Source organism: Erithacus rubecula, assembly GCF_903797595.1.
Source record: "Erithacus rubecula genome assembly, chromosome: 6".
Classification (NCBI taxonomy): domain Eukaryota; kingdom Metazoa; phylum Chordata; class Aves; order Passeriformes; family Muscicapidae; genus Erithacus; species Erithacus rubecula.
In genome coordinates, this window is record NC_136688.1 from 45,622,482 (window position 1) to 45,910,839 (window position 288,358).

Genomic DNA, 288,358 nt, shown 5'->3' on the forward strand with positions numbered 1-288,358 from the left:
TTGCCACTGACACACAGATGAAACTCAAGCTGCCTCAACAAGATGTAGAGAAGCTTCTGGAAACAACCCAATGCTAACCAAAATGAGCTTCCCTTGGACAGACAAAAGCTCTTTTGGACATGACACAACTATCCTGAAGTTAACTAAAGATGCTCCTGGGTGATAATCTAGAGGCACAGCTGGGAAAGCCCTGCTTTGAGTCAGGTGCTGTTCTTGTACTCACAAACCTTTCATACTTAATCACCACTGGTGCACTGACTAGATTCCTACTTACTACTTTCCTAGAGGCAGGAATATAACCTGTCTTGCTCCACCAGTCATCCCTCATCTTTGGTTCTTTCCCACTCAGAGTGCATTTCAAAACATTATCTAATTCCCACACTCAATAACCAAAAGAGGCTTTTTTCCCCTTCTTGCTCACATATCAGTCTCATATCCAAATAATAAACTATACATATACATCTCCTCCACATTACCAACACTCTGTCCTGTAACATTCCATTTCTGCCTCCTACTACGTGCAGCCCTTCTGGAAGAAAAAGGTCATGTAGGAAAGAACTAGAAATTCAGAAGACAAGGTATAGAAAACAGGAGCTAATCAGCTGTAGAGTAAAAGGAAAAAGGGGAAAAAACCCAAGCCAAACCACTATAAGCAAAAAGAGCTGGAATAAATCAACTGAGACCACAACTTTGGTTATAGCCCTGAGGATTTACTAGATGCTCAGGCTTGTAAACTGAAATAGATAGCTCATTAAGAATCACAAACGTTCATTCATTTCAGATTGCCTAGATCCTGTAAGACACCTGTAGTTTCATAGATTATAAATTCCATTAATACTTGTTGTATCACTGTGCTATTAAACTTATTATCTCACATACTCAGTGCCTGACAGTCTGTAAATAAAGCTCAGGCAATGAGCGCATCTGAATGTGGGACTTGTTAAAATCCCATAGTGTCATTATGGAGCTGTCTGCACAGGCATTGCTTCCACATCACTTTTCTGACAGCTAAAAGAGACATTTCCATAAACAGGATCACAGCAAATACTCCTAGTGGTTCTGAACAGGCCACTTCTGTGCTTCATATTAATGTACCACATGTACAAGAGCAGCCTTTAGAGTTGAACATAAAATGCCAATGCTGCCCTTTGGGATCTTCCCTTCTCTCAGAGCTTCTGGAGAGGGGAAGGAATATCAGTGACTGAACAGATGAAAACTTCTTGCCTTGAGCCAAAGTTTTCTGGTGTGACCTGTGAAGAAAGCCTTTCACATGGATGAAAAGTTTGTCCTAATCTGTGCCTATGAGTATTCCCATTGTTTGATAAGGGATAAGGTATCATTGTACCTATTCCCTTCAAAAGAACCCAATTTCCATTACTCAAGTGCCAACTGTCCCAATACTTATAGAAGCTCAATGTCTAAGAGAGGCCTACGTACTTGTTTCTGAAATTGTGCAATAAATATTGATACAAACACAATCCCTCTTTTACTTATGTGGGAAAACAAGCTAAACAAATCAAGATGGACAACAAGATAGAAGAATGTTCTTCCTGAACTCTCATCACTTTGTGTATGGTTACTTCTGCTCCATTTGCACCAAGGCTATGAAGTGGGATTCTTTTTCACATGGAGGCCAGCCAGGAGAAATCAAAGAGGCTGAGGAACAACCTAAACCAGAGGAAAGAACTCATGCCACCATTAAGGCAGCAGAGGCCTCAGGATGTGCCAAGGAGCTGTCATAAAAGTGTTTCTAGCACTTAAGTAATTTTTCAGCTACTTGGACTATAGAGTTCTCTCAAGAAACTGGTTTTGTAAGCCAGAGAATCAGAAGTTAGTCTTGAGAGTAAAGTTGATAGTGGTTTCAGGTTAGATTTTGGCTACTCTGCAAAACCAAAGAATGTGCCAGACCAATTTGCCACAATTTGTAGGACATCTTCTGAAGATGATGAAGTCTGGATTGGGGTGGGGAATAATAGGCATGTGGGTCTTGTCAAAGGATCTCACCTACTCAGTCTTGAGACAATTAAAACCTGAACTCTTTGCTAATCATCTTCACTTGCTATCAATGACAATAGCCCCAAAAGGCTGGTTTACCGTCATTCCACACAGCTGGGGAAAGGAGAACTTGCAGCTGTCACAGACTTTTCTACAGTTACAAAACTCCTGTGTTGCTGGCTAACACTGGTGGGTTTTTGGGGGCCTTATTTGTGCAGATTTCCAGAGAAAGGGCATCTACACCTGTTCTGCTGTTCTTTCTGATCCTCCTGGGTTAGAGTGGCCGTTCTCATCCACCAGTGCAGTGCTGGCTAACCAAGACTCTAAGAATTTTCACTGTATGAAGCCACTCCAGAAGAGTATCAGACTGCCTAATTTTACCAGGCTAAAGATTTTCTACTCCTTCAGAGGCTATCTTGACAAAGCATGTAGAACTAGCACTTCAAAAACATGCAACAACCTGAGAATTACAGTTTCTAGCTAGTGAAAAAAAGAGTGACAGAACCGAAGATGAAAAAACCTTGAAATTGTAACCTCTGCTTCAACACCCAGATCAGGATAAGTTTAAGTTTGTGTCACAATCCATTGCAACATCATAATTTACCGGTGGATTCACTGGTGAAATACTTCAACTGGTAACAATTACCCAGAACACCATAAACTCCTGGCAAACAAGCCCTGCACTACGTGGAGGCATCATTTTAGAATGGAGGTGCTCTAACTCCTATTAAACAAAGCACTGCAGAAATGCATCTACAGTGACACACTAATCTAAGCCAGATACTTTTTCATGTGGAGGAGGTGTTGATTTGGATACATTTAAACTTGTTACGGTCTCATTGCAGTGCATTTCTTTACTCTCCCAGTACCTTCATGTTGTTATGATGACTATGTGTACATTCTGTTGGTGAAAGGCAAACCAAACACACATTTGTATGGAGAAATAGACATTTCCCCTCTTTAAGAATGCCAACAAATGCAGTAATAAATGTGCTAAACTGGAGACATTTAAATATTCACTTGGAATTTTATGACAGAGTATGACAGTAGGCATTACTGAAATTTTACATAGCACAGAGCAGCAGCTTAAAAATTATACACAGAAAGAATAAATGTAATACCTTTTTCTTTTAAGATTTGCAAATACTGCTTAATGTGCTTTTGTTAAATGAAATACTGTTATGGGTTGATATATACTTACTAATAAATTATTGAAAATTTCCCTTTGAGAGTAACCATCAACTGCTGTTAATATCTCCGTTCAAATCATTCTGGATCTCCATGCTGATTTCTGGTACAGACCTGTAGCAAGGGCTTCAGAAAAAGGCAAATTCAGGTATAAGGCTAGGTGAGTACTTAAAAGCTTCACAGCTTTAGTAAACTGAATTTTATCTTTCACTGAATATAAACAACAGGACAACAACAGGAGCCCTCCATACAGATGCAGATGAAGACTTACTTCTAAAGGATGACATTTGTATGAAAGCCTCTCAGTTGAGCTTACATTGAGCACTTCAATGAGTAATGAGTTTTTCTACAGGTCTGTAGCTTGTATAAACCACCAGGTACTTCTGTCATTCAGCCTACCTCTGACAGTGACTTCCCATTGCCTCAGACAAGTTCTGATTTTTTATTATCCATGCAGACATTTCTGTGACTAAGAACCTATCAACCTTCATGTTACATGGGTGGATATCTTACACATATCTTACATTTTAATGTTAGTAACTATGGGTAATTCCTAAGCTCTAACAGGACAGAGGGAAGAGGTTCCTAAAAGACATAAACTTTTTTTTGTTTGCTTGGTTTGGGTTGGCTTTTGGGGCTTTTTTTGATTTTGTTTGGTTTTGGTTTGTTGTTGCTTTCATTTTGTTTTTGAAAAGTTAAATTCTGAAAAGCTGAAACAATACACTATCTACCTCTTTCAAACCTCCATCCTGGTCTATGCAAAAAAGTTGGGATCCTTTGAATTTAGGAAAAGGCCTGATCTGAACATAATTCTTTCATTATTTGTTTAGTAAGAGAAAGTTACGTTTCTGGAAAATCTAAATGTAGATACTCCCTGCTGCATACAGTTTACAGTCTAGAGCAAGATAGGTACACCCTGGAAACTGGCAATCTCAGAAGAGACAAAAACCAAATCTCTTCAAAATAATTCTATATTGTATTACTGACTTGCTTCACATAAGCACCACTGAAGGAGAGATAATTAGTAGAATTTAAAAAAAAAACCACCACTACTCTTGTGGGGATGGAGCAGTCACTCTCTGAGATGGTCAGATGTTTCTCTTGGACTATCTATATGGACAGAAGAAGGATTGTGTTTTTCTTTTTAACATGGGTCATTTTTCAGTTAACTTGTTTATATGACCAAACAGGTTGACAGCAGGAAACTCAGCATGGAAATTCAATAACTTTTCCTTTCTGGCAGTATGAGCTGACTTTAGTTGAAAACATGGAAAAGCAGAATTCTCAGGAATTTAACAGCAGCTTTGGAAGTGGACTTGGGGTGGTTTTTATATTATTTGTGGGGATTTCATTAAAAACAATAAATTGTAATGAATAATGGTTTTGTTGAAAGGCAATTTATACCTGTAAACTGGTTTGACAAAAATTCTGCAGGAAAGCTCTCTTTCTTCCAAAGTCAGTACATTGCTGGGTCATATCACTGGAGCTGTGAGATCAATATCTGCTTTGCTTCTGCATAAATTGTATCCATCCTCTGTTTGAATAAATGCCACAGAGAGGAATAGTCACTTACCAGACACCTCTGCCCATATTCTTGCAGTATGTTTTGTCAGTTCTTTCTCAGCTTTGAAGCCACTTTGTAATTGGCTAAAAAAGAGGGGGTAAAAGCAAAGATTTTATCTCTTTCCCACCGGAATTGTTTTACCGCAGACAATGCAGCCATGAGGGGTACATTTAGAGGTAACTAATGAACGAGGAGCATCAGTGTAGTGAAGACTGAGTTCAGTCTAAAATACCAAGGCCCTTCTTCATAAAAGACTCAGTTCTTTATAGGCACTTTGACAAAGGGTAGTAGTGTGTAATTCTTCCTTTGGCAGATGTTTACTGTAGATGTTTGAGAGAATAACTATTCTATTTGTAAATATCAAAAAGATTGTTGGAAAGATGATAAATATTTCTACAACTAAGAACCAAGTATGGATGGCATTCAAAGAACCTGGATAACGTGATTGCCTGAAGGCTAACTCAGATGTGGCTGCTGCTAAAAAACAAATGGTAGAAGTAGAATTTTAGGAACAGAGAATTAAAGATTAAGGTAATTTAAGGTCCCAAAAATACAAAGTATACAAAGCAAGTCAAAAGTGGAAAAGATCACCATTCAGCATTCATGTGGTCAGTGTAGCCAAACCAAACAAATATACTATTTCAATTAGAAATGAAAAGAAACAAATTATAAAAATGCCATCCTATAGAAAAGTTTCTTGCATGCTCTCAAACGACTCTATAAGAAAACAGGTGTCTCTAACAAAAAAGTTCAAAGAAAGACAGAAGTACAGACAAAACAACCACTCAAGAAAAAAAGGGAATCAGATTATAGACTTATTTTTAGAAGAAACAAAAGTTCTAAAACACAAACTAAAGATTCAGAAATCATAAATAAAACATATGAATTGAAGCAAACTCATGTTCTTGACTCACACTAAATTATAAGTAACTGATCAAAACAACTTATTACACCACACAGGATATTATGAAACTCACTGTAACTGCATCTAGTAAATAAAACTGCTACAAGCTGCAAAAACACTGGGCATGCAATCATGATAAAAATTCACATGAGCATATAAGCTTTGTTCTCAGTTAAAAAAAAAAAAAAAAAAAATTTAAAAAAAGGCATTCTCTTTTGCCAATGCAGATCCTCAGTTTTTTCATGTATTACTTCAGATTCACTTAAAAACCTTTCCCTTCTGTATTTCTGTACAAACACAGCAGTAACACCACTTTTAAGACGGAGGAGAGCTGACCCATCTGGAACTGAGGGCAGATGACATGTGAGGCTTGGGTTTCCCTGTGTGTCTTCTTTCTCCAGTCAAAGCACTGGTTCTTCAGTTTGCCCTACCTTTGGGACACAAGGAAGAGATGTGAGCTTGTAAGGGTCTGAATAAACCTTTATTTCAGTTGTCCTTCTTCATAACCAGCAATTGAGCATTTTCAAGGAGCTTTGTGCTTCATGCTTCATTCCTCAGAATCTTAGCCCTTCATTAAAACTAGTCTAACTGTATTTGCTTAAGGTGAGGTGTGATCTTCATAGGACCAACACATGTGCTCATGCCCTGTTCTCCTCATTCATGCCAGTTTTCTCATTGGAATCCCAACATATATGCAGTCTGTAAGGTTCCTAGAACTCTAGCCAAGAGTTTGGTTTAGAGGTGGGATTAAGGAGGAAAAGATCCAGGAATGTGATGTTTTAGATGAATCAAAAATCAGTGTCCTACAAAGTGGAAGGCAAATGTCATCTTGACAGATATGTCTCTGTTAATTAGACTTTCACTTCTTGATTATTTGTTAGTGAGAACCTACTACAACTCTGCTAAATATAAACATAAGATCCACCCTAAAGGATGCATTCTGTCCTTCAGTTTCTGCCTTCCATTTTGAAAGCAAAATAATTTTGGTTTTGTAATAATCTCAGATATTCTACCTTTGCTTTCCAATTTTGGCCAAAATCTAAGTCTAGGAAAGATTTTCTATTAATACTGACTTATGAAAACTTTGTCAGACTGGAATATTACAACTAACCCTTCTGATTCTCTGTGTCAGCCCTCATTTATCCTATGTAGTTTGTCAGGATCCTGAGCATCTTAACAGGCCTTAATAGCCCCAATAATCCTCACCTGACCTCTCCCATGGGCTCAGGAGCCCCAGTTTAGCCAAGCCCTGTGCTTTCAGTTCATGCCTGACCTGTGTTTATCAGTATGTGTCCCTGGCTCAGCCATGACTGTTCCAAGCCATGTTTATCTGGATGTGGAGTTACAGACTGACTTCTTTGCTTGATTTCAGTCTTTTCTTATCAGTATGGACCTTCATGGCAATTGCTAGATGATGTCTGACCCTAGTTCTCACTGAGTCTGACCCTAGCCTGTGGGGTCCCTTCACAGCTTGACCTTGGACCTACCTTGTGACTTGCCTGATACTCCGTGCTCCTGGCTGGATCTGGTGTGTCCTGCTTGTCTTGCTCAGGTTCTGTGGGACTGAGCTTGGGCAGTGGAGCTCTGGCCCATCACCTGTGTTATTGTGCTTGGCTCCTACCCTCTAGAGAGCAGCCAGCTCTTGCAGTTCCATTGCTCTTCTGTTTTACCTTCAAAATAAACCAAATATTTCTATAAAAATACATCACATGTCAAAACTAAATTAAATACTTTTTTTTAATGGTACAAAATCCCATGATTAATTCTCTGATTTTGTCCATTAAGTATTATTTCATTTTAATTCAGCAGATTTCTGTCTTCTCCTTTGGTTTCTCAAGCTGAATGTAACCCTTTTGAGTCTCACCAGGTGTATGTTCTCATTTCAATATGCAGAGTTATGAGTTCTTTCCTCTTGTTATTACCAGCACTTGTGACTGGAATTTGTCTAAAGCTCAGAACAGTTGGCTCTTGTTATACTAATTTTGGTATTATTCCCTCCCCCCTCAGAGGCCTGCTGCTAAAACCAACCAACAAACCCTCAGTTGAGCTATTTGCTCTGTCCCTTCCTATACTATGACAGAGATCAAGCATAACACTGAATTTATGCAGATTGAGATCCAGCCCAAAAATACTACAAATCACTGTGTCTGGTGTTATACCTTAGCTTTCAAAGGTAGCTTGTGATTGTTACAATAACTCTTCAAATTTTTTAGATCCTTCTCTTTATAGCCACAACCTTGGGCTTATGATTATCACAGAAGACCCTTGGTTGAGTCTTTTAACCTACTCAGTTCACACGCAGGTTAAATCCTAAACCATCCTCTCTTTCCAACTCCAACCACTCAGTGAAAAGACAGGCTTCTTAAGCATGAATAACTTCCAAATTTCACTGATTTTTTAATCAGAATCTCAAGTGCAAATGCAGGCTTTACACTTAGCATAGGTATCCACTGCCAAGCCATACATTCACACAGTCACATACTAATTCACACAGAAACCCTTCTCTTTGACATCTAAGTAGGTATTTTAAAATAAACTGGTTCATCATTACATCTAACCTCAATACAAGAAAATGCAATATAGCCATGCTTGAGTGGAAGGAAGGTCTCTCAGCCCCACAGGTGCTTTATTCACTTTTAGATCATCTGGGACCTCACCACCTGAAAGAATGGAAAGAATAGCATTTACTTGAGAGAAGTATCCCAGGGGTAATTAGCTGTATGTAGCTATTCATATTATCTGTCATCAGAACTACACTAATGGTTTATTTAAACGTCGGGAAAGATAATGAAATCTTCATTCAACTGAAGCAAAATGTAAAATCTCTGACCTGGGAATCAGGGTGCTGCTCAGGCTGACTCTGCCCGTGGTGCCGGGCGCCATCTCGTGTCACTTTTAGAACTTTAGTTCAATGAGCATTAAAGCAATAATAATAATTTAAAATAAACAAACAAAACCAAACTCCAAACAACAACAAAACCAAACCAACCAAAAAAACAAAGCCCGAAGCAGTATGACTTAAGGTGAAGTTACTCTGTGAGAGGGGATTTGTATTTCTGACTCTTTGGGCTCCCTGCAGCATCCCTTTTCTCTGTGGATACTGCAGCTCCGTGCATTTCTTCATCAGCTGTCCTGACTATAGTGCAAAACACCAGCTCCTAATGCTCTCCATTGAAACATCAAAAAAAGCAGGATAAGCCATCAGATGTGATTTAGCAGCAGCTCTTATATACCGTCACACGCACCTAATACATTCCCAAAAAAGTTCAGAAGATCCTATGTATTTAGACATAAACAAAAAAACAAACAAACAAAAATATCATTCTGTAGCATCTTTTATTATTGGGCATTTCTTTTAAAATCCTTTTTAAACCTCGTTCTTAACAACAGCTGCATGAGAGTGAACTGTGACCTCTGCTGCTTTCTCCAGAAGTTTTCTCATTACTCAGAATACAATTTAGGAAGAGGTTTCACTTCATATGTACGGCGATGCAGTTTCGGCATTAACTGACCCGGAGTTCACGTCACACAGCTCCTGAATTCAGGCAAACACGTTCTGCACACACAAACTCTCCCAAAATCATCGCCATCGTTGAATACACCTGACCGTATAATTCTGCTGTCAATTTAAATGATCTTTTAGCGTCACTATAAGCATTTCCCCAGTAGACCATAGAAACATACGGACCTCAAAGATCATCTGGCCCTAACCCTCGCTGCCATGAGATAATAAGCATAATATTTCCTGTTAATTTAACAGAAATAATCCACTACGTCATCTTTATGTATAAACATATACTGGGGTTTGACTGCGCGTTTGCCATTTGCTGGATTATTTCAGTCTCTACTGCAACTTCCTTAGTAATCTTTGTCGTTACTTCCCTCGGTGGGCTCACGCCGCCACTACGCCAAAACACCAGAGTTTGTATGTGTGCCCCCGCTGAGGAGCAGAGCGCCCCCTCAGGGCGACGCCGCCATTTTGGGCGAGGCCACCCCGGCCACAGAGGGGCGCTTGCCCGAGCCAAGATGGCGGCCGGCCAAGGCGCCCGCCCCGGATGCGGCCGCGCGCCCCGGCGGCCGCTGCCCCGTGCCGGAAGTGGCGGTGCCGGCGGGCGGCCATGGCGGCGGGCGGGCAGCGGGGCGGGCCCGCGCGACTCGCCGCCTCCCGGCGCGACGGCGCGGGCTGAGGGGAGCGGGCCGCCCGCCGCCGCCCTCCCGCTCCCTCCTTCTCGGCCGGAGGAAGGTAAGATGCTGCCGGCGCCGGGAAGGAGCCGTGGCGGCGAAGCGCGTCTCGCCCGGAGCGCAGGTCCGGCGGGCGGTGTGCGCGGGCCGTCGCGGGAGGAGAGCCCCAGTGGGGTGAAGGGGTCCGAGAACCATCGCGGGTGTGCCTAAAGGCTGCAAGTCGGAGTTGGGTCTGAAAACGGAGAATAACAATGAGGAAACTCTGTTACCTCAGCCTCTTTCTGTATAAACGGGAGCTAGGGCTTCTGTTCTAGCTGCTGCTCAAGGGCAGGATCAAAACGCGCTGGTGTTTACCTTCTTAAATCTATTGCTGTTTTCATAGTGTTTGTGCTTTCCATATGTACATACCTTGTGTCTGTTTATTTTCCTCGAAGGCGACAACTCGTGAGCCAGCTCGGATATCCGAACTGCTGGATAAAACAGCCAGCGGCTTGCTTGTTTAGCGGCTAAACGGGGGTTCAAGTTTGTACCCTGTGGATTAACAGCTCCTCACGAATTTTTCAGTTGTCCTACTAAACGCATTGACTCGGGGTAATAAAGGGAAGCTGAGTTTTACAGGAGGATCAGCAGCGAGAAGTTGCCATTACTTAAGTCTGCAATAGCTTTCTCGAGTATTTACTGTTCCTTTTTAGGTATTTACTGTTCCTACTCAGGTATTTATGTCCCTGTACGCTTGACTGTTTTAGCCACCATGAATGCAGCAGCTGAGGACCAGAACGATTTCTCCAGGGCTGCCTTGATCAGATCCTGTCATGTCAGGATTGAGGATATCCCTCAGTTATGTAAAACCAGGAAGTAAATTTTTCAGGATTGCCAATCAAACTGGCAGATTTAGGGTGATTTAGAATGGTGTAATGATTTTGTATAATTTATGGTAAATTCTCTAATGCTTGCTTGATTTGTTACTGTTTTCTATGCATAATTCATTTTTCAGTAGGCATTTCTGCCTGGTATTTTAAAGGCACGATGTATTTTCTTAAAACAGCACTACATAGATGGATTTTACCCCTCTGTAGGAAAAGGTATGAAAGGTAAAAGCCCAAAGGTCTGAAAAAGCTTTTTTTTTTTTTTGAGAACCTAATCAAGTGGCAGAGAAGCAGTGGTTCTCCCTGCCCTGTACAAGGGCTGTTTGGGGGGAAAGAAGTGATGACCATTTGTGTGGTGGTACTCCACCTGGAGTGTTTGTGACTGGTTTGAATTATCTTTCCAGTTACCAAGACCCATGCAGCCAGCTGGAGAATTGAAGCTGCTCAAATTGAGCCCAGTAGTGTCTGTGTGGCTCCAGTAATTTATGCTTTTTCTGAAGAGTGCCCAATGGGATTGTCTGGTTTGTTGTGCACCAAGGCATTGAGCAATGCAGGTGTGCAGCTCAGTTCCTCAGTTCCTGTGGCAAATATCCACACAGGGACATGTGGCTAGGAGCAAGTAACATGGCTATAACACCTTCATGTGTGCAAGTACATTCCTGTAGTGCCGCCTAACTCTTGAACCTCATGTTCAAATTGAAAACATCCCTTTCGGTGGCTCGTAAATGGACACTCAGCTAGAGCTCAATACAATCTGCACCACAGACAAGCAGTGATGGTACTGTTACTGGCTGTTTAGCAGCCTGTTTGTCTTGCAGGTATCAAAGAACTTTCCAAACTTTACATATTTTTACAAAATGTTACATTATTCCCACTCTGTGTCTAGAGACACTGAGGACAGATGGTAACTTACCTAATTGATGACTCTTGTTTTGTTCCCTGAGTACCTGACTTTAGCCAGGTATATCCTGAAAACCAGCAGGCCCTAAACTATCCAGAGCCATCAGTGGAGCTTCTTATCTTGCTGCCATTAACCTGTTGCTGGCAGAGTAATGATTTTCTATGATGTAGAGAAAACTCAGGTCTTCAGACGTTGATGTGTATGCTGTTTTAACTAATGTGTAATGAAAAGTTTTATGAAAGTTAACTTATGAAAACCAAGGTTCATCTGTCCTCTCTTTCCAAGCTGTACTGAATGTTCCTGTCACTTTTTGTTCCAGGTGCAGAGCATGGAGAATGATGAACTTCCGCCAGAGGATGGGCTGGATTGGTGTGGGGCTGTACTTGCTAGCAAGTGCTGCAGCTTTTTATTACGTCTTTGAAATCAATGAGACTTATAACAAACTAGCACTGGAGCACATTCAGCAACACCCCAAGGAGCCACAGGAAGGAACCACATGGACACACTCCTTAAAAGTACGACTGCTATCCTTGCCATTTTGGCTGTGGACGATAATATTTTTAATACCATATTTACAGATGTTCTTGTTCCTCTATTCCTGTACAAGAGCTGACCCCAAAACTGTGGGGTATTGCATCATTCCTATCTGCTTGGCTGTTATTTGCAATCGTCACCAAACATTTGTGAAGGCCTCTAATCAGATCAGTAGATTACAACTGATTGACACTTAGCTCAACTTCTAGTTTCTGTGGCTGATTTGAAGCAATTGCATATGCTTGATCTAATCACAAGACTGAAGTTCTGAGTGAAGGCCGGAAAGAGCCTTTTCTTTCAAACTGATAAGCAATGAAGAGAGTGACTGTTTTCTATTTAAAACAAACAAGTAACTACAAAAGTTTTTAATTATGGATCTATGAAGTGGCCAGAGTGGGAGCACCCTGTGTGACACGTGATGGAAGTATTCCTCATTTTGCCTTAATGATGCAAAATTGTGACTCTCCATCTGAAATGTCCTGTGGGAAACAAGTTTCTGGTCCACAACTTTACTCCTCTGTGCAAAAAAATTATTTCCTATGTTTTCCCTTGGAGTGAAATCAATGGAAAGATACTTCTTTTGTGGTAAATGTAAAAGGATAAAAGAAATTAAGAATGTGATTATAAAAGCTGCACTTAACACAATTCTTTGCTTTTTCTTTTTTTTTTATTTATCTACATCAGTCCTGTTTTTAATGAATTTTTAAAAAATAAGTTTAGATATAAAAACAGGAAGCAAAGAATAAAGTTTGTGCAAACCTTTGAAGGGAAATGTTTTTTTCCTGTGGTAGCTTACTTATTTTCAGTCATCCCAACAGTCCCACACTGTAGTAGGCAGGCAGTGAGGAGTGGCATAGGCCTGGATCTTGGTGCACTAAACTGTTCCTATGACATCAAAAGCAGCCTATGCTGGGCTGGTGTTGGCCTGTAGTCTGCACAAAAATTCTTTTGTGTTTTTCCTATTGTCTTGCTTGATAAAATTACAAGTTACTGAAATTTATGACCATTCTAATTTCACTCTAGACATCATGCAAAACCGTGTTCCAGGAGAACTGATATATTAGGAAAAACTTTGAATTTGGGGAAGGTAACTGTTTGGTGGATGCTACAAACTGGTTCTAAGATAGATAATCATGTTTCTTCCAGAAATTCAAAGAAGTAAGATACCTTCTCATTCTTGTAATGAATGCAAATTTCTTCAGTCATACTGAAATTCCACTGAGATTTCTTTGCCGTAGTTTCAACCTCTATTTTTCAGTGCTATTTTGGAATAGCATATTTTGAATAAGACTAATTCTGTTCTTTATTTCTGTCCATTTTTGTTTCTTCTGAGAATAACTAAATTTTTGTCCCAGCCATGATGGAAGTAACAAATATGAAAACAGTGCAAAATACACTTCTCAGAAGCAGTAGGCTCAACTTCAGCTGTATGAGATTGTCCATACCTAATCAACACAAATGCTAATCCATTTCTGACTGCTTTAAGGGAATCCTGGAGTGTTATCTTTCTCTTGTTTTGGAAAGAGAACCAGTTTTTCAGTTGCTGTGTTTAAGCACGGCAGTTCCAACACCTTAAACTTTCTGTTTGCATTTGGAGATACTTGGAGACACTGGTTTCAATTGTCAGTGTTGGTGCTAGGACCTGAAAACAATGTAGCCTTTGCAAGAAGGTTTTGAGTTCTAAGTGCAATATGAAAAGGAAGAAGCTGCCATCTTTGTGTGCTGGAGTAAATTATAAACTCTGACGAGTAGTTAGTATCTTGGGGGAGGTCAGAGCTTTTAAGTTGTGTTGTTTTCTCAACTTTTAAAATCACCATGCTATTTATCTATAAAATAAAAACTTTTCAATGTTTATAAACACAAGTCTATGAATGCAGATACTTATCAATAGCTTTTCATTTTTGATTTAGTGGGTTTTTTGCATGCTTGGTGCCAGACAGCTGTGCTGGTGGTCAGTTGCTGGAGCCTGTGCTCGTGTCCTTCCCTCAGTGTGCATGTTCAGTTCATCTTTTGTAGTCTTCTTGTGCTCTGTGCCCTAATTACTCATTTGTAGCTGGCTTGCTGGATGAGGCTGAATCCCCTTGTTTCTTTAATTTGGTGTAAGGGAGATACCTCTGGCTAGACTGTTTTTAACTTGATGCTGTAGTTTTAAACTGAACAATTACATTGAGTGCAGATGGAATTATTTATAGAGCCAAGAGTATATGAGGAAGCATCAAAAATAGAAAATGATAGGAAGAACTGCCTAATTTCCTGTCATGCAAGCGTGTGACCCTTAGCAAATCCACTAGCAGGCCTGGTAGGGTGACCCAAGCTGTCTGGATGTGGAACATGTGCTGGCATGGCAGGGACCTGCACAACAGAGGCTCGTGTTCGTAGAATTTTCCATCAGAAGCCTAGTTTTGGATTACAGCTGTTGACAGGCATGTGCTTTGCAACTAACCACAGAAAAACACACAGTCTAAATCAAGCAAATGCTGTCTGTGTAAGGATTTGAGCTGGAAGGGGGAAACAGCAGTGGAGAACTATTAACATAGTGTATACAACTAGACAATGGGAGTAAAAGAGTGCTTCCAGCATTTTTGGCACCAGGGGAACATCAACAGGTGAAATCTTACCCACAGGGTAAATAAAGACTATAAAAATCAATTATAAATTGGTTCTTACTGTAGTATTTAAAAAAATAAGTAGTGAAATAACTTCCAGCTTGATTATTCTGAAAATTTATAGGTATTGTCAAGGCTGATTATCTGAGTCACCAAAGGCCTGCCTGTAACAGAAAATGACATCATCTACAAACTTTTGGGATAATCAAGCTTGAAGTTTTGCAACGTTCTGAGCTTTAATGTTCTGCCAACAAAGTGAGTAGCTGTAACACAAGGGTGATTAATGATCATCTGTATGCCACTTAACCTGGATTTCTTTTTATGCATTTGTGTCACAAGATAAGGCATTGTCAGACTGCTTGAACATCACTTGAGCAGTCTCAGTGTTAGTTTCTTTAGCTGCTTGACCTTCACCTGACAGTCCCTTCCCATCCCAGGAATGTGTCTGCCACGTATTTGTAAGTGCTACTGATCCCGTTCTTTCTTCCTGCCATGAGGGAGCAGGTCCAATGAAGAGCATAAGATGAGGCTGCAGCCCTTCAAACTTGGACAAAAGTAAGTTACAATGAAGTGTGTTCCTTATGTTTTTCCAGCATCAAAGTAGGACTGCAAATTTTATTCCTTTTTTAAATAAAAATATGAGAATTGATTTATCCCTGGAACAAAACATTCCAGTTGGTGCAGAATATGTATTAACTCTCCTTTTTTCTCTTGCCTGGTCCATTGTTTTCTTAAAAGGAGATTTTATAGTTTCTCTTTTTTTTTTAAATCCTGCTTTTTATGTCACAGTCTTTGATGAAAATCCCTTTTCTACAAAAGACCTACAAAATGCACAAAAGCAGTTTAATAATTTTATCATGTAGTTAAATTTTAAGAACTGACTTATCTTAGCTCTTCTTAAAGATACCCCAATGGTGCAGGTTTCTTCTGGGGAGAAAGAACATGCTACAGCCATAAAAAAGTTTTTCTGCTCAACTAATTCCTCAGGGCCCATGTCTAGTCCATTTGGCTGGTGCATATGCCTAGAACCACTGCCCAGGTGTTCACACTGCTGAGTGCTAACATAATCACCACAATTTAAGCCCCATGTCCCAGCTGCCAGACTACTGAGTATTTTACAGAGAATCTGATACTCATAATGGCTTGTGTATAAATTACCTTTTAAGATGGAGTGAGTGGGAATTAAATGGGCTTCCATGGGTGAATGGCATTCAAATCCTTTAATGAAAATTATGACTGTGGATCTCTCCCCTGGGAGCTAGGAAAGATACTGCATTTTTATACAATACCCCAGTTACTGGGATTAATGGGATTGCCTCCTCTCCCTCACAGAAGAGACTTAAAGCTTTTTTTTTTTTTTTTTTTTTAACACAGAACACTAACCTATCAAGTTCCTTCTTGAATTTAGCCTCAAGTTGTTTGAACCAGCAAATTCAGTATTTCAAAAGAGAGTATATAGTGTAATCCCAGTCTTTGTGAAGGAGACATGCTTTTGACATTTGTAATGTTTTGTAACCAGCAAAAGTAGTTGGTTCTCATCTAACTACTACCAAGAATTTAGTATTACACCAGCTCTTTTAATTCCATACAAACATACCAGCATTTCCCCCTTTAGTGAGGAAATCCATTGGGCCCCCTTGGGCCAGTGCAGAACCAAGTTCTATTAGTAAGACATACAAACTGCACTGAACAGTGCAGATGTGGTGAACTGAGCTTGTTCTGTGATTGTTGAAGTTTGGTTAAGTACAAAAGCACTCACTCCATCTTTCTGAGGTAAAAAATACAGCATCTTTTTTCCATTGAAGCTTACCTCCTCTGTCTAAAATTCACAGTCACAGTTGATGTAGGGGCTCCCCAGATGGGGTTCAGAACACAGCTGTAGGGGATTGGGAGGGTAGGGAACCACATTACACTAAAGCCTCCTGTGCCTGGTAACCTCACAGTAACCCTCAGAAAAATGAAGTCTGTGGAGTTAGGACGCTTTTGCCACAAGCAAACTTACAAATTAGAATTGCATAAGGTCCCATGAAGCTCCAGTGCTCTTTTTGTCACGTGAAAGTTTTGGTAGCTACAACAAGGACTAGCAAGGATTCTTTAAAGGCATGAATTTGAGTGTTAGTTTTTGACTCAATGCTCATTGGTATTTTCTGGAGCTCAGGTGCAGCATATTCCTGTGTCCATACTGACAGAAAAAAAAGAAGTATCCTATTATTGGAATGTTACCTGCACTTACTCCTGTGCTAAGTTAGGTCTGTTGGTTTAGACCAAAAGTTTTCAGCCCATGCCATGCCAGTGGACTGTTCATACAGTTTATAGGTAAAAGCCACAAATTCTTGCCTAATGTTTAATAGTTTTACACTGTTTATACCATTTTTAGAGGGTTTGTCTGGAGGAAAAGGGAAAACACTGCTCAGATGTAGGTGCACAACAAGCTTCCAAAGCTGCAGAATAAAGCTCATAGAAGCTGTCATCACTTTAACACGGATCACGTGAAAGAGCTCTTCTGATACATGTATCAGGCTATTTCTTTGTACAAAGTGTTGCCTTTGTCATTTTGATAAGAGACTTCCTGCAATAAATTATCTATCCTAGAACACTTAAGGCATTTTATCACTTTATGATGCTGCAGCCTGACAAGAGATCGGACTAAGTGTAATTTTCTCTCAGCAACTAAAGTCCTTAGTCTCCTGAGTTGGTCTTTTCAATTATGCCTCTATCCCATCTGCCAACAGAGTATCTTGGAGTATATGAGTACATAAATGTAACATTTACTGGATCTCATTTCTGACTCCTCCCTGCATTTCAAAATAATGCCAACAATTTTGTCCTCATAAAAGTACATTTATTTCCACACTTTGTCCTGCTTATATAAGTCTCAAGATTTGCTCAGTTTCCATAATATATAAACAAACTGTGCCAGGAAAAAACAAGAAAATGAAAACAACCCCCCAAAATGCTTTCTGCACTATTTATTCAAGATGTTAAATTCTGCCAGAGAACACTCTTAGGCTCTATGAACTATCAAGAGTGTTTTTTAGCTGTTCACAGAGGCATTCTTGATTGATAGGTGACTAAACCTTGTAGATGACAGGCAAAAATAATCTTCCACTGTAGCATGGTAGAGGAACAGGCACAGTCCTCTACATGCTTGTTAATTTTGATACTTATAGTGGTCTTATACTGCTTTTTCTCCATACAAACACAAGTTATCTTGTACTTTTAAAATCATATTTGAAAAAATAACTCTCTTCAGGTTTTATTGCTTTATTTTAGGAATGGTGTTGCATGAAGAAATACTGTGACTCAGAATAAGTTATTAAAAAACATACCAATCAGAAGATTTGTGAAAAAAGTTTTATACTTGTCAACTAGTATACCAAAAAACTCTGCCAGCATTAACACTGGCACCCCGTAAACAACATGCTGCTCACGCCCAGGGACATCCTTTCGGAAAAACAATGTCGAGATGGACATTTGGCGTTTAACCAGGAGCAGGAGCGCCGCAGGAGCCGGCCCGTGCAGCGGGCCCGGGACACTTACAGTCGGTACAGCCGAACGGGACTGGCTAGGCACAGACATCCAGCGCCGCCCTCACGGCTGCTGCACCTTCGTCCGCTTCAGGGGAGGGTCATCGCCGCTCGCCGCCGCGTCCACGTTATTTTCATCTTCGCCGTCATCCTCCTCCTCGTCATCGTAGTCATCGTCATCCCCGCCGCCGCCTGCCGGAGTTGGAGCGGGCGCGGGTGAGCGGTGCGGGGCGGGGCGCGGCCCCCTCAGCGCGCCCCCCCCGCCACTCACCGCGCCGCGCGCCGCCCGCCGCCGCCCGCTCCTCCTGCACCAGCGGCGCCAGCAGCTCCACCACCCGCTCCTGCAGCTCGCTCAGCGCCCCCCGGAGCCCGCGCAGCTGGGCCGCCTCGCCCTCCTCCGCCGCCGGGTACGGCACTCGCACCGTGCGCGTCTGCCCGTCGCGGCCGCGCAGCTCCGCCACCAGCTCCCGTCCCGGGCCCGGCTCCGTATCCGCCGCCAGCTCCGCCATCACCGCCCGCCGGTCACGTGCCGGCCGCGCGGGCCGCCCCGCCCCGCGCTGACACACCGCCCACGGTCACGTGGGGCGCGCGCCATTCCGCTTCCGCTGTGGCGCCCCCTGGCGCCTCCTTGGCCCCGTGTTTCCCGCCTCGCTTCGCGCTCCTTCGCGGCCCGGCGATGGAGGCGGCGGCGCCGGAGGGCGCCGAGCCGGGGAGCGCCGGGAGCGGCGCGGAGGAACCCGTGGTGTCCCTGGCGGAGGTGCTGGCGGAGAACGAGGAGCTGGAGAAGGAAGCGCGGGCCGTGCTGGGGGGCAGCGACCACGAGCGCTGCAGTTACTCACAGGTGGGGGCGGGGCCGGAGCCTCGGGGCGGGGGCGGGGCCTGGGTTTGAGGGGCGGGGTTGGGGCGGGGCCCGGGGGCGGGGCCGCGATACGGGGCGGGGCCGCTGTACGGGGCGTGGCTGGGGCGGGGCGGGGTCGGCAGCCCCCCCCCCATTGCCCCTCATGACGCCCCTCACGGCGGGGCCCGTCGGTGTCTCCTTAGGGCGCCGTGAAGCGGCAGGCGCTGTACGCCTGCAGCACCTGCACGCCGCCCGGCGCCGAGCCAGCGGGGATCTGCCTGGCCTGCAGCTACGAGTGCCATGGCACCCACCGCCTCTTCGAGCTCTACACCAAGAGGTACGGCCGTGTGGGAGCCTTACAGCTCCCATGACTCCCGATAAACAGCTGGGAATTGTTAAGAATACAAATCCCAGCGTGTTCTCACTTAATATAAACCCTGAAACGCTACGTTTTTGTTTCCAGGAATTTCCGCTGTGACTGTGGAAATAGCAAGTTCAAAAATCTGCAGTGCAAGTTACTGCCGGTGAGTTCAGGCAGGTTTCAGGCATTCGGAGTCAGAATAACACCTTTGGGAGGTTGATGCCTTGCCTCAGCTAGTGCTGACTCATGTGACGCCTCCAGTCTTCCCAGGAAGTTAAAAAAGCTGTAAAGATATAAAACTGTTGAGGGACCAAAGGGAAATGCTAGGAGGAGAAGGAATATTTGGTCCTTGTCATCCCTGAGTGCAGCAGTGCTGCATCCATGATCAGTGCACTTCCAGCAGGTTGTGGTGTTTCTCCACTCATATGTCTCATTAGCCTTTAGCTGATTCAGAATAACCTTTTGGGGTGCAGTTTTGAAGTTGCATTAAGAAAATTTAAGGCTGCACTGCTGTCAGAGGGACAGTTCCCTTTCTTTGTGATGGCATTAGTGCTCTAATATTTTGTCACCGGAACTTACTGATGGGATGTTTTTTTTACTTTTACACTTTTTTTACTTTTACACTGCCTTTACTTTTACACTTGGGCATTTTGAACTTGTCAAGTAGCTGGCTATCTTCTGGAGCAGTAACAGAATGCTGCTTGGCTCACTTGCAGTGGTGCTGCCAAGATAATAACAGTCCAAAGTTCAAAACAGACAGTGTTTTTGTCTATGCCTGTTTTGTTCGGGGAGAATTGGAATGGATCCAGAGCTAGTCAGCAAAGTCATGGTGCAGTGATCCCTCCAGAGACACCTGTGACAATTTTAAGATGTTGCCATTTCTTATTTGAGTCAATGAAATGGATCACATGGTTGTTCCTTCTGCTTCAGTTCAGTGAAAATTCAGTCATACAGATTGAGCTTCAGCATCTATCTATTAATCAGTCTGACACCACAGTTGCCATTTGTTACAAAGGTGAGCAGACTGTTTTTCCTCTATGCTTTTGAGCTTTAGCATTCCTCACGTGCCCTATCTACTGCTCAGTGTAAGGCAAAAGTGTCTGGAGAATATATTTCTTTCTATATATTCAGGCTGATGAAAATAATGATGCTTTTAGGAATTAAGGGGTAACAGAAACTATGTTTTTACTGCCTTTTTTTTTTTTACTGTATTGTCTATTGAGACTTTTTTTCCCTTTTCTCCTAGGAAAAGGGCAAGGTGAATTCAGGAAATAAATATAATGACAATTTCTACGGATTGTACTGTACATGTAAAAGACCTTACCCTGATCCTGAAGATGAGGTAAGAAATGCAAAATCCAGTAGTAATCATACATAGATAGTGTTTATGCTAAAAACTGTGTAAGGGGTGGTCACTAATCTGCTTTTTAAGGAAGATCCTACGTCAAGAAACCTTATGTTCCATTTTGGTTGTCATGTGTTGTATGAAGTAATTACTTGCTTGTTTTTTTTAATGGTAAAGTGTGTTTATTCCTTAGAGACAGATAAGGAGGACAAGACACTATTTGGACAAAATGGTGCTGCAGTTCCCTGAAGTTGCAGAGTTCCCCTAGGGGACAGGGTTATAATCTTGAGAATTGTGGCTAGTACAGAATAAATGTGTTGCATGTGTTAGGAGAGACCAGGACCTGCTTCCCCATGCCTGCAGCAATGCTCTGTCAAGGCTTCTGGGGTGGGGAGAGTCTGTCCTGTCTTGTAGCACTAGCTGCAGTTATTGATGGTAGCCAGAACACTTTTGTCTCTCTGAAGTACTAAAACACAGCACTGCATTTGCACATGCATGCTGTTGTTTGTAGACACAGAAACCAGGTGTTTTAAAGAGCAGGGAAGGCACAAGTCTTTCAAGTACAAAAAAAAAAAAAAAAAAAAGCATTTTATAAGGTCCCCTCTCTGAAGTTCAGAGACAGCAAAAAACATTTCTGAAGATATCATTAACAGTTGTTTCACAACAAAGCACTTCACACTGTCCTGTATGGTGACCAGTTAAGTTTGGTTCTGGCATCTTTCACAGACCTGATGACAGTGTGAATATCAGTATCTTTCCTCTGCTGAGCTGTCTGTTCATGCATTTCTGCTTATAGGAAGAAGAATACCAGTAGTATATTAACTTTTATCAGCTTTCTGTGAGGAAGTCTTGCCCTGCTGGGAAGACTGGTTTTGTAGTAATAAATGGGATTTCCAGTCTCAGTCATATGAGAGATGGGGTGCTGTTGAACCTGTGGGAAGCAAACTGACTAACAAAGCACTAACTACTTATTAACAGCAGCTCCCTGTGAGAGGTGAAGAGGGAAATGCAATTCACTGAGCAGGATTTGCATGATAGTGCAGTTGGAAACTTGTGAAAAATTCTGGAGGTTGCTGTTAATGCTAACAATATGATTGTTTATCTAGATTCCAGATGAGATGATCCAATGCATAGTTTGTGAAGACTGGTTCCATGGAAGGGTAAGGAAACTATAAATAGCAGAACTGCCATTTGCACAGCAATGAGTTGGTGTTGGTTAAGTATATATGGTAATTCTTACTTGGGAAGTTTGCTGTAGTTCTCAGAAGAGATTATTACATGAGTTCCAATGCATTTGTTTTCATCTTATGCAAAGGAGCACTGAAAGTCTGATCTTGCACTGCTGTCCACTCAATAATGTTAGAAATGTTAAAAAATACTGGGAAGAGTCCTACCTTTTTGAAGATTTCCACTGCAGAATAAAGTAATAACTTTATAACTGTCTCTTTAATTAGAAAACTCAAATCAGTATAGTTGGTGAGGAAAAGATTCTACTGAGGCACATCATTATCAACTATCTGAATTGTTCTTCCTTCAAAAGAATGCCTTTTAAACTCTTAATTCCTTTAAGTAGCAAGGAACAGACTATGCTGTTCATTCTGGAATTCAGACTTTGGGAAATCTTTTGAAAGCAGCCAAGCACTGTAGTGAGTGCCCTACTTAATGGGTAAGCATTAAGAATTCAGCCTCTTGTGCCTTGAAGGGCAAAGTGAAATTCTGTGTTTGAAGTTGCAGGATCAAAGAGTAAAAAAAATATGATTGGCTTCAATAATGGGTTCTTGTAGATAAACTTCTTTTGTATTAAGAGTATGAATGAAGAATGTTGTGCTTCATACTATGAGCTTTGGAAAAATGCTTTTTCAGAAGAAAGCTGCTAAGTGCTTTTAATTACCTAGATAGTTCTCATCAATTTATGGACAGCTTTGGGACTTAATTCTTCTCAAGTTTAGAATGTGATCAATATGGATGCTTCACTAATGTGTGCTTTTTTCTTTCTGACAGCATCTTGGTGCAGTTCCCCCTGAAAGTGGAGACTTCCATGAGATGGTGTGCCAGGCCTGCATGAAACATTGCCATTTCCTATGGGCTTATGCATCGTGTTTAGCAGGTAAAGAGAGTTAAGAGATCTGAGCCAGTATTTTGTGAGCATGTATGTCTCATACATGGTTGGTTAATGGCATAATACTGATTTTAAATGGCTGGAAAGATGATACTCATTAATTATATTGGACAATCACCTTCAGCAGTGGAATGTGTGGGGTGACAGCAACTTGTGTAAAAAAAAAAAAAAGCAGTTTTCATTCTTAATTCTGTGTTGCTTGCTTTTAGTCACTTTATCAAAGATGTCTAGCACAAAATGGATGAAGATTTAATAACTGACTTAAGGAATTTAATTTCTAAACTGGATGAAAGAACTGAAGAGCCATCCTAAGGAAAGCAGTGAAACAAACAGTTCTTACAGGTGGTCTGAGCAGCAAAGAGTGAATGATAGAGGGACCTGAAATGAGTGTGTTTAACATCACTCTGGGTAGGGCTGGGGCTGTGCTCAGGACACATGTTCCCTGTTGTCATACCAGACTTCTCTCAGATTGTGGACTTAGAAGAATAGATGACTTGATTCTGTGGAAAAAGCTAGTTTCTCTAGTCTCCTAAAAGATACTGCTTGTATCAAGTGCTGCTAGATTTCTTGGGTGCCCAAAATTTCAGTGGTATTATCAAGGATGGCTACCTGCAATTCTTTTCCTTCTAATGTAAGTAGTACAGAATGGGGTGTTTGTCTGTTTTTGGTTTTCCTCCTTCTAAACAGCTTTGTCACAGGTCACATACTTCAATTGGCATCAAAACAGAAACTAGTTTTAAATAAACAAGAGGTTAGTGTAGTTAATCTGTGGGGGTGTTTTTGAGGTGTTTGGAGAAAATGAGAAACACTGACACAGTTAGCAAGTAAGCACATGGCAATTACTGGAATTGTGATAGCTAGCAAGGGGTGTCAGGAAGGACAAGCATCCTAGTAATGAACTCTCAAATTGTGATGCCCTCTTCCTTCTCCTAGGGCTTAGATTTTGGGAAACAGAGTATTTTAGAATAGGAGAAGCATAACATCTGTAGAGACCTGTACTTTTTCTGGCACAGTGTTTTTACTTCTGGGTATGTATCTTCCAGTTCCTCCTTTGACCAAAGCAAACTCCCTTGAAGATGCAGGGATTGTCCTGAAGGCAGAGGAAAATGAAGAGCAGAAGAAAGAAATAAAAAAAGAAAGTGAAGTGGAACACCATGACACAAAAGAGGAAAAGCAATCGGAACAATTCAATGAACCATCCACTAGCTCTGGGTCTGCCTGTCCTGAGGTAAAATGTGCCTTCTTTTCTGACCTGCACATCTTCACACTGCTGATAGTTGAAGTGAATCCCACCTTGCTCAGTACAGACCTGTGTTCAGTCTGTTCCATGTTGCACTGAAGTCACTGCTCCTCAGACCTGCAGTCTCTGCGGAGCACAGCTTAGGCTGTGGAACAGGGCAGTCAGGAGATGTAATGTCTGTTTGCAGATGGGCTACATCTGTCCCTTCTCAGCCACCTCAGTCTCTGAGGTGACTTCTGTTTGTTCTAATGCATGGTGTAGCTGCACTTGCATGATGATTCAGCTCTGAGTTCCTAAATACTTACAGCTATTGCTGTAAATTTCTACAGAAATTTCCCATGGAAAGTGCTGAAACCACATCAGAATTCTCATGTAGATGGTAATATAGATGGTGTATAAAAGACAGAAGAAAATTTTTGCCTAAAGAAAAGGACATGCGAAAAAGAGCAGGGTGTCTTTGAAGTGACGTTATAGAGTGCTGAACACTCTCATTTTAATTCAGGTGGTTACTAAGAGTGAGGAGCCAGTCTGCAAGCTGAAGGAGCTCCAAAGCAAGCCATTTGTAAAAAAAGATACTGCCACCTTTTGGCCATCGAACTGGAGAAGCAAATTATGCACTTGTGAAGACTGTTTGGTATGTATGTTCTCTTCATTGCCATCACAGATGTGGGAGAGGCTGGGAGGAGCTCCCAGACAATCACTGAGGAGAAGCTTTAGGTAAAATCTGTGTAAATATTCTTAAAGCTGAAACCTCCCTTCACTCAACATAAAGATTCACACTGAATCCTGTGGAATTAATATAGCATGAAAGGGCTTTGAAATGTTTGTATTTTATTTGCTACTTAAATCAGTATTGCTTGGAAGTTATTATGAGGAGATTCTGAAATACGGGATACAGATTCACCTTATTATTGTTGTTATTTGTGATACTGAACACAACGAGGATCAGGGGAGAGCACCTCCATCTGAGAAGTTTTCTCACATAAAAGTAAATTTTACTTTTATTCTCCAGAAAATGTATTCAGAGCTTGAAGTCCAGTTCCTGACAGATGAATGTGACACTGTTTTGGCTTATGAAAATAAGGGCACCAGTGACCAAGAGACAGAGAGGAGAGATCCTTTAATGGACACCCTTAACAGTATGAACAGAGTCCAGCAAGTGGAACTCATCTGTGGTAAATACAACTTTGTTTTTTAGAATCTGCCTTAACACACTTTAATGGAACAGTTTGCCACAAGTGATCGATACCAGACCTTGTACTGTAGTGTCAAACTGTTTCTGAAGTAACATGCAGAGAACTGTGTGACAGGTTGCACACCTCAATCGGGATTGGTCTCTCTGGCCCATTGTTACAACTTTAATTTACAGTGAGACACTAGATGGTGTGTAAACTTTCACCCTGATTAACATCTTAGATATTGTAATTGTAGTGATTTGTTGTAACATGAATATTTTAACATTAATTTGAACTTCTGCTGTCTGGCTGATTTACCTTATCTTGTTCTGTTGCTTGGCAATCTTCTGTTGGCTGGGGAGTGCCAGCCAGGCGTCCCCTGTAGCTGTGCAGCAGAGCATAGTGACAAGGCAGTGCTCAGGTGTTTCATACCTGGAGCTGTGTTTCTCTTACCCAGTCAGGGCTCTGCACTCTGGTGAGGACAGTGTCCCAGTCCTGAGTTACAGGCTGGGCCTTTCCACCACGACACACACATGCTTTTGCAGGGGGAAGCTGGCAGGGGCAGTCTTTTTGTTAATTGTACTGATTCACTCACTGATCTCTATACCTTTCTCTGAAATCAGACTACATAGGTTAGTCTCATAAATTATTAACCTTCTCATGTTTACATTGTTGTTATTCGTATTTATAATCCAAACCTAGATTTGTCTGAAGTAAACCTAACAAATTACAAGAGGAAGTAGAACAAATTGTGTTCTTGAGCCAGTGTTAAACTAAAACTGGGTATCTTACTGTTTTTGTTTTCTTTGCCTCTGCTTTGCCATCCAGAATACAATGATTTAAAGACAGAACTGACTGACTATCTCAGGAGGTTTGCAGATGAGGGAACGGTAAGCTGCAACTTCCAGAATTTGTTTGCTAGAAAATGTATTTTAAAGAGCTGTTGAGGGCTGTGTGGTGAATACCATGATATTCTATTGTAATGCTTTTTCTTGTCTCTTGGAGTTGGTAGTAGTGCAGTAGAAATCAGAAATCCCTTATTTCATTTGAATTTAACAATTCTTAATGACATTATTGAGAGATAATGGGAACTTTACAGAAATCTGTCTGCAAGATACTGAGAGCAGTTCTTACATTTAAATGAAACTTCTGTTGCTCTGGGTAAGATATTCAGGAAGAAAAGTTCTTAACTTTTCTGGTTTTTCTTATAGTGAATCTAAACCCTTAGATCAGTCATGTCAGTCGTTTTCCTGCAGGAATTTCATGCTGTTATTAAGTAACACTAGCATTTTGTTGGCTGACTTGATGTATTGCCATTCCTAATTATATCAGGATAACCCTGAAGTGAGCTAGTGAACATCTCACTTTGTGTTAAATTTTCTGATGATAAAAGCATCAGAGGTCAAAGTCATTAAAATACTACTGGGGGCTTTGCTCCATGTGTTTGTTCTGCCTTTGGGGAACTCGTTTCCCTGTTTGTATTGTCTGCAATAGAATTTGGGCATGAATCCTCTCCTTTGGGTGCAACAGGAAAGTTGTACCAGAGAAATTTTAGGCTGTTTGCTTTTCTGTGCTTTGTGTGTTATATGTGGAGGTAAAAAAGGATCTTTTAATTAAGCTCTTGCACCACAACTTGGGTTTCATACTGCTTCTCCTAGGTGGTTAAAAGAGAAGACATTCAGCACTTCTTTGAAGAGTTTCAGTCTCGGAAAAGGCGACGGACTGACAGGATGCAGTACTACTGTAGTTAGACTGAGAGAGCTTGGGTCTGAAAGAACATCTGGCAAAAAAATGTTCACTGGCAAACAGAAAAGGCATCTTCAGTTTTTGGCTTCTCATCAAAATCTGCTGTCCAAGAAACATCATGATTTTTGTCTTACACTTCCTTCATTCGTAGCACCTAAAACACGTTCGTAACCAATCCTTACATTGCGCTTGGGGGGTTTTCAGTACCGATCGACTGCGTTCCCGTGAAAGCCCTTTCCAGGGGAGGAGGGCAGTTCCCGGGGCTGTGTCCTGCTCCTTCCCTGCCTTCGCCTCTCCTGGTTGCTCCAGGAACTGGGGCAGTGGCTGTGCTGGGCCCGCGCGGGCCCCGCCCGCCCTGCCCCCGGCGGCAGGGAACGCTCCCGGCTGTCCTGCGGGAGCGGCGCTGCCTCTCCCTTCGGCCTGCAGCGATTCTGGGGAGGACCCGGCACCAAGGGGGTGCCCGTTCCTGCCCTGGGCAGACCTGCCTGTGGCTGAACCCAGCGCTGCTGCCTCCCCCTCCCCGGGTTGCTCACAAATGGGAAAGCAGAGCTCAGGCTTGATCTAGCAGTGTTCCATCTGGTTTTATACATTTAGAAAACTTATTTCTCATTGCACAGGGATGGTTTCCATGGCAAAAAAAAAAAAAAAATTGGCAGATGATCTCAATTCACTCCTCAGAACATAAACAATAGCTAGGAGGAGGTACTAAATTACAAACTAAGCATGGGGGGTTTGTTATATGCTTTGATTTTAAAAACTAGCCTACAGCAAATTCTTCTACCTTATAAATGTTGCTGAAAATGTTGCAGCATCCTGGTATTTTGCTACAGTATGGAATGTTCTTTTTATAACCACAGTGATAATCATGGGACAGAAGATATTTCACTGACTTTTAAGACTACACTTAGCTGCAATTAAAAATTAAGATTTTGTAAGTTTGGATCCTAATGTAGTTAGACCCCAAAACATATGTTAAAGTTCTAGTTTTTGAGGGTTTGTATATCATGGGGTACTATTCTGCTACATTCTACTATCATTCTCACTATTAACTGTTTCTTTATTTACAAACAGTAGTTTAGCATAGATGCTCAGCTGAGCAGTTTCAGAGAACGTAGGATATGCTGAGTTGGAAGGGACTCATCAGGGTCATTACAGCCAACTCCTTGCTCTGCGTAGGACACCCCAGGAGTCACACCACGTGCCTGAGAGCATTGTCCAAACACTTCTTGAACTCTGTCAGGATGATGCTGTGACCCTTCCCTCTGGAGTCTGTTCCAGTGCCCAGTCACCCTCTGGGTGAAAAGCCTTTCCCTGATATCCAACCTAAATTCCCCCTGACACCATTTCAGGCCATTCCCTCAGTCCTGTCACTGCCACCACAGAGCAGAGCTCAGCGCCTGCCCCTCCTGTACCCTCACAGGAAGCTGTAACTGCAGTGGGGTCTCCCCTCAGTCTCCTCCAGGCTGAGCAGACCAAGAGACCTCAGCCATTCCTGCCATGGCTTCCCCTCAAGGCCCTTCGAGGTCCTGGCCCCTCCTTGGACACTCTCTAACAGCTTTGTATGTATTTTATATCGTGGTGTCCAAAACTGCCCCCAGGACTCGAGGTGAGGCCACCCCAGCACAGAGCAGAGTGGGACAGTCCCTCCCTTGCCCGGCTGGTGGGGCTGTGCCTGATTCCCCCGGGACATGGGTGGCCCTCCTGGCTGCCAGGGCACTGCTGACTCATGCTCAATGTGTCATCAACCCCCAGGGCCCCTTCCTAGTTGCTTTTAATTTAACTTTGTACATGCTCTTTTTTTTTGGTAGCAACTGTTATGGGAGCTGTAACTGCACATCTAACTACAATATAAAAAATCAAAATAATTGTTCACTGTGTACTGTCTTGTTTTCTCTCAGTGCTGCTGTAGGGTTTTGTTTCTATCCCAATCTAGGCAGACACAGGGTGCCCAGTGATGACCTGTTAGCCAAGCCACCAAGGCTCATAGTGAGGGCTACTCAAACCCAGGATTCCTAGATCTTTGTTTCTACCTGAAGCAGGGGAAGCAGCTCAGGGGAAGCAGCCACACAACTACATTCTATACAAGCCATTTATTTGAAATGCCAGCTATACGTAGGATAAAGTCAGTGTTACATGCTTCTCAGCAACAGTAGAAAAATAGAACCAGTGAAAACCTTTTTACAACTGTAATGATACTCAAAAGAGAAATGTATTGTTTTACAATGCATCACACAAGACTAGAATTCAAGTTTGGAGGTACCTAAATAAAAATACTATTTTTTTTTAAAAAAACACTATGTACAATTGAAGCGTAAACAAGTTTTACAAAGTACTGGTTATGCAGGTTGTAGAAAAACACTTGCATAGGACATGAAGTCAGTTTAAGAAAGTTTTCTGAGCCTTTAGCATTGAAGGCACTTGACTTTATACCAGTAACAACACAAGGACAAGAAACAAATTCTTAACACTGCCGAGGGCAGGGCTGCCTTCTGGCAGTACAGGTAATTACAGAAACCCCAAATGTGGTTTTACAGGTTTCCCTCTAAGCTGTTCCCTGCATTCAGCAGGGCTCAGCACCACCTCTACCATAGAAGCATAGAACTATTAGAAGAACAGTGCCTCAAACAGCATTAGTGTTCTTTCAAAAAAAAAAAACCCAAACCAGAAAACCAACCAAAACAACCAACCCAAAAACCCACACAAAACCCCAGCCCCCCCTTCCCAAACCCAAACCAAAGAAACCCCTAAAGACATACATTTGGGACATTCCAGGACCAAAACCCAAGGCTTACAAGTACAGGTGGCCACAGCCTTAATTTTTCTAAGTGAGAATCCTTAAGAACAGGAAAACACAACATGAAACTGCCAATCAACACAGCAGTTACTAATACACAGCTACAATAATTCTGTGAACAACAAAATAGTTCAAAGGAAGAATGTGTTTTAGGAATTAAGTTATTCATCCATATATTAAGGAAAAGAGGAGCTGGGTTTGGGGAAAGGGGAATAAGACCTTTTTGCATGTTGCTCACTAAATGCAAATCTGAGCTCTCTCTAACAGAACAAGTAGCATGACTGTCCCTCATTCAAAAAAACAATGTTTATACCTCTATCCTCAAGCAAAATAGTCAATAATCCATCATCTCCATCTAATTTACAGAAGGAAAAGGTGTCAATTTCCAGCCTAATCAGAAAGTGCTTCATGTAAACAAGGAGCTTCTGCACCAAAGTTTCAGTAGACAGAGAACAAGGAGTAGCAGGTAGCACAGGTACGTGTGGTGTGTGAGTGAGATGCAGGATGAACACTGGCTTCTGAATAATGGTGCCATGAAAAATGGTCTCACCCCTCTGCACATCCCAAGTAGGAAATCCTGCCCTGGAGTACAAAAATAAACTTCCAGTAATTCAAGAAATCCTTCTTTTCCACTTCAAACCAGCTGCCATCTTCTTCCCAATTCAAAATATGCAAGTGAAAACACAGATTGTCTACATGGCCCGATTGTCTTTGAGGCTTCAGAAGGACTTGTCTTTCATTCTTCATCTACTTTTAAACACTTTATTCATTCTTTTTAAAATACTGCTCAGTTCCTGAGATTTCAGAAACAATTCTGTATTCTAAAATGCAGACATGTCCTCCCCAGGCATTTCACACCAGCTTATTCCAAAGCATTTCATGATTTCCCTCAAACCATAACCTCAAAACTTCTCAGATTCATAAGCCTCACCCCCCCCCACCCAAATTTCAAGCTTTAAAGTTCTTTAAAGTTCTGTCTGTAGATCTAGTCCCACCTCTGCCAAAGTACACACTGCCACATCAAACTATGATAATCAAAGTAGTTTCCTGAAATACATCTATCAGTTTTAGGCAAAAATATTGAGAATAGTAAGTTTTCTGAGGAAAGCTGTAATTTTTTAGTAGTTAAGCTGTCAACACACACATGATGCAAGTCCAGGGAGTTTCAGGGTTCTTGTGTGCACTGGAAGTTACTGGTTCTAGTGAGCTGGTCTCATGCTGGTGAGGATGAGACCTTTGTGTGCAGTCAGACAGCACTGTGCTCAAATCTTCAGAAGAAGCCCAACGAGCCTCAGCCCCTTAGCCTGCAGCAGCACCATCCCCTCACTGACATCTTCTTGCATTTAACAATGTTTAACACCACAGTCCCATGGAAATCCCACAGACGGGTGATGAAGCACAGACCACCCACTGCCCTGACTGGGCAAAAAACAAAATGAAAAATGCTGACAGAGGAAAAAAACCTCCTGTCACCCACGAGACACATCACCTGCAGAGTTTAGGCAAGTGTCTGCTCCAATCCTACACCATGCTTTCCATGGCTGCATCTCAAAAGGAGCACCTGCATGTGTCTGCAGGAGACACAGAGTTTATTATTTGAAGACCCATATCTTCATTTAACTAGAAGCTATTTGGTAATTTGGAAATGCAGTATTCAATATATTTCAGTAACACTCTGTTGTTACCAGGACCTTCATACTTCAATGAAACACATTAGGTAAGTATCTGCCATCAACTAAAAACAAAAGTAAAGTTGCAGCAAGATTTCTGTTAAACAGTATTAAGCACTTTGAGCTGCAGGAAACAATTCAACCTAACTTTAAAGAAGTCCTTAGTTCACACCTGGGACCAGTTTTCTGCTACAGGTAAACTCATGATAGAAACTGCATTTAACTCCCCCCCCCCAACAGGACTTTACCAGCAATTACTACTCTGCAGTGGCATCAGATCCCTATCCTGAGTGCAATGAATTTGTGTTAAAACTGCACAGTGACTATTAAGGATGTACTTCATAACTGTAACTCTTCCCTTGGTGCTCTGCTGAACCCTGCCCCAGATCAGATCCTTCCCTCCTCACATCCTGTTAACAGGGGAATCTCATTTCTGTGCTTTCAAAAAGCAAATCAGGCAATGGAGGTGCAATTTAAAAGCCAAGGCTTCACAGGTGTGGTGATGCTGCAGCAGTGACTCTGCACTTGGATTCTGCTCACGGAACAGCCGCACCCGTGGGGCCAGGTAAGGAACACTGAGACTCACTGAGAGCGAAGCCCTTTGTAAGCACAGGCAGCAGAAAGCAAGGCCATGGGCTGTCACCCAGCACTGCTGGGGAGGGAACCCTCCCACGTGTTCAGGCAGCAGTGAAGATTCCCTGCCTCGTCCTCCTGACACTCCACAGCCAGCAGGAATCCGCTCACCTGGTCTGCGCTCACCCACCAGTGAGCAGCTGGAAGAACAAGTGATTACTGTAATTTTTACAGTACTTCTAGGTTCATTTCTAAATGGGCAAATCAGCAATTCTAGTCTGCCTAGTAAGTGCTTCCTGCTTCTAGGTGATCATGGAGTCCCTCCATGGTCACAACCAAAACAGAAGTAAACAGACTCGTACTGTCATATTCCAGTGAATTTCACAGGAATTTGGATTCCTAAATATCCCTCTGGATTCTTAAAACCCCAAATATAATTATTGAAGTGGGTTTGCTATGTCTATAAAGATAAGACCAGCTGCCAGAACTTTCCAAACAAAAATATTAGATTGGATTCTTGCCATAGTTGTAAAAATCAGAAAGATTTCAATCTAAACGAACAAACAAAAAAAATCCAACTAAAAATGTAGGTTTTTTTGATGTGCTGTTCTTTGGAATTCCTATAATTAAAAAATAAAAGCATTGTTATCATCTCATAAGAAAATACATTTCATAATGTGCAACCCAATGCACATAGGGAATCGGCATGTGAAAGGGTAAATGCAAAAGTATGAAAATACAGTCCTTTAAATGTGACATTAAAGTTTAACATATTAGTACAAAACTAATACACTAAAATAGATGTACAGGTGCAAAAGGCTACCAGGTTGTAGAAAAAAGGTACCAGTTTCTGGTTTTTTTGAAAAGGCTTAATTAAATCTGCTCCCAAAAAAAAACTGCAACAAAATAAACCCAGAAGCAGCATTAAAACCAAACTGATAACATGCTGTCTCTAATAAAGCAATGTATGTACAAAAGAAGTGAGCGAAGCTGAATTTTTCTGCTGGCATGAAAGAATTTCTGACAGAAGTCAGGCCAAAAGTTGCAAGGAATGGGATGTTTACAACTCTTAGGCACAGAGAAATAGTGGAGGTTGCTTTCATAGGGCAGATTTTTTGTACAGGAAGTCTGGTTTGTTTGGAGACCTCCTTCCTCTGCTTACTCCATCTTCCCTTTCCAAATCTGCATTTCTCTGTGCTCCATGTTCCAAGGGCTCATCATCTGCCAGCCTCCTGCCGGGTCTCTCTTCGGGCACGTCAGAGCTGTATGCAGAGAGTGAAGGTCTGTTGGAGGTTAGCCCATAGGTTAAATCTGTTTCCATTTTTGCCCTTCCCCTGACGTGAACAGGGCCATTCCCAGCATTTTCCTGGGTAGCCAGTGCCAAGTCCAGTCGCTGGGGAGGTTGCTCTAAGACATCGAGGTGTATTGGCTCATTCTTTTGCCTGTGTTGATGCCCATCTTGTGAGAGCAGGTATTCCCTCCTAGAATCCTCTTGCTTTTTAGGAGATATCTGGGAAGGTAGATAGGCTGACTTTAAGCCACTTGGTGATGCCTTATTGTGGCTGTACAAATCTGGGCCAAAATAAATGCCTTGTGAAGGTGAAGGACTGTGCCTGTTGGGTGCTGGAGTAGAGGGTCTGCATGCAGCATTAGAGAAGTCATAGAAGTCAGGATACTCCTGCGGATTTTCTCGAGCATCTATTTTTTGCTCTATTGCATGTTTTTTCCGAGAAGTAGGTATGTGTCTGTTCTGAATACATGAAATGTGCTGGGGTGGGCCAGGCCCTACCTCTGTAACTGCCTGGCTCAGCTCCGTGTCCACCGTGAGCTCTGGTAATCTTCTGTCCTTCAAAGACATTGCGGACACACCCATCGCGATGTCTGGCATCAGTTCATTTAGCAAGGGCTGAGTACACTGCAAAAGAAAAGAAATTGGTTCATGGAAGCAAAGACAAGAGCTAAACACAAACTGTATTTAGGGTGTTTTTTTAAATTCAAAATAGCATTTTCTTGATCTACTTTAGTCTTGCCAACTTCAGGCTACAACTTTCCTGCACTGTTTAAAGAACACGTCTATACGCCAACCTTCACCTTCCTGCTTCTTTCCTTCGTGAAGCTGTTGTGACACAACTACAGCTCCTCTTAAATGCATCTTGCCTTGAACATGCAGTGAAGGACACTGTAATGCTGAAATTCTTAAAGGCAGGCCTGCTTTAAGCCAATTAGAGTTATCAAACCAAACAAGGTACTTGGTGCAGAGCCAAACAAATGGTTTGTCACAGCACCCAGTTCCAGTGCAGGGAAGCCACAACTCACATGTGTCATCACTACAGACACAACCCTCCTGCTAGCATTCCCCACTTTAAAGTAAGTAAACTGCAGACACGTGTGCAGAAGAGCTTCAGGGCTTGGGGGAGCATCAGTTACAGGGCTCACTAGATCCACAAGAGTATGTGCAAGCTGTTGTTATTCTCCCTACCCCATGCTTGCTTCAGTGCAGAACTGCTCATACTACAGCCTTCCTGACAGAAGAGTGAAAATTTCTGCTTACATTTATCATTTCTCATGAAAGCAACTTTAGTAATCATTGATTAATAGTAATCACTGATTAATAGTAATCACAAATTGCAGAAAGAATACAGAACAAAAATATCACCTATATTAAGCCTATGCTCCCTCTTGTGTTACTTATGGACATGTTCTAGCAGAAATATTTCTGATATGAAAAGGGTTACTATATAGTTTCCTTAGGAAAGTCAGTATTGAACAAAGAGTGACATCCTATGAACGGCACTTTTGACCAAACAATGGCACACATTTCTAATATGAAGTTATGAATTTTATTCAAAAATAGAAAAAGAAGTGCAATATATGTAAGACAATTTCAAATGTGAATAAAATCAAATCCATTTATCCAGTCAGAATTCAAGGATCAAATCTGCAGTCCTTCAACTATGCACTGACAGTTTTTTCACTGCAGAAATAAATTACCAAATTCTTCATTCAGCACTTCCTGCATTTCACAAAGCTATGTCTTTACTGGATATCTTATAGCTCATTGTTTTTATTGCATCACACTGTAGTTCAGCAACTATAATGACTGTTTTTAAATGCTGTAACAAACCCCTTTGTATCAGCAATTACCAGTTTCTGCTTGCCAATTCCTTTTCAAATACTTCCCAGCTGTAAAGCTCTCATACTCTTCACACATGTATAAAGGGAACCTGTTTACTTCAGACTACTTACCTGTAAAGAGCCAAAATATTCCCACTACTTCTACCTGTGAATTACAGCGTGCAGTCTACAACTGAAGTTGGCTTATGCTTTGTTTTAGTGTAGAGCAAACTACACTTGTCATACAATGGGCAGCTGAGGTCTCTTGGTCTGTTCAGCATGGAGGAGACTGAGGGGAGACCTCACTGCAGTTACAGCTTTCAGTGAGGGGAAGAGGAGGGGCAGGCACTGAGCTCTTGTGACCAGTGACAGGACTGAGGGAATGGCCTGAAGTTGTGTCAGGGGAAGTTTAGATCGGATATTAGAAAAAAGGTTCTTCACTCAGAGAGTGGCTGGGCACTGGAACAGACCATGAATATCCAACTCAGGATATTCTGTGATTCTATGGGTTCAGAAGATTCCTGAGTGCCATTTGCCCCTCCACTAATGCTCCTGCCCTGGAATGTCTGCTCTCCCAGGGATTAGGGCATGCCTTTGGGACAGAGAATGCTGACAGACAGTTCGGGAGAAAAACCTAACCAACAGAGACGCCCTTCTTAATTAACAAAGCCAAGTCGCTTCATCGTAAGAATTCTCTGCAGCTCCTACGATGAGGTACTTTGAGCAGCCAGAAACGAGCAAAAGAGGAGAAATGGCAGCACTTACTGCCTGTTTCTCAGCTGCCATCACGGCTGCCGCCACGGTCTGGCGGCCCAGCGCGGCGCTGCTGGCGCAGTCGGGCGGCGCCGCCTTGGCGCCCGGCAGGTAAACGGGCGGCGCCGCCTTGGGGGCGCCCCGCGAGTGGAACACAGAGTGGTTGCACGGGTAGGAGAAGGAGCGGGAGGGATGTTGACTTGGCACCCTTTGTTTCCAGCCCACTTTGAACTGGTTGTGAAGAGGAGTTGCTGGTGGGTGGTATGGAGGTGGAGGAGGGGGCAGTGGTGGATGGAAGGCCACGAAAGAGTCCAGTTCTGTAAACATGGTTTCTGCAGTGGGAGTGCTGTTGACGCGACATCGTCCAGACTGTCTCACTGTCAGCAGTGGGCTTTCATCCCCAAATCGCTCATCAGGGAAGAATTTGTGAGGATTCTGCAAAGGTAAGAAACCCGGAATGTAACAAGACAAAATAGGAAGCAATCTAGAAAAATCTCCCAAACTGAACTCTCAGAAACTTGCTAATACTGCAACTGCCTGGCTGTGCTACATACAAGCTCACCAACACTCATGGTGACTACAGCTACCGCACAAAATAGACTGGATTTTTAAAAAGTAAGACAAGCAGCATCAGATTCATGCTAAGTTGACCAACAAATGCATTTGCTTTAGCATGAATGTATAAACAGAAGAGGGATTTTCAGTTTCCCAGTACTGACAAGTACTGTGCAGACCTACAGCATAAGTTACCATTTTTTCTCCTCTCTGTTTTAAGAATAAATAATAATCTAGGTTTCAAGTTATGGTTCTACTGTTCTCATCAACTCTCTCTTCAGCAGTTTTATTTTGTCCCCAAAAATCTCTGTCAGTAAGAGCCTCCTGAACAACAGTGACTCTTGAGAAAACTATTATACATTCACTTAGAGCTTTATAACATCACATACATCAAATGCAACTGGCGTTTGCACCTGAACAGTCCCACAGGCATTTCAAAGCAATTGTGCACCTGCATGTATGCACTGCAAGCCCTCCTACTGCAGGGTAGGGAGGCAGGTCCCCCAGGGTCCTGCACAGCCACTCCTCATACCTGCAGGAGCTCGGCGGCAGCGTCCGAGAGGCCGAACTCGCGCAGCACGCGGATCTGGATCTCGTAGCTGACGGTGGCGCCCTCCCCGCAGTTCAGAGCGTAGGCTCTCTGCACCTGCTCCGTGTGGCGCAGCTCCTGCAGCCTCCTGATCATCTCCTTCACAACCAGGAGACCTGGAACTGCAGGGATGACAGAGATGGGGTGCGGGTAAGAGAGTCCTTCTTTCAACTGTGAGACAGGAAGTTTGATTGCAATGGTTGGATTTGCTCTGAAGGAAAAATCTAACATCAGGCTGCCTTGGCTTTTTCTCCTTTAAGAAGCATTCTGCCAAGAACTGTTCAACTTACACGTGTTCCATGGAGCATCATTAAGCCACATGGGACGACACACATCATACAAATGATAAAAACATACACCGGTTCTCCAGCTTCTGCTAGAATGAGCCACAAATGGGGCTTTCTTTGCAAACCCCTTATGATGCAGGAATTCCATGATTTGAGGTGGGGGCAGGATATCTTAAATAACAACTGAATGTTCCCTGATGAATTGCACAGGCCAAGAATTCATTGATTTTTTTGGCATACTTCATACTTGTAATGCAGTTCAACAATCACAAGACCATAACACCAGCATGTAACTAGAGAAAGAGCATTTTACAAAAGTTACACAAACTGTAAGCCAAAAAAAGCCTGTTAAAATTATGTTGTTTTATGCAGTCATATTGAAATAATTTTTAAAAAACCATTCCAAAAGAAAGTAATGTATAATTTTGGGTATTTATCCTATTGCAAAACTTTCTCCTGCCACTTCTTACTTCTGTTTGATGATGAATTATATTTCTCTGTGGTGTTTCTGTCCTAAGGAAAATGTGCATATAAATAGAGAAGACAAATCCAGATCTCTAAGTGTTTAAGTCCTGGCATCTGATCCTTTACCAGCTTTACAAGTGTTATGTATTACCATGACCAGATGTCTGTAATGAAAACTCATAAAAATTAAGCAGATCATACAGTGAGTGTGAAAGGACATTTGCATTACAGAGAAGCAGAAAACCCAATATCACATAATTACAACTGGTCCCAATTTCACAAAGTTTACATTGGTATGTGAAGGAATATATGCAGTGCAAAATATTCCCCCCCTCAGTGGAGTTCCTGTACTGAGAGGAGAGGGAAGAAACCCTTTCTAACCAGCCTTCAAGGCTTGTAAATAAGTCTTCTATGGTACCCCACACACACTTAAATTCTTCTGAAAAATCATGATTTAACAGCCAGATGTTTAGCTACAGTCAGCATTTTGCTAATACTTAAAGAAGAGGATCTAAGAGAGGTCTGAAGCAGTTCTCCAAACTAGTAGGCATAAAAATTATATAAGGTTTTCATTAAAAAATAATGTCTTCTCAAACTCGGGTTTATTTTGGTTTTTTTTAAATTATTATTTATCAGAAACACATGGAAGAAAGATTATGTATATAAAAAAATACAATCCTCTCATTTGCAGGATTTCTAACTCAGACTGAAACTGGAAAATGTGTGAAGAAGCCCAACCACTTGCAGAACCTGGCCTCAAACAGAGCAGGCTCCAGCTGAACTCATTTTACAGCAGTGCTGCAGGAGGAGCACTAGCACACGCTGCCAGCAGGTTTGTGCAAACCCAGTCCCCAGGCAGTGGGATCTGGCAAGGAGAAGCAGGGACAGAGGGCACAGCCCAGCTGTGAATCCCCCAGGACACGGAGGTGACGCTGCCCAGCTCTCCCCAGCACTGCCCGTGCTCCATCCATGCTTCAGGAGGGGTTCCTGCACAAGACAGAGCTTTACAGCCTTTAACCTCCTCACATTGACTGGGTCCCATCTGCCCATTCTAGCAAAAAGGCATTGGCAAACCAATCCATTCTTTTGCTTAATTACAGGACTAAGCAGAGCAGACAGTTGCCAGGACACAATTCCTGCACTCCAACTACTGGCCAAGCTCAGAGCTCAAATCTGTGTTCAAATCAAAGGACTAGCAATAATTCCTACCTATTAAATTGTCCAGAACCAAGATGCAGGGGAGTTTCAGATTGGTCAAGATGTCTCATGCTTGTAAATAGAGCCAGATTTTTTAGGAACATGAGAACACTGAAGACCTCTGAGTTGCCTTTCTCAACTTCTTTGGAAATGAAGATGGAGCAAGGTGTTATCAAAGCCCTATCTAATAAGAAATACTTTATATTCAATTAATGGAAAGTATATTTACACTTTTCTGGGGAGGAAAGTCCAAGTAAACTGCTGAGAGCTCCAAATTACTAAACAAACAATTGGTACTTTTATCAAATTTTTCAAACAGAAGTTTTCAGAAGCTCCTTTTCAGCTTTATCAAGCTTCTTCCCAGAAGCAAACAGATCAAAACCATTTTACAAATTTTCCTAGAAATCTTATAACTAAACAGTGTTTCAAATCTTCCTAATACTTCAAATTAAATTCTCTTGCAGCAATTTCAATCCATTACTTTTGTCCTGGCTCTAACATCTGTAAGAATAGCTTATCTACCTCCTTTCAATGTAGTTGACTGAGGAGAGACATAATTGATACACAAAGAGCTTATAAAATGGGGAATGCCATAGGCACAGTGATTTCCACTTCCTTCACTGAAATAAAACTTAATCTTGGTCATTTAGCTATCTAATCCTGCACTCTAAAACATCAACTGACCCTTCCAACTTGTCATCAGTTGCAAGTTTTGCCAGTGTTTTCTCTATGCACACTGAGTATTAATGGGACAGGGGAAAGGCAGGAAAAGCTAAATGCTTTAGGAACTCCACTAGATACATTCTTCTAGTCTGACACAAAAAGATAATATCCATAAATGACAAAATATATTTAGTATGTATTTTCCTAGCTTGCCTGTAGGGAATGTCACACCAATCATCCTGAAGTCAAGAGAGGACATATTTATTTGAGCCTATAAAAATGTACTCTGACACATTTTTCCACAAGGAATTAAGCTGGTTTGGCTTCAAAGCTAAAGTAGATTTGGTAAACTGAAGTAAATGTGTTTTGAGTGCCCACTTCCAGTACTTTTTTGGCATACTGAGTTCAGCTGATTTCAAGTTATGTTCTCTAGCTTTTGATTTTTTAAAGAAATTTTCCAGACTCACAGATCTTACCTACAGCAGACAATCAGTTTGCAGATAACTGAGAACCCTGTAGAAAATTCTGAGAATAGAGAGCCAGGCTCCAGCAGGTGTTCTACTGCGTTTAACCAGTCCAAGGGTTTTGCTCTCTAATTAGTTACTGCCCTCCAAAACCAGTTAAGGTCTTTAGGACAGACCAAAGCAAAAGGAGTGTTCCTGGTGCAGAATCACTCTCTGAGGAAATGATGCTGTTCAATAAGGTGACACTCACTGCCCCCAGGCCCAAGCACGCACACAGGCAGGGGAAGCTGTCAGCAGCTCACCTGGGATCTCGTTGGCTATAACTGAGGGAGGGCTGCTCTGGTTGGTGCTGACTTGCTGGTGGGTGATGAGGTGGCAGCACTGGGGCACGGCGTTGTTCACCATGTACAGCGTGTCGGGCACGTTGGACATCCGCACCATGCGCAGGCGCACGAGGTCGGTCTGCTCCACCATCATCTCATCCAGCACCGACTGCAACGACAGCCCAGGCTCTCATCAGGGCACTGCCACAGCCCTGCCACTGCTGCAAGCACAGCCCAGCCATGCCTACAGCACAGTAACTGCCAGCTCACAAACAACCTCTGGCTTTTCAGCAGCATTTTCTATGCAGTTTTCCAGCTGTGATCATAGCTGAGTTTCAGAGCTACGAGCAGGTGGGAGAATGGTTTGGGAAGGATGCTTTGTTTGTTTTAACCTGTCAGATTCTCAAGGCCAGACCCCCTCTGGACTTAAAACAATTACTGCCTATGAGTCTCAATTTTCTGTGCCACTGAGCAGAAGGCACTAGCCTGAAAATGAAACATGTTTTCCTCAGATATCTTAAAGAATAGAAAAGGATTTATGCCTAGCCTTTGAAGCTTCTTAATTAAGATCAAACAAATTTATTTCAAAAAAAGGGAGACTAGCAGGGGAGTGAAAAAAACAAAATCAAATATCACTCATTTGCATTTTTTTCATTTTACAATAATTAAACTATCTATAGGAGCAGTAAAGTTACCAGAGACTACGTATGAGTCCTCTCCGTACGGTTAAAAAGCTTTAAAATGCTTTAAAAAATATTACACAGTATAATATGAAACCAGTACTAACAAGTAGGAATTCTGACAGGGGTATGGAGGTTGCTAGAATGCAGTTTTTACTTTGGATAAATACTAAAGCATGTTCACTGCATACACCTGAAAAGTAAGAGTCAGCTTTCACCATGTTTTTGTTGGTTTTAGCAATCCAAGACACAACGAGAACATTTTAACCAGCTAGTCTTCCTTTGCTGTTTTAGTGCCACCTCGCACTCCCTAAATGCTGCGCCCAAAATGCAAAATAGTTTTATTTCTTCCCTTTCCTTACAGAGGACATCAACAACATTTTATGCCTTTAGAAAACATTTTCTCTCCTAGGCACAGGGCAAAAGCTCCAAACTGACCAGAGCAGCTGTCAGAGTCTGCAGGTGATGTGAGTGTACACAGCTTTGCCTAACCCTCATTCTGCTGCCACCTGCACTGCTGGGACTCACAAGCTCTCAAGTCACAGCTGCCTGAAGAGGTGGCATTGGTCAGTGACACAAAAGGCTCCCATTCTGTCAAACAGAACGTGGCACATTCCTGCCCCACACAGCACCATCTCCACCCTGCCACAAACGCCACCACCAGAGATGCGACAGGACTTTGGCATGACAGTGCTCATGCAAGAAATGAAACAGGGAAGCGACTGCCTGAGAGGGAAACAAAGGACTTCATTCAACTTGGACACAGGATATTTATTCCATTTTGCGGAGGATCACAAGATTTTGGGTATGTTCTGATTCAAACAAGAAGATGAAACATCAGTCCTCTGCTGAGTGGAACAGCAGTTCCCCAGCCAGCTCTGGTGGGAGCTGGGGAGCCTGAAAGAGCTGGCACCAGGGTTGCTGACTAGCTGCAGACTGGGACTCCCAGGCTCTCACCTTGCCATCCGCCTGCCAGGAGGGCTGCCGAGGAGCTGGGCCGGCAAACTGGCTGGAAACCAGGGAGGTTTCCCTCAGAACGCTGCTTTGTTTCCGGTGGAATTTCATCAAGATCTGTCTTGCAAACATTTCAATTTCGACAAAAAAAAATTTTGTTGAAATTTTTCTGACCAGTTCTAGAGACTTGAGCCTGGTGATCAATCTTGTAAGTCTTGTTAAACTGAAAATGTTAGTATTTTAGGCCAGTACATGTAAAGAGACACAAAACATCCCAAAATCTTTCCCTGTTTACAGAACCCCCTGGTGACTCCAATGTGAGAACAGTCAAGTGTTGCTGATATTACCTTAGCCTCCTCCACATACGGTGAGAACAGTCTTGGCCGCACATATATCCCAGCATTTTTTTGCCGCAGCCAGGCATTTGACTTTCCACCTTCTGATGTTGGTAGCATGTCTGAAGGAGGAGTACTAATCAGGCCTCTCTTCATCTTTAAGAATCAAGAAAGAGTTTTAAGGGTTTTTAAATATTAATACGGTAAAAACTTGCAATAAATGTATTTTTTACACTGAATCCTTACACCGCTGATTTTTCTTTACCCTTTTGATAGATTTAAAGAAGGCAAAACCTAACCAGAGTGTTATACATCTATTACTCTCAATGATAACATTATAGAAATTCATCTTTAAAATAAATAAAAACCAACACCCACCAAAGCAAGAAAACTTCACACCTGAACACTGTAACATGTGAAGTACAAAGAACCCAGAGATGGTATTTGCATGAGACTACTGACTTACTGCATCACTCAGTACTTCACTGTTCATGGGTAAGATGTGCTCAATGCGGACAAAAGGTAAAAGTGGAGACAGGATCTCCCTCAGCTCTTCAATATCAAGATCTCTCCTCTTCACACCTCTTTTATTCACACTGTGAGCAGTACCACTGAGTAAATTAGGCTCTGTGGGAAGGAATAAGACATGATAAGTTTTCATCAGAAAGTTTAAAGAGGATAGTGGGAGGTACAGGGCTTACAGAAAGTTATAGAAAAGGAAGGGAAATTCTCATTTTCTATCAGTAGCACTCATCAGCACTGTTCCACAAAACTAACAACTGAACATGGCACTTGCTGCTATGTTGACAGGGTGGTGGATTGGTCAAAGGTTGGACTCCATGATCCTGGAGGTATTTTCCAACCTAAAGGATTCTATGATTCTACCTCACACCTGAAAATCTTACATGAAGCATCCATGAGACAGGTTCAGTTTATACCAGCCCAGCTCATTGGCACAGCTGCCAGTTTCAAAGTGTAAGCCAGGCAGAAAATACAAACATAGCATTTATAATAAACATTTGGAAAGCTCTATTAAGAGCTATGCTATGAAAGCAGTTGTACCTTTCTGCTAGCAGTTCCCCCAAGGACTCTTTCCTGTAGCTCCTCTGCCTTTCCCCAGCAATTTTTAGACTTTCTACAAATTAAGGTCTGAAGAGTCCTCAGGGATACATTATTCTAGCTTCTTGTGAAACCACTTCAGTAACACGGTGTCAAGCCCACTCAAATTGCTCTCATGGTCTCAGGATACCTATCTGTACCAGAGGTGGCATCTTTCTGGAGACAGCAAGATGGCCACAGAGCCCACACGTATATTTTAGGTATTGTGCCTATCCTGAATTTGACTGACTAGCTTCCCTTTTTGAGGAAACCTGACAGATATACCCACACTCACATGGTGCACACAGCTCAAGTTTTGGCCACAGCTCACTACATTCTCTAATGCTCTGAGGCATTTTAGTGACACCATCACACATTCAGAGCTGCAATATAAGGAGTGCCACTGAGGAATTTAGATGAAATTACTAGACCAAATCTGGCCCTAATCTGACAGAATTTGGCGTCTATTTCTGCTTTTGTTCATTGTGTTATCTAACGATCCCAGATAAGAGATGTGAGCTGTTTACTTAATGAATTCCAGAGCAAGAAGCTGTGCAGTGATCCCAAAGGAGCAGCTTCTGTCCCAGCCCAAGTCTGTTACTGTTTAACTGGCACCATTATGTTCTAATGTGCTCTAGGACAAACACTTGGAAAATCAATCCTGTTTTGGAAATAGGTAAATATGCACTCAGGACAATAGAAGCACATCCTTGAACTAGCTTTTTGTCATATTTCATAAAACATGTCCATGACAAAGCAGTTGTATTGCAAGCAGTAAAAGTGGATTTCAAAAGCATGGCCAGCCTTCCCAAGACAGCAGTTAGACTGTGACTGCTCTGTTTTCACTCAGGCAGGTTCTTCCCTTTCTGTCCCACTTGTGGCACTGTGTGACTGACACTTTGTAGTGCAGGTGAACTACAGGATCCTTGCATTTGCTATTTGCCACTATAGCAATCATGTGCATCTAGGCTCATAAAAATACATTTACATCTACTTTAGGGAAAACACTGGTACCACTTGTTGGCTGTTTCTCACTATCACAGATTCCTGTTGGAGAGACACTCAAACTCAAGTGAAAGGCTGACACAGTAAACTAAGAGTAAGACTACTGTGAGAAGCCTGCATAACAAGATACTGCAGGGGGATTTTATCGGATTAATTAGCTACAAGAAAATTAATTGAGACAACAGGAAGCAGACTTCAAAATCAGACAGTCATAGAGGTTGAAAGGACCTCTGAAAGTTTGGTACAGTCACAACCAACGGCCTTTTCCCACACCTCCCCTGGTAAGGTACAACACATTGCCTTTCACTGCATCCAGCTGGGATGTGAATACCTCCAAGGATGAAGACCCCACAACTAACCTGGGTAACCTGTGCCAGTGTCTGACCACCTTCTCAATTTCTTGCATTTCAGTTAATGCCTCATTGCCTCTTATCTTCTCCTGGGTGCCAAGTGAAAAGTGTTGTTCTATTTTCTTTGCTTCCTGCCATTAGATATTTATAGACTCTGCTAAGATCCCCTCTAAGCCTTTTCTTCTTCAGGCTAAACAATCCCATCTTCCTCAGAATGCTGTGCTCTCATTTTAGATAACAAAACCTTTAAACAAAGCAAGAGCATTTGCTTTCTTTTGACTATACTATGGACAAAGTAGATTGAATTTTCCTAAGTTACAGGGAACTTAGGGAGTTACAGAAAATAGACTCACAAAATAGAACTGCCATAAATTTTGGTTCATTTGGTTTAGTACTTCATGGTTTAAAGGATCCTCACCTCGATCTGCTATCCTCTTCATCAACTGGTGTTCTCCCCATTTAATCAGATATTTAAGAATATCTTGTTCACTTGCCTGTAGAAAAAGAAAGTCAATAATCTGTATATGCTTAATGTCACATGCACACACACAAAAGAAAAAAACACAGACCTTTCACAGCTCTAAAGAAACACAGCTGTACCTAAGCATGAAGTTTTTGCACTTTATGATCTGCTTTCCAATTTCTCCTAATATTTTAAGCTTTGCTACAGGTATATCACCACCATAATTTCTAGATTCATATTACTTACTGAATCCCTAGGAAGAGGAGGAAGTTTTGTACAGAAGGAAAAAAATTATTTAGTATGAAAACTTACAGTATAAAGTTTTAATTACTAAATTTAATTAAAGGGGACAGTTCTACCTCTGGGTGTTTCAAACTTTTGTTTACCATTGCAAATTCAGCAATATAAGCTCTCGTGGAAGATCAACAGTACTGTTAACTGTAATTTCTGAAGTGTTTCAAGTGAACAAAACTTTTTAAAAAAGACTTTAAATAATCTCTAGCACTTAACTCTCATAAAAAAAGTGAAATTGAGATGAATGTAGTTAAAAAAAAAAATAGTAATCTTTAAGCTATTAAAGGGTGGTCATCATTATACAGATGTGTCCCCTGAAAGCAATAGCTGCAAAAATTCAGAATCTTTCTGTTGGCCAGTACGGTTCTCTCCCCCTAGAAACACACAATCACTGAAGGCAAGTCAGAGGGGAAAAAAAATTCTGCAATACCTGTTAGAGAAGATATTTTTCTCTCTCCATGAAAATAAATTGAGTTTTCCAAGCCATTTCTAGTTGATTAGCTCCCACTGCCCCAAATTAGCATGTGTGCTGTTACAGCAAAACTATTCCCACCATGTAATTTTATAAATCTCTTAAACAGGCAAGGCAAATGTTAGGTTCAGAAATGCTTTGTTTAAAATAATTTGCATTCATTTATAAACTATTATTAGACTTGTAAGCAACAGCATATACCACATTTGGGTTGTGTTACAAGCCAAGAACAAAACTATTTTCTTAATCACCACTTCCATTTCATTTTTTCACATATTACAGAAGGAGTGCTTAGTGCATACAAACTCTCTTCAGCCCACAATTTAAAACCAACTACTCCCAAGCATTTCCAAGCAATGGTACAAGACATCCTGCCTCTAGCAGGACCAGCTGTTCTCTGCACTGCAGGTTACCTGTAAATAGTCAGACTGAATAGCTGTGAGCAGGTGGTCCTTGCTGAGCTCGTAGAAAACCTCTGAAGTCATGACCTGGGTGAACTCCTCACAGAGGAAATGCAGTGCTTGGCGATGCACCCACTTGGAGCCGTAGGGCTGAGAGCTCCACTTCAGAATGGCAATCAAGGTGTCCAGAGAGATGCTCTCAGCAATAATATCTTCACAGCCTACAAAACAAGGGCAGCAACAGTGCTGTTACATAGACCCTTTCACCCTGAAGGAATAATACATGTGGGCAAATCTGTAACAGAAGGGGTTATTTATACCCAGTGAGAGTAAAGATCTGTAGGGTGCCCTACAGGGTAACCTACAGATCAAGGTTATAATTTATGATTCCAATATACATTATTTACTTTCTAAAGGCATATGAAGCATCATGGCTGCTGGCATGCCTGGATAAATAACTGTAAAGCTGGTTCAACACAATCAGAATCCCCTTTGGTTATCTGAATGTGTAACACATTTTAACATTGAGGATTCGAGTCACTATTGTTTGCAGCAGAGTCACACAAACCCATGAACTGTAACAAAGGTGGGATTTTCGCTTGTATCACTTGGGTCATGGAGCCACCTGAGACAGACCACACAGAGGAGAAGAAACACAGGCTACAACAGTGTGGGTACTCGGCTACTTGGTACAGGATGAGGGCAGCAAAGCATCATTTTCTGACTCACAGAGAAGGCAGGAAGCAGTGGATGGCTGCTCCAGGCCACCACGATGGCCTCAGTATCCAGAGGTGCCAGAACAGGGAGCACATCCTCTGACAGGGAAGCAGAAGGGAGGCAGATTTATGGAGTCTGCTACAGCTCCCTCCCTACCCACTGCTTTATTAGGATCTACTCTTTTAGAGGGTACATATCTTCTGAAGGAGAGAGAGTATAGTTAAAACTCCTGAAGGGAAATGGAGCTGATTTGGAAGAAATGAGGGAAGATATACTTTGGGAGGGCTGAAAACATGAGTACCTGGGACTATGGAGTTAAGACAGATGGTACCACCATGTTGATAACTTGAAGTCTCCAATAGTACTTTGCTGATTTCATTTGTACCTCTGGTTTAGCACAAAGATAGCAATTTAAAGAAAAATTTCTCAGAATTATACATTCCAGTCTCAACCCACTACAGCCACAAAATTACAGCTGTGCTTATGCCTGCCTGTAAGAAGTCCTCAGACAGTTGAGAGCTACATGTCTACACAGCAATTTTATTTCTTATACATCACCACTTTTCTCTCAGTTTCAAAGATACCTAAAAACTAAACTTCATTCTTTAGGGATATGTATCGCATTACTGAGCTCTTGAACTAAGCTGAGTAAAAAAGTGTTTAACACAGTAATCTCAATCCTAGTCAAGACAAAGACAGGTCTCCTGATGCTAGATCTTTTTGCACTGGCTGCATACATAGATAAAACACACTAGCAACAAGAGAAAACAAAAGAGAAATCTTACTTTTCTACAAAAGACAGCATACAGAATATACAGCATTCATTCCACTTCCACTTTAACTAATAATGTGAAAGATATGTTTTCAAGGAGTAGGTAGTAACAAGTGAACAAGCTTCTTCTTCAAGTAGGAGGGAATCTGTCAAAGGAGCTACTACTTAGAAGTCACTAAAATGAGAATTTAAACAGGAGGGTTAAGAAGGTAGTAGAGAGCAACAGTTTAATCATGAGACTGGTTATAAATTTACCTGTCCTATTAGACACACATATTTATATCCAATACCATAACAACCACAATGTGGTAACTGTAAGAACAATATTCTATCAATAAAATTTTCTAAGCTTTGCTTTAGCTTTTTTTTCAGGAATATGCCTGAATGTATAGAGATTTAGACTAGTTGATATTTAAGCAAAACCTTCCTCAATAAACAGCTGGATGATATTTTTTTTCACGTCTGATTCACCTGAGAAAAGGAAGACTGAATGCAGTCACTGACAGAAGGGCTACCCAAAGCACACATATTTCTAACCAATGCAGCATTACACTGTGAATCCCCAGACAGACTCTCCATTTGCTTCTCACAAAGGGATGAGTGGTGAGTCATGTTTCAACACAACTGCTTTGTCCTTCACCATTAATGAAATAGTGTGGCACTTCTCAGAGCCACCTATCTCCATGAGGTTACACATTATCATTACCACTACCAGTAAGAACAGATGCCTCATTATAGGTATTGACCTCTAAGCTGCATGGCAAGCACTGGCCTTAAGTGAGCAGTGCACAGGCAGCAAAGATGGGTTGGAGGCACTTGGAACATCACTCCAGTGACCTCCAGTACAGTAAGAGCAGAGAATGAGAACTGCTCTGAAATACACCCCATGGGCTGAGGTACAGGTTAGTCAAACTGCCCCCTCTAGATAGGGGAATTCCCCAGATTCCTAAAGGATGAAGTCTTAAGTCTTAAAGTTCTAGTCAAGAATCTGAGAAACAGTCTTAAACAAACAAACAAGAAACAACCATCCAAAACCCAACTTATCATCAAAACAAGCTCAAAATACTTCGGCATACGTCAGAAACATGAGTAAATGAAGTTTGAAGCTTTCCACTTCAGGATCCATTTTTACCCAAACAGCAAAGGGCTGACATTGCATTTAACTTTGTCATGCGAGTTTCTCAGCTTTCCTTTTGGGGCTCAAGAAAGGAAAATGTTAAATTAGCAACAAACCTGGCACATGAATGAAAGCGGTGACTAGTTGCAATTTGCTTAAGAGAGGAGTTTGACTCCCATGAATAAGAAAACAAATAGTTTGAAACCATTATTTAGAGTCATCTGCACTCAGCCTTTCCCTGCTAAATCCTAACACAATTTTTTTCCATGCAATTATTCTGCTTGCATGCAAGCTGACTTCAGCAGAAACTGCATTTCCCCTGAACTCTAAACATCACACATAAAGACTGTTCCATTTCAAAGGCAGTAAAGCAAACCACACACTGAAATCAGTCACCAGGAAATTCAAACTACAAGAGCAGAGACTTATCTCAAAATTAATGCCATTCCTAGTATTTCATGTGACATTTATTTTTGAAGTAAAGATGCCTCCCCCCTGAAAAGGCACCAGAAATGCAGTTCCAAAGATCTGAGCAACACCGATTTATAGAAACAGTGCATCAGCTCAGTCTCAATTCTTCTGTCAAGTTCAATTATTGCACAACTCACAATAATAATATAACATTAGGTGAAAGGCTCATTAAGGATGACTAACAAATAAAACAGCCTTTTTCCCAAGTAATTTTAGCAATGGGTCAGAAGTGTGGGATTATTAAAAGTATTTCTTCTGAAGTAAGCATAAGGTAATAATTAAAGTGTTTTCTGAGCTTCTAAATAAATTGGGGCAACCCAATTCTAGCTATGGAAGGAATCCAATTTCCTTTCTTCTTTGGCAGAAGTTTTTTCCTGCTTTAACAATCAGCCACTTGGCAAAAAAAGTAGTCATCTAATAGCCACAATATTGCTCTTCACAGTGGAATAGAACCTTTTTTCATGTGAATACTATTTTTTAATACTCAGGCACCAACAGCCTTCCCAAGATCCATCTCAAGTGTCCCACAGGCTTCTGTGACCATTACTATCCTTCAGAGATTCAACCTGGAAACTACAAAAAGCAAAGATAACTATCATTTTGCACAAATTTTGCTATTCCATGCATTCCTTTTGCTGGATGCCTATAGACCCTGCCTACCATCAAGTCCTGTCTGCTGCTGCAGTTCTCTCTCAAATGCAGTCTCACAGTCCTTCTAGACAGAAATAGCTTGAGCCCATGTTTAGCATTCTAGCTAGTGGCTTGGGATCAGGAGAGCTGACAGACCTACTGGAGACAACTGCCTTAAACAATTAGCAAAAGTGGTATTAAGCAAAGTTTTTACTACCAAACTGTTAGCTTGATATAACTCACTCTGTGGTGAAGACTTTCCCCCTAAACATGTGCACACCAGTGGAGTCAATGAAAAAAAAAGTGGTAAGATTTCATCTTATGGCTAAAGTGGAATCTAGAAGCTATTCAATGTTTTTTAAGCTTGTCACATTAGGAGAGACTATGCTGGCAATCACATTCATAGATTTTGAATTTTTTTGAATGTGGATTTAATACTGCTACCATAGGATCCCTGGCATTTCAGTATTTCTCCTAAGATCAAGAGCACTTTTGATGTCAGGTAGTATCTGCTTCTGGATCAAACACTGTGCTACTGAATATGGCTTTACAATAAAGTTTTAAGTTCTTACACTTACCAAGAGTACACTCAACACCTAAAGGAAAGCAAAAAGTTGGAAATTTAGTTATTTTTTTGTCAGTCTTACTTTAGAAAACTTCTTTGAATCAGGTGACAGAAAAGATTCTCAGGCAAAGCTATTTCATAAGATCCCAGTATCCAAAAGCCTATCACAGCAAAACATTCTGTCCCACCACCTCAGGGGGACTATTCATGACAATGGGCAACAGGGCCAAGATGCAATAAAGGATTCACATATATAATATAGCTGTCCTATAAAACTAACATGTCTGAAGGCAAACTTCCCTGCAACAGCAGGGCAGTACAGTAAGACTGGAAGTGGGGAACATTTTAACAATGGGTAATGAACAGGATTAGGGAACTAATCAGATTTTAGTAACTGTGCTACAGAAGAGCAAGGGTAACTGATATTAAACCCAATCTTTGTGAGTAAGTGTGTTAAAATAAGTGCACCAGTAGAGCTGACAGAGAGCAGCAAGTTAACATGAAGACAGAAAAACTGCAGCAGAGGGCAGAAACAGGCAGACAGAGGACAGAAATGTTCCACTAAGGAATGTGCTCCAATCTCCTGGAGAGGGCTGTAATCCTCACAGCCTCTGTGAAAACCCTGAAGAGTCTCAGTTCTGACAGTAACAACTACCAGAGCACCCCTAAAAGCAGAGTCAATCCTACTAGGTACAAATGTTTCAGTATGATCAGCTCTATTGACCAGATATACTTGCTGATTAGCTCATTTACTTGAATTAGTTCATTCAAAGATCCATTTCAGTTTCTCTTGAAACATGAGTGACAATCCTCAGCTAAAACACATTAGGATGAAGGCAGAAGAAATTCTATATAAAGGTTGTCCTGCTTTACTTGGACAGTCAAGATTCATTGCACATACTCATACATATCACCATCTTCACCATAGGGAAACTATCTATTAAATCACAATAATCAGAAAAAGCACTGTGTTAGGAATGGGAAAATTTCCATGGAAATAGTCAAAGCTGAATCATCTGCTGAAACTGAAGAAAAATTACAACATCTGAATACTTAGAAAGGTCCCTGAAGACAAATCAAATTAAAATCTGTTGAAAATAAACAGCTGATCAGAAGCTTTAAAATACATCAACTTCACTTGACACTCATTTACAAAAACCCAGGCAAATCTGAGTGAAATCGAGAAAAATGAATTGGAAAAAGAGTATCCAGACTTAACAAAGTAAGCCCAAAATATTTTCCAGGAAACCAGGGAAACAAGCATTAGCAAGTTTGCAATTGGCTAGCAGGAGTGATCTGAAACAAAAAACTTTAGCTGAGGGTGTGGAAATCTAGAGAAGAAACTTAAGACATCAGCTACTGTGAAGCCAGCTGATGGGATCAGTCAGTACTTGGGCAGAACTGGACACCTGCTGCACTAAAGTGGAAAAACACTGCCAGTGGTCCAAACAGAGAGATGTCAGGAGAACTGCCTGTCAGTGGCCTCCAACACCTACACAATGCTGTCTCTTCCACATCCCTCTGCAGAACTTCCAGCAGTCTGATGTTTGAGTGACAGCTTCCAGCATACAAGTCTGCTAGCTGTGAAATTAGGGAATGGATGGACACTACTGAAATTAAGATCTCTCATCTACCTCATGTCAAGTATCGTAGTAAGTGAGGACAGGATGCTACAGATGAGTCAGAAACAAGAACAGTGGTCACGACTAAAGCACCTCTCTAAGTCATCTCAGTCACGGGCAGGCATATACTTTTCCCTGACCAAATAAGCTTCCTTTTAATTTTGATTATAAGATTATAACAGAACAGTTCCTCTGTGTCTGCACAGTACCAGTGACCTAAACATGAACTCTGCAAATTAAGTATGAAACTATTAGATTCTGACTCCACTGGCATATACAGATCTACAGAGTGCTTACTGCTTTCTCCTCTAGCTAGGGAATGCAGCACCAATTTGTGAAATCCTAATTAGGTGAAGCTAACATCTAGAATTTCAATATCTGAAAGAGTGCCAAACCTACATTTTCTAGTATTTGATAATTTAATATATTTCAACAGTTGCTGATTTTACTGCATTTCTCCCCTATGTGTAACAACAGCCTCACCCCTGAATCTCACTACTTTTGTGGTCAGAAAGGGATTTACTGTGGAATGAAGAAAATCCCTGAATGCCATTACATTCCTCTACCTTCTCCCTATGACCACCCCCAAAACACTACAGCTCCAGTTCATCCAGAGGGCCACCAAGACCATGCCTGATCTGCTGCACTTGCTGCAGTGCAACTCCTGCTGCTGCCTTTCTTTTTACTCTCTTAGAGGTTGTACTGGGGGAAAACTTCCAGGAAAAAGTAGAGATCTTGTTACCACTGACTCATGGAATATACATTCCAGAGCAGCACTGTTCTGTAGTGCATTACTGAAAAGAATATCAGTTTAGGACCTGCTGATCCAAGTGAGCTCAACTTCAAGCAAGCAGAAACAAACTCAGCACCAAATAAAACAGCAGCTCATTTTTCAGTATTTATTAACATAGAAAATAAAAGCCATCTTCCTATCTATAAGTTTACTTAAGTTTCTCTTGGAAGTTCTTTATCTGTCATGGCTTTTCTGCTTTGCTGTAACTTCATCAGAGCACCTCCAGATCACAGTTATTCCAGTTTAGGTTTCCAATCTGAGGAAAAGAATAGCACCCTGTTCATTTATGAAACAGTGCATAATTATTCAGTGTCTCACTGAGGGTTTCACTCACCATTTAATTCTCTCATTAGTATTCCCCAAGCACATTAAATCCTTTTAGCACTTGTTGTATATATGCATGCAACAAAATTGAGAAACTGCATTACCTCTTTAAATTAAACCAATTTTCCTTTCTGGCTTTCAGCTGATCTACAGAGTTGTTCTCAAGTATTATTAGCTTGTGCATATAATTTAGAAATTAACTTAATATTATAGTTCAACTATAGTAAAACTTCCTGCTCCTTCTGAAACTTTAAATTTCTTTGTGTACTGGAAGGAAACAACAAAAATAAGAAAGATGCAGATAGACAAGAGAGGAGTGCCATGATGTTGATCAAAGTACTGGAGAACTCAGCCCACAAGGAAAGGCTGAAGGAAGTTAGGTCTCTTCTCCTAGAAGGACAGAAGGTTCAGGGGACCTTGTCACAGTATTCCCAGACCTTGAGCTGCTGCAGAGCTAAAGAGAACAGAGGTTCCCTTCTCACAAGAAACCACATGAAGAGAACAAGGGGCAACAAGTATTGGAAGCTGCACTGGAAAACATGTCAACACAAGATGCTTTTGCAATGAGAACAATCACTTCACCAGGACCATCTCCCCAGGGACACAGGATAGTCCCCATCGCTGGCTGTTTTCAATAAGTGATTGGACAGAATGCTGGACAATCTCACCTAGGCTCATTTAGCACTTGGACAGGTTGGATCCTATGATGTTTAGAGGCCCTTTTGTCCTGGGCAGCTCTACAATTGGATGATTCTGAGCCTCAGAACAGCCCAATTACATCCTGTAGCATGTTGCCTCAGACAACACATGCCCTTTGATCTGTGCCAGTTTTATTGCAGTACAATTATTTCAGCTTTCACCACAATCTGAAAATTAGTTTCCTAATGGCAAACTCCACATGAGCTACAGCAGTTCTATTACTTTCTCATATCCTTATCACTCTCGGTTTCATGTAACTATTAGGAGAATCCATTAAAAATATCACCTCTTCCTGCAGTGCTTATACTGCTCTTTCCTGTCCACTCTTTATCAAGTTTCCTATTTTACTTAAAACTACTTTATAGCTTACAATATAAGGTTTCAATCTTGTCAAATTAAATTTGACAGCTAGAAGTTATGGATGTACAGATCTACTGTAAAAAGTTACTTTTGTTAAAAAACAATTAAACTAGTTTAAGAAAATTATGTTGCTGATATACCAGCGAGCTCCATTTTCCCTTTCTCAACTCACAAGTAAAATTCTTATTTCCCATACTGAAGCAATTCCCATACTTCATTATACATCATATGGCCACTAAACAGCTCAAACACCAACAGACAAAACTGCAGGCAAAGCTGCCACCACAAGAAATATCCTTATTTCACTTACCAGTGCTTGAACACCTCACCTAAGATTGCAGTAATTCAGGTCAGGAGATCATACATAACGAAGATTTGAATAATCTTCAAGAATAATATAAGTAGGAAAACTTTCTAAACTCAATGTCTGAAAATACTGATTGATCCTGTCTTCAGTTCTGTTCATAGAGGGGCAGACTTTAAAGACCTAAGACTAGTGCAATTAAGATGTTTAAGTTTTCCTTCCACAACAGCAAGATTGCAGGGTTGGTATCTTTGACATAAACTACAGAAATAGCCATTCAAGTTTACAGCCTCATTAACATACAGACACTTGTTAGGAAGTCTAAATATTTTCTCCTCTCAACAAGGATCTCTGTAGTTTACAACTGGATTTTGGATTACAGAAAAATTACCTAAAAATGGATTACAGAAAGCATTAGAAATATCAAGACCAATTATACATACTTGATAAAATTAACACGCTTCAACAATGATGCACTATACAACTAAATCTCTTGCATGACATTTCTTCTGTCCCTAGAAAACAGATGCATTATTGACAACTTACAGATGAAAAACAGATGGAAAACAAATTCCATCTCTAAGGAACTGTCAGCCATTGACAGTTAACAATAAGCATCTCTACAGTGCAAAACTGCTAAAACTTGTTCTGATAAGGTCATATATTCTACAGCAAGGACAGTATTACATACCTTGTGCAAGCATGTTAAACTCCAAGAACAGTGCTATGTGATAAAGCTCCATAGCTTCTTCAGCCCTAGTCATATTCAGTTTTCCTGCTACAAGAGCCTGAACTTCACTTAAACTGCCCACTGAAGGACTGGAGTGCAAAACGGAGAGGTCCACCACATCTGTATACATACAGTTCAAAATGACCTTAGCATATTTTTTTGGTATGATAGATTCATCCAATATAATTCTAGTTGGAGTCCGTAGAGTTCGGTCTGTGATTTCTTCACCAGTTCGTATCCTCCTCTGCAGCAAGTGACGGAAAAAGGGAGATCGGGACGAAATAATCGCTTTGTGAGCTCTGAGCTCTTCATCTAGACAGTTCTGATTTCCACCAAAAGTTTCAACTAGGTCAGAGTTGGATGAAAAGCTAAGAACCACATCGTAGTAGCACATATAATCAAACAGTGCGCGCATGTCAACATCTAAGGAATTTGGTGTTCCAAATTCTTCACTAAGCTGCACGAGAATATCGACATTCTGGAATCTCGAATCCTCCATTCCAAACTCGCCCGTATAAAGGTAGTGTAACAAAGCAGAAAACATAGGCATATCTATGCCAGCTGTGTTAATATCCATTATTATTTCTGCCCCATACTCTGGTGAGGAAGAAAGCAGCGTCTTAAAAAAGGGACATCTTGCCGCCAATATCGCACGATGCACAGGAAAACAAGTTTCTTGAAATATTAAGTCTACATCAGTACAGTATTTGTATTGATAAAGTTCAGCCATGTCTTTTTGTAGCGTCCTGGCTTCTGGTCTTGCCAAATTAGCTTGTAGATAAAGTTCCTTTAAGGCTGATGTTCCTTCGTATTCCTCTACTAATGCATTAACATCTCTGACATCCCAGCCTGAGAGGAGCTCACGCATCTGCTTGGCATGGTCAGCAGACCGGCTCGATTTCCGACGCTTAATGAATTTCTTCTTGAGGGTGGCAAGGCCAGAGGTTTTCTTTTTCTTGTCTTGAGGTTTCTCATGGCCATGGTCAAGGCTATACAGCTTTGATTCACAGCCAAAACCTTGATGAGAGTAGGATGATGTCCCTAAAGGCAAAAAAAAAAAGGAAAATTGAACACATTTATTCTTTAAATTTAACAGGAAGGTCCATAACATCTAAATACTCCATCAATTATTCTGCAAGTTATCACATCAGATAATCTGACAACTGAAAACCTGACTGAAGCCTTTCCTGGCCATTAAGAACAAAGCCTTTTATTTGCATCTACAAAGTTTATAGTTTTCTGGTTTCAGGATTTTTTGGGGTTTTTTTTAATTTGTTTTGTTTGGTTGGGCTTCTTAAAAATATATTCAATTTTAAGTATCAAGCAGTGCCAGCTGATACAGCTCTATAACATACTGTACTCTTACCTAAGCAGGAAGAGAATACTGCAGTTGTAATATTAAAGTGTAATTGTATTAACTTTTTCTAAGCCTAATATCTCAGTGAAATACTAGCAATCTCTCCTTCAAAGTGTTTCCAAATTCTGTTCTAGCATTAAGTGCCATTAAAACAACAGATGCATACCTGGCATCAGACAATTAGTCAGAAGAAAAAAAAAAAGAGAACACAGTACCAAAACACTCAGGCATTATTTTCAGAGCAAATTTAGCAAGAAAAGTAAAGATCCTATCATCTGAAAATCAAATAATGCCAAACACAAAATGGGCTCCTTTCCACAAAACTACAAATACTGATTTGTGCATACACACCATCAAAAAGCTTATGGAGAATGGGAGTTTTACTGCATTATTAAAGATTTCTTTTGAACAGAGCATTATACAATTTAAGTATGCATATAATTATTTTCCTTCTCAAAAATAATTTATAGGGAAATTATATTATGAACTAATAATTCAGCCATTCAGTGAGAATAAAAGCAATTAGAATCTGCATTTCTACAAGTAATGGAAAACCAAAGTAGTATGTCAAAAAAAAAGAGGAGTTAAAAAAATATGGCTTTAATGTGAGAGTCATGCTTAAGGGTTATTTTCTAATTTAAGTTTATTTACAGAGCTTTCACTCTAAGCCAGATGGTGAAGAATTTCAGACCTGACAAGAAACAAGAAAGTACACAAACCCAACTCTCACTTCTGGATCAAAGAAGAATGAGAAGAAAACATTTGCAAATGCTACACAGATCTTGTTCCATCACTGCAATCTCACAGCTCCACCTCTTTCAGGCAGATTCACTGTGATGCTGTTTTGTGACATTTCAACAATGATGTTATGGGCCAGTCTGACAAAACACAGGGCATTTAGTCACCATGTGATTTCAAGTATTTCTTGAATTTGAAAGACAGAGGAGCAATTCAAAGCTGTATCTGAAACTAAGGCAGCTGTAGCAATCTAACTGCTTTGTAATTTTTTTTTTGTTTAGGCCTCAATAACTAAGTAAACTTACACTGTGGCTTTTATGTCAAGCTAATTAAAACTCCCACAAATCACTCAATGAAGAGGATTTATGATTCTTCTATTAATAAAAACTTTGAGAAGGAAATTTGCTTTATTTGAGCAAAGACATCTAACAATCATTTTATCCAAGTTTAAAATTTGCTTGATCGGGCAACATGTTATTAATCATATTGAAACTTCAAAAAGTGAAAAGAATATAAATTTAAATGAAAATAATAGGAGTAAGACAAGACAACTTCAATAATGAGGTTGTTCTGCAAAATCCACCATAAAAATTCCTTCCACATGCTATACTAGATATGACTAGATTTCAGCCTCCTGCTGATAAAGACAAGCATAGAGTTTCTGCTTTGCTTAAGGAGGTACATTTCACAATAAAAGTATAATTACACTTTGGTCACTCTATAGTGAGAGATCGTGTTTCCAGAGAACATGCCAGCTCATTTCTATTTGAAGTACACCGGATTCTAATGGCAAATTTGAGTGCAGAACATTCTCTAACATTCCACTAAAGAAACTAGGACAGTCTCAATTTCTTTCTTCCCTGAAGGCTGCTGTAAGGTATTACTTGCACATGAATCACCACAAAATGCTAAAACGCCATTCAAACCTTTGTGGACCCTGAGCAACTCACAAGATTTAACTTTGGACTGCAAACAGTGCTATTAACCCTTACAAACAGATACAGCACTGCTGCAAAAGCACCACCACATAACTGCTTTTTGTAAGAAATAAGAGATGCACCATCATAACCTCTCTGGGTTCACAACAGCTGGAAGCTCTATATCCCTCAAAGAAAGAATCTGGAGGAGAACACTTTTGGGCTACCTGTATTCCTTCATAAAGCAGCAGCATTAAAAGTAGGAAAAAGTAAATTATTCCCCAGCACAATACTAGAAGGCACCAATCTATTAAATGCTGTTCAAAAGCAATTGCTACTTCATGCCCCTAGACCATACCCAGCTTGGGACAGACAAATATTTACAGAAACAGATGACTGCCAAGGGGAGCTGCTTGGGAACTTGACAATGAAAAATGGGATCTGTTTAGTCTTTTGCATGCCCACACATTTTAATATCCAATTATAGAGTTCTATTTTAAAAAAAGCAAACATCTTGAACAGATGTACCACCCTAGGAAATGGTGTAAAATCCTCCTCCTGAATACTGCAGACAAAACAGCAAGAAGAGGACTAGTTAAGCTATAAAAGTATTGTTTTCCAATAAGCACACTACACTATTTTTACTGATTTATCTCCTCTTCATAAACTGTAAGCAAACTAGGATAAAGTCAACTAAAAAAAGGAGATAATGCTATGAAACTACTGTGCTTTGCCATATCAGTTATCAGATTTCAGCATTCATCCTACATTTAGCATGAAACATGGTGCAGTGCTTTAATGGTAAAGCAGCATATTTAAAACAATCCCACAGGCCTAATTCCAGTTTCCAGGAATAAGGCAACTAATACATATTATGTAGCTATTGTAACTCTTATTTCCCAGTTCTGCTTTAGGGCAGTAAATAGATTTAATGCCTTCTACATATAAAAACCCACAATACAATAAAAATAAAGAGACACCCCCTCCCCCCCAACAAATGAATTAAACACCCAAACCCCAAGCATGTAAAAGCTGATAAAACATTAAAACATTATTATTCTGGCAATTGATGAAAACCTCAGCTATCAATTTTAGAATATACCTATCTTCTAGTGAGACTGCTACAAAAATCAATCATGGAAATAAAAACTGAAATGAGAAAGAGCCAAATGCCACAAAGTGGGAAGAAGAGATGTACCCATGTGATGTAGATAGCACACTCATGGAACCCCATAATATCAAGATATTGCAACAAGAATTTCACCCAAAACGCTCATGTGCCTTCCCTAAGGTGACAAGCACATTCTCTTAGGCTTTCCTCAAAAAAAGTCCCAGCCACAATTTCCCATAGGTAATGGGGGTCAGTGAATTTATTGTGACATACCACATAATGGGTTTCTATTTTGAGTTTAATAATGAAGAGCATCAACTAAACCTTCCACATATCATGTAGAAAATTTCTTGGGAATTTAATGAAGGCTTTGGAAACCTCTTCAAATCTGCTCAAAAGATGTTTCAGTCTGCAAATCTGCCTGTTTCAAGGTCTCTAAGGGTTTCTCTTCACTCAATATAGTGGCAGATTAAAAAACACCAAGACACGTAAGAAAAACATTTTAGCTTAATTTCAGAAAGCACAGATGCAGACTGGAGCAAATCTTTTACTAGTTAGCTGTGATAAACTGAAAATATATAAACCCTCAAGAGGAGCTTTACAGCATGGATATCCATGATGTTAGGACTAAAAGTTCTTCCTTGACATACTGTGACAGCACACACATCCTTAAATGTAACATTTTGTGGTCTGTCCTCAAATGAGACCTCAGAGTGAGGAATGCCATGAAAGCTGAGAAAAAAGAGAAAATGTACCAAGTAAGCCTATTTTTCCTTTGCTAAGTATATCACTCTGCTTTCAGTGGTGATTAAAAAGAGAAGTAACACTGAATATCAATAACTACTTATGCAGTGTTGCAAGCTGAGGCATAAAGGAGAAAAGCATTTATAAACTATTGATGTTATTTACTGCTAAGATCATTCTTCAGGCTGTCAGGGTTGTTTTTGTTTTTTTTCCTCAGAGACTGCCTTCTTTCAGATTCATAACATAGCTGTTTATTATTTATAGTGTGACAGTACTTAGATCTACACTGAGGTCTCTTTGTACTAGACTGAAAAACACAAAAAAGGTAATGCCTGCCCCAGTTATGACTAGGATGAGAAAATACTTTTTAAGGGCACTTCAGCACATGTCCCAGCTAAGCAAGGTCCTGGCTTGTAAATAATACTGTTAGGACACTAAGTACCCCCATTCCCCATTTATAGAAACAGGAAAAGGAAGAGAAGCAGTTTTCAAGCCAGAGTGTTACTTTAACAAGTTTATTACCAGAGATAACCCTTCTAGCAGTAAGGTAATTCACTTAGACACAATGTCAATACTGCAATGAATGCTGACAATCAAGGGTTTTACATGCTCTGACACAGTTTGACAGAAATTCTGAGGAAGAGCAGGAAACAGCATAAGTATTAACAGAAAGCAATTGCTCTTGAACTGGGAAAACTAGCATGCATAGTTTAATTATAAAAACTCCACTTATTTTATTTAAATAGCCTGGCAACTGTGTACTGGCAAAAGGTAGATCAACTCATTGCATACATAGGCCAAACAGATGGACAGTCCCAAATTTCATGCACGATTGAGCTTGAATGGATTCAAACTGGTGACCTAGAAAAATACAAGCTCTCCATAACATTTCTGCAAGCAAATCAAATCCAGTGCATATCATTTACCCAAGTGACAAGATAAGTGAAAAGAGTTACCTATGAATGTCTGTTGTGCCTGTGAATTTCCCCCTACCCTTGGGGAACACGAGTGAGGGTAGTTAGATGCATTAGCACCCATTTTCTTCAGTCACTCAGGCATTCCGCCTGCTGGCTCTTCAATGTATAATCCCATAATCCTTTACAAATCTTCAATCCCAGGTCCAGCGTTCTGTTCCTCCATTTCTGAAGAACAAAAACACCAATAAGGTACTTCATTATTTGTCACTAAATGTTAAGTCATTTAGAAAAAATAATCTCAGCTTCCAGCACATAGTTATTTTCATAAAACAAAAGCTAAAATACTTTCAAGATAGCCTTTTATTTGAATGATTCAACCAAGATCAGAAATACTTTTTTTCCCCCCACAATAACCTGCAATTTTCTAAACCATTCACAAATCATATGATAAATTGCAACATGGAACAGGATGACTATCAAACTTTTAGCTAAGAAATTTTAAAGGAGAACTTTGTCTAGACTAGGTGTTGTCCTTTGACTATACCAAGAAAGACTTTCATACCTGTTTGTATCATTCCCACACAGTTAAAAGAATCCCAAACTGAATTATGCTGATTGAGAAAGCTAAATAAGCCAGTCCCATTGGAGATTATACCTTCATTGCTGATTTAAGCTGCATTTTTATTAATAACATTTACATAGTTCTCATTCAGTACTGCTTCTCAAATTGAGACTTGAAAAGACCTACAAAGTACATCTAAAATAGTGAAAATAAGGCATTTAAGGATTCATTAAATGTTTTTTCTTTTGGCATTTGAAAACATCTTAGAAACCAGTTCTGAGGTAATTTGAACCAGGATTTATTGCTAACGTACAACAAAGACATTCTAATTTATTCCAATATTAGCAGCGTTAAAATATTAATACTGAAAAATTCAAGTTATCACAAGAAGAACTGCTACTCTCAACGGAACACTTGTGCCCCCTTCCAAAATACAAACATGAAGATAAAGAGTGATACAAAGCTAAAATCTATACTAAGAATGTTTCAGATTCCCTTGAATATTGTGAACACAAATAGATTTGTTACATGCTTATGATTTTTTTTTTTACTTTCTTGGTAGTCTTTGGCATGTTAAATTGGCCAAGAAAGTGACATGCAAGTGCATGTTTCAAGGAAATGTGCAGTGCAGCTCCTGGGGAGCAGAGAGTGAGAGACAGGCCAGGAAGGAAAAGGCTGCAATTTACTGTAGGCACAGAGGTGAGGGGAACAAGTGCTCCAGGATTTGAGGAGGAAGAGTAGGGAAGGGTTTGAAAACCTGGCTTTACAGACATGGTCATCAGGCAGAATTGCTGCTCTGGCGTGTGCATATTCCAGGGTGCATATTCACACAGCTGCAGCCTGCTGAGCACTAGTGGAATTCTGCTAGGGCAGGAGACAGCTACAAAACCACCACAGCAGCTTTCAAGCCAACCTGAGCCAACCCACAGGCTTGTAAATGAGAAAAGGGAGCTCCCATGCCTGCCTTCCCCAGTGAGAGAGCCAGGTCATCTCAACTGCATCCAATCCTGAACTTGTCTCCAGATTCAGCTTGCTACACACCAGGAAACAAAGCTAAAAGCCATGAACAGAAGCCTGCTCCGGATGAAGATAGAACCAGAGCCCACGCAAAACAGGCAACATCACACCAGAGAATGCCAGCAAACCTTCTCAGCAAACACAAGCTGTTGGATCAGCTCACTCTTAGCCATTAGCATGCACTCATTCTCTCCCATGTGAAGAAATAAGCTATTCAAAGATTACTCAATCCATATGGTGCGGATCTCTACTTCATTTAAGAAAAACTTCACCGACTTAAGAAAACACTGGGAAAAGAAATTCATTAAAACAGTGACACTCCAAGTGATTTCTGTATGCACCAAGAATATGTTGCTTAAATGTGGTGTAAATTTCTAGATGGAATTAGTTACACCCAGGACAAACCTTATGAAGATAAGGTTAAAATTAATTCAGTTAAAATGCTAACTTGCTCACAGGTAAAAGCTATAGCCTGAGTAGATATCCCAACAATTTCCATTTTTCTCACCTAAAATTGGACTTAGTTCATTTGGACTTGAGTCCTGGAATAATGCCATTGTTATTCCACTTTTCTGCATTTGGCTGCAGTGTGGTAACTTGTCTATTAGATGTCTAAAAGAGTTTTCAGTTCTTCCTGATACAGGAAAGAGCCCAGGAGCTAAGTAAAAGAGGGAAGAAAAAAAATGTTTGGCCTTTTTTTTAATAGGTAAGTTCTCAATATATAGAACCAAGTCCCACGTTTGAGGTTAATACCTCCCACCTCCTTCCACTTGGGAATAAATACATGCCAAAAGATGGAAGGAATATATGGAACAGCTCAATACCATTACCAGTCAATGCTTGAATTTGCAAACCAGGATTTAAATAAACTCAAAAAGTAACATCATAAAAGATTCCTAAAATACACAAGAGATAAAACTATTTTATTTGAAGGCTTACCACAATAACATTGTTACACATTAAGCCCCAGTGAGTATCCTGCAGAACAAACTCATTAAATTTAGAATATGTAACTTCCACACACTGCTAAGCCATGTGTGTGCAGGCTGACTTCTTAAGAGTATTTGGCATCTTGATTTTAAATGCTATGTAGTTCATAAAGCATAGCTTTAGTTCCACTACTGTTCTTAACCTCATGTATCAACTGAAAGTACATTCTTTTATTTTTTAATATGGCACTAAATGTTACAAGCCAATATTATATAACCCATGTTGCATTTCCCAAACAATTCTGCTACCATCAGTGATGAACTCTGTCCTGGAAGAAGCCCTGCCTTCCTCTCTTCATTCTCATAACCACTTTTCCTACCTTGTTTGTTCTGTCCCAACTGTTTTGTAAACCAGAGAAATTGACCCACATTAGAGCCAACCTAAACAAAAAGTTGAAACAGTATGAGTCACCCAATTTGTTTGTTACAGCATCACACGAATATGTGCACAACTCCATCTTCTGACAGCAAAGTGCACTTGAACCACTCTTGGATTCAGATGCCATTTTTTGTTTGTTTTGCTGTTGTCCACTCCAGCCTCTGTACTAAACACAGCCTACACGAACAGCAGTTAGTCTAGCACATAACTAGCTGAGTCTAGTCAATATAACTCAGCTTCCACAAAAATGCCAATTCAAGAATGCAGCTTCTCCACAGTGAAAGGCACTTGTAAAAGGAAAGGAATGTACAAATGAAGGAAAAAACCTCCAAATCACAAACACTTAGATCTTTAGCTGCAAAAGGAAAGAAGGATTTAATCTTTTCTTCCAGAAGTTATCCTGCATACCGAAAGTTCCCTTATTTCAGCTTATCTGAAGAATTTTTTAACTGTGTTTTAGCCACAGAATACAGCCATAGAATTTTGTTTGTTTTAAAAATTACCATCAGGTGACCTTTTCCTTTCTTTTTTATTAAAAGTCTGCATACATCCTCGCAAGCATTACCAAAATGAAACTAAATTCAACATCTGCTGACCAAATGAACCAGTTTATTGAGTAGTGATACACACACAGATGTGTTACCAACATTCACACATACACAGGAAAAGTGTTAAACTATGTCAAAGCTTGTTTAAAAAAGCCTGTACTGCAGAAAAAGTACATGGAATTATGTGAAATAAGGAAGTTAATAGAAATCAAAACTACCACTCCAAATCCTACAAAACAGCACAAAAGTGACTTTCAGATTATACTGATATACAGAATAAAATTTAAAATAAGTACAAATCTGGTTAAAGGTTTCAGTACCTGAAATAAGTTTCTCAGTCTTCCCAATATTTGTCACACTGAACCTAAATCCTAAGAACCTAGATGACATGCATCTGAGGTATCTGGGCTGACAGCCAGATATTCCTGGACTGAGAATTTTGATTTAGCAAAAACTCTCTGTACAGAATGGACTTTGGTTAATAGTGACACTTGTTTATATCATCACTCAACACAAACGTTTCATAAAATTTCCTGTAAATCACTGGGATTCAATTAATAAAAAGGGCAAGGTAGGGAGTGCTACAACAGGTTTTACAACCGTTTTATTTTTCCTCAGTAAAATTTTAAGAACTTTTGCAGTTGCTGCCATAGGATTATGCAATAGCATAATACTAAAACCAAAGTAGGAAATTATATCAAGTACATGCACATACCTGTACCAACACAGTATTTCAGGTTTCCATTTTACCTAACATGTTTTAAATTTACTAGGAGTAAATAACAACCCAGGCATCATAAGAATAACTTACTCATGTTTGCTTAGGTTTTTATCCAGACCAAAAGTGCTATGCTATTTTGCCCAAACAGTTCATTTCAAGTAACAAGCACAACTTTACTGCAAGATGAGATGACAAGATCCAGCAGTAAAAAGCACCAACCCCAGTAAGAAAACATATCAACTAAACTTCAGCAAGGACAAACTTATTTCCATAGAAGCTAGGCAGATCAATAACTGAAACAGAAAGAACTCATGCTAATGGACTACAGCAATCATGCCCAAAATATATCCCACCAGCTTTACTTAACATCATGAATGTGCCTCAGGAGGAACAGTGGTCTAGTGACCAACAGAGAGATCTGAGCCATCACAAAGTGATTCAAGAACAATCCCATGCTCACAAGAACAGAAGGAAGTTCCCATCCACAGAGAAGTTTTCAGAGCTAGCCCTGGCCACGTTGGTTATAATCCAGTACAATGCTGGAATTACAAGTCAACACCATCCAAAGGCACAAGCTCTTAAAAACAAACTTGCTTGTGCCTGGAGTTCCAGCTGCTTGTTCAGATGTACATGGAATACCTACCTCCTTTTCTTACTGTGCTACTGGAAGGTGCTTCTCCAAGTAAGAGGAGTTGACAAGGACTAAGTGCTACCTGTCCTGACCTTCCTCTTCGTTCCATGGATGAGACACTCAGAGGTACAGGCACACTCTCAGATTTTATGAGGTAGAGTCTCCAATCTGAGAAGCATACACACTAAGAACTGAATGCATATGGGACAGTGTACCTGAAAGGAACTGTGCAACTGGCAAGTGATTCTCTGTTCAAAGGAAACAACTGAAATTTGAAGGCTCAGCTGATTATGCCTGACACACATGCAAATCCAGGCAAAGCCTATTTCGACTCTTTTTTATAATCCAGTCATGCAATCAACCTTTATTCAAAATTAACTGGATGATACAATAGTAAGATGCAACTGAAACAGCTGAAAGGTTGTGGTTTGGATCAGTTCTGTACAAAAATAAGAAATGGATAATATTCCTTATGACATGGGCTAATGAATCTTTGTTATTTTGTTATTCACTGCACTGGAAAGAAAGAATAAAATCCAATAAGCAAAACACGAGAACTTAAGCCACATCAGCAGTTACCAGCTCAAGAGGGTAAGAAAAATCAGATATAACTAGATTACGAAAGTGACTGCATTACTCAGTGCTGTGCTGAGAATCATGTGTTCCAGCTATCACAAAGAACCCTTTCTTATAGTTAAGCATGAAATTTACAGCATTTTCTCTTCCATGAAGTAGCATGCTTCTCCATCAAGATATTCTTTCAAAATGGAGGTGATAAAACCACCACCAATAGTTCTAGCTTTTTATTTCTAGATTTGTTGCATTTTAGTCTGGACTGAGTTTTAGTGGGGAAAACCTATCAACAAAAACCTGTAGTGATTTTCAATGTTTTCTCTGAGGAATCAGAGCGAAAGTTAAAAGAATTATGCTCAAATAGAGCACACAGGTGTATAGTCTTGAAGATTTGCACACTTCAGAAATTGAAAACACTGAGCAGCATTTCAACAATTGTAAAAAACCCACAGAACTTACAGAAAAAAAAAAATCTTTTCAATGCTGTCTTTGAAAACAGCACTCAAAGTAGTATTTCTGGTGATCAAGAAAGCAATTTCAAGTATGATATGAACATGTCACATTGCAGAAGTATATACATAATGTCATTAACAGGGACTGACAGGTCAAATCACTGACAACAGTGTGGAGGCAGGGCACATCAACATATTTATATTCCTCTAAACACAAAAAATTCCAGCAGCTAAAAAATTCAAACACATAAAGCACACTGAGTCTCACTGAATTACAGCAGTAAAATCTTGCATGGAATAAGCTGTTCCTCCCAAGCAACTTAAATGTCTTCATATACTGGCAAATAAATTTTCATCTCTCCACATCAGTGATTCTTCCAGTTGGTTGCAAAAACACACTAATTTACCAGAAGTCTATTCTGATTGATAACATTCATATGAAAGACTTAACTAATGTTCCTGAAGATGAATTCAAAACACTTCTTTCAGTCAAATGAGCAAGAGCTCATTTATGACCCTCTAGGACTCTCTTGAAGTGAAATAACAGCATGTATTCTTCAATAACTCTCCACTTCTTCACAAGTTAACTTGAAAGGAACATTATCTGATTTAGATAAAAAAACATCATTAAATCTACTTTACAGGAAAATCAGAGAAATCCTATTCACCAAATCTTTATCAATATCACTAAGCAGAGTAATTTGGTATGAACATATCCATTTACAGGAAAATGAGGATAATTCATTTTAGCCAATCTAGAATAATTGCAGCATAGTCTGACATACTGTGATAAATTTTGAGTAGTCTAAATGTGTTTCAGAAGGCCTCTTCTGAGCAGAAATTACCCACATGCTTTTTTAAAAAAGAATATTCTTTAGTTTAGATATATAAACACATCAGTTGGCTAAGACAGAAAAAGGAACTTCCAAATTACACAAAAAGTACCTCAGAAAAAGGAACAGACTTTTTAAAATTTTTGTTTTTTAAAAATAGTCTGCTTTTTTTCTTTCCATCTAAGTTCAGGCCAACACTGTGTCTTGTCAGGCAGTGACCTAACTTATGGAGATTTCAGCTACATTCAGCTTCAGATACTGAGGTGAAATACTGGTCTGGTGAGACCACTGCCCTCCTCAGTGTGTTTCCAGATAATAGAGATTATTACAGCAATACCCATGGTCACCTGTTCCTTTCCCCCCTGGAAAAGGCAGAAGTGAAGCAGAAGCAATAGCCTTCCACATAAAGCTCTTCCACCTTTATAGAGCATATGTCATGAGCTTCTTATCACTGTACCTTTTATCTGTCAACAGGATTGCTGCTTCTTCTGGAATAGGGCAAGAAGTCTTTCATCTTTGCAGTCTTCTACCTCCACAGAATTTTATTCTAATTAGTCTAAGAGCACCCCCAAAGATACCAGTTTCACTAAAAAAGGGAATTCCCCCTCTTGCTCAAGCTGTGATCCAGCCACAACACATAATCCTATATTCAATTAGCAAATCTACTAAGACAGGAAAATCTTGGCTCAAACCCTAATCATATGGAAGATCTATACACCCTACAGTTTTCCTCATGCTGGAGTAATTTTCCCTTTTTATCCAGGCCCAATTATTTCACAAAAGCCACTTACTCTGAATGAGGACGTGGGAGCTTCCTGTACACCACAGTGCTTGTAAATTCAGTGCACACTTACATTCACACTGCCTCTGAGAGTCACTGAGTCACTAGCAGGACAATCCCAGACACTGTGCTCTACCTGTGTAAGCAGGCAAGCAGTACTCCATCCTATCTTATGACTTAGTATTTTCAACCCACCTTCAAAAAAGCAACCTTTTGATCACTCAGCTTTAGTTCCCATATTAACTTCCACAGCCTGAGTCATCTCTGGTGATGACACTGCTTGGGGTTTTCACAATAGCTTCAACATGAAAGCAAATGAAAAAGTCTTGGACTCAGACACTGATCAGCCTTTCCATTGGAGTGGCCTCTTTTAATAGACCAGATGAAAAATTACTTCTATCTTAATTTGGCTGCAATCAACTCTTCATCCTGCCAGCCAGTTCTCGTATCAGTAACAACATCTTGTGGTATTTCTGTTGCTTGGAATATCATTCCTCATGACTACAGTGTTTCTATACAGTACTCTTCCTTTATACTCAAGCTTCCAAGATGCTTGGTAACAACACACAGCTTATCTGTTTCCACTGAAACCCCTGCCTATGGCTAAAAAATGCTATTACCAATATTGCCATATATCCAAAACAATTTTCTCTACACTTTAGGCCTTAATACCACTATTCTTTTTTTTCTGTACACCATCCTCTCTGTGGGTCCTTTGTCATCACACAACAGCAACTTCACCCATTCAGCCTCTTCTCTTTGACAAAGCAGTTTTGAAGTATTGGCTAGAATAGTTACTTACACTTTTAACACTAATGGGTACATCTATATACAACAGAAAAACTAGAAGGGGAAACATGAGAAGGTGTGGTAAAGAACTCAAAAGGCAATCTAGTCCAGTCACTTCATTAGACATCAGGAATTTTACTAAAGGAACAGTGATTTTCCTCATTGAAGACATTAAGTCAGAGCCATAAAATTGACTCATTACAGCTACAGTTTGAATACTTTCAACAGCAAGACACAAGCCACGACAAGTCTGGCATCCAACAAAACCACAGTTACAGTCTGGATTCAGAATGCATTACTTGGTGTATACAAATCCAAGTTGGTTCACCTACACTGGTTCCACGCACATTTCCTCAGCACCAGCGCTCACCACAGCTACCAGCTATTAATTAGCTCCATGCACCAGTTTACCAAATGGCTCAAGGAAGCCAGATGATGCCAGAGAAAAGATGATGCCATGTCCTCTGACAGGGAAAAGCTAACTGTGCATGCAGGACTCGGTGCCTGTCAGCTCTTCACAGGTACATCAGGGTGATCTGGTACCACCACTAAAGTCAAACTTCAGGGGAACTGTACTTTTCCTCCACACTCCATCTTTCCAAGGGGTTTTCTTGCTTCCTCTCACACTATATACAGAGATTATATGGCCACAAACTAAGTTATTTCAAATGGCTGATCCATCACCCCACTGCTGGAGAGCAGCAGATAACACACAGGAAGAGGGAACTCCAGTATGTTTGTCTTACAGGCAGCTAAAACTGGAACATGATCTCACAGCTCTCAATATGAAGAGAACAGACTATTCCTATTAGACTGCCTCCCAACTCCACAAAACTACACCCTTGTACTCATCCTTTCTGTTCTTTCTGAGTGACTCTTCAAGTCACTCTGGCCTCACACCAGTGTTGACACTTGTATCTTCCCCGTCTCCTAATATTCACAGTCACTCCCAAGTCTATTCTGTTCACTGCTGCAGAAAAAATAGAAAATCAAATTGTAAAATTGATTGTACATGGTATTTATACAACGATTGACTTATTTGAGACCATGTAAACTGGTTATGCACTGCTGCCTCCCTGAGCAAGGGTGAAATTCCTGGTCAAAACCAAAGAACATTTTCCTTTATTTAGAGGTTTTTAAGACAACCCCCTACAACTAACACAATGATCTTATACCTGTTCTTATAAATCAATTATATCTGTATACACTAAGATTTTAAGAGTTATTTAAAAATCTACACATCTAAAAATGTCTCCTTTGGTTAGACTCTTCTGCATGGTTAATTTAAATTCATTAACTGCAGCAGAAAATTTAAAGAACCATGATTCTGATTTCACCAACTAATCATAATGATTTCACAAACTAACATTTATATCATAACATCTGATGCCAAGAAATCTTTCTATGCTGAAATCTTCAAAGATTTCAGCCATTTTGAAGACAGTAATAAAATACACTAATATTGCAATACTTCCCCTCAAAAGTCCCACCAGTAACTTCAGTTTCAGTAGTTACCTTCATTAATACCCACATTTAGATTTCATAAAAGTGTAGCAAGAACTAAATGCTTACAAGCTTTAAGGAATGTCCTGCACAAAACAACAGGAATTTATTTCAGAAAATATACTTTCTCAACGATAAAAGGAATCAATTAAGGAAGGAAAGGCTTAGTCAGAAAACCAGACTAGTACTTAGCCTACAATTAACTTGGAGCTTTGTTTACATTTTCCCCTTGGCAAGAAAAGGAAGTTATGTCTTCCACATTTCCTGCAACATCTCTCTGCACTCTCAAAGCATTTTTTTGTTCTGTAAAACTTGCATATTCATGCTACAGAACAGTCAAAAAGAGCATCACACATGTTGACATAACGTTGTTTCTGAAAACACACACACCAATCATGTACACATTTAATTTAATTAATTCAGCAATATCTACACATAACTCATGAACACAGACTTTTAAAGGCTGCAGTTAGAAAAGCTTATGGAGTGGTTTTTGTTTAATTATTTGTAAAGGCAAATCTGCCCTTTGAGCAGAGTGTTGATATGTCTTAGCTCTTCCTTCTCTCCCCACAAGATTTGAAGCTTTTCAGATGTCCCAGAATACTAAAAAAAAAAAAAAAAAATAGAAAAACAGATTTTTCAAAGAAATCAAACAAAGCTTTTAGAAGGAAACCAAAAGATTGTTGCATTGCACAAATTACAGAAGTTACTCCATTAAAGAAAACCATTGCTCCTAATGTAATTTTAGACCAATTTTTTTCCATCTTTCTCATGCTCAACTGTCCTCAATACCAAAATTCCTTCACATTCAAAGAAAGGGCAAAATGCAGAGACTTTGCCAGTCTGTGCTCTACTTCTCAAACCTCCTTTGATTCTTCCATTATTTGAAAAATTCATTAATGTACAGATAAAAAAACAATGTCCCTTCCCTTTCTACCTAGATAATCTTTCCCACTCAACTCTCCATTCATGTTGAATGAACAGAATAGTTCTCAGCTAGATCAGTTTTCTGATGAACAAAAATAAAAGGTTCATTTCAATAAGGAAACACATTAATCTTGTATATGTGGAAAAAAGAGCAAGTTCCCTTTCCTTCCAAACACAAAACAAGGATGAAACTCCAGATCCACAAGATTTAAATAAAAGCACCCTCATTGAAGTTGAAGATCATTAGTGCCTAATACAATCAGCTTTGATGCAGCTAACACTCAGTCACAAAATATGGCATTTTCCAAATTAATTCTCCAGCAAAAATAAATTGGTACTAAAAACAGAATTAATGAAGAAGGGAAGAAGGAGAAAGGACAGCAGATGCCCAAGTTAGTGGTGGGGAAATACCTAGATTGGCACAAATCTGTTAATCCAAAGGGGAAACTTAGAGCCAGTAATTAACTGAGAAATTATGCAGTAACAAAATTACCTCAGATCTTCTCAGCAGAGAAATTCAAATGTCTTGAGAAACTTAGAACAAGACAGGACAAATTTTATGCTTTTGGAAAAGCCCTGAGTAGTATGAACAGCTATTTTAGAAAGTTTGTAACATACTGTGCTTCTGATTAACATCATTTTCAGAAGACATGTAATTTAAGCTTTAAAACCAACTTCAAGTAGTAACTGCCCCAGTTATAACATCAAAGACTGTGGTCAAATGCAATTAAAGACAAGCAGCTTTGATGCAGTGCAGAAATACATATAGGAGACACTTTACCAGAGGTTACCAGCTCTTCAGATCCATGCCTAGAACTAGAAATACAATTAGATAGGTCTTATACTGTATGTTAACCTTACTGCGTTAGAAGGGTATTTTGGCATTTCAAGTCCAAATATACATTTCCAGGAGTGCTTAATGGAGGAATAAACCCCATAGAGATTTTATTGACCAAATAAGCAGGAAGTACTTTTTGACCTAAATAATGTACCTTTTAATGTATTTTAAAAAAAGGATGCATCAAATTATTATCTTCAATATTATCTTTGGCTGTACAAAAAACCCTCTAAAAATGACAACTATTTGCCAAGCTAGGATTTGAGAATTTAAAGCAGTAAACACACATTCTTATCCAAAATTTAGATAAGCTAATCACTCATGAAAATAAACTGCAGAGAAGATGGAGCCACTTGATACACTGGGAGTGTAGGGGGGCTGACAAGGACACTGAGTAGCTCCTCATGCTGTCACATGCATCCCTTTGTAGAAATTCTGGTGCTTATATCCAGCTCACCAGTAACAACTATTGCCTCTCAGTACCTACACAGTTTAGATTATTCCTCATTCAGTACCAAGGCCATCACTACACAAAGCTTCCCATCTCCAGCGTGCATTTTGTCAACTCAGCATTCTTATACCTTGCTTGTCTCGGTGGTATAATAAAAAAAAAAAAAATTCAAAGACTTCCTCATTATAGACTGACAAACATATTTTCAACTTAAAATGACATGTATTTCAGAGAACAGCAGTCACTATTAGAATGATTGTGAAGAAATCCATGAACCTATCATCTTATCTACCTGCATGCTAGACATTTTATATACATTTCATTTAATCTCTCAGAATATATGAAATTGAGATGTCCAGTATAGGACGAGGTACAAGACATCAGCCTTTAATATATTCACGTGCTTTGTTAGTCTGGGATTCGTTGGGGTTTTTAAAGGGATAATACAAAATTCCACTGTGTATATGCCTACACTCCTTCCTTCTTCAAGATGAAATCTTCTGGTCATTCAGTTAAGTATCACAAGCAGCTTTAGAGGTTGTTAGCCATTTATGTATTTCAAGACATACATCTGGGTACATGAGAAAAATCTTTAAATACCCCCACATGTAAAAAGAACTTCAGCACAACCTCATCCTATACACTGCAGAATTTAAGTGGATAAGCACTATAATTATCAGAGCAGCAGGAAGGCTTTAAATAAGACATCTTTCTAGACAAAGTAAAAAAAAAAAAAAAATCACCAAATCCACAGCAAACCCAGTTCTAACAGTCTCCCCCACCTTTACATCAAGAATCATCATTTGAAAAAAGCTAAAGCAGAAGATCAAAAGAGATCAAAGAATAAGGGAGCGCCAGTCCACAAAATACTGTCTTGTTGCATTCTGATTGTATTTGTTAAGTTAGAATGCTTTTAATCAGCTCTCAAGCAGCATTTCCAATATTGGGGTCAGGAGAAAAAAAGCATGAAAAGAAACTTTTGTCACTCATTCTGATTATTTTTAAAGCACTTAAAATAACCTACCCATTTACAGAAGTGTTTTATATTCTTCAGTGCAGTACAGAGATCTGAAGTAGCAGATGATAAGCAAAGCAGCACTTCAGTTTCTCACTAATGCACTGTGATCTACTCAGTCACTCAAAAATACTTCAATTTTCATATAAATAGGTATAAAGTTTTACTCATGCTGGATGCCTTCACAAGACACTGGTATTAATGCTTTTTTGTATATGAAACCTTGATTAAAATCTCAGTGGCAGAATATGAGAACAATCTTCTCTCACCCAAACTGCAATGTAAAATACACAGCCAAGCACACACAGATACATTTTGCAGCTCCACTGATCCCACAGAGCTTCTGCAAGTTCTGGGTCACAAAATAATAATCCAAACTAAGGAACCAAGCAGCAGTCACTTATTACATTACTGGTTCCATCAACTCCTTCTAGTTTAGCTATTGTTATCATCAGCAGAATGGTAAAATGTCCTGATAGTTATCAGACTAAGTTTTAACAGATCTTGGACAAGGCTTCCAAATTAGAGGAATCTTAACTAGCTTGATCTCTCTCCAAAACACTTCCCACTAGATAATGACAAAGATCAGAAATGATGAAGAAAAAGAGATTAATCTTAAAAGCTACAAGTTACCATAATGAAATGATCCTGTAAGAAAGAAGAGAGAGTACAAATAAAAAGGCTCTTTAACAATAGGGGAATCACAATAACTGCAGAACTAGAAAGGTACTCTTTAAAAGAGATTTTAAAAAATTAAATTCTATCCTTCACTGTTTACTACAGTGGGTTGGAAACAGGGTACAATAGGAAAGAAAAGCAAGGATGAATACAAAACATCCAGTCTTTTTAATACAGGAATAACTGAACATACAATGATGTTTGAGTGCCATAAAAAATATAAAGTATGAATGACCACTGAATTCAGACAAAATCTGAGGACAAAGATGACACAGGATTTAGAAAACAGTCAGTTATACAGGTAACAGCACACGGTTCAAAAGTTCTAAAAACAAAGTAAGATCACTTAGAAGATACTTCTGAAACACAAAACTGATTTAAGAAGATGTTGCCCAAAACACTATACTTCTACACTTAGTACTGAAAGTTCCTTTTTAATCAGTTTTGACTGCTGTTAAAATTTTTCTTGCATGTTTCAGCACTCAAAAATCTAAATAACCAATTTAAACCCACTGATGATAGAAAATCCCCAACAGGCTGGACATATCTGCAAGGCCACCAGCAGTTAAAGTTCATATTCAGTAGTGTCTGGTGGAAGCTTGCACAACACCTGCACACAATGGAGCAAACAAACCAGATTTAAATTTAACTAAGTACATAGTTAGGTATGTACTTAAATCCAACACAGCAAGCAACCAGCTCCACCCCAATCCCCTTTACCTCCTTGGCCTCAGCTCTCACTGTGAGAGCAAACTGACTTTGCACAGCAATGTGCTGACCCAGATGAAGGATCTGACATGAAGTGATTTCGTGCTTTAGTGGTTTATTTTTCATGCAGATCAATTTCCTGAATGTTTCCGAGTGAAGCCATGTAAACAGCCCTACCAACACAGCTGAGGGGACAGTGCAGGAAGTAAGGAAAAGCAGCAGTGGACTGAAAGTGTTTAAACCAGCAATTTTGCCACTAAGCATCTACCAAGAGTCTCATAGGTGTCCTTCCTACTGTGGGTTCCTCTGCCAGTGGGATAGGGAATGGAATCAGAAGGCAAAGAAAAAACAATGCAGTAAAACTCTTGGGTTGAGATTAGGACAGTTTAATAATTGAAATAAACAAAATATAATAATCATATTATAATAACAAATTACATGTCCTAGCATCCATTCATTACACAGAAAGCAGCATTACTGATTGTATCCTCCTTGGGAGACATGCAGGACAGACTGGATGGGTGTAAAATGGAAGACTAGAATCAAATGTGGCATCTGCAGTCCCTTCTTATAGCTCAGGCATACTGGTAAGCCAACACAGGAAAGAGCATTCTAAAAATCCACTACAGCTTCTATCTAAAGATTTACGGATACTCACAAGACTTATCCTTCAAAGAACCTGGGAAATGAAACAAAGCAATAGCTAGATGACTCACTGAAAGCTCATCTGACACATCTGAACTACAATTCCTGGTCCCCACTGCATGTACAATAAAGTTGTGCATCAGGTTTCCAGACCAGTGTGAGAAAATGGGAAAAGCCATTGATTTGGCAACAGAAATCAAAAGCCATATAGGTATGTTAAGAAAAAGCAAAGAAACAAAAAAGAAATTTAGAGTTAATACTAAAATTTGCAGTTCTCTATCAAGATTTGCTGTAAGAGCAGATTCTCATCAGTCTCATTAGGAATACAGTTATTTCATCTTAAGTGCAATCTCAGTTTCCTTATAGATCTATTTATTGATTAATGTGAACTACACACAGCCCATCAATATGTTTGTAGGATGTTTTCATTCATCTCACAGCTTGCCTCTGAAAGGCAGCCAGCCACAACTATCTCAGTCACCACAGTACACCCAAGACATCAGAATAAACTCCCTTTTTCTTGCATGTGGTCTGGTGTATCTAGGACAAACAAGTATCAGGATGGCAGAGGAGCAAGCAGGGTTAGTGTCCCACCTCCTCCTATGGTCGTGTGCAGGACCCCAAGACACCACACCACCAATGCAGCTTGCTAACAGGACAGAAGGAGACATTGTCTCAGCCCAAAATTCACCCCCAACAAACTTTGTCATCAGTGACAATTAATCTGTAAACCTGACACTATGTATGCAGCAACTTGAAAGGTCGCTTTCAAAACGAAGACTCAATATTTTGTTGTTAATTCACCAAGCACTGGCAGTTTCACTGAATTAAATTTAAAAAGCTGTCTGCAAAGGCAGCACATTCTACTCCAATTTAACAGCAAGCAACACAGCTTCACAACACAAAGTTTGGAGCTCATCAGACTTCAAGCTTCTCAGCTTGAAAATTAAGAGGGGAAAAAAGATTAGAAATCACTATGACAAATCCATGCAAGTCTTTCAGGAGAGCTTATAAAAGTAACTCTATTCTTTCATGTATGAGTCTTTGCAAATCAGTCCATGCCAGCTATAAGCATTATACCACCACTTTATCTATGACTCAGCAAGGGAATCTGGACATATGAAGAGAATTCACTTACTAATGTAAGGATTTTTTAAATGGCAACAATTACAACAACGCCACAGTAAATGAACCAAGACAACTTGTGACCGTGCCCCTTGTATATTTAAGCACACAAACTAGATTAGAATGTCAAATCCATTCATAGATTGGCTAAAGTTTGAAAGCAGGTAAAACAATGCTTAGTGCAGCTGAGCTGAAATACAAAGGGTTCAACAGCTGTTTTCATCTCCAATGAACAAAAACAAACACAGGCTGTACATTCGACACAGAACACTGAGCTCCATTTCCAAGATTACCTGTGTGCAGACCAACTATTCAAGTCTGATTTTAGAGCTGAATACAAACCAGTGAGCAATTGGCAGCTTTTTCTTGAAACTTAAGATACAAGCTCAGTTTACTGAGACATTCATCACATGTTTACATATAAGCACGAACAGATAGTACTGTTTACAGGACATTAATTGACACAGCAAAGTAGCAAGTTCTTAAATGGCACAAGAATGCTTCAGCCCATCAACTGAGACTAGCTATCTAGTTGATAAATTATTCCAAAAAGGGAGAAAACATCACAATCCGTATGTTCTCAGTACATTATTTTCATACAGATATTCTACAAGCACACAGACCTTGTCTTGTACACATCACGGTCCAGCGTTACTAACAGACTTCTGCTCCACATCCTCGTAGGTAACATCTACAGAATAATTTTTGTTACATTGGCAGTAGACTCTTAGTCAACAAGGGGTGGAGGAAGAAGTGTTTTCATTGAATTTTTTAGCAAAAGATTCAAATGGAGAAAGATCTAAGAAGAAATTCCCCCCCCCCCACTCTGTGTGAAGGATACTAATACAGAACTAGGATGAAAGATTTGTAACAGTAAAGGTGAAGGAAGCTTAGAAGACTCATCCTCTTCCCTAAGATCTTTCAGACAAAGAGGGTAAAGCTTTACCTGCTCAAGCTTTTCAGTGTCTCAACACGGGTTACAAGGTTTAATTTTTTTTTAATCTGAGCTACTGTTTTTACTTTCTCCCTTTCTAAATGAAAACAGACCATGTAATATGCGGCAAAACCTGAGGTGATCAAATCGCAGTGGTGTATCTGCCAAACATTTTAAATTTGTTATTATATTACATTGGTTTGAAGCAAAGCCTCAAGCGATGCTACACCGCCTAAGGTAAATTCTCACACAAACTATCATTGCATCAACACGTATTTTATTATCCTACTATCGTATTTTATGTTAGTAGTCGACATGTGTGTCATCTTTCACCCAACGGCCTCAAATGGGCTGGCGGGGAAGAGCAAGTAGAAACACGAACCAAGAGAAAAGCACTTATCCCTCTGGCAGCAGGAATATTTCAGAGGCAGGAGCGAGCCCATCACCTAGAGAGCTCTCCAAGTTTCTCCAGGAACAGCGCGGTAACACCTGCACAGAGAGGAGCGGGACCAAACCCGCGAGTCCCGGGTCACAGCCGCCCCCAGGCCAGGGCACGGGCCGGGCGGAGCGGCACCGGCGGGAGCCCGAGCGCGGCCGCTCGCACCGGCCCGGCACGGGCAGCGGCGGAGCACGAGCCCCGCGCCAGCTCCTGCGGGGGGCGGCTCGCGCACCTCTCCAGCTCCGCGGGAGCCGCGCCGGGCGGAAGGGAAGAAGAGAGGCAAGGGGCGGCGAGGCAGGACCCGACAGCGCGGACAGGCACAGCCGAGGCCGCCGCCGCCGCTCCGGACCGCGGACCCTGCGGGCCGGGAGCGGCACGGGGAGCGAGGCTCCTTCCCGCGGCCCCGCGGAGCTGCGGGCTGCCAGCGGCGCGGCGGGACAAGCTGCCCGCAGCCGGCCCGGCGGGGCGCGCACCGAGCCCCGCCATGGGGGCGTCGACGGTCCTGCCCCCTCCCCTCCGCCGTGGTGACACCAAGCCCGCGTCCCCCTCCCAGCCCGGCTTCCCGCGGTGCCTCACCTCCGGCAGCCGCTCGCCGCCGCCATCCTCCCGCTCAGCGCCGCCCGCTCCCGCCCGGCCCCGCTCCGGCCGCCGCCATTTTGCTCCCGAGCCCCAGGCTCGGCCGGGCAGCGGGAGCGCGCAGGGCGCCTGCGCGGCCGCGGCGCTGCGGCGCGCGAGCCACGTGGTCCGGGGAACTGGGCGGGGCACGGGGCGGGGCACGGGGCGGGGCACGGGGCGGGGCCGGCGGGGGCACCGGGGCTGAGGGGAGGCCGGGGCCGGGCTGGGGCTGAGGGGTCGGCGCGGGGCGGGAGGCGGGTCACGGTGGGTCGGGGCTCTCGGTTCTTTTCCCCGCACAGCTGGTGCAGGGAAGAGCGGAGCTCGGCGTGTGTTCCACGCGATCCCCGTTCCAACGTGCACTGCCTGCTCTGTGTGATATATCTCCCAAGCTTGTTGCCATGCCCAGATGCAGAGGTGTCTGCAGTGTAAATGGTGTGTCAGCACATGTTCTTTGTCCTTGAGACTAAGGTAAGCCGCTTACATTAAGCCTATGTCTGTCTCATTGCTTTGCCAAACTGCTATGAGCTTGTTAGAGGCAGACCACAGTCCAATTCCGGTTCTGTTGTTCATACTAGGAATATATACTGCTCACCTGGAAATAAACTCCCACCACCTTTCCAACTTCTGATAACCTCAGCATGTGAAATTTCAAAAGTATTGAAAGTATTTCACTCGTCTAGGTGGAAGTAGGTGCCAGCAGTAAAAATGCTTTTAGCAATTGCTGGTACCATGCACACTAGATTTTCTTCAAAAAAAGGTGCATGTTGATACAGTCAGGATCAGCACATATCTGCTACCATGTCTATAAGATCACTGTCTGCTAAATCAGTGAGAGTGACCAAAAACATGTATCAGCATTTTATTATAAGCATAAAAACTCTTCAGTGAACTGAACAACTTATGCCCACTAAAAGAATGAAGCACCACATGTCTGTATATGAGAAGGTCTGAGAGAATTCCATGCATGGGCCAAAAATATGATTAAATCACATGCTAGAAAATACTCAGCAAGCTGGAAGCCAAATCTATGATCATTCTTGGTTGGTAAAAGCAAGCTATGACTGATTACATCCCCTCCTGATTCTGCTGACAGTCCATTTCTGGAGGAAAGCCTTCCTCCCACTTGGCATCCTGCTGGACTCCATCTCTGTAATTAACTTGCCTGAAAGCTGCAGACCTCCCTAACTACCACTTGGCACAGCATCCCATAGTGCTCAGCAGCTTACCAAGGAGCTGGGGATAAAACAACCTCTAATATATTTGCCCATATATTAGACTGTTTTCTTGCTCGTTTCAGCCTAAAACAGAGGAAAAATGCAGTTGGGTTTATAGGCAGTATTATGTACTCCTCTGGGTTTTAACCATCTTAGTTATTTATATGTTCTCTGACATTGTAGTATAAGAGAGCCTCACAAACTTTGACTTCCATGTCTGCCCTGTACCAGAGATGAAGGAATCCTTATCATTGGAATTTAATCAATGAAGTTCATGCTGCCAGGGTTATGCTTGTATCTGTTCAAGGGGGGTCTATTTCTTGTAAATGGGATGTCTTTGCAAGCTGTTGTTCCTGTTGTTGCTGTTGTCATGAGAGCTTACAAAACTGTCTGGCAGGCAGAGCTCAGCCTCTTTGAGCTAGTGCCTACTAGAGCCTCCCCACCTTCTGTTTCTGTCTCTTTTCTTGCACCTGCCCTAAGCCTGCTTTCCATTTCCTGCTATTAGGAGCCTTAATATGAAATACCATATACACAGTGTTCACCTTAGTTTTATTTTACCCTGTTTTTCTGCAGAATTGTGTTATATATGTTCATATTGCCTTCCTGGACATATAAGGATTTGGGTCTAAGACCTCTGTGCTAAAATATTTTTAACTCATTGATCCATTTCTCATTTGGGTCCTTATGCACACTGCAACTTCAGGAAAGGCTGAGCCACCAAAGTCAGGCAACCAATAGACAGGAACAATTGAAAATTAAACTGCAGTTGTTTTAAAACACATGGAACTGTTAATTTAAATATATCTGTTAGGAGAAATTGTTGCAGATGAAGTTCTTAAATATGAACAGTGTGAGACAACCCCACCCTCTCCATGTCATTCATGATTTACAATATCATTGTTACAATTATAGCAGCAGCTTGCTGAGAGCAGCATAGAAGTAAGAACAAAGTTGAAATTGAAGTTAAATAAGTAAGGTTCAAGTCACAGAGCTCTTAGACTAAAACTTAGTTTGGTTTGCAGTTGAGAGGAACCACTTATGAATTTGTTCCCAAAGTTCTGTTTTTAGGTGAGAAAGACCAGTAAATTCTCCACCAACCTGGCTCATAATCTTATAAGTAATGAAAATGAGAAAGGAAAACAAGTCTTGCAGGCTGAATGTTTGTTTTGTTAGTAGTCTTTTTTTAGTATTCTAATGCCATTAACTAGAATGTAGTCCAAATGAATGGTTAGATTCAAGTACAAAGATTTTGCTTTGCAATAGTCATCCTTCTAGTAGCTAAAATAAACCTTCTTTCATATGACTCAGAGACAAACAGTGTGTTGGGTAACAGTTTAGGGGGGACATCTGGCAGGTTGGAAGTGAGGATGGCTAATTTGTTCTTTCTTTTACTTTAGAGTTTAAGGCATAGAGGTCGGTGTGCCCTTGACTGCAGCACTGTCACTGTCTTTGAGGATTGTGTGGTCTCGTGGACTAGACAGCTGGAAGCACACCAAAGTAAGCTGACTAAGTCCTTCTGCCACCTGAGATCCTGGTGCAGAAGACAAGTTATAAAACACTGAGTTACAAACTTTGCTGTGGAGGAGTGTGAAATGGAAGCTAATTGCATTTACATGCAGGTAATGTGTTTTCTGAGATGAGAGGATATGAGATTCACACTGTCTGACAAACACCCCCAGAGCATGTGCACTCACATCATTTCCCTGATCATTTCATTATAATCCTCACCCCACATTATGAGAAATACATTCATCTTCTGTTTTTATCAGGATTGGAATATGTTTGGTTTGATCAATTTAAAATAATCTCTTGATGTCCCAATAAGTATCATCTTATATATGCCTTAAATATTGTAAAATGTCATCTCCTTTTTAGAACAAAGTGAGGATCTGTCTCAGCTGCAAAACAGTTCTCAGTACCTCTGCTCATACAGAATGATTCAGTGCTTTATTCATGGTTTTGCAGGGACGTCTATAAAATACTTACTGGTGATAATCATTGTACATATGCAGTGCATTTTATCTGCAAACTCAAGAGTGTTAGGAAAAATTGATTATGTGCCACGACTTATTAAAGATAAAACCAACCCCAATGTCTATTGTAGTTTACTTACTCTTCATTTGCACTAGGAAGATCAGGCTTTGAAATGCCCTTTGGATGATATTTATCAGAGTTCATCGAAGAGAAAATACACTTGAAAAAAAACCCCAACCAATTCACTTCCATTGCTTCGTTGTTTGTCTGTGATTAATTTCTTAGATTTTTAGGTATTTCATTTTATTTTCATCCCAAATGTGTAATGTTTGTGATTATTAATAGCATGTTTATTGGTGTGTGGTGTGGAGGCTGTAATCAAACCCAGAGTCCTTTTGTGGTGGATGGTATGCCAAACACAGATTACAGTACATGGTCTAGGGAAAGTATTAATTAACTGGAAGATGTGATCATGGAAGGTACCTCCTGAAACCAGTGAGAAAACCAGATGTGTGTAATTTTCAGTGAGAGCTGGGTCATGCCACATGTTGCAGAAGGTACCTTTAGGTACCATGCCTATTACAGAAATAATGTCAGTTGCATTAGTTAGAAAATATGGTTCTGTCTTGTGGTAAATAACATGGTTTTATTAATGACCATTTCAAGTGTAACTTTCTGTAATTAAAGATAAAATCCTTAAAGTCCAGTTTATTCTGGTTTTTTAATTAGTTTTAGTTCAATTTTACAACACTCAGTAAAATGTATAACGGCTAAAGAAAAGCTCAGAATATTTAAAATATTATCTGTTTGTTGGTAACTGTAACAATAATTGTATGTTCAAGGGCTGAAAAACAGATTGAAAACTGAAGCTTTTTCTTCTAAACAGGCTTACTTTTTATCAGTGGTGTTGATGAGATTCTGCAAATATATAAATCTGGACCATAACTAGCTATTTAATATTATTCTTTGTCTGCTGTCTTTCTTACTATATGAGCTTTTCTCTATATCTGAACCTACTTTAAAATTTGTAGACAGTTATTTGCCATACTCATACACACATTGCTCATTACACATCAGCTGAGAGAACAGACTGCAGTTGACATGCAAGCCACAGTGATTGACTTTCTGTGACCAGTGATGGCAGAGCAAGACCTGTGCTTCCTTGTGAGAAGTAGGTGTTGTGGAAGCACAGCAGTGACAGAGTTGCTCTTTCTGCCCTGGTTTTGCTCATTCCTTCTATCACCAGATCCTCACACAGAGACAAAGAGAGTCCTGTGTTCTGGCAAGAGAGCTGAGGAAGGAAGGTGAGGGTAAAGGATTTTGTTTGCTGCTAGCAGAAGAAAAGGAGGCTGCCCAGGGGATCTGTGATGGAGGCTGCCATGTAACTGGGATGTGCTATGAGCTCTCTGCCTGCTCTGTGATGGAGAACATTCCCTCTCAGTGTGCACAGGGGAAAGCTGAAGGGCACAGAGCCACGGTGCTCTTCTAGGGAGTCTGGTGAATTGAATGAGGTGAGATAGTTGTATCCGGCAGGAAAAAAGTAGTGCAGACTATTACTGTGGAAATGTTAAACAGGGCCTGGCCCAAGCTTGTGGTAGGAAAGACATTTACATCAGGGGTCTTTAAAGGGCTACAAGAGAAAGAAGGAGCATCAGATTCCAAGCTAAATGAGGAGATCTGCAGGTAAGTGGCTGTCTTTGGAACTGCCCAGGACCTTAAGAAATGAAGACAATGTTGCTGGTGATTTATGCCAGGAGGTTACAGAATGAATGGCCTTTGAAGTCCATGGGCTAGCAATGCTGGGCAGCTCATGGTCATTATATTTAGACAAACATTGGGAGGTACAATCAGGATCTCAAATTTAAGCACACAAAATTAATTTGCTTGCCTGTGTGACCTTTATGTAGCTAACTTCTGAACATTCACAGACTATCTCTCACTCTGATCACCAAAGCATTTCCTAAAAGCAATGTTGCCTTATTGTATATCAAATTTCATTTGGATTAACCTTTAGTTCGATCCTTAAAAGGAGGTTGTTATATGTTCATGAGGGGATTGGTTGTTGTTACTTATGCTATAGTGTCACTGATGGTCTTGGTGAAGGTATAATCACTCATCCTGTGGCTGAATTCCTTGGTAAATGCTCTTTGTAATTCCTCAGTACAGAGAGAGATGCCAAAGCCAAACCACTGATGATGATGGCAATTGCTTGCCTTGGCTGTGTAAACCTGCGCTGGTCTTTTCCTACCATGCAGTACTTACCAAATGGTGCTTCTCCCCCCCACTTCTGTGGGCAGTGTGCACAATGTAAGAAGTTTGTGGAATGAGCAGTTACTCATTACACTGATGACTCCTCACACTTCAGTGTGATGCTATTCCTACTTTGCAGCACACATCAACCTAAATGCAGAATTGCTTCCTTCCTAGAGCCCTTCACAAACACTAATGAATTTTCAAAAACAAGTTTCCATATCCACCCTGTAGATGATGATGTGAAGCACAGAATATTCAGATGGAGAGTCTGCATGGTGCAGGGGCTCATTTGGGTACCCAGGCCCTTGTGGGCTCTGGGCAGCACTGCAGCACCTGCTGTGCTCAGGGCTTCTGTCCTGTTCTGTTCATTGCAGCTGTGAGCCTGCCCTCCTGCAAACTTGGCACCAGGATTTTGAGTCAAGCACTCAGAACATAAAGAACAAACAGCTAACCACAACTTATGAGAAATTCAAGTAATAGCTGATTATTACACTGTTATTCTTTGGCAGAGGCAAGGTTGGATTCTCAGGAGAGCACTTAGCTAGGAGACAGTAATTTCTCATCCTAAAATTTCCTGTCTCGTGCCATCTGTGCCTTCCAAGTTCTGCAGCATGCTGACCAAAGACCATATGTTTATGGACATTTTTTAAAAAAATGTGCATCCCTGATTTATACCCAGAATAGATTCATCCTATAAATCATCTATCTGTTTAGACCCTGTTATGGCCAAGCTGGATCTGGATGTCATAAAGTGCAGTTACTGATGTTAAAAATAGTTTTCATTGGAACTTAGATACAGCTTTTGATTACATAGCATCATCTGAATTTGTAGCACTGACTGGAGTTTGTGTATGTTCTTAATGTATGGATCCAATAACTAACTGATTGGGAAGTTCATGCTAGAAAGATGATAGTAGATGATCCGTGGGAGGTACAAGAACTGATGACATGCATATAAAGCATTCTATTCTATGCATGGAACCATAGAATCAGTTAGGTTTGAAAAGACCTTTAAGATCAGTGAGTCCAAGTATTAACTCAGCACTGCCAAGTTCACAATAATCCATATTCCTAGGAAAATGCAATTTAAGTTCACTGCTTTTTGTTCTGTCAACAGCGAACACAAGAAACAGGTTATTGTCTTAGTATAAGTCTGAAATAAGTCACCTTCTCCCCTCCTTCTGTACTTAGACTAAATAATTCAAACTTCTTCAGCTTTTCCTTGTGGATATGTTGTGGTTCTTCATTGTTTTCCTTACACTTCTTTGTTGTCTTTGTGATTAGTTCACAACTTTCTTGAAGTCCAGGTCCCAAACTAGATGCCAGATTGCAGTGCAGGTTATACCAGTAGCATGAGCTGCAGGGGACTCCTTCAAATGCTTCACAGGTGATGCTTTTGTGTTTATCTCCCAATATTTTACCTTCTTGTATTTTGTGCGATCAGTTATCCTGGGTGCAGAATATTCTGTCCTTTGCTGTTTGTCTAAATTTTTCCTTGTTCATGTTGCATTGCCTGTGACTGAGACAAGTTGGTTTCATTGCACACACCTCCTGTTCTATCTCTCTTTGCATTACCCTGCAACTGTGCCATTCATGTTATTCCAAGTAAGTACAAATTTTCTGAGACTTCCTATTGGTCATGTTTTCCTTAGGGACCTGTGAGTTCACTGATTTTCATAGAAAGCACACTTTATGGTCTTTATTTTGCTATTCTTCCTCATCCCCTTCCCAAAAATGAGGAACACTTACTTCCTAGTCTCAGCTACCTTCTCTCTACATCCTCAACCAGTTTCTGTCTACTGCTTTCAATCAAATGGAAAGTGAGCTCTTCTACCTGTATTCAGAATAAACGTCTAAACACTAAACATCTTCTATGAGTTTTTTTGACAATCTGTTCTGTATTTTTTTCCTTAATAAATATGCAGATATGCTAAATCTCCATTGCTTACAAATTTGTACCTTTGGCTGATTCTGCTAGCTGGTCTCAAAAAGCCATGTCTGCATCATCTGGTCTGTTTAGTGCTTCTGTGACACCACCCTTGTGCATTTCCTTCTTTGTCATTATGTACATGCTACTATTTCAGTAACATGGATTATTCCTCTCTCAGTTGTGCGACTTGAGTAGTAACTGGTTTATTGTGTTTTAGATTCCCAGCATTTCTTGTTAATTTCCTGTGTTTCTTGCATTAATAAACAAATATCTGAGATGTTTAGGGAATTGATTCATTGCCCTTCACAGCCTTCTTATGACTCTTAAGAAAACAAAGCAAAGATACTGATCCCTACTTCTTGACAAGGTGGACTGAACATCTATCCAGTAATTTGTAGAAGAGTGTTTCAGGAACCCAAGCTCTTCTGCTGCTACAATTTATACAGACAAATGCTCATTTTCAAGATGTCTTTCTCACTGTCTTGCCTTTAAATCACAACTGGAAGAATAAAAAGCGTTAAAGGTGACTCTCCTGCTGCCTCACCCTCACTCTTTGCACCTTGCAGTAACTACCTGTCCCTTCAGTTTCTCTTCTAGCAGTATCCTTGGCACTCATGTAGATTAGGAGCATGAGGAAATAATCAACAAACTGGTGAGGCTTCCTCATCTCATGAAGACTCAAGTCTTGGAAAGAAAAATGCTATGAAGCATTGACTGAAGATATTTTGCCTTTTCAACTGAGGTGTGTAAGAAAACATTGTGGGCTGTTCTGCAGGTGGGACTGACCTGTTTTGCTTCATGACAGATGGTGCCAGGGGTATTTGCAGTTTCACACCAAGCCACAAAGCATTTCAGAGGTAAATGAAATGTTATTGACAGGTTTTAGTTAAGAAGTAACAGGTAATGAAAGCCTATGACTCCTACTGTGAGATCTGAGATAACATTAAGAATGTTGTCAGTGTCTTGTTATGAGAGAAAAAGTGCATGGAAAATCACACAAATATTGACAATAAGATTCTGATGAGTCTTTTAAATAAGAATTTAAGATGAGGAGGTCCTGCATGAACATAGAGGGATCCTATTATATTCATGGGATAACTGCTGGAGATGAGGGACTGTATCCCTAGAACACTGCAACCAATGATCAGAATTTGCTGTACCTGCCCACAACATATATGGAATGGGTAGTACTCACACATGCCATGAAAAGCTTTGAGCTAACAGCCAGAGTTACAGCAACTGCCTGAATGAGATGATTGCTTTGGAAACCCCTTTTCAATAGAGGTAGGTTTAAGCTGTGTCAGATGTTGACTGATGATTCAAAGGTTTTTGTATGCAGAGTGTAGGTGCAGATCCTAACAGATAAAGTGAGCCCTGAATGCAGTAAACTGAAATTGATATCACATCATAGTGATTTAAATTAATAATGTGCTGAAAGTCTGGTTTTGCTTACGTTTCAAGATTCTGACTCTACCTCCCTTTTTACCTTTGATGTTAACGTTCACTGCAGAGTGATCTTTGTTTTCTCCCAAGCACTTTCATCCTCTGCCTCAGGCCATCCCATGTACATGGGAGGAGATCTGTGTGAAAGGTTTTTTCAAATCCCTCCTTAAAATTAATTTCTGCTATGAATCTCATAAACAATGATAAGCTGCTGCTGTTTGCTGTGCTGTATGTAGTGTTCACCTCACTACTCACCACTTTCAAAATAAAGGACAGAAGGTGTTACCTTGGTAAGACCAGTTCTGCATCTGTAGACCTTTGCAGCTGTCTGAGGATGTTAAAGCATAATCTGGCTATGAAAATTGTGTTTTAGGGTAAAAAGAGGCCTCTGAGGCTTTGTTGGGACAGCGAGTCCATCAATTTCTTTCATGGAAGAAAAAAATAAATTACTGTCAGATCCTGATAATTTTGCCCTGATTCTCCTCCTAGTTCACTTTATTTTACCTGTTTATATTCTAACCTAGCTCCTAAAGTAGTTTGTATATTGCTATATGGATAGCACCCAGCCTTGTGGAATAACTTCTACTGGCAATCCATACCCTGCTGAATTACACCTGTGCTCTGGAGAGACAAATCCAGGATTAGGCACGGTGATCAAGTCTTTTATTAGAGCAATGGAACTAATGCAGCCAAGCTGTTACATCACTGCTTGGGGATATTAACCTAATTCCAAGAGTAGTACAGATATTTAGCAAGGTGCTGGGCATTTCTTTGCAGCACACCAGAGATGTACCCTTAGATTCCTACAGGCTGTATTCACGTTCAGTCCATAATTCTCTGCAAGCAAACTTTGGAGGCAAAATGATTGTTGCAGGCAGAAGACAAAAATGTCAAAGACCACCAACTGGAATGGATGGCCTGGCTCTGGATTGGACCCAGGATTACAGTATCCTCCAGAGTTGAACATGGCAATTACTTTGTGATGCTTACCCATAACAGCAGAAAAAGCCAAAAGATTATGTGTTCTTGAGGCCTCATGGAAAAAGATACAATCCTCTGGTGATGTTAAAAGTAGGCACAGTACACTTATGCAAATTGGGTGCATGGGGGTACTGGTTGGCTTGCTTTTGCAAGCCAAAATCTGATAGCAATCAGCTCTTGGGCCGAATTTTTTATTGTCTTGTCCAAAATCCAGTGTGTTGAATGATCACACCATGGGTTGTCTCTTCCCTCTGTCTGGGTTGGCCCAGTGCCACTGCCCTCAGTTGTACAATGCCAGTTTATACCAGCTGGGACTCCTGACTATGGTTTGCTTGTTCATCAGGTTCCAAGGGAAAAATATAAATAGCACTTAGCTCTCATACTGCTCTTAAGGAAAAAAAAAAAAAAAAATCTTATCTACATTTTAAACAGAAAAGAAAAGCTAAATACTCTTCAAGGTAAAGTACTGAAATTTTGGTGTCTGAAACAAAAAACTGATATTTTCCCACTAAAATTGATAGAAACACTATCATTAAGATAGTGATTTAAGATAAATCTTCAAATTGTCATAAAAGCTCTTTAGGAAAGTCTTTCAGAGGAATTCATCATTGCATTGCTTCTACCAGTGTTAGCAATATATTATTTTTGTGATTGCAAAAAGGGCAGCAGCCAGTTTGGGTCTTCATCACCTACAGAAATATCTGCTGAAAGAACTTGCAAAATGCTCAGCTTTTCTCAAGGCAGTTGCTTTGTATTGGATGTGAAACAGAATCAGAAGTGGAAAGCAGCATCCTCCTTATGCTTATAGTGCCTGTACTTCCCAAGAAGCACATTTCAGTGTCTGAGGGGGTCAGACTGCCTGTCAGCCACCAGCACACCCAGGAGCAGCCAGTCACACTGCACTCTACCATTCAGAGGCTCAGACTGTCAGCTGGGACTTTGCTGGATTTAGCTGTGCCAGAACTGTGGGAGAAATCTTAGCCTAGTCATGTTAAGTAATCCCTGTATCCCAGCTCTTACACATTGATTATTGTTTGAGCTTGCAGAACAAAAATGTTGTATACTGCATACAGCAGACAAAAGCATGGCAGAGAACATCTTTTGTCCCAGGTTTCAAGCAAGTTTTGTTTCTCGTGCTACTTAACAAGTGGATAAAAATCTTATCCTTCAGTAGACCAAAACCAGAGCAAAGCCATAGTACATCCAATCAGCTGTAGCTAACTGAGCCTGCTTGGTGTTGCACAATGAATTAGTGCCATCTACAGTGTGAAATGGGTCTTGAAGATGGAAAGCTGTCAGAGGTTTAAACTGCACTCAAAACAAAATAGCATACACAAAAATAACCTTACAATTTAAAAACTAATAAAGTCATGATAAAAAGCCAACAGAAATTAAATTAAAATCTTACAATGTATTAAAATAGCAAGAGAAAATTTAACATTGTTTAATAGAAATTTTGCTTTTGAATATGCTTGATTTCAACACAGATTGATGTATTCATATGTTACAGAATTTTTTTCTCAGCTTGTTTATTTTTGCTGCTGTTGATCTAACTGAGCTTGAAGTAAATGACAAAATGTCACCTGGTGCCCTTTTTAATAAGCTTTATGCAATAGCATGTCAAACCTGCTCTGGGTCCTCTCGTGTCATAGATATTACTTACCTACTTCAGGAGCAGAGAATCTGAACTCGGTTATGTAAATTCCATATTGTGTAGTTTTCCTTGTTAATGCAGTTAATCAAAACCTAAGAGCATGTTGCCCTTTTTAGGTGCTGTGCCCTTGATCTAGGCACATGAACATTTGGTTGGGCTTTAGCTATTCACCTGGGAAGTTGTCTCCATTATCTCTTCTGCACTCTGTTCAGGAAGTAAACTAAAAGGGGGGATTTTATGATGATAAACTGAATTATTCACTTCTTTCTCCTCTTATACAGTCTCACATCAAGGGGGCTGAGCCTGATTGCTCATCAGCCTTTACATGCCATAAATACAATTTGGGATGGAGAATGAGTTTCTGATGAGTTTTCTCTGGATGTGGAGTTATCCTAAACTCTTACACAAATTGGCAATTAGGTTCTGAAGGCAAGAGCAATGTCCCAATTTCTGCAGTACCTCAGTGCCTAAGTGGAACCTCTGACAATGATCTCTGAGAGACACCAATAGAAATGGACTTCCTTTTGCCACTACTGATACTTCTAAAACTAAATGGATTTGAGAATAGGAACTGAATAAGCAAGCTCTGATCTCAAAGTGCCTCACCACCTTCCTCACTACTCCCCTCTCTCTCCTTTCCTCTTTGCTCACATTTCTCCTCAGTATTTATATGTCTTTGCACTTAGACCCACTGTTTTCTTATGTCAGTGATATCATGTCTATTTTACTTAGGGTAATACATGGCAAATTCAAGAACATACTTTGTCCTTTCTTATACACACTATGCATATCAGACTTATTAATATTGAAGCAATACATGCAGTAATATAATGTACCAGCCATTCTTTCCATGAAATTTATAAGTCTTTAAAAATATCCATTCTCATTTATGAGTATAGATACTGATAGATCCTTTCAGAGAGCCCACACCAATTGTGAAAACCCTGTTTGATTTTCTGAGCCTGAGAGCAGTCAAGCATTGATTCATGCCATCAAATGTCCCTACTTAACTAACTTGTCTTTCTTAGGAGCACAGCCACCCTTAAAGTCAGTAGAGGAAGAAGGCAATATGCATTGTAGATTCAGATTTTAGGGGCACAGTGGTAGAAACCTAAGGTCTATACAATTGAAGAAATCAAAACAATTATAGAAAGAATTTATGGTGCCCATGCTCCTAACTTAGATACCCCAATAAAGTCTGGGGGATTAATCCACTGGGACAGGAGCTGAGAGGAAGGACACTATTTATTTTTTTTTCCCTTTAGAGTCAAAACAGCTGTCTGTTTTGTCTGTTTTCAAGGGCATGAGAATTAATCAGCTGTTTTTATTAGAAGGATTATGTTAAAGAAATACCTGCTTTCAATTTTTTCTTCTTCTCAGAAACTGTAAAATGTCAAATACTCAGCAAATGCTCAAGGCAAAATGCTATCTATAATTAGCTTGTAAACGGTTTGTTTATTCAAAACACAGTGATGACTTCAGTGTTATTAAGCCTGCTTGGGCAATGCTCTTGAGCAATATGTATTCCGGATTATTAACATACAGCATCTGAACCCAGCATTTGGTTCTTCTCTCTGATACATTCTAGAAATTCAGGAGAAACTTCACTCAAGGGAATGAGATCTTCCTTTGCGAAACGGGAGTGGGGCTGAGCTCTGCTGTCCCCAGGTGGCAGAGTGAGCCCTGGAGAGACAAAGACGCCCCGTTCACAGCTTGGGGACACTCAAAGTACCCTGCCTGGGGCTCCCTTCACCTCGGCCAAGTCCTATTGTTGCATTGAGAAAACCTCACTTCCAGCCTTTTCTTTCAAAGGTGCTTCCCTTGCAGCTTAAACAAATGTTCCAGTGAGGTTCAGAAAGAAAAGGTCATGAATGTTTATGTTATAACTCATCTAGATTGTGTCTATTGCAAAGCGTGATGTTCTGTATCTAAAGAAGAGCCTGCAGTAGAATGGCCACCAAATCTTCTGTATTCTAGTATAGTTATTGAGTTGTAATTTATGGAAAAAGTATTACTGATATCAGGCACATTTGTAAATGTCAAATGTATTTCATTTTATTGAAGGCAGTTTTAAAAAAAATGTGTCCAACTAGTAGAAATAGAATTTGTTTTCTTCCAAATATGAAACTTAGGCAGGGCAGGTTAAAATGTTAAAAATTTCTCATTAGAAGAAAATAACCCCCAGCCTTCAAAAAACTTCAAGTTAATTACAGTTGCTTCATTTTCAAATTCTTACATTTCACCATAGTTCTACAGGTTAAATACCACCATCATTACAATTGTCCTAAATTTATATTGCTGTAAGACTTGTCTTTTGAGTTCTTCTGTATCTCAATGCATCTTTAATCTTCTGTGACAGTGATAGTTCAGAAACTCATTCATTCCTACTGAAAATGTTTTCTTCTCTGAAAAAACAAAGACAATCACAAATAGTTATTTGTTTATTTGTAGAAATATTATTATAGACAGACCAGGGGAAAAAACGCACAAAACCCTCAGTGGTTAAAAATTATCCCTCCAATAATGTAATTGGAGTAATTTTATCAGGACTGTGGATCTGAAGATTAGTAATAATGAGTGACAATTTTCGGAGAACCTTCAATATGTGTTTAGTTCTCTATGTTCTATTCTCTTTAAAATAAGGATTTCAAAGTTTTTGTACAGGGAGAGTTAAAAATTTATGACCAGCATTATCTTCCTGCACACTCAACTCACCTTTTTAAATAAAATAAACAAGTAACCTCACGCAGAAATCAAACTGCTTGAAGAGCCTTACACTGTTATCCACAATCTTCCCCCAGGAGCAAATGAGGGAGAAAATGAGCTACACAATCAGGGGGTGGGTGCTGTCTCAGTATATTAATTGAAAGTGCTTTGCAGTGGCACTAATGGGAATGTTATTGCCTGCATCACTGTAGCAGTGGCTGGAGAACCTGCCCTAGGACCTGCCCTCTCTGCTAAGGTGTGAGGAAATGGTACTAGCTAATGAAAAGGGTCCTCAGCAATTCAAAAGCAAATTATTCCAATGACAGCAGTCTAAAGAGCAAATACTCTTAAAAGCAGGGCTCTGAAAGAGTGAAGGAGCAAGGAACTACCCTGTGGGATTTGGGAAAATCCCACATATTTATGGAAGAATACAGAATGTATTTTTATGGTAGGTTAGATGAAAAAAGCACCTGGATAAACTGTGCCACAAGAGCTTTGACATTCTCCTGCCATTCTGAAGGGACCAATAACAAATCTAGGAACAGCCAGGGGCTTTTCAAATCTAAACTTAACGTGAGAAAACTCCTACTTGTGTTCACAAGTGTATAAGCACTGTCTGGATGGTTGGCAATGTGAGTATGGGGGAGGTTGGAGCAGGCTGAGCATCGCCAGGCGCAGAATGAGACAGACTGAGAGAGGAACAAAAGGGCCAGTGCTGAGCCAAGAAGAGCTGGGCCTTTTGGGGGACACTTTGGGCAAATATTGTTCAGTGCCATGTGAAAATAGCAGTGCTGTGGCTGTCAGTGCCAGGTGCAGCACTGTGTGAGCAGGGGCTGTGGTAATGGGGAGCAGTGGTTTGGATTTACAGCTCAGTTAGTGGAAGGTGTGTGAACCAAATACATGCAGGCAACACCAAGATGACCACAGCTCACAGCTGAGGTGGAAAAAACAGATTTATTCCATCATCTCACTGGCTGAAGGATTCCAAAATCAAACACGAGACACATATGATGCTAAGCTCATTTTAGCAGGGTGAAGTGTGGCTAGGCTTGAGTCCTGTGTCACAAGAAAAAAGGGGTCTTGGACATGCACAAATCTTCTCCAGGCTGTGTTTTACAGTCTCTGAACTCTTATCACCCTTCCCCCTTACAAAAAGGCCGCCAGCCTGTCTGAGGAATGTTGTTATGTTTGTTAACAGCACTTTGTTATCTGGGTGAGAAAGCTCTTCTGTAGCAGACAGAAAACAAGCCAAATACAATACAAATTCATGACTTGTCACTGTGAGAATTATCTCCCAGGTGCAAGGTCGGTCTTTGAAGAAAACAATTCTAGAAACAACTTATTTTCCTCTCTCCTTGCCAAGCTTACATTTTTAACCCTTTCATCCCCACAGAAGATTTGATAGAAGAATAAGATTATATCTCATCTTCTAGTGAATGTTCAGAAAGCTGAAAAACAAGTGCCAAGCATGGCAAAATTAATGAGGCACTGTTGCTATTGTAGGACAGTGTTTGATTTCATTTTAATAGCTAGAGTAGTCTGAGCAGGACATAGAAAGGAGAATCTCAATATACATTTATAAAGTTTCCAATCCTCACAACTATAAAGAAAAAGAAAGTAAATGCAGAGGGCATGAAACACAAAAGCAAATAGCTGGAAACAAGTAGCAGAACTCAAAGCCTATTATTTTAAAATGTCATGTATCATATATCTAGGACAATCTCTTGCTGATAGAGGGTCTGTCTCAGGAGTTTGGTTGCTTAGGGTTATCCACCCTATGCTTAGCTGCAGTTGCCTCAGCTGTTGAATGTAAATCAGTCTTTTGCTTTCTGGTTACTTTAGACAGGTAGGATATTTAGTGTTTGGAGATAATTTACAGGAAAAAAAAAACCAAAAAAAAACCACCTTGTTGTCTCATCCTCCATAAAATAAAGCAATTAAATTTACCGAGATAACAAAACCACAGCTCTGGCAAATAACATGCCAGATATGTGTGTTTAATCGCTGATCCACTACTGTTTGTTTGTGTAGACTTCTTCTTGCTCTTCACACCTTGCTAACATATTCTGGATATTGTCAAAAACCCTCATGCTGAGGCTCTTCCCACCATCAGTGTGTTGCAGACTGACTCTGAAGTGAGGTTCACAAGAAGGCTAGAGAAGGATGCTATTGTTATATGATTCATAATTTGATAATTAAAAGCAGAAGAAAGCACAGCAACAATTAATAAAATATATTTAGAAATGAGCAGGGAATCCAATAAATCGCCTGTTTACTGCAGCTGAGTAAAAATCTTCATGTCTGCATACAATGAGGACAGAATTCATCTATTGAAAATGTCCACAGTCCATAGCTCTGGGGAGGATTATTTACTTCCCTGCCTCTCCACCTCTAAATGAACAAGTAACACATTTTAAACAGATATGCACAGACTGTCAGATGTCTGACTGCTGTGGCTGAAAGCTGACTAGCTATAAATAAGCCCCAGTTTGCAAGATGAGTTGTTTAATCAGCACAGTGCTGGTTCCTGGGCTAACAGCTCCTAAACAGGCTTAGTGCCATGGCACTGTAGCTCTGCAGTTCTGCAGAGGAGTAGACTTGTCCATCTTTGTGTCTGCCCAGCTACTTGTGTGCTTGAATAATCTCCTACCAGAAGTGCTGATAACATTTTTCTGCCTTTGTCTGTTACCCTATCACACATTTTGCTTTGATCCTGAACCCAGGCAGGTGAGTTCAGATTACCCTGCTGTGGAAAGCTGCTTTCTCAGCAGGGAAACCTCACAGCTCCACTGTACACATGGATTAATGATGGTTTGGGTAGGGTGTGCAGGAAGGAGATATCCTCTGCAGTGGGAGCAGGGAAGCATTTTATTCAAGGTACTGTCATTTATGGGTCAGTATGAATGAAAGTAGTAAGTGAACTGCAAGCAAGAATTCCAGAGAGTGTGTAATTGGAGTGCAAGCAATTTGTATGGAGACACATATGTCAAAGGAATGTTGGCGTTGTCTCTACAAACGAGCTGTGAATCTGCTGGTAGATAAGGCTAGCACTGGGAGATAAAAGAAACAATGGGATGGATTCCACTGATTGATGAATGGAAAAAGATATTTGCCTTTACAAACAAACTGTAGGTTTGCTGATAAACGAAATTGGATATTGGAAAATGAAAGAAGCAATGGGGAAAAACCATGAATTCTATAAGAATTAAAAATTAAAAGGAGTGGAAACTTAGGTGTCAGGTGTTCCGGGAGGTCTGTGCCTCTCAAGTACCTCAGCCAATAGGGAAAGAGAGGGAAAAGCGGCCGGGAAAATAGGATAAAAAGGAGGCTGTGTCATCCAAAAATCTGAGAGATCCCAGAGGAATTCCCCACGGCCTCTCCTTTTATTCGAATAAAACAAGAAGGACTCCTCTGTCTACTTTTTGGACATAAACCTCTGGTGTTTTTGGATTAATTTTCCTGACATATGTATAGGGGGAAAATGACTTTTGAGGTTCTTGTAGGTGGGAGGACAGTCAGTTTTCTCCATTTTGCTGCCAGCATCAGCAGCAGGCAGACTCCTCCCAGCCCTGGGCTCAGCACAGCCCAAGGGGGCCGTGGGAGGAGGCTGCAGATCCCCAGGTGTGCTCTCCCAGCCCGGAGGCACAAACACTCCTGCTGCTGCTGACCCAGGGACAGGGGCTGGCGCTTCTCGCACCCAGCTTAAAAAAGGGAATTGACTGTCCAGAAGTCTTCACTGAAGAGAATCCAGCGTTCTACAGGCTTTGAGCAATAGAAAATAGCAAAGGATTGAAGCAGTCCCTCCTTAGTCAGGATATCCCAGCTGTGCTCCCTCCTCCCCGGGCTGAAGCGATGGGTCCCGTGTGGCCCCGCGTGTCCCGACTGCTCTGCTCCAGGTCTGCCAGCCGCAGCAGCCGCTGCATCCACAGCTCCCCACCTGAGGACAAAGTGGGACTCATGGTGAGTTCTGTCTTTGAGCCTTCTTTTTTTTTTTTTCCTTACTCATGCAAGTCCATCTTGTTGGAAGAGCTTTCTCTTGCTGTTCTTTTTTATATAGAAAATATTTGTTTTCTTCATCTGACTAGAAACCAGTTCTCCTCAGGAACTCCCTCCACTCCCCAAAGTTTGTCTCCTACTTTCTAGAAGGGAAATTTGTGCCTGAGAGGAAGGGAATGCTGTCATAGCATCCTACAGAGACATGTCACAAAATTCGTTTCTGTGGGGTGCCTTTTATAATCTTTGATTATAGTCCCCAGCACAATTATTTCAGTATGTGATTATAGAACACCATCTAAATTTATTTAGCTAAATAATTTAACTAAAATTATGTAGCAACTCTCTGCTCTATTGTATCAACTCCCAGTGTTAGTAAATACCCAAAGATCTTTTATCTGAATAGTGGTAAGCTGTGCTACTGTAACTATTAAGCAAATAATCCTGTTTCTATGAAGATTTTATTTATGAAAAGCTCAAGAAATAGGCACAAAATGTACTGAATCTCTAAGAAAATAAGACATTTGCCTAATATATTTTAATGTGCCTTTTATTGTTTTAAATGTGGCTTGTATAAGCATGTTGGTGCCTGAAATAGACTAAGATACTTTTTTTTCTGCCTGCCATAGATTGCTAGTGCTTTTAGTTCAAACATGTAGAATAATCCTCTGTGGGTTATTTTTCCTTTAGAATCTGTCATATCTCTGGAATTATAGCTGCAGAAGTTCAATAATACCACATAATTTGCTTGGCAATAGATATCTTAGTCTGGGAGCATTTCAATTTGCTTATCTTTATTTAACCTTATTTCTTTAATTTAGGAGACAATTATTGGATTCTCAGCATTTTCACTGGCAGTTCTTGGACCAGCTGGATGGTTCCTGTGCCACCTTTCAAGCTACAAAAAGAAATAGAAAACATCCCTTCAAAATTAAGATCTAAAGGCTGAAAATACTCCAATAATACCCAAACTTGGACTCTCTTCCCTGTCTCTGTTCCCACACTGTCACTCATCCCATGGGCCAGGTCCCAGAAAGCTTTTGCAGATATTGTAGAGCTGGACTTACAGTGGTGAAAGGATACAAAATAGTGGTAGGTGCACTCTGCCATCACCTGCTGCCTTGGACCAGTCTGGATCTGCCACCAGAGAAATCTGCTGTGAGAAATGGAAGATTGATGAGGAGGGCAGTAAACACGCTCAGCTGACTTGCAGTTTGGCTGTTGAAAAACACATATATCATAGTAATTGTTGTTTGCCCTTTTGTTTTAGACACCTAGAACATCTGTGCCTAGGAAACATAGGCCTGGGGTAGATTTAGAGGCACCCTATCAAACATGCTTGAGAATCCTGCCCTCCTGTGGGCAAGATCAAAGCACAGTGGTAAATTATACTTGTGTGAATCCCTGAAATGCAGGAAAAAGCAGCAGGTTTGCTGGTCCTCCATCATGGACCAAGCTTTGCAGAGCCTGTGCTCCCCCTTGTGTGCCTCTTCTGTCTGCTTCTTTGGGGTTGGTGAGGTAACAAAAGTGAGGTTACTCTTTGCCTTTCATCCATGGTTTTGTCATTGTTCCTGTGTCCTGTCTGCACCAGCTCATACAGGTATCAAAAATTTAAAGTAAATGGAAAAAAATACAGAAAAAAATTTATAGTAATCTCAGACTGAACCTTTGAGAATTTAGGATGGTTTTCTTTAGAGTTTCTCTTTAATCTTTACATGTGTTCTTTTGGTGTGTTCCTCTTCCACCAGAATAAATGTTTTTCTGGGGGTCATGATTGTCAGGTATTTCAATTTATTTTCAGTTTTTAGATTAAGATTTTTGACCTTTGAGATATTTTCCCATGATTGCTATTTGCAATTACTATGATAAATACTTTGAAGTGCAGACTAAATTCGAGAAAAGTATAGTAAATAAAACTTGTTATGCCATGTTGGATGTATAATAAAAGAATGTCTTCTAAGGAATTTGTGTCTGTCTTGCAAGAAAATACAGAATATGAACCTTTTTGTGATGCTTAAGGATTAGTTGTGATGCTTATGTATTAACAGATTATAATTAAAAATTCCATTAAGTCATTTCTAATATCAAATATCAAAACAGATTCTGAAAGTAGGGCTGTGAAAGTGTATATTCTTGCTGTACCTCTAAAGTGTGATTTTCAGATAAATTGTTGGAGTTCCCTTCAGCCTTGTAACTGTGCCTGGAGTTTTCAGAGTGAGAATGGAGACATTCATCCTGAGTGTTTAAAAACAGTCATACTGGTTTATTTTTTTTCCCAGAAATGATAGCTTTGCCACTTAGTTGAACAGTCTGATGTGAAAGCCCAGATGTGTATGTGGAAATTTCCCATAGATTTGAATAAGTCCTGGATATGTGCCTGCATTCCTGGTATCCAGAGAAAAAGCAGTGGCAGTAACTGAAAGGCACTTGGGTAAGCAATCTGAAGCTTTGCTCCTGCACACTGAGAGTGCATCCTTTGGAAGAATAAGGCTATTTTGCAGAATCTTTTGTAAAAATAAGGTTTGAACATTTCAGTGTATCTGCTTGTCCTGTATCTGATTTTATCATCCTTCTCTCACCTAGGAATGCTTAAATAAATATGTAAGATATTATGTTTCAGTTGTTGCATTTTTCTTTTTAAATTATGGCAATAAGATTGCCTGGTTATAATGCATACTTAGGGATGTGAATAAAGCACTGAGAATTGTGTTGGGTGAAATGAGGTAACAGATATATGAGGATGTTTCTATTGAAGCAGTGATAATTTTTAGAAACTACTTACCTGAAGAGCTACTTAAAATTTAAGTGTTTTTCGCAAATACTTTTTTTTCAGATTTTCAGTCCACTTCAACCATTTCTTCCTGAAAGTACTAATAATTACATTTTACAGTCATTTAAAAATGCTTCAATCTTCATGTAGCCCTTTGTACTGATTGCAAATGGATCTTGAACCCTGAGACTGGAAGCTCTGGGGAATGTGGTGCATAGAAAACCAAGATTAAAAGAGAGAAGCCAGGTCATTGCAGGCACCTTTACTGCTGTTAGTGTGGTGGGGATGTGCAAGGGTGTTTATTTATTAGTCTAAACCAGCCAGAACTGGGCTGATAAATGCAGCAAGCTGTGCCCAGGGGTCTGGCTCCAACAGCTGTTTTTTTTCCTCAGGCTTCCTACATCTCCCAAAGGTGTTTGGTGAAAATGGTTGGTGGGTTTTCCATTTCACAGCAGTGACCCTTCCTGCAGCCTGGTGGGTACCACTGAGTGATGCTGAGTGCTGTGGGTGGACATCAGCAGAGTCTCTTGCAAAGATAGGCAAGAGACTCCCTCCTGTAATTCCACAGATGGGGAGCACCAAACATGGAATGCTTGCCCAAGATAAGGCAGCAGGGTAGCAGGAAGTGGAAACAGAGTTGGAGGGTGGTTCCCTGCCATGCTTCTCATGGTATCTCTACATCAATGGTTTGCATTTCTTTGATGGACCAAAGCTGGTTTTAGGCTGACTATAAGTAGTAGCACAGCTAACACATATATTCCTAAGGGTGAGTGGCTGAAGCTTCTTCTTCCATAGGAACACAAGTAGCAGCCATCCCAGGTAAGGCAGAAGATCTGGCATTGAACTAAACTTTGTAACATTTATTTGCTTTGTGACTATGGTTATGTGCTGCAGTATACTTACTATTAAGCTAAAATACTCATAGTTCTGAGTAAGTGGAAGTGTCTTTCAGTCACTCTGTTGTCTCTTCTAAGAATGATGCTCTGGATAAGTTTATACTTAAATTAAGAGGCCGAGTAGTGTTCAGCTTATGGCCCATAAACACTCTGGGTCTGCAAAAAGTAGTTGGGGAATATTATGCAATTGTCAGTACTCCTGAATTCGGAATAGATAGGACAATTTGAAAAGATCTGCATATGAGAAAAATACATTCCCATGTAAAGTGCAGCAGCTTTCCTACGGGCTGCTTTAGGAGTGTCCCAGTTCCGTCAATTCACTTCACTTTCTGCTTCCACCAAGGTTCCTGTCTCTGATAGCCCATCCTCTGCTTTGTTTTAGGTTACTCCTAGACTCCTGTGTGGAGCAAACCAATTTGGAGGAGAGACCTGGGCAGCTCACTGGCTCCTAGGGAGGCAGCCTCCAGATGCAGGAGCAAGGTCAGTCAGCTTTAGCTGGTCTAACCTGTGACCCTGGAATGGGTCACAAACTTGGTACCAAGGGCCTCAGCAGCACTGAGTGTCACATGCTTTCTCCTCACTTCCCTGTGGAAAGTCTCACACCTTCTTTTGCTCTCTGTAACTGTTTTTGGCCAGCAGAGACATTTTATATATGTTTTTAATTGACTGTAGGGATACTGAAGCAAAGTAAGTATCTGGTTTCTTGATTTCTCTGTTCATTTCTCTGCCTTTGGGCCATGATGCTGTGACAGGTTTAAGAAGGCAGGATTTTGACACTTGTCATTCTGATTCCTAAATCATTGCTACCACTACAATGTGCTTTTATTTTAGCCATGTAGGTAGGTTGTACAGTCAATTCTGCACAAGTCTGATATTAAAGCTAAGGAAAAAAAAACAGTTTTTTGTGGGGGAGATATAATTCAGCCAGTTCTAATTTCCACAGATTTGGCATGTTAGCTGTCACAAAGACTGTGACTCTTAGAGCAGTATATCCAGTCTCTGATTTTATTATAATCTTAGTACATGCTTCTCAAATTCGTGCTAATTCTTTATGCAGGTCACCATGTATTTCTCAAACTCCACTGCTATAGCAACAAATTAAGTATTTTGTTCACTTAGAGGCTAATGACATTACTCTCAAAGAGAAATTGAGGGCATTTATCAGAGATTTTTACAGTGACAGATGCTTACAAATGTAATAATAAAGCAAACATCCACAGACTTAGCTGACGTAATTATCAGAATAAGAGGAAAATTACAGTTTTGTAAGTACAATCAAATAACCACTGTATTTCTTAACAACATTTTTTTTTTCCAAAGTCTTAATTATTCTAAACTAGGGAAAAAAAGAACAAATATCAGCATCACAGTCTGGCTACTCTGTTGGAACCACAGTACTAGCAATGAGACACAGAGCCCTGTGCTGCTCCATCTCTCACTTTAAAGCTGCCCAAGTCAGTGATGACAGAAATGAATTTGTCACATGCCAGATGGCATAACTGATATGGGTCGGTGGCTTCAGCCAAGCTTCTGGTCACATCACCATCACTTCTGCCATTACTGCCAGCTTGTTCTCTATTCTGTTCTAATTCTCTACCCTATCCAAATGTCTATCCTACTATACACCTTCCTTCTCAGAAGAGTTACTTTTCTGCCCTCCCACAGGAGGAAGGTCAGTTCATATTTTTTCCTGTACATAGTGCTGTGTGATAGTACCACTAAAGAAAGTTTTCCTTTCATCTTTAAGTCTCAGCACAGAGGCTAAAATTAGATATCTTCACCTCAGAAGAAATTATTTCCCTGCACGAGAATCTACAAGCTGTCAGTAATATTGTGTTATTTTCTGTGAGCAAGAAGAGGTGCTTTCCCTGTTCACTGTCTCTTGGCTCATGCTGGTTGACCCAGGTGTCAGAGCCCTGAGGAGCTGCTCCAGAAATCATCCTGTGGCAACCAGGATACATGCTGTAGCCTATCTGAGTTAAGCCTAACTGTTCTGTTTAATCCCAAACAGACTTTTTCCTCAAGCGATTATTTATTTTACAATCATTCATGAGGATTAATTCTTACACAGAGCAAAGATTTAGAGACAAATTTAATTTAATATGGTATAACTATTGCTCTGAAATGCACTCATCTGAGCCTGAGGGACTCCATCTGCTGTTTGAATCTGACAGGGAGGAGGTTGGTCCCTATGCAGGAGCTGCTCAGGGGCTCCAGTTCCATACCAAGACCCTTTCACTGGCATTAATTTAGCCTTGTAAGTATCCAGAAAGCACCATGTGGATTGAAAAATCCCAAGAGCCAGAGAAACTTGCAGTTCACTCTGTTTGGCTTTTCTTACTGCAATTACCCTTGCCTCCCTCCATGCCACAGCCTTCAATTCAGATAGGCTTGTTGTGATTAAAGGAAAAATTTGAGACATTTCAAATTTGTCCCCACTACTGCAGTTTTTAACATTCCTATCACAATGCAATTACTGATAATCTCCTGCCAAAAGTGGTAAGGAAGTTTAAAAAATTGAGTTATTGGCTTAAAATAAATGACATTGGAAGTTAGCTGTTTGTTTTGTGTTTTGATAAAACTTACAAAGCACTTAGGTCCTTGCCTCTTATTCAGGCACTGAAATCCTCATTTGTTTCAAACTTTGTTTATATTGTTTTGGAGTCTTTGAATATGTGAGGCAAGAACTATTTTTTATTTAAAATTCAAATAGAGACTCATGTAATTGTGCAACACAGGAAGCCGAGCCTTTAAGGAAAACACCATGAGAATGTTTTAAGAATTGGTAACAGTGAACTTGTCTGGATACAAATGTGCATACATATATCCCTGTAAATGGATACATTGATTAATTTGTATACATGTATAAGTTCACTTCAGTTTATGTACAGTTTATAATTTTTCTGTACATGATTCAAGGTAGGAGGGCTTAGGATTTGTATTTTTCAGAAAGGATTACCTTTCTAAAAGTAGATTTGCTAATGCTTGGAGATTTAAAAAAAAAAAAATAGGAACAACATTAGACTTCGTCTTTTCAGACCTGAATACTTGAAAATGTAATTCAAAGTGACAACAGTCACATAAATAGTGACTTCTGCTTTTGATTACTTCTTTTCTCTTTACAGGATATTTCATTAATTTATTCCAGAATTATTTTGTAACCACACTACACATTCTTAGTCAGGCAAAATTTAGTTAAAAGCTAGCACAATTCATAGAAAAAAAATGTTCCACATCCCTCCGCACCTTATCAACTTTATACTTCAAAACTCACATTTCAAAACAACCAGACATACACGAGTCCATGGGACATGATAGGATGCACTCACGAGTGCTGAGGGGGTCAGCCAATGACACTGTAAGACTAATTTTTATTATAGTTTGAAAAGGTCAAAGCAACAGGGAGTGTCCTGAGAAATAGAAGAAAGCAAGTGTCACTCCTATTTTCAAAAAAGACAAGCAGGAGTATCTGGGAAATTATAGGTAATTTATCTTCACTTTGATCCATGGGGAGATGATGGAGCAAATAATCCTGTGAACCACTTCCAAACACATTAAGGACAGTAAGGTTATTTAGAGTAGTCAGTGTGCATCTGCAAAAGGAAAACCATGCCTGACCAATGTGATAGCCTTCTGCAAGAAAATTACTAACTTGGTGCAGGAGGAGAAAGCAGTGAAAGTTCATCTTTAGCAAGACTTCCATCAATGCTTCCCATCACATCAGCAAGGACAAACTGATGAAATAGCTAGGCAAGCTGACAATGATGTGAATTGAAAAGTGGCCAGAAAAACGGCCAGGCTCAAATGGTTGTGGTCAGGGCAAAAAGTCCAGCTGGAAACCAGTTGCCAGTGCTGCACTGCAGGGATCAACTCTGGGCCAGTGCTGTTTCATGATTCTGCCAGAGATCCAGATAATGGGACAACCTCTGCAGATGATGCAAAATAGGGAGAAGCAGATGATGCACCAGCAGTTTTGATGGTTGTGCTGTCATTTAAATGTGTCTTAGAGCTTGGAGACGTGGGCCAACACGAGTCTCATGAAGTTCAACAGGTGCCAATCCATGTTAAGCACATCAGAGGGAATAACTAAGCACCAGTACAGACTGGACTGAGAAGCTGAAAAACAGCTCTGCAAAAAGTGACACAGGGGTCCTGGTAGACACCAAATTGACTGTGAGCCAGCAATGAGCCTTTGTGGAAAGAAGGCCAACAAGATCCTGGGCTGAAGCAGGAAAGGCATGGCCAGCTCGTCAAGGAAGGTGCTTGGCACTGGTTAGACCCAACTGGAGTTCTGTGCCTGGTTCTGGACTCCCCAATATAAGAAAGACATGACTATACTGGTGTAAGTTGAGGGACGGGCTCAGTGATGAAGAGACTGGAGCACCTGTCATATAAAAGGATGCTGAGAGAGCTGGGAGTGGTTAGCACCAAAGCCAGAAGGTTTGGTGTGGGGAGTGCATCTTGTCAGTGTGTACAAATACCTTAGGAGAGGGACTAAGAAGATGGAACCAGACTTTTCTCAGGGGAACTCAGTGACAGGACCACAGGCAATTGACACAAACTGAAATACAAGAATTTCCCCTAAAACAGAAGAAAGAACTTTCTACTATGAGGATGGTCAAACCTTTGAACAAGTAAATTGCTTAGAGAAGTTGTGGTGCCTTCATGCTTGCAGATATTTGAAGCCTGGCTGGACATGGCCCTGAGCAATTTGTTCAAGCTGACCTTGCTTTGAGCAGGGAAGTGAGAGTAGACAAACTCCAGAAAGTCTTTTCAACCTTGAAGATTCCACAGTTCTGTGAAATTTCTACTCATGAACTCAACAGCATTTATTCTTTCAGTTCAGTTGGAATGTAAATTTTCCACTTCCCCATTAATTTAATGTTAAAAATATTTTCTTTCATCAATGATTTGTGGGCTTTAAGATGCCTGCAGCTTTTATGTGTTCTCTTAACTGAGTGTGTGCAGAGGAAAAACCATATGGACATAAACCTTGGCTGCTTAGAATGGTTTCCAGTGGAGCACTGTACCCATTTGGTTAGGCATATTCATGAGGATCTTGCTGAGAAATTATAACTTTGGTTCAGCCCAGAGACTTGACAAATTAATTCCCGGAGTACCACGTTTCTATATTTGCTCCTTAATGGCATTTGTTCACAATTTAAAGTGTGAGTCTCTATATTTGAATTCACAAACTAGGCAACTATTAAATTGTTTGGCTTAACATCAGAATACTTGTATAGGATTTATTTAGGGCTTAGACATTGATTAGACAATGCAGAAGAACTCATAAGCAACAAATTGTTTACCATGAACCTGAACTACATGCTGTCCTATGTAGGACCTTGTTCAGTAAATGCAGGCATAGCTGCAATTTTCAGGCACTTAAATCAAAGAAGAAATTTTACATGAGAAATTGAATTAATATTTTCTCAGTGTACTTCTGCTTTATCAACCTGAGTGTTTTTAATAAGCTCACCAGTCTGGTATGTGAACACTTGATATATTTTAAAGATACTTATGGAATCTCAGTTCCCCTCAGTGCAGAGAGTTCCCTATTGTTCAGTAATGAGCAATAAAGCAGTTCAGATTGATTTGTTGCATCAACAGACAGAAATTCAAAGATGAAACCTGTCTTCAATATCTTATTTCAATTAAGTCTGAAAGCCATTTGTCTGTATTTTCATCACTTATGTTCCATGTTGTGAGACATAGAGTTGGGGGAAGCAGGTTATTAACACCACATCACCTCTCTGTGCACTTCACTAAATAAAGCTTCCAATAAAAGAAAAAAATTAAATATTTACTCTCAAATATTTGAATGTAAGAAAGAAAACAGTGGTATAAGTTGGCTTTGCTCTATCTCTGGGGCTTACAAGCAGCAGAGAGTGTGGAAAGAACTATGGCCTCCAGTAAGAGCTCTGTTTTGTACCTAATTAAATGGTGTTGAAGAAACATTGCCCATGCAGTGTTTTTAGAAAATTGCTTTCAGATAAAAAGCTAACCAGTTAAATGCCAGTGAACAGCATCTGCCCCTTCATCGTGATTCATGGCACCGAATGTGCATTGTCCCCAAAACAGGGCAGCAGTAATTTGGATGCACTGCCTTGTATGATGAATAGCAAAACACCTATTTTCCTCCACCTCCACAGCACAGGTCTCTTTGGATGCCACAGGCCTACTTATACAGCCCAGCATTTTGAGGAGAGTAGGTTGCAATGGATTTTTTTTTTTTTTTTTTGGTGTGTAAACAACAAGACTCCCATGTCCCGGCTGATTAAATACTGCTGCTTCCACATAGCTTTTTCAGAGGATCTGAAAAACTGGTATGGAGAGCTTCAGAAGAGAAACTCATAGCTACCCATTCATTTCTGAGACATGGTAAGGTCAAGTCAGGACGCTGGGGAAGCTGACGGCGCACAGCAGTGGAATAATTTCTCTTGGAGCAAATAAATTTTATTGTTATTGCTGTACTCCCTCCACAATTGGACAAAGGGCTTTTCATCCCACCTTGGTCCTGGGGCAGTGACACAGTGGACACAGTGGGGCTGAGCGCAGCCCCCGCGTCCTCTGAAAGGCGAGGCGGTCCCGAGTGCGGGGAGCACTGTGCACCAGCTGGGAAAGCGGGGCCGGAGCACTGACACACACCTGGGCACACAGCTGGAGCCCAGGAATGGAGGGGAGTACGCGAGGGAGCAATTCCTGTTCCTTGTCCAGGATCACACGGAGCGTCAGCACGGCTCCTGGCAGCGCTGTCCCCGCTCCTGCGGCTCCCGCGGGCACCGCCAGCCCCTCCGCAGCCCCGGCCGCCCCGGGGCCCCGCCGACGCTTACCGAGACCTTGGGGCTCGGCAGCTCCCACCTCGAGGCCGTGACAAACCCGGCGGGGCGGGTGCCCCAGGAGCGCCCCGGGGCCGGCCGGCCTGCCCGTCCCCACACATCCCATCGCATCGCACCGCAGCCCCGCGTTCCCGTCCCGTCTCACCGTCGCTCCCGAGGGTGCTGTGCGCCGGGCGCGCTGCCCCTTTAAGCGCGCTCCCGCCCGGTGCCGCCCGCCGCCGCTCCCCGGCCCGCAGCCCTGCGGCACCGGCGGCGCACGGCAGCGGCACCGGCGGCTCCAGCGGGCCGGGCCGGCGCTCCGCGGGCACAGCGGGCCGGCAGCATGTCCACCAAGGCGGAGCAGTGTGAGTGGGGCCGGGCGGGGCCGGGCCGGGGTCTGTCCGAGGGGAGCGGAGCGGGCCGGGGGCGCGTCCCGCCGGTGGCGCTGCCCCGCCGCCGCCCGCCCTCCCTCATCCCGGCGGGGCAGCGCTGCCCGCGCCGCTGCCGGCTCTGCGGCTGCCGCAGGGGGTGCGGGCGATGCAGGGAGCGCAGGGGTGCAGGGGGAAGGGGCTGCGCCGTTCTGGCTCTTTCTGTGGGAGCCGCCGCCGCTGCTGGTGGCCGCAGCGCCCGGAGCCCCTGCTGTCCGGCGGCCCGCTGGGGCTCGGTGTGTTTGTGCAAAGGCAGCGCCGGGGAATGAGGGCTCGGGGTGAGAGTTGACACCGAGACCGCTTCGCGCCCCGGCCCGCCCGGGAGCGGTGCCGCCCGCCCTGTGCGGCGCTGCGCTGTGTCCCGGGGGATCGGCTACCTGCGGGAGCAGGGGTGACGCACCGTCCCCTGCGGGCGGCTCGCAGCGGGATGCAGCGAGGACAGTCTGCTGCCCTTCCTGCCCGGGCCGCTCACCTTTCGGGGCACTGTGGGCTGGGTGTTTGTCTTGCCTGCAGGCCACAGTGCCCCAGTGCCCGGGCCCGGCAGCATTCCCTCCCCCGTGCTGGATGCCCCTGCCCGCGGCCAGCCTGCTGTGCTCGGTGCGGGTGCTGTAACCACCATGTTGGGCACGGCGATCCGAGCATCGCTCGATGACATGGTGGTTGGGATGCCTCCGTCTGCCCGTGGAACTGATCCCCACTGCTGGTGCTCATGACACCTGGTGTGTCTGCAAGAGCCCTGATGGGATGCTGAAAAGAAAACGCTGGGGTAGTGGAGCTCATCACCCATGTCAAAGCTACTTTCCTGATACAGTGTCATGGTTATGAACAGGCAGTCTGTGACCAGGAGGTTGGATTGATGGTTGTCATGATGACGTGATGTGATTTGACACTATACATGCTGAGACTTGCTCTCTTCTTCCTCCAGGTCACTGAGAAGGATCCTTGTGTTTATATATGCCTATGCTGAACTGATATAACAAAAACAATACCTGTATTTTTTTCCCATTAGAGTTTACTGCTTATTTACAATGATGAATGATCTTGTTTTAAAAGTATTATGCAGATATTAATTTATTGCTGTAAAGGTGCAGTTCTAGCCTCATAAATAGAGGCACAATGTTCTGACTGTGCAGGAGCCCTTAATTGTGCAATGTTTGGATCTGTACCATTGTTGTTGCTGCCTCCCTCACCTTCCACCTGAGTTCTGTAATTTTTCTTCTTTCATGTGATACCTATACATTAATTACACTTCCTTCACTCTGCCATGTGGAAGAATTTGTGCTACTTTTTGTCCCAGCACCAGCTATGGTGTTGCCTTCCTTTTCTATTCTGACTTCTCTGTTCCTCCATTCCTAATGCTTTTGGTCTGCTCTGTTTGAGCTTCTCTTTCATATTTTATCCTTGGCTGTTTTTTATTTTCATCCCTTTGTACTTTTCACGACACTGCATCTAGGCCTGCCATGTCCCTATTGCTCTCTATTTGAAGATTTACTTAGGGTCCAGATTTCAGATCTTTCTGCCTTCTAATGTTCCTTTTCATGATAGTCCAGGAAGAGTATTTGGGTAATGGACATATCCTGTGCATTCTAACCTGCTAAATGTATTTTTTTTTACCAAGGCTGCTTCCCTGACTAGGGAAGCATTATGGCATTACCAAATGTCTTTGTCTCTACATAACTTCAAGATTCCCTTACCAGCAATTTTTGATTAATGGACTCTGACAAGGATGTGTTGGTGTGCAGACGTCACTACCAGTCAAACTTTCAAACCCCAGCTGTTGCTGTTGTTGCTTCTGCCCTCACTAGTGCCAGGCAAGAACCAGAATGTCTTGGGAAGGACTCAAGTTACAAGTCATAATGAATCTCAGTTTACCAAGATCATCAGTGAAACACTACAACTGAGGAATCACACTGATTGGAACAGAAGATGTGCTGGTCTAAACATGAATCCCACAACTCTTGGGCAGGTTCTATGAACAGCAGGTAAAATGGTGTCAGTCTGGGAAGCTGACTGGAAAAGCTTCTCTTTTTTGTGACCACACACATCTTGCATTGCATACCAGATATATCAACAGTGACTTTCATCATTTGACTCTTTGCAACATGCTTGAGGTGTTCTGTTGTATTCAAAGAAAATGAATTATTTTTCACATTACAGAGCAGTAGTTGGTGTTCAGTTGTGGTAAGTAATGTCCTGGGAATGCCTGATGCTCTGTTCCCCTCCAGGACAGTGCAACAACCAGGACCATCTTTGAGAACTCCTAATGGTTTCACTCTCAGTCAGTGCTTACATGGGGGCTGAGAAATTTAGTGAGGTCTGTGTAGATGCTGGAGACATACACATTTGGTTTTTGTGATGACCCTTTGGCAGTGGCCCAGTACTTCCACAGGGTGACATCACTTTTTGAAGTGTGCCTCTGGGCACTGAGAAACTCAAAAAATTGGGTCATTCACACACTTGCTGTCACTTAAAGGCTGGCAAAGTTTTTGCTCTGGGGCTTTCCTTCAGAAGTTTCTTTGTGTTCTGGGAGGCTGTGCTGAAATAGACAAAGTTTTGGGAAACAGAACTGAGAAGTGAAGCTGAAACCTTTAGCCTAAAGCTAATGTTTATATTTAGGCTTTATAAATAAGTTTTCTCTTTTGATATTTGGTCTGATACAATTGCACAACCATGCCAGTTAATAGAAATAAATGCATTTCCATCTTTATTACAAAAAAAGTGATTTTAAGTGCTTCTAGATACCCTATGCCCTTTGTTGTAAGTTAGTAGCTGTAAGGAGGCACACAGTTCTCTGAAATACATCTAGATCTGAATTCTGTAATCATCTTTGACATTTTGTTAGTCCACTTAATATACAGATATCTGACAACAGATCATGGCTGTGAATTGTTCTTAGTTGGGTACTGTCTTGCATAGTCTGTGCCCTTTATAAACGCACATGGCTTCATACATTTTTTTTCCTCCTAACAAGAGAAAGTAACACCACAAAACACATTTATGAAGTCACTGCTTTCACATGGACCCCAGCCCTTCAGTCACATGATGGACTTTCTCCTTGTACTGAAGTCAGTTAATACCATGAGGGAGACTTTTGTCTGTAGAAACTTCACTTGCTGCAGGAACTGGGGAGTGCTGTCCTTAAAGCAGGGAATAAGTTAAAGAATGACCTTAACTGGGTGCTGCAAGATTGGATTTCTTGTCATGCATTCAAGAAAACAGTATTCTTCATTCGATGATTTTTTGAGTGTTCCTCATTTTATGGATAATTGACTTGAAATTGTCAAACCTCATTTGTTGTATGGCTGACCACTCAGGGAATATTTTGTTTTCTGAGTGTGAAAGTCCAGTGTGTACTGTTACCTGTACTAGCAAAATGGCTCTCAATATCTCAAGCTGTGCCTCCAACAGTATTTGCAGACACTTTTCTTTCAGTGTCTGTCTATCAGTCTTTTTCTGCAATATGGAGACAATGTCACCCCTTCTCATTCAACTTGACAGTGGCACAGAAAAAATCAGAAAATTAATGAACTGTTCAGCTATCTCAGCAGTGTGAGACATAGTGATGTCTCCCAGGTAGTTAGTACCTTTCTGTTCAGTGGAGGACTTAATGGTATTCATTCCTTAATAAATGCCATTTGACCATGAGAATAAAACAAAGTGTTGATGAATTGCTTGTTTAGGAAGCATGGTTTATCTTCCACACTGAAGGAGCCCTGTGGGGGAGCAGGGTATGTCCTGGTCTAGTGGAAGACTGTTGTAATCCATATGTTTAAGGGCTGAAAGAATTCAGAAGCATCTTTTAACATTTTTAACATGATGAAGAGCTCCCAGGCAGCTGTGCTTTCATGAAGCTTTCATGTCTGCAATGCAGCACAGCTGAGCAGCCCTCTGCCCCAGCCAATGCACTCTCTCTCAGCAGAGTTGATTAATCTGAGTGGAGCAAGAAGAGTTGTGTGTGTGTAGGTGTCTCATTACATGAGGCTGTATAGGCAATGCAACTAGGGGAGTAATCACTTTTTTTCCCTATACTGAACAAGGATTTGTTAGAAAATAAACTCACTGTTTCTTGTAACACAAGAAAAATTTGTTTCAGTGAAGGTGTACACCTCCTACTGCTCTTTGAAATCCCCTTAGCTGCTTGATCACACTTCCTAAGACAAATAAACAGCAAACACTTTGCTCTTTTAATATATTTTCATATCTTTAGTTCATTGCATAAAGTAAATGTATGGCCCACAGTAAATCACATAAGATCTCTCTGTATTAGCTTATATCTCTGCTTTGGCTGTAGAAATACTATCTGTCTCACATGAACTTCCTGTGATCCAATGACTCATTCATTATAAATGAATCTTGAGATGCTTGGAGACATGGAAGAAGTGCAGAGTGGTAATATGTATTTTTTAATTTGCTAGTACTAAGTTTGCTTGATACAGATACAGAAATTCACTTCCATGTGTTGTCCCTGGCACTCTTTTGCAACTTATTCAGTCAGAACAGAAGGAACAGAGATTTTTCTGTTTGTTGAGTTTAATATTTAAATTAAAAAAAAAAAAAAAAAGAGAGAGAGAAATGGAAGGAACAGACATTGCTCCATCAAAGTCTGCAAAAAAGCCTAAATGAAAGTTTTTGTGTTTGTTTTTTTGTCTTTTTATGTAGTTGCTTCCAAAATCCGATACCTTCAAGAATACCATAACCGGGTTCTCCACAACATATACCCTGTGCCCTCTGGAACTGACATTGCAAATACTCTGAAATACTTTTCTCAGACATTATTGAGGTAAGTTTTGACTAATGCTCTTGAAGAAAAAAAGAGCTAAAGAATTGTAGGAGATATTGATTGGCTTTGAATTGGTTGCCAGATTTAATGGGTCAATGGTCAGCCAAAAAGAGTCAGAGCATAATTTAAGAAAAATTATGGTATGAACAAATCTCTTCAGTGGCTGTTGCCCAATTTGCCCAGTTAAGCCCCCTTACTGAGTGGCTGATTCTAGAATAAACTTGGTTGATTATGCATTTGCTTGGTCCTAAGACTTAGCTGAACACACAAACATGCTGAACTTGTGAAGGAAGGAGTTTGTAGCCTACAGAGTTTTAGATATGTATAATCATGACCTCCTTGACAGTCCTGGTGCCTCAGAATCCCAGAGTGACAAGCCAGACAAGCAAGCAGAGCTGAGTTCTGGGTTCTGGTTCAGTCCCTTAGAACCACAGGAGTAGACACAAAGTTTGTGTACAGATCTGGATTTGGATGGCAACAACACATCAGGATTGCTGTGATCCAATGTTTTTTACTTAGTCTAATGTTTAGTAATAACATATAGTACTAAATACCACATGAATACAGAATACATTATGAATAGGAGAGACTATCTCTTGTTTTCCTAAAAAAATAGGAAAAAATGTGAGGCTTTTTTTGAATAATGTGCATTCCACAGTGCTGCCCAGTGGATTCATATTTCCAAATTGTTTTTAAAATAGCTTTTGACCATGAAGAGAGGATTTTTATCTGCTGGTTTTGGCTGGCACTAGTTTTCACATCCAGAAAAATGCAGTTCACATTGCATTTCTATACATAGCTTCCTGATTTACACCTGGAAGGATTGTCAGAGAGTAGTTTGGAAATAAAGCTATTTGCCTCATTTGAGGAGGAAACATTAACAAAATACAATGTACCCATATATTTGTACAATATACTCCTATGATGTATACAAGTTGAAAAGGAAGAATTTAAACTTGAGAGAATGAGTTCATTCTAACATTCAAAGAGCCTGGGATGCATCAAAAATTTCATCACCCTGTTTATAAGGAGAGACACATAAACAATGAGAGAGACATAAATAATTTTTAGTGGAACACCTGTTCAGAGCAAACTTGAAACCTCCTGTTTACTTCTGAAAATTTCAGGAGCAGAACTGTTTGTTTCCCTCCTCATTTAGACTGTACAGCAGCCAGTAGGACTTTTTGTTTGAAGGTTAATAAATTAAATTTTGTCTCGTTGTATTGAGCAGTGGGAAAAAGTGTTCAGAGACACTAAAGGTACTTCTGAAAGGTGTTCCCACATGAGGCTGTTATGATGGACTATTGGTACAACACACATGTAAATTACATTTAAGTAGTATTATTTATGACAGGACAGCTTTTGCTTAAATACTGTGAGCCTTTAAGCTGTTAAAGCAAAAAAGTTGGACTTGATTCTTAAATGTTTTCTCTTTTAGCTGTAACTAGCAAGTGCTGTAATGAGATATGTTTCTTTCTGGTTACAAGTTCATTTGGTTTATGTGAAACCAATAAAGAAAGCATCTTTATACCACTCTGTGGTCTTCTTCTTTCTAAACAGTACAGCTGACCTGTCCTGTTGATAAATTCTTCACACTCCAGGAGTAGTGTTGTTCCTGGGCTTACTGAAGAAGCTTTGTACTTTGCAATGATGACAGCAGATCAGAAATCAGGGCAGCAATTACACAGTCAAGCAGCTCCATTTGTTTTATTTCATATTCAGAATGGGACTGAACCAAAATCCTCTTGTTGCTAATGCTGAACCCCATGGGGCAGAAGTGATACACATATCTGATACGCAGATCTACACAAATGGCTTTGTCCTTCATGATCTGGGATCTGATCAGCCTCAGAACTAAAAGGATATGAGAAATTATTTCCAGGACTTGGATCTAAATTTAAGTGAACTGAGTTCTGATACTCAGCAAGGTCAAATTCACATTTAAACCCCTGTAACTGGGGAGTTTGAATTGTGGGTCGAAGGCTGGGTGCTATGCTTGAATCAGTATAAGTTTATACACTTACTGATACTAAGAAAGAAGATGGATAAAAAAGCAAAACAACACACCCTGTATTTAGTGTGGCAGATGGAAAGAAGGAAACTCCCACCCACTGTGTGCAGATCTCTTCAAGATTTACCCTAAAACTAAACAGAATGGTTAAGAACCTTTCTGAAGAGTGTGTTCAAAAATTTATTTGAATATTTTGCATGCTGAGTCTCCTTTCTGCCTCCTACACTGAGACTCCATTGTACAAGGTTTAACATCAATGATAGAAGTACATGGTGGAGAATAATCTTTCTGGCTTAACACAGAGCATATGCAAGGAATTTGGGCTGTTAGGGACAAACAATTTGTGATGAACATGTATAATCAAAGAAATAATGGAGGAATAGTCAGAGAAATTCCACATAATGATTGGGTTTTACAGCAGTAGATTTTACTGTTTATTATGCTTTTACCTTTCCATGTTATGGACACTCTGACTGTGTTCCTTTCAGTGGGATGTGCCCACTGTTTTGAATCACATTCATGTCTGGTGGCATTTTGCTGGCTAAAGATAGATTGCACAAGAGATGAATTTGCTCCTTTGCTCTGTATGCAGCCTCCATAAATTACAAGCTCAGGGGTGGGGGGAACAGATGTGGAATGACTGAAAAATATAAATTCCTTATTTCTACAACAAACATCACATAAAATCACCATACACGATGCATAGCACATTGATTCATTTAGTTCTTCTTTAATTTTCTCTTTGGGAAAAGCATTTCTTTACATTACAGCATGAATTTGTTTCATGCCCTACTCATTTTCAGTGATTTCTCCCTCATTTGAGGAATGATCTAGGGCTTAATAAAAATCTCACAGAAAAGCTTATTGTTTCACATTTTCCTGAAGAAAATTCTCCGTATGTATTTCTAAGTAAAATACTTTATGTGAGGCACAGTTATAAATGCCTTGGTGGCTAATTAATGATCAAGCTTGTTTTGCTGCCTTGGTGAGATGTAATTTCACTTGTAGGTATTTTAGGAAACCTTTCCAAGAAGGCAGTAATTTTGGGACAGATTTGCAGCAAAGATATATACATCTTGAAACAAGCCTTGGTAGCTTTGCCCCTTATTGCAGAGCAAGTTCAGTATGGAGTAAGTTCAGTATGGAGTTATGATTTGCATAAAATTCTCAGCACTTGCTTTGAATTGAACCAGAAGCAAATTGCAGTCATTGCATCTTGGTCTTAAGGGACCTTCTAAAAATACAGGTCAGGCAAAAGCCTGGATGTTAAGTTTTCGGGTTTTTAAATTTGTTTTCTAATAAATTTGGTGTGATTTCAGCTGGAATTTAGATCTAGTCTTATTACTATTAAACAAAAGGATGCCCTGATCAGGATACAATAAGTGTGCTTTGGCATCTAATCTAGAGATGGGTCTGTAGCTCAGTGTAAAAAGAAAGGATTAATATTCTTTCTGGAAATAAGTACACTTGGAGTGATGTTTTGGCAAATAAAGAGATGGATAATTGGTATTATCTGTTGGTAGACAAAAAAGGAATATAGTGTAGTACCTTCAATCTTTAAACATAAGCTGCAAAATATGGCAAATGAACATCAAGCAAATTAAAAGGAATCAGCACTCTGATAATTCATTTTTAAAGTCATACTAGATCTTAGGTGATGTTCTGATACAATTTCATAAACACCACCTTGACAGTGATCATGTTTCTTTTACTGGACATTGGGTAACAGAAACCAAAATAATCTGCCAAATATGCAAGGCATAATTAAAAAAGAAAAAAAAAAGCTATTTTTGTAAGACAGACTGTGTCTGTCATCTCTGACTGCAAGGGTGATGTAATAGTAGCCAAGTAGCCATGTGATAGTAGCCACTTGGCAAAGAACTGTTTTTGTATAACTGTTTTTTATATATGGCAAATGAATGATACCTTCTGTTATAAGCACCTTAGCAAGACTTTGGCTTACTTGTGTAAATTGTTGAATTAACTTGGAGGTAAGATTTGCTAAGGTGATTATATGGTAGGGATTTCTGTACTGTTAAAGAGGTTTCCAGAAGTGCTCTCTCTTGATATAATTCTGCTCTACACGGGTCAGTGGAAATCTTAGTTATTGACTTGTCTTTAGTAAGTTTTATAACTGACTGTGGGAACAGAGTTAAACCAACAGCAACTGCTTTTGGAAATCCCAGTGACTAAGAGGTACAAAAAGGTGCTTTAAAAAGGAAAAAAAAAAAGCATTGTGTGTGGGTTAATATATTTTAAAAGTGTATTATATTTTATAGGCACATATGGAAATTATGATCTAAACCTATAATTGCTTGATAATTAAAATATAACACTGCTTAAGTGACAATTTATTCTATTTAAAATAGAGGGGTTTATTTTTAAAAATAAATTAGATTACCATGTTTACAACCATGTTTGCAACATTTTAAAAACTACATAACAAGCTGGTTGACGTATAGCCTCTATTTTGATTCCCACTAAATTCTTTTTATTTTTTGAAATTATCTCTCCTTTAGTTTGTAGTGAGTTTTGTTGAATAATAACGTAAGTAACAGCAGGAGTGTATGGTAACATACTGTCTGATCTGCAGTTACATAATTGGTCTTGCTTGCTTAGCCCTTAGATTTTTGAAGGTAACTATTTACCCAAGGAGTGTTTGTATTCATAAAGCAAAATGTTTCCTCCCTAAACATGGGCAAAATTAAAAACACACATAAACAACCATTATCATTAGCTCACAAACATATGCTAAAGACCATCGACTATATATTATTTTATGACTTTTCCAAATGTAGTTTAGTTAACATTTTAGAAATATATTATTTCTAAATCCATGTGCCTGTTTAAACTTCATTATCTCAAATGATACTGAGTGAGTGGTCATGAAACAGTATCATAAAATACATACAGACATTATTTTAATGCAATAAACATGTGATTTTTAAGACTATCTTAACAAACACACATGTTTATTCTTTGCTAAAACATGTTTCTGCAAGTGCCACACCTATATTTTGCATGTTTTCAGTCAGTTGGCTCAAAAGATTATAGGGGGGAAAAAATAAATCTCTCAAAATCCTCAGAATCTCAGAGCAAAATACCAGCCTGTTTTGACACGGTTAAACACTTTTAATTCTTAGAAATTTTCTTAACTGTGAAACATGGGTAGGGCACTGAAACATGCATTTTTATATTTTTGCTCCTTATGAACCAGATAACACATGAGATGCAATGAAATTTTCCTAGATGTCAATTTTTAACTCTCTTATCTTGAAGCATGGAAGTAACTGGTTGCTAGATTTGTAGACGTGCTGGTTTTGGTAGCGATTGCATCTTATGTGGGATGTATCTGGTCTTTTATTATTTGTTTTATAGTGTCATTTCAATGTAATGTGCTGTTCTTTGTGTCTTTGTTGTCTCTTTTTTTTCTTTGTCCCCCCAACAGCATTTTGTCCCGCACAGGGAAGAAGGAGAATCAAGATGCCTCCAATTTGACAGTGCCCATGACCATGTGTCTTTTTCCTGTGCCATTCCCACTCACCCCATCTCTAAGACCACAGGTCAGTTCCATCAACCCTACTGTTACTCGCTCCCTCCTTTACAGCGTCCTGCGAGATGCTCCATCTGAACGTGGCCAGCAAAGTCGTGATGCTCAGTTATCAGACTACCCATCCTTGGACTATCAAGGACTTTACGTGACACTGGTGACACTACTGGATCTAGTTCCCTTGCTACAGCATGGGCAACATGGTAAGCAGGCCCCTGAATGATTCCAGTGCTGTGAATCCATGAGTGATGCATATATCCAGTGGAAGAGATGGGCCTAAACTGACCTGGATCTGGATTTCAAATCTCCTGGGATGCATTTATATCCAAGTGTTCTGTCTGACTTTGTTAAATAAAGGATTTTTTTTGCTAAATGCGGATTTGGGTTTCAATTCTGAGGTTGTCTGATTTTTAGTGATGTGCTGGTGGTACGTGACTAAAATACAATGGTATGTAACAAAAATTAGACAGATGGGTGTAAAAATACCCAGATTTTTAACCTGAATCTGGTGGGATAGCTTGACTGTCTTTTTGGGGTGGGTCTCTTAAAAACACACAAAAAGCTTGCCAATGTGTATCTGGCCTATAATCAATGCACAGATTGAGTGTTCTGGTGAAGGTCCATCTCTACACAGAATATAATATATATCTAATTAAAGAAAAATACACAATAATTGTGTTTTGAGATGGCTTTAAAATACTCCTGTGTAAAAAAGATAGCAGCATCTCTGTCTGACTCAGAGAAAAACAGTATTGTCATATGTTTTAAATTAGCTATAAGCAGTTTTTGTGGCTGTGTTGTGTTTGTATTGTTTTCCTTAAGTTGCTCTGCATCTATTTGGCTTGTTAATCTGTTAGTCTTTCCATACTGGGATTCAGTAGCCCAGTATTCTCCCTTTGTATTAGCCAATATTAATTTCCATTGTGGGATCATGATGTATTAGTTATATACTTCAGTAGAGGAAGGTGTTTGTCCATCTGATAATGCTGCTGAAATTCTTCCAGAGGGGAGTTGTTTTTATTAAGTGCTGCATTCCCTTAGAGGTGGCAGTATGTTTGAATCTAAGGAAATGGTATGATTTTGCAAAAGCAGGGCTCATACAGACTTGTTGATTTAACTTCAGTTCTTAGAAGTGGTGGATTTAATTATCCAAAAAATCTTTTCCTAAATAGATAAGATGGTGATAATTAACAATCGATGGAGTCCTGTAAAGAACAAATAACACTGGGGAAACATAATTTTTTTTTATGGCAGCACAGTGGCTCTCCTTGTGTGGTTTTCCTGTCCCAAGTCACATTTTTGCTGCTGTGTCATTTTCCATCCTAATGGGCATTCCTGGGACATGGTTCCCACTTGAGTAAGGAAGTCACTCTAGGGAGTAATTGCCAGTGGCTTGGCAGCTGGAAGGGTATACCAGTAGGAAATCATACAGGAGTCTGTGCTGGGTCTAGTGTTACTAAATATTTAATTTTTTTTTTACTTAGCTGATAGAATTTGAATTTATAAGTGTTATCAAGATGGTTGCTAGCATATGTTTTGTGTGAAAGATATGTGATTCAAGTAATTGTGGCAAGTGCATTCTGTTTTGAAGCATCTCCAAAGGAGAAATGTCAAATACGATGTTTAAGAGAGAAATTAAAGGAAAAAGAGGCAATACTAGCTTGGAAACTGTACTGCAGTTTAGAGCTCTGGGTGTTAACAGTAGACCAGAGAAGACTATAAATAATTAACACAGAAATATTCTAGCAATGTGTAAACATTTTTTTAATGTATGAGACACCCAAAGCATTATGTTTATTATTATAACAGCCCTAGCAAAGCCTCAGCTGGAGTAAAATTTTCAGCTTAGTCCATCTAGCTTCAAGGAAAACATGTACTGTTTATGAATAGTCCAGGAAAAAAAGAATGATTTGACATCTAGAAAATGTGAACAGTGAGAGAAAACCAGAAAAATTTTGGTTTATCTAGCTTAGACAAAAATGGAAGGGAGATGTGATTATCATATGAAAATATGTAAAGGTTGCTGTGAGGAGAAATAAACTTAACCAATCTATTTTTTGTTATAGTTGATGAGGATAAGTTATGCACTTAAATAGCATCAATGGAAATTTTTTTAATAAAAAAGATCCTTATCTTTTAAAGGTGATTAATCATTAGGATGAATTGACAGGAGAAGGAGTAAATTGTCTTGCAGGTTTTTAAGAATGTTTTAGATAAATATGTGCCAGGAATGATTTGGTTGACTCATGCGTGAGGCAAGGGGAGATTGCTTGCTATTTTATGTGGTTTTGTGTGTGGAGATTTAAATTTTGCCATAGAACTTGTTGTCTATTTCTTCCTCAGCCCAGTGATTGATTAAAAGAAATATGTATTTTTTTGTCAGAACAATCTGTGTTGTTCGGGTAAGTACAACTGCTGTGCAAGGCAGTCCTGAGCTTTGGCCCAACCAGTCTGTAAAAGACTGTACTTAGCTGGTGAATATGTATTGAAAGAAAAAAGCACTCTGTAGCCTGGAGGGCCTGCATAGAAGACTTTAGACTTTGCACAGAAGGCTGGCCAGAACCACTGAAATGGAGTGTCAGTTTTAATTTTTGCCATGACCCAGGATGTTTACAGCTGCAGACCTCTCTGTGCTTTTTAGAGACAGTTTTAAATCTCACCAGTTTTACAGGTGTCATGTACTTAAGGCTGGGGAATAATTAAAAAATGTGTGAGGAAGGCCTTCTGATGTATTTGGATTGTTGTGCAGGCTCATACTCAGATTCACTGAGTGCTGTAACCTTTGTAAGAGAATTATGGGCACACCAGCTCACTTTCTCATTGGGGAGAGAGTATAAAGATTATTCCACAGTGCCCAGATAGACAATAAACTATGCCTTTCTTTTGGATCTTAAAATGTTGCACAGTTATTTAGTGTCCTTTCCAAATTGTTACAATATGATTTATTAGAATAAGTATAGAAAATCTTGATAAATTTTCCTATCATTTAAGCTCTGGCCAATTTTGGCCTCAACCCTTTCCCTGAAAATCAAGTTCTGTAGTTTAATCATATGTGGTTTGAAAAATACAGTGACATATCCTGTAGTCAATATGTGTGAGGCACTTTGCAGAACACTTGGGGGCAATTAAGATAAAGTTCTTATTTTAATATGACTGATGAAGACTAGAATGCTTTTTGCAAAATCTGGCCTTCAATACAATGTGCATTTCAAATCCTGATTCTTGTAACTTCTCTGCTTAAATTCAAGCCATCATACATTAATCACCATATTATTAAAATCAACATTGATTTTAATAGATTATTTTATAGGCTGTAGCTTTCATACTCCCTTCAGACTCTTTGGAGTAGTGTTCAGCAGCTGTTTCCCTCTGTTTAGGAGGGACTTAAAATTGGGGGTGAGCTCACTTGTCTACAGTGACTATCTTCCCAAATTACTTTGAAAGGAAAGCTGGAATTTAAATATAATATATATTTTAGTTTTATAAACAAGAGAGTACATAGTCATAATTATGTTTTCATTGTAATGATTCTATATTTCTTTCATTTTATTCAACAGATCTTGGGCAATCAATTTTTTACACTACTACATGCTTACTTCCTTTTCTCAATGATGATATTTTGAGTACTTTACCCTATACAATGATTTCAACATTAGCTACCTTTCCTCCATTTCTGCACAAGGATATTATAGAGTATCTCAGCACTTCTTTTCTGCCTATGGCTATATGTAAGTAGAATTCATTCTAGTATTGTTTTGTCTTGGCACATAATAGTATCAGACTGTACGAGTCAAAGTTTGATCTGTCATAGAATTGTAATGGAACATCAATCTACTTACGTACATTAAAATAACTTCATGTGACTATTTTTCAAAGTGAAATAGCTCTATAATTTTTATTTATTTATTACACTGTGTTTTGCTGTGAATTCTTCCTTCATTTAAAGTGTGATGTTTATTTAAGAAGTCACTGTTTTCAGACTCATAGAATTTTCAGTGCCAGCAGTGGAAGTTTTGAGTACAGCATCAATGGGCAAACTGCTCCTGAAATAATGGATACAATAGCAGCATGTATAATTTTTGCATCTGGACTGTATCTGGATGTACAAGTATGATTTTTTTCTCAATGTCATGGTGTTGTGGTGAATTTCTGATTTTCTACCTCTCGGTCTTCTTGGCCCTTTCTCTCTGAGTTCTGTACAAATAGCTGTGCCTGTAATGTCTCCTATCCATAATGTCTCTTGTCTGTAAGAGTTGGGACTGAATTTGATGGTCCCTGCCTTTTTTCCTCTTCTTTCTTTTCACCTTTGTAAAGATGTGATTACTTAACTTCATAGTCCCTGCACAGTGTGGATCTTGAGATGTGTTCTGAATGCTTGTCCATGTACCTGACAAAAAGCTTGGTAGGACTTCAGCAGTAATGAGAAACAGAACCATTTTCTGCATAGAGAATCATTAGGGTAAATAATAGGTCAGTTTTAACCAACAAGCTTTTTTGTGTGTGTGACCAAAGACTGGAACAGTTTGCCAGAGCAGTTCCAGATTCTGCATCCCAGCAGATGCTCAAAACACAATTAGCCCTGGGTGCCTGCTCTAGTTGCCTTTCTTTGAGCAGAGGAGTTGGCCAAGATAATCACTAGAGGTCCCTTTTAACATCAGCCATTATGTAGTTCTGTGAGAATGTCTCCTCCTTGCCTCTGTATTCCCAATATATGTGGAAAAACATGAGCAGCTTTTGTACAGAGATCAAGAATAATGTCATTTAAGCATGCAGAAGATGCTGAAAGAAGTATAGTCCAATATTTTGAGATTAATATTTAATGCAAATTTATCACCTGTTTTTTCTGATTTGACCAGTCAATGATCTTGGAAAAGTCCCCTATCTCTCCTGGACCTCAGTTTTCCCATGTAAAATACTAATTTTTAGTACGTTGTAATGAGGTTGTCTCCATTAACTTTGGCAGGTCTAATGACAGCATGCAAATCAAGACTGCTAAGACATATTTCATATGTATGTTCAATAGGTCCTTTTTGGGTTAAGAACAGAATGTTCCATTGAGCAACTTCTTTTCTCACTGCTGTAACCTGTTAAAGAACAGCTGAGGGTGCTGACTTAACCTGTCTGTCCTCAGATCTGTAGAACTGTATCTCAGAAGAACTGGTTGAGTCAAATCCCTGCTTTACTTAAATAGATGCTGTTCCCCATCTGCCCTTGACAGAGATTTCATCCTTGCATTTGCATTTGTCATGCTGGCTTTCTTCTCTTATCAGTTTTGGTGAGATTTCTGTATGAAATCAATCTGCTGCTTTTTAAGTTTACTGATCTAGTACTGTGTCCTACTTTTTTGCTGATGGCTGTTTAATTGCCCAATTAGAGCTGCCAAGTGTTTTCCAATTTAAATCCATAAGAATACACCTTTCTGTAATACTTTAGGGGCGTTTATCTGTGTGGATAAGATTCAAAAATAAATGAATGAAGTGCAGCAAAGAGAGCCATAGTAATGTTGGGTCATGTGGAGTACAGACAGGGAGAAATTCTCCATTTTCTCTTCCCTCCTTCATTTCTATTTGAGTGTTCTTTTAATTAGTCTCCTTGTCTTTCTCTGCTGGGAATTAAATGCTCCTTTGAAGGCAAGTGCAGAACCTTTCCTTCTCTTAGTGTTTAGTTCTGATTCAAACCAAAAGGGAGGATGCAAAAAATTGTCTAAGCAGTTGGAGAGCCAGATGGGAGGGATGAAAACAGCTCACTGAGCTGGTAGCTACAGTTCTGTGCTTCTATCCCAAATGCTTGGTATTTGGGTCTGGCAGCCAGGCTTGGGAAAATGAGGGTGGAAAGATACTTGTGACATCTCTGTGTAGGAGCTTGCCTTCAAAGCCATGTTGCCTTAAAAGTTCTGCAGGGTTTTTCCAAATCTGTACCATTTAATAGTAACTCACTTTATGGGAGACCAGGAGGAACTCCACTCACTTTCTGTGTGAGGTAAAAGATACTGAATGGAGTTGTTAATTGTTATCTCAGCACAGTTCACATAACAATGGGACTGATGTTTCTGCTCTGTAGCTGTAACTTGAGCTCTTAGCAGATGCTCCCTGAGAAGTAATCTGTGCTCTACACCAGCAGCTTCCTCAGCACACCTCAACAGCTTTCCATTTGTTCTTGATTTCTTACCCTCCAGTTCCTCTTTACCTTCCTGCAGTCCAAGGCTTAGGTGCCCTTGGCCCTACAAGTGAAGTTATTTTGACCAGTCTGTGGGTTCTGAAGGGCCTGAGCAGGCGCCTAGTTGATGCAGTTTTAGGGATGAAGTCGCACTGATCTGGAAATCCAGGTGCATGCCCTGTTGATCAATACCTAGCCATCTTTCTCTTCCACCAGAAAAGGTGGTTCAACCTCCACTACAGAGTGTTCCTAGTTTTTTAGGTTTTTTTTTCCCTCTGTTTGTTTGGGGGGGTTCTTTTTTTCTTTTTCTTTAATTTTTTTAAATTTTTTTGTTTGGTTGGTTTTTGTTTGGTTTTTTTTGGTTTTGTTTTTGTGGCATGGCACCTTAGGAATTTTATATCCATGAGTTGAAATCAATTACATGCTATTCTCACCTGATTTTCCTATTACAATAGAAAATTTATTTATTTTTTCCTTTCTTTTAAGTGGGATCTTCAAAACGAGAAGGTGTTCCAGCACATGTCAATCTGTCTGCATCATCAATGCTGATGATTGCAATGCAGTACACATCAAACCCAGGTATGTGTAAACATAGTATAATTAATTCTGAAACTATCAGTCAGCAAGTATTGTCAAATGCAATCAGAAAAGTTTTCATTATGGGAAAAAATTGTGGTGTGATCCAGCACAAGATGAAAAATTATTTATTTTAGTCAAAGCTGAACATTATGCTGGACATAATCATTATGTAGATAAGAGATCTCTTTGTGATAAAGAAATAGGATTTGGCTCAGGATTGGAGACTATGATCTACTCTGCTTGACATCAGAATGTAGTGTTGATATATGTAATGTCCATGTTGGAGAGAAATACCACTTACCTTGACTACAGAAATTAATAGAAAATGACTTATAGTATGATTCAAATATCACTGAATTCACAACTGTCTTTCTAAAGAAGACAGGTAATGCTGGCTGCAGGCTTAATGGAACTATAAAGAAGATAAATGTATTTACGAGTATCTAAACAAAAGTGAGGCAGTCCCTGTAAAACCATTGGGAACCAAATCGAAACAATATTTAACCCCATTGAGCTGCTACATTGCATGATCATCAGCTGTCAACTATCTCCTGTCTTATGTGGATGGGTAGGTGGTGTGTGAGGAGGAACCCCACACTGCATTGTGTGAGGAGTGTCACATCATCCTACCTTGCTTCATGCAGGTAAATAAAAGCAGAACACCATTTTTAAAAGCTGTTTGCGGAAGTAAGTTTTTTTTCATTAAATGTTCTGTCTTTTTTTTTTATGATTTCTGTGTTCAAACCATCAGAGAAAAACGCTGCCCTGTGGTTTTTGGGAAGTCAGACATGTAAAGTAGTTCACTTGGCTCTATGTTTGATACAGAGTGGCTCCTATAGCCTTTTGTATATGTGGGAATAATATATTGGTATATTTGACTTCCATCGTTGCCTCAAGATGAATGACAAGATACCCATTTACAGCGTGACAGAGGGACAAAGTTTTAGTGAATCAGCAGGTATTTTTCAACTAGATGTGTTTGAAAAAGATCTCAATTGCTGTGCAAAAAGCTGTACCCTCATGGTAATCATCTACCTGCATTTTTTGACAGAAAAAAGTTACTAATATGCAGTTTCTTGTATTTTATGATGACTTTTAGGGCCTTGATTCTTCAGCGAGCCCATTAAAATATAAAATATTTGAGTGAGGCAGAGAGTTTTGGATGGATAAAGCAAAGCCAATTAGCTGATTACATCACTTCTGTGATCTGAGTTTCTATGTCTGCATTAAGTCTGTACTGTCTTTTCTCTCTCAGTGTATCACTGCCAATTATTGGAATGCCTCATGAAATATAAGCAAGAAGTATGGAAAGTAAGTTTATGATCATATACACTTTGTGGAAATGACTGTGCTTGAGTAGTAATAAAAACCAGATGGCTTGAAAATTGAACTGACTGTATGCCAGGAAGTTGTAAATGATCTTTATATCCAGTCCTCCCTCTGGATTATGGAGAGGAAGGTTCCTCTAATTTTTAGTTTACAGAGGCAGTTCTATGTTTTATAGAACAGAGCTCTGTTTCTTGAGTACTATGTGGTTGTGGCTCCAATGAAATTTTAATAATGAGCAGACTTCTCAGTTCATGTAGGACTGGACATTCACAAGAACTATTTGTGAGTATTGATGTCTGAATCTGCTCTGAATCTGGTTATTTATCTGTATCTCACCTCTTTGCTCCATGGCTGGACAGAGAATTCATTTTGCTCTGTTAATGCACTGTGGGGTGAGTGGTTGCTGTTGCATGCTCTGATCAAACTCAAAAGCATTGAAGTTGGTAATCTAATCTGTCTCTAAGAGCATAAAAAGGAAGGTTCTTTGGGCATGAAATGTATTAATTTTGTGTGTTCAGCTTTCTTTGAACAGAAGTTCAATATACTGAATTGCAGTTTGTTACTATGCAAAAATAAACATTTTGTACATGTCTTTCCTTAGGATTTGCTATATGTAATAGCCTATGGACCATCTCAAGTTAAACCTCCAGCAGTACAAATGTTATTTCACTATTGGCCCAATTTAAAACCACCTGGGGCAATCAGTGAGTACAGAGGACTGCAGTACACAGGTCAGTGCAGCTGGTTTTGTATAGCCAAAGTAAATAAATGATGAGAAGTACTAAAGTCATATTTTTACAGTTCTATGATGTATTTTGACTTTTTTGTTTGATAAATTGTGCTTTCATAACAATATGCAATATCCATTTATCTGCTTTTTCAAAAGATGTTATGAAAAATAAAAACTCAGATCATGGCTAGTATATATGTTGTCTTACTCACAATATTAACTAAACCTGAACAGTAGAAGAAATAAATATCATGTTCCTAACAAATAGTCTGTGAAACTGCTGCCTGGGCCTCCCAAAAGTTCTGGTTTATGTTCCTTTCAATTATTACTTTAGTTGCTTTTGTTGTGCCAGCTGCTCACATTGCTGCTGTTGCTGACTTCTTATCTGGCTGTTACTGTCAAAAAAAGGCAGGTGATGTCAGGTGCAGTTACTGTAATGGATAAATTCTCAAGGTTGATTATAGGATGAAAATGGGGACAAAGTCAGGAATGCAGCTGGAGTAGGTGGATGGTACAAAGTCCTCTGCCAGACTCCCCAGAGATACTGATGGGATAATGCTGCAGCAGGGGTGACTGTCCAGCAGCAGCTCATCACTTGCTTTTCCTACTTGTCTATCTCAACCTATTTCAAATAGTCTCTGTCACATGGCATATATTTTGTTCAATTTTAACATTTCTGGACCAGAATGTGACATTTTAAATTATGAAAATGAAGGGTTGGAAGATACCTTGGAAGACCTGTAGACTAACTCAAGGGCAGTCTGAATGTTCCCAGTAGAAATTTGTCTGATCTGTTCTAAGGTCTTCCATTGAAGGGTTGATAAATTTTCTTGACTATTTAGGAAACAAAAAAAAATCTTCATCTACTGCTCTGCATCGCCTCTTTCATGCAAGCAGGTATGTAAAGTAATGATGAGAGTATTCTTTCTGAACTGTTACTAGCACTGGATAGACTGGGCTTTTTTCTAATAAATCCCAGAATGGGGTGAGTATTATCTGCAGTTGCATGGCATTTTGACCTGGGGCATTCCATGGAGCATCCAAGTGATGCCATCTGAGTATCCCTTTGTTGTTTACTTCTTGTCATTTCACAGCTAAGGCTCCTTCTGCCACTGGACTAGTTTTCCTTTGTCACAGCTGTGTTTTCATTTTGCCTGGAAATGTAATTGAATTTACTTAGCTACTCCTACCATCTTGCTCCTGGAGTAGAAGGATAGTTAATTATTTCAAGATGGTGGTGAGATCAAGATGAGTCTGCAACAGGAATGTCTGTGTCTTACTTTTTCCATTTTCTCACTGAATCCATGGTTCATTTAATTATATTGTAAATAAGTCAGGAGGCCTGTATGTTCAAGGTTGTTTATTGTAATTATTCCTTCCTGAGGAATAGCTATTGGTACCATACTCATATTTGTATAGTACTTAGTACAAGAGAATCTTGTTCTCAGTTGAGACCTCTAGACACAAAGAATATCTGTTCTCATTTATTAACCAGCCATGTTTTGGTTTTGCAGCCTGGAATCCTATTCATTGCCAGCACATTGAATGCCATAATGCAATTAACAAACCAGCTGTGAAGGTACTGTGCTGTTACTTTAGGGGCCAAAGTCAGCTGTCTGGGGTGGGGGAGGTTGTGCTTTGACCTCAGCCATGTACTGTGGTGGTGTGCAGGTGACCAAAAGCAGGTGCTAAGGGAGCAGCAAAGTCTCTTGAGACCAAGGGGGCCACACTGTTATGGATATGTTCTTTGGGTGCCTAAAGCAAGATGAGGTTTCTCCTGCAACTGCTGTGGGAAATCTTGAAATTAAACGTGGTGATGGTTGTAGAACACTTCATAAAATTCTAAGCTGGCTCCTGGCTAATCCATGTTAATGTTTCCTTGAACACATATATGTGTATAAATATATGCAAACATTACTGTGTACAGGAAACATTATTTCAATTATGTAGGTACATGTTCACCTTGGTATTTTGATTGAGCTCATACAATGCACCTACTCTGGTCATGCTTTGAATGCTTGGAATGTGTCCTAAAAAAAAAAAAAAGAGCAAATAGCAACAACTTTACTTACCTTTTCTGCAGCCCTCTTTGAGGAAGGTAAATTCTCTCTTTATTTTTTACAAGCATAGTAAAAATGAAAAAGGTTTGACAGGGCTCACAGAACAATCTGGTAGCAGAAACAAGAACAGCAACCCAAATCCAGAACATGCCACAGTTAGGGGTACTGATCAATTTATTTGTATCTAGTTAAATATGTGGGTACAACCAATTTTCCTGGCATCAATTTGTATACTAATATAATTTCTTCAGTCAAACAATTCTGCAGTGAGCCTTTTCCACAGGCCGTGATAGGACATAATGATGGCACATCTCAGAAGTCCTGCAAGGGACAACCTTCCTGCCCACTGCAGTCATTCTCAGTGATTCCTCTCTCACAGGAAAAATGCTGAAAAATGTTCCTTCGTGTTGTAGTCATCACTAGATTCAGGCCAATAACACAACAAGAGCAAAATATTTAAAAACTACATTTTCAGGCTTTGCAGATTAAATACCTAAATATTTTTGATCGATCTGTTACCCTAATTTTGACAGAACCAGTTTTGGTAAGACATCACTCAGAAAAATGCAGCCTGTTGTGTCCTAAATAGATGATTTGGTTAACAGAGATGGGAAACGTTCAAACGGGTATTTGTCTTTATTTATAAAGTCTTGCACCCCAAGGGAGTGAGAGTGATCAGAGTGGTTAAGATACAGTGTATGCATACTACTGTTCAGTGTTACCTTAGTACAAAACACTTGAACAAATGTGTTTGGAACTGGCTGTAAACTGTAACTGTTTTCAGTAATTGACTTATGTGAACGGATAAAAGCTAATGCAAGACAAAGTCTGGACCTATGTTGCCAAGGGAACTGTGAGTCTTTGTTCTGTCATTGCAGTTGGGCTCTATGCTTAAAAACTGTGATGCCTGAAAATTAGATTTTGCTGGAAGAGGCATTTTTGAGAGAGAAAAATCTAGACCTTTCCATTACCTTGTCCTAAACAATGGATCTTCTAAGTGCTATTTCTTTGGGGATTAAAAAAAGTAACAATGAATATGTGATGTGAATATATAACAAAATGTACTTGTCTTTCAGAAAGTGGTAATATTGGTACTGAAACATGTCCTATTTTTTTACAGGCTCTCACATCCCTATCTTTGTTAGAAACAGTTTGAGATCTTGTATGCCAAGTGCTGTGTATTTTCTTTCAGAATACTAAATGCTCTTAAAATGTATCAAAGCTGTGTTATATTTGATGTCCTAGCTTTAACATGTTGAATGTTTTCAGCAAGCTTCAATGAACAGAGATGTTAATCCTTTTCCTTCTCCATGTTTCAGATGTGCATTGACCCATCCCTGTCTGTGGCTTTGGGTGATAAGCCACCCCCACTATATCTTTGTGAAGAATGCAGCCAAAGAATTGCAGGGTAGGTAAAGCAAGAGCTGGAAAATGATTAATAGTTCAGAACTCTAGAGCTTTGCTTTTCTGCAGTATGATTAGCATATAATTCATATGGTTAAACCTGTTGAGATATATGGAGCACACTGCCACTCAACATGGATAAGGATTACAGATGTTTAACCCACAAAATCAGCATTTGCATCTACCTTAAATAGAGCTTTTAATTTGAGATCTCTGAAAGAATAGATACTGTGGGATCTATGTGCATTGACTATGATAGGAAATCCTCACTAATGAATCAGCTTATGGTTATGAAATATTTTTTGTACTTATCCATTAGTTGTCATTTAAAACAGAACATTACAGTCAAAGTTCTTTTACAGAGATTTCACTAATGTTTTGTAACATGTATTTCAGATTAGTCTCTAAGGTATACCAGGAAGCAGCAAAGATCAAAGAAATTGATCCAGGATTGGCCAGTACCTGGAAGGAACATACCCTGAGATAAAATAACCTTACTTTGTTTTCAGTTTTGGTTATTGTTTTTTACCTTTAAATTGTTACTTTGGTTTGCATTAGTATATAAAATCTACTAATACTTACAGTGCCAGTAGTTACTTCAAATGGACAAGGTTACAGGTTGTTCAGAACCTGTTTTTTTCCTCAATTCCAGACAGCTTTAAATCACACTGGATGTAGGAAAAGCAATTACATCTCACCTTAGGTTTTTAAGTCATCATTGAGTTAAAGCTGCAGGAAAAAGTAATTGAATTTGGTAGAAGCATAGCTTCTAAGGACACTCACAGAAAACAGTTCTGGTACTTTGGCTTCTTTTTTACATTCATCTGTTATTCTTCACTGTAATTTCTTAGCTGTCAGACTTTCAGAGCACACTCGCTTTTAATTTGATAAATTTAGATCTCAGAAGTAATGTTTGAAAGCCTTGAACATGGTGACCAACATCATCAAAGTGGTAATTTACAGTAAGACAGCACAACAAAGGGATGTAATGTAAACCAGTCTGCAATTTACAAAACTACATTTGAAAAAAGCAGTTTCAGAATAATGGTATTCCTATCACTTTGATTTATTTACATTTCCTCTATGCAAAAATAAAAATATATATACGTATACATATATATATATATATGCGTAAAAAGAGAGCTAATTATATGTACATTTTTACAGGGATCACAGTGAATGGTTGATTGATGTTCTTCTGCCACAAGGTAAGAGGTATTTTAAGGGTAGGTACAAACTAATAATAGTTGTACAAAGCTATGCTGATATTTTTCCATACTTGATCTGCTGCATTCTGTTCAAAAGTGTTTGGTAGTACAAATTAAGTACAAACTACTTTATTTTAAATACTTTAACTCCTTAATGTACTGTGAAGAATTGACTAATCCTCTGTCTGAAATACTATGCAACTCTTTATGTGTGAGGAAACAGAGACAATTGAACAGATTTTCAAATGTTGAAGAATTCACAATTGGAGCCAAGTTTATAAAAAGCATTTGTCTCCCATAGAGCTGTCCAAAAATTTGGGCTAGTTCTTCCAGTGACCTGGGTCTAATTTGAAAGCTCTAAAGCTGCTGAAAATCTATAACATGAGACTGCAAAGGATATCAGAAAAGGACATAAAATATTTTTCAATGATCTAGTCATTGATCCAATCATTGTCCTTTGGCCAGTGACAAAACCTGATATTTTGTTATCTGTTGGAATGCAGACAAAGTGTGTTGACAGACTAATCAGCATGTTGTCTGAAATAACCCTTCCAGGCATAGAATGAAGACACTGCCTCTGTCTTTGCTTTGCAAACTGAAAATTCTTAAGCAGTTAAGATATTTTTGCTGTCTGCTTTTAGTTGAAATGTTATCCAGATTAAGAATGTTTTTATTACTTAAGGGAAGCACTTATTTTTAATCATTACTGAATCATATGTTGCCAGGACAACAGATCAAATAGCTCCTGCTTACAGGTTGAATCTGCAAACATTTCACTCTGAAATTTTGGGCCACAGACATAGTGGCTGCTTTGACACCCATAATCACTACTCTTTTATGCCAAGAGCTTTCACAAACAGTGCAGGCCCACCTGAGCCATGTCCCCTACATGCCACAGTGTATACAAGGTGTGTTTTGACAGGTCTGTCTGTGAGGCAGAAGCATAAGCAGAAAGAAGGTGGATGGATTGCAGAGCACACCACCTTTAATGCACCAAGGCTGTTACTGCATTTCAAAGTGTCCTAATTTATGCAGCTTAGGGGTTTCAGTTGTATCTGGAAACACAAGTTTAGCCCAGAGACTTCCTTGCAGGATGTCCATTTCCCCATGGCTGCCATAGTAAACCAGAAAGATGGTCGCTCTGTGTTCATGTTTTGTATGCCTTCCCCTTACAGCTGAAATTTCTGCTATATGTCAGAAGAAGGTAAGATTCAGCCATTTGTGTGATGGGGCATGATTTGATGTTGTGTGTAATGTCATTCCATTACTGTGTAGTGTGTTCTTCTCTGTACCATTCCAAAACTTCACAATTTACTCATGAATGCATTTATCGGTGGATGGAAATGATTCAGCAGCAGCAGGTTTCTTTTTGTTAAAACTGACAGTGTTTATTTGAGTTGTAGCTTTAGTTTAAGTGTTAATTAATAAAACAATCCAATTATGCAGTTGTTTGTATTCTATAACTGTTTTTATGAAGAGAATAGAACAAGAGATGAATTTTAAATCTAACTGTTTATATATCTTCCCATGTCCTTGAAGTCTTGGATTAATCTTAAATTGGGCAAAAAACATACTTAAAAATATGTATTTCTTAAAATACATGGACTGAAAACTTCAGTGCTTGGCTCTAAAAAGATTGCTGACAAAAAGAATCTGCCTGCAGTACATACCAGCTAATGTGTCTTAATATTTCAATAGCAAGGAATACAGTGTATAACATATTCTAGTTCTCACGTGGTAAAGAAAGCTTTTCTGTTGGGCTGGATTACTAGGTGGCAGAAATTTCAGGTGCTTATTTCAAAGGCTTGTACAGTTTCCTATGATAAGGCAGATCCTTACACAGCTTAAACTGTGGCATGGTGGCACCATTTTTTTCACTCCTAAGGATCTACCTGTTGCTACCTGTAACTTAAAAAGACCTTCTGAAGGGTAAGCAGGTGTTAAGAGAGCTCCTGTAAAATTTAGAGGTTGCTCCAAGTCAGGAGGTTGAGGTTGATGATTCAAATGTCAGTTTGGTGTTTCAGAAGAGGAGCAACTGTGATATTTAGGTCCAGGCTCAGCATTTAGTTCTGAGCTTATCTTTCTGGAAGGTCAGTGATGTTTGGCATCAGGAGGTTGCACACCGTCGTGCTTACACAGAGTGATTTTGGAAATTGCCGCCACTTGAGCCAGCTCCCTAGCGCTGACTCTGGTCCCCGTTGTCAGTTCCACTTCCTGATCCCTGTGGCCTGATAAACCTGTTATTATTTTCCAGAACTGCAGTTCCCATGTCAGAAGAGCTGTTGTCACCTGCTTCTCGGCGGGCTGCTGCGGCCGCCACGGCAACAGGCCGGTGCGCTACTGCAAGAGGTGCCACTCGAACCACCACAGCAGCGAGGTGGGCGCGGCCGCAGAGACCCACCTGTACCAGACCTCGCCGCCGCCCATCAACACGCGCGAGTGCGGCGCCGAGGAGCTCGTGTGCACCGTGGAGGCTGTCATCAGGTACGCTCCTGAGCCGTCCCTGCCGGAGCAGGATCAGCCTCTCGTGTAAAGTGCCTGCAGGACTCGTGCAGGGGGTTTTGGTTTCACCAGGATAACTCAGGAGTGGACACTGACATGGGTCACGGAGTCCAGGCTAGCTCTTTGTCGTGCCTGGTGTGGGGAACTGCCCCAGGGGGAGATCTCCTGCAGGCAGAACCTTAGGACCTAGCAGCTCTTCGGTGTGGCCCACGTCGAGGATTGGATAAATGAGGAAAGGGAGACTTTCTGCTTCTGAGGTTCCAGAAGGTTCATTGAGTCAGGAGCATTCGGGGACAAAGAGCCGTGAGCACTGCTGTGCTCAGGATTAAATACGAGGGCAGGTCAGGGGTGGGTACAATGACAGACAAGGAAGGTGCTGGAGCAAGGGACAGGGTTACAATGATGGACAAGGAAGGTGCTGGAACAAGGGGCAGGGTTACAGTGATGGACAAGGAAGGTGCTGGAACGAGGGGCAGGGTTACAATGGTGGACAAGGAAGGTGCTGGAACGAGGGGCAGGGTTACAATGATGGACAAGGAAGATGCTCGAGCAAGGGGCAGGGTTACAATGATGGACAAGGGGCAGGTGATGACAAGCAGGGCAGTTTCAGGTGTGGATACAACTTGGGGACAGACCAACTGGGGAAAACATAGCAGAACCTAGGTACAAACCATTATAACAATAAACTGAATAAAATAAACATGCGCTGCAACAGGACACTGAACTTCTGCTGCTTTAGCAGAGAATGGCTCAGGTGTGAGTGTTGTCCTGATTAGGAAGTCTGCCTGGAATCCCACAATTTGGTGTTGTTTCAGGACAGTGATGACATCATATGGCTTAACATCTAGCTACTCTTGATTAGCTACCTGTATCCACTGCTGGAAAGGTGCATTCACTGACCAGGAGCTTGTTTTATAGCTTGCTGAAAGAAGCAGAGTTTCATGCAGAGCAGAGGGAGCATGAACTCAACCGAAGGAGGCAGATGGGCCTCTCCTCTTCCCATCACTCCCTGGACAACACAGACTTTGATAATAAAGATGATGACAAGCATGACCAGCGCCTCCTGAGCCAGTTTGGAATATGGTTCTTGGTAAGAAGTTCTTGGCTTCTTCTCTCTTCTTGGTTGCCTCTCCTTTACTTTCTGAAGTCTGTTTTACCTCTTTTTATTTTTTCTTCTGGCTTCTTGGCATCAGTTGGAGACTTTTTCTGATTTGTAAGCAAAATTTGTCTTGTGAAACTGTCAGACTTGGAGATTTCATAACTAGTTTGAGTGGAGCTGCTGACTGCCTCTAAGTCTGCTACAAAGTGTATAACAGAATTAGTCACTCTCAGTTTTTTTACTTTCTATTTGCCATCAGCTGATTTGCCATCAGCTTCTGTTCACAGCTGCCCTCTGGTGAGTGCCATTATTTTAATTTTAAAAGGCAGTCCCATAAAATCCATTTTCCACCTTCCATCTTTCAACATCACTTTCTGGAAGCAGAGCTTTCTCTCTTGCCTCTGAATAGGTTGAAGGATTCTGAGTGGGATGCTGTTCCTTCCTGCAGTCAGCTTGATCAAGTTGTGTCAGTCAGTGTGCTCCATTCACCAGGTGTGGGTTGACAGAATGAAGCCCTGCTGGTTCTACCCCCACAGTAGCTATCAGAGATTATTCCAAAACAGCAGGACTGCTGCTGGCTATTCATGAGCAGGCCAGGCTGCATTCTGCAGTTCTCCATAAGGAGAATTCTCTTTCCAAGGCTCTTTCCAATCCACCTTTCCTCTCAGGCTCTCTCTTCAGTCACCCAGTAACAGGTGGGCAAATAGCAGGACCCCTCATCCATTACTTAAACAGAGATAGGATCTTTGGATGGCAGGGTGGTGGTAGGTGTGGAGTTCCATAGTGCCAAAAAAACTGCTCTGCAGTTTCAAGGGACTACATGAATAAACTTTATGTTCTGCTGACATCTTGTGGGTTTTGTTGTTTAACGTTTTAAAATTAAAGACATCTGTTATTTTAATTTTTTTTTTTTATTGTGCATCTATTTTGTATCAAATAATGTTTTATGAAGACTGGAGGCCTATGTTTCCAGAAGTAGAATTGAAGTGTGAGCAGAGCAGATTATGTTTCACTGCCCCATCCCTGACATTCTGAGTGTACCTTTCTGTGGTAGGGAGGAACATCTCCATTCTGTTCTTGTAAGATCTCTTGATCTCTCTGTTGTGGGTATTGGCAGAGATAACCACATGGGTTGTGAGAAGTCTTGGGTTGCTGCTTTCCTTCATAAAATGACTCTTTTATGCAGAAACTAGATAGAGGTCGAGAGTTCCTGCTGAAAAGGCTGCTGACTGATACTGCCTGTGAGTTAATGCTCAACTGAGCCAAGCACAAGGAAGCAAACACCTTCACTTGAACCTGTAGTGAAGTAGAAAACTGTGCTTTGAATTGGCAAGAGGGTTGATAGCTACCTCATCTCAAAAAAAGTCATGGAGGAAAAGCATTTGTTAAATGGGTTCTGGTTTCTCTGGGAAGGAGAGCTGTCATTTCTTTCCCCACATATAATAGGAACATTTCCCATTGTTCACTTGCTGCAAGTCAGTGGTCACCACTTTCAGTTTGCCAAGACTTGAGAGTGCAGCTTTCACTAGGAAATGACAGTGAATAGCTGACAGGTGGTTAAAGGAGCTGCTAAATTCTCCTGTCATCCATTCTTTGCATTCAGTTCAGCAACCTGACTTGAAACTTTGTCTTCTGTCCCCAGAGGATACCAAGATCTCAAACATCAGGTAATTAAGGGTTTAGCAGTGTGCTGGTTTGTGAACTGGGGTAGAAACTTAGTCTCAGATTTGTGACAGCTTTACAGTCCAGATATCATTTTGGCGACTTCAGAGAAGTGGAGAAGAATGTTAGTCATTATGTGGCAATTTCTGAAGACTTAATACTCATATTCATGCCCCAAATGAGGACAAAATTTCAAGATTGAAATCTTTTTGCAAAGTAAAGATCACTTATTACATTAGATAGGCATTTTCTTTCAGAATTCTTGAAGTTCTTGGTTTGACTTGTCTTTTTATCTGGTAATTTTATATACGTGTGTCTATGTGTGTCATATATTTTACAGTACCTTCTGAAATGAAAAGTAACTTTAAAGTTCAAACCAAAAAGTTTGTCAAAGCACTCTTTACTGATTTTTTCAGTATTGAAAGTAAACAAAAGAATTCAATGCCTGGATTTTTGTCCCTTTTATTGTTATTTTATGGTTATGAAATGTTTTGTCAATTGTCCTGTATCAAACTCTACTTAAAACTGATCATCTAATTTGTCTCCTATGTAATCTGCATCCTCATAACTCTGAGACTATGCAAAATATAATAGACAAAAAATTTGCCACCTTTAATTCTGGAAATGAAAGTTTGTTTGTGTTTCTCTCTTTCAGGTGAGCCTTTGCACTCCCAGTGAGAATACACCCACAGAGAGCTTGGCAAGGCTGGTTAGCATGGTGTTCCAGTGGTTTCACTCTACAGCTTACATGATGGATGATGAAGTTGGCAGCCTGGTGGAAAAGCTGAAGCCCCAGTTTGTTACTAAGTGGTTGAAGACTGTTTGTGATGTCCGGTTTGATGTCATGGTTATGTGCCTCCTTCCCAAGCCAATGGAGTTTGCCAGGGTAAGAACAATTTTTCTGAAGCCTCCCTCATTTGCTATAGATGTTAAGGTCTTAACTTCTTTTCTTTCCCAGCTCTGACAAGACAAATCTCAATGGTAGAGGGAGCAGTGGAATTTGAGAATATTTCCTCTTTATAGCATTTTTAGTTTCACTTTATTAGAAAGTAGGCATTATATATACTAATGTTAAGGCAGGTTGGAAGAATATTATAGGTATTGAAAGATACTGTACATTTTTAATAGCTGCACATTTTCATTATGCTGCTGAAGTACCCAAACTTTTTTTGGTAAAATATATCATTTGCCTACTCCCAGATATTAGCCTGTCCTTTAGTGATGTTTTTTTTCTCTTTGCATACTTCATTTCTGCAGCAGTGAATTAAGGTTTGTAAAATCACACAGTAACTGAAGGGAACTCTGGGAATACTGATGCTGACTTCAGAGACCTAATTTGTGTGGGTCAATTGAGATCCCAGTCTGACATGGTTTGCCTTGTTGCTGATGGAGAGAGAGAGATTTACCTTGAAGGTTATCAAGGGTGCCTAAGTGCAACCATTGGTGCAACCTCTTCTAGGAAAATTTATTCTTTCTGTCCATTAGTTATGAAGCTGAACTCACCACTTAGTCATACTTTTTAAAGACCTTCTTTTTCTGAGCCTCTCATGTAATATGTTCAGAGGATATGTTGGGCTTGTTCCCTAAAATTAAGTGGCTAGACTTGGAAGGGCCATAAAGACTCTGTGTGATATATTACAATATGAACTGTACATCTAGGGTTTTCCATGACATAATGTGTGGGATTTACTGTACATGTGCAGATCAGCACAGATGTGTGTTTTACTCTGAACCATTGCTGTAAGGTGCACCTGGCTGTGGGAGGATTGGAGGTCAGCTGAGGCAATCTGAGAGGTGGGTGGATGTTTCAAATGTTGGAAGCTGAGCAAAAGAGACCATGGCTTTGAGGTTAACAGAAAAAGAAAGGACTGAACCTCATGCTGTAATCTCTTACAGATTTTTTTTCTTGGATCCAACCCCTCTTTTGAATTTTGTTACCCCCTACTGCAGTACTTAAGACTAGACCAAAAACTTGCGAGATTTGCAAGGCTTCACTAGAACATGAAGACAAATAGACATGAAATTAGCTGTGATGAATGAAGGAAAAATAGTTTGCTGGCTGAGATTATCAGTAATTGCTGCCAGAACAGCAGGGATCTCTAGAGCCATTATCAGGAACAGAAGATGTGAGCTGAGGTCAGTTAGAATAATTAATCTCTGCATGCCAATTACTTATGTACTTAGAAGCATAATTTTTGCTTCTATCACTTAGAGCCTTTCTTCAAAAAACCCTAAATAAACATCCATGAAGGAACACCTTGTACAGACCAAGTTTTCCAAAATAAAGCCCCAGCACTGTAACAAATTACCAAGAGCAAAAAATTTGATGGTTCAAGTTTGACCAAATAAATCTGTGCCTTTTTGAGAATTGTAAATTATAATACACTAAATCATGACCTGGAAGCAAGCAAACTTCATTCAAGTCTTAGACAATGCTTTTGTGTACTGTCAGTCAAATGAAAGAGGAAAAAACAATGCAGTTCTATGTCTAACTACTAAATTCTGCCTTGAAGGTGTTAATGATCACTTCCAAGTATTTCCTGGCTGCAACATGCTGAGCAAATTCGTGATACTGAGCGAGTTACAGGGACTATAAATGTTGCCATCAGTATAATTCTTGGAAATCCCCACAGGTTGGTGGATACTGGGACAAATCATGCAGTGCTGTAACCCAGTTAAAAGAAGGGCTGAATCGAATCCTTTGCTTGATTCCCTACAACGTGATAAACCAGTCGGTGTGGGAGTGCATCATGCCAGAGTGGCTGGAAGCTGTAAGGACAGAAGTGCCTGATAACCAGCTGAAGGAGTTTCGGGAGGTGCTGAGGTGTGTAGGCACATGTTGGAATCACTCTGCTTTTGCACATGCTTGTTGAGAGTTTTAGCATTGTAAAATGGTGACAGCTCTGTGTGTGCAATAGATAGTAGTGAGTAAATGCTTTGCATTTGTTTTTATGTCTTATGTTTAGATTAAAGGATTTAAACGTTAGGAGTTTTATTGTTCCTGGTATCTAAGAACCAACTACACGGATGCTTCTTTGGTGAGAGCAAGGCACATTTTTGGTGTGCTTCCTGCAGCATGTTGGAAGGATCATCTTTCTCCTCCTGTTCAGTTGATGAGAAATGTCAGGGATTAGTAGAGCTGGCATTGATGTATTTATTTGTTGTTGGATATTGCTGGGAACCAGGGAAAAAACAGCCTTGAAGGCTTGGGTTTCTCAGGCTGCTCAAGGACAAGAAATTATAACAATGTTTAAACACCTACGAGTGAGGTGATGTTTTACAGAAAGCATGTTTTGAAAGAGGTGTTGTCTTCTTGGACCAATAAGCCTTTTCTATTTTGTATTGCATGAACTACCCTACAAAGTGTAGTGTTTCTTTAAATAAAGCTCTCTTTTGCTACTCCATTACACCAAGAACTATGTTGCATTATCCTTTTCACCACCCTCCTATAGCTCAAATGCAACATTTATGTAGCTAATAATCTTCCCCTACTGAGCCAAGAAAACACCAGAATAAGAATGGTGGTGGAATTGTAATTCTATGTCTGGTGTATGACTTTGACAGTAAAACTTTACATTGCCTTTTAAATGATGACAGGGCTTTGAAACTGGCTGTAAGTTCATATTTGTAGATATTGCTGTAGACTTTTTTGAGTGCAAACGTGGAATAATGGACTTGTGAGATGAGAAATTTTCCTATCTTTGCATTGGATGTTGGAAAAGATATTGCTGGCAAATGAAACTGGACAAATGTGATGTCAATTCTTAAGGTGCATCACCAGATTCAGAGATGACCTTGTATAGTCAGGACAGGTGATAGCAGCAGCCTAGCTCAGCTCCTGTGGGGGGTGAGGCTGCAAGTGGGATTAACTTTGTACCAGTTTTCTCTTCTGTCTCACAGAGTGTATGCCATGCTAACTCAGTGATGCTACATTTTTGTTCTGTTTTTCAGCAAAATGTTTGACACTGAACTTTGTCCTCTGCCCTTCTCCTTGGAGGAGATGTTTGGCTTTATTAGCTGTCGATTCACAGGGTATCCATCTTCTGTGCAAGAGCAGGCATTGCTCTGGCTCCATGTAAGTGTCCTTGCTTGACAAGTCATGCTGAAACAGCTGATAGTTTTGAAAAACAATCTGCTTTCCCAAAGTTGCTGCACCCCTTCTGCCCTTTGCTTAGCTCCAGTATAAGGATGGCTGGTAGGCAGACCCTGAGTGTTGCTAACCCATCATGAGCAATGACTGAGTTGACAAGGTGGGGATTTGTCAATGGTTGCAATCTTGGGGATCTTTATAACCTAAATGATTTTGTGATTCTTTAAAAATGGGAGCCTAGGAATTTCTTTAAACTTTGTCAGTTGAGTCTTTAGGGTGATTCAGTTGGCTGACTTTTTTGCAGCATTACTTTTTAGTCTCCACAGAAAATGGTCTGTAGATTCCAAAATTAATTCCAGACTCCAGAAACAGCTGTAGTTGTTTCTGCATATGAAGAGCTTGCATAGACAAGCTCTGTACCTACCAAGCTTTCTGCTGCTCTGGCCCTTTTTTGTGCTATATTTTCCCACAAAACTGGCATTCACCCAATGTTCATTTTGAAAGCTACAGGGATAATCATGTCAGCTGAGGGCAATGAATTCAAAAGGGATATAAAATTTTCCATAGCACCTCAGGATAGTGCCTGTACTTTTCATTATTGCTTCTTTCCTGCTGAGGGTTATTTTAATTAAGCCTCTACAAAGACTAATTTACCTGACTGTAATTTCAATTTTCAGGTATACAGAGTTTTCAAGTAAAACATGATTTTTTTGATTTTTCTTGAATTAATACCACTTAATGACAAGTACAAATGAGCTTATATTTACCTGAGTATTGGTGGCATAATAGATTGTGAATATTGTGATGTGCAATTAACACTTTTGTCACTATGTTGACACCTGTAGGCTACCATTCTGACCAGATTCTTAGATTAAAAAAAAGGGAATTCAGTTTTAAGGACTAATAAATAAATATTTATTCATTCAAGTATTGGTAATACTTCTCTTTACAGACATATTTTTGTGGAATAACCTTGCATTCCTGTGTGTTTGTGCATAAAACTGATCTCAAGGTGCACCAAGTAGATGCCAACAAATATTTTGAAAGTGCCTGTTTTATTTTGCCCTGATTCTAACAAAAATCTAAGATTGCACCTCATCTCATTGAATCCTAAAATTAAATGCACAGAACTTGCTGAACTGAGAATCATGTTACAAAAATGCGTATAAAGTAGCTGGTGTTTGTGATCTAACTTGAAACTCATGCTTTCTTATTTATTGTCTTTCTTCAGGTGTTGTCTGAACTAGACATTGTTGTTCCTCTTCAGTTACTAATCAGCATGTTTTCTGATGGAGTTAATTCTGTAAAAGAATTAGCAAATCAAAGAAAATCAAGAGTCAGTGAACTGGCAGGAAATCTTGCAGCTCGGAGGGTAATTGTTATTTATCCTGCTTACTTATTTTGCTTATAATAGTCTTCCTAATAGAGTCCACATGAAGAATTAAAAAAAATCTTTCAGTATGGCAGCATTTGCTTGAAAACACTACACATTTTGAAAATTAAAAAAAAATTGGCATGACTTCAGTTAATATCACTCTATCATATATATACATATACAGGTAGGAACTTGATATCTTTCCCAACGTTTTTTATTCTTTGCACCTTCTAGTAACAACCATCAGGAGCAAATCATTATGGACAACTGGTCATCCAGAATGATCTTTTGTATTGTGGTATGAATTTGGTGGGCCTGGCTATGTTTTGAAAGGGTGGGAGAGCAGAATTTGTTTCTGGTTCCCTTCATTTTTTATCCCAAACACAAGAGACGCAGAATTTCATCTGAAGCATTCTGTCAAAGGCTTATGGTCTGGAAGAAAACATGTACAAGTACATAGGCACTACACATGCTTGGTGTGATGTGACTCAGCTGCCCAGCAGTTTGGATGAAGTGCTTCAAGGATACCAGGAATAAGGTTGCTTGAAAGATCTGATTCTTCAGATTTAAGGACATACAGCATCTGGGGAGTTGATGATTCCTTACATGTGGTCTGATAGTCTTCTAATGTAGCTCTGCAGAGGGCACTGCCATACCTAGCCCATGATCACTTCTAAACTAAGCAGAAGAAATGGACAAACTTATTGTTTGGTCTTTCAGACCATAGCTGGTGTGAAAATTGACCTCATGTGTCATCTAAGTGTGAATCTGCCTGCAATGCCTAGAAGGTCTCAGGGTGTTTGTTAAGGGACATGCAAATATTTTGTAAAAAAGCTAAAGAAGGGAGTGGCAAGGCTGTGAGAGCTCTTGCTATTTTTGACATTTTCATATAGAATGAGATTGCTTAAATGTGTAACAGTGATTTGGACATGTTTTTTATGTTTTCAGGTAAGCGTTGCTTCTGACCCCGGGCGCAGAGTTCAGCACAACATGCTGAGTCCTTTCCCAAGCCCCTTCCAGAGCCCGTTTCGGAGTCCAATCCGTAGTCCTTTTCACAGCCCTTTCAAGAACTTTGGACATCCTAGTGGAAAAACAATTGACTTTGAGTGTGAAGATGAGGAAATGAATCTTAATTGCTTCATTCTGATGTTTGATCTAATCCTGAAGCAGGTACTTACAGAAGAAAAACTTCCACATGGAAGGAACACTGGCGTTCTGGAGTCACTTTTGGCTCTCCTGTTTTGATTCTCTTTCTGCTAAGGGCCTGACATGAAGTGTAAGGCATTTATATCCCAGTACAGCTGTCAACTGTCTTTATCTCTATAGAAATTACAGGTTCATGTTCAAAGAAGTTGGATACCTCCACATTCAGGTTAGATACTGACCTGACACTAGTGAAAGGAACTTTTCCTTGGAGCTTTGTTTATTTTTACAGACTAGTGGCAGAGACTTATTGGTAAGCTTAGGTTAGATACATAATTTTTGGATAGCTAAGTTTCTGTATTGTGAATCCAAGGCCAAGTGTTTAGGATGACAGACTCCAAGTAAAATTAATGGATGCTGTGCTTGAAGTTGTCTGTTTACTCTAGCTGTTTGAGCTTAGACCTCAACATCAGTGGCAATTTAAAATTCTGAGTTACAGTTTATCTCAGATTCTCCCCAGTACAGTAATATAAAACTAGCAGAAATATAGGAAGAGGCAGACAGTTTGTACTCTGCCTTTTAAATGAAGAATAAATTCTTATTCTTTTCACTTTCTTTCAGATGGAGCTCCAGGATGATGGTGTCACTATGGGCCTAGAGAACAGCATCTCAAAAGATATAATATCCATCATAAACAATGTGTTTCAGGCACCCTGGGGTGGTTCTCACACCTGTCAGAAAGATGAAAAAGCAGTTGAATGTGGTCTGTGCCAGTCCAGCATTCTGTGTTACCAGCTGGGTTTTGAGCTGCTGGAGCAGCTTGCTCCAAAGGAAGAAATCAGGCTTGTGGTAAGTAGAGCAGGAAAAGGTCTGTATTATTGGTCTGCTGGAACACCTTCTCTATTCTCATTCCACTGTGTTCAAGGGAGGAAAGCTGCACTGACTTTTGACATGAAGGATTTGGGAGGTTAAAGCAAAAAGACTTTACAATGAACTGTAAAATTTCCTAAGTTTTAATTGATCCAAAGAACCCAGGGAAGATGGCAATATTCATCCACCATGAACTCTTCCCACATGAGCACTAAGGTGCTATTTCACTTTGTAAGTGCATCATTCCAATCCTACCGTGTCTCAGATAAAATGTGAAGTGTTAATACTTAGCTTTTGTTAAAAGTGAAGAGTGGATACTTCAAAATGATTAATGATTTTGAGTGAACCAGTTGTTAAGTGAGCAAGCCTTATTGGAGCTTGACTATTTGGAATGCTGAGCACTGTGGGAAAAGTGAATTTACTTTAGGTTGAGCATCCAGCTTTTCAGACCCGGATATGTAATCTCCAGTCACTAATAATCATAGAAGTTTTCTGTAGATTTGCAGAAGAATTGGAGCATTTTCTGTGGTGGTAGTGGTATGATTAATGTATTTTAAGCTGGATGTCTATTACATGTAGCGGTTCCATCTGTTAGTTGAGAAGAGGGCATCATTCAATTTATTCTGATACTAATTTGCTGTGGCATGTTAATAGCAGATTTTTCTTAGGGTTTTTTCTTCAGTGGAGGGAATAGCAATGCCTTTTTATGTGTCAGATTTTCAGAATTTCATTTGATGTGTATGCTAGAAGGAGATATTTTGCACATGGTATTCAATAACTTGTGCTAAAAAAAGTCATCTCATGCCCCTCCAGTCCAGATTCTCATCTCAACTGAGAATTAGCGAGTAGTGCACTCTTTTGGGTGCTGGGACACTTCCAGAATTCACCTGGAAATTTACAACAGAAATGTCACAATGGAACCTTTAATCCTGAGCTCCTTGCCACAGGCAGAAGTAACTCCAGCATGGAGTTTACATTTTTCAATGTACAAGTGGTGGAGGTAGGTGCTGCCCCTAAGCCTGTAACTCCACAGTAGTGCAGGGAACACCCTGCTCCTGTCTGTTACTCCTTTCAGGCAAGGATGACAAACTTGAAGTATTGGCCCTTTGAATCCACCTCAGCTCCAATATGGATATACAATATCTTTTAAGTCAGTGTCTGAAAAACACTCTTTTTGTCAGTATGCATTTGCTGATGCAGAATGTTAGATGTGCAAGTGATTTGAGTGCACAAATGTACATGGAACAGTTTGAGCTCAGTTGGTCACAGCAAATGTAGCTTAGACAGCAGGATATGGCCTCGTGTATGTAGTTGACATCAAGAAATGAATTTAACTTATTATATTCTTAAAGGAGCCCACAGATAACCTGGAGGATAGTCTTCTGTATACTAGACCTGAGTTTATTATAGGAACTGAAGGAGAAGAGGAAGACAAATCAGCACCAAAGCATGGAGAAAACCCAGGAAATCACACAGAGACCACAGAAAATGCTGGTAGGTAGAGGCTGAAAAGGTTATTGCAGTAAGGCTTTAAAAGAAATGCTTATACTCATATACAATACAAGTTTTTGAAGCAGTCTTTCAAGACCAACAGTGCACAGTCAATTTTTTAATCATGCATTTAATTCTTTCAACATCTTAATTGAATAGGCTCTAAATAAGTTGATATCAAGTGTGACTATCTCCCAAAAGTATTGAAAGAAGTCTTGGCATTTTGAACATATAAAGCAGCAAAAACATTAGATTCCACAATCCATGCTATGCAAACTTTACTGACTGCAGACTTAGTGTGCCTAGAATTAATTTACTAATTTATCTCTTATCTCCTTAACATTGTTTAGTTTCATTTTGAATTCATAGGTCAAAGAATTTTAATATTGTCTGTAATTTACATTTTTAACAGCAATAAAGAATGACACAGAAAGGAAGTTTTGTTATCAGCAACTTCCAGTTACCTTGAAGCTCATATACACTATATTACAGGTAACATTGATTACTTGTTAGTTTAGTTTGTATTGTTGGTGAAGTAGTGTCATTGTGTTGAGAGAGAAACATCTGTTTACACAGGAAATGTCAAGGTTTGAAGAACCAGACATTCTTTTTAACATGCTGAATTGTCTGAAGATCCTGTGTCTTCATGGGGAATGCCTGTATATAGCAAGAAAAGACCATCCACAATTTCTTGCCTATATTCAAGATCACATGTTGATTGCAAGGTGGGTTTTTATGGCACATTTTGCCTTCATACTTTGTTGGTTCTTCAGGTATACATTTGTTGTAAGTGTCAAAGAATTTGCAACTTCACTATGAAAAATAAACAAGAGTGGTAAAGAAGTGTGGAACAATTAAGAAACCTGTATACAAGTTATTGCACTGGCTAATTAAGATGTTAATGAAATCAAGGTAACCCTGCATTGTCCATCATGGCTACTGCATTGTGAACCCCCTCTTTTGCAATGAGTAAGAGTCTCTCATATTAAATGATACTATTACATGAAGCTGATGTATCTTTCTGGATGCTACAAAATAAAATAAAGGATGTTGCAGAGGCAGACATGCAGTTTATATGGCCTTAGCATTAAAGCTGAGAGAACAATAGTATTTCACCTTATTTTTATGAGGAACAGAAGGTTTGTTCACTTAGAGTGAATTGGATTGACATCTGTGCATTTTAAGATTCTCTTTGGAGAGAGGGACTTCTGCAGAAAACTAGCTGAGTGAACATCAGCATATAATCTTCTATAATAATGCTTGTCAGCAGTTAACAGCTGCTCTGTATCAATTTCACTGAGCATCTCCCAAGACTTAGGGTTTTAGCAGCCTAAAGAATCTGTCCTGAATCTAAATACCAGCAAATTGTGAATATCCAACTTCTTAGTTATTCGTGGATGCACATAATTTGTGGTGCCAGGACAGTTCATGTGGCTTATCTGGTGTAGCTGGTCATGCTGAAACTCCTAATTGATAGCACAGATTGTGTTCCATGGCAGTTGTCTTGAATTAGGCAAACTATTTCAAAATGAAGTATTTCAAAGTGAGGGGTATTTGAATTTTTAAGAAAAAATGGTGGATTTTAAAGAAAAATGCTGTAATGGAAGATTTGCAAGTAGCTCTGTCTTCCTACTCTGCTTTTACTACAATCTACTCTGTAGTATTCACATAAATGCCCAGCATGGCTCATAAAGATTTTCATGGAAAGTTCATTACATTTAGAAGGAAGGATATGAAGGGAGTGTCTTTATAAACAGGCTTGCTCTCTTTTGTCTTGCTAGCTTATGGGGAGTTGTGAAGTCTGAGTTCTCTCAGCTTTCTTCCCTGGCTGTCCCACTTCTTCTTCATGCACTTTCACTTCCTCATGGAGCTGACATTTTCTGGACAATCATAAACAGCAATTTCAACAGTAAAGACTGGAAGATGAGATTTGAAGCAGGTAAGCCTGAGAAATGGTCTTTATTTTCTCTGTTTCTTCTCTAAAGAAGTAGAGCTTTCTCTACAGTAACTGAGGAGACACCTAATAGATGATGATCTTTTTGCTGCTTTGGAGAGTGTTAGTTTGGTGCTAGACTATGGCACAACAGTGTGCAGTAAAAGGAGAAGATGAGACATTTTGGATAATAAAAATCAAAATGACAGCTCTTTCTAGCTATATTTCATTTTTGCTTTCTCAGCTGTGCATATTTCTAGGATAATTTCTGTATTAGTCAGTACATAAACCATTGCCTAAATAAATATGCCTGTTGTCTCACTGCTACAGTTGAGAAAGTGGCTGTGTTGTGCAGATTTTTGGATATTCACTCTGTGACAAAAAACCACCTACTGAAGTACTCTTTGGCTCATGCATTCTGCTGTTTCCTGACTGCTGTGGAAGATGTCAACCCAGCAGTGGCTACAAGAGCTGGGCTTTTGCTTGACACCATAAAGAGGCCAGCTTTGCAGGTGAGTGCACTGCATGGGAAAAAATACATTCCAATGGGAAACTGGCTTTTGACTTGAGGTTCAGATGTACAACATTACAGTCAATGCTAATACCTCTTTAGGCAAGTGTTACTGGTCTTGGTGCTTGACATATGCACAAAATAGCCAAGAGAAATTATACTGCCCTACCCACAACTTAGAATCATAGAACCATTTACATTGGAAAAAAATAATTTTTAAGATCAAGTCCAACCATAAATACTTTAGTGGTTGCAGTGGTTTACTGTTGTGTTTGAACTGCTGTTGAAGAAAAATGATTTTTTTTATTATTTGAAAATAATTTGATGTTTTTGAATTAAAAAACACATTCCTAAGGCTTATGAGACACTGCTGAGCTCACAGTGAGAAAATATATTTGAGCAAAACCAAACATGGTCTTGATCTTTTCAAGATTTACTTAGGCATGTAATTTTATGAATGTGAGAGATCCTGCCAGTCAGGATTCACATGATTAAATCTAAACAGATACATAAACAAGAAAAACATGATAAAAAAAGAAGAATCTCATAGACCAATTCAGTTCTAGTTCTCTGTAAAGTAGAATGAATATGTATTTTGACAAGTTCAGGGTTACTGTGTACAAAAAGCTGTTAATATTTGCTAATTTAATTCCATTTGGTACCTGTTCAAAATAGTTTCCAGAGAACCTGAGTTCAATGCCACTATTACTGAACTTGGGTTCAATGATACCATTATACTGCACTTTGATATTCAATATGTGGGCTTTCTTCTCAAGCTTCAATCTTGACACTACAGACAAAATTCTAATGCAGATAACGTACAGAAGAATTTTGAGGCAAAGTGCCTCTGATTCTCTTCTCAATGTAATTTTTCTTCTGTTTAGCCTTGGTGATTCATTCCTTTTGTAATTAAGGGCTTGATTCAGTTTACCTAAATATAACATTTTTCTCAGATGGGGACTGTGAGCAAAGTACTTTGATATCATGTACCAAATATGCAGTAGGATAGAACTTTGCCTGTACTTTTGTATTGCTCAAAATCTTAGAAAATTTCACATTCAAAATGTGATGCTTATTTATCTCATTCCTTATGTTACTTTCTCTTTTGTATCAGTAGCATTAGTTCTGATTTAAAGGACTGGTAAGAAAAAAGGAGCTAAACCTTGATCCTGCACTAACTGACAGGAGAAGTTATGAGCTTTAATCTCCCTTTGCTTTAAAAATCCTTAAAAGAACTCATATCTCAGTCATGTGTTGTTTTCTTTGTTTCCCTTTATAGGGTCTCTGCCTCTGCCTTGATTTCCAGTTTGATACAGTTGTCAAGGATAGGCCCACAATTCTTAGTAAGCTTTTGTTACTTCATTTTCTAAAAGCAGATATCCCAGCTTTGAGCTGGGAGTTTTTTGTGAATCGCTTTGAGACCCTGTCTTTGGAGGCACAACTTCATCTGGACTGCAACAAAGAATTTCCTTTCCCAACAAGTAAGCAGAATTCAAACCAATCTGATCACTTTTTATCAGCTTCTGGAATTTTAGCTGCCTGCAAAGATCTGAGAGAGTTGCAGTTTCACATTTATAAATTCTTTGAAATTAGCTATTCGTTCAGGCCAAAATAATATAAATTAAAATAAGCATTTTTTACTTCCTGTATACAGAGCAGGCTGTATTCTGTTGCACCTTTGTGTGTCAGGTTTTGCTAGGATGTGATTTAGGATGTGATTGACAGCCTTGGCTGAATTATGGTGTGGTTCTACAATCACCTGCAACCTGCATTAACCCACTTGTCCTGCTGTAGAAGTTCTAATGCTGTGACATTTGCATTTCTCCACATCACAGGTCATGCCCAACCCTGTCCTGTGGTAGTCTGCACAAAGTCAGCCCTAGAAGTTGTTTGACCCTCAAAAAAGCTCCAATGTATGGGGCACAGCAAAAGAGATATGTGGATTCCTGGAGCCAGTGCTCACTTAACTATTTTTGCAGTGACAGATGTTTTTAAGTGTTTGCCCTGTTTGTACTTGGTTTCTTGATGAGAAAGCAAATCTCCTTCCTTTCACTAGAGAGGTACTAAAAAATAATTAATGCATAATTTTTTAGGATGCTGAATAATTGAAAACTTCCTAACTCAAGTGTCAGATCTATTTTCACTGATTTTCCTGGAGGAGATGGGAACAGCTGTTTGAACAGGGCATGTTCCCTCAGTAGCCTAGTGCTTCCTTCTACTTTTGCATGGAGCCCAGTGCCTAAAAATGTCTAGGTGCTGCTCCACAGGAGAGGGGTGGAATTGCAAAGATACTTTCTTCTCCATATGTGAGTAGCTTGACCCAATGCTGGGAGTGCTGCTGTGGCCTGAGGAGGGAGGCTTGGCACTAGTTTCTAACACCTCTGGGTGCAAATGTAAGGCAATATCTTTAAACAGGAATATTTTGGAGTTATTTAAAATAAACAGAAGATAATTTTCGGATTTCTTTTTAACCTTTCTCTTTGCTGTTTCAAAGAGATGGGTGATGCAAAGGATGGGTTCACTGACTTCAGTCACTCAGATGATTAAACTCAAAGGGTTCCAGTGCACTGTAGATATAAGTATGGAAAATAATTGGTGATCCCATTAAGATATGCAGTGATACTGCTGATAACACACTGTAACTCCATAATCAACACTCACAGGTTTTTTGACTTCAAAATGAGGATGGGAGGTGAAGGCAGAGCAGGAGGTTAGTAAGACAAAACCAGAGGCCATGGTTAGGGATGAGCACACTAAATGTGATCCATACTTGTGAGATTTCTATCCTTTTAAATGGGGAGCACCTCATATTCTCTTAGCCTGAAATTGAGTTTTGGTTTCAAGAATCTGTTTTTGATCAAGTAGCAGCATAATTTTTTTAACACAGTAATGCCTTTTGGGGTTTTATGGTTTTCAGAATGAGAGCATGCAGATGAGTACCTTGCAGATGGACCCCATGGCCCATTTTAAACTTTCTTGGCTTGAGTGGGCCCAGTTGCATTTGGCCCCTGGCAGCAGCAGGGCCTCCCCAGGCTGTGGAGTGACTCCTGACATGGTCTGTTGTGTTTCCAAAGCCATCACTGCTGTCCGGACCAATGTGGCCAACCTGAGCGACGCGGCGATGTGGAAGATCAAGAGGGCGCGGTTCGCGCGGAACCGCCAGAAGAGCGTGCGCTCCCTGCGCGACAGCGTCAAGGGCCCCGCCGAGTCCAAGAGAGCGCTGTCCCTGCCCGAAACCTTCACCACCAAAATCCGTTAGTACCTGCCTGCTCCAGACACACCATCTTCTCCCCTAGGGCCATACCTGCTGATGGCAGCACACTGGAGGTGTCAGTATTTATCCAACTGGATGGCAGATTTAGGGTTCTGCCTGCTTTGGGCATTACTCAGTCAGTGACAAGTTAGTGAGTTTGGCAAAGAACGTAGATGTTGTGTCTAGATGTGTCTGCTTAAAATGCCAGAATAAAATGCTCCAAGACTAGTTTGCCTTTTCTAGATCTTAATTTTTATTTGTGGCTAATAAACAGTAGTTTTGTCTTAAATAGATACAGATTTTACAGAAAGAATCCTCAATTACTAATATATTTATTAATTATAATTATTAATCAGTGCATGTAGCATATGCTAGATGTCTTAAAAACAGCTGTTAATGTCTCAAATGAGTTTTTTAATATATTCAGAATTCTGTTGTTAAGGAGGCAGTGTCCATGCAACACATCATTCCTGCCAGCTTCTACAGGAGGACCTAGGTGCTGGAAAACCATAGGATTGCATGGAGTGCCATGCAGATACCTTTTCAAGTAGAAATAAAGTTTAGCTGTTCTAATTTAGATAATTTTGCAAACATAGATTGGTCTTTATATTCAAATTGGACTCTCACATTGCTCTTACCCATATAATAGGAACTGTTAAACTTTCAAACCTGGGTGCTAGTGAGCTATTAACTTAACAGGTAATTTTCTTTCCAACACTGCAATATATATTCTTTCCAACACAATCCCCCTGAATATTTTGGGATACTTGGGTAATCCTTCATGACCAATTACTGGTGCTGCACAGGGACTCCTGTGTGCTGACTCTTGTACCAGCAAACTTAAATGTTGGAGAAAATTAGAGTTACAGAACATGGTGCACAGAATCTGTAGGCACAAGTGACATGTTCCAAGCATTTACACTCACTGCCTGACAACAGTGCATGAGTAAATGAACATAAATGTGCTAGCACTGAATATATGCTAAGTGTGAGATGTCAGTGCTGCCTTGTTAAACAGAGTTGCTCTTGTTTTTTTTTTAAAGCTGTGAGCTTGACCAGACATGAGCAGTCTGCACCAGCACTTGGAGGAACACCAGACCAAACACCAGGTGGGTGTGACAAAGGAGGTGTGTTTTGATGGAGCAGGAAAAGGAAGGCTCTAACTCTGACTTTCTTGCTGAATCATGAGACAAGCTTACACAAGATGGAAGTTGTCTAAATGGCAGAGTGAATCACATCTCAGAATGGTTCCAAAAAGTGTAAATTGAAACTTTGCTCTCAATCTGTACTGAAAGCTGCCTCCAGTTGTAAATAAGACTTTGGAGTTGGGAGGAGGTTATTCGTCAGTCAGCTATGCCAGCAGTGCCTCACCCTCTTGTGTTTGATTGCTCACAAGTAAATATTTGCTAGACTGGCCCCATGGCTCACCTGTTTTGAGTCTGATCCTTGAGTCCTTCAGGTTTTGCAGACAAGCAGACAGAATGCTTTTGCCTGTCAGTACTGTATATTATACTCCCCTCTGCATGCTTATAGATACCTCAAGTCCCTTATTTTGTACTTAGTGACATTTTCTGAAGATGTCATCCTTCTGTCAGGCTTCTGTAGAATAGGTAGCACATCAGGATCCAAATAATCTCTCAATAATTGTGGCTATTTGCAGTTATTGTGCAGAGTGCTGTGTAGACTGATGATTTGGAAGTAAAAAATTCAGATCTTTTCATGTCCTGCCTTCAAGTCTTGGAATACTTCCAACAGATGCAAATTCCTAATCAAAATATATCAACTTACTTGATGATCAGCTGAAAGGAAGATACCTTGTCACTGTGGGAGCTGAGCTGAGCTGTGAAATTAAATAGGGGAGTTTCTGAATTGGCAGGATATAGCCCTGCTGTGCTAGCCCAGTGAGAGCTGGAAATCAACCAGCTCCTTACAGAACATATGTGTGGGTTGTCACAGGCTCACAGAGGGAACAAGGGACATAATGTTGCAATAAACAGTTGTATCTGTGGATGATTGTTCTTCGTTTAATGGCACCAACCACCGCTAAATACTGGGCTTAAAGGAATTTATTGCATAAGAAGTGTCAGTCTCACAGTATACATTGTTAGCCGTTGTGGTTTTATTAGATGTGTTTTGGTATTTCTACATGTTGCTGTCGAGGCTTAGGTAGTTCATCATCTAAGGTTAAAACAAAGTTTCCACTAAAAATGTGTATATAAAATGTTTCATGTAGCTACTAACTACTGATCTCAAGAAAATTCTGATAATATGATTCAGAATATGACAGATGATTGGGAACTAGAAGGCTAATTACTGTCCCTTTTCTTCTGCCCAATATTTATTATTTCTTCCTAAAAGCTTAAATGTTTGTAAAAATGTTTTTTTGAGGTTTGTTTCAGTTTTTAGCACTGCGTTGGCAGTACTGAGCATATCAGATTCCTTTAGGACTGGCTCCTAAATGGAGGATGTACATCTGTTGTAGAAAAACATTTATTTTATACATAGCCCTTGAATGAACCTTGAATGAAGTTTTCATGCTCATCTGTTCTTTCTAGATTTAAAACAGGCATCCTTGCACAGTCCAAATGCAAGGTGAATTCAGTGTGCATTCTGTGTGGATTAAACACCAGGATCATGCATTTGTTCCTATGTCCTCTTCAGTATCCTGAGCAGTCAGTGAGAGTTTCATTGGTAGGGATCACAGCTGGGATGATGAATGATGTATTTCTGATCTGATGCTATATGTGACATTGTGATATGCCTTAAAGTAATTTGAAGGTAAAGGGGTCTGATATAAGGGGCACCTGAATAAAGAGATGAATCTTTGGAGGTAAGGCTAGGTTGAATTCAAGTGTTGAGGCTGTATGTTACCTGGCTGTTTGTTTGGGGATGTTAGAAGGTTTTAAAGAGGGTTGGGAAGGATCTGTGTGTGTATCTATATACCTTGTGCAGGCACATACAAATGCACATGAATTTTGAGGGATAAAAGCTACCTTAGCCATTGTAAAGACAGAGCTGTCTTGGTTTTGCATTCCTAGCTTGGATTTAAGCAGGCTCATGTGGTAACAGGATACCCTGTATTTTGTGTTGAGGAAGTGAATGTTTAGTTCAGGCTTGATATAATCTAAAATTCATTCCAGACAGCAGAAGAAGTTTTCCGGACTCTGAAGATCTATTAATTAAACTGGATTGTACAGTTTTGTAGTTTCAAACAAGTAGTTCTCCATTGCTGTTTTTCTGCAGGTTCCTACATCAGAAATAAAAAATGGGGTAGCTGACATTCCATAGACTTGATCCTTAGTAGAGCTATTACAAAGAAATCAGGGTGAAGCTCTGTTCACTCTATTCTGCTGTACAGTTTTTCCTGAGGGTGTAAAGTGTGAGAAATGAGATCTTTAATGCATCAGAAAGTGTAGTAATTTTTCTGGAAAAGTAAAATGTCAGGAAATGTCCTGAGAAGTATTTGTAAGCTAGTGTTAGAGTTATGAAACACTTTCAAAATTGAACATTTTATCACTAAGCTTCTGAGTTATATTGTTCAGCAAGAGAAAATAAAATGGTTTAATCTATTCAGATTAATTACTCTTTGAATTCTGTTTGGAGAACCAGTATTTGTTTAGAGCTCCATGATCTTTCATTCATTTTATCTCCTTCTGTGTTTCACAAAAAATCTCACAACATGTTATAGAGATGAAAATAAATAGGGCTGAATAATACAGTCAGATATCATCCTTATGAAGATTGTGTCTTTATGATATGATTCCACAGAAAATTTTAACCTGGGTGTAGTATTATATAAGAATATAAGATTATTTCTCAGTTTATGTCCATGAAGCTAAGATTACTTTCTGTGTATATTTTTGAAGTACTTCTGAAAATGGTTTTTGCTTTATTTCTGATTCTAATTATTTTGGAATTGATTGTTTTCTTTTTGTATCTGCAAATCTTGGTCCAGCAAAAGCTTGGGTAGAGAATTTCCATTTTGAAGGAAGGTTTTTAAGTAAAAAATCCCAGTGAAAACTGGAACAAAAAATATTGTATTACATAAAGTTCATTATTTCTTCTAACCCAAGCAGGACCAATAAAGGAAAGTTATTCTTAATAGAAGTGGACCTGAAAATTCCTGCCCCCTGCATAGTTTTAATTTTCACCTGTCATAGAAATGACAGCCATCTCCCATGTTTTGCAAAACCAGCCAAACAAACCTTTGTTCACCCACCAATACAAATGCAGCTTACTTTAAAATGATTTTTAAAAATTGCAGACATTGGAGTTTTTCTTGTGAAGAACCTAAGACAGATACAGTGGTACCAGCAAAGGAGTCCTTTGTCAGAATAGTGTTTCACACTGAAAATATGGGTAAATTAGAATATTAAAATAACACTGTTTATTTATAAGTTATTTGTAGTAATACAAGTTATTTAAGAGAAGTACAGATTCATGCTAATAGGGAAAGTCTTCATTCTTTTTTAAATAATGATTTGGTACAATTTTTCGTATTTCCTATCCTTGCCACTGGGAAAGACTGATGTGTGTTAATGTTTACTGAGGAAAGACTGATAACCATACCAGATGAGAATTTGGTGGCAGTGAGATTCGATGGATGTGGAAGAATAATAATGTGGAATTCGGCATAAATGCACTGGGATGGGAAATGAGGTGCTCCACTAAATACGAGAAAACTGAGAAATGGAGTTAAATATACACAGTAGGTGTTTCTGTGCAGTTGGACCTGGGGCAACAGAGGAACAATGTCCTCAGAAATGCATGCCTGTATCCTGCAAATTCACTGTGTGTATTTGGGCAGAAATGGAGCAGTGAACTCTGGAAAAAAATTCTGGTGTGTTCTGTTTTTTGGATTTACAGAATTGTCACAGTGTTCTCCAGTGTCTGATACCAATGTCCCTTGTGCCTATAGGACAACCTTCTCCAGAGAATGACAACACAATAAAAGACCTGCTGCCAGAGGATGCTGGCATTGACCACCAGACTGTCCACCAGCTCATCACAGTGCTGATGAAGTTCATGGCCAAGGATGAGAGCAGCGCCGAGTCGGACATCAGCAGCGCCAAAGCGTTCAACACGGTCAAGCGCCATCTGTACGTGCTGCTGGGCTACGACCAGCAGGAGGGCTGCTTCATGATTGCACCTCAGAAAATGCGTGTTTCCACCTGCTTCAATGCCTTCATTGCTGGAATAGCACAGGTAGGTGAAGGCACTTGTTCTTGCTGCTATTTGTTATTGCCTGTTGTTGAAGTAATGGTAGCACAGCCTTGGTTGTAGCAAAATAATGAGGTAATTGTACTTCAAGCTTCAGCACCTTTTCAGCTTGTGAAAGAATTTCATTCCACTGGTAGTTTAAAGTTGCTGCTTCACTGGCAAAGAGGTTATAGTTTTGTGTGTTTAGAGGCATGCAAATACTACTGCTGTATGCAAAACACAGTACAACAGATTAGGAGTAGAACTTCACTGGCAAAGGGTTTTACCTAATGTTCTCAGAAAGAGAGTTTCAAGAGTTCAATGAAGCTTGATTGTTTCTTTTGCTATTGGAATCTCTTAGTGCTTTACATGCACGTGTTGAGTATGTGGCTTACTTTCCAGACAGAAAATATTTTCCTGACTTGTTTAGGAAAAAATGACTGTCTGAAAATGCCTGACTTTAACAAAGATGGGGAAAATGATGTTGGACCATCTGTTTATACAATATAACCTCTGCCTTCTTTCACTAGCCTTTGAATGCCTTATTTTCCTCAGTAGTATTTCCTCCTTTCTTCTTCAGAAATACCTGGAATCTATGTGTTCCTGTTTTGTTTCCCTGTGTGAATGGTCTGTGAACTCTTGAACATTCTTTACTTCGAAGGAGGCTCATTTTTCTTCCTTACAGTACACCAGGAACTTTCTGTTCTCACTTTCCTAGGGAGTTCTATTGCCATCATGAACTTGTGCCTATATTGGTATGATAAATGACCAAGAACATCCTTGCCTTGTACCTTCTTTCTCCATCTTGTAAGGAGGACCATAATTTTCTACCTCACAAGGCTTTTCTAAGGCTCAATTAATTCCCACTGATGGAGTAGTGGGTGATACTGGGCTGAAAAATGTTTCACACTTGTAGAGAATTCCTGTTTGCAGTGGAGCATCATCATCACTTCAATGCTTTTTCCTTATCACAGTCTCTGAAAAAGGATTACCTTAGGGGAAGAAGAGGCATGTGATTTCACATGTCTACTGTAACCTTCAAACATTGCTCAAAGCTATCCTTGTCTCTTCTGGATCTGCAATTGTTACCAAGATTTTCTGGTTCGTGCATTGGAATCAGTGATTTTTCAAAGTTAAAAATGATGTTGATAGTTGGAAAAACTTTCACTGCTGAGGAAATGTCAGATATCCATATTTCAGGTGGCAAAATAAAAGGTGTTAATGCAAACTGGGTAGATGCAAATGCATTGGGTTCCGTTGTCCCAGAGCACTGTGGCTCTGTGTTAATCATCTTTCATTTGTGCAGTTTTAAATTAAAGGGTGTAAAATGAGATTCAGATCTGTTGCTCTTGTATTTAGAGTCTGGAAGTGGCAGTTCAGATCACAGGGCAGCATCTTCCACATTTGTGTTTTCCAAGTTTGGAAGCCCAAATTTCAGTGATGATAATTGACCTGATTTTAGGACTCCTTACTGCAACTGTAAATATCAGCCCTTGCCTTTCTCTTCCACCTTTAAAATGTCTTGTGTGAGCCAAATTCACTATTTGTGTTTAAAAGCTTTATAATTGAATCCTGGTTCCTCTGATGTCAAAAGGGGTTTGAGAGCTTCAGTAGGCCAGGATTTTTCTCTATGCAGCAGACATTGACTTTAATTTGTATTTTGGGAGAATTATTTTCTTAGCTGTAGGAGAATTATTTTCTTAGCCTTGTGTTTGGAATCCTGTTTGCTACAAGAGAAATGCCATTTGCAATCCAAAGATGTATGAAATGCCATTTGCAATCCAAAGATGTGTTTACAGAGTGCAAACTTGGTACTGAGCTCTTGAGATCTGTTTCAGTTACTCTTCTTTCCCAAGCCATAAATACCGCGTCAGCACCAAAAAGGTGGGGATTAGGTTGGTTTGCTGGTTCGTTGATTTTGATTCCAAGCTTGATTCGAGTGGATAGTTCAATTAAAAAAAAGTAAATCCGATGTCTCAGTATTTTTCACCGTAAACTCCGAGTGTTCCTAAATCCCGCGTTTCTCTGCGGTGGCGCTGTGTGCCCGCGCGGTGGCGCTGTTGGACAGCGCGGGCTCCGCGCCTCCTCCGGCTTCATTCCTTTATTTCTGTATTCCTCCATTCCTTTATTCCTTTATTCCTCCATTCCTCTATTCCTTTACTCCTTTGTTCCTCCATTCTTTCGTTCCTTTATCCCTCCATTCCTTCGTTCCTTCGTTCCTCAATTCTTTCATTCCTTTATTCCTTCATTCCTTTATTTATTTTCCTGCAGCAGCTTGAAAATTGGCTCTGCTCAGCACCAGGCATGTTTGTGTTACAGGATTGCTCCGTTAGGCAGTGCTCTGCCTGCTTTGTATGGATGAGCTGTTCCTAACTGTGCCGTGTAACTATCACTCCCAGGGGGAACACAGCAGTATGGGGTAGGACCAAATTTGGTGAAGATAAATCGTATATTCCACTGGCTCACCCTACATGGATAGACATGGGATTCATCTATTTATTCATCATGTGCAACACAAGTATTTGAGACAGCTGCACATCAAACTGGAGAATTTTACAGGAAAGGCATCTGGTCTGTTTGTTCAGGAGAGAACTTGAGACCAAATTAGTCTCCTCTGCTTGTTCTAATAGAAGCAAAAAAAAAGAAGTATGGAGTGTTTAGATGTAGAGAGCTGCTGGTAAAATGCAGTAAGCCCACTGAAACTGCAGGGGCATGTTAGATCCTGGGGTTGTGCTGGGGCTGCCTTGGTCTGCTCTTACATATTCCCAGGTATCAAGCAGTGTAGGGCAGCATCAGACACAAGGGCTTTGTGGAGCATTGTTAGGATCTATGTAGCTGCTGATTTCAGCATGTGTGATTTTAAAAATAGCTCATGTTGGAAGATTGATAGGAAGATTAAGAAAAATAGCATTGCAGTTTCAAGTGAAAACACAGTTGTGCCAGGGTAGTGGGAATATATGGCTTCACTGCACTTTTGAATCACTCCTAGGATTCAAAGCACTAGCTCCAAGTAGCATGATGCTCTTCAAAGACAAGGCATGTGACTAACAGTAATCACATCAACCTGTCTGCAGCAACACTACTACTTTATTTAGAGCAAGATATTTTTCATTTGCTTTAATCTTGGATCCTTTAGGATTTCTGTGCTTAAACTTCCTGCATAACACAATAAACACTCTTACTTTTGATGGCAGGTGGGAACCTAGTGTCATTACCTGAATCCAGAACCTTGGTTTAAAACACCCTGATACTTAATATTGCAAGCCTATTGAGAAAAAATTGAAAACTGCCAGTGCAATGTTAGAATGCTAATAAAGCCCCCAAATCACCAAACTACTCAACCCCCAAAACTCACAAATGCATTTTGTCTGTTAAACATGGGATATAAATGCTATGGTTTTGTGTATTGAGGCATGATCAACTTGTGCCATAATGGAAGGCATAATACATTTTTCAGCATAATATATTTTATGAACTTGCCAGTGTATTTTAAAATTTAAACTGTGCTGGATTAAAGGCTTTCAGAACACATTTTCTTTGTTTCTTTCTGCCTATCTGGCTAGAATGAGAAGGTGGCAAGCTTTAGAAAGCTTCTAAATTGTAGTGAGATTTCCTTAAAATCATCAATTTCTTTTCACTAATACCTCAACTGTATTAATTATTTTGCTTTTTGACATTAGTGGATTTGATTTTGAGGAGGTAACTCCTGTGTTCCTTTCAGGTGATGGACTATAACATCAACCTGGGAAAGCACCTTCTTCCCTTGGTGGTGCAAGTGCTGAAATACTGCTCTTGCCCTCAGCTGAGGCATTACTTCCAGCAGCCTCCTCGCTGCTCCCTCTGGTCTCTCAAGCCTCACATTCGGCAGATGTGGTTAAAGGCTTTGCTTGTAATTCTCTACAAGGTGAGTGCTCTTCACAAAACCTTGTCCACAGAAAAATGTACACTTCAGCTTGAAATTTGTTATAGGGAACACCTAAAAGTCTGGTAAGTGAATGGAACTGTAAAGGACAATTTTCTTTGATTTAATTTCAGTGTCTGAAATAGTTAGGATTTAGTCTGTGTCTGACTTCCTCTGTGCTTCTGCAGTCTTTATTCAAGAGTTTACCTATGAAAGGAAAATATGGATATTAAAATATTAAAATTATGTATGATATTCCAGTGAGGAGTATTTTGAGTAACTTAGAATTAGTTTTCAAAAAACAGTAGTGATTTTAAATGGAGGAGTGTGTCAGTTTAGCAGTTTGTATTCTTCAATTGAATGATGCTTTTAAAGAAATGCTGCTATAATGTAGTGCCTTTATGCACTGAAATGGAGCTGTGAATACTTCTGATATGCTTAACAAATTTCTAGCAGGTCTATAGGGCGTAAAAGGAAGTGCAGACAATAAATGTTAGTAATACAAACTTTTAAGATTTGATTAAAATAATTCTGTGTACAATGCTGACAACAGTCCTGCTATTTGGAAATGTGTAATAAAGGGAAGGCAAAGGGCATCCAGCTGACAATATTATTGCAATTTTTCTGTTTTAATGCCTAAATGCTTATCCAAGGAGAAAAGTTTAGTTTTTAAGCTGAAGTTTTCTCTTTTGCTGAACAGTACCCCTACAGAGACTGTGAAATCAGCAAGATTGTACTTCACCTAATCCACATCACAGTCAATACCCTCAACGCTCAGTATCACAGCTGCAAGCCCCATGCTACTGCTGGTCCTTTGTATAGTGACAACAGTAACATAAGCCGGTACAGTGAAAAGGAGAAAGGTACTTGTAACACTCTAATTTGTATGAGAGTCATTGATTTGATTCATTAAATCTTGCAGATGTTGTAGAAATATGGTCTGAAGTTTAGAACATAATACTTGGGATTGAGTCTGAAATGTGACTTACCTGATTGACCAGCTTAGCCAAGTGTAGTAAGAGACATTCTCAGGTGCTCCATAGGCTGAGCATAGCACAGTGGTCTCACATCTCTCAGGGGGGTGCATCTTAAACTTAATGGTTCAGTCACCATGGCTGGATAGTCCTTGGCCTTTTCTGTGGCAGTGCTAGCTGATCCTGCAAACACACAAAGTGTGCAGCCAGCCTGACACCAGGTTCTGATTTTAATTTGTAATTTGATTTCTTTGTAATAACGTGAAATAATAGCAAATATTGATACTGGAAAGAGAAGACTATGAATTCAGTCTGTAGTTTGCTTTTCTCGTGAAAGGAGCTGAAGTTGACGAGGTTAATGCAAACATGTAGGTGAGTGTAAAGGCAAAAGTTCAGTACTTTGTGTCTGATGGTGAGCTCTGTATGTGCTTGTGTATCAGAGCTATTGTGATGATGTGAAACTGGTGTAAGCTTGGGGCTTCAAATGCCATGGGGTTCCTCAGGTTTCTGAAATTAGTTACATAGTTACATAATCATTAGTTAATGATTAACATGATCTTTTGGTATTCTGTAGCCTTCTTTCAGCTATTTTGCCTTTTAGCTGCTTATTTGCTGTTTGTATCTTCCTTCTCATATAGTTTTTGTAGCATACAGCAAGCTCTTCTCAGGAAAACTCCTTGAAACTCTCTTGTTTTCTTTTCAGTACCTTTTCTTCTTTTGCTGCTTGTTGCTTGTGAAAAGATGTCCAGCAGAACAAGAGCACAGTTTGTTAACCTGAACACACTATTATTCTGCACTAGCAAATTAAAGCACATCTTAATGTACATTTAATCTACATATTGCATAACCTCACTCAGTTGGACATTTTGAATTGCTAGTGGAGGGCTAAGAGGCAACTGTGGCTTTACTATGAATTTGTCTTTTTTTTTTTTTTTTTTTTGAGACAAGTTAATGACTTGATTCGTAATTACTTACTAATGCATTTATAAAGTGCATTAACTTTCTGGATTGAGTCTGAGCCATTTTAAAGACAAATTGAGGTGCCCAAGTACCCAGCTGGTCCAATACTGGTTCCCTGGCTGGCCTTGTGTCTCACTTCAGCATTGTTTCCTTATGTTTACAGTAAGGAGAATAATATTTACTTGCTTTCCAAAGCTGTTGTGAAGGGCTTTGGGCTGCACAGAGGTAAAGAACCATAAATGGGCAAATTTTACTCTTTAAATTCTGACTTAACCCCAGGGCTTGTTCTTCTTCTTTGTGGAAGGGCTTTAGTAAAAGGAGGATGTAGAAAAGTTTTCTTTCACCTGCAAACTTGGAAAGTTGAAGCCTTTCCCACCTTTTCTAAAGAGACTTGTTTAATCACTAGCCAGGTAGTGTGTGTGTGTGTTTCTGTCATCATCAGAAGTGGTGTTTAGATGGGGAACAGATGAGGATTTTGTTGTCAGATAGCAAGAATTCTTATGCTAGAGATGAATTTCCTCACTACTGATCTTTTTTCCTATTTTTTTTGCCAAACTCTGTTGTGGGGATCTTGAGTGTTGTGGGGTTCAAGTGTACAGGTTGCTGTGGAACTGATGCTAAATATTATGACAAGAGCATTTGTTGCTAAGGGGAAGAAGTAGTTGCATGAAAGACATGACATTAAAAGTGATCTAACTTATTAAAGCCAGTTCCTAATGAAATTTTTACTATCAGCTTTGATTTTTCTGGATCATCATTTTAATTAGGTATCTTGTCTCTGATGCCTTTAGGTGGCAGTTTTATAGTTTCACATGTACTAGCAGCTTCCCAGCAATTTCAGAGCTAAAGATATTTATGTCTCATTTAAGTCTTCAGTTTTTGTCCCTTATTTGCCCCTTCACTCCCAGACACCAAGTGCATTTCCTCTCCATATTTGCTTGCTACATTAAACAAGTCCAACTTTGTTTTTCTTTTGTGCTCTGTTTTTATTGTCCCAGTAGTATTTCTTATTTCCTTGGAGATGAATCACTGGATGTAGAATTGCAGAATGGTCCCACATGGTAGATATGGATTTTTTCTTTTTTTAATTTCTGTTTTGTTTTATAATAGCCATTTCATATAGATGATACAGCATTTTTTTTTTATTGGCACACAAATGTGTATCTTTCTCTTTGCCATTTTCATCTGGTCTCAAATCAGGGCATAATGTTTTACTATTACTACTTAGCTCAATCATATCTTTATTCACACTTTTAGGTCTTATCCTGTTATTACCATTATCAGCTTCCCAAGATTATCTATTTCTTCTTTTTCACTTTCTTGTTTTGCTGGTTTATTTCTCACCTTGCCATTATTTCACTAATTTCCATCTTCTTCAATTTACCATTTCTCACTGAGCACTACAGAAATAGTTTACTTAAGTCAGTGTCCCAATCTAGTGTATTTTTCCATCTAAAGAATCTGTGTTATTATCAGTAGAGAAGATCAACTTAGAGTGGTAGAAGCTTTATCATGCTTTTGTTGCACTGTAACCCATTTTTCATTTGTCTCTGACCTTAAGTCAAGATGTAATAAGAATGACAAAGTTAAACCTGGGATACAAATTTTCTTGCAAACTTCATTTTTCAATTCACGTTTAATTAACACTAGCTGAAGTTTTGTTACATAGACAGCTTTTCATTCAAGAAATTGCAGTCTCTTAATAGTAATAATGTTTTTTCTTTCTCCAGCAGAGGAAGACAGTGTTTTTGATGAATCTGATATTCATGATACACCAACTGGACCTTGTAATAAGGAATCTCAAACTTTCTTTGCAAGACTGAAGAGAATTGGTGGCAGCAAAATGGTGAAATATCAGCCAGTTGAGATGAATGCTCAGAGAAGTATGAATTTTTTTGTTGGTATAAACTCCTGCAGAAATATAATTTTCTACCCTTTAATTTCAAGCTACCAACTTTCTTTGTAGAGTTTGTTGCATTGCCTAATTTTAATATAACTACTCTGTCTGACTTTTAAGAACACTCACTTCCCTGAGTGAGCCATCATTCAGGAATCTCAAAGTAGGCACTCCAGAATAAAAATATCTGAAATTAGAAGTTGTTTTCTGAAACATTAAGCTCTTCTGAATTAAAAAACATTTAAGAGGATTTTTAAAAACATTCTTCAACCATTGGACTGAAGACTTTTTACTTAAATTATTTTTTACCAAAAATTGATTTTGTTGATAAGGTGAGACTCTGCAGTAAGCAAATTTGTTGTTTCTGCTACAAATATTATGATTTTCCATTGGCAAAAACGGGGTTTTCAAAAAGTAGGAGCTATTTTGATTTCAAATTTAGGTATCTGGAATCAATAGCCTACAAAAAATTTGAGGCGATTTCCACTACCACCAACCTGCCTTTTTTTTTTTCCCTTTTAAATGTTTGCAAAGGGAGGGAAAGTGATTCTGACTAGAGTGAACACTAAAACTTTTATCACTGTTTTTTTTCTGCATGGTGATTCATATGTGGAGTATTTTGAAATATGGGGCTATTAATGATTAGGAGTATCCTGTTTAGTGTGAAAATATGTAATTAATAATAATAACAACGGTGATAATCTTTGAAGATATTCTCAATGAGTGTGTTCACATAGCAGAGCACCAGTGCAGTGGCAGTGCCAGCAGGTGCAGCTGTGCTCACTGCCCTCCTCCCCAGCATGAGGAGGGAGGACTGAGTGTTGTCATAGCTGCTGGACCCTGCTGGGATCACCAGGGAAAAATTCTCTGATCTCAGGCCTGTGCTGCAATATCCTCACTGCCAATACTACCCTTGCTTCTTGAATCAGAAGCATTCATTTTAAGCCTGTTCTGCTGCAGTAAGTAATAGCTACATGCAGCTATCCCAAGTATCTGTGGAAGTTACATGCCTGTGTCACCTCCTTTCAATGCACAAAGTCAAACAGTCTATCTTCAGGATACATCTGTCCAGGATGAATAGACTTTGGACAGCATTTAGGTAAACTCTACCACCCAAATTGCAGATTTTTATTATTATTTCTTGTAAAAATCCAAGTAATTTGGTGCTGAGGTTGAAACAAAGTGTAGGCGATTTTGACTAATGTCAGTCGTATTGTGCTATACAGATGAAGGTGTCTGCTGGAAGTGTCCAGCTGAGGTAGTATTGGCTGTTTCTGTTTTGATCAGGTGAAATAGAGCTGGCTGAGTACAGAGAGACAGGAGCCTTACAGGACAGCATCCTGCGCTGCGTGAGAGAAGAAAGCATTCAGAAGAAGAAGCTGCGCTCCCTGAAGCAGAAGTCCCTGGACATCGGGAACGCGGACTCGCTGCTGTTCTCGCTGGACGAGCACCGCAGGAAGTCGTGCATCGACCGCTGCGAGCTGGAGCGGCCGCCCGGGGCTGCGGCCCACAGGCACGGCGAGCACGGCCGCTCGCGCCACGGCTCCGCCAGAGCCGAGAGCGCCGACGCGCCCGAGGGCCTGCCCCACGCCGACAGCTTCCAGGAGACCAAGAGGCCTGTCATTCCAGAGGTCAGGCTCAACTGCATGGAAACCTATGAAGTGAAAGTGGATTCCCCAGTTAAAACTGCTGGGCCCAAGGAAGATTTAGATCTGATAGATTTGTCCTCTGATTCGACATCGGGTCCTGAAAAGCACTCAGCGCACTCCACTTCAGACAGTGACTCTTTAGTCTTTGAGCCACTTCCTCCTCTTAGAATAGTGGAGAGTGATGAAGAAGAAGAAACAGCAAACCCGCTGAATGATGAGGTCTCTGGCAAAACTGCTGTTTCATCTCCTTCCACGCCTATCAATGTGTCTGCGCTCAGCCTCAGCACAACTCCGCTGGTACAGTTCAGCATTGAAGATTGCTCCAAAGACTTCAGTTACAAGGATACAAGCAACAGCGCTCCAGCAGGAATAGAGGAGGTCATTTCCACTTCTCCCAAAGATCAGAAGAACTCTTCAGAGTTAGTTAAGCTGGAAGAATTTCAGGACATGTCCTCTGGAAACTCACTAACATTGAAACAGAAAAGAGACCTGCTGCAGAAATCATCTGCCCTTCCAGAAATGTCCCTTGATGATAACTCTGAGCTCAGTGTGGAGGAAATTAAACCTAGTGGAACAATTCCAAGCCCAAATGTAAAGACGGTCCTTATTAAAGTCCCTGAGGATTCTGAAAAGCAAACAGAAAGTGATAAACTTGATACCAATACAGAGTCTGATACTGAACAAAACACAGAGCAGAAACAAGAAGGGGAGACCGAGGAGTCAGAATTTAAGATTCAGATCGTTCCTCGCCAGAGGAAGCAGAGGAAGATTGCTGTGAGTGCTATTCAGAGAGAATACCTGGACATTTCTTTTAACATCCTTGACAAGCTGGGAGAGCAGAAGGAGGCAGGTGAGCTCACTCACCCGATCAAAAATCTTATTTTTGCTTGAAGGTTTTAGTAACAGACCAGGAGATGTGTATATTTATAGTGGGATGTGGGTATTTATAGCATCTGATGTGCTAGCTGAGTGCTTTCAGGTGTTTGTTTCTCACAAGGAATGTGCTAACCATTCAGGTATGATGGATGTGTAAAGAGCCCATTTGAAAAGGAAGTAGAGTTCCGTGACAAAAATACTCATTCTGATGTCCAAGTTTGGGAATGAAACCCCTTGTCCTCTTTTTGCTGGGAGTCAGACAAATGGTCATACCTCTGTGCCTTTTGTCCTGCTAATCTAGTCCATGCTACACTGATTCTCTTTTGGTGTAGTGATTTTTGGCCCTTATTTCTTTTGCCAGCATAAGGCAGTGGAAAGCCTTATCACAAAGTGTAAGGCTGAGTAGGCTTTAGACTTTAGAAGTAAGAGCACTTAGAATAAACCTCAGTTTGCATTTAGACATAGACATATATATTTTGTTTTTATACACTAAAACCTTTTTGTAGCCTTCTTTGTACTGGGTATCCATAAAGTTTTCATGGCTTGTGTTTGTAAAAGATTTCAAATTCAAAGATGGGCAATCCTCTGTACCCTAGGGTTTTTTTCAGTTGATTTCAATGCAAAGTTTTGTTACTAATTTTTTTTCAGGCTGAGAGAAAGTTGAGGTTTAGCTTTTCCTCAGATTCCAATTGGATCTATCAAACCATTTGAAAAACTGTATGCTGCTGCCTTTTTAATTTCTTGGCTGTTTTTTCTTTCCTAGGATTTTTCAGTTATTAGAATTTTACCAGCTTTTTAAACATATTGAAGAAAAAGGACAGAATCCATCAGGCCTCAGTTCTTTGTTGCCTTTAAAGTGAAGGGGAATATTAATACATTTGTGACTTTACTTTTTTCTTAATTACTTCAGAGGGAACCACAGTATAAGTTCTTCCTAGGATATTCCACTTTTACAAGGTGAAATTGTTCCTTGTAATCATAGTTACACTGTTCACTTTATGTTTCAAGCCTGTCCTCCCATTTATGGTTCTAATAAGCTGAAGAACTACTGGAGCTTTATAAAAATTAAAGAGAGCTGAGTGCTTTTGAACCTTTCATTTAGAGCAGCGTGGTCTTGAAAGAATTGTTCAATTAGACTCAGTGCTTTTTTTGACCATTAACAGGGGCCAGTTTTCATGCAGTGATGAACACTGTTACCCTTGAAACTGCTTGGAAGGGCTGTCCCAGTTCTGAAGCACCACCTTTTTAATGCAGAATTTTAAACTGAAAATCTTCAGGATCAAATGCTAGATCAGCAGCCTCTTGAATGGAAACCAATGACATATTGGAGCTAAGGCTTTTAAAAGATGCTAAGCTGTCACTTAAACTACCTTTACATCAGTGGTCTCTCTCTTATTTCCATGTTGGTGGTTCCAATAATTACTTGAGTGGGATCGATATAAAACTCTAAGTGCATTTATTAGTTGGGAGCTCTAAAGACCATAGGCAGAAATCTCCTTTAAAAGGTGATTTTAAGAAATAGTTCCCTGTGCCCTATAAAAATTCTTATTACAAGCACACTGAATCCTTTTAAAAGTACTGGGAATGCCAGATGGTGAATGGATGACAGAAATGATGCACAAAGGAGCATCTAGGGAGAAGGAAGATAAAGAACGTTGGTGATTTTAAATCTGAGAGTTTAAGCACGATTTTCACATGCAGATCCTGCTGCCAAAGGACTTTCAACACTGGAAATGCCAAGAGAGTCATCATCTGCACCAACCCTTGAAGCAGGTGTTCCAGAGACAAGTAGTCACTCTTCCATATCAAGTAAGTTTACCTCTGATTTGAGGATTAAAATCAAAGTTACTGTATTTGTGCATCAGATGCACGTCATGTATGGTAAATTCCTTCCTCTGAGTTCCTTTGATTTGTTTGAAGTACAGCTGTTTTGGATATCATTAGGACTATTAAATCTCTGATGGTTAGCAGGATTTTAACAGTTAGTAGCTAAAGATTTTCACCTGGGACATGGCAAGTTTGACAAGTGTGGTTTTCTTGAATTAAAGTAGGTAGCAGCTAAAAGCAATAATTCACTGAAGCTGAATGTTTATTTTCCCCTGTGAGAAAGCATTGTCAACTGTCAGTGCACAGAAGCAGAAGAAAAGAGTCCACAGAGCTGTTGCTTTGGCCTTTGGTACATTTTTGCTTAGGAAAAAAAATCTCTTGCAATTTTTGTAAAATGCCTTGAATGCCACTTTCTCAGCTGCTTGCTGAAATGTGGTAACTCTTTATCTGGGACTCCCATAACTATTGCAATTGAAAGTGAACTGTGTTGTTAAAAGTAGACCAGACACATGGCTTAACAGAGCACATGAAGATGAGATGTTAAGTTGGAGTTGCCTTAGAACACTTAGCAAAATGGCGTGTCCATCTAGGTAACACATCTGAAGGCCAGTGGAGCAGAACTGTGGCTAGTAAAAAAGGGAGGGAAAATTACTTCCTTTGATACTAATGAACTTCAATTTCAGAATGCTATAGCAATGTTAAATTTTAGTATCTGTAATTCATTGTCTGCTGATATGACTGGAAGGGATGTCTGCCTTATTAAAGGAAGAATGTTATTTTAGACATGCTAGTTGAGTACCTCCCCAGTTTTCCCACAAGCATTAAGGCCATGTGCATCTCACAGAGTACATTTGTTGACCACCTTATAATACAGATGTCACTTACTAAAGCAGCTGAAGAGCTGTCTATTAAAATCTATCTCTCTTGCTTTTAGCCTAGTGGTAATTGTTCCTGTAAATTCCAACATCTGAAACTGGGAATTGTGCCTATATGATGTTGAGCCTGCATTCATATGTAAATATTTCTTTCCTCTTTCTGGAAACTTGCCTCATTTCCAACTGCAAAAAGGAATATGAATTCTTCCACTGTATCTCTTGTACATTTAGACTGAAATGGTTTTAATCTTCTACTATGTATCTTTACAGTGCTTTGCATAGTAGGCAATGATCAGGACTGTGAGCACAAGGCACTTCTGTAAGACAAATAGATAATATTAGTTGTATTGCCAGTGCCTGGCCACACAAAGCATACATCTTTGACTGCAATGGGGAGATTTTGCCTTTGGACTTCTCTTTTTCAGTAGAGAATTCTACAGGAGTGGAAAGATTGACTAGATCAGTAGATAACAAATGAAAGGTGTTGGCAGCACTGTATGAAGGTTACTGATCTTTCAATGTGCTTGTTAGGCTTCTTGTAGAAAACCTGCTAGAGGAAGACTTACCCCCTGTCATGGTCTAATCCCAGCCAGCATCCAAGCCCCAGGCAGCTGCTTGCTGATGCTCCCAGCAGCAGGAAAGGGAAAGATAAAACCTGGGAAACTCATGGGTTGGGATAAAGACAGTTTAATAGGGAAAGCAAAACTCATGCATGCAAACAGAGCAAAACAAGGAATTAATTCTCTGCCTCCCATGGACAGGCAGGTGTTCAGCCATCTCCAGGAGAGCAGGGCTCTGCTAGTGTAATGGTGACTTGGGAAGATGAAATCTGTCATTCCAAATGTGTCCCCTCTTCCTCCTTCTTTCACCCACTTTATATACTAAGCATGATGCCACATGTTTTGGAATATCTCCTTGGTCAGTTTGTGTCACTTGTCCCAGCTGTGTCTTCTCCCAACCTTCTTTGCACCTCCAGTCTCCTCACCATCATGGAAAGCAGAAAAGGCTTTGGCTCTGTGCAAGCCCTGCTCAGCAATAACAAAAACATCTCTGTATTATCAACCCTATCTTCAGCACAAATCCAAAACACAGCCCTGTACCAGGCATGGTGTTGAAAATTGACTCTACCCCAGCCCGACCAGCACACCTCCCTTTGCCAGTAGTCAGTCACAGGCATGAAAGGTCACATGCTGGTCGACATTAATCATTCTGGATCCAACACTGTTCAAAGGTTGGCAGTTCTGATTTTTTTGGGGGTTTAGGGTTTTTTTTTGGAGCACTCTGGTGATTTGGATTTTGTTGTTTTTTGGGTTTTTTCTCCTTATTATCATTATTTGAAATCATTGCTGTAATTGAGAAACCAGGTGAATAAACCTGGAAATGCTCAACAGTAGCTGGATTATGTGATATATTAATGACATTTTTAAAATTACAATCACAAAAAGTTTCTAAGAAATATTCAAAGAGATAATTTTCTCTGTTTTGACAGTCATCTGCATTCCAAACAGTCTTGTCAGTTCTAACATTAATTGCTGTTCTTTTATCAGGAAACTATGCTTGATAAAGTGATAAAGCATCTATTTAAAATCATTGCCCTGGGAATGATGGAAATTCTATTTTTCTCTTAATTTGCTGTGAAAGGCAGCTGCAAAATAACTTTTCAAAGTGAAAAATAGAATGGTCTAAGACTGGTTCAATTCTGCAGATTCAGTTATACCAGGACTAATCTGCAGAAATGCTGTACTTGCGCCAAAAAATGGAGTTTACATGCACTTCCAAAGGATAGAACTGGAAAGGAAGTAATGAAGAAAAGCTTAAATACTTAATATATTAAAATAATTTTAGTGCATGTTTTCACTGAAGTATTCATTTTGCTTGTTATTGCTCAAGACTTTTATTTGTTTTGTTTCATTTTTGCGGGAGTATTCTGCTTACTCTAAATTTTAAACTCTGATAGAAAATGAGTAGAGCAAGTTTAGGAGAAGGCACTCGACCCTTCAGAGCTTTCTGAAAGTTGCAGTTTATCCCTTATCTGTACTTCTTTATCACAGTTAACAGTGTGAAATGCTGTGTTTAATTTCACAGTTTAGATGGCTGCTGTTTGAAATTTTAGAATGGAACTACCTGATAGTTTGTGGTCTTTTTAATGTTGAATGTACTTACAGAGGAAATGATCATTCGGAGAAGATTTTACTTTTTTGCTCTTGCTCTGAGGGTCTATGGAGGAAACAACTTAGAGCTATACTTAAGTGAACATTTTAAAAGCTTTCCTTGGTACTTGTGCCAGCAGTTTTACAGGCCTTATTTAAGCAGAGTCTTAAAAGTGTCTTCATGCAGTGAACAATCATTTTAGTTTCAGTGGTGGAAGTATACTGCTCAGGCTCAATTGTCCTAGTGAATGTATTATGCTAGTTCATTTTGAATTTTTTTAATTAATGGAGAAAAAGTGGGAAAGTCAAGAGTTGTGTATGATCTCCTTCTTCCTCAATTTGATTAGAGAAAATATATAGAATCATTTAAGTTGGAAATGAGCTTTAGATCCTTGAGTCCAACCTAACACTGCCAGTCCATCACTACATGTTTCTAAGCACTGCACTGAGATGAACCAGAAGTGTTAAGTCTCCCTTATGATTTTACTTTGAGCATTATCCAGTGACACATATCTCATAACCTGATCTTTTTGATGAAGTAAATTGTTGTATGAATGAAAATTGACTTTTGTTGCTTGACAGCTCTGTGTAATAAAGGGTCTCATCTCCCAGGGCTGCTGCCTTCCCCTTCAGCAGAATGTGCAGGTGCTCTGCCTGAGGGGGGGCTGTGTAGGAGGCAGGTTCAGGTCCTGCCATTCCTGGAGGATGCTGGTGGTACATAGAGGCAGTGAATTTGTTTTTCTGGGGTCAGCATGGGCACAGCAGTCCTCTGTCCTCTGCTGGGAGGAGGCTGAGTTTCCTTCCTTGGTAGGTTGTATGTGAGTGAGATTGGAGTGTGCATTTATGGCCTCTCAGCATTGGAGTTTTGGGGTAGTATCTTAACACTTCCAGGTACCAAATTTTTTTGATCAGCTTTCATAATATTTGGAGGCAAAAAGGCACTGACAGTTGACACATTGAATCCAAGTCTCTTCTGACTGATGGCATTGGGGCCAGAATTGTACCTGTGTAGTTGTATGAAAGGTGCATATTGAATTGAACAAGATCCTTAGAGCAAGCCATCATTGTCATTTCAGTATTTATATCATGCTGGCTTGTAAGATCAGGAAATGAGAGTAGTTCTAAATGTTGTCTGAGCTCCTGAAATCCTTTTGCATTTCTGACTTGCAGCTCAGTTCAGACAAATGAAAAGAGGCTCTTTGGGAGCTCTGACAATGAACCAGCTGATGAAGAGGCAGCTGGAACACCAGTCTAGTGCTCCCCACAATATCAGCACTTGGGATACTGGTGAGCTGCATTTATTGTTCTTTATTTCTATTTCCTAAACCAATTACTGTGTAACAATCCACTTTAAAAAAAAAAAAAAAAAAAAGGGAGTATTTCTATTCTACCATTGCAGATAAGTGATCAGTATCAAATCTAAAGTGAATCTTCATAGAAAGTACAAGATTATCACTTAGTAAGATTTGGAATAGCTACATATTTGGGAGGTAGACCCTCTGATATAGTGTTGTTCCTTTTATTGTGTACATTACTCGGATTATTTCCTGCTCTCATTGAAAGAAATGAAAGTATCACTGTTCATTAGGTATAGGATTTCATCCCTGGTGCATGGAATCATTTGTTTGTGTGTGTGTTTATAGTGGTGTTGGTACACCACAGAATTGTGCCTTATACCAGCCAGTTTTGTTTCTCTTTAAAGAAGCTTTTACCAACTCATGCTGAACACCTGAAGTTTCTGTTTACTCACTGCTTTTCCTTTCAAGATGAATGCAAAGCAATGAAAACTGAAATAAACACTATTTATTTCTGTAAAAAGCACTTTCAGTTGTCCCAAATACATAGTAGAGGCCATTAAACAATAAATTCATTATGATTTATCAAAAATTCTAGATATTTTAGTGTCCATTTTTATATTAGTGACATTACAAAATTGTGCTTCTCAGAAATTTATCAGCAGATCCAGATGCTTCTAGAGAAAGGAATGTTTAAAATATTATATGGAACTTAGCATGCTGCATGAATGTCTTACCATCAGCTCTGGACAGCTGAGTTGAAATTTTTGGTTACTTTAGTCTTCAGCATCAAGTTCCTTCAAACTAAGTTGTGTAGACAAAAGTGGAAGATATGGTGCATAGTTCAGGATTATCCTTTCTGTTCCAGTCTGCTGAATAGCATGCTCAGCATGAGACCCTTAAATCACAAAGGTCACAATTTGCCAGTGCTAAAAAGGGGGGTTTTGTCCTATCAGCAGGTAAGTTTATTTATTGAAGAGACTTAACTGTATCACCTGGTCTCTCAGGCAGGGTTTTAGAGATTTAGAAGTTACTGCATTTGTTCTGCAAGGATCACTTAGCCTGTATTCAAAATGAACAGGTCAATACTCAAAACTGTTCAGAATCTCTGTCTGGTTAATCCTGTTCCAAATCTAGTAGCTTTCTTCACAACATCTATGACTTTTCCCTCCAATATTCAATTCAGTTAAAGGCCTTCAAGCATGGAGAGGCAAAATGAAATGTTCTTTTCTGGAAAGCTTTGCATCTCTCTGTCTCTTATTCAACCACTAGCTTCAAAGTAAAATTTTTTTGGACAGTAGCTTGTTTTTTTTTTTGGTTTTTTTTTTTTCCCCAGGACTAATGCTCAATATGACTGTTTGTCATGTCAATGTCACACCACAATTTTAAGACTCATTGTACTCACACATACCAACTAGGAAGTAGTCTCATCCCATATAAATATTTGATGTGTTTGGTCCATGCATGCCTTATTAATTCATTTTTTTATTACCTGGGTAGGTGTCATGTGTCTCTTCCAATCTTATTTCACACCACTCTTTTCCCAAGCTTGCTATCTGTAAAAAAAATAGTTTTGTGCCTGGCTGCTGTCAGTACAAACTATATCTTCTAGTGTCTTGGTATTTCTAAACACTTGTTTCTTTCTCTTTTTGTGGCTCATATATTCCATATCTTGTAGAATCTGAATGGCTAGCACTTATTTTCCTGCTTAATGACTCTTATCTAAAATGCCTTCATTATTATTAGGTTATCTGTGTCCTTTTTCCTGTATGGACTTCTTTTATCTTTCTGTGCTTAAAAATTAACTTTTTTCTTTGATTTTTTTTTTTTTTAATAGAAGTTTTATTTGTCTTTCTCTTGTTTTAACTATTTAACACTTGTGTTGTTGACTGGTGACAGGTGCTGGACTGATGACAAGTGCTGGATTTGTGGTTCTGGAGACTGAAGTTCTTTCTTTATTCACAGAGCAGATACAGCATGGAAAGAGGTTGTGCAATGTTCCTGTTTGCCTGAACCCAGATTTGGAGGGACCACCCCTGAGAATCAGAGGTTAGTTCAGTGTCTGTCTGACCTGGTCCTCTGCCAAGGCTACCAGGAAGATTTCATGGTTAATATGAAATGGTGCTGAATTTTGTGTTCTATTCAGCTGTTCAAGCCCTCAACTGTCCTGCAGAAAGTATGCAGAGAGTGGCTGAATCTCATTTCTGTGTAAACTCTCCTCACTCACAGCTGAAATACATCCAGACTCTCCTACAGCCCTGCAGTGGGGCAGTGACCTGTCTTCTTTGCCTAAATCATGTTTTTTTCCTGCAGTTCACTGCACAAGAGAGGACATTTTTGAGTAGATAAGTCTTATTCCAACATTGTAGCATGCATTATGGCTGCTTTTAGCATTTGTGTGCTGCAGTGGGGCTTACATATACACAATATGACAGTGAAACTTCTCAAGTCATGGCAGACAGATCTTTATACATCTGAGAGGGGAAGAAAAACGTGGCTACAAAATCTATTCCTATCCCCTGCATTCTGGATGTTGTTCTACATTACTGGAGTGTTCTAGTCTTCCTGAAGTGTCTGTTCATATCCGATAGAACCTTAGGGAGCAATTATAAAGTTCTGAACTATGGATGTAAAATAAATGTTTTCCCTTCCATGCTTCATAAAATGGTTGTTTAAAACCTGCCTTATTCTCATTTCACTCAGCTTATTTTGAGTTCAGAAATTGTGGGAGCTTGTAACTTATTTTGCCTGAGAGCTGACGCTGAATTTTCTTTTTCTGCAGTAACCAGGATTATATGATAATAAATTCCATCTAAACCTTATACAGAGGAACTTCCTCCTATTTCCATAGTTAAATATTATAATGTTAATGTTAGCAGGCTAATGTAACAGGCTAATGTTAACATTAAATCTAAATCTGCAGATTGAAGCAACCAGAAATAAAATTGGCAATGGATTACTTAAACTGTAATTTGGGAAATCAGAACTTGTACAAGTCAAGAGTTTGGATCTTCCATAATACGTAACTTTTCCTAGTGAAATAAGCATCTGTCAGAAATTAGGTGCACAAAAAGTGCCAAGGGCAAAGGGAGCCCCATATGTTGGGATGATCACAGTGGCTGTGCTCTCCGCTGAACAACTCAGCTGTGAAGATAAAGATACTTGTGAAGATTTTCCATGGAAAGCATTTCTGATGATCAGCTCTCTAATGTTCTCAATTCCTTATGAATTATGAATCCTTCTGTCTGTCCTTTCCTGGTTTGTCTCCTGTGGCTCTGTTAGGAATAGACTGATGACCTGGTGTTGAGACACATGAACTTAACTCCTCCTTCATGTAACTGGGAACTATGGGAAGTTAATTCCCAAAATGTCTGGGAGAATACTGCAAATCTTCTGATGTCCAGTCTCATAGCAACTTAAAATCATCTTCTCTACCTAGCAGATACAATTGCATCCAATCTCCTGGATTTTTTGGTTTATGTTGTCCTTTTCCTCAAGTATTTATCTATTTTAATTGATAATTCTAGCTAGTTGGAATAATCTGGCAGAAGCAAGGAATGTGCTATATATGCTTTTATAGACACAATTTGTTTCTTATTTCTAGGCACAGTAAAGCCATTATGGCTATTCTTTAGAAGTCTGCTCATCAAGCATTTTGGATTTCTGTTTGAAGATTCTTACCTTTTTAAAATTCTTTTCCTAATTTCCTTTAGGTGCTACAAAATCTAGTTTGCTGTCAGCACCCAGTATAGTCAGCATGTTTGTACCTGCTCCAGAAGAATTTGCTGATGACCAGCCCATTCTGATGACTGACAAGTAAGTGGAGTTTCTTTCTCCTTTGAAAGAACTAGCTGAACTTCAAATAAAGTATAGATATACTTGATGCAAATACAGAATCCATTCTATCATTTATTTCTATGCTATTTTTTTTTTACCCCAAGGTAAACATTTTTTCTAAATCCTGCTAGCAATATGTGTTTTCAATTCAGTAGGACCTGGATGACTGTGCACAAATGAAATGATGACTCAGGCTATTGTGTGTGCACAGAGGGCAGGGGAAGCATTTTCCACCTTACTTTAAATCAGGGGTGCCTTTTGATCCATCAGAAACCTATTTTTTGTCTTAGGAAAGAAAAAAAAAAAAAGAGAAGTTCCATTTTGGAATTCATTTGGGTTTCTGTTGAAATCAGTAGCTGTTGCTGTGTCATCAACACAGTAATGTAATCTACATAGCAGTTTTAATGCTGGTACTCAGTGATCCTCAGAGCTTTTGCAAACCTGTATTGTTTAGTTAAAATGCCTGTAAAGAGAAGTTAAACAGAATTGTACTCATTTATTAGAGTAGTAAAACAGGCAGCAGGGAGCCATGCATTGATTTGTTCAAAACTTGGGAGGAGGAACAGCAAGTTCCTGTGTGTTCTCAGTCCAGAGGACAGACAGACATGCAAGGATGATCACTGGAGAAAGACAGGGCCATTGTGCAGGCTGTGACAGCTGGTGGACATTATTGTGTGACAAAGTGAAGCATCCCAGAGTTAGTCTGGTCTGTGGCACTTCCCCTGGCTGTTTCACCAAAGCTCAAGAACTGGCTATTAACATATAGACCAGCTGAGTTTGACTTTCATGACTTTGTTGGCACATTTTCTTTTTGTTCAGTAAAAAAGGCAAGAAATTGCCTGTTCAATTCCATTAAGTTAAAAATCTCACAATCTGTTGGAGTCATTTTTAGCAATGGATTGATGAAATTAAGCCAGCTTCTTACTGGGCTGAGATAAGCCAACTTCCCACATTGGTTTGCCTTTTTCATAGGTTGTGAAAGCTTGTATCATCTCTCCCAAATCTGACATCCCATTTATAATTAGGCATATTGGAGCCCTTTTAGACCTTCATCAGTTGTCTTTGAGCATTTCAGGAAGGATAAGTGACTCAGCAGCAAATCTACCCTGGGAAAGGAGATTTATCTGAAATCTAAGGTTCTGTGGCCCTGAGAGGTCTTTTCATTTATTTCTTAATAGCTGTAACTGCTGTGGGAACCAATCACATCATTGTTTTCTAATTGTATAATTTGCTATTCATAATTCATGACTGACAGAAGGGCAATGTGAAATTGTTCCATCTCTTTAAGATCATCTGTGAGTGTCATTGTTTGTGTCTGTGGTGCCTGGGACTCAGCCCAGGCTGCACAGATTGGCTGTGCTCACACTGCTGAGGGCCAGTCCTCACTGCTGCACATTTCTCTTGGATAGGGAAAACTGAGGCAGTCCAATACAGGGAGGGAGCTGGAGTGCAATTACCAGTGAAGAACTCAAACCAAGGCCTGCCCTCTTTCATTTGTCACTACAGAAACAGGCAGTGTAGCTAGTGAGAAGTTCTATTAATCTTTGAAAACTATGGACTGTTACTAATTATAGAAAGATCACAATTACATTATCTTTGTAAAGAAATGTGGAACCATGTACTATGTAATAATACTTTAAAAAGACATAATTATACACAGATCTATGTATAGTAGTGCTTTGTTTGAAGTTTGTTAACATTGGGATTAAAAACTTCCTTGCAGGTGCCATGACTGTGGGGCTGTTCTTGAAGAATATGATGAAGAAACACTTGGCCTGGCCATAGTTGTGCTCTCAACCTTCATTCACCTCAGTCCAGACTTGGCTGCTCCTCTGCTGTTGGACATCATGCAGTCTGTAGGAAGGTAAATCCAGGACTTTCCTCTCTCCAATGAGATTGGAAGAATTTTGTGCCTGGAATTGTGTTTACATAAACTTTAGTATACAAAGGTGTATATTTTAAAACTCTTAAATGAATAACATCTGGTTCTGTCTTCTGTCTTTCTTACTCATCATTTTATAAATTTGTTATGTAACTTCTTCCACTGTCAGTTCAATTTTGGGCAGCTTCTTTGATGCTCTCCCCTTTTACCCTCTAAAGGAAAGGTCCAGCTCAGGAATCTCTTCAGCTTGTCTCACTGTAAGCAGTGATGTAAAGAATAAATACAGATTTTCTACAGTACCCTTATTTATTTACTACCCTATTTTTACCTGAACAGCAATCGTGCAGCAATTCTTAATCTTGGTCCTTGAAAGAAAAGAAAATTCTACTGTTAGTTTTTATTCCTTCTGCTAGTTGCTCCTTAAACTGTTGGGGTTTTTTGGTTTTTTTGGGGTTTTTTTCTGCCTCCTAGTGGTTTTTATACCCCATTTGTCAGAATTTATGCTCTTTTCTACTTTCATTTGGGACAGGACTTCATCTTTTGAAAGAAGCCTTCTCTTTTCTAATAACCTCCCTTGCCTTATTTTCTTCTGCTCTCTTGAAATCTTTCTCAACAGCTAGAGTACCTTGGCCCTGCATTTGCAGTTTAATGCTCATAAACAGATTCTGTGCTTCTTACAAAAATTCAGTTCTCTTGGCTCCCCCTTGTTGCTGCCTTGACAGAATTTTTCACTTTTATGTGGTTCCTGCTTTAGAAGTTATGCAGAAATGTAGTCAGATTTTCTGAACTTTGCTCCTGGAAGAGAGTTGACTCCTATGTATGATCATTCATAAGCATACCTGATGCTCTTCAGACTTTTCAACCATATTTTGCATTCTGGGTGAAAATTTGCATTGCTTTATAAGGGCTTCCAAACCAGCTGCTGTATGAAATTGCCTCTGAGAAAGTCTTCAACATTTGCTGCTATTATTTTTCTCTTGTTGCTTTTGCCCAGTGTGCATGGGATAATTAAGATGTGCCATTAGCATTGAGTTGTGTTTGGTTGCTGTCTTGGCCACTTGCACAAATTCTTGCCTCAGAGGTGGGATGGATGTGGTGGGGTGTTCCAGAATCAATTTCTGAGCAGCACAGAAACATGGCACAGCTCTCCTCCTCCACGTTCCTTTTGGTGGCTGAAGTTCAAATTGTTTGACTGTGGCTTCTGCACAGCCCTGCTTCTCCACTATGTCCCAGTTCCACTTAAACACAGCAGCTCTTCAAGCCCTCCATTTCCATTAATTGCAAGGCTGCAGTTCCCTGCTGTCATTGCAAATTAACTCTGATGGAGGCAGAGTTTCTGGTCTAGATGGATGCTGCCCATTCTGTGTGACTCTTGTAAACTGCAGTCACAGAGGGTAAATAATTTGGAAAATGAATTATCAAGGAATGAGGGATAAGGGGCTAACTTCATCTGTGTTTTGAGGGGCAAATGCTGCATCTTTAGAGTGAGATAGCTGATTATTTTAGAGCAGCAGATGACAGTGCAGTATGGGGTATTTCTGGTAAATGTCTTGTCTTGTTCCTGCTGGTTGTATTTTTCACAAATTCTAGGTCCAATAAGAGTCTCCCTACAAAGGAATTACTTTAAAAATATGCAAAATAAATAGTATATATAGGCAGAGAGGCATTCAGGTGCCTCCTATATATACACACACCCTGCTCTGTCTTTCATCAAGTGGAGCCATATATATATATTTGTACCTCCAAATACCCATCTAACAGCAGAAGTGAAAATAAATAAGACTTCTTTGCATTTTTATTCTTATGAATAAAGTAACTCCTTTCATGCATAGAAGACTAAATAGTGAGTTAGGAAGTCCAAGGTCTTTCAGAACATCTAAACAACACACAGAAAGATTTTCAAAAGATTTTTGGGTACCCACAGGCACAGATAGGCATAGGGGTTTTCAGAAAGTAAAAAATTTCTGGGTTCAAGTTACTGACAATTAAAGTGTTTCTAAGACCCTGACATGCATTTAAGTTTATGATCTGCTTCCTGAGCCAAGATTTTTGACTTGATGATTCTTATTTAACTGATTTCCAGTGATCTTTCCAAGCATTAAAGCTGTGTTTGAAAGTTACATTTAGACTTGAGTTAGTGAGGAGCTGTGAAAAGCTTAACTTCTGTTACTGACATGTACAGATTTGAACACATCCATTTCCTGTTCTGCTTTGTGGTCTGCAAAGTGGAGGTAATGATGAGAGTTCATGGCATTTGAGCAATAAAATATTTAGAGTAGTAATGATAAATATATACAGACCGTACATTTCAGGAAGTTTCAGATGTTCCCAAGTGTTTACTGTAGTTCATGTCAGGTGAAGTTTTTCCAAAGTTAGAAACCTAGTGTTTTGTTTGTCATAAAACCCATGCTTGCATTGTCACATTCAAAAGGAGAGCAAACCTTAGACTTTGATTTCTTTTAGGAAAAAGATTTTACATTGTTATGTTTCTGTACTTCAGTAGATTTTTGAAAATAGGTATCATGTCCATTGGGTATGTGATTGGTCTCATTGCACTCTGCAGAAACCCTTGTGTACCTTAATGTAAGATGATGCTACAGTTATTCCAGAATAAAAGCTTGTATTTCTTGATGGTAGCTTCAGACCTTTCTCACCCAGAATTAGCTTTGTATACCAGAAATAATATGGTGTATTTTAGTCTGGATTCCTCTGAACAATACTGGAGTCAGGAACTCTAATGTGTTTTAATGATTTACAGTAGAACAACTGAAGAGAATATAATCTTTAATCCCCTGCACCATCAAGTTTGAGATTGGTGCATTTTGGAAGTATGCTGTGTCCCCAGCTTGTCATGCATAATCATGAAAATCACCATAATTTTGGTTCACACTGTTGCATTTGACTGAGCTGCCTTAGGGTCCTTTTTGGATTTTATTGTGTTGATTAGGAGGAAATTGTCTTCAGAACAGGGGGTGACCAAGGATGAGCAACAGCTAAATCCAGGATGAAAGGATCCTGAATCCAAAAAATCCCATTGAAGATTAGATATAAAATGGTATAGCTCTATGAACTTTTCCCTTAGACTTATCAACTTATACCATCTGAAATACTGATTTGCAGCAGATTAAAGTAAAAATTTTATGGTATTTTGTATATAAGGGATACTTCCAGTGTCCATTTTTATGTTGGCTTTACAGTGTACAGCTTTTTAGTGGCTTTTGGTATTAAAGGTGTTTTGCTTTGGTATTGTAAGCCTTGATTGTATTAATTTACGTGTACTGCATATTGAAGTGCATAATTTTACTTTAAGATTGTTCAGTATTTTCACCACCAAATGCCCATACTTGGCTTTAAAGTCTATATTTAGATACTAAAATAAATGACCTGATTTTTGAGAATTCAGTAGTTCTGATCTGACTTTGGAAGAGCTTGTAGGTAATTAGTGTTTTTTGAAATGAGGCTAGTTATTTAGGTGTCAATATCTGGAACTAGAGGCCCCAATTTAGACAGCCAATGAAAGAATTTTTGCTTAGACTGTGTTGCTGCATTAATCAGAAACGATTCAGCCAGTAGGCAGCTTCTGGCAAACTTTTTTTCTCTCTAAAAAAAAGTTAGTTATCCATGATGTACTGTAGGGCTGAAACATTACTTCATTATCTTTGTGCTACTAGAGTGAGGCAAGATATATCTTTAGAGGAGTTGAGCATCAATGAGCCTGCAAGACTCAATAGTTTATGTCAAGCAAAAAACCATGATTTTTCTGAATTTAGATGCTCTTCAGAAGATCTTTCTGGTAACATTTTATATGATCTCTAAAATTTGTGTATATTATTTATATAAAATGCTGGTTTATGGGCTTACTTAAAAATGAAATATGCATACACACACAGGCCAAAAGCATATGAGCTTCAATTTATTTTTTATTTTTATTCCAGGTTGGCATCAAGTACCACTTTTTCTAATCAAGCAGAAAGGTATGGTAGCAAATGATACCTTGACATAAATGAAACAGACAATCTAAAGCATCATCTTCCCTGACCCTGAAATCAGCTAAATTTTACTTTAAAAAAACATTTATACTTTGCGAGTAAAAGGAAAAAAACTGCCTTTTCCACTTGTTTGAAATATCTTGTATTTTCTGGAGATGAACAGGAGCCCACATTCATATGTGTTAAATCTGGAAAAAATCAGATTCAGATGCTGTTTGGCCTTCACAATTTCAGTGCAGCTTTTTCTAACTGATTCTGTGTTCAGTATTTGTCTTGATAAACTATCTCCATACATTTATTCAAGTGAATCATCCTTGGCCATGGAGAATCCCTGGTAGTGATGCCTCATTATGTAAATCAGATGCTGAATAAGATAAATTAATTTTGTGAAACTGTAAAGCATGTTAAGATGTGCAGTTGATGACTAAATAGATAATTCTTAGGCTTTTAAAATTAAACCATTTATTTATGAATGATTAGGGAGTACTTCATCTTTTGAAGGAAACTGCAAGAGGCAAATAAAGATGGTTTTGTTTACCTGTTGTTCATGTGTTTTATGAAAAGCCAGAAACCTTATTCTGTGTCACTGAAATACACAACAGGATTATCTTTTAAATTCGGATGACTCACAAATAAAACTACATGGAGAATCAGGAAAAATACAGCTATTTATTGAGACAAATACTTTAAGTATATGTATGTAATTTTTAAATCTATTCATAGTTGAGCTCAAGTCATAAAATCAACATACTGCACTTTTTTCCAGAATCAGGACACTTCTGGTTTTGAGTGTCTCACTCATAACTAAACACTTCTATAGTTAAAAAGCATAGCATCATCTTTATTTTCTCCATGTAGTCAGCTATGACAAGTGTTTAATCTGCAATGCAATTTGTTTCTTCTTTTCCCTTCATTTTCAGCATGATGATCCCTGGAAATGCTGCAGGTGTGGCCAAGCAGTTCCTCCGTTGTGTATTCCACCAGCTGGCTCCCAATGGCATCTTCCCTCAGCTCTTCCAGAGCATTATTAAAGGTAATGTGCAATACCTGAGTGCTTTTCTGACCCTCAGTTTTCCCTGTATGAACAGCCAGTGCGAAAATGTCATTCAAATTTCAGATGGAAGCTTTTTACGGACCTTAGCCACGTCTCTGATGGACTTCAGCGAGCTGAGTTCCATTGCTGCTCTGAGCCAGCTCTTAGAGGTATGCTGACAATTGGCTGTGTTAGTGATGCTAATTTATTGGCATTATCAGGGTCATTTCTCCTCATTCGAGTTCAAACTTGCTTCATCAAAAACACTGATTTTTTGTTCTGTACTCCTGGAAGTAATTAGCTGTCCTCACCACTAGTAGTGTGACCCATTCCTTTCCCAAGCACTATTTTTGTTTTTCAGGAACATTTCTCCTCATGCATCTCAGTTCTCCCTCTTCATTTTATCTGATGTCAGTTTCTCTTAAGTATTCCAAAAATCTATTGCCTGCCTTTGATTGGCTGCCTTCTATGCAGCTGGCTTTTTTTCTACTGTACCATTTTCCTCCTGCTAGAACTAGTCACTTGCATGTATCCTGCTCTTCCAAGAACTTGCCAATTGTCTCATACAAGATGTTGGCATCACATTAAAACTTCTCCATGTCTATTCAGGCCTCACCCTAGGATAGAAGCCACAAAAGCATTCATGATCTATGAAACATTAGTGAACATATTTTCTTTAAAACTGTCTGAAGGAAAACATGAAAAATCTGCTGCTGAATACTTTGAGTTTTGCTTTTTCTACTGCCATGCCAGTCTAAGCAGATTATGAGTTAGGACCCTGCTTATAACGTTTTGGCTCAAAATCTTTTGATCAGTACTTTAGGAACTGCTGGAATAACTTTCACATACGTAGCTCAGATTTCCAGCACAATACTGTCATTAGCATAATAGAAAAGGATTGCAGTATTTGGTTTCAACAAATTAACCTCAGCACTTCCAAATACCGTGTCAGGGACCATTTCTGCATGTGTCTGATTGTTCACAGTTCTGGTTTCGTTTCCCAGGGTTTAAACAACAAAAAGAATTTGCCAGCAGGGGGTGCGATGCTTCGCTGTTTGGAAAACATCGCTACCTTTATGGAAGCCTTGCCGATGGATTCCCCCAGCAACCTCTGGACCACAATCAGTAATCAGTTTCAGACCTTCCTTACTAAACTCCCATGTGTTTTGCCCTTGAAGGTATGATGTGTGGCCATCTGAAACAAGCTATATTGCCATTGGTCAGGATGTGCTGGAATTGTGCAAAAACTGTGGATAACCAGTCGGGGTGGGTTGTTGTGAATGTTTCCTAATGATTCAGCTAATGTTTCCAGAGCAGTAGATTTATTTCATCTCTGATCCATCCCTTTAATTATGTTTTCCATGGATAACAACAGCAACTCTGGCCGGGGTGCTTTCCACTTCTTTCTTGGCATTTTTCCTTTGTGTTTTCTGTGCCCTGTCTCTGTCAGATTAGAATACTACATTTGAGAGAGTTACTATTTAGATAATGAAAATCCATCTGATTTTAACTGTTAAAACTAAATAAAGCTCTAAAGAAGAGCAGCTAATTTGCTAAAAGTACACAGTAGTCAGGCAGAAAGATCTGAGACTACTGGGACTTCAGCTTAGCCTATTTACAGTCTGACCAGGTTGTAGTTTTGATTGTAATAGAGTATTGTTACAGAAACTGAATCCAGAGGCTCTGGGCTCTTATTTCTGAGTGCTCAGATCTTATCTCCTGATGTGTATATTTCAGCAAATGCAGTAAAAACTTCTGAGTCTTTCCAGTAAACTCCAGTAAATTACATGGAATTCTGATATACTTACACTATTTCCTATGAAACCCAGTGGTAATTTCTTCTATACAAAGCATTGTTGTTCCCTATATGCTGAGGGATCCAAAATCTAAATCTGTGACTGATAACATTGTCTTTTAAACTGGTTGTCAGCACCTGGTTACATGAATGATATTAAATCCCTTGGCACTATTATGCAATAGTCAGATCTTGAAACATCTTTAGATTTTTGGCAAATTGTGGCATTATCCTTCAGCACTTACTAAGACATAGGCAATAACCATTCCCTCTGTGTACTAGCCACCCCAATGTGCTGCATCTTTTGTAACTGAAATAAATAGAAAGAAGTTAATTAGATCTTAGTGCTTCCAACTGCATATCCATCATTCACGGATTTTTTTGGTGGAGTGTTTACTCTGATTTCCCTTCTATTCATCTGAGATATTATCAGTGATACAAGTAAAGCAATTGCTTGCTCCTGAGCTTTAAATCCCCTGTTCTTTTCTTTAGGGTGTTAGGGGATACTTTGATATTCTAGAGGTTTACAGCAGGGGTGAGGCAAGACAATGGATTGATGCTGAAAAGTACATTCAGTGCTGTAACCTGTGTGATTTACTTGAAATAAAGATCACATCATAAGGAACAACTTAAGGAATCTGAAACAGCTGCTGCCAGGCCATATTCCAATGTCACAGGTTGTGAGATGTCTTGAGATGTAAGGGAAAATATCATAGTCCAGGACAAGCACAGAAATATAAAATAAGGTAGTTATGCACCTATGCTGTGGTATGTTACCACTGACAGGGTATGACTGGGATATGACTGTGTTCAATAATAAGCCAGTTTAGAGAAATTTAGAAAATCAATTATCAGGGATCATTTTTCAGACTTTGCTTGTAAGTTATTCATAGCTGCTAAGCAAGATCTGTACACAGAAAGGTACTAACTTATTTTCTTTTTCTTTTCTGCCTTGAAATGTGTTCAGTGTTCTTTAGACTCTAGTTTAAGAATCATGATTTGCCTGTTGAAGATACCTACCACTAGTGCCACCAGGGTAAGTTCCAAGAAGACAAAATTCTATTGTCTCAGATTTAGCCAGCCTGTGCAATTGTATGAATGTGTTCATATCCCCTGGCTAGGAAAGTATTATATGTAAGCATAAAATTGTGCAGTCCAATACTGCTTGGAGAATGATAAGAGTTTTGGAATCTAGGTTACAGTAAAGTGGGGGTAGAATTACATTCCTGTGTGGGTGTGAATGTATGTCTTCTTAAAGATTTGATTCTCTTTTTATTTCACCTCCTCTATTTTTTTCTTAAAAAAAAAAAAAAAAAAAGAGTAATGAGCTTCCTTAGACGTTTTTCAGTACAATTCCACTGAAGTCAACGAAGTTTTCCTGCATAAACTATACAGAATGTCTTATAAACACTGTGTCACAAGTGAAACTATTTTCTAACTGTTTGTTTCTAGTTTCTGACAAAAGCATGAAGGCATATGATACAGCTGTTTGACCAAAGCAGTGTGAATCCCAGGCAGATAGCCTCTGAGCTAAAAATGCTGTTCCATTCAGGCATTTCAGAGTTGGAATGCTCCTTTGCTTTTTTGGGCAACAAGTTATTGATTTCTGTAACACATGTCATTGCAGAGTCTTCTGGAACCTTTTTCAAAATTGCTAAGTTTTGTAATTCAGAATGCTGTCTTCACTCTGGCCTACTTGGTGGAGCTGTGTGGTTTGTGCTACCGAGCCTTCACAAAGGTAACAGTGGCATTATCTTCCTTCAGGGACAACTGAAAATAGGACAAAGTCGTGCTTCCCACAAGCAGGTTGGAAGTAAAGATGGAATCAGTGTCAAGTTCCAGGGATGTCGACAGTTTTAATGCAGTTTGGTTCACCAAGTAGTGATCATGGTTCAGTGCCTTTTAATAATGCTGAGTTTTGCATCCACAGTAAAGACACAAGTGGTGGGAACCTGCTGCAAATGTTGCTCAGAAAAGTATTTTGATGTGATTTTGGGTATTGGACATTTTTTTCTCATGTTGAGAGGATACCTGGTATTCATGCATCACTTAAAATATCTGTACAGTCGTATCTTTACTGGAGCACAAGTTTAGCTATTTAACTTGTGAGTAAAATCTTAAGTATTCCTGGTAGTGCCTTTGAGAGCACAGCTGTGAGGGGAGGCAGTAGACAAGTAACTAAAATAGAAGACTCCAAGTTAGGAGCTTTCCATCTTATGTACTGTTCATTCTGTATTGAATATTTTCCTTTGGCATGCATGGCTGTTGCAGTGTAAAAAACAGAACAGTATATGTACACTTTAAAAAAGTTTTAAAGACTCTTGGATGGAAGTTATGGTGTACAAATAACAGTTATTACTTGGGTTCATTTTTGTAGCTATCAGTGAGAAGTTTAACAACAAAAAAGCAATTGAACCTAAGGTCATATGTACTCCATTAAGTAGATTGTCAAGGTACTGAAAAATGTTGCCTTTGCCACTAAGTGCACTGTTTTCCATCCTTGATACATTTGTCAGAACAGTAATTAATCCTAAGGAAACATTCTGTCATAAATAGCTACCTGATTTCTGTTTTGATAATGTACAAATGGAACATGCATTGTTTGAGTCTTGTTAAGACTTAAAATATCACTGTACAAACAGTGAAGAAATGATAAAAGCAATGAAACTCTCCCAGAAAAACTGCACCACAAGAAAATAAGAAATATTTTTACAAAATGTAATGGTTTGAAGCATTAAATGGAAATTAACAGTATGTTTAATGACAGCAAGTAAGTTCTAGCTTTTTGTCTTATTTGAAAGAGAAGAGTTTATGCAATGGAGTAATTCTAAATACAGAAGAGTTTACCTAGCTTTTGGAATTATTTTGAGTTATACCCATAGTTAAGATTTTGGGCAAGGCAAAGTAAGTAAATTGTTAACTTTAATAGTGCTTTTTTTCCTTGAAACAGAAAAGCCTCATTTAAAACTGAAGCAGAGATACCCCTTTTGCAATTGTGGTCTTATCAGAGTGCTTCAAATATCTGCTAAAGCAAATTGTGAACTGCAGGAAATCTTTCACTTTCCTTAGGCTCTGCAGTTTCAGAAAAATGTAATTAAAACCATGGTATTAGAAAACCCACACGTGTCTCTTGCATGCTTCCTGGTTGATTGTTCTATTAATATAGTGAGGACTTAATTGCACACAGTAAGCTTGGATTACAGTGCTTGGTAAAATCTTTTTGATTTAGTTTAATGCAACCTGATGACCCAGAAATGGAAGCATTAGTGAATGTTCTGCATTGTATAGCGACAAAATAATTAATTTAGTGGAACTCCACACTACATTATCTTTGTTATTTCTGAAAGCTTACCACAGTTTTGCCTTAGAAGTGTCAAATTGATGACTGCTGTTAGAAAAAACACCAAATCAGTTATGATGCTGTGTGTCTCTGCAGCAGAAATCACTGCAGATAAATAAGAGTGCTGTGGTAGAGGACCACATAGAAGTGAATTCCAGAAGGAATATAATTGTGAGCATTGAAACTATTCAAATATAATTGCTTGTTTTGCTACTTTGAGTGTGCTGACTGGAACAAAACACCAACTTTCAGCTAAGCTGTGGAGAATTCTTGTCTTTTCAAAGAGCAAGCTACTCCAACATGCACTTTGTAGAGGTCAGTGCTGTACAACCACTCCAGACCTTTTTTTACTCCAACATTTTCCTAATACCCCTTGGCAGGAATGTCTGAGTTTCTCTTGTCTTGGAGCCTGAAGACTCATGTCAATCTGATATTTCCTTGTCTGAGTTTCTGTTCCAGGTCAGCAATTTGGTTTTTTCAGTGCCTTTGGAACTCTCAGTTGAGAGTACCATCTCTGCTGTGGATTGTAATCTTCTTATCTTTAGTTTTCCTTTCAAGGTCTTAAGGTCCTAAATGGACACTTTCTGACTTTCTTATCTCTTACAGATGTAGAAGCTTGAACCTAAACTTAGCCTTTTGCTAGTGTTCTGTTGTCCCTGACTAAGTAAATGCAGAATGCCACATGATTTTTCTGTTGATTTTTTAAAAGAATATTAAGAGGCAAATTATCAGTATTTTTAATTACTGTAGTAGCAGCAGCAATAAAATAAAGATTTCTACGTTATACTGGCTTACTTGTAGGATAGAAATCTTCATTAAAGATCCAAATTTACTGTTATTACTAAAATTGGACCTTGAGGTAGTACTAGTACTTCAGTACTTTCATGTTCTACATTGACATGTGGTTAGTCACAATTGAAAGGTTGCAAAGCCGTTTTCTAACAGGGATGCATAGATATTTGAGAGAGTTAATTTGGCTGATCGGTGGCTGAAGTGACACTTCTGGTACCAGATGTATACATGTGGATCCTCTGGGTGTTATTCTCAAGAAAAAATGGCTTTGTGGCAGAATATAAAGTTTATACATATTTATCACCAGCAGGATGATAGGAATAAGTAGACTTGGATAGGAAGGATACCCCGAGCCATTGACTTACATGTCATCACTCCTGATTTGCAGTGCAGGAAGCAAGAGGTCAGATGTCAAAAAACTATTTTGCCTGATTCTGTTCAGTCTCTCTTCACTGCATGTGCTTAACAAACTTTAAGAGTTTAGACTGTGAGATAGGAAGCTTCTTTGAGAAAGAGGCAATTAGCTGTTGTATTATTACTAAAGCCAAGAAAGACTGGGATTCATGAAGCCTATGTTTCCTTTCCAGTATTCTGACAAACTAACTTATTATGGCCCAATTATATCCTGTACAGCACAGATGTTGGTATGTAAAATAGCTGCTTTTGAAAGAATTATGTCTTCCTTATTTTTTAGTATGGGTAGTCTACTGGACTGGGTTACTGCTAGGAACTTCTGTCCACTCTTTGGGGAGTTGTAATCATCAGCTAACTTGAGTGTGACACTGCACACTCAGGTCTGGGAAGGCATATGATGGTGGGAAGGGACACTCTTCCTGGGGAATTCTAATAAGTAATCAGGATTTGTTTACACCATGGGTATTTTGCATCGTTCTGGTTCTCCATTCCCATTCAGAATATTGTAGGATCAGAGAAAGTTCAGATAATGATAGCAAGAATGATCAAATAGTTGGAGTTCCACATACAGAGCAACTAAGAGCTCTTCACTCTGAAAGAGAAGCAAGTGATGGGAATGTGAGAGAGGTCTGCAGGCCACAGATGATCCAGACAGGGATGGGTAATTCCATTCCTTTCCAGTGTAAAGAACATACTAGTTCCTGTAAACTAGTCCAAGTAAAGGGAAGTGATTCTTCAATGTGTGTGACTTTTTGCTAAGTACCATTTGTGCTAAAGGTTGGCATGAGTCCCAGAGGTCAATGGACAGTTACATGGAAGAGAAATATTTTGAGAGTTTTGAATTATACAGAAACCACACTGAGCTCAGAAATTCCCTGAGCTGAAAATAGTTGGTGAAATTATACATGCTTGCCTTGTTCTTCCTTTTGCTTCTGCTTGTGACCTTGTTGGAGATAACTTACTGAAGACATTTGTTCCCATCTGACCTCTCCTGGATATTCTTATATTGTATATTTTTTATCAGAGCACCACTCATGCATGTGGAATGTGTGACTTTTGAATATTTATCCCCTCAAGTAATGGTTTCATAATACAGCTGATCCTGGAGTGTTAGCTTCCTGCAATTTTAGCTGCCTTGACTGCAGCAGTATAGTCAGACAAGGACAAGGACAAGGACTGCAGTTTGGGACCCATTCTGTCATCTGAATGTGTTATCTGTCTGCACACTCCATGTAATTGAAGAGGAAACCAGGAGCTTGAAGTAGGGTCTCTTGAGTCACAAACTGGCATCATAACTTCCATGAAATACATATCATTCTGGTGTTTTGGCAGTTTCTCTCAAATCAAGGCCTGATATTTAAAATCTGTTTGCATTCAAAGATGTGTGAGTGCTGTAGGAGACATGCACTATTGCTGCAAGCTTTGTTTGGCAGTGTGATACACAGGTAGTGTGGGGACATCAGTCCTCTGGAGAGGATCACTGGTGGCTGCTTGGTCTGCTGCAACAGAAGCTCACTCTCACTCTCAGCTGCTCCTGTGTGCAGCTGGAGGTGACCTTGGTATTGTCTCTCAACAAAACTTCTCTGAGGAATAGAGAAATGATCCCATTTTACATGTTTTGTGGAGAAACTGAGGCCCTGACTGAGCGGAAATTTTCACACATTTAACTTAAGTGAGCAGACAAGTGCATAGGATGTACAAGATGGAGGATATTGGGTTTTAGATTTTAAGCACACTTTGGATATGCTCTCGTTATTAGACAATTTATCTCCTCTCTAATGGTTGTCTGAAGTAGAGCACGGTGCTCCTGCTTATCAGTTCTTGAGTTGCTGTGGTCAATAGCAGGTTATAGATTTGTTTCACTTTTTTTTAATCTTACCATTTAAAGTTAGAGAATGTCAAAGTAAGATGTATAACAAGCCCATCTTATCTCTTGTATCTCCTTGCTGACTCAGCCCTACAACTCTATTCTTAGACTTCTGTGTTCTAATCTCCACTGGCTGATTTCCCCCTATGTTTGAAAGTGTTTCTGTTTGGAGCAGCTGTAGCCAAGACTGTTTTTATTGTGGTAGTGGAAAAGTACTGCCAGTCTAATGAGTGGAAATAGATGGTCCAAGCAGCTGTAGTGGAGGCACTCTTTTTTTATTGGGGAATAACCACTGAAAAAGGGTATGGTGAAATGTAGACTGTTTTTAGCAGATTCAGTGAAAGAATAATCCTAAATACTATACCAGTTTTGTTCTTCTCTGTCATTTCTTTCTGCTTCCATCTTTTCTCTTTTTATGGAACTACTTAATGAAAGCTTTGTTTGCATACCTGGGCTTTATAACTATTGTATAAAATCTAGCTGTATTTCATATGTGAAATATTAAATCTTGGATATAATATCTGGTAAAACATCAAAGAAAAATCCACCTTCATTGATGTCTGTTCAGTTAAGTCTGTAGAATTATATAAAACATGAGTGATGTTGGGTTTTTTTTTAAGACAGCAGAAATCAGTACATTTTTGTAACTCTGTTATTCTCAAACTTAGATAAAATGTATCTTTATGGTTTACTAGTGGCTGTCAGTGAATTTCAGCACATTCATAATTCTGTGTTTTTTTGTTGCAGGAAAGGGACAAATTCTACTTGACACGCTGTGTTATACTGGAGTTACTGCAGGCACTCAAATTAAAGTCACCCTTACCAGACCTGAATCTGCTGCTATTGGTGCAGGTACAGGAAATTCTGATGCAATTCTCATACTGATCCTGGCTTGGCCCAGGTGAGGGAGTGGGGCAGAGGCTGAAGAACCAAGTGCAACATGGTTACAGAAAGTACCAACAATGTCTGGGGAAGCAAGAACTTTTTAAATGCAAATTCAGTTGCATTTGGATGCATTGGTGTACTCATTTAGGCTCCTACATTAAAATTTAAGAAAATAAGTTTGGAATCCAAATTTCACTAATGATAATGACCTGTGCGTCACTGCTGATGTACTGAAGATCACAGAATACATATTGAGTTGGAAGGGACCCATAAGATTGAGTCCATTGAGTTTTCTGTCATGTCCTAATGGGGAGCTGCCCCTGCTGCTGCCTTGTCTTCCTGTCCTGGCCTCAAACCCTGTCCCCAGCTTGTGTGGGAAGGGCTGCTATGTGATCATGGGTCACAGCTCAGTTTCAGGCAGTAAGCTTGTCTCCAGTTTCTGAAGGCCATTTTCTTTTGACCTGTAGTTTTCCAGCAAAGAATATATTGACACTATTTCTGCTGCTTTCATTCTGTGGAGTCAACCTAGTCAAGCTACCATTGGAAAATAGGAGGAAATAAGATACATACTTGTGAAAACTTTTGCCTCCAAGAAGGCAAGTGCAGCACAGTTTGGCATCACAAGCCTGTCCCATGAAAACAATTTGCTGAAGTCCATCAAATGTAATCACAGGTAGTGGGCTCTCATTGTTTACAATGAGATAATGGTATGCTAGGAACTTAAATTTAGAAACTTAAAATTATAGGGGACCAGCATAACAGCACTTCATAAGGTCCAGGTGAGGTGTTGATTACATAGACCCCTCATAATACTTCCAGCATCACAGCTCCATTCACTTTTTCCCTTCCCATTATGAGTCAAAGCTTCATGTAGCTTACTATGGACTCATTTTCTTTTGAATACTGGTACATTACTCATAGTAAGTAAGGGATTGCCAGATGACAGAGAAATAATACTGACAAATACTGACAAAAGTATATAGCAGTTAGGATAACTCTGAAAACAATTATTATGCCATCAGTGTTAGGAGAAGAAGTTGGGAAGGGAAGAATAACACATGGGTTTTTTTCTTTTGATGGTTATGGGTTGTTTTCAAAAATCCATTTAAGTTGAAAAGCATAAGTTTGTCTTTTTTAAAAATTATTATTAAACCCAAACTTATTTTTTTCAGTCCCAGTCAATACCATCAATACCACTGACCTCTTTTTGTCTCTTAGGGCTGCAGTGATGCATCTTGAGACCATGGACATTGGTTTTTTTGACTTGAACTGACTTTTCCTTTATTACAGAATAAAGCAATTATTCTGCATTACTACTGTAGTTCAGTCCTGTGGCTACCCCAAAGCATGAAAATCCCCTAGTCCAGTCCTTCCTGAATTTGTCATTTGAGAATGCAAACAGGCCACGTCAGTATTGGCAGTGGGGTTTAACTAATTTACACTTGCACTTCATATTGAGTCAATTGCCTGAGAGACCCAATAAGCAAATCTCTCTCTTACATTACCTTTATCTCATAAAGATAAAATGGTAATTGCCTGGGTTTTCCTCCTAGCACTGTTCCCATATGCTGTATTCACTTTGGGATGTATTCATACCTTACACAACAGCATCTAATGTGGATATAAATGTCTTTTATGATGTCTCTCTTTCAGAGGCTGATGAAGTGATTCATATTTCCTGCTATCCAAAGCAGCCAGCTTCTGTTTTTATGCAGTCAGTGGTGAAGAATAGGGGTTGTATTCAGACCATCTGCCATAGATGCCTACTGGAGGCATGATGAGTGCTTCTGCCATTGACTGTGCAAATTGGCAGCTCTCAGTAGTATGTGGTCTGAGTCACTCAACAGCCTCTGGAATTGCAATACCATAGTAACCACTAAGCCCTTCTTAAGCACCACTGTAATTTAAGAAATCTATCAGTAAAAATGCATGTATCTCTTATTTTAAAAATTTTCTTTGGTGCCATTAATAGGATGAAGGGATAAGTTCACCACTTTACCTCACAAAGCCACTACAATATTAATTCAAATGGTATGCTTTTGAATGAAAAAAGCCATAGCAGAGTTAACACAGCACCAGATGGAAATGGTTTTAATTTCCAGTAGTCATGTCTCCATGGACATGTTAGCCTGTGTGCAAGATTCCATATAGACAGAATACAGAGATTCTGTCAAAATGTTCCAGATAACAAAAGAGCTAGGAGCACTTTAATTTAATGATAGATCAGTCGTGGGCTGACTAACAAAGGAGTTCCTAGAAAGGTACATTTGACACCCACATTTATCCAGATTACATAGTGCCATCAGTGTCACCAGTGACATTAAGGCTAAGATGAGACTTAACTTTATCCCACTTCACAAAGAATGAGAATTTTTAACCAGCTCACTTCAATCTTTGCTTAGGTGTCCTGGATGATAAAGGGTACAGAAAAACTGTCTCCTTGATTTGTCCCAGCAAATGAAAGCCATCATGTACATGCTGCTGTTCCATGGGTTTCCATAGGAACTGCTTCTTCACACAGCATTTTATTTCCCAGTGCTTTTCTCCTGCTCACATTTCATCAGCACACATCTTCAGGATTTCCATTGACTTCAGATTATACTGGTGTGTCTTTAGAATTTGTCTGTTCAGTCATTCTCTAAGATTCAGTGCACCTGATCTGTTTGATTGTAAAGCTGGTGGAAGTGTAAGAGTAAATTCTAGGGCTCTAAAGGATATTTTGAAATACTTTCATGAAGAGCAGTCAGTCATTGAGAGCACTGTTTATATACATGCATTAGACAACCATCAGATATGGTAATCAGTATCTGTCTCAGTTTATGAAATTACTATGATATCAATTCATTTTTAATAAGAAGGAGGATTAAGATTAGACCTTACTTGACATTATTTTCTGTCTGCTCTCAGGAAGTTACATTGCATCACTATGGACAAAAATTGCTCAAGTGCAGATATAATGTTAGGACAAGAAGTTGGACAGGCAGAAGTAGGACAGGCAAATAATTTGCAAGGTGCCCAATGCATTATTAAAGTTTATAATGATTAAATAACAGCATTAGCAAGTTTAATGGATGAATGATGTGGACATTGGAGATTTTAGGTCAAGGGATTTGAAAACAAACAGAAACAAGAAAAAAGGTAAACTAAAAACATAAGAAAAGCAATACTCTACTGTAATAGCATGACACTGGTCATCTCTTAGAAATAGCTTGTTTATGTGGTATTGTGCAGAAGTTATACCAGACCATACTAGTATGTTGACAACTTCAAAGCTCTTCATGTAATTCATCATTGTAGAACTTGTATGAACATGTTATAATATCTCAGTGAAGAATATGCCATCCTGCCTTATAATTATCATGGTTCACTCTATAATGAAAGAGGAGCATTTGATAAATGGAAGAAATAGCAATTTTTTTTCCATAAAGGATGTATCATTTTTTACACAATATTCTTCAAATTGCTCCTGCACAGCATATTTGTTAATTAGGCACAATAAAGTCAGATTTTTTTTCAAAAAAATTATCTCATTTATAGTGGAGAGTTAAGTAGGTTGTTTATAAAGAAAGAGATCTCTAAAGGCAAATTACCATGAATAAAAGCAAGAAGAGATCTGAACTGATTTTAATGAAGTAATGAATAAATTATTAGTGTCTTCAGGTTCCTTAAAAATAATTCAAAATAACTTTAATTTCTTCTTCTTTAATTTCTTCTTAGTTTGTTTGTGCAGATGCTGGAACAAAATTAGCTGAGTCAACAATCCTACATAAACAGATGATTGCCTCAATGCCTGGAGTAAGTATTGAACCAAAGTCCATTTCTTAGTTCTGTTATTCTGATTTTTTAAAAAATACATCTTATTCAGTTTGTTTTGCTTCATTTTAATGCTTTTTCCTTTTCATTTCTCCTCTGGCAAGACTGTTACAGGCAGAGGTTGAGATGCTTCATCCTTTTTATAAATGGTGGAAAAGTTCTGAATTTGATGTTGCTTTCCTTGCTTTCAATGACAACCTTTAACTGTAACTGACTTTTTATAGTGAAAACCTATGCTCAGAAATACAAATCTAAGATCTGCAGTTCTCAGGCCAGCTGAGTGCATCAAAAAATGGTAACTGGATGGAAAGCCACAAACCATTGCCTCCATTCTCACAAAAGATTATCTGATTAAAGAAGGGAGTTAATGGTATTTTTCTTGTATTGTGTAAGTCATTCATCTATATCCTGCTGGTGAGTGTAGCTAAATTACAAGTCCTCCTAATTGCCTGGGCACTGAATATGCACCTGATGAATATGGGAGGAAGTAGCACAATGTGAGATCTTGACTTGTTCCATGACACATGTGACTGAGTACCCAAGCAGATGGGAAAGGCTTAGCCAAGGTTTGCTTCACAAGCTGAGTGAGGAAAAGTTATTTCCCTGTGTGTGTGACAGCTTTAGGGATGACTTAATAGGATCTTTCCCATGTATCTTCTGAAATGTGTGATGTTTTAAATGCCAATCTTTAATTATACCTTTGCTCCTAATAGGATATTTTAATTTATACTTGCTTTGAATAGATAGACTAACACTGGTGTTACAAGGTATGATAGGAACATGATCATTTCAGAATAAATCATAGAAAATTAGGCTGCCTACTGCTTGCATGAAACAGAATAAGTTGTTGGAGAGAAGTCTTGTGCAACTGAGCATTTATTTTCAGAGACTGTTTCATAATTCTATTATTCAATATTCTAGAATCTAGGTTGAATCCTTAGTGCACATAAACTGGATGGAGGACATACTGACAGGGTTCCCAGTGACCATATTTTACTGGTTTTTATTCTGTCATGGAAACTGGCAGGAACAACATTTGAAAAGCCAGAAGGTGGCATAGTAAGGTAACATAGAAAAATGAAGAATGCTCAGGTCAGTTGTTTAAATATAGAATGCTAGCAGTTTTTTTAAATTTCAGCCACTAAAACTCAATTGTGGCTTAACAATTATGTGACTGAAACTAAATTTAGTTCATTTGTATACTCAGGATAATCAGCTTCTATACTTCAAAGTGCAGGTAATCAAAAGTAGGTCAAAGAACAGTAGTTTTCTTCTGTTAACTTCACTGCAGTGTTCTTCCCTGAGCCTATGACTTGGGATAAAGTAGATTTTGGTGACTTCAAAAAGATACCTAATTTAATAATGTGATCATTTAACCTCAAAAGTTAAGCATTTATTTTACTTGGCTGCTAAGAATGAGGCATCCATAGTTCCTGTTGAATTCAGACAGCATTATCTTCACCTCAGACCATAAACATCTAAACAGAGGTCTGTGTGATACCTAGTGGGTCAGTAGTATCACCTTTGGAAAGCTGCCCTGCAGGGTTCTCTGATCTATTCAAAGCCCTTATTTCATCTGACAGCTTTGTTCCATTCACTGCTTTATGCACCTCAGGCACATCTTGTGCTAGCTCAGGGCCAGATTCACATTTATCACTGTTCTAGGAAAAGGATTATGAAAATTTGTAGTGCATGAATACAGCAAGCACCACATTGAGTCCTTTTGTTTTCCCTTTGAGATTGTTTTTGCTGTGGCACAGGTGGCTTTTCAATAAGCTTATACCTTTATGATCTAACTGGAGCTTAAGTGCCATTAAGATACTGTAGTTTGAATGCTTTTTCTTCAGAAATATACATGAAATATTCTTTAGTTATTGCAAAAAGGAAAAAAAAATACATTTCAGTGATGTTCATTTTAATGATGTTTACACATAAAATACCTGAAGTTATTTAAACTGTTTTCCATTGTGATTAATGTGAAATAAGAGCATCTCTGCCTGTGACTGAATTTTGTTTTCTTTGATTGTACTGATTGGCTCTAATTGCAGAAATGCTCAGCTGTTTTTGAAAAACTTGAGTTGGTCAATTCTCATCAAGTTTTTAAGACTTTGATTCTGGACCACTGTAAATTTCAGGATGATATGACAAGAATATTTTTGAAAGTTTCATGAGTTAATCTTTTATTGCTGTCATAGATAAGAGCATTTTATGATGCATGAAGAAATTACAGCAGCTGGGCTATCTTCTTATACTATAATCAGATAAGAGAACATAATACACTGAGAAGAAGAACATCAAAGAATACCTATTCCTAACTACTCTAACTAAAAAGTAAAATAAAGAACTTGAGACAGACCAGTTGTATTCTGGTGAAGCAAAACCTGGTTCTTAAACTTCCTTTTTTTATATTTTAGTGTGGAACAGCAGCAATGGAATGCATGAGGCAGTATGTTGGGGAAGTGCTGGATTTCATTGCAGATATGCATACATTAACCAAATTGAAGGTTGGTTCTGACATCCATTGATCTGAAGTGTTTGAGTTTTTTTGACAAAAATATGTTTTCTGTGAGGAGCTTGCCTGGGAGACACTGTGGGAAGTATTTGAGGATGACTGACAGTTATTTCTTTGCTTTCTCTTTAAAAAAAGTATTGGTGCTGTTACAGATTTAGAGACTTCTGTGACATCAGTAAAAAGTAGCTTATGTGGTGTTGAAATGGAGGCTGATTCAAATATCATGAGCACACAATAAAAATGCAGGCATGATTTTTCTGAAATGTTGATGTTAAGCAAATGTCATTCCAAAGGCACTGTGAGAAGTGGTTGTGTTTAATATAACCCAGGGAAGCACAAAACTTCTTGCCTGTACAAGTACACTCTTGTGGAGAAATCCTGTGTCTCTTGTAGACCCAAATAGACCCTTAAATTAATTGGAAGTTCAGAGGTAATTAAAATACAGTAATTGACCTAAAAAAGGGGGTGTCCTTTTTTTAATGGATGCTGTTGTTTTCATTGTCAGGTTATGTTCTGTTGAGGAGGGGAAAAACCAAATAGCTCTTACCTCTGTAGTCCAAACTGCATTTTGGTTTCTTCATATCAGTTGGATGACAGATTGTTAACAGGAGTGATAGGAAAATACTTCTCTTAACATAAAATATTTTATTTAGGAATACATTTCATAAAAAGATTCCAGTAATCATTAGCTAATCAAAACCTAGAATTTCCGTTTCATGGAGGAATTTTATATTCCTATTAAATTTCCTACAGAATGGAAATTCTCTAAGATGTTTTGAAAAATAAATAGTCTAAGTAACATTGCTACTCTGAAGTTTATTTATGAAGCAATGAGATGAGAATGCTTACCCTACTAGTTTCTTGCACACTCACTTGCCCACTGTCCCTCTGGCCCCTCAACCCCACCTTATGCCCCAGAGGGGTCACCTTATTGCATGTTAGTAATACCACAAAGGAAAGAGAATCCCAGCTAAACTGAAACTTGGGTCTTGAAACTCACTGTAACTATTTTACTAGACAAAATACTCCTTTTCTTAAATTCTTACCCTGTTGACCGTGAATTCCCTTGAATTAAAAAAAAAAAAAAATAGTATAAGGGAAGCAACATGTTCTGCTGGAGTAGAAATTTACCAAAGCACAGAGTAATTAGTCATTTGAAGCTGAATTGGATTGCCTCCCCACTCTGTCCTCTTAAGTTACTCAACAATTTCTGTTAAAGTTCAGAAATCCTTTCAGAATATTTAGGCAATTGAATCATAAATGAGGCAAGAGATATATCTGGTTTGCTAGTTCCACAGGAAAAAAAATGAGCTTACCTGAAACCAGGAATGGGGAAAATTTGTCTATAAATACTTGCAAGTATCCTCACTCCTGTGTAAAATGTTTCTGTAGAAAACTTTCTGTCATTGAGCTGTAGTTTGATTTTTAGAATTGTTCTTACAGTGCTGAAGACTGGTGATTGCTTCTTATCCTCAGTGGGACTATTTATTTTTTAAAATTTTATATATTGATATAGGTAGAACATGAACTAAAACTTTTACCCATGTTTTCACTTTCATATTTTGAAACTGGGCAAAGAAGCTTCCCAAATCAGTCATCTGGCCATTTAAAACTAAGTCAGAAATGTCATGTAGTTTTCATTTAGCCATGTAATACAGGAATCTGAGTACAAAATTAACATAATAGGAGAGTCAAATATGAACATAATTTTATATATTGCAAAGAATAAGGTTTTCTGGATTACAGAATTAAAAAGCAATTTTTATTTAAACAGATAAAACTTACTTTGTGGTTACAACATGTTTGAGAAAATATATGTAAGCATTTCTAAGTTTACAAGTGGTCAAAACCTCAAACAAATTAACATCTAGATTTAAATTTTTGCAAGCTCATTTAGTACATTTACTTACATTGCTTGGGTTTTATTGACAGAGGTGTTACTCCCTAGGAAGTGATTCCTAAGATCAGCTGGTTGTACAATTTCTTTCCACAAGTGTGTATTATCAGCAGCATCTGTGGTTATATCTGTGGTATAGAATGCCATGTGGTTTATATGGCCAGTAACAATCCCAACAGCAAAAGCTGATTTTTAAATGTTGCTTTTCAAATTTGGAAACTTCTACTCTCTGTAGGAATTCAGAGAATAGACATAGTTAATGTTGTTTATTTATACTCAATATCATCTTTTACATATTCAAGAGTAATTTCTTTGAAAGAGGCCATTTTCAGTCCTGTATATTAGGAATTACTACACTAAGAAAAAAGGTATAAATGATAATTTTCAAGATAATTGCATTTCAGTGTACTGTTTCTGTTCAGTTTATTTTTCCCTTTGAGATAACATCCTAATTGGTAAAGCTTTGCAGGATTTTGTTTAGAAAATTCCACCTTTTTTTGAGATTTATAATGTATTTTCCTGCATAACTGTCTATCCTTTTTACCTGTCTTTATAACAAAAATCATTAAGTATTCATGCTGTTGCATAGGGATTTTTTTCTCTTGAAAGAGACTGTAAGTAAATGCAATTTGAGAGTGTAAGTTTCTAGGGTCAGATACTTATCTGTTAGAAAAATATTACTGGTCCACTGATTTTTATCCTGTTATAATAATTGAGTAACTGATGACCTGATTTTCTTGTGTGAAGCATATGGCTCTCCTTTTAAGCAAGCAACTGCAGCTAGCATGTGTTCTGGTGTAGTCTAGTACCAGAAGGTAATGCAAAGTTAGCTTAATAGAAATACAGAATTATCTCAAGGAGCAGCAGTGAAGCATCCCTTAAAACTGGCAAAGCAGGATAAATTACCTTTACAGGCATAAATATTTGAGTGTTTCTTGGTAAGAGGTTTGGCTCTTTTTATTGCCAGAGTTTAAAGGCATTTTTAAGTGAATACTGCAATATAACTGACTAGTGCAATATAGTAATATTGCTGGTGAATGAGAGCTTCTTTCTGAACCTGTAAACGGAATATTGCACATGGAAGGTATTCCCTGCCCAGATACTGTCTTGTTAAATGGTTAGATTTTTTTATTTTTACCTAAGCTCTCTGGATGTGCAAGCATTAGTTTGTATTTATCAGCTGTTGAGTTTGCTGATACAAAAGCTGCCTATACATTTTGCCCAATTTATATTTTGTCTGGCCTCTTGGAATTGTGGCCCTCTGTGGAAAGATATGTATCACACAGGTGTTACTAATAGAGGGATTGGAGAATTTTTAAGAATATATTTTTGAGCTTTATTTTGAAGACACAGAGATCCTGAGAAGGAATTGAAGGGAGTGAAATAGAATATGCTGATTTTCTGGAAGAACTTAGTTAAAGCAAAATACTCTTTTTGGGTAGGAAATCAGATCTTTGCCTTGCAGAGTCACATGAAGACTTGTTCTCAGCCACTGCATGAAGACACATTTGGTGGACATCTGAAAGTTGGCTTAGCTCAGATTGCTGCTATGGAAATCACCCGGGGAAACCACAGGGACAACAAAGCTGTGATCCGGTATTTGCCTTGGCTTTACCATCCTCCTTCAGCAATGCAGCAAGGGTGAGAATGCTTTTCCACAAAAGGAATGCTACAATGGGTTAGAAAGCTGCACAAAATTATGTTTTTATTGTCAGATTCTGTAGATTAGACCTAGAGTGGGACATTGAAAGAGCTGCTCGGCAGCTCCCTGATCCTCAACTGAGGAGTTTGTCAATGTAGTATTTAAAGTACCTGACAAAGAAATAGTGGAGATAACTCCAGGGGTTGGACTGGAGTAACACTGGAAATTAACTTGATTCTGGGTCTAGGTGCAGGCAGTGAAAAACACACAAGCACTTGATCAGTCCTAGAATTACAGAAAATACTCTCTGAATTACCGGCAATACAATGGGAAATGGCCTTTGAAATTATGGAGTACAAATGAGTGAGAACTCTTGAGTGTAGGTCTACTAGTGTGTGATAAAGTAACAACTTCACCTGGCTAAAGCTAAATGAGAGAAATACTGCTTGAGATGTTTTCTGTCCCTTTTCACTGTGAGAAATCCTGATGTACAGTGTTTTATTTTCTAAAAAAAAGGGGAGTACTGTGCCTTGTGTTACAGTGACAAGTTGTTTTGAGTGTAGGCAATTGGACAGTGTTTCAACAACCTGTATTCCTGTACTAGCTTTGTCCCAGACTACCTGTCCAGGATTCTGGGGACTAAGTTGTTTAGGCTCCAGTCTTTTAGATACATCTGCATGTGCTTTTATGTGGAGCATATCTGCTTTTGAAAATAATGGAGTGCTTATCTCCCTGCTTTATTACATGTAAAAAAAGGAACACGTGTTCTGAATTGAAAGTAATGAATTACTCTAAGATCCTATAGAGACTTGAGGAAGAGCATTGTATCAGATTTTATTAAAAAACAAAAATTAATGGAATGCCTCTTGGGTAATATGAGTCTTTGACAATGACATCAAATTAGAAACTAAAACCAGCAGAGACTGTGGCCTAGTAAATAGTGATTTATTGATGGAAAAACAATTACTTTTTTCCTGTGCCTATGAATTCAAATGAGTATTTAGTCAGAGCTTGGAAGCAGCAAAGGGATGGACAAGATATCACCAGTAAAGGGCTCTTCCTTTTTAGATCGTATAAGCACACTGCTTTGCAATTAGACACTGTACTAGATGGTGGAGAAATATTAAAGTGTCACAAAAAAGCATAGTCCCTGCCCTCAGAAACACAATCCAAATGTGAAAGGAGAGGCTAAAGAACAGAAATTACCTCCACTTTACCAGTGGAGAGCTGGAACCCAGTGGAAGTTAAGGCAGGTGTGTGGAGTCCAGAGGAGCTGAGAGGAGCATTTCCACTTGGGCAATCCTTCCCATTTGATGATATCTGTATAAAAAATCATTGTATGTGGAAGCAATGAATCTGTGAATGCTTTAACTTTTTATAGAAATTGTTTCTTAGACCCACCAAATACCTTCTATTGGACTTGTAGATGGTATGTCAAGGCCACCAAGTTTGGTGTGGTTGGAATCTTCCCACAAGGTGTACCAACAATCTGTGTCTCCAGCACACTGAGACTGCATCTGCCAAATGTGCAAAAGGAGACTCCACATTTGGGGAAAGCCAGAAAACTTAGTATCATTGTAAAATCTGCTCTTTCTTGACAGGCCCAAAGAGTTCATAGAATGTGTCTCACACATTCGTTTGCTGTCCTGGCTACTTCTGGGGTCTCTGACACACAATGTTGTCTGTCCAAATTCTCCATCATCTTGCATGCCTATTCCACTGGATGCAGGTTCACAAATTGCTGACCACCTTATTGTTATTCTGATTGGGTTTCCAGAGCAATCAAAGGTAAGGCATTATGTGTTTTAAGTAGAGATATGTTATGTATTGGCCTTATTGCAAACATTTATTTTAAGATAAAAGGAGGGGTAAATCCTTAATAAAACCCAGGACCCAGGGAAAGGAATCTTTATACAGTTTTTCTTACATGCTAGAAAACTGATGAAATTAGTACACTTAAGTTTAAAGTTTGGCAATTTCAAAATGTCTGAACACAGGAGTGAGGAAAGAAAAGCTGAATTCTGGATTGAACTTTCAGCAGTGACCATCTCTGTGGCAAATCTCTCTGGTGGTTATTTATTCTTGTTGTATATTTGCATTAGATAGCATGTAAATAATTTTATGATCAAAATAATTACAAACAGTGATGATTCAAGCACAACTTTTTTCCTCAGGTGTTCAGGACAAGAAGAGTTATTGCAGATTATAAGACATTTGTGACTGACAGTAGTTGAACACAAATATAGCAGCAGTCTTTGACACCAATCAGGTTTTTATTAGTGACAGAAACAGAATGACAACACATTTATCTTACACATAAAATCCCCTTTTCTTTCCCTCCACCCAGCCAAGACACTGGTGCTTCCCATTCATTTCTTTGGCCGTTTTTTGGTCTTTCAAATACCTCCTTCCAGTTACCAGGCAACCATTGCAATGTTTGGAGCAGTCATACTGCCACAGAGCATGAATCCCTCTTGCACTTGCACACTGAGAAAGCATCTCTGACCAGAAGCATCTTTCTTGTAATGAAGTAGTTAAAGTCCAGCAGTCCTGGAGGCTCAGACACTGTGATCTATAACAAGGAGATCAGCAAGGAGCCATGCCTGAGTATGCAAAATGAATTCTCTTTCCTTGACTGCTTCCTTGTGACTATGAGCAGTCCCAGCAAAGCAGAAATGGATGACAGATTAACAGAACAGATGTAACATCATGTATTTTGTATGATAACTGTCCTTTCAGGTTCTGAAGTGGAGTCATATGTGCCAGAGCCTTCTGCAGTGGAGATTTCCATTAAGAAAGTTTCGGAAATAGTCCTGAATACCTGTTTTGCTAAACAAACTTTCTTTTAAAGGGACTGACCTTAGTGCCTGGCACTTCAATGGCATGGGAGCATATTTGCAAATGCAGTTTTTGGTCTGAAAAAATAAAACCATATTTAAAACATGGAAAAGACATTTTCAAGTGTATTTGACTTACTAGTTCCTAATGGGAGAGAAATGGGAAAGTGAGAGGCAAAACTGCACAGTGGGACAGACACATGGCAGGGATGGAAAGCCTCTGCACTGTATCCCAATGCACTTGTTTAAATAAACATTTTCTTCTGTTTTCTGTTTTTACAGACATCTGTTCTACACATGTGTTCCCTGTTCCATGCATTTATATTTGCTCAGCTCTGGACAGTGTATTGTGAACAAACAGCAGTAGCTCCGACAGTCCAGAATCAGAATGAGTTTAGCTTTACAGCCATCCTCACAGCCCTGGAGTTCTGGAGCAGAGTGACACCCAGCATCCTGCAGCTAATGGCACATAACAAAGTGGTAAGTCAGGTGCTGCAGACAGATTTAGTACAGATTTGGTGCAGATTAAACTCAGAGGAGGCTTGGCACTGTTTTAATGAGATACAACAGGCTATGAATAACATCATAAAGTGACTTTGATGCTTTTGAGAAATTAAAGGGATAGCTAATTAGTAGTGATTTAACCTCACAGTGGGCCTGAAACAGGATATAGCCAGAACCTGCCTGAAACAGCATCAGGGGCTTGAGTCGCTGCTTGTTGGATTAAGAGCTGTTCATCCCATCTCATTTTGTGCATATTCCTGCTCTTAACTGTGGACTGTTGTTTTATCTGATTCTGCCTTGCAGCAGAAAGGAACTGTTCTAGGATAATTCTGTGAAAATCCATTTTATTATTTTTTTGCCATGTGGTGGTGAAAAAATAAACAACTGCTGACAACTGGCCACCCATAATTCAAGGGTTTCTCATCAAAAATAAACGACATAAATATCTCTTGAAACATTTTTGAGTAATGAGTGACTGGAGGGAGGCATCTCTAGAGATAAGATTTAAAAGGGAGATGTTCACTGTGTTCATAAATCATCCCTACTGTTTGCTTGGAAATAGCCTTTAAACATTTGTTTATCCCAAATACTCTCTTCTGTTGGAGCAATTTTGTGCAATAAGAACCCAATAAGGAAAGGGAAGTATGCATTTCCAACCAGCCAGTTGTTTGGTCAGATACAAAAGCCTCTTGTCAAGCCCTAGGACAAGAAAATCACTGGGAAGTCTCAAGTTCCCATCCTTGTTCTGAAAGTATATCATTATGTAGCTTCAGAGCCACAGTTTTTAACTCTCTGTCTCAGCTCTTGCTCTGTGAAATGTAGATAATAATACTTGCCTGTCTCACAGGCATGTTGTGGGGTTAGTTAGTTAGTGTTTTGAAAGCGCTTTGAAGATGAAAAGTACAACATAAAAGCTAAGTTTATTATTATCAAGGGGAATTTACATGTAGTTTAGACAGGCACTGTAAATAGTCATTGCTGGCTCAGAGTGTTTGTCTTGTACCTGTGAATTTACACAATATAAAACATAAAAAGCTGTCTACTACCAAATAATTCATATTTGCATCTGTCATAAATTATGATACAAAATGGAAGAATTACAGACTAGCTGTCAGTTCAAAACAATAAATTGTCTTTTGATGGGGGATAAAAAGATAGGTTTTGTGAGCATGTTAATTTTCAAAGATTCAATAAATAAAAATACCCATTTCTGACACACAGATTGATGAGAATTACATAGCGAGGACATAAAAAACAATTTATGATGTCTGAAAAGAACAAAGCCAAAGACAAAGTGTGGTAAGAATTAAAATACATCAAGGGTTGAAATACTTAACAGATACATGTTACCACACTGGGGCAAAACTAAATAAAGTAAAAACATCCCATATGTGCTTATGTAATATTTAATCTTGTGTGTCAGTGGTTGATAAATGCACACCTTGTGGTTCAGTGTAACTGCCTAACAAATAAAGGAAGATCCTTCTTAGAGGTTGTTGGCTTATCTTACCACATTAATTTGTTTTTATGCTTGATTTTTCTTTTCCAAGATGGTAGAAATGGTGTGCCTGCATGTGATCAGCTTGATGGAAGCTTTACAAGAATGCAACTCTACTATCTTTGTAAAGGTAGGTATACCATACTATGAATTTGTTAAATGATATTGCCTGATTATTATGATTTCTAAACGTATTCTTCTCTGCTTCCCCTCCCACTCAAAAAAAAAAAGAAAAAGTGGAAGAAACTGAAGTTGAATGTTAATGCTACAATATACCCAGAAGAGCGTAATGAAAAATAAAATCCATGATAGGAAGACAAGACCACAATTCTCAAATTCAAGTTCTCCTGATTTTTTTAAAATGAACATCTAATTTACTTCCTCTTTCCATTGCCACTAATGTCAGTAATGATCTTATTAATCTAATAGACACAGCTAATGTCACTGACTTTGAGAAACTCAAAGCTAGTGCCTGAATTTTCAGCCACTCTGTATCTTTTAATCATCATATGTCCTTTGCAATGTCCTCTGTGTACTGATGCTCACATTCTTTTAGGTGGACAAACTTTTTCCACAGTGGTTTTCTTGTTGTTATATGTGTATGAGTTGTTTGTTTGGAAATGCACAGTCAGTTTTCCATGGGTTGTCACAGTGTTTGCAGAAGGGTTGAGGTAGTCTCACGAGCATAAATCAATTTTACTATCCTTTTTTATGTTTTCCAAATACAAGAGAGTTTCCACAGAAGTAGTTAAGGTTAATATAGTTCTTCTGTTGCCATAAAGGAAATTTCTGACTTGCTTTACTCCAGTCTTTTATGATCAAGCAAGAATTGAAAGTAAAGTAGCTAAAATTGAAGATCTTTATGTCAACTGACATTAAAGTATCCACACTCATTGTGAAAATACATTTGTAATGGCTTGATTCACTACAGAAATTCTGTCACTAAGGGATGTTAAAGTGATTATAGCTATGTCTGAAAGACATATGGGGTTCTCTTTTAGACAGTCCAGGATGTTCAGAATTTGACAAAGATGAAGAGTGGCTTTAAAGCTGTGAAAAGAGAGGCCTTTAGGGCCAAATCCGTGTCATCCGTGTCACAAATCAAATGAGTGCTTTCAGAGGGATATGTTTGAGAGTATATATCAAAATAATGCTAAGTCAGGTTAAAAGGACATTGTTGTTACTATAAAATCAAGCTCATAAAACTGTGGAACTCTGAGTTAAGTGCTAAGCTTTCATGTTTAGTGGATGGGAGATGGAAGAGAAAAACTTGGGTGACCAAATTCCCTTTACTCAGCCCTAAAGTGAAATCCCGCATGAACAACATACATTTAAAAATTAAACTGGAGTCAATATAGTTCTGTTGAAAATATAAACAAAAAATTTGATAGTGTCTGACAGCACTCTGTTCTTCCAGCTGTTCTTTCCAACTAGTGTTTTGTATTCTTCCTTTGTGAAGAAAAGGCTGGCTGAGGATTAGTTAAAACTCAAGTGCTTCCATAAAAATGTCTTCTTGTGTGACTTATTTATCTGGCAGCTGTAGCACTGGAGGGCTTGCTTGCTTGTGCCTGCAGCAGAATGTTTCATTTCCCTAAATATGTCCAGACACTGCAAGACAGAAGTGGTGCTGGAGGACAAAGATCTGTATCTGACCTTAGACTTGTCCAGAAGAGACACTGATAAAAGCTAGTTTCCATGACTGCCCTTTGCCGTCTGTATTTTTGGACATGATTCATCTTGATCTATTTTAGATTCTTGCTTTGGGACAAGATGAACTGCATGTGAAGTGCTTGATTCTCTCAGCTGACTATAAAAGTTGTCCAGTGAGCTGGTTCAGATGCAGAGGGGTACCCTGAGTTTTCTGCCTGGCTTCCCTTCTTGCTCAATGTACTTCAGACACCAGTCCTGCCACCAGTGGCTAACTCCACAGGAACTCCATCAGGGCCAGACAAAATTGTCAGAGATGTTTTGTTGATGGCAGTGGGTGTGGAGCATGGCCTCTTAGACCTGTTCTCACCAAAAACACATGTTGGGATTGTGGCATCTTATGAAGCACTTCATTAGTGTGAGAGCCCATGGAAGGATGTACAGAGCTCCTGTCTGCTGCATCTGGCTGCATTCCAGCTGTTTTGGCATTCATCTGTCTGTAAATGCTGAGGTTTGAATATGGTTCTTCATGTGGTAGGCTAAGTAATGAGTCCTGACAGTGCTGCATATGATTCTCCAGCAAAAGAGTACTGAAACTGAAACAATTATCATTCCTTGCACAAGGAAACAGCACTTTATCTAATGTTGTCAATAGTGATTAGGTTTAACTTGCAGCTCCCGGTAGCATAATTGGCAAATTGCAAATTTTAATGGAACATTTTAGAACAGTAACCTCAGTGGTTAAATTAATATTGAAAAACATGAATACTTTTGCTAGAAATGCCTCTCTGGCTTTCATAAGGTTGTCATGTTACACTTCCTCAGAAGTAAAAGTTGCCTGAAGAGCAGGAGTCTGAAATACATATCACTCCAGTCCAATCACAGCTGACAAATTTGCAGACCTCCTCACCTGGTCATTCTGGATAGCTTTTACCTGTGCTCCCCAGCCTACAGAATATCTCATATTCTGCAGTGAAGCACTGTGATGTGACTAGTGGCTTAAAAAATGTTGTACCATTTAAATGTATGACGTGTTATTAAGAACTAGTTCTGCATGCTTTTTTTTTTTTTTTGGTCTCTTGGTGTATACCTCACCATGCAAAATGTTTACTCTGTTTACTCCAATATTTCTCACCTGCACATACAGAAACACCCTTACAAGGAAAGCAAGAAGTGACTTCCTATAGCAAGTTTAATTCTGTATTTTCATCATTGCCTTACACAGGAAATCAATAATTGCTAGTGGTGGTTTATCAAGCTACAGACAAGGGAAACTGACTTCCTTTTGAGAGTTACCATCTCCAAGTACTTAAAATAACCACATTCTCAGATTTTTGGTTCAGACCACTCCAGTTCAAATGGCTGAATGCATTAGATGTATCCTTCCCTGTCTCACAGTAACTGTAGCATCTTTACAATCACTTGTATTATAACTAAATGTACCTCTTCTTGCAGCTCATACCAATGTGGTTGCCAATGATACAGTCAAACCTAAAGGTAAGTTGTTTCTAGTGCCTTATTCTTTTACTGTTAGTATTATATATTTCTGTAAATTCTGGAAATAAGATGTGATCTCCAAATTCTCTGAAATAGGTAATTGTAGCATATGCAGTTGAGCTGGAACTCTGAAGTGTGAGCACAGATAGAGCATCATTTGCTGAGATGCTTGCCCTCTGTTCAGTACTGCTCTCCATTTCACTTCTGGAGCACTTTCCTCTAGCCAGGTTCTGCTCTGGGGCCTTTCCTCTATTTACTGAGATTGGTTCGTCCCTGAGCTGTGGTTTTCTCAATACCTTTGGCTTGAGAGTTCCCTGACAAATCAGGATTGGGACTCTTGACTCAGGAGATACATTTGGGTTCTGAAGAAGATATTGGGGGCCTATTTGCTTGGGTAAAACTGTGCCCCCTGGCCCTCTTTGTGAGGGAGAACAAGATGGATGTGAGGTTTAAGAGATTTCTGGTGAAGAGAAGAAAAGTTTTGGAGCTGGTCTCAGTATGGAGTTGTATCTGTAAGCACATTTGCCTTCCATGGCAACACCACAGGGCAAGATGTGGAAGAGAGAAATCTGACATGGGGCAGTGTTAGAAACTCCCTGGCCAACAATCAATACCCTTCACATTGTTATATTAATGTGTGTATTAAAGGTAAGAAACGAAATGTTTTGTGTCATTTCAACAGCATTTATCTGCTGGACTTCAGCTGCGGCTCCAGGCCATCCAGAGCAATGTGAACCATCACAGCCTGAGGATGTTACAGGGGTCAGGGCAGATGAACAACAGCTCCTCTGTGCTCCGCAAGTGGCTGCAGTGCACCCAGTTCAAAATGGCTCAAGTAGAAATTCAGTCATCAGAAGCTGCATCTCAGTTTTATCCTTTATGATTCATGTAATTTGTTCCAAAATTTTCATTTTTTTTTTTAGCCTAGCAATAACAGGATTAGAGCTGTAAAGGACCTTTTGTATAAATCCATATACAGAGTATATACTGTATCTACACTTTTTAGCCTAGGACAGATTATGATAAAGCTTGTAATGGGTGACGCTAAGAGCCTGCTCCTGCCAGTTTATAATTACAGTTACTCAGGATCAACAGGTTCTAAGTCTGTTCATAAACATGGATTAGATTCAAATCTATCATATTGTACATATCTCTCTGATCATTGAAATAACTTGTTCTTAAATGTTCCTTTACATTATTTTTGAAGCTAAAACAAAAATCGCTTTTCTTTAACTTCTATTTTTTTTAAAAATAGAATTGTGGGTATTCACAAACATGGAAGTGCTATGTTGCTATTTTTTGACAATTCCAAAAGAAAATAGGGTTTTTAGGAACCTTTATATAAGTTTTTAGGGGGGATGTCTTTTTTTTTTTAGATTCACAGCTGGCAATGCAATAAAATCTGTCACTATAAAACAGTGATGTTCTAATGAGGCTTTTTGTCATCATCTTCTGGGAAAACAGCAGCTTGTAAGGAGAGTCGTTATGAAGTGCACTTAGAAATTAGGTTGTTAAACTGTGCCAATTAATTTGTGGGTTTTTTTCAGTACATTTTCCAAAACTGCCAGGTCTGATTAATTTTTTTTTAAATACTGCTCTTACTTCATTGATTCTCTGCTGCTCTTTGTAGGTTTCATAGAAGCCTATTTATTTTTGTGACTACTGTATTGTATTCTTCTGTCAATACTTGTATACAGTGCAATTAAAAAGATATCCCAAATCTATTCTTTTTGATGTCTACAGAATTTATGTTGCAAACTTTAAGAGAAGCATGATTGAACTTGAACTTTTGCATAATGATATTTACAAATCCCAGCATTTGCATACTGTTGTATTAAACATGATGTTTAATAACAGATGGATTTTAATATCATTAGGAGACTCAGCCAAAGCCTATTGGAATCTAAGAAGAATCAATTAACTCAGTGGACTTTGCATAAAATCTTGAAAGCATAATGATTTACCACCTCTTGTAATAAATACTTAAGTCTGTGCAATCCCAGTTGTATTTTTTGTATTTATTCTGTAATGTACTGATTAGAAAAATAGCCAACATTAAGTTGTATATTGGAATGGTATTAAATTCCTAGTCTTCATTGCCACTCTCACAATCTGCCTGATTTTCAGATTTTGTGAAAGATCAGTCTTCTCTCACTGCATTTACTAAAATAAAAATGGAAATGTTTGCAGATATGCCATAAAGTACCATCATGCTTTACAAAAGCAACAAAAATAAAGTCAACCAATGAAACAAAGAAAAAACAGTAAGGCATGTTTTAAGCTACCATGTTTAAAATATTGCCCCTCTGTGTGTTTTCAGTGGAGAGAAATTGATTTGGCTAATCTAAAACTGAAAGCAACCTAAAATAATCTGCATGGAGATTGGGGATGAAAAGACACTGGGGACAAAAGGGAATGAGAGAGACCCTCCCACTGAGTCAAGATTCAGAGTGGATTCCCTTGCCAAAGTGAGCTCCAGATATGACCAGCAGTTTTTGAGCCTAAAGGTTTTAACAGCACTTAATCAATAGCCTAATTTAAACAATTTATGAAGTATTCTATAAACACACCAACTCACTCAGAAGTCCATCTTACACTTACACTCCTAACATACCTAAGAATCCAGGAGAAAACATTCACAGTACACTTAGTACAGCCCAGGCTCCATCAGCAGCATCTGCTCAGGGCGTGGTGGCCAAGGAGCCTTTCTGAGATCATAGTGTGGCCTGAGAGGAGCAGGGAGGGGGATGCACCAGCACAGCATTCTCTTGAGCTTGCAGTAGGTTTTTCTCAAATATTAAATGTCCTTCTTGCATCCTTCTTTCATCCAGGATCTTATCTCTTAGGACTCTTAGCTCTCTTATCTCATGTTTATTCCCCATACTGTGTGTGTTTATATACAGGTACTCAGAGGGGTGCCCAGCAAGATTTCCTGAAGGGTTTTTGGGGTTTTTTTTTCCCATAATGATTCCCTGCAGGCACTTCCTTGCTCATCTGCAGAATGCTGGTGGGTGAGCCATGTTCTCTTGATTTTGGAATCCCTTCCTTTCACCCCGAGCTCTGGCACTCCCTCATGGGGGTGCAGTGCCATGCTAAGCAGTAAGCAATTGGAGCTTTGCCTTCAGAGAAAAAGGAGCTGTGGTCTGTGTTCCCAGTGGGACTCACTCCTTCCATCCCTCAACTGTGTCTTGTTCAATCTTGTGCCTGTGACACAGGTGATGCCTTTGCTAGGTAAGCACATTAATAGGGGGCCCAGGTGTAGAGGCTGGGGTCACACTACTGAAATAGAAGTGCTGTTGGCTCCCTGAAAGGGGGATGTGTAGGAGAGAGATCTTTGTATTTTGATATGCTGTGAGCTGGTGAATCGGAAAGACATCTGAAAGACAAAGAGAGGGAGGGAATTTGAGGCCATTGTTTTTGAGGTGGGTGAGTTCAGATGGGTGCAATGGGAATTGTGGAACCCTAAAGGATGAAGAGTTTCATTTGATTTGAGAAGAGCAGAGCCTGAAAAAGCTTGTTAAAACTCACTTTTGGAAAGGAGAATCTGTGATTTGGCATTTCAGTGGATAATGCATGGAAGCAACATGGTGAAAGCTCTTTCCCTTCCTAGCAAAATCTGCTGCAAAGCATCTATGTTCAGACTGGCAAAACTAAAAAAAAATAAAAATGCAAATACAGTGATGGGGAATTATTAAAATTAATCACAAGCCAAAGACAGACCTGCTGAATCCAGGTCTTTAAACTGTTTAACACTCTGGGAATTGAGATTTGGTTTCAGCTCTGGGTTTAGAGATAAGAGCTGGTCACAGAAACTGCTCCCATGTTTCAACATAGAATTTAGTATGTATCTGTCACTGATTATAATTAATATGGTTCTTATGGAGCTGTTTCGCCTAGGCAAATTAGCAAGTTATTAAAAAGCTGCTTTGGCATAGGGGATATAACCTGGAAGATGGTATCAACAATGATTAGGGGTGTTTTACTAATAGCAACAAATAACATGGGGCTTGACCAGATATATGCGGTTTTAAGACTTCAGGAAAATCTTTGAAGTGCACTCTAGGGATCTTCAGAAATACAGAAATCTGTATTAGTAGTTTTTTAAAGCACTGTAAAATATATCTTTACAGTGCCTGAGGTCAATATACAACTCAAATGAGTCACTCACATTATCTCTCTGAAATAGCCCAGAGCAGCAATTCTTTATATTCTGTAGGAAGATTAGGAAGTAAATAACATTTGGTGTTCCCTGAAAATGCTACCAAACAGCAGCAGCAAATCTTTCATCTCTGCCACGCTCCCAGCAGGGCTGTGTCTCTGGGTGTGTCAGCAGGAGCAGAATCCATCCTCTGTAGGATCACAGAGAGCTGCCATTTAGGAACAGTGTTTAGTCTGCTCTTGCAATAAGCTGCTTAAATCAACGCTTGTTGCCAGGCCTGACCTAGTAAAAGAATTAATTTGGTGTGTGCTGAACTGTGAAATTCCCAACAACAAGGGGCACTTAGGATGGAGGGATGGTTAGAGCCCCACTGGTGCTGGGTTACGTAAGCCGTGTCCTGAGCGCGGGGTTAACGCTGCCTGGGCTTCTCCAGGGGCTTTCCTGTGCCTCTGGAGGAACCTGAGCTGCACGCAGCCTCACACAGCAAAGGCTCTCACAGCACATCCCTTCTACCTGCACACCTTATCTTACACATAGTGTTTCTGCTGAATGGCATTAGGGCCGTTCAAAGGCCCTAAAACACAGTGGTTTTCTGGCTTTGTTTTCCATGCTGTGACAGCAATCATTGTGCTCTAGGACTGATGAACATTCTGAAGATGTCTCTGAACTCTGGCCTGCAAAGCCTCCTTTCAAGCTGGATGAAGATTACCAGCGCCCAGGGCTGTTTGTCTTTGTTAGCGTGTCCTGGAAAAGAGTTCTGCAGCCAAGAATCCTGTGCTATTCCCCCAGCTGCACGCACCTCTGGGAGAGTTCTATCCACAGCTTTTCTTGTTGCCTCTTAATGTGACTCTTGGACAAAGCTGAAGTCTTTTTTTTTCAACAGGATCTGAATCTTGATTGCACAAGAGCTGCTTAGTCAATGATGTGGGTCTTCAGCTGAGCAGTCAGGCAGAGGCAGTGGCACTACAGTTTGTTGGGCTTGATTGAACTTGAAAAAAAGGGCTCTCCATTTGTCACTTGGTTTCTAACTCTGAATTATTCTATCCATTTCTGCCTCTCCCTGCAGGGTGTGATACAAGGGACAGCAGTGAGAGTAGCCATTGAAGGGGAAGGTGTCCTGATGCTCCCCAGCTGCAAAGTGATGAGGAAGAGAACCTGAATCCACCCTGGGCACTGCCTTCCCGGGGTTTGCTGATGGGGAGTCAGTGGCCAGCACTGGAAATGCCTCAGGTGAAAGGACAGAAGGCCACATGGCAGAGTCCTGGCCCTGGTGACCTGCTGTGCCTCAGTCCTGCAGCTGTGAGCTGGGGTTCCAGCTGTCACTGAGAGTGGTTTGTGAATGGTAATGTGTCCAGGGAACAGGGGATTGTGAAGAGCTGGCAGAGCTTGGGAAGAGCAGCTCGTTTCTCATCCATTCTTACAGAGGATTAAAGAGTGGAGCCCATGACTCAGTCACTGGAAGTTTACATTGTGAACTATTTCCCAGTATTTTGCTGGATTTGATGGATACCAGAGGGCTTCCAGCCAACTGGCAAGCAGCCTTCAGTGCACTGCCTAGGTACCTGCTCTGGCACTGTGTTTAGACAGCTCCCCATCCAACTGGCAAGCCATGGCTGTGAGCTGGAGGCTCTGACACCATGTAATGCTAGGTCAGTTTTCTCAAGGTATAATTCAGTGACTGAACAACATAACTATTATGGCTGTTCTGCAACTTTAAATCCTTTCAAAAAGGCACAATAGCATGCCTGTGAAGTTTGACACACAGAATAAAAATATTATAGGTAACAGATTTTATGGACAGGTTAGCTTTTCTGGCAGCTCCACCACTTTGGGATGAAGTAAAATTGATGGCAGTGAAGTACTTTGCAAAAGGTTTGCTACAGATGTGAATCTTTGCCATGCAGGAAAGTGTCAGTAAAACAGAATATAAAGGATCCATCACTAAAATAAATAAATTATTTATTAAAACTGTTGCCTAATTTGCACTGCTAACAAAATCCTGTGCACAGTGTTGATTTGTGATATCCAAGGCAAATATAAAGTGCAGTTGTACCCAAGTCTACAGAGAGGCACAATTTGCTCCTGTTAGGGCTCAAACCTCCAAGTATAGCTCAGAAAGAGCAAGGATTGGTATGGTGAAGTGACCACAGCAAAATGTGTTTCAGGTGCTCATGGATTGCAGGGAGGTGTCACATTAAACTGCTATACTGATGCAGCCATGATTTGATCTTTTTCATGGAGTTAGATTTATTCAACCCCAGGCATTGCCATCGTTGTGCAGTCAAGCCAACAATGGAGGCTTTCTGAGTCACACATGTAGCACATTTGTTCTCCTGTTCTTCCCTCTTGGTTTACTCTGACCACACACAGGTCTGAGCCCAGCACTTTCCTAAATCATCTTAGTGCTCCAGGAGCTGCAGCTCAACTTTTGCTCAGGAGATCCTATTAACTGTACTTCACATGAAAGGCATTTTCCAAGCCTTTCAACAATAAAATCATGCTATTGGCATTTTCTTCCTTGTGATCACCACCCGGAAGACACTGATTTTGCTCAAATATCAGATGTTTATCTGCTCTAAGTCTGTGTTACTGGGTTACAGCAGTCCAGACTTGTTTCCAAGCTTTTCCTAGGAAGAATATTAGGGGACCAAATTATTTTACCAACTAATTTTCCTAGGCCAGCCTTTAAATTTAAAATTGTTTATTTCCTTTTCCTTGCACTCCCTCTGTCTGTCCCAACATCTATGCCTGGATCCCAGTCAGAGCCTTCTTAGTCCATGTCTAATGATTATTTAAGACCCATTAAGGTTTGTCAGGGTAATAAAGGCTGTACAAGCCAGGAAGAAGGTATGTTTCCTACTTATTATATGTATATATGAATTCAACCTATGCATTCCCAGCATTTACAGACAAAAATTTCCATGTTGAGACTACCTTCTTTGGAATCTTTTCTGCAGTAATATTTATCTGTTACATTTTAACTACTTTAGTATTTCTTAACATTTCTGTCAAAATAAATTGCAGCTGATTCACCTAATGTGTACTAATTTGCCAATTACTTCTGTTAACAGAATTGGGCTTAACTGATCTATGTTGTCCAATTATTCATCTGATTCACCCATCCACAGACAGGAGGAGTAGCCTCAATGGGTTATTGTTCTGTTCTTTTTGAATCACAAACCAGCTGCTAGTTTTCCCCAGCTGTGGGGCTGAGATCAAACATTAGGACTGCTGAAGATGCTTCACTCCAATGAGAGGATTAGATGCAGGGAATTTAATGCTGCCTCAAGTGTCACAGGGCAGTGCAGAATCACAGGGCTTGGAAACCACAGCAGGATTTCAAGGCTCTGTTTGGTCCCAGCCTGAGAGTGTTTTCCTGGGTTGACATCTGCCCTGGCTTCACAGTGCTGCCCACAATGTGCAAAGGAGAGCAGCACAAACAACCTCTTATGGCCTCAAGTATGACATAATGTACTCCCTCATAATTCGAAACAAGGAGCTGTTTGGTGAGATTTTGGTCTCCCTGACCTCTTCATGAATGCACAGAGCATGGCCTGTAGGGACCTGAAGAGTTAAGGGGGAGCTGTCCCTGCCCTGTTCCAGGTGTGAGGAAAGGTCACACTAAGATGTTTTGGGGTGTGTAGGTGGACCTGTGCCAGTCTGAGGCTTCCCTGACTAAATTTCCAGCAGAGAAACCTGGACCTTAAGTTTTATCCAGAAGTTAGTTTTCAGGTAAGTGATAGCATCTTGGGATATTTAAAATGCAGCTATAGTAAAGGGTAGTTCTAGGGATTAGGAAATGAACTTTTGATGTTGAGACTTTTACATTTGTTGCAAATAGTTTTACTTTTTGCCATGGGAGAACTATTTTGGCTGCTACCTTGAGCAGAGGGAAACACAGCAGGCACCTCGATTACATCTGTTTAGTTTGAGCTGAGGTTAGAGCTAAATCTAAGAGGTTAAGAGGCTTTTGTCATTATTCCAGAGCAAAAGGAACAGCTGATCTGAGTCACAGACAATGTGAAGGATCCTGGCATCATCAAATAAAAACCCTAAATATAATTTATCTTAGTTTCTCTAAGCCAACAGCATCTTACTTGAGCTGTCACATGCTTCTGAAGTGGATCCAAATCTTATATGCCCTCCTAAGTCCACTCAGTAATCTCAGTAAAATATTATACTGCTGTCATATGAAAAGCTGAAAGTACCAGTGAAGTGTATTGATTTTTAAAAGTGAAAATTAAGTCTCAAGGGAGTCTGGCTAGCTCAGAGGGTTGTGTAATGCACTGAGAAGCTGACAGACATTTTTGTCTCCAGAAGAGAATGTAGCATGGCTGTAGAATGCTGCTCACTCTTGGCAAATTCTCAGGGAGTACAAGTCTTGATCTGTAGAGTTTTCTGGTCATTCTTCACAAAGGGAACAGACATTGAAAGTCATTGCAATTCTGGGCTAAACACCTTCAGCTCTTGATACTTAAATCTTCATTTTGTTTGTTTTAGAGGGTGTTCTGTTGCTGAAAAATCTCTCTTTAAGAGCCTTGATAGAGATGGATAGCAATTTAAGAACTTCATAAAGGAAAATATGTTTTCATCACTGAGAGGATTGATTTATGATTTTTGAGCTAGAAAACTTATTTCAAATTCAATGATTGCTTCTATTCCTTAGTGTGTTTAAGCAATATCAACAGAGCTCAGAAAAACTGCAGGAATGATCCTCAAAGTGTCTTTGTAAATACCATCTTTTTCTACTCTGAATACTGCAGAAGCTTCTCAGAACAACTTTTTAATTAAAACAATGTGCTATTAAAACAATGTGCTACTCACCACAGAACTGAAGTGGCCTCCTCTTTGCCTTCTAAATAGGAATTATGATTTCAGCTCCTTCATCACCACTTCTACTAAGCAAGAATCAAAAGCAATCAAGTCTGAAGGACCATAGGAATCTCAGATTAATACAATCAGCCTGACAGTAGGGAGACTTCATCTTTTTTTTTGGTATAAAAATAGCAAATAATAATGCCAAGTAGGTCCTTTTAATTTAATTTTATTTTTTAAAAAATTGTATTGCCACTTTCTTCACACCATTAAATGCTTTGGAAAAAAGAATACCATAGCTGCAGCTGTTATGGTTAAACTTTAGATGAATGTACTTGTCAGAATATAAATGAAATCCTATATCACTTTGCTCATTTTGTTTTGTTTTCCCCATCCTAAATGAAATTACAGAGAATTAAATTTTTGAAGCATGACCATTGCACAGAGAATTATTCAGCTAAGAGCTGGCCACCTGCAAGAGGTTCTCTCCTCCCTCCCCTTAAGCTTGTTATTTATTGTCTCTGTTACTAATTAGGTTTCCTGACTTAAACTTAGTTTGCAGATGATGGATTTTAAAGAATATTGTCAGGGACAGGACATCAAGGTCAATATTTGAAATTGGCAGAGAAGTAACCTTCAGAGGGCTCATGCTCTGTGATAGCCCAGGACAGGGAGAGGCTCTGAGCTGAGGGGACAGCCATGTCACAGGCTTTTGTTTTTTGAGGTTTTGGGGGAGGTTTCTGGGGTGTTTGGTTATTTTTTTTTCATCCTTAAATCGCAGTATGCAGCAAATAGCACTTCTGGTAGTGACACCACAGTTATGAAAGTTAAAATCCTTACTCATTAAAAGCAGCACCTGGTGTGTGAAGGGCTTCCCTAGGCATCTGGGAAAGGCTTCCAGGGTGGAAAAACAATCTAAAGGTAAACTGACTAGGAGCACAAGGGAGAGGAAAGCACTATAAGCATTTTAGATAAACACTGACTGCTTTATTGCTGACCAAGAATTTAGAAAGGAGCTTTGCAGAGCTGAACAGTCATAATTGGATCCATGGTTAATTCTGCAGCAGTGAGGTGCAGTAGCAGCTAATCTTTCATATGTACAAAATGGAAAATTCCACTTCAGTCCAGTTCTGGTGTTAGATCTACTTTAAATAGCTATTTTCTCCTCCATTAGACCTAATGAGTCCATTACACTCTCTTGCAATGTGAGGCACTGCTTGGAGCAAATAGGGTGATTGGAGTAGGGTCCTCCACTGGTTTCATGGTTCAGGGCACCCTCTCAGCAGCAGAGTTTCACCATCTGGCCTGTGGGGGGCTAGAAATCATAAGAGGAGTATTCTCCAAGAATGAGCCCAGGGTGAAAGAGCAAAAATTATTTTAGACTATGTCTACTTTTGATGGAGTCTCTCTTTCTGAGAGATCTGAGCTGTTTGTTCACAAGACTGGACAGTTTCCTTCCCTGACTGATGTGGTGGTGCCAGAACTTTTCTTTGATTTCTACAGTACTTTTTCTTTTGACATGACAAACTTAGAATCTAACTTGTGATCAGCCCAGAACTGCTCAGGCACTTGGACTAGACAATCATTGTAGGTCCCTTACAATAGGAATAATGTATTCTATGGTATTGGATTTTATTCTATTTTATTCTGCTCTGTTCTAGATCCAGGGCTGGGAATCTGTGATCATTGTTGCTGGAAGCTCTTTTTTTTCAACATCAGCTGCCATACAAAGACACACAAACTCTTGGCTGGATCCTCAAAGGCTTCTTTAAGACTTCTTCCTATGAAATGCAGGAAACTGGGGCTAGAGACTTGAGAATCTTTCCTAAGAAATCATAAGTTGTAATAGTTATGACTCATTCATATACAAAGATATAGCCAGGATGACAATCTGAAACAAACTTGGAATCACCATTCAGCTGGTTAACAGAATATTCCTGTAAATCAGGCAGTAGTGGCAGAACAACCTAGGTATTTCAGTGGGTTTTTGCTCCATATTTGCTTGTGATATCTTGGTATTTATCTATGCAAAGTCTCTATTTTTCACACTGCAATTAAGTGGAGGGAATAACTCATTTCAATCAATCTTACATTAGCAATAATTCAGCTCTCCCCAGCAGGTTGATTAGGTACCTTGGCTAAGACAGCTGTGGGATCTGCTGTGACAGGAGAGAGTGACTGCAGAAATGCTGCTGTCCATGGAGGTGGTTCATTTGGGAAATGTCAGCAGTGGGTGAGATGGAAAAGATGTGTTTGAGAGCTTAGAAGCTAATGATGGGATATGTTCTTGCTACAAGAGAAAGCAGAGGACTTGGAGTAATTGTTGCTGTTTTTATTCCAAGTCACTGCTCTTTATTGGATTAGCCAAGCTAAAATACCCTCTAAATTAATGCTCAGGAACAAAACATCTGTAATAAAAGAAATAATATTTACATAATTAGATTTGTTTGTCCTCAAATTATCTGATCTCCTTTGCCGTCACAGAGAGTCATATTTCAAAATTTGCACACTTTGATATTACATTAAATTCCAGCATATACAGCTTTAAGTTGTCACTGAAGTACTGAAGCAACCATTTTATGCTTTTGTTAGGCAAATTAAATAAGAGACTTGTATAGATCCACTCTGTAATATACAAATAGGGAAAAAAAAAAATTCATCTGTGGTATTCATTGAGATACAGTGATTACATTGACTCTAGTAATGTCAGCAGCCAAATGACCTTCATGGGAATACCCTGGGATAGGACATGGAGAAGAGAGGTCTGACTTCCACCTTCTTGGTCCCAGACTAGTGCCAGTCTTAGACAAATCATCTATATCTCATTTCCTTTGTGATAATTCAAGGGAGGTAAGACTGACCTCCCTCAGAGCAATTTTATGAAAATGAGGTTTTTATTTGTAAAGCCCTCTGATACCTGTCAAAGGAACTTGCCCATCCCCTTGTCTCTGTGTAGAGATATGTGCACAAAAGGTGGTTCAAAAGGAATTTGAAAGGCCCAAGAGGTGGAGATCTGGGTCTATGGAGTCTCAATGGGTCAGTGCAGGAAATTCCCTAAGGACCACAAAGCCAAACCAAACATTTGTTTGGCAGTTTTTAGAAGATACCAGTACTTCCAGAGAGGATGTTACCCAGTCAACAGATAAACTTTTTTTGGATGTGATACCTGACTTTGAGGGCATATCAAATTAAATGAAAAGGTAGATTAGCTCACGTATCACATGGGGCAGAAGGAATTTAATTTATTGAACCTTTACAGATTGCATCACATTTTAAAATTTAGCAGTGAACTTATAGTCCAGATTGAATCCGACTGTGCTTCATGCCAAAAAGACTGATTATAGCCCAAGAAGGGCAATTTGATATGTTTTCATAACAAAATTTTGTTAGTGTTAATAGGCAGCCAAATGCCAAACAGAAGATTAATTGAAGCAACAGTCAGGGAAGAGCAGAAGTTTGGCTGGGAAGTCCTTAATGAGAAAAATACAAATTGTGCATCACTGTCAGTGACCCATAAACATTTCTGGGATGAAATATTTCTTCCTGTTATGAAGAAAAGAGATATTCTTAAATTTAAGCAAAGGGGAAAATTGGGAAAGAAAGGTCTTAGTATTAAAAGGCAGAAGGAGGAAGCACGGCTGACTGTGGGAATAGTTTGCATTTTCTCTAGAGAGATGGTTTTTAGTTTTCTGAATATCTGATGCATTCAGTGTTTTGTATTACTGAAGTCCTGGATTTTGAGCTACCAGTGGTCATTCATGACCTGGTGCATGTCTGATCCCTTCAGGGTAATTTTTATGCCTGAATTAGCTCCTTGGTATATGTAGGACACCTGCCTGTGATGCAGGAGGGGAACATTAAGTTGCTGCTTCTGCACAAGTGATTTGTAGCCCATCTTTCATCTGAGGGGCAGTGTGTGCAGTCCTTCCCATGGGGCAGGATTTGCTGATTGGGAAAATTCTGCCAAAAATCCAAACTTCTTCACTCCTTCAAAGGATTGAGATGCTGTTACCAACCACCCCAAAAGACCAAAAAGATGGAATTTTGCAAATACCAGACCAAAAAGTACTGGAATGGTCTGCTCAGAGAGGTGGTGGAGTCACCATCCCTGGATGTGTTCAATAAAAGATTAGATGTGACACTCGGTGCCATGGCTTAGTTGAAGTGTTAGGGCACGGGTTGAACTTGATGATCTTGAAGGTCTCTTCCAGCCTAGTGATTCTGGGTGATTCTGTGAAAATCCAGAGCTATTGCTCAGCAGTCATCAGCAGTGAGAACAGCTTTGGCTTGGCCAATGGAGTGGGTTCAAAGTAGGAGGGATGGCAGAATCCAACCCATAAAGGCAATCCAGACTGCCCTTTTTCTCCAGATATGTAAGAAAATTGGAGTTTTTGGAGAAAAATATATTGCTGCTTAGAAGAATAGACATTTTAATTTCCTTACTTTTGATGAGGTATTTTAGTTAAAGGTTAAGGTTTATATAAAATTTGGAAGAATTTTATATAAGCCTGCAGAAAATATTTTCTCCTGAGATCCAATTTCTTCTCAATTTTTCTCAGCAGAACAACTTCAGGCCTTGCATGGCAGAGGAGTAACACCTATTAAGCTTCAGTGCCAGGAGGGGATTAACTTAGCAAAGATGTCACAGGGTGCCTTGCTTGCAGGCATGTGTTTGGAGTAACAATTCAGAGGCAATCAGTTGAAGTCCCAAACAGGTCACTTCTTGATCAATGAAAAAACACACTCAGAAAATTAAATTGCTAAAAGTCAAGCTTGGTCATTCATCTTCTATAGAGCATGACGGAGAAGGAAGAGCAATAGAAAACAAACTCTCTGGCTTCTGAAGGCCCTCTCCCTGCTTGAGATGGTTTTAAAAGCAAAACCAGTGAGAGACTCCAAGTAAGCAATACAATTTAATAGGAAAAAAGAGAAAAACAAAATACATGCAATAGTACAAAAGAAAAACCACTGACAGAATACAACCTGACATGCTGCTAGGTAGGGTGGTGGTAGCAGTCTAGATGAAGTGGTCTTGTTGAAGCAGTGATCCTGTAGGAATCCTGGCAGTGATCCTGATAACTCTCGTCCTCTGGAAACCAGTGGGTAAAGGCAGCTTTGGTGTTCCAAATCTCAGTTTTTGTCTAGGTAGGAAATGTTTGCCTCCTCCCCTGGGTGGAGCATCTCCCAGTGGGATGATGTAATTTTATCAGTCATACAGTGGGACTCAATGGCCCATTAGCAGAAGATATCTTCCTGGAGGAAGGGTGGGTCATGGGAAAGATAAAGAACATTGCCCATCTGGTTTTAACAGATGGCCCATTAGCAGAGGATATCTCCACAGAGACAAGAATCTGCCCCACCTGGTTTCAGCAGATGGTGATAGAATACATACCTTTGGGCAAATCTTTACATCATAACCTAGGACACTGCTCTGCACCAGATTTCCTGCTAAGTGTCCTCTGCCAGCTCTTTCAGCTGTGTGAGCCTGTTTTGGAGCAATTTAGTCACCTGTCCCAGAAACAGTGGTGGAGATCCTGTGAACTTCACCTGGGGAAGCTCTGGGCTGGATGCAAGCACTTTCCTCTCCTGACCCTGACAGAGAGGCTTAAGGGACCCTAGGTAATGCACCCACTCTTCCTGCCATGACTAGAAGAACTTCCTAGCTTTTAATCCCAGAAACTGCTGTGGGGGAGGAAATGAGCAGAAATGTACTGAACAGGCAGCAAAGCCTTTTGAGGTCTGGCATGGTGATGGTCTCAGGGCTGGACACAGTGGCACCCACTGCTGGCCTGCCTGCTCCTCAGCTTCCCCTCCCTCCTTCTGGGATGAGGGTGTGGATTCTGGTGCTCACTGCTTGCCTGCTTGCTGCTGTGAGTGTGGTGTGGAGCAGCCACCCTGAAGGAAGCTGCTTGTTTCCTTAGTGTCACATAATATAGTCAGTGTCCATCAGCTTTGGTGGCGGCTGTGTGGGATGGAGGAGAGGCATGATGGATGTGCTCTTCAGTTATATGAATATTTATATAAAATATAGATGCATGAATGAGTTACTGCAAGGGAATGGAGTTGGGGCATATAAGGTCTTACAAGTGTGCAGGTATTTGTACTCTGGCATGAAAGTGGGGGTGTCACTTTCAGAGATGATTCACTCAATGCCAGCTGAGGTACCTCTGTACACTGCTGCACTCAGCACAGACATGTCTTCACTCTCTGACTTAATGCTTTTCAACACTCAGGGCCCCTGGGAGCCCATGGAGTACTTTTTGGGAAGCTGTGAAAGCTGATGAAAACAAGCAAGCTTGTATAAACCTACAGCAATCCTTGTGTTTGATGTTTCCAGAGGAGGCTTTCTGCAAACAGGACTGACTGGTGTCCCAAAGGACACCTCCTTTGGGTTGTCTGTTGGATATCTGCTGGGGGCCTGGCTTTGTTTGCTGTGTCCATGTCTTACAAGAAGAACATGACAGGATGGGGATTTACACAACAGTAAATATCTCCCTGCTTAAAAAAAAAAAACAACCTAAAAATTTCAGAAGGAAAGTTATTTTGGATTGAAACTAATTGTTAAGGGAGGAATAAAATAAGTTGTTTACAAAGTGTGGGTCATTGGTTCACAAGATAAGAGAAAATAGAATTTATGTAATAGGTCATATGGGTCACACTGTTCAAATTTCAGATTGTGACTGTTTAGAGGAAACTTTTATCAGCAAACTTTGCAGAAGGATATCCAGATATTGGGGTTTGTTTGGATAAGAAATAATGAGAAATCTTCTTGCATGAAGAATTAAAGATCCTAAATGAAGAAACAATGTCAAGTCAGAACATCAGCTGCTCAACTAATTAGCTTAATGGATTTGGCTCTCTCTAGAGAAGTGGTTCTGCATCATTTTTCCTTGTGGTCTCTTGCTTGTTTGTCTTGCTGTTGTTTGGTTCTTTTTAATTCCCCATTTGAGCAATGTTGATTTTAATCAAATTTTTCTGATTCTGTGTTGTCTCAATACCTCAAAACTTCTGTAGAATATTTTCATATGTAACAAAAAACCCAAGTTGACAGGAGACCATAAGACAGTTTTAGTTTTATGCCCATTTGGGTAGTGGAAGCCTAAGAGGCTTTGCCAGTTTTGCCGGATATAATCAGTTTCCCTTTTCTTTGCTCTGAAACTGATAAATATAGCAAAATTGGTTTTCACATCTTCGGGGTAGATAATTTTCTGATTGAAATGCTTCTCTGAGGCATGTTCTTTTTTGTTTTATGGACTTTCTCCCCAAGCTAGAAAGAAAAATAGAAACCTTCCTGTCCTATCTGGTTTGGACAAGCAAATCAAGAAGGGGTGCAGATGTTTAGAGTGGTGACAAGAAAATGCCAGCATATATGTTCTCTTTATCTTTAGGAAAGTTAGGAAAAGATAAACAGCCTTTGAACTGGATCATCCATTGAAAAATAAATGTATTTCTTCCAAAAGGAAAATTGCCAAGGAAAAAAGCAGCAAGAAGAGGCAGTAATTTCCACCACAGACACTGACTGAATAAGGAGAGTAGTCAGGTGATGTCAGGAGAGCAAAACAAGAATCAAGAAGTGAAACACAGCAGGGCAGATCAGAAGAGGAGGGCAGTACATCTAGTACTGCAGTGTGGAGATCCCCTGTTTACAGAGCATTAATCAGGCAGTGATTGATTTTTAGGGAAGGGCTGGGTACTGTGGATAAAGGAGCATTACTGTAATAATGCAGATAAACTGGCGCCCTGGAACCTGTCTGGAGAAGTGTTCTGTGTTTGCCTAAATAATGGAGATAAGGTAATGAAAAGCCCTGGGATGCTGGAACCATCCTTGGGCTGCAGGCAGAGGGCACAGGGCTGTGCAGGAGCAGCCACAGCCACACGGGCTGGGAGAGGGAATGGGGCAGATCCTGGCTCCAAACAGGACCACTTCTTTCCTGACAGTCTGGTGAAAGGAGGAAGAACTATCCTTGCTTTCAATAAAACTGAAGATCCTTTGCTCCAGTGAGAGGTGACCTTTTACAAGGTGAAGATCTCAGCTCATTTCTATGAATGGAGCAGATTTATGGCAGTTGCTCTATTTAGAATGAAGTAGCACAATTCTATGGGAGAGAGATATTGAAGCATGAGGTATTAGTGGGGCAACACTGCAGTATTTCTGTTCTTTGCTGACAATCAAAAATTGATAAGTTACCTATGACACTGTTCTTTCTTTCATTTCCTTGGGGCTTTTTTGTGAAGAAATAAATGGTATAAACCATGTTAGTGCATATATATAGAGTATATATCTATCCATAAAACACGTAAAGTGGAAAAAAAGCCACTCATGATAACAGAATCAACCAGTAAAAAATCAAAATATTGAACAAAAGAGAATAGGGAAATGAAAACAGAACAATATTTTGAAGTGTGGTTTCAGTTCTGTTGCCTCAATCGTTTGAACTTAGTGACTGGAAATGGAATCAGACAAATGACTTTTTGCCAAGTTTATCCCTTCCTACAAAACTCTCTGCCTTTAAACATAAGGTACATGTTCCCATGGGGAGCTAAGGGGCTCTGTCTGAGCAGTCACATTTGCCTTCAGGGAGGTGGTTGCTGCAAATGGAAATAATTAGTGCCCTGGGGAACTAGAAAAAAAATTCTTCTGACTCCAGCAAATGCTGTTTGTGGGCCCTGCATTGATGTGTCCAAAACAGGTCTCAGTTTACCCCAACTTTGAGATTGTATTCACTGGTGCTGCCTAGGAGAGAGAACAGTTGTGCTCTGTGGCACCTGAGGCTAATACAAAGTCAGCAAGAGATGGTTTTTCTGTCACATCTTTCACCCAATGTCCAGGGAGAAACTAAGGCTTTGGTGTCCCACAGATTTCACAGGATATCTAATGCTGGGTCCCTCCCTTTGTCCAAAGCCTTAAAAGTGAAAGGTAAATCCAGAAAGCCTTTGTGCTTAAAGCAAATAAATAAACAAACAAAATGAAGTCCTCTATGATATGACATCCATGTAGGCAATGAGCAGAGAAGAAACAGAGAAGAATGGATGCTGTGTCTGCAGAAAATTATCTGGGTACCTGCAGTCCATGGGAGCCCAGCATGGCCCACAGGCTCTTGGGCCACTAGGGAAGGACAGAGGAACACACCTCTACAGCCTCACACAGGTACCCTCAGCCTGCCAGCTGTCAAGGGGAGAACTCCTGTCACCATCCCTAATTCCATACACTCAGTTTCCACACAGCTGGCAACATCTCCTGAGGCACTGCTGGCTTGTGGTGCTGGTACTGTCCATTGGGGTGCTCTCACATTTATTACAGCAGAGAGAGGTTTAAAGTTTGGTCTGAAACTGTGGCTCCTAGCTAAATTCAATCTTTTTGTTGAGTTATTTTGAATGACAGAGAGGAAGAACCAGGAAAAAAAATAACACTGTCCTTTACCAGGTTAATTTCAGATTTCAAAGACCCAGCATGTTTCCTTTATTCTATCAGTAAAACTGATTCCCTGAAAGTTGTACCAAGAATGCACAGGCTGGCCTTGTGCTTACCACTCAACATCAATCCAGAGTGGAAGACATGACCTGCACCATGGGCTTCATCAAAACAGGACAACTTTTCCCTCCAGTGCTTTTCCAGAGCTGTGACCTTCTCTAAGGATGGCTCCATGCAGCACAAGGGTCTGTGAGGCTGAGCCAGAGTAGTAAGGTGGAGAATGGGATGGGATGCTCATTTCTCAGCTCTGTTGAGTCAAATATTCAAATAAAAAAAATATAAGCATCCGCTGAGAAAATCACATTTAATTAGAAGGGAATAAAATGAAAGTGCAGAATAAAAAGGAGAGCAGAGCTGTTGCAGAAAGGAAGTTGAAGTAATCCATCCGAGAATTCTCTGAATTATTATTATTAACAACACTGAGCACTCATGTAGCATTTTTTGGGTCAAGTTCATTGCTGTAAATCGTCACAACAAATGTGGAATATAGGTTGTTCTTCAGCATCCAAATGTCGTGTCTAATGTATATTAGCTTAGTTATCATTATCATATGATAAGGGGGTCAATTCTGCCTTTGTTATTGAAGGATTTTCCCCTCTCTCCTTCAAATAATAATCTCACCACCTGTGCATCCAGTGTAGTTTTAAAATATGTTCCTTTATGCAAAAGTATATTTTAGACAACTATGTTATACTTTGGTTTCAACAAATATTATGTTCCCTACTCCAAGCCCCAGAGCTCTCTGTGAAAGAGCACTCACTCTCTTCAGTCTGGAAAGCCTGGATATGAACCCACAAGCAGCCAAGGTATTACAGCAGCCAGTCCATGGGAAACCAGGCACTCAAACAAGCACACTTAGTGCACAGCCCTTTAAAACCCATGAAACACACAGCTCTGCCTCCCCTCCCCAGTTTTTCAGCTGGCAGCTTCAGCAGATCCTTAATCATTAGCAGCCACTATCATCTGCTGGGCACTGCACTTTCTGCAACACCTTTGATAGTTAAATTCCCCTCTCTGGTATCAAGGGTTTGCAGCCTCAGCTGGTGATCTGTTTCATTCACACACATTATTTACAGTCCACTGTCTTAATTCAGTTACAGTTGAAAATGAATACAGGTCAAAGCAAGATTTTACATAATGACTGTTTTCCAGACACACTCTGAAGACTGATGCATAATCTGACAAAGTATCCTGAAGCAGATCTCACCTTGTATAGACAAGTTATTTGTGTAAGCAGAAGACCAGCTAACAGGTTGGAAAAACAAATGTGAAACAGCTATTAAAAAAAAAAAAACACCAGTTCATGCTATAAATAGTATCAACAAGAACATTCCTGGAATAAAGGCATATTCTCCTGGTGTAAATGTGCTTGAGAATTTGAAATGTTTGGGAAAAGGTGAGTTAATATCTAGTTTATTTTAGATTTTTTTTTAAATTTTACTTTTTTATTTCTGCTGATTAAATGCAAGTCAAGGCAGAAAATCCCTGAAAACACAAAAGCAAGCAGAGTGCTGATTGTTTTTAAGCTGTCTAAGCTGATGGAGTGTCATGTTGTTTTCAGCTGCTTGGTTCCCTTGGAGAAAGGGCACGTCTGTGCAGGGCTGGATTCAGGTGACACTGACAGGCTGCAGCCATCACAAGGGTTGAGCTGGCTTTTTGGGCAGCTCTGGTCATTTCTGTTGACAGCTGTGAGCAGCCAGGTTGGGCAGAGGGCAGCCCTGGGGCCAGCCAGCTCCAAGGGTGCTTGTGCTCTGAGCTCTCTCCCCTCTATGCAAACCTGCTCAAAACAGGAGGAAAAACAGATTTGAAGGGGGTGTCCTACAGCTGCTGCACTAACCTAAAAAAGAAAAAGGATTGTAGGCAGAAAGGCTTCATGCTGTAATATATTTGCAACCTGTATTTCTATGTTCACTTCAACAACAAAGTCCTGGCCTTGCCAGCAAGCTGGGCTGGGACCTTGGGCTCCTCTCCCATGTGTTCCCCAGAACCCCTGAGGTCCCAGGCTGGGCTTGTGTCTCCAGAGAGGCTCCCGAGAGCAGCCCTGAGCCCACAGCTGCTGGGAAAGCCTGTGCTCTGAGTGCTGGGCTGGCCCCTGCAGTGGCTGCCTCAGACTGTGCAAGGGACCTCAAAGAACTGCCTGCCCAAGAATTATTATTTTCAGAATAACATTCATCTAGGCAGGATGGACTAAATTTCATCTATGTGCACACACACACACACACACACACACACACACACACACACAAGGTGTTTTCATCAAGTTTCCTAAATTGTATACTTCCCAAATTTGTATAAACACAATTTGTTTTGGATTAATTAGTCAACTGTGTTTTCCAGAATAAAGTTGCATTTTCTTTGCAAGTTTTTATGACTATGCCCAATTTTGGGTGGACTGTTTGTACTCTGATTATTGATCATAGTCACCTAATTTTACATTATTTTCCACTAAGATGGGTATCTGACATGACTGGATTGGGATACCACCTGCCCTGCCAAACTGCCTGAGTGCAGCAGCATCTGCCCCCTCAGCATCAGTAAATTCAGACTCTGAGCCTTGTCCTGTGTTATAGCAGCTGTCCTTGTGTGACCAAAGAGAATGAGGTTGTTCAGCCCCTCCAGGCACAGGTACTTATTTCAGGGTTGCCATCTGGAGTTGCTATCTTTCTCCATGGAAAACAAGGTTCTGGAGACTTCAGATACATTAAACACTACATTTTTTAGTCTGGTTAAAATTAGATGAGAGGAATCCTGCCTCAGGTGCTTAGGCTTCTAAGCCACAGGTGTAGAAAATAAACCTCTTCTCCCCTGTAACAAATGACAGAGCACTATTATTGATATTCCTCAAGGTACTGACAGCAGAAGTGGAACCAATTCAGATCACGTGGTGCTGCACAGAGAATTTGTCACCATGTTTAGACACCAGCCAGCACAGTAGAAATACCAAATGGGAATTCTTTATAAGACTCATCTTTTTAAGTCTAAACTCTTTAGACTTGCTAAGAGAGTGTTGAATTTAGAGCATTTTTCAAATTTATGATAGATTAGTTTCCTAGTGTTTGTACACTAAATAGCATTTTAGAAAAGACTTTCCTTTTTCTTCTCAGAAATGATAAATTTTAATTGTAAAATTGCTTGGCTCCATCTGGTATCTTATCAACACAATTCCAACACAACATTACAATTGCAAAAATAAACTTCTGGTGCTTTACCCCATGCCTATTGCTATGGAGTAGTTCTACTGCTTTTAGTAGGGCTGTTAAAGGTAGCATGTGGGCTTGTGGACACCACAGTCTGATGCTTGAGCTAAGGAAGTACTTGCTAAATTTTCCTTTTTTTTAATTTTTCCTTCCTGTACAATCTCCTTTAATACAGCTTTGGGTCAGAAAGACCATTACCTGAAACCAATGAGTCTCTTAAATGCTGAAAACTGAGTTGGGAGACCTCAATTAATATTTTAGGTGAGGAGGCATGAGAAACAACAAAAAACTCCAAATACCCAAGGAACTAGACATTCTCAACAAAAAAGTCAGAAGTTACTGCTAGGTTTTGTTTCAACATTTTCTTCCCCCAGTATCATTCTTGGAATGGGACTGTTCTGCAACTCCTGGACAAATGCAAAGGTCAGCTTAAAGCAGAGTGTTAGCATGGAAAATTTCAGCACAAACTTTTCACACCTTCATAGGTTATAAACACACTGAACGCTGAGTCTTCATATAGAATGACTCAAGGAAAATTACTACTGTATCTGGCATCCACATGTACTGCATGTACTTTTTGGGCTTTTACCATCCAAACTTGGTCTTGCATAATTATTAAAATGGAGATGGACTAGGTGTGATACATTCCTGGGAAGTTTGACAGGTGAGTTTTCTGCTCCAGAGATTTTCTGAGGGGCCATTGCAAGAACACCAGAGGCACACAGCCTGCCAGAAGATTTTACTTGATGATTCCTGATGCTTTCATCACCTGCCTCTAAAAGTTACCAAAGGAATGACTTTGAGCAGCTCAGATCTGTGTCTGTCAAAGCTGTCTTGTCTGCCAGCCAGATGGTCAATAGGTGAGGGTGACCTGCTGCTTCTAGGGCAGTTTCCTGGGGACAAGACAAATAGCATTTCTTCCCTGGGTCTAGAGGTCACAAGGGACAATGCATTCAAAGTAAGCAAGGCTCTGAGACATCCTTGTCTGAAATTCCACCTGAAATTCTTGTGCTATTGTTATTATTATACCCAGAGTTTAACAGCACTAAGCTATTGCCCAAGCAGCCAATATCTCCATTTGTGGGCTCAGAGCCATGCACCTCGTGGTTATCCTGTGGGGCTTTGGCTGCTGTGGCCAGGGCAGGCAGGGTGAGCAGGGTTGTGATGCTGCGCAAGGGACTGTGCAATGCCTTGCTGTGCATGAAATGAGGGGCTTCCTGCTCCCCAGCCCCTCCCTGCCCCTTCTGAGTGGGCCATGGGTCCAGACAGGACTTTCTTCTGCAGTTGAGTGCCAGGACCTTGGCACAGGGTGATGGTTTCAGCCAGCTTAGTGTGGCTCAGAGCAGGGGCACCTGGCTTCCATAAGCAGCTGCTTATGAGAGTGCTCCCATTTTGCTCCTGAACGCCTGCCTGCCTTTCAGCTACCTCTGAAGAGGTGAGCAGATGGGTATCAGGTGCATTTATGGTCCAATCCCTTGTTAAAAGGAACACCCAGGCTTTGAAATATTGTTTGAAGCAAATGGCTGCAAATAAGGCGTGAAGCCCACAGCCAGGCCATGCCCCTCACTCTGCCCTTTGTCCCTCTCTCACCCTCGTGGTACCCCCTGCACAGACCCCTCCTCTCCCTCCCTTTATTTTTTTAATTTTCCAGTAGGCATATCAATTAGGTGGGAGCTTTTCCTTTCAAACACTGGGATTTTCCCTCGGCCTGCTAAGGCTGTCAGGTCTCGTTTGCTGCTGAGCAGTTCATGCCTTGGTGCTGGACAATGCATGAATGTTTAAATTGCCTGAAATGTCTAATTGAATTATCCTCAAATTACAAATCAAAATAGGGGAGGCTGTCTCTGGCTCACAGGCTCATTCACTGGGATGTGTCTGCCATGCTGCTGCTTTTCTTTATATTTTCTTTTCTGCTTCCGACTAGGCCTGTGTTAAATGAAACTTAAACACTGAAAGCATTTCTGTTTGCATGTGCAGGGGGAAATGGTGGCAAACGTAAAGGGAAATTTATTCACCTTCAGCTCTGAGTTCTTTTTGTGCTGCACAAAAATGAATTCATGAAATTTATATCAATGCATAGGAAAGGAAAACAGCCAGCTGCTATTTACAAAGAAACTTCCTTTCTCTTTCAGCCACAGTGATATCATATAAAATACTTTCAGGCAGCTATATATAAATACCATTTGACTATTTTTTTTGGTGAGAAATCATATATTAAGGAAACTAACTGCCATGAAAAGGATTCGATATATCTAGCCATGATAAAGTCAGCTTTCTAAAGCCTTGCCATAATACAACAAGGGAGAAATTTAAACCCGTAGGATTTTCTTTTCAAGTTGTTAGGGGAGGCAGAGCTGGTCCCATGCATCGTGTCTGCCCCAGCACTCTGGAGGCTGAGCAGGACTCCAGTCAGTACAGCAATGTTTCTTTCATGGATGTAGTTTTTTTATAGGATTTGATAACATATGATACAGGGAGTTTAACTACATAAATCCAACCTATATCGTTTTGTTTCTGAACCTTAACTTGTCCAATGACTGCCTGAAACAAGGGCTCAGAGTGGGTGCTGGTGCTGCAGAGTGTCCAGCACTTGCACATCCCTCCTCTCCCCAGAAAATACCCCTTGTGGGACTGCACACTCCATCAGGACACTGGTGCCTCCCCCTGTGGCTCCCAGGACATCCCACATGCTCTGTGCTTGCTGCTCAGGCTCACAGCCCTGCCTGGCCCTCACACCACACGGGCTGGGCTGGCAGGACACTCAGTCTGATCAGGAGAATTGCCAGTCCCCGTGCACGTATCAAACTGGGCCATGGTGCGAGACAGAAGCAGCAGGACAAGTTTAAATGTTGCAGTGAGTGCTTTTGTTTTAACTAAAACCAAAAGTAAAACAAGTTCAGAACATGCCAGCTATATTGGTATTAATATTCTCAGTATTTTTTCTGAATAGTAAAAAACTTAGTTTAAGGCCACTTTCAAGGGCAACTTTGCTGTAAACTTATAATCAGACAACTGTTTCTGTGCTATAAATACAATTGAATACATTGCAATTATCAAAGAACCTTAAGGAAATGGCTTAAATAAAATGTTTATTAATGGAAGATCAGCTCTGAAGGGATATTTTTAAATAAACATATATTAGTATTAAAAATGTTAACACTTCAGTAATTGAAGACTAATACATACTATAACGCCAGTTGGCTTTTTGGGTTTTTTTTAAACATTTGATTGCTTTGTGCACCAAGATTATACCTGCATGAATCAAGCATGCCCAAATAAAAGCATCTTTCAGAAATGCAGAAAGCTCTGATTTAGAACTAATTTTACTGAGCATCTCTTACAAATATGCAGGCCTTGACAACACGTGCCCAGATGAAACCAGTAAAAAGCACCTCATAATTTTATATTACCCAAATCACAGAATAAGCATCTCTCTCATTACAATTTCTTGCTCCCTCTCCAAATGATATCAAACCCCAGTAATCTAATTTCTCTCTGGCTATCATAACACCAGTTCCCAGTGATGAGATGGTGAAGGATGAGCACATCAGGTAACATCAGGCTCTTCAGCAAGGTTTTCAGCTATACTCATGACATTACCCTGATGTCAGTTTTGGAGCTCTTTTACTGTGCTCTGGTCTAACCAGATTTGCACCCATTGCTTGTGACCACCTCATCATAGCTAAAACAAGACAAGAGTTCAGCCAAACAGCAGTGAATTTGGGGCTGATAGTGCTAGTAGGACTTGAGGCACCACATCACGGTGTGCCTTGCTCTCCAGAGTGGCATCTTCCTTCCTCTGCAGACTGGAGGTAAGCATGTTGATCCAACAGTTTTGATGCCTGAAGCAGGGATCAATGACTTCCAGAGGCATGTTCTTTACGGTCACATAGAGATCTTAATGTGGAAGTTTTCTTCTGCAAAACCTGTCTAATATTTAAACCTGATGGTTTAGTCTATGGCTTAATGGTTATTGCTGTAACTCATTAAACTGTCCCCCAACCACTTTGCATCATAGAATCATAGAATTGTTTAGGTTGGAAAAGGCCTCTAGGATTATCAAATTCCACCACTTATCCAGCACCATAACATTCACCACTAAACCATGTCCTCATGTGTCCCATCTAGATGTCTTTTAATAGGTCCAGGGGTTAATGGCGAACCTTATCTTTTGCACCAAAATAAGTAAAGATATGTAGTATTATGTGAAAGATGAAGAAATCACTCTAAAACTAGACCTTGAAACTTCCAGCCCCTCAGCATAAGATAAAGGGTTTCATGAGCTGTTTGGGTTAGCTCCAATAGAAGTTCAGATGGCCATAGCTTAAGGCCGTGGGAAAACCCTGTGGTGATTAAAAAATCACCCCCAGAACGCTCCAGTTCTAGTATGTTGACAATTGCCAGAAAGTTCTCATCTTCCCTTGTTATCATTGGTTCCTTTTTGCTGCAATAATTTTAGTATTCCTAATTGCCTTCCCTTATTGGACCTCCTCCCTAAACTCTGCCCTAATTCCTCCCCTCCTCCAAGTTTATAAATACCCCTGCCATGCCTAACACCTGCTTTTGTCCATTTGCCCTCGTGCATGGATCAAGTCTTCCTGTACCATCTTTCCTGGTTCACTCAGTACAAACTGTTTGGCTTGCTGTATGTTGTTTCCTAGTATTAAAGATTTTTAGCTCCTGAACAATCAGGTCAGATTTTCTTTCTGCATAAAATCACTGAGTTCAGTAGAGTCTCCAGCTCTAATAGCTGGGCCAGGAGGGTCAGAGGCTACTGAGCTTTGGAGGGCTGCAGGAATGCATGAGTGTAATCCCTTTGTTTATGCAGCACCAGCAGTGTACCTGTCTGGGACAAGAACTGCAGGGTCAGGTGAGACAGAGCCAGCACCTGTCCAGACACTCGCACACGCAGCAGCCACGAGCTTCTCCAAAACCACAACAGAAAGTGCTCAAGCAAGTCTGGGACATTTGGGTAATAAGAGAAGTGCCTGAAGAGGCACTGCAGCCATTCTCCCATTCAGTGCTCTCAGCTACATAACCAACAGGACACAGCAAAGTTTTTACAAGTACATTTTTATTTAAAATAAAAATCAATTATGGTGCCTTTTTAAAATAGGGTACTGCACAATCTGTATATGCAACACAGTTTTTGGTACAGAACATACTTATTGAGCAATATCCTTAAATACTAAATATACATTAATGGCTTGTTTGAGAAACATGACAACATTAATTCTGATATTTTTTTCTCTTTAGTCATTTAACCACCGATACAGATTTCCTAAAACAATATTCGTTTTCATCTGTACATGTGGTACACAGTCAAGAAGGCAGATCTTAGAATATTTACATTCATGCATTGATTTAAACACACTATTTTGCAGTTTAAAATAATATATTTTTGTTTGTACAGGTGCAGGGAGTATTGTAAATACATATCTACCACAGGCCTGATTCTCCATTGCTTGGCAGCATCTATGGTCATGACCTGGTTGGAGCAGGGTGCCCACACTTTCCCTACGTGCTGTGACCACATGGCATGCAAGACTGGACAATTAGGTCTCTGTATAGATATATATCAATGTATCTATATTTTATACTTCATAGAACTTTCCCCTTTCTTTCCATGTCTGTTTTTGCAGCATCTGTCCAAGGCAGAAATGCTTCCCTGGGCACACTGCTGTGTCAGGTGAGGGACAGGAAGGGCAGCAGGGCTGGGGCTGCAGCTCTGCCTTCCTGTCTTGTGAGGAACAAGCAGACTCCACACTTTGCAGCTCAGGCCCTTAAGGTGCATTCCCTGCTAGTGGTGATCCTTGAGAAGAGGTTTGGAGCTGCTGCTCTCCCTCAGACTGAGGGCAGCAGTTTGCTGAGTTTGTCTGGTGGTGGTCAGAGCACAGCAAGAAGAGCCACCTTCACATCTGCCATGTGAGGATCTGGCTGTTTTGTGAATGGAGCTAGGCAGGTCCTTTCTACCCCTGATATTTTAGTGGCTAAAAAGGAACTCAAAATGCTTGTAAAGCTGCATTTTGGGTTGCCAGTTCCCCAGATCCAGCATCACTGCTTAGTGAAGTGCTTATGTATCTGACCTATTCCTTTCCCTTTGTATTTAATTATAGTACAATAAGGAAGCACAGAAACCTCTCTTATATAAGCTTTGCAAGTGGTCTGTAGAGTATTAAACACAACCTTATACCCCATCAGCAAGCCCCAAAAATCACTCCTCAGTGATATCCCCTGTCTAGCCTCCCTTTTCTGATGAGTTACACCTCGTTCCAATATACTTTTCCAAGCTCATTTCTCAAGATCACTTTGGTGCAATGTAGTCAATTGTACCTGGGCAGGAATCTAAAGGCAAAACCACCCCTCCCTGCCATGCTGAGATGTGAGGGCTGAGGGTAAAGGGTCTGGGCAAGCAGAAGAGCAGCTCTCAGCCTGCCTGCTGCTGCTTTTCTGTGGTCAATGCTTTATAAAAGCACGTGATGAATGTCTGCTCGAGAACTAGAATGGCAATTATGTGCCTGATGCATTTATCAGCATGTTGCATATAAGGATAGTGTATATCCACCTAGCAAATAAGCTACAAGCTATATTTCTCTCAAAATACTGCCACAGAGCTGGTACCTACTTTTATCTTGATTATACTGATGGGTAAACTGAGGCACAGAGAGGCAAATTTACTTGCTAGTAAACAATGGATCAGTGGTAGAGTTGGAAATAGATCCTAGGTGGCATGTGATGTGTCTTGGAATGCCTGCCTCTTCACTCTCCATGAAGTTTTTAAAGTTAATGTTCTTCTGAAGAGTCCTCATGGGGACTGGGCAGGGTTTGCTTGTGGGTTGTGTCATGTACCAGGGTCTTCTCTAGAGAGGACATTTTACCACTGATATTACTGAAAATTAGACAATGTTTGGTGAGCATCTCTTTTTACTCTTTTTTGCAAAAACCAGACGTATTTTGATGGACATAATGACCTACAAATCCTGTTTGTGATTTTGACCTTACAGAACATGCCTTTAAAGCTGTATAAGGAAACAAATAAAATCAACAACCTTTAGGAGAAAGTGCTAATCCTGAGCCTGTATTATGCTAACCTTGTCTGCATTCATACTTTATACTTTCAGATAAACATGCAACCAGTCTCAAACTATGCCACATTTCCACATTTAGGCTGAAACAACTGGAGTAAAAAAGAAAGGCAAACATAGATAACTACATCAAAATAAATGTTATAGCTTAAAAATACTCTAGAAATATACTTGCAATATTTTTATTATAGTATTTAGGGGCTAAGTGCTTTAGGCAATCAACATTTCGGATACTAGACTCAAATCATAAATGGTGTAATTTTAATCCCACTTTGGATCTAAAAACATATCACTGTCTTGCACAAGCACACAACATGAATGTGGCTGGGAATGATCATACTCCTGGACAAAGGGCTACTTGCCTCCTTTCACTTTTGTAATTGCATTCACTTCCCCAGAAAGTCTAGCTTTAAAAAATAATTTTATGCAGTTAGGCTTCTACATAATGATGACAGACTAAAAAGCTAAATTAACAATGACATAAATTTCTCAAGAGCAATATATAGCAGCATTTCATTTTATAATTGAAATAGTACTTATATTTACATACACCCTATTGTTTGATAGGTAATAGAAAACTACAGATGGGCCTGAGCTGAGACTGCTGATTTGAACATTCCAGAACTCTTTTTGGGAAGATCTGAAGAACACTGTCTTCTTCTACCACCATGCCAAACTCTGCATCTTAGGAATAGATTACCCACAGGGTGGAATGCACTCAGAATCAAGGTCTGACTTCTGCAGTTCAGGCACATCCTCATTTCAAACTGGAAGTATTGGTGTGTTGCAGTACTGAGGGACAGCACAGCTGGGGGCAGCCAGGTCCTGGGGTGAGGCTGCTTTGGGAGTCACCCACAGACATGGAGACCGAGTGCTACCAAAGTTTTATGTCCAGACAAGAAGCCAGGGTGTAAATTTATCTTTGACTGCATCATGTTCAGCACAGAGGTAAATGGAGACGTACATGTGGAGATGTGACACAAAGGAAAGTTTTCAGGAGGTAGGGAAAGACCAGCATGTCAACTAGTCTCATCACCTTTATCCTAAGGGCTACTTACAGAGTCTGACCTGAGATCCTACATGAAATGAATTTGGGTAGATTCAGCTTTGCTTTACATAGTCTGCAGTCCATGTCATGAAAAGGATACTGAACTGGATGCTGAACTTGGCACCACTGTCAGTCAGCTCAGGAGAGGCAGAGACCAAGGTAATGTGGGCACAACCAGCTAGCAGACCCTCAAAAGTGGTCCCACAAGCCAGACTTGCTATGTCCTCAGTGCATCAGTTCAGGAGACTCAACACTTTCAGGGAACAACACTAGCTAGTGAATGAAGAGAATTCCAAAAGGCTGCTAGTCCTTTCAACACAATCCTGCCCAAACACTCACACCAAGATGTAAACAGGATCTTTCCTATAGGGGTTTCCCTGCGGAATCAGTGTGGCGCAAACACAGAGAAACATGGAATTTCAAAAGGGAACATTTTTAAAGATAAAATAAAAGAACGGTGCAAAAAAAGGAGGCTGATTATGAAATAATAGTGTTTAAAGCACATCTTAATAACATCTTTCAATTGCAATGCTAACTGCTAAAATCTTACATTTTGATTTCTTCTGCCTGAAAAGCCTTCAGCCATGAAAAATGCATAGTCACCAGACCACAGATAAATTTCCTGGGATAAGTCACAAGTTCAGGCCAATTTTGGTTGATTGCTTAACAGAAACCTCTGTTCCCTTTTTAATAACAAAATAGTAAGAATTAAAAGGACGAAGAATCAGTGTATGAATCCGCACAGGCTGGAGAAGCACACAGGTGACACCTCTCACCGTTTAGAGGGAAGTGTCATCCCATTTAGAGGGAGACACCTCCCTCTGACCCATCTGTGATAAACTACTGCCACTCTGGCAGATCACCCTCTCCTCAAAAGATCCTACTTCAGAAGCTTTTTGTGGACACTCAATTCAAACTTAAAAGTAGGGGAAGAGAGGGAGAAGAAGCGGAAGGCATCGCAACATCGCTTTCATGGGATGCAGCATGCAGTGCTAATGCCTTTGCGAGGCCTTTTCTCTGGGCAGCCCAGGTGGGTGAGTCTATCCTTCCTTGAAGTAGTAGCAAGCCTGGAGAGCAGCCTGTTTTTCTCTTCTGGGTCACTGAAATGAAGTCCTTGGCCACACAGCTCCCTTTGTTGCCTCATTTCACCCACCTTGCATACTCCGTGTGTGTGCTTTAAAGTTTGCCACCTCCTGCGCCCCGGGGCTCTGGGGATTACACAACCGCATTGTTATCAACGGTTTTGTTGTTTTGGGAGGAGGTCATTGCATATTCCGACCGACTGGTTCCGTTCTCTTCTTTCCTCATTGGTTTCCTTGGGTGATCCCAGGGTCGGTGATGTACGGCAGGTAGGGAGAGAACAAAGAACAAGATCAACATCTTCTTTGTCAATACAGATCATCAAAAGCAAGGACATGTAAAGTACATGATAACACTGAACTTCTCCTGTCTATTTCCCCTTTTCTGAACAGAGGCCAAAGCAGCAGCTAATTTTGTCAAGCATCATAGTCCACCTGGAATGTAACAGGTGTGATCCTGAGGTGTCATGATGTGCTATTGGTGTCCCCATGCTGTCTGTTAGTGTTTACAGGTGTACATGTTGCACGAGATGAAGGCTGCTGGAAGGAATGTCCCCCACTGCCACCTTCATCTCTGGAGCATAGGCTGAGATGCTGGGCCGGGTGCTGGGTTGGGCTCTGCCTTGGGGAGGCCATGACCTTTTTTCTCAAAGTATCATATAATTCCAACTGGGATAATGACCAGTCATGTCCACCAACTCCCTCAGCAGTCATCAGGACACCACTGTGTTCAGTCATCAGGTGTGGACTCATGTGACCAGTGCAGACTTGTGGTGACTACCCCAGACAATGCCCACAGCCAGAGGAGAAAAACTTTTAAAACATGGTTCAAAACAGCTGAAAGTGGATACCCAAAATGTGTCAGATGCTTTGTGCCCAAGGCATTTGTGTTTCCCTGCACTGTCTCTGCTAGCCCAGATACAGGTGTCTGTGTACTAGGTGTCTGAGTTAGTGACTGAAACATGGTGCCTGCTGTGACCTACCAGACTTCCAGCACCATCACCTTCTTGTTTTGTTTAGTGACCACTCAGACTATTTGGTAACACAGCCCAGGATCATGTGTTAATTGTGAGACAATTCAATAAATTCTCAACAAGTGCAGAAAACTATCAAGCATCTGTATATCACAGAGCCAAATCATTTATTTAGGATTTTATAGTTACTCTGAAAAGGGAGACCTGAGCCTAAGTCCTGTAACAGACCATGTTCCATTTTGTAACTTCCCCCTACAACTTCCCTTCTCAAAAGTGGCTTAACTTTAAACTTTAAACATAGTAGGAGGAAAAGAGCTTTTTTAATCTGTTTTCCACACAGATATTTCAGATGAGTGTCGTGAGTTTATGGTGTTGCTGAGGGCAAAAAGAGGACCAGATACATGTATTGCAACAGATAATCTATGCTATTTTCTTGTCAATGTTTAACAAAACAAACAGCAATTGATAAAAAATGGTTAATTATATTTAATTTCAACAAAGTATTAATGAAAGATTTATGGAGAGTAGGAAAGGAAGGTAGGAAAATTTGTGTGCTTTTAATCTCAAAGAAAATACTTCCGATTGTGATATTTTGTGTCTCTCTACCTGGTAAAAGTTAAAGCTTGTTAATATTAGTCACGATTTCAGCTATTAGAGAATGGAAATGGAAGGGGAGACTAGGAGTTAAGGAGACTAAGGGGTTTGATGAACTGCTTTTCAGTGCTCAACATGCAGTGCCTGTCTGCATCTGACACGGGGTCGTGTGGGTCTTTCTGACACGGAAAGCACACATCCACCTCACCACATCCCTGACAGGAAGCATGGAGAATCTGATGGCAGTGCTTATTGTTTTTTCAGGGCAGGAAAAATGCTGTGCCTGTCTAAACATCTCTGCTGATTTCAAAAATTATTTCAGTTTTCTTTTCTCCCAGTTCCAAACCTATCAATAGTTAAAAATGAAGATATTTTGGCCACTTTTACTTGCTGTTTTTCCTCCTATTTACCCTTTCTTTCTTTGGTCTCTTAAGTTTCTGCACCTCTCCAGTTACATTTTCTTCCCTGTCTAGAATTCCTCTTTTTTCTATATGACAAAAAATGTCTTCCTCTCATTTTTATTTACATTTTTATGTTTTCTAATAGTGATTTTAAGATGCACTGCTTCAGTTGTCTCAAAATTTGCACTTTCCCCTCCCCAGGCTGGTGTCCCAGCACAGCCCTGGGTGGATTGGAGGCTCTCCTCTGATGGAGAGATCTCTGCAGACCCTGCTAGACAGGTTGGCAGGGATATCACACCACTGGCACTTGCATGCAGTGGAAGACTATTTTTTCAGAGCCTGCAAATAGGGGAATGGAGATCTTATCAAGGTTCTGCTTCTGCCTTATCAATTGCTCAGGGTTAGTGCTAGCAAAACAGAGCAGTTATTTTCTTGAGTCTCAATGAAAAGACTATTGTCAGATGCAAAAGTTCAGGCTTGGAGACTGCTCTGTTTGACTCCTCTCTATTTGTTTTTAAATGCACAACAGGCAGGGATTTGGGGTCAGACTTGCTCCAGTTATACCATTTAAATCACAGGCTTGGTACACCACTATGTACTTGCCACTGTGATTAAATTAGCCCATGTACTTAAATATAAAAGGTCATTTTTGCTGGTTGTGATTTTTCAAGTGCCCTCTTGCATTAGGGCACTGGCTCTCTGTGTGTCACTAGCTTTGTGCCACTAACTCTTTTTACTCTGATTTTTGTTGCCTGTGGAGATCCAAGTGTGCAGATTTTCTTCTTGCACACCAAGGGGAACCCTTTTGTCCTACTTTCTGCCTAATAAGCCAAATTGTGCATGATTTTCCAAAGTGTAATACTCCACTTTCAGATGATAAGTTATGGACACACATTAATGCACTTCCATTCCAGGGTTGCTCTTCACTGGTTAAAGGGATGTTTCAATTAGTGAGACAATGAGTAGGGAACTATCCATATCTGTGACATACTCACTTGGTGGCAGATGAAACAGGCTTTTCACTAATAAGTGGTTTGCATTGTTTTACAGTGTGATTTGCTATACATTGTTTAGCAAACAAATTGGGTCTTCATGCCAAACATCTGTGAATGAAAGTCTGGCCATGCAACTCTGTACAGCTTAGCACACGCCTGAAATGATGCCTCAGAGTCCATAATGACCTCTCCACCATGCATGCATTAACTTGTGCGAGTCCTAAAATCAAGAAAGCATCAAACAGATGTTTAATAGTGTATTTCACATGTCAAGCTAAAATTTCACATGAGATTCTGATCACATTATATATCTTATTTTTCAAAGAATACCATATTGGCTCCTCATATTGGCTTGTATCAATCCTCTGCAGAGTCCTGGGTAAAGATCAATGTACTGATGCACATTTAAACACAATTTTTATGGTTTATGTTTATAAATTTTTTTTAATGGAAACATAGCTTTGGCCCTTTATCATGTCTAGTCACAAAATGTAGTCGGCATATTTGACAAAATCCTCCTTGCCAGCTTTGGCTGCTGTGTAAATTTGGTGTAGACCTACTGTTTGTAAGGCAATATTGTGCCAAAGAACTAGGAGAGTGCTTCACCTTGTGTCCCATTTGTACACACTTCAGAAAATCTCTGTCTGTGACTACTCTGGCAAAATAAAGTAAAACCAGAACAGACTATTCATTTATCCGTGACTTTATCATGCCTCATTATAGACTTAATAAAGCTTTGAGAAGAGTAAGATCGCTTTGACATGGGAACAGAAGTTTTGTCCAAAAAGATGTTTAAAACTCCCAATGCAATCCACATCTCATACACATCCAGGTGCTTCATGCTTGAAAGGAATGAGAGTTTAGAATAAAACCTGATTTCATAAGACAGCCTGAGTGTTACAAGCTTGTTTCTCGTAACTACCTCCACAGCATTGTCTCTGATGAGTGCCAGTGCATCAAATCCAGCATCTGGGAAGGCTGGGTTCCAAGGAAATCCAATCAAGCTAGGAAGGTGTGACCTTGAGCTGGCAGCAGAGACATGACAGGATCTCAAATTCACCTCTTTCTGGGGTTCCCACACCTGACTCAGCACTGCCAGGAGACACCTGTCTCCACCTGGGGGTTTGCTGTCCTGGATTATTCTCTGGGGAAATACATATCCTATTTCTTCCCAAACAGGAATAGAGGGTCATTCTTCTTTTCAGGTATAGTTAGAGGACAAAACACTGTTTTTTTGGTATGCATTGTTGGGGGGGATGACCAGTACTCAGAAGTCCAAAGTGCTTTGAACTTCTTTGCTGAGCAGTGGTACAAAATTGTAAATTGTAAAAGCCAACTGCAAAATTCTCTCTTTATATACATGAAAGATTGCACTGTATGAGTGTCAGTATCAATTGACAGAGATTTTACCAAAGGTGAAAGCTATGAGGCAATTGTGAGTACAATTGTGCACTTTGCACAATTGTATCTGTGCCAATGCACAGGGTCCCTATGCCAAAATTCCCTTTGTGTTTTCAGTTCCTCTAGGAAGGTGCTCTTACTAGCATGTAAAGAGATTTTCTGTCTCCTCCTGAACAATGTTCTCTGGGCAGCTCCATTTGGCAGCCCCACTTCTGTGCTGGGTTGAGTGTGTGCCTACTGACCCCTGGGGCAAAGTCAAAGGCTGAAGGAGAAGGCAAACCAGAGAGTTGTTTCACTTATTATATGTGCAGTGATCTCAAAGCTCTTCTCCATAATGATATTGCATTAGCTATCAACACACAAAAGATAATGATTTTCAATAAAATTGAGTCTCATACAACACACCCATTTGCATCACAGGATTGGTCTATCCTCAGGGGACATACCCAGAAACACCCACAGAAATATCCAAGCTACCTATATACCAGTAGAGATCAAGCTGCAGAGGCATCTTTCTGGGTTACAAAAAGTTGTCTAAGAATCAGATATCTCTGTAGTGTACTTTCACTCAGCTTCATCTCCAGGGTTAGGATGCCAGCAGTACCTGTGGCAGCTCTGCTGAGAGCCCTAGGCTAGACTTCACTGCTGGAAGCCCAGACAAGATGATGTGTGGGCTGCAGTCACACTTCAAATGCATCCTTATTTAGCAGATAGGAATGGAAGAATAAATTTTGTCCTGTTATTCAATTACTAGACCATCAGTCTACATAATCTGAATGTTTATAAGAACGTAAAGAACATGAATGGAGGCTGTTTACATCTCAAAACTGGGAGTGCTCATCAAACAACTGCTTGATTCATGCTGGCCATCAGTCATCAGGGGTGAATGATTTTCCATGAGAGAACTGGTGGGACAAGAGAAGTTGCTTTCTAAGAGGGGTTTGTGAAGAAGATTCCTGCTAGGGGAGCTCAGTGCTTTGACAACAGCTGCTTTCAGGGACAAAGCCATTACATCTGTGTGTAGCCACACACAACCAGCCTTGCTGGCCAGCCTGGTGCTATGGCTCAGACCTACAGGGCTCGTATTGGAGGAGGACACCTCTCTGGTGAAAAGCTTCAGAATCATGGAAGGAGTCACATTCTGACTTCCACCTTTCACTGTCTCATAGAGACAAGAAAAAATCAGACTGGATATATTTTATTTGACAAGTAAAGATGGAAGTCAAAGAAGAAACCCTAATGATGAAAATTCTCTGGAACCTTAGTTTTTCTCTATTAAATTAGCTAATGGCCATATGTGGACCATCTATCTGTCCAGAAAACAGGCAGTACACTATTCATTACTCGTAGGAAGAGGTTACTGGCTCTACTACCTCCCACATACAAAGCAAATGTTTTACAGTTATAATAAAAGGCAGCTCCATCTGGACAACTTTTAGCAACACACTTACTACTGCTCAGTGTTTGTCAGCCAAGACTTTTACATGTATTTCCCATATTTCCATCTCCACTCAGGTAAGTTAGATAGTCCAGCATCTAAAAGACCAACAAACTGTCTTGTCCCAGTGTTTATTACTTTTTATCACAACATATATATATATTTTTTACTTACTCTTCTAAACTAGAAAGTGTCACAAGTACCTTGGACAATATTACCTGCAGCATTTGAAAGGACTATGTATATTGAGTTATTTTCAATTTTAGACATTTGATGGAATTCTCCTTCCTCAAGTTGCATTGCCCTCTTGCTCCTCATGAAAACAAACAAAAAGTCTTCTGTGAATTAGAAAAGGCCATTCTTTCTCTAGAGACCTTTGAGTACTTCAGTCCTAGCCAAACTGAACCCGTGGTCAGATGATAAATAATATTTACAAGTGCAAGTAATCATACAATTTTTACCATCTTCAGACCTTTTCTGTCTGTCTTGTGTGGAGAGGGAGAGAAGATCTGTGCAAGTGCTCTGCATAGTGCCAGGATGATTATGCAAAAGGAGAAAGTCTCTTTCACAGCTCTGGAAATCATGTTGCAGGATAGCTTGACATAACTCCAAGATACCAATTGCCAAGGAGAACTTCTTCTTTTCTGACTGTTCACGTGAGTGTTTCAAAGCCTGGGACCAAACTCAGCTCTGCCTCACAGCCAATTTTAGCTGACCACTTTCTGGAGGATATGTAAGCAAGTCCTGCTGGCATGTGGGCAGTTTCTGTTTTGGGATGGTTCACACTCAAATTCCTCTCTCTGTGCATGGACTGAGCCTTTGCTGAGTGTTTCTCTCATGGAAAAAACAATCCATACTGCTTGGCAGCCATTAATCAGCACTCAAGAGGTTCCCTGAGCTGCAGAGCGTGGGGGACAGGTCCCTTTCTGCAGAAGTGCACCTCTCTCAGCCTGCTGAAGTTACTCTGGCTATGTCTAAAGGGAGGATTTGGGCTGTTCAGATTGCAAGTAATTACAGTAGACTGCTGAGCCACATGTGAAATTTAAGAAGTGGAATTTAGTCTCCATTTATTTTCAGCAGTGCAAAGTCAGAGTAATTCCACAGACTTTGTTGGATTTGAGGAGGATTTCTTCTGATGTTACACAGGAAGAAGATCTATCCCTGGGAGACAAAGGTGATAGATGCAATCCCATTTCCTACTAAGTCTTCAATTAAGCTAACTTCAGAATTAAGCTCCTACACGAAACCAATCTTAATGAAGAGAAGCATAATTAATGAAGAGAACCTTTATTATTAGGATACTGGACAATTAACTGACATAATTGATAAAAGTACTTTCAGTGACCCCTCACATAATAACCCACTCTTTGCATTCTCTCTAATGATCTTTAAAGGGTTTTATTGACTGCAGGGATATTACAGTTGATATTATCTGTCATGTGTTCACAGTGTAGAATATACTGTCAATATGTTTTGATTATAAAAGGAGAAAAATGAATGAGGCTAATGTAAAAAAAAAAGCAAAACAAACTCATAATGCCAGCTTTTCAGACTGGCAAAAAGCTACTAAACAAGAAAAAATAAATTTAAAATTAATTAAAAAAATACATTAAATGCATGAAATGAAGGCACTTTGAACAAAGCCAAAATATGTCTGGAGGATGGCCATGACCATGGCCATGCCTGGCAGAGGACTGTGCACTGGCAGTGCCCTTTGGGGATGAGCTGGGCACACTCCTGCTCCTCAAAGGTCTGTCCTGTTGCAGAGCAGTGCAGGCAGCAAAGGTACAGCCATGAGCTCAGCTCATGGTGCACCTTGCTCTGCTCACATTGCAGAAACAGCCTGGCACTGGAATACATATGCTCCACCCAGAAAAATGGGATTATTCTCTGTTAGTTCTTTAAAATTCTCTACACCTTCTGGACAGATTGAACAACTATTCAATGCTTGCTATCTTCAAAGTGCTTAACAAACATTAGCTAGGAAAACTGGAGAAACATTAGAAAGAGAAGGTGTTCTTACAAAGAGATGTCCATATTGGAAGGGAAGGTGGAGGAGGAAAGGGGAACAGGAATTCCCTACCATGTCTGCAAAATGAATGGCTATTAATGCCTGTACTCTGGGTCAGGGTGGGCATCAGTACTAGAAACATGTGGGGTTGAAATAATAAGGAACAGAGAAGAGCAAGGGCTGCTCTTCCCTGTTCTCTTGCTCTCTCTCAAGGACAGTATGCCCCTCATCAGCCAAGTGACTGTAGAGGCATTTTATGCAATGGACATTTCCATCCACCAAATTATGGTACTTTGTGTCCAGATATTTTGCTGAATGCAGATAGCTACCTTGCCATTTAATCACTGTTGAATATAGGCAACAACTTCAATGATAGACTTGATCCATACAAAAGGACGAAGCTACTGCAATTTCACAGAACCATTTAAATGTAATTTCTCAACATTATTTAAATGGTATGATTAATTTCTGTGCAGATGAATAAAAATTCTTTGCAGATTTACTATTACAGAAATGTCTTTGAAAGAAGAGTGTCTGCAACACAAATAAATGCAAGGAGCTGAGAAGAAAATTAAAACTCGTAAAATTAACTGACCTTTGCAGCTATCTAGATCACTTTGCATTTGAAGCAATCTGTCTCTGCCTTCAACCAGACTGAGACCACTGATTTTTATTCAGCTGCTTCTGGCTTTCGTCACTCAGAATGAAGAGTCTGCTCTTTGCAAGATAAATGCAAACACAATGTCCATGGACTGCACAGGGTGGTCCCAGCTTTCCCATGCTCCAGGTGTGCAGTGGGGCAAGTCCATGAAGAGGCAGAGAAACCAGCAAGTCCTGCTCACCTTGATGTCTATGCAAAGATTTGGTTTTGTGCAGACAATTACAATTTAGACAATTGTAACTGGGGACAATTACTGAGGAAGAGTTTGAGTTTAGCCAGTCTCTACACTGGCTTCTCAGTGTTCAGAGCAAGTGAAAGGAAGAAACTACAGTTCCAGCTGTTTGGGAGTATTAACATTTTTTCATAAGGTTTAATGCCTCAAAAAGCAGACGTCAAAGGCAGCACAATTTCTCCACGTGGGTCCTCTTTTCATGGCCTCTTTCAAGGTCTGGAATGAGGAATGACACTATTTTCCCACTCCCACCTCGCACACAGCTGGGATCAGACCCTTGACATTACCTGTTTGCACACACATAACCCTGTGTCAGTGCCCCACTCCATCACCTGGCACCAGCCTGGGGAATGGATCCTGGGATGCTCACCCCCACTGATGCTGGCTGACATGGCTAACCAGCCAACAGCTCTCCAAGATGGGCAAACCAGCCCCATTCTCCAGCCCAGCCACACCGAGGGGGTGGCCATGTGCTGGTGGAGGGGGCTCTGGGGTGAGAGCAAGGCAAGGCTGCTGTGCAGGGGGCCCACCCCACAGACAGCGGCTCGTCCCTTGCCCAGGGTGCCCAGGCTGACCTGCCGCAGCCCCTCCTCCATGGCAGAGCAGGGAGCTGAGCTCTGCTTCACAACCCCGCAGCACAGGCTGAGCACAGGATGAGAACAGGCTGAGCACAGGATGAGAACAGGCTGAGCACGGGCTGAGCACAGGCTGAGCACGGGCTGAGCACAGGCTGAGAACAGGATGAGCACAGGCTGAGCACAGGATGAGTACAGGATGAGAACAGGCTGAGCACAGGATGAGAACAGGCTGAGCACAGGCTGAGCACAGGATGAGCACGGGCTGAGCACAGGATGAGCACAGGCTGAGCACAGGATGAGCACAGGATGAGCACAGGCTGATCACAGGCTGAGCACGGGCTGAGCACAGGATGAGCACAGGATGAGCACGGGCTGAGCACGGGCTGATCACAGGCTGAGCACGGGCTGAGCACGGGCTGAGCACAGGATGAGCACGGGCTGAGCACGGGCTGAGCACGGGCTGAGCACAGGATGAGCACAGGATGAGAACAGGATGAGAACAGGCTGAGCACGGGCTGAGCACCGGCTGAGCACAGGATGAGCACAGGCTGAGCACAGGCTGAGCACAGGATGAGCACAGGATGAGAACAGGCTGAGAACAGGCTGAGCACGGGCTGAGCACCGGCTGAGCACGGGCTGAGCACCGGCTGAGCACAGGATGAGCACAGGCTGAGCACAGGCTGAGCACAGGATGAGCACAGGATGAGAACAGGATGAGAACAGGCTGAGCACGGGCTGAGCACCGGCTGAGCACAGGATGAGCACAGGCTGAGCACAGGCTGAGCACAGGATGAGCACAGGATGAGCACAGGCTGAGCACAGGATGAGCACAGGATGAGCACAGGCTGAGCACAGGCTGAGCACGGGCTGAGCACAGGCTGAGCACAGGCTGAGCACAGGATGAGCACCGGCTGAGCACAGGATGAGCACGGGCTGAGCACAGGATGATCACAGGCTGAGCACAGGATGAGCACAGGATGAGCACAGGCTGAGCACAGGCTGAGCACGGGCTGAGCACAGGCTGAGCACAGGATGAGCACGGGCTGAGCACAGGATGAGAACAGGATGAGCACAGGTCTCGCGAGGAGGGAGGGCACGCAGCAGAGACCAGACTGTGCTGCCCTCACTGTGCAGCAGAGGCACACAGGACCAGGGGCTCAGGTGTGGCTGAGAGATCTGCACCCCATGAGTGTCACAGAGGGGCAGGGGGGACCCTGCCTGTGCCTTCTCCCTCTGGACAATGCAGCTGTGGGCAGCAAACACCAGAACAAGCTGGGGGGGTGTGAGGTGTGATCTGCCTCCAGCTGGGACCCTCAAAACCAGCTTAGCTCACCCGGAGCTGCAGTTGTTCAGCCAGAGGAGAAATCAGGCTTTACTGCTTTTACTCAAAATGCACTGCAAATCCTTTGTGGAAAGCATAAAGGGCAATAAGGCCATCAAGGAGGTTTCCATGAGATTCTTTTTTTTGCAGAGGGAATTCCTGGGTGGTAAGGAGCTGGAGTATGGATCTACATCCCCAACCAATTAGCACAGGAACAATTTTCTCTGAGTGATAAAACCATTGACCCAGGGTCTGCAGGCTGCTGCTGCCACTGGATTCTTGCAGGTCCCAAGCTCAGTCCTAAGCTCAGACACTCCAGATAATCAAGATAGAAAGTTTTTCCCAATGTCTCTGCACACTGTGTTGGGTATGCCTCAGCCACTGCTGTGGCTTTTCACCCACAGGGTCAGCCACAAGCACCCTCACATCAGCCTGTGAAAAGTATGACTGCCTAAAAAATTAAATGAATGCCTAAGAAAATTTTATTTCTTTGTCTTTAGGAAAAAAATGTAATAAAAACATCATGGTGAACCTGGCATCTCTCCCATATGTTTCAAAGCTCTAGTATTAACTTGTATCTTCTATTTGTGTTGGGGTAAATCAGAAATGCTGTAATCAATATAATTACAGAGAGCAAATTCATGAGCATTATATACAAGTGTGTAAAATCCACCCATGGCTATCAGAGTTGCATTGAGGCAGTGATTCCCAACAATTCCTGTCAGTATGGGTAGACTCCTGCCCATTTGATGTGGCACCCTCATCTGCAGTGGAAAACAGAAAAATGGCAACTTTGTTTCTGGTCACACTGAAAAATTAATTCATCACAGGACAGACCATAATTCTCTACAGATTTCTGTTGGCACCTTTGTCAATATATCACAAATTAGGAGTGAACAAGTGCAAAATGATCCATAAGAGAGTATTCTGTGAAACAGCTGGGCCACTTGTTTTAGGCTAGAGACTAAAGCCTCATGGAGGCTTTCAGTGTTCCTGGCTATGAGGAACAGTGGGCATTTATGACCACAAACTTCCCCCCTAGCAGAATTTATGAGTTTGCCTAAGTTAGAGGAGACAGAGAAATCCTGCTCTACAACAGTTACAAAAAGATGTAGTACTTATAAAAATCTCAGACTGACAGCACTGGAGAGCAGATCCTGCTGCTTTTCTGACCAACACACTCTGCAAAGACAACAGCAAAACAAATTGTTCTGCACAGCAGGGCCCATGTGGCTTGGCTGAGCCATCTCTCCCAGTAAAAGGCTATTTTATCCACTTCACTCATCAGCCCTTGAACTGAGCCTAACAAGTGGTTGCAATACTTTTACTATTCTACTTAAAAAAATGACGCCAACCTTTCTTCACCTTTATACATCAAAAAAACATTGGGCAGCACACACGATTAGTTCCCTGTCCAGAATCCCCACTGATGCCACTGAATCAGCAGAATAAATACAGGAGAGCTCTGGTATCTCCACTGGCCTTGGGTCAAGCTGTAAAGCTCTTCATCAGCTTGTCTCATAAACACTACCCTCAACATTGTTGCTCAACCAGCATCCAAACTTCAATACTGTTTGGTGGAAGAACTGATTGTCCTGGTATTAGCACTCAGTTTTCATCAAGCAGGGCTACATTCAGTTTAGTAAACAGTAATAAATTTGAAAGAACACAAGAAAGCCAATAAAAACTCCCTATCCATGGAGATATTCAAAACCCAGCAGGACACAGACATAAACAAGCTGCTCTAGCTGACTCTGTTAGGGCAAAAGTTTGGGTTAGATGCTTTCAAGCTGTCCCTGCCAACCTCAGTCATTCCTGATTCTACAAACTCATTTTTTGTTGATTAAAAAATGGGATGTGTTGTAGAAAGATTGGTTGTTCAGGGTATTTAAATTGTCTTTAGTAGATCATCTGCAGCCTCATTCCAAGGATGGGAGTCAATTCACCTCTGGGAGATGATCAGGCATAGAGGGTAAGCAACACATGGGGATGTTGGGCTTCTGGGCACTATCCACAAACCTGGATAGCAGTGTTCAGTGGTAGATACTAATCCTGTTGTTGATAAACATCAACATTCAGACAGTGGAATCAGGCCACAATGCAAAGATCTTTTCCCTACTTTTCCAAAATATTAAAGTCTGCCTTTATCTCAGCTGCCCTCAGTAACATTCCCAGGGTCTTTCTATGAAGACTCTATTCCCTTTTGAATGGCACTTCTTAGGGATTGATCCCTTTTGCAGAGCTGAACTGACATGAATGAATTGAATCAAAGGCACAAAAATCTGCCCCCACAGACCTTCTTTTTCCCTTTGGTGTCTCCCACTCAAACAGTATTTCTAAACCTATCTTTCCCACCAATTGTCTCACTCCATCTTCCGAGTAATTACTGTCTTTCCCTTCACCTGCTTGGAATTAAGGCACCATTTCAGTACAAACTCCTCTAATGTGTCAGGAAGAATAGGAGAGATTAACAATTTCAATTCACCTTGACCATCTGTCATCAGTCATGCTGAGAATTGCTCTTCAAAGCAATCAAGTACATTTAGGATTCTGTCTTCTCTGCTCAGGCTAAACAGCACTGTTTTGCTGCAATTAATACTGATTTTAGACTAGATCATTCTTGGCCTCAGTGGCTCATAGGAGATGACCGTGTAGAGGACTACACAGTTCTTGCTCTTTGTGGGACAGAGTGGTACAAAATTGGCTGGGGAAAAAGTGCAGGGCTATGGCCTTTTTAGTGGGACATAAATCCCTGCCCCATGGGAAACCCTGACCAGAGCCCCCACTGCCAGTTCATGGCCTCCTTAAGAAAGGTTCTGTGTCTTCCTCTTGCAAGTACCTTGTTAAACAAAGCCAAATTTCAGAACCTTTCTCCCACTTCTGAAACTAGACTTTGCAGCATACAGGGGTCATAAATCATACACGAATGCTAAGCACCCTAAAAATACCTGAGCAATGAATTTTGAGACAGTTTAAATATGACCTGTCATTTTATTTCAGTACAATATTTTCTTCCATTTAATTATTATTTGAAGGTGAACTCAGCACCTATTTAAGGAAGTGCCTATGTAGGCATTTATGGTACCTTTCTCTCAGGCTATGGGACACATATAAAACAGTGGCTTCACAAAGTGAGAACAGTGAATAAAAGGTATATCATATAAAACCTGGCTATCATCAGCCCACTTTCCCTGCTGATTTAGCAGGAGGGCTCTTTGGCAGAAAACTCTGTGGCACATCTGAGAACAGACAGATCCATCCTACTTGAAATCTAGCAGAACCAAGGAGCCACATCACCAGGCACAGCAACCTGCCCATGGGTCACCTCAGACTGTAGGGATGTCCCAGAGATACTGAGCATGCATTTTTCACATGTTTGAAAACCATCTGAAACACTCCCTGCCAGGCTGAATAGCTGGCACATCACTTGTCATAAAGAGCAGGATGCTCAGCTTTGCTTTCCCCTTCGAGGTTTGAAAGATGTCTCTGTTATCTTAATTTTATACAGGGAGCCAGGGATTTATTTTTCCCTTTTATGTAAATATCTTACTCTCCTCACAGACACTGACACACCATGAGCTGCAGAAATAGGATTACACACTGCATGTCCCACTCTCCCTGTCTCAGTTACTTATTTACCAAACAACTCTTGTTAATCCTCTTACTGTGTTACTTCCCACTTCCATCTAGTCTTAGTGTCTTACTATTATTCAGGTACTTGCAGATGTCAAAAAAAGCTTAAGAGACAGTCACCTCCAGAGCTGATTAAAATAAATTGAATTCCACTGATTTTTTTTTGAATCTGCACTGATTTACACCAGATGAAGGTTTGTAAGAGCTGCTGGCATTCATGGTGCACTTGTCCAAACCCAAAAATCACATAAAACTGAAATGATCTGTTTTTCTTCATTCTACATTAGTTTTTGAATTGTCTTTAGACCTCCTGCTTTTACTTCTTGATTACAGTCTTTTGGGGAAACAATGAGAATGGAAGGTTTTTACAGACAAAGATACGGTAAGAGAATTACTTGGAAGTTTCCTAGATATTGAAGCTGTTATTCAGCTGCTCTTTCTATGTGTTACAGAAATCACTGGTTGTGAGCTCACTTTTTTATCCATGAAATGCATGGAAAAGTCCCACTGCTTACACTGAGGCTGAGCCCCAGACTGTGATTAAGCCTGTCCTAGTAATCTACCAATGTCACTGATAGTGCTAATTGACTATCACTAATTTTTTTTCTGTTATGCTATGGAAAAGACTCTTACAAAAAAAAAAAAATCTACATTTTTTTTAGAAAAGTGGAAATACTGCTCTAACACCAAGACCATAGAAAATAGCTGCTTCTCCAAACTGAGGCTGCTTTCATGCTGCAGCACAACACAATAGCACAAGTAGTCTCCTCTGGTGCTTGATTGTGCAGCACTCATGTGCACCTGGTGTGCCAGTCATGTAGTGTCCAATGCTACACACAAAGGAAATTTAGAAGCTGCTTGAAGCACCTTTTAAGTATCACTCCATAGGTATCTTCCCAAAAGTTCAACACGTGATTATTAAAGCTGATGGATGCAACTTGGTGAAAGTTTCCTCATGGATCAGAGAGGTCAAGTCCATTCACTGGAATGGATTTCAGCATTTCTTATGACCATTTCATATTGAAAGAACCTGAGTATTTCCAGGGGAGAGGCAAGATTGGAGGCAGTAGTGCCCTTGCTTGGTTCTGGTAGTTCTTATATACAAAGAAGTGCCAATCCACTAGCTTGTATTTTATTACAAATAGCTTTAGTGACTAAAATTGGTGATACATTGAAGTTTTAGCTTTTACAAGGGAAAACAAACTACCCTAGAAGACACAGCTTATATATAGATTGAATAAAAACACAGTTGAGTTATGATACCTCGAGGTCACTACCACTCTTCCTGCTACAGAAAAGCAGACATTAGAGAGCTTGACTGGGTCTGGCCCTTTGAAACCAGTAAATGAGATTTCAACTTAAGCACAATAGGATTTTTCTTTTTACTTCAAATTTGATTTTAATGAAAGTGAAGGATTAATATAACAGATCCAGACTCAATGCAAATAAATCCCTGCCTGCACTTTCCTACTAAAGCACTTAACCCTTGTAACACCCTACAACCAGATGACTGCTGCTAGTTCACTCTTTAGCACCTCTTCAGTGGAGGTAGGAGAGAGATTTGTCAGAGATGCTGCAGTGACAGAAGCCCCAGCTCCAGGAGATGTGCAGGAAGGAGGGCCCAGGAGGAGGAGGAGAGCAGAGGAGAGCTGGTGGGGATAAGAGCATGAGAAGGAACAGGGCAGAGCATGGTTATGGAGCCCAGAGCTGGGAACACACTGGAGGAACTCTTGGCTTCAGCATCACCCAGATTAATCCCCTTACTCCTTCTTTAGTCACTTCTACCTTCCAGCAAAAAACAGAGTGAAGGTTTTCTCACATTAGCTAAAGCCAATTCAGCTCAATAATATGTGATAATACTGTGTTGAAACCAGAGATGCTTTTCTTGTGAAGTGTCTGATCTTATTTCCCAACATTTATTGATAGATATCTTTTACAGTGAATCAAGAAAACTGAACTACTGGGGAATGCTGCCAGGCCCTTCAGGGCTTTCTTTTAGCAGAACTGTTTTAGGAAGGACTCATTGATGAAAAGAAATGCTCTAGTTACCCTGTAAAATTATAATTAATACAATTTTCTTTCATAGCTGTCCATTCCACATCTGAGCAGTTTTCAGCTTAGCATTTGTCAGCAGTGTGAATGTCAAAAATGAGAAGATCTAAGAGGAATTTTCACTCTTCTCTGAGCCTAATGCCTGTTCAAGCAGCTGACTTGTAGGTTGATATTCAACCTGTTGACAAATAGTGGGTGTCTTCATCAAGTATCAGTATTATTTTGCACTGAAACAAAGCATGAAACTGTATGTGAATTCCCCAAACCTTTGCAAGGCAGCTCTAAATTTTCCTCTTTAAATTTAATTTCTGTTCTTCCCATCTATTGCTCCTGTCTACTAGCATCACAGCAGATTTGAAAAGCAATTCCTTGTGAGACACAAGTTGCCCTGGAGAGTTACTGCTCTCATACAAATATTTTTTAGCCTTCACAATTTGGCAGTAGGCAGACAAATACAAATGAGCAGCAATGGTAGAACTGCAACTACATGTGTAAGGCTTTGCACTGTGCTACCAATTCAATTAGCTGCCAATCTCAATCCTCCAAAGATAATTTTTCAAAGTGCAGTAGCTAGAGTGAAAGCTTTCCAGCTCCCCCAAAATAATAAACATTCATTTTAGCTAAATTAGAATACCAAAACCACGTAAATTTAGTAAGAACTAAAATAGAGGCTTTCTCTTCTTGCTGGAAATCTCCCTTTCTGATGCTCTTTTAAATCCTGCATAAATTTTTCAACAACAACAAAACATGTCCAATGCTCCATCATTGTGATATCCCCACTGAGGCTCAACAAAATTCTTGCACTCATGTTGCATGCACATAACACTTTTCATGAAAAGTATTTTCCTTCATTTTTCTTCTTCCCTCACTCCAAAATATTATCACTCAGAAATCACGAAGTTGTAAAAATCTGTTATTTAATCCAAGCTGAGATTCAAATGTCGCTGCAGTGTCTCATGAGACCTATGGATGGGAATCCTGCATTCTCTATTGCAGGCTGGGTCACTTGAATATACAAACAGCTCCCAGCCAAGACCCTCACAGCACAAAACAGTGACAGCACGAGCACTCAGCTGTGGGGTGTTGTCAGAGCCATACTAAAAATAATGGAGGAGAAATGAACCTTCATCCACCCGGCCTACAATTCCCACAGGTTACTTTCTCTTCTAAATCAACCCTTTGGACTTGCATTTGAAACCTTAAAATGGAAATGTTAAAGTTTTGACCTTTTCCATCAGAAATATGTCACTTTATTGAAGTGAACAAATCATTTTTGTTCATATTTTTTCTGTGTAACTGAAGTCAATGCTCCTGACTACTCAAGACCCAGGCAAGTGCAGCCATTGCAAAGACAGTGGGCTGAAAGGGCTACTACACACTGTTGTTCATAGGCTTCATAGAAGTTTTTACATTAAAAGAGTTTGAATCTTGTCTGTAGATTATCATTTTGAAGCAAGAATAAATTAGGAGTATGGTCTCCAATTAAAAACTACACATATTACCATTGACTTTGAGTTATAAGAGTTTGCATTATTTCGAAAATTAACAATGGACCTGGGCCAAGAATCTCACATCCCACAGGTAAATTTTGAATGTTACCAAAGGTAGTGCTCAAATACAAATAGTACAATGTTTCCTCCCTCTGCAGTTGGCCAAGCCAAAGCTCCCCATGTTCACCAGCAACCTGCAGTAATCTGACTTTGGGCAAGTTCTTATTAATCTGAACTATGTAGCTCTATCCTGTTTCTAGTTTTTCTCTTCCTTATGCCCATGACTGCTTTGAACTAAATCCTTTTTTACATGTGCAGGATATGGTACATGAAGTGACTTTCCAATGAAAACACACACTGGCTATGGGATGCATTTTGCCTTTTGGATGCCTTTAAACTAAACAAGATGCCATGAGACAAGCCTTGGGTCAGCCTCTGTGGGGCTGCATTGCCCTGAGCACAGCAAAAGCATCTGGAGTCTTACCTTTTTATGGCTTTGTAGCAAATGATGACAACTACAAAGAGGAACACTAGTGTGGCGCAGCATACTGCAATGATAATAACCAGGCCTGGCCACCAGGTCTCTTCAGTGGGACAAAAGGTAGACTTGGGAGCTGTAAAAAGAGAGTGGAAAAACACATTAATTCTCCCAAATCAACAGGGTATTATCAGATATGCTTCAGTCACTCAGGCAGTAGCACTGCACCAGGGTCACAGATACACGCAAAGATGTTATTTCACATTTAGGACTCATTTCTTTCTTTTCCCCAAGCAATCAATTTCTCTTATTGGTACTAAACATTTCTTGTCACAGTCCCCAGATGACCAAGTTCTCTGTGTCAGTCCTGTCTACAACCTGGTACTCAGCACAAAGGAGAAAGGCTCAGCTCTGCTACCCGTGGGAAACATCTTCCTCTGCATTTGCCATCTCCAGCTGCGTCAGATTTAATTTTAGAGAGGGATATTGTGCTGATAAGAGCACGTTTTCAAACCCCATTAGGGGAGGTTTGTTGGGAGCTGAAGCAGTGCCTACCAATCTGTAGCTAATATTACTGTAACCTTGGAGTGAGGAGGGGGGATTTATTTTTAAAGAATATGAGTTCTATTACATTTACTAATTGCTTTTAGAGTATTATAGTTGACAAGCTTATTTTCTATTACACTACCTTTGAATTCTAAGCCAAATAGTCCAGACATGTTAACATTAAGAAAAGTTAACTTGTGGAAATATAAACTATTATTCTTTCATTTATCTTTTTACATTTAGGGACAGAATTGTCTATTTAAGTACCACTCAAAACAAGAAATATTTTGTCTGTGGTGACAATATTTTCTTCAGAGCTATGCTCCTTTTCCCATGCTTTGAGGGGACACATCTCCTGAAGGATGGTAACAGCCAATGCCATAAGCAGCACCAGTGTATTGCAAAGGGAAGTGAGAGCCTTAACACAGCCTGTGCAAACACACAAATGCCATGAGAATTTTGGTCATCTTAAGTGACATTTAATAATGAATCAGTTGATGGGACTGTCTATATCTGCATTCTCAGCTAAGTAGGTGAGAGAACGAAATAGAGCAAAAGGCTCCTTTATGAGTCTCATTGTTTAATTTGATATTCTGAATGTCCAGTTAAACACATCACAAATAGCTGCACAAGCTAAAATATGTGATCAGCCCAGTATCATTTATTGTGATCTGACATCTCCTCTGTCTCCTGTGTTTGATTAGGAAAAGACATACACATACCCTTAGATTAACACTCAATAGATTAATGAATTACACAATTACTGAGAAAATTTCAGTATATATTTCAGAATCAAATTGTGCCCTTTCCCTTGAGTAAAGAAACAACAAGGCACACACTGCTGTTCCTCTCAGAGGTGTACCTGGGCAGTGGAGGACACCCCTGGGTGCCTGAAGTCCCTTTGTCACCTGTCCCAGCACCCACCACCTCTGTGAGCAGCTTCAGCTGCTCAGAGCACGACTGCTTCTTGGTTTGACTCATTCCTGGCTGTTCTTCACTGCTTTCAAAATCAGCTGAATGGAGAAAATGGTTTTCACAGTACAAAACAACTCCAGGAAAATTTGCTTTTTTTTTTCGGCTAAACCTTGAAGTGTCGTTCTGCACGTTGAAGACACTGCTGAGTGGAAAGCAGTAGGAAAGTGATAATATTTTAAAGATGATAAGCAGGTTGAGCTAAGTAATCACAGCCTGACATACTGACAGAAATTCTGCAAAAGTAATGAAGTTCTCATTCAATTAATAAAATATTAAAATAAATAATTTATGCTAAACAGCATAGATTTAGGAAGACATCTTGTCATACCAGATATTTTCTGAGGAGATTACTAGTTGATACATAGATGTAGTAGTGCTAGTGTGATAATTTTACACAGGGGTATGACATCCAACTTAATTCCACGTGATTCTGGTGTTATGAAGCTATAAAGCTACACACAGAGTAAGTGTGGCACATATAAATTGAGTTAAAAGCCAGAGAAACAGTATGCCTCAAATTCTAACTATAAATGGAAAGTCACTGCTGGAAGAATGTGGTTTTAACAGTGACCTCCCTCTTCTCCCCCAAAATAAGGTGATGAATACTGATATAGTTTGTAAATGACTCTGGAATGTACTCAACTACAAATGGAGACAAACATATTTAGATTAGAAATAGGGTAATTATAATAATTAAGGATAATTCGTCTATCATTTCTGGTTAAATATTTAAACAAAAAACTTAAAGGTAGACTTTTTATTTTTACTTTAAGACGTCTAAATTCATCTAAAGAGATTGGACTCAGAATAAGAATTGAATAAGTAAAGAAAATGCTCTGACTTTGGAAAGTCCACATGAGTACAATGCATTTTATTTCTTGGCTTTAAAATTTATGAAGTACAAATATTGGTTAGATTTACTTTCAGAGGGCCTTCTCCTATTCCCAAGGGCACCAGGCCTAAATAAATGCAATTAGCAAATAAACTCATTTCAGGCCTGCAGTGGGTAAGTGGATCCAACTTATTCAAAACAAATTAATGAAAAAGTGCTTTCAGATCAAACTGTTTAACATCACAAAAATCTCACACCTGCTTTTTTGACTAAGTTTGTTTTGCAGGCTCAGCATAAAGACACAGCTCTGATCTAATGTTAGAAGGTATCTGTACACAGCTGGCTCTAGCCAGAAACGTGCATACCAGAAAAGATTAGCTCAGCTATTGAGGGTTTCCCTCAATGTCTAGGCACAAAAATAGAGGTTCTATCACTGGAAAGAATGTTTCCATAAAATTCCCAAGAAGTTCTCTGATTTTTTTTTAATTGGATCTCAGTGGTCATTCTCAAAACTGCTTTGAGCTTCCAACAAAAAACTGTGATGAAGTTGCTTTAATCTTCTGGTTTAAGCATTAAATAGTTTTGTGCATGTTGTAAAAGAGATACATGTACTGCCTGGGACAGAATCTAGAAACAGGACTTGGAATTCTTGGATACACCATCAGGTTATCTTTAGTGGTCATGGCTGTAGTTTTTAAAGCTCATAATTTCAACATCCAGTGCTTCCATAATTTATTTTGATTAGTGTTATTACTTTCCATTACCATATGGGTTTTAGGCTAGCTGCTCTTTGCATAGAGGTGCTGGGACATTAACAAATAACACAGCCAAGTGTGTCAGGAGACAGAAAGTGCTCTGTGAGGGGCCGGGCTGAGCTGGTGCTGGAGCAGCTCTGGGCAGTGATGCTGAGGCAGGGAGCTGCACCAGGGCACCCTTCCCACTGCAGCCAGCAAAGAAAAACAAAACAGAATAAAGCAAAACAGAGCAAAACAACCCACAACAAAACAAAACCAAACACAGGGCTGAGCTGGAAAATAGCTAAGGGAGGCAGTGACCCGTGGTCCACATGTAATCCCAGGGGAGGTGTCTCCAGTGGGCTCTGTCAGTTCACTGACTGAGACCCAAGCAGCTGCTGAGTGCCCACTGATGTGATGTGGAAGGGTGACAGTGACCCCCATCACCTCTCTACAGCAGCAACTTCATGCCAAAAAAGGAAGAGCACTTTCAAGATAAATCAAAACTGATTATTGTTTTTCTTTTGCTTTTATTCCTGTTCTTGCAGAAAGGTCAAGAGTGCTGTCGTAATCATCCTTATGAGACATCTGCCTGTTTTTAATATTGTATACTCACAACAGGCTAAACCCTGCCATCTCTATGCCTGCAGCACTTCTCTTGCTATTGTAGGGCTGCCTGAATCAGCCATGCACTTTTAATTAGCATGCTAGGAAGCAGGATAGGATTTTATTTTGAAGGCAGGCTCGTGTTCTAAGGGCCTCAAGTGTTTTATCAGTCTTGGTTGGAAATTAAAAGGAACTGAAGATACAGGCAGTGCATCTTTTCAGCAATCTCTATGTATGTCACACATTCTAGAGACCTGTTAATCTGCTGGCTAAAGCAGGGTTTGGGTCCTAGTCTCATCTTTACTCTTATTATTTTGATAGTCACGTAAGTTGCATGTTGACATCTCCACTGCAAGACAGAGAAGACACTAGTTCCTGCAGTCATTATCACACTGGGGTGCGAGGACAAGCCCAGAAAACATAGAGAAGTTTAAATGTGATTTCAAATGTCAAGGTATACGAAAAAAACTCCCAGGATACTCCAGGACAATCCAAACTCCCAGTTGAATGTGGAGAAGGATTTTGCATGTGTTACAATTTGGGTGTTTTCACATCAAGGTATCTCATACAAGCTCCTGTGGAATAGAGGAGTTCAGTGAATCCCCTGAATAATATGAAATAATTTGGGTTCTGTGAGGGAAAACCTTACAGAGGAAGTTGCACAAACACCAAAGCTCAGATATTTACTCCAGACATTGCTCTGTGTAAACCGTGAGAAACATCCATCACATGCTTGTATCTTTTTTGAGAAAGCTGATTTCAGTCCTGAGCCTGAGGCCTCTTGTCTACTTTTGCATAAGGCCCTTCACTCCCCCCAGCAGTGTAGATTCACCCTAAAGTGAGTGCTGATTAATGTAATGCTGATAAATTTCATTGCATGATAGGATGAAGCCTTAGGCAGCTAATAAAAAAAGTCCAGGGGCTCAAAGTGATGTAAACTAGCAGAAGTCCACCCAGCTGTGAGGCTGATGCAAGCTGAGGACCCTGTTCCAGCATCTGCATGATGATGCTCAGAAGGGAAATGTAGCTGAAGGTCAGGATCTCAGGCTCCAGAGCCCTGGAGGCTGTGGGCTCTGGGAACAAGATTGGTTACCTAACCCAGGGCCATGGGCAGAGATCTGTGAGTCAGTGTCAGCTGAAGCATCCCCTCTGTTTGCTGTATTTCATCATGCAGGGACTGCTACAGATGTGTTTGGATAAGGCATGTGGTAGGAACGTGCTGCTGTACCAGGGCTGATCACAGCCACAGGCAGCCAGCATGGGAAAAACAAACCCTTTAAAAGAGCCTGCTAGTGGAGTTTGTGGTGCTGCTAGACTTGATACAAATATAGATCTTCAGCTGTTATTCTGAAAGGCATTTTGAGAACAGGCAAAGTATGTATACCGTTCCACACTCTTGGATATAAGTGGAAAATTTCCTGGGAGGATAGGGGAGAGAAGGCTGCCCAGGAAATGGCTGGCCTTGGTGTGTGCTCCAGGGGCAGAAAGCCATGACTGCAGACATGACCTGCATCCTCATGGTGCCCCAGGCTGTGCTTGGCCAGAGGGAACCCTGAGCTCGCCTTCCATGGCACCAGAGCTGCCTGCACAAAGCAGCCCTGGGGCTGGTGATCAGGGACACACAGGCTTGCAAAGAAGGATTGGCTTTTTCCAGATTGATGGAGAAGTGGCTTGTCTAGCCCTGTTGGGTTTCCTCATGCTGTTTGGGTTTTTTTGACTCCCTTACAGATTTCTGTCCTTCCTGTAGCCTGCAAGCTTAGGGCCATTTCCAGAGTGCCATGAGCCAGTTGGGAAAGCAGCCAGGCAATAGCGGTGTGCTGGGCAGAAAGCCTGTCCTGATTTATGGCCTCCCTGGAGTAGCTAGGTTAAATAACACTGGTAGGAATCAGCTATTCCTGTAGCAGATGATACTTCTGTTTATCTCACTTTGTTGCAGACAACTTTATATCGTGCAGCTGCTCCGTGCATATGTTCCTACTACACTTCTAAGGGGGATACTGCAATCACTACGCAGCGGGAACTTCTGCTATAATAAAAACATGTGTGGGAATGATGCTGGAGAAATTCCCTCCCCCGCAGCTCTTACACTGTAGACACTGTTATTCTACACTCTCAGTTGCCTCATCTTCTTAGTTTTCTCCTCCTTTCTAAAAACACTTCTCTTCTGAAGCAAGAAACACACTCAGTTTTGTGCTTAGTTTTGGAGGCTGGAGTGTGCAGGTGAAGGGAAGGGGTAGCTCTGCAGGAATTTTCTGAAGGTCACAAGCACTAGAGGAGTGCTCCTTGCAAGAAACAGAACTGGAACTGCAGGTGAAAAAACCTGAGCATGGACAGTCAGTAAGGAAGAGAGCAGCTGGGTGGGGGAGGTGAAGTGTGATGCTCAAGATCTAAGCTTTAGGAATTATTGCACCCATTTAGGTTTGGGTGTAGCAGTGGATTTCACTAAAGCTCCATGTTACTGTGCTTTCTTGGTAGGTGTCATGCAGCTGCTTTACCTTGGCAGATTTGGGCTTCTTATAGAAAATGAACATATTGTTAGGACCAAAATAAAATAATAGTAATAGGCAAAAATACTGGTTGGCCAGACATAAGTAAAGCACATTGTGGGGAAGAGGCTTGTGCAAAGTCACTGCACCTCAGTGAGAAAGCCAGGAAAACAAAATGTCTTTTGACTCCTGGCCAGTCCTCTCCTCTGGATCATGTTTCCTCTTCTTTGGGAGTAAACACAAACAACAGATTTGGCTAAAACTACATTACAGGGGTGGAAACAGCGAACTCCCTTTATGACTTCCCAGGCAGGTGGCAGATCTCTGCCTCAAACCAGCACAGTGACACCATGCCCAGCAGCTCAGTGCAGCCAAACCCTATGGTCAGAAACAAGGTAGAATCCCACAGATGACTGGAGTGGCTGACAGTAAGCTTATGAGATAACCAGTCTTAGTTTTGTACAATTGCAGAGGGAAACTAGGTAACAGCTGAGAGTTCTACATACATATGGAAATATGCTGATGCATAGAGCAGAGCAGTCAAGGGATTGTCAAACAAAATAGGAAGGGAAAGTCTGTGCTCCAAATAATTGACAGGCTGAGGGCCAGACCTGCCTGGCTTAATCCTGTTAGGTTGTTGGTGATGGAACCTGCCAGAACTGAGGTACCCCTCAAATAGGGGTAAAACATGCTTTCATCTGCTGAGGTCCTTTGGAGGAGAGCAGGGTTAGAGAGCACAGAGGGAGAATCTGTTCTCTAAAGCATGATCTGGAGAAGCAGTAGCATTTATAGACCTTGTGGGAAAAAGGCTTTTAAGGAGATTACATCATAGCTAGCTTCTATGTTAATACTCAGCTCTGGCATTTATCTTTACAATGCATGCTCACATCATCCACTGTCCTCTGATCTGACTTTGCCCCATGTTTTTCTAACCAGCAGTCTCCCCATGAGACACTGCTTTTCACTCACCATCTGATTCTCTCTCAACATAAAGGACTGTATTGTTTTTACCCCGATTAAATCACACCCTGTCGCTCTCTGACCCCAGCAAATGAGAGCTGAAGCCTGAGCCTTGCAAGGCACCTCCTCCCTGCAGCAACACAAGCATTTGGGAAAACCTCATGGGCATCATCACATTGCCTGCTCTCCTCAGCCTGGGTCACTGCCAGGCTGGCAGCACAAGGACAGTCCCAGGGACACCCCAGGTAGTTCCAAGTGCTGCCTGTCCAGGGGAGCCATGGCTCAGGGAGCCCTGCCAGGCTTGGTGTCCTGTTCTCTGAAGTGAGGAGATGATGGCTTTACTGCCTATCTGCTGCCTCTAACAAACAGGTCACAAGTGCCAAAGCATTTGGTGTTAAATAAGCACCATGGCATTTATTGCAGAAGGTAACCTGGTTTCCAGAGGCTCAGGATGCTTCAAGTTGGTTATGAGGATATACAACCTCAAGTTCAATCTCTGAGTTTCACGATACAGGCTTTAACCTCTGTACTTAGGCAGCATGTCACTGCAGAAGACAAATTCCCGTGGGGGATTTGGCCCCCTTTGTGAGGATGTGGGTTCAGGACTCAGTTCTTCTCCTTGCCTGCTGGGTGATTTTGGGACCATTTCCACCCCAACCTTGTTTCTCCTTCTCCGGGATGGGAACAGTAGCTCCAGCTTTCTAAATGGTTACAAGGTGTAGGGATAAAATGTGCAACATCAGGCTGCATGTCAGCACTGGTGCTATTTCTTCCTCAATTCTTTCACAGAACAGACAGGCCCACTTATAAGTATATAATCTATATTTCTACAAGAACTAGTTGTAATTACCTGACCTTCCTGTCAACCACCAATTCAAGGAAACACAGCAGCAAGGCCACAGTCTGTGACAGAAGAGCAGAGCCCAGCTCTGACCTGGAGACAGTAATTCTCCATTCTTTTGAACAGAGGCACCACTGAGAGACAGAGATGTGCCAGCACAGTACCATCCACTTCATTGCACAAACACACAGTCTAACTCTTCAGTGTCAAGTGATGTGCACAGGCATGTTATGAGCACTTCAGAGGGGAAAAATCAGTGCTGAACATAATCTGCTTGTCCTGCCAAACTGTGTGAGCTCATCATGTTACAGTGATGAAAGTGAAAAGGCATCCAGGAAAAAACAGGCCTGAAAACACTGGACCTTCATGCTAAGTCTGCCATTTCAGCACTCATGGGTTTATTTCCATTAACAAGCACACACATACATGCACACAGACATGCATACAGATATCTTGGGTTGTTTACCTGAAGAAAAGGAAGCTCAGGAGAGATCTTACTCTCTACAACTGCCTGAGAGGAGTAGTAGTCAGCTGAGGGTCAGTCTTTTGTCTCAGGCAACCAGAAATAGGTGAACCAGGGGAGGTTTAGGTTGGACATTAGGAAGAAGTTCTTTACAAGAAGTGTGACTGGGCATCAGAATGGGCTACCCAGGGAGGTGGTGGAGTCACCATCCCTGGAGGTGTTTGAGGAAAGACTAGATGTGGCTCTTAGTGCCATGGTCTGGCTGACATGGTGGTGTTTGGCCATAGGTTGGACTTGATGACCTCAGAGGTCTTTTCCAGCCTGAATGATTCTGTGACTCTATGAATAACTTCAATACTGCCAGGAAAAGGTTTGCTTCTGGGAATCAGATATGTGGAGACTTCTTCAAGCTGCCAGGCAAAAGGACTATCTTTGCTTGCAGGCCTATGGCACTGTGTCCTGAGCCATTTGACATCAAACAAAAGTAGGAACCATTGAAAGAAATAAATGGCTGCTTCCAAACTGGAACTCATTATGTACAGGAGATGCATTTCCCCACCTCAGTCCCATAGCCAATATCACCTCCCAGTGTCACTGGAGTAAAATAAATATAAAAAGAAATTAATCTTCTGGACAGTTTCTCTCCCAGTCAACATGTCTTGCTTTCAGGCTATTTTAGGGCAGAAGATGGGCTCATCATCAGTACCAGAAATTTCTGGGAGAGACAGGCTACTTTGTGGGGCAGTGCAGTTGCAGAGGGCAACTCATGGGCAGTCAACTGCCAAAGAGCAAAGACATTATGTGGGAAACTTGCCTTATCCTCCCTTGTGACCTGCTGGCCACCACTCAACCTCAGATCAACAGTGAGGAAGTGATAAGTAAACAGCACACAGAAAATATATGTCCACTCCAAAATAAGGCAGAGTAGGTGATGGCTTGAGACACTTGCTGAGAGCTAAATGGTTTGGAGAGCTCATTCAGCATTTATCTGCATTTTTAGGTGATAAAAGCTCTTAGAAACTAGCCCTTGCTTCCACTGTATCTCAGGTACCCTTGGATGAAATGCATGCCCCAGAAGGTGCCATGAAGGCAGGTTCTGGTGAGCCTGTCAAGGTCCTGTGGCAGTTGTATGGACACTGTAAGCACAGATAGTGATAGCCTTTCCAGGCTGCTAATTCCCTTGTCTGCTGATATACTCTCCTTTCCCAGGGTTTTGCTGAAGTTGTATTATCATTGGCAGAGGAATAATAAGAGAAGCCATAGTGCTGTTTTTTTATTGTGGGTTCATGTCCAGCCTGTCAGGCTGCCTCCTTTCATTAATTACTGCAAGGTGATGGTGTGGCTGTAGGTGCTGCATCTCAGCCCTGGCACAGTCCTCCCTGTGTGATGGTACAGCCTCCTACTCCATGGCACAGGACACAGCTGATCAATTCTATAACAATCACCATTACTTTTGAGCCTAATAATAATAATAGTACTACTAATAATAATCTCCAGTGCTTGACATCCACTGGTCTCAAACACCAAGTTTAGAGAGATGAAGACATATCTTTGTTTCAGATATGATAACTCTGATTTGTAATTGACTCTTTTGAGATCTTCCAGCACATTGGTGGAAGAGGGGAAAGCAGATCCCTGGACACTTTTTCCACCATTCCCTGGAGAGTGGGTAAAATGTCTCCTTTGTGGGAGTCACAGTATGTCATCCTTGAGCCCTCTGAAAGCTTATCAATCTTCCAACTCTTACAGTGAACAGACCTTCCAAAGAGGGATGACACAGGCTGAAATTCAAACAGCTGAAACGTGATTCCAGGAGTCTACACTCTCACAGTGATGGCCAGCCTTTCACCAGTAAATGATTAATGAGATACCTCAGGGCTGGCAGATTCAATCCCACAGAAAGATGACAGATTTTCTAGGTATAATGTTTCATATACAGATTGAACTAAAGTCCAGATTTGTACAACTTCTTAGAGTTCCATAGTATTCGCTTGAGTGGTGCGATCAGTCACAACCTGAATCAGTCACAAAGTGAATAAAATTCTCTGCTACTGCTATTAAGACATTATCTTGTAGATCCTCAAGAGCTTTTTAAAGATCTTAAGAGCCTCTAGGTAATAGCAAAGATTAGACAAACCTCACGTCTTAGTGCTGACACTTTCTCAAATTAGTGCCTTCAGGAAAGTCTAAGACAAAACCAACTGCAGACTGAATTTCCTAAAACAGATTGTGGAAGACTTGGAAATACTCTGCATATTTTCCTAATGTGTTAATAGGACAGTTTCTAAGGTACTGGTTTGTGTCCATCTCTGAAAAATAAATGGTTTTCATGTTGGGTACCCCACTATATGAAGAGAGTGACTATAACTGACATATACATATAGAGTTCACTTTACAAAGAAAGTCATATTGCAAGTGACATGTCTAAGTTTTAGGGAACAACTGACTGACTATGTAGCTGATACTTTTGTTGATGTATGGCATCTATATAAACATAACCCTCTTGTTTGATATAATATGGTTTATTTCTTGCATCACTTCAACAACTCAGTTATTGCTGGAATTAAGGGCTACAGTGATCACTTAAAAATGTCCCTGAAGGGATCAATTAATAATTCCCATACCTACTGCTCTTAAGTTCCTTTTCCAAATTGTATTCAGATTCAACTTAAGGGAAATTAAATTGATGACCCACCCAGAGTGAGATGGAACTGAAATGTGAAAGGCCTTCCAAAACAAGTGTAAATTTCATTCTGAGTAAAATTAAATTTTGTCGAGTAATAATTTTTCATGCAGTTTCCATAAAATACAGAACACTTAAAAAGGCAATTACATCACATTAACAGATCAAGGCATTTCACCATGCCAAATGCCCATATATGAAGTCTTCAATCACCAAAACTCCCAGAAAGCTAAAAAACAAGGCACAGGTTTCTTCACAGTCACAAATGCAAGCAAATTTGTTACAGGCTGCTGTCTGCACTGCCCCCAGGCTTTACCCAGACCATGACTCCCTACTGAACCTAAAGCAGTGGTCAGCCCCCATGTGCAGTGATGCCCTGAGAAGATGAGGCAGAGCACCTGCACCCTGCCAAATTGGAACAAGAGTTAAACCAAACCCTCCCTGTGCTCCACTGAGAGTCATTTCCCTTGATAATGGCTATGAAATAAAAATATGCATCATTCCAGAAGGAAAGGAAAATGTCCAGGGATGATTCAAGAGAATCTGCTCCATTGGTAAAAGTCCAGTTAAATAGCAGCATTTATCAGGGAACAGATCTTTGTCTGAAATTTTTTCTAACCAATGGATTGATGAAATACCAGCTCCATTTAAAAGACACTTCAAATAAATAAAATAATTCATTTAAACAGCCATTAGGGATCCACAGTTTGCTGTTATATTTATGTAGTTATACTGCAATATGATGTACTACTGGAAGGGTTAAATTAACTTGCATAATTATTAATGATAGACTTTGGAAGCATCAGCATCAGTTATTAGCCAATATTCATAGTATTTTAATGGACACTGGGTCCTCACTTTGGGATAACATCCCAGATTTCCAAACTACTGCTTCCTTGACCTGCTACATTGACTTAAATATTACCCTTAAGTTGCAATTACACAAGCAGAGCAACACCCTTCTATGGTGTTCATAGCTATACAATGTACAAAACTCTTACAGGAACATATTTCTGTAGGTCTGCTTTACTGAGGTCAGCTGCTTGGCCCTTCCTGCTGGAACAGCTTGTGCCAATTAAGCATTTACTTCTGACTTGTCAAGATGAGGCACAACTCCTTCTGCCAGGAGCAGGTGAACCTACAATTACTTGTAAATCAGCAGCCTCTGACTCATCAGTAACTTCACTGAAGATTTGTTATCTTCTTAATCAGTGAAATGGTAGGCATGTACAAATGGACTGCCATCCACAGAAGGAATTAATGTCTTCAGCTTAGCCAACTCCTTCTGCTTAAAAAAAAAATCAAGATGTTGGAGTATACATGTCAGAGTAGAAAGGATTGTTCTATTTCAGACCCAGTTTAATATGTGATGGTTCCTTTTTAAAATTAGACAATGCTTTTAATCTATAGACAACAGAACTCCTACTGATTCCTGCACTGCAAAATCTGGCCTGAGGCTCTTACTTTTAAATACTTCAAAATGCATTTTCAAGAGAGAGGATTTTTCCATTATAACAGTTTTCTACTGTATGAAAAATTCAAAACAAATATGCTCCCTCCCAGAGTAGGGGAGATAGTCATCACTTGCCTAAATAACAATCAGACTTGTCCAAACACTTCAGAATTTATTATTTATTATTTTTCCCATTTCAGTCTGAAATGGGAAAGCACTGGAAGCTGTGATTGACCATCTAGTCTTACCAGTGTTTCAAACAGAAAGAGATTTTGCACCAACTCAATATGAGGATGTGTTAGGTGAGAGTGACAGCAGAATCCTATCATGAAAGTCTTAGTATGAACCTTTCCAGTCTTACCTGCTTTCTAGTCACTAATGCTGCTCTTCAGACTTCATATAACATCTCAGATGCTCAAAAGATTTCAAATTTTGTATTTGATTACTACTTAAGAAATCTCACCATGAATTATTTTCTCATTTTGACCGAGAGGTGAGGACTTGTAACTTTTATTCCTACACCAGAAATAACTGTGTTAAATGGAAAAAAACCCAAGCCAATAGCAGGATTTGGAAGTCCTTATGTCTTTGGTGATGAAATCAGAGCATCTGCAGTTTGAGGCAGAAAATCCAATTGCTGCATTTCTGATTTAGATGGGTGAATTCTGTCTGATCCAATCTTGGATGCTTAATGATTTGGTTCACTGTGCTAGGAGTGAAGGTAGTGTCTGTGATGTGAAAACAATATGATGGGCACCTGGACTAGACTCTACTTCTGCTATCATCCATGGCTCCAGGCTGGAGTTCAATTTAGATGTGAAAACCTCTGAATCCTACAGCCAGTTCTGAGAGTCACATTCTTCCAGTACACTGAAGCGTATGTGGGAGATGACAAGAATTGAATTTTGGTTTTGCTTTGTAAATTATGAACAATGCTCTCACACAAGACTGCAATTCACAGTGTGACAGCTGTGTTACCAAAAGTGGAAGGGCTTCCCTGTTTCAACATTCTGTTTGCGTTTAAAAAAAGTCACTGTCTAGACCAGACTTGCTCTCACAGTAGCAGTCACTACTGTAAATGTCTCCATGCAGGAGACAATGTGTCTCTTGCCATTTTGGGGCTACTGTAGTTCTCTGCTGTGCAGTTTTTGTGGTCACAATGCTGTATGCAGGATGGAGGGAGATTTCTTCCCCATATTATAAAACAAAGTCAGCCCTACCTGTTGGCTAACAATTCCACTGGGCATCACTTGGGAGAAATCCACCCAAGATTCCTCAAATATGTCCCAATATCTCAAAACTACTCTGAACAAGTCTTTCAGGCAGAAGGGCAGCAGGTGAAGGCTGGTCCTGCCAGCTGAGCCCTTAGGGCCAGCAGCTTTGCAGTGAGTGCTCATAAAGACAGAAAGCCCTCACAGAGGAAATGCCAACCACAGGGGAACTCAGAGCTCTCGAGATGCTCAACTGCAGCAGCCTGCCTCAGACTGACCTGAGCTGATTACTGGGCATCTCTCTTTTTTTTTTTTTTTTTGAGACACATTGTGGCTCCAGGAAGACTTAAATTCATTTTGCAATCACAGCTTCCCCTCAACTCCTGGGGTTAATCAGACCTCTGTCAAGGACAAAAGTTCTTTAGGCATTGAGTAGGCAAATACATCAGCATCCAAGTACAAGAAATGTAGTGGTGAGCATCAGGACCATGCTCAGCTTTCCTGCTGGAATAGTGTCATGGAGACAGTACTCAGCATAAGGTTCAAACTCATTCTTTGAATCCACACTGAATCACCTGTGCATTATACAGTCATGATTTTGGACCTAGAAAATCCTAAGGAAAACACATTTCTTATTCTTTTATGTCTAGAGCCATACAATTCTTGCTGTGAAAGGCCATTTTAACAATTAGCAAGACAAATCTGAAAACTTTGGTTACCTGAAAACCTACACTAAGTTTAAGAAGTTCCAGACTATTCCTGTTCTTCAGATTGCTGCCTAATATACACACATTGTGACAGTCCAGAGCTGAGTGGCATTCCTCAGGGATGGCATTAGGACTGGTGCTGTTTAACATCTGTGTCAGCAATATGGACAGTGGGATGGAGCACATCCTCAGCAAGGTTCCTGATGTGCCAAGTTCAGTGTGCTGGAGGGAGTGGATGTCACCCAGAGGGAGCAGATGCCCTTCAGAGGGAAGGGAGCCATCCAGAAGGACCTTGACAGGCCTGAGCAGTGAGCTTATGCAAACCTTGTGAAGTTCAACAAGGTCCTGCACTCATGTCAGGGCCACCCTGAGTACAAACAAAAGCTTTGAAGAGAATACATTTAGAGCAGCCCTGAGGTGAAAGCCTTAGGGGTGCTGGTGGGCAAGAAGTTTGACAAGACCTGGCAATGTGTGGTCACAGCCCAGAAAGCCAAGGTGTTCTGGGTGCATTAACACAAGTGTGACCAGCAGGTCAAAGGAGGGGATTCTCCCCTCTGCTCCACTCCCATGAGACCCCATCTGCAGAACCATGATCAACTCTGGGCCCAGAATAAGGAGGACATGGACAGAGGGGCACGAAGATGGTTTAAGGGCTGGAGCATCTCTTCTGTGAGACAGGCTGAGAGACCTTCTAGCACCATGCAGTACTTGAAGAGAGCTTATGAGAAAGCTGGAAAGGGACATTTTACAAGGGCAGGTATGGCTAAGGACAAGGGGTAATGGATTTAAACTGAAGGAACATACATTTAGATTAGATGTTAGGAAGAAATTTTTACTATGTGAGTGGTGAGGCACTGGAACAGCTTATCCAGAGAAACTGTGGATTCCCCATCCCTGGAAGTGTTCAAGGTCAGTTTGGATGGGGCTTGGAAGAACCTGGTCTAGGGGAGGCTATTACCACACATGGCATGGGGTTAAAACTAGATGATCTTTGCAGTCCCTTTTAACCTGAACCATTCCATGAATCTATGATCTGTCCCAAAAGATCTGAATGTCCTTAGCTTTCCTACTTGCACTGAAGTGACCCTGCATGCTTTCTGAAATTAAGCTGTGCATATGAGCTTATATAGCTGCCAAAAGGTTTCACCCGTCTGGTAGTTGGTCATTTTTATTTTGGCATTTCCACCAGTCCAAATAATTAGTTAATGAGATGCTCTGTCTCCAGAGATAAAGATTTCACTCTGAAAAACAAAATGATACAATTACTGCATGGAGATTAGAGTCCTCTGCAGTGATGTCATTCACTTTGGCTTTGCACTGACATGACTGTGCCTGATCTCAGCTGACAGCTCAGGGCAAACTTCCACTAAGGTCAGGAGCTGTAAAGACTTCACTGTGTACCTGTGTGCAAGCATCCAAACATCAGAGACTGGTTCATGTATCCTGACTCAGCTTGAGCTTCTTCCTCTAAATTTTGACTGAAGCAATGTTTGACTGAACACTTCCTTCATGGCAACACCATGGACTCCTCACCCAGTATGGGAGAAGGGTAGGGCAGAGACAGCAAATGTTGCTCACCAACAAGGAGTAGATGCAAGAACATTCTTTCTCTTCCTTGTACCATTTTAAAGAAGTCACTTCTGAATTAATTTTTTCATAAGACCTTACACAGGTTAAAACTGATACTGACTACAGTGTATATCTAGCTCTAACCCCGTTCCCCTTTCCTAGTCTGAAAGCCTGGCTTTTACTTCCAGACAAAGCAATATCCCTGGAGAAATCTGCCTGCTCACAGAGTATTTAGGGGTTGACAACAGCAGTTTTTCAGATTTTTAAGGGTCAACATCATTTGAACTAGCTTAATCTCATGGGTCTGTGAAGCCGGGTTAGAAATGCTGCCTAAACAAGTATTCCATCCACCTTGTCTTAGTCTTGGCTGAAATCCAGAGACAAGGAGGAAAGCAGATGGAGAGAAAAAGACACAGTTAATTAAAGGCAAGGTTCTGAGCATCTCTATGGCCTTCAGGTCATTACAGACATATCTAGGGAGCACACTCAATTTCATTGAAAGTTCCTTCTTCCTTTGCTGTCAGCATCTAAGTTTAGTTGCCCTTAGGCCCCTTAGAGCCTCGTGAGCTTTCCCTTCACTTCATCAATGAGTGGTTTTCTAGGCATGGGTTAAAGAGCAGCTGCTTCTTGCATTAGGGAGCTACTCTGGAAACATCAATGTGCCAAACTGTCTGGAGGAGCTGCCGTGAGCAAAGGGACCATGTCTCCTGACAGTCCTCACCATCACACAGCCCCCACCATCCTGGATACTTCTAACATGGGCTGGAGTCCCTCTCCTCAGAGCCCCTTGGTACATATTTATATCCAACCAGACAGCAGTGTCTCACTGGGAAGAAAAACTGCATCTGAAACGAAGCTCAGGAAAGTCAAAACTGAAATAGTCCATTTGTCCCACTTTGCAAATAAAGGTAAGGGTGAAGCAGCAATACTTGGAGAGCCAGCATGCACAGGGAGCAGCATGGCTGATGGTAGCTTTCATTCAGATCTTGCAAGCAGATAGATTCCCAGGAACAGGCACAGATTATGCTGCCATGGTGGAAGTGGCTCAGAGCAGAGGCAGGGGAGGAAGGGGCTGGATGGATGTGGCACCATAAACACAGGTGGGTCCATGTGAAGGAGGTAGAAATGTGGGGAAAGGAGACCTGGGGTCATCCCTGAAGGAGGACAGAAGCAGGCCATTTAATTTCCCATATTCATATATTTTCATTCATTTATTCAGTGCCTCCTCAGATGTGCTGAAACACTCCCCACACATTCTTGATGTAAATACACAACTAACAGGGAGGTGTCTCCTAAACCAAGGAAAGCTGGTGCTCCTAACACTGCTTGTGATTTTAGACTGCCTGCTAATCTGTGATTCTACTCATTTTCTGCAGAGGGAATTTGGTTATTTACCCTCAGAGTAAACACAGCATTTGCCAGCTATTATATGTGAATTCTAGGATTCTCTGCATTTAACAGATTTTGTATAAATCTATCTTCAGGAAGCAGAACTAAAGATTTGTTGCTGGATCAACCTGTCAATATTGAAGTGTTTAAAGAGACACTAAATGTACTATAATTGTTCCTAAAAGTCCTGAAGCACAAAAGCCTTCCAGGGAGTGATTCAGCTGCTCACAAACAGTTATGCAGTGCCATCCCATACAACCAGGTAGGATTTGTAAAACAATCAGGTGGGACTAATAGAGAGGACACATCAGAAGGGTCTGATTTTCCACAACAGCAGCTGCAGGCCATGTCAAGGAGCACGAGATGCTTCATATAGCAGATAACTGAACTGTCAGTGTCTGTAGTGACTGGGATTTTTGCATCTATTTATTGGCTTTAATCACCCAGCCCAAACCATAGTAGCTGCTTTAGAGTTGATCTAAATCTCCAGCAACATTCAGCTTGATCTCAGTGAGAGTTTTAAGGACAGAGCCTAGCAAACTGCAGCCTTTTGTGGCTCACAAAGCTCTGAAATCAATTCCAATATCTTTATGTTGTACCTCATGGCGCAGACACTGTACCTTATAAAGGTAAAAATCTCACAACTCCTGGACTGCTGTTTTGTTGCAGATGTCTTTCCAGTACTAAACTTTATTCACTTAGAAAGTGCAAAGTGCAAGTTTAGCATCAACCACTTCACAATAGCTTTTTGCTCTTCCCTCTCCTCTGAATAGCATTTAAAAGCAGTGTCTAGAACATCAATATTTAACCACCAGGCTTGTTCTTTCTCCCAAGGAAGGGGATTGCTGTACACACGGACTAAATCACATTGCCTAGACAGCTGATGGTAATGAAAGCATCATTCAAGATGAGACACTTGGTTGCTACTCTAAAGCTTACCAGTGAAAGAAATGTGTAATCTCTTTTTTTCATTGTATTTGAAATGAAGTCATTTGCTTAAATATTAGTCATCTGGATTTACATAGCTCATTTTTAGAACTCTGTTAGCACCTGGCAATCCAGCCTGAGAAAGTATCAGGCTATCCCAGTAACAGACCCATTTGACTTCTTGTTCTTCTTTCTGCTATGTGTGACAGACTTCTTTTTTTTTTTTCTGACAAGATTTACTTCCCACTTGACAGGGGACAAACCCATGCACTCAGAGCAGCTGCCTGATGGAGAGGAAGCAGCCTGGCAGTGGTGCTCCCTTCCCAGTGCAGCTGGTCAGCAGGGCTGGTCCCTGTGCCAGCACTGCCACATCTCATCCCCCTCAGGCCAACAGGGTACCCCAGGCACAAGAAAAGAGTGACAAAGTACTTTATTTTCTGGCTGTGATACAAAGACAAGGTAATTTTCCATATTACTGCCCATGACATTTTCCTGAATATTGAAAGAGATTTTTCCTGCTCTAAAAACTATCCCTCTCTGCTTTCCCAGCTGTCTTTCTACTTCCTTTCTCAAGTGTTTCATTGTTGGTTTTTCTCTGCCTTAATTTTCTGCAGTGTAGCACAAGTACAAAGCATGCTCCTGGCAGAAATGACACTGAAAAATCCTGCCTGTCCTGCCTGTCCTGTCCTGTCCTATGTTCTGTGTCCTGTGCCTGTGTGAGAGCTATGCAGAAGCTTTCTCCATGTCTTCTGCACATCTGGAGATGGCACTGATAAAGAGCCAGATGATGATACCTAATGATTTATTTTTCCTTGGGGGAATTGCTGAGGATACTGGATACACTTTGCAACACTGCTCCCATGAGAGTTTACATAAGCAGGGAGAAGAATTAACAGGCAGCCTTATAGGGAGAGACAAATTTATGAAAATGCATGAGCAGTAAGGAGATTTTCTGGAATACCAAACACCCAGGACCCAGTTTGTGTCCCTGAACCCAGTGGTGCATATAGAACTGTGCAGGAACCATGGGGACAGATACCACTCCCCAGAAATAATCTGTATGTCAGGGATCACAGGAATACTGATGTGGAAAGCAGCTGCAGAGCCAGCCAGCAGGAACTGAAGGCACCAGGTGTGCTGGGCATGGGGCTGTGTGGCTGGAAATAAGGAGGGGCTTGGATGCACTGGGTAAGGCTTGGGAGCACTGATTTGTATGGAGAGAAAGAGATGAGTCTGCACATAGCCAGTATGTGCATTAGTGGGAAAACTGCTCACTTGCCATTGACTCCTGACATGCCTCCTATTTTTGTAACAGTTGTAAGCAATTTAAAACCAGTGAGCTTGACTCACTACTATGGTAAACTGTAGTGCTCCAGTGTCTTGACAACAGTCAAACATACTGAATGGTCTAGACAGAGTGTTTGGATTTTTGTCTGCTTATAAATTAATTTGCCTTGGAGCACTCAGACCTTCAAGCTGCACACCTGACAAAGAATGGGGTCATGGAACTCAAGGGGCAGCACAGCACCATGCCTCTGTAGGAAAGCATTTCCCAGGGCTAGGGGATTAGGGAACCATTTAAATCCAGGGAATCATATGTAACACAACGAAAGGAGGGATTTTCTCTGGCTTTCCTCCAAAAGCCAAGCATTATTCATTGATCAGAAAACAGATCTCCATCTCTACTGAGAGCATTTCTTCTTCCATTTGCTAAGTGGAAGATGACAGATGAGCTAGCTGTGCCCTTTCCCAAATCCCTTCTCCTGTTTGTGCAGGTGTCCCCATCACTTTGCCCTCTTTCAGCACACCACAGCTGCACCAGTAGCTACTTACTTGGCACCTCTAGCAACCTCGGGGGCGGTGGAGGTGGAGGAGGTGGTGGTAACAGTGGAGGTGGCCTGCACTGGCAAATTTCCTGGCAGCTCTCTGTAAATTTCTCTGCTACAGGCTTGGAGCATGACTTCTGGGGCTCACCCTGAGTGATCTGTGAAGAAACAAGTCATTGCATGAGCAGAACAGTGAAAACTGACAAATGTCCTTTTTAGAGGACCTGAGTACCTGACTGGCACCTCAGACTTATAGCTAATGCTCCTAAGATGTCCCTTCCCTACATGATCCCCATTTTTAATATTTTTTCTTATTTAACACAGTATCTTGAAGACCTCTTTCCATCTGTCAAGTTTGGCTGAGATTGGCCAGCTGGTTTCTGAGTTATTATGGGGTAAGGAGAAGGCAGGCAGTGGCAGACAATATGATTGCATAAGCCTTTTTTTCCTTAGGAAAGCCATCTAGCAGCATGCATTATTCACAGGGTCATTGCTGCAAGCCAAAGAGAGCTACTAAAAATTACAAGACAGTTAGGGTCAGGATTATGTTCATTTTCCTTATGGCAGAACTGAAAGCCAGAGGACATCCCTCCTCTGCTTTGCCAGGCTCACTTGGAGTTCAGAGAGCATTTCACAGGGTATTTCACTTCCTGCCAAGAGGAGAGGCTACTGCATTTTAATCATCTGTGGGCCACAGCAATAACATGGTTCAAATGGAAATGCCACATTGTAGTCTCCTGTGAGATGCAGTGTTGGCTAATAATAAAAGTGAAGATGAGGCACTGCAGAACCCAAGCATGAGCATCCCTTGGCCATGGGCAGGGATTTAGCCAGCACTGTATACAATACATTGATCTAATCACAACCAGGACTACTTACTAACAGCTTATTTTTCTTATCATAGTAATATTTACATAACTAGGGATTCAAGGAGTATTCAGTATAATTCAGTAAAATATAATGTTACAAAATGGAGTCAGTCCCCAATGAAAAGGAAATTTGCTGAGCATCACAGAAGCTTCTGAGAGGTGTTAACTTCAGAGGTCTCTAAGCCACCTCTTTTTGAATGACTTATACAGGATACAATTTCAAAGAGACAAAGCAAAGTCTAAAAGATTAATAAGCATTTTATCTAACAAGCACTTTGAATGTAAGTATTAGGAGACCACCTGGGACAGGCTTGTGTCCTGCTGGAGCTAAAGACAGTTATGCTAGCATATTGCCTTGTACAATTTGGTCTCAGGTGGGTTATTGTCCTAATAGTTTTGGCCTAAATCATCTTCTTTAATTAGCTTTTTTCCACAACATTCTGGTCATTACAAAGAAGATGTCTCATGCCATGCTTTCTGATCTGTTTTAGGCAGCTTCTCCTGCCTCCCTGGCAGGGTCACTGAGGATTGCCTTCTCCCCACTTCTCTCTCCTGCCCAAGTTTTGCTTCCCTTCCCCTGTCCTCTCTGGGCACACAATCTGCCTCCTCTGTTTCAGCCCTGGCCCCAGCACAGCCAGCCTGCCTCTTCCACAGCTGGGCACCAAGGGGCTGCACTGCCTGCAGGAAAGCTGTAAACAGTCATTTCATGTATTTCTGGCCAAAAAGAGAGTCGTGGCTAATTAAAACAACATCAGTGCACAAAGGACGTGTTCACATGCGTAGGAGGTTTCTAAATGCAGAAAGACGCATTTCTCTGGCCTCAGGGAAATGGAGGTAGGGCTTTGTTGATTAAATATTATAGGGAGAGAGGAAAGAATAGAAAAGGCTACGTGTAGCTAAGTTGGAAGGACAGCTCAGTACAGCATAAGGCAGAAGGCTCAGTTCTTTAAACAGCTTGTCTAAATCTATTACCAAACATAGGGAAAAACAAATTCAGCACAAGTGCTTTCCAACTTTCCCCTTCTCCATCAGGTAACAGTAAGAGGATGGTTAAAGACCATCCCAGACAGCTTCCAGGAACTTACACAAACTCTCTGAACACTCCAATGAATCAAAGAGCCTTGGCTCTGTAATCCCTCATGACTAGTAATAAATCTGTCTGCTAAGAAGGTTTGTCTGTTTTTAAAGTAAGTGATCCCAGGCAGCAGAGTATCCTCCATGCTGCTTCAGCTGTTCCAGCCCTGCTCACACGAGGGGCTGAGGCTCCAGGCACACTCCCAAGAAGAGAGAAGCATCCTTCCCATGCAGTGTAGGGCAGAGCTGGGCACTCCCTGCCCAACAGGTGTGCCCAGATTTGCTGTGCTGGCACAGGAGGTAGGGCAGCACTGCTCCACTGGTGTCAGCAGCTACTAGGAAGCTGCTATTAGCTCCTAGCTGTGGCTGCTGTCCCCTGCCCTTGGTTATTGAATCCTGAGAGCTCACTACAGCCTTGCAGGAGGCAGTGTGATGGGAGAGGATGGCACAGGGAAGAATAACATTGAGCAGACTTGGAGCCAGCTTCGTTTGCAGATCAGGAGCAGCTTTGCATACATAAGTCTGAAGACAGTGCTGGTATGGCAAAGCTACATTGACTTACTGCTCTAACTTAATATCCTCCAGAACCAAAGGCTTTCTCTGTCTTTTTTTAGAGCTATTGACTGCTTTTAAATCCCTGGAGGCTCTCCTACCTTAGGCTGGTAATAGAGTGTCTTCAGAAAATAGTGGATAATTTTGTCAATTACTTTGCAGACAAGATTAACCCTGACATGGCCAGCCACTTGCTGCTCCTGCTCCTGTCTACTTTAAAAATATTATTTTAGGCAAAAGAAAGAGAAAAAAAAAGGAAAAAAAAAAAAAAAAGAAAGGAAAGATTGCTTAGTTTCTCAACACTTTAGCCTGAAACTCTATAAAAATTTCCCATTATAATTTTTAAATAGTCAGGAAAGAACTGACATTTAAAAGCATGGGCTTTATCACTTATTTGTTTCTCTTCTCCTGCCACTGGGTGAAATGTGCGGTTGTTAGAAGATAGAAGTAGAAACATAAATATTACCTTGACGTGTTTGTCTTAAAGGCTTAGTTTAAAAACAAAGATATTTTAAGTTGGTTGAAATCTGCCAGGAAAAGGAAAGACCCAAATCGAGGTTGAGGGCCTTAGGGAGGAAAGAATTAGTCAAGGACTGCAGCAAGAGGATAGAATAGTAACAGTAATATAAAGCAGCAGATAACAGTAGCAAGATAGAATCAGGGGGAGAAAGGAAAGCATTTGGCTCCTTTTCAAGGAAAAAAAAAAAACCCTGTTGATGTCTATTAGTCTTCTTATGAAAGAAATGAAGGCTATTACTTGTGTCTTCTGAAGGTAAGCAGAAAATATCACTAGAAAATATGCTTTAGGGAAAAATCTTGTCTGGCAGGAGATGATGAAAGAGTACTCCATTGTTTCTTTCTTACTGTCTGCAATCCAAGGTAAACTGCCTTTACCTTGTGGCAGGAAAAGGATTTTGAAAGAGCCACACCTTTCTATGGCCAGGTCACCTAAACGAATCTGGCCTCAAACTTTCCTGGTTATTTGTTCTAGCAGACTCTTCCATGGCCCCAGAATGGCTTTGGAAGACCCCTGCAGGTAAGGTGTAACTAGAAACCCACCAGGCTGCCAGGCAGTTTGTGGCAGAGAGGTTTCCTTGGCAAGGGATCACCTTTGGAGGCAGATGCACAGGGCTTGCTCCCTAACTCTTCCAGCCATTCCTCCAGGTGAACATCTTTTCTTCACCTGTCTGAAACGTGGTTGCTTGTTGGACACGAGGCTTTCTAAACACATGAGCTGTTGGCCAGTCTAGACATATCCTACCTGAACTTCAAGCTGATGCATTTTTTCCCTGCTTCAAAAATACATAGAATTGACTTCATGGATTTGTGCATTTGATGTGAACATCTTTTATAAAAGGGACTAATGTTTCAAAATACTTATGGAAATGAAAATCTGATCCACAAATGTCCAGGGAAGAACAAACAGAAAGTGGTAACTGGTGACTTTCTTTTGTAGTCTCTGTCAAAGTTTGTGCCTGTGGAATACTTCTCTTTAATCCAAGATTTCTTTTAGAAAATGTGATCCTAGTCCTGCTTTGCATACCATGGAAGAATAAATCTGTGGTCAGAACTGTTTAGTATTTCAGTTCAGTCCCATGGGGTTGCAGCAGTCCACAAGCACGTTCTACTGAGTGGGATGGGAAAAGAGGATTAATACAGTTCCTGGAGGGTGGCCTTCTTGCGACTTTTTTAATCAGGTAAAAGGAGGAAAGCTTTAACAGAAAAGTGCAGTTGACTGAAGGCACAGAGACCTCTAAAAGCCTGCTGATGTGCAAGAGCTTTGTCTCTTGGAAGCAGTCTACAGAGATGAGATGAGATCTCAACACCACTGCATAAATCCCAGGACAGTTCTGCGCAATTCACATCAGTTAATCCAGATTCATGTTTACAAAACCAGAAAAAATGTGTCCCTGCTATTCATCATGGCCCTTTCTGCTCTTTTTAAAATTATGTCAAAAGCCTCTGACAGAATCATCCCTTCCCTCTTGTCACAGAACTGGCTACCACACTAATATGAAAAGACTGTGGGTTTTGTTTTGGTTTTGTTTTTAGTAAGATAAATGCTTCTCCTTTGATTAGCGTCTGACTGATTCTCTTAAGTGTCTCAAGGCAGGGCCTAAGGAGGGAATGCCGAGGTGGGAGGGAATGCTATGCCACTCTAAGTCATTGTGGGGACAAACGAGTGAGGAGGGGCTGGGGGATGTGAGAAAACATGACTGCTGCTATAGATGGAGCAGGGGCAGGGGAGCGAGGATGCAACATTACAGAATTAGTCAAGGAGAGAAAGGCTTGTGAGACTGAAGATAAGAGCAAGGATTATGACTCAACGTGGGGAAGGGAATCATGGGAGGGGTTCAACGAGGAAGGAGTTCCAGTCACAGGAGAGATGGAAGGCTGGCATGCCAGGGAGCACTCCATACCTGCCCTTCCCTTGGAACCTGCTGATGGGAGCCCTAGATGAAGCCTAGTTTTGGAAAAACTGGAAAAAATCTTAAGTATGAGCAGGCTTATTGTTTGTTCTTCCACACAACAGCTAGCAACACAAGTAGAGCTGATGAATGGGACATTCATCCAAATTCCAAATTATTGCAAGTGGACTGTTTGGCTTTTGTATTTCTCAGAGCCTGTTTCAATTTTTATAAATGTAATTGTTTTTGAAAGGTTGTTTTAGACCATGTGAGTTGTTTGTCAGAAAGATGTTTATCCAAGGTTTTTTTCTCTGCTCAATTGACTGATAGGAGAGAGGTTGCAAGAGGCATCTTTTTTCACCCAACTGTGCTTCCCTAAAAATTCAGTTGTAGTTTAAATTAAGATTAGCTACCTAAATACTTGAAGAGGACAGCAGGAAAGCAGTGCTGGCAGAAATTTTTATGACGGGACATTGGTTTAAAGGTTATTTTTGTGTATTTCTGCTCATTTTAATCCATAAGGAGCACAAATCCTCTTTGTCATTCATGGCAAGAGACAAGATGCTAAAACAAACAACATCCCTCTTTAATCTCTTGGAAGTTACTAAGTTTAGATCAGGGAGTAAAAGATGTGGAGTCTCCACTTTGTTTTTCCAAGAAAGAAACTGTAATTGGTCTGTTCTTGAACGGCACTCGGCTGGCTCATCAATCACTTCTCTGAAGACATATATTATAAATAAACTTTAAAATATCGAAGTGACGCATTTGAGCTGAGCTCTGCTGCTGTTCTGATTCTCCAAACTGGATGGGCGCTCTCCCTCACTGTATACCAATCTCTCCCAGTCTCTCTTGCTGGCCACCCACATTACAATCAAGGTCACACAACACCTCAGCGTCGGAGTTGGCAAAAGCTGATTCAGCCCTTTACCCAGAAAACCCTCAGTTCAATTCGCAATCAGTAACGAGAGCCCACGGCAAGGCACGACCGCCGGGGCTCCGCTCTTCGCTGCCTCTCTGCGTGCATCTCGCCACCGACAGCAAAATGCGCTTCCCAGCCCTGCGACCGCCGGCGCGCCGAAGAAACTCAACTCCATCCTGCCGGGACCGAGCGCTCTCGGGCCAGTTCAGCGCTCCGGGGCTGCGCCCGTGCCGCGCTCCCAGCAAGCGGGGCCCTCTCCGGGGACAGCAACAGCTCTCCCGGCTTTGGGGCCGCTGCGCGACCCCCGCCCCGCCCCGGCCTCCTCCCCGCGGTGCCGGGGGGCTCTGCCCGCGGCCCCGCTTCTCCCGCCCCGGCCCCGCCGCCCCCGCCCTACCTGGAGGGACCCCCAGAGCGGGTGGAGGGCACAGTGCAGCAGCAGCGAGGGCCAGCAGCAGCGGAGCAGCCCCAGCAGCTGCCGGAGCAGCATCCCTCCTGGGCGGGCGGGCGGGGGTGCGCGCTCCGGGCGACCTGGGGAGGGAGCAGAGCGAGCCGGCAGCAGAGGCGTTGGCTCGCACCCATCCCCGGAGCGCGACTGTCCCAACTTTAATTCTGGAGGGGAGGGAGGGAAGGCGGGAGGGGAGGAGGGGGGGAGGGAGGCAGGGAGATGGGCGGGTGGGGAGGGGAAAGAGTGGTCGGGAAAACCCAGAGCCCTGCAAGTCCCGGCTCCCTCAGCAGGGAGACGCGCCTCCACCCCCGCCCTGCCCGCCTCCCTCCCCGCCCGCCCCGCCGGCTTCCCCTCCCCGGGATGCTCCGGCTGTCGCCGCCGGCAGCTTCTCCGTGCCAGGGGCTTCCCGGCCGGCGCTCACCGCCGAGCTCGGGGCTCCCGCACACACGGGAGGAGAGCGGGCGGCGGGAAAAGTTTGGAGCCAGGCTCGGAAAAAAGAGGCAGGGCAAGGGCCAGGGCCAGGGCTGGAGCCGGAGGGGAGAGGCGGGGAGAGCGACGCGGCCGCGCAGCCCGGGCATTGCATCTCCCACCAGCCCGCCGCCGCTGCTGCAGTGATTTTTCAAGCCCATCGAGGCAGTCCCTTCCGCGCACGGCTCCCCTCGTCTCTCTCTCCTCGCCTGGGCTCCTCCCGGCGGCAGCTGCCCTCCGCTCAGCCCCGGTGGGCGGCTCGGGACCTGCGGGAGCGGGCAGCGGGATTTGCAGGAGCGGGACCCGCGGGAGCGGCACCTGCGGGACCTGCGGGATATGCGGGATATGCGGGACCTGCGGGAGCGGGATATGCGGGACCTGAGGGACCTGCGGGATATGCGGGACCTGCGGGACCTGCGGGAGCGGGGAGCGCCGCGCCCGCCCCGCGCCTCCTGCAGCCTGGAGCGGCACCGACCCCAGGGAGAAGCGCGGGATGAACCGGCACCCCGTCCTGGAATAGCCGAATTGCAGCAGTTGGTGGTTGTCAGTGTTCACCCCTTCTCTCATGAGTGATGCGAGGGCTTGTCCTG

The 288,358-nt window shown here is 40.4% G+C and overlaps 6 protein-coding genes and 1 long non-coding RNA gene across 16 annotated transcripts; 4 read left to right on the top strand and 3 right to left on the bottom strand.

The window, feature by feature from the left end:
• Positions 1–9,478: 9,478 nt before the first annotated feature.
• LYSET (lysosomal enzyme trafficking factor) lies at positions 9,479–13,508 on the top strand. 2 transcript variants are annotated; one of them, XM_079308145.1, is made up of 2 exons: positions 9,479–9,969; positions 11,920–13,508. In XM_079308145.1, exon 2 carries the CDS (start codon positions 11,936–11,938, stop codon positions 12,329–12,331), a length of 396 nt encoding a protein of 131 aa, XP_079164271.1. In that variant the 5' UTR covers positions 9,479–9,969; positions 11,920–11,935; the 3' UTR covers positions 12,332–13,508. The 2 variants fall into 2 exon arrangements, with proteins under 2 accessions (XP_079164271.1, XP_079164270.1); XM_079308144.1 differs by having other exon boundaries at positions 9,526–9,894.
• A 4,684-nt stretch (positions 13,509–18,192) lies between these two features.
• Positions 18,193–18,776, bottom strand: LOC306803366 (uncharacterized protein; the record flags this gene model as incomplete). The annotated part of the gene is made up of 2 exons (XM_079308728.1): positions 18,193–18,459; positions 18,539–18,776. The coding sequence occupies 2 exons, from the start codon at positions 18,774–18,776 to the stop codon at positions 18,332–18,334; spliced, it is 366 nt and encodes a 121-aa protein (XP_079164854.1). The 3' UTR covers positions 18,193–18,331.
• A 111-nt stretch (positions 18,777–18,887) lies between these two features.
• UBR7 (ubiquitin protein ligase E3 component n-recognin 7) lies at positions 18,888–28,026 on the top strand. Its single transcript, XM_079308726.1, has 11 exons — positions 18,888–19,108; positions 19,309–19,442; positions 19,569–19,629; positions 20,713–20,808; positions 21,918–21,971; positions 22,813–22,918; positions 23,974–24,158; positions 24,673–24,804; positions 25,183–25,345; positions 26,174–26,235; positions 27,004–28,026. The coding sequence occupies exons 1-11, from the start codon at positions 18,944–18,946 to the stop codon at positions 27,094–27,096; spliced, it is 1,251 nt and encodes a 416-aa protein (XP_079164852.1). The 5' UTR covers positions 18,888–18,943; the 3' UTR covers positions 27,097–28,026.
• A 1,140-nt stretch (positions 28,027–29,166) lies between these two features.
• On the bottom strand, positions 29,167–79,732 carry BTBD7 (BTB domain containing 7). Of its 2 annotated transcripts, XM_079309562.1 has the most exons (12): positions 79,593–79,732; positions 61,518–61,703; positions 55,656–56,735; positions 46,603–46,811; positions 45,379–45,454; positions 42,974–43,134; positions 42,520–42,663; positions 42,176–42,289; positions 40,518–40,707; positions 37,083–37,261; positions 36,008–36,430; positions 29,167–34,043 (listed from the first exon to the last, which is right to left on the bottom strand). In XM_079309562.1, exons 2-12 carry the CDS (start codon positions 61,597–61,599, stop codon positions 33,228–33,230), a joined length of 3,474 nt encoding a protein of 1,157 aa, XP_079165688.1. In that variant the 5' UTR covers positions 61,600–61,703; positions 79,593–79,732; the 3' UTR covers positions 29,167–33,227. The 2 variants fall into 2 exon arrangements, with proteins under 2 accessions (XP_079165688.1, XP_079165689.1); XM_079309563.1 differs by lacking the exon at positions 42,176–42,289.
• Positions 79,733–97,395: 17,663 nt separating this feature from the next.
• Positions 97,396–100,391, top strand: LOC306803788. The gene is made up of 2 exons (XR_013774698.1): positions 97,396–97,746; positions 98,601–100,391. It is a non-coding gene; the product is annotated as an uncharacterized lncRNA (long non-coding RNA).
• An 8,120-nt stretch (positions 100,392–108,511) lies between these two features.
• Positions 108,512–213,129, top strand: UNC79 (unc-79 homolog, NALCN channel complex subunit). 7 transcript variants are annotated; one of them, XM_079308602.1, is made up of 52 exons: positions 108,512–108,628; positions 113,351–113,471; positions 118,931–119,235; positions 122,590–122,760; positions 125,675–125,767; positions 127,023–127,078; positions 127,698–127,827; positions 129,341–129,405; positions 131,206–131,294; positions 132,458–132,498; positions 133,674–133,702; positions 134,753–134,982; positions 135,919–136,090; positions 138,417–138,647; positions 140,395–140,585; positions 141,713–141,836; positions 143,083–143,223; positions 144,175–144,396; positions 144,991–145,218; positions 146,592–146,733; positions 147,143–147,222; positions 147,307–147,455; positions 148,512–148,669; positions 148,994–149,175; positions 150,454–150,655; positions 152,249–152,428; positions 153,471–153,536; positions 157,346–157,632; positions 161,348–161,530; positions 162,228–162,390; positions 165,192–165,344; positions 166,646–167,857; positions 169,585–169,692; positions 173,906–174,022; positions 175,996–176,079; positions 177,744–177,846; positions 179,591–179,731; positions 183,685–183,723; positions 184,659–184,771; positions 184,856–184,941; positions 185,776–185,949; positions 187,534–187,602; positions 188,194–188,304; positions 193,727–193,831; positions 197,582–197,659; positions 200,092–200,181; positions 203,552–203,727; positions 205,330–205,516; positions 206,848–207,045; positions 208,620–208,697; positions 211,670–211,711; positions 212,394–213,129. In XM_079308602.1, exons 1-52 carry the CDS (start codon positions 108,607–108,609, stop codon positions 212,592–212,594), a joined length of 8,118 nt encoding a protein of 2,705 aa, XP_079164728.1. In that variant the 5' UTR covers positions 108,512–108,606; the 3' UTR covers positions 212,595–213,129. The 7 variants fall into 7 exon arrangements, with proteins under 7 accessions (XP_079164728.1, XP_079164729.1, XP_079164731.1 ...); XM_079308603.1 differs by having other exon boundaries at positions 165,195–165,344; XM_079308605.1 differs by having other exon boundaries at positions 119,090–119,235.
• A 25,281-nt stretch (positions 213,130–238,410) lies between these two features.
• PRIMA1 (proline rich membrane anchor 1) lies at positions 238,411–287,600 on the bottom strand. Of its 2 annotated transcripts, XR_013774688.1 has the most exons (5): positions 287,250–287,600; positions 281,041–281,191; positions 260,832–260,961; positions 245,531–245,750; positions 238,411–242,802 (listed from the first exon to the last, which is right to left on the bottom strand). XR_013774688.1 is itself a non-coding variant. In XM_079309564.1 (4 exons), exons 1-4 carry the CDS (start codon positions 287,340–287,342, stop codon positions 242,703–242,705), a joined length of 474 nt encoding a protein of 157 aa, XP_079165690.1. In that variant the 5' UTR covers positions 287,343–287,507; the 3' UTR covers positions 238,411–242,702. The 2 variants fall into 2 exon arrangements, 1 of the variants encoding a protein (XP_079165690.1); XM_079309564.1 differs by lacking the exon at positions 245,531–245,750 and having other exon boundaries at positions 287,250–287,507.
• Between the last annotated feature and the right edge of the window lie 758 nt (positions 287,601–288,358).

Coding starts and splice junctions, on each gene's coding strand:
- BTBD7 (XM_079309562.1), bottom strand. CDS start 61,599: ATGGGTGCTAATGCATCTAACTACCCTCACTCGTGTTCCCCAAGGGTA. Junction 46,812..55,655: donor GTTTAACATGCTTGCACAAG/GTATGTAATACT, acceptor CTTGTTTTGTAG/GCTGTGAAGATATTATTGCT. Junction 42,290..42,519: donor CGTATGTGGAGGAGGCTAAG/GTAATATCAGCA, acceptor TTTGCAAGACAG/ATCTTGATGAAATTCCACCG.
- UBR7 (XM_079308726.1), top strand. CDS start 18,944: ATGGAGGCGGCGGCGCCGGAGGGCGCCGAGCCGGGGAGCGCCGGGAGC. Junction 20,809..21,917: donor ACCCTGATCCTGAAGATGAG/GTAAGAAATGCA, acceptor TTGTTTATCTAG/ATTCCAGATGAGATGATCCA. Junction 24,805..25,182: donor GCACTTGTGAAGACTGTTTG/GTATGTATGTTC, acceptor TTTATTCTCCAG/AAAATGTATTCAGAGCTTGA.
- UNC79 (XM_079308602.1), top strand. CDS start 108,607: ATGTCCACCAAGGCGGAGCAGT. Junction 134,983..135,918: donor ACCGTGGAGGCTGTCATCAG/GTACGCTCCTGA, acceptor CTTGTTTTATAG/CTTGCTGAAAGAAGCAGAGT. Junction 208,698..211,669: donor ACTCTACTATCTTTGTAAAG/GTAGGTATACCA, acceptor CTCTTCTTGCAG/CTCATACCAATGTGGTTGCC.
- LYSET (XM_079308145.1), top strand. CDS start 11,936: ATGATGAACTTCCGCCAGAGGATGGGCTGGATTGGTGTGGGGCTGTAC.
- PRIMA1 (XM_079309564.1), bottom strand. CDS start 287,342: ATGCTGCTCCGGCAGCTGCTGGGGCTGCTCCGCTGCTGCTGGCCCTCG. Junction 281,192..287,249: donor CGCTCTGGGGGTCCCTCCAG/GTAGGGCGGGGG, acceptor GTTTCTTCACAG/ATCACTCAGGGTGAGCCCCA. Junction 260,962..281,040: donor GAGGTTGCTAGAGGTGCCAA/GTAAGTAGCTAC, acceptor CTCTTTTTACAG/CTCCCAAGTCTACCTTTTGT.